At 50.8% G+C, this 288,358-nt stretch overlaps 2 protein-coding genes across 2 annotated transcripts in view; one reads left to right on the top strand and one right to left on the bottom strand.

Moving 5' to 3' along the window:
* cpap (centrosome assembly and centriole elongation protein) overlaps positions 1 to 69,202 on the top strand; it is a 77,367-nt gene extending 8,165 nt beyond the window's left edge. The window contains exons 5-15 of the mRNA XM_072444147.1: positions 562 to 1,006; positions 6,535 to 6,741; positions 7,025 to 7,157; positions 7,223 to 7,388; positions 20,326 to 20,457; positions 51,235 to 51,327; positions 54,244 to 54,334; positions 54,817 to 55,190; positions 67,065 to 67,149; positions 67,803 to 67,923; positions 68,993 to 69,202. Of these exons, the coding sequence (XP_072300248.1) occupies positions 562 to 1,006; positions 6,535 to 6,741; positions 7,025 to 7,157; positions 7,223 to 7,388; positions 20,326 to 20,457; positions 51,235 to 51,327; positions 54,244 to 54,334; positions 54,817 to 55,190; positions 67,065 to 67,149; positions 67,803 to 67,923; positions 68,993 to 69,182 (2,037 nt within the window). The 3' untranslated portion in view covers positions 69,183 to 69,202. The remainder of the gene's footprint in view (positions 1 to 561; positions 1,007 to 6,534; positions 6,742 to 7,024; positions 7,158 to 7,222; positions 7,389 to 20,325; positions 20,458 to 51,234; positions 51,328 to 54,243; positions 54,335 to 54,816; positions 55,191 to 67,064; positions 67,150 to 67,802; positions 67,924 to 68,992) is intronic.
* A 42,806-nt stretch (positions 69,203 to 112,008) lies between these two features.
* On the bottom strand, positions 112,009 to 240,933 carry rnf17 (ring finger protein 17). The gene is made up of 37 exons (XM_072444159.1): positions 240,870 to 240,933; positions 237,519 to 237,631; positions 232,650 to 232,741; positions 232,504 to 232,585; positions 231,342 to 231,431; positions 231,130 to 231,233; positions 226,809 to 226,977; positions 223,043 to 223,116; positions 222,622 to 222,684; positions 222,129 to 222,307; positions 215,737 to 215,826; positions 215,496 to 215,654; positions 209,060 to 209,231; positions 208,847 to 208,988; positions 206,592 to 206,779; positions 206,393 to 206,522; positions 202,544 to 202,706; positions 192,279 to 192,394; positions 190,012 to 190,129; positions 185,425 to 185,542; positions 184,878 to 185,096; positions 184,519 to 184,666; positions 181,601 to 181,713; positions 175,602 to 175,692; positions 170,976 to 171,103; positions 157,301 to 157,472; positions 150,225 to 150,336; positions 149,716 to 149,879; positions 149,461 to 149,580; positions 149,299 to 149,379; positions 149,111 to 149,233; positions 143,455 to 143,511; positions 138,682 to 138,789; positions 138,233 to 138,359; positions 116,352 to 116,487; positions 112,217 to 112,403; positions 112,009 to 112,152 (listed from the first exon to the last, which is right to left on the bottom strand). The coding sequence occupies exons 1-37, from the start codon at positions 240,931 to 240,933 to the stop codon at positions 112,057 to 112,059; spliced, it is 4,608 nt and encodes a 1,535-aa protein (XP_072300260.1). The 3' UTR covers positions 112,009 to 112,056.
* Positions 240,934 to 288,358: the final 47,425 nt, after the last annotated feature.

Genomic DNA, 288,358 nt, shown 5'->3' with positions numbered 1-288,358 from the left:
AAATATATAAATTAGATGCGTTGTATGGGCCGAAGGGCTCAAAGTGAGGTGGAAAATAGTGGCTTGAAATTAGAAAATGTACGGTAATTCAATTCACCTCATTCATCATTGTTCACGTCTCTTTTTCACGGATGCACAAACACATTTGTTGTACTTGAAGAATCACACAGTGCACCCTCTAGCATTCCAATGTTCACTTCTGTAAGTTCAGTTCTATAATGGGCTTATGTACAAAGCTTTTCTTCAGTCCAGACGGCGGCAGAGAGAAGAGGTGACAGGGATGGATCTCATCCTCTAGGAGGGTGTGGCTCTGCAGAGATGGCAGGCCCATGATCTTTAAGGTGTTGATGACTCTTTGGAGGGAGTTCCGCAGTTTGCCTACCATGCGGTTAAGCAGTACTCCAAAACTAAAATAACATTAAAGTAGACAAGTTCAACCAGCTTTGTGAAATGTGGCCAGCGTGTAGCTCTGTGTGCTGTGTAGCATAGATGCCTTTAGAGAAAAGTAAAGCTGTTGTTTTGAGTTCTGTATGAAATCTGTCCACGCTCTAATTTGTGCAGGTTCTTCAGATGGACCAGCAGAAGCAGCTGCAAGCTGAAGGGCCCCACCAGCGCCGCTTCTCCTCCACCCCTGTCAAGTCCCCCCCTGACCTCCCAGAACCGATCTCACTGAGGGGGCTCACTGACGTGGAGCCACAGCAGGGCCACAGGCAGGGCCACAGGCAGGGCCAAAGCCAGGGACTGCGTGAGAGCCAAGCAGACCCAGCAGAACAAGTGCCTCCAAGTCCCGGTGTCTACACTTTTCCCTGTCAGAGACAGTCTCCATACAACATGCACACGTACGAGGACCAATCCCTGACCCCCAGTGATGCAGCCGACAGTGACAGTGACCGCGAGGACGTCACTATCACAGAGCACCCGCCGGAGACGAGTAGGGTGCTGTTTGATGACCGTGACACCTGGAGCCAGCTCTCTCAAGAGCACAGCTTCACCACAGACAGCCCAGGTGAGAGTGGGGACAGGGCTCCAGGTCAGGGGACAGGGCTCCAGGTCAGGGGACAGGGCTCCAGGTCAGGGGACAGGGCTCCAGGTCAGGGGACAGGGCTCCAGGTCAGGGGACAGGGCTCCAGGTCAGGGGACAGGGCTCCAGGTCAGGGGACAGGGACAAAACCGGGAGCGGGGGCGCGAACGCTGCCGTCGCCGATTAGGGCAAACAAACTACGGTAGGGGCGCAAACACGCGGCCCTAAAACCCCAGAGAGAAAAGCAAAAGCTAAACGTTGTGTACCGCTGACAGCAACGCTTAAAGAGGCTTAAAACCCAACCAAAAAAACGATAACACCGTTGGCAATAGTACAGCCTGTCGAAGACGGCAAAACGTACCTGAACTGATGGGAGAGGGTGCGCGAATGCCGCCTTCTCCAACCAGGAAAAAGGCGAAAAACAAAATAACTAACACCGTTAGCAATAACACAGCTGTGATCAGATAACGTAACGTGACTGGGAGAGGTGCGTGTACGCCGCCTTCACCAACAATCCACAGCAAACGTCAACACAGCCGAGTCCTATCGGAAATACCTTGAAATCTCCCAGCGAAATGTAAACCGTCGAGTCCTCGGAGGGCGGAATCCGCAGCTCCAACCAACAAGGTAGTAGGACCTGAAGCGACTGAAAAGTCCAAGTCCTTTGCTATGCAATACGAACGAGAAGATAAATAGGAACGATGGATGATGGGGGAATATATTACTTCCGGGGCGCCATCACAGGTGTGACTCATTTGGTATTATTACTCAAATGACTATTGCGCATGTGCAAAGGGAACATTCAGTGCTTCAGCACCGCCCTCTGGCGGTCAATAGGGATGAAATGGAACCCATGTCTCAGCTTTCTCTTCCTGAAATCCTCACAGATGTGGACAAACTTTTTTCATCGTTGACAAATCTGGTATGAAATATCCGGGGCGAAGAACACTCGCTGCCTTTGTACTGGAGGTCTCATTTGACTTTTGCAGTCTTCATGTCGCGTTCCTTCACACGGGGGTATAGAAACCTCATGATCAGGCCTCTTGGTTTATCAGCTGCAGGTCTTTTCTGGCCCAGGTGATAAGCTCTTTTTATTGTGATGGAGGACCCCAACTCCTGAGCCTGAAATTAGCTCAGGAATGACCTTCAAGAATTTTTAACCACTTTAATAGTAGGGACGTCCTGATCAAATTCCGAGCCATCTGACTTTGAGTATCTGCCGATACTGAGTCCCGATCCGATACTTTCATAGCACATTTAAAGAAATGCACAAATGCAACATAAACAAGTTGTCCCCAGTTTTTATTTTAAACCGCACGTTGTCTCACCCATGTCTTTCTTCATATTAGCAGCGTTTGTCGCGCATCAACCCGTTGCTTGTCGATGCCACAGTTGTTGAGCATTTTTCCTTCATCTCTGCTGTGACATGCAGGTCACACGGTGCAAAACAAAACTAATGATCCATTCATGCGTCATACGGAGGTGAGAGACTAATAATAAGCTTGAAATGAAGAGCGCTGATCAAACTAATTGGAGTAAAATTTATATCCGATCAGTGATCGGGAGGCGACGTCCGATTTCGATCAAGTCTGAAACCACCTGATCGAAATCGGAACATCCCTATTTAATAGTATATTTGTTTGTTGAAGAGCATTTTTTGAATTATTTCTTGTGAAGTCAGGTCACCTTTTAATTTCCTGTAGTTTTTAAAGATCCTTGTTTTTGGCCTTTTTGCTTTCATCAGAGCTTTAGTTTGTTCTGTAAATCATTTAGTTTTTTCTGTTTTTGTTTCTATTTGGCAGAGGCGACAGCCATAACCCTGCCCCTCAAAACTGTCTTCGCTGCATCCCAAAGAATGAGTGGAGGAAATTGACCATTGTCATTTTTCTCTACAAACGTCTCAATGTCCTTTGTCATCATTTTTATAAATCAGTGGCATTGAATCTCCAAAGTGTGTTTCTGTTCCAGATCCACAGTGATGTAACAGGAGCATGATCACTTAGATCTATTGTATCTGTGTCTGCCTCCGTCACTTTGGATCTATCTGTTGAAAATAAAGAAAGTAGTCTATTCTAGTATAGATCTTATGTGGGTTGGAAACATTTGTAAATTGTGGACATTAGGATTAACCTCTCTCCAGATATCGATCAACTCTACATTATGTATTCATTTATTGTATTATTTATAGATTCACCAGTACTTTGTGAGCTTGAGACATGTGGGATGAACATGTAAGTTCCAGTCTCACCACAGACAAGGGTTCCCTCAGAGTGGTTTGTAATTGTTTTGCACATCTACCACTCTTCCAGAGTAGTCTTTGAAGAAAGCTCATTTGGTTTGATCCGGTCCACGGCGAGATGTGTAGCTGCAACCATAACACGCTGTTTATCACTGAAGTTAAGGAACATGTCTTCCCAGCTTTTGTTAGAAATGTGAGATATTCAGAGAAGTCTCCATAAACTTGACCACATCGTTCCCTTCAGTGTCCTTTGGAATACCAACAATCCGCAGGTCGCTTCTCCAGTTCGTCTAACTTCCTCTCTTAAAACACTTTTCTGTTCTGCCACTTTGATTTGCAAGACCATCCATCCATCCATCCATCTTCTGCTGCTTTATCCGGGGCCGGGTCGCGGGGGCAGCAGTCTGAGCAGGGACTCCCAGACTTCCTTCTCCCCAGACACTTCCTCTAACTCCTCCGGGGGGATCCCGAGGCGTTCCCAGGCCAGCCGAGAGACATAGTCTCTCCAGCGTGTCCTGGGTCTTCCCCGGGGCCTCTTCCCGGTGGGACATGCCTGAAACACCTCCCGAGGGAGGCGCCCAGGAGGCATCCGGAACAGATGCCCGAGCCACCTCAGCTGGAGGAGCAGCGGCTCTACTCCGAGCTCCCCCCGTGTGGCCGAGCTCCTCACCTTATCGCTAAGGGAGCGCCCAGCCACACGGCGGAGGAAACTCATTTCGACCGCTTGTATCCGCGATCTTGTTCTTTCGGTCATTACCCAAAGCTCATGACCATAGGTGAGGGTAGGAACGTAGACCGACCGGTAAAACCAGAGCTTTGCTGAGGCTCAGCTCCTTCTTCACCACAACAGTCCGATGCAGCGACTGCATCACTGCAGCCGCTGCACCCTACTGACAGAGGGCTCCACTAGACGTTCCCAACAGACCCTCACAATGCGCTTGGGTCTGCCAAGTCTGTCCGGCTTCCTCCTCCGCCAGCGGATCCAACTCACCACCAGGTGGTGATCGGTTGACAACTCTGCCCCTCTCTTCACCCGAGTGTCCAAGACACGCGGCCGGAGGTCTGATGACACGACAACAAAGTCGATCATTGACCTCCGGCCTAGGGTGTCCTGGTGCCATGTGCACTGATGGACACCCTTGTGCTTGAACATGGTGTTCGTTATGGACAATCCGTGGCTAGCACAGAAGTCCAATAACTGAACACCGCTCGGGTTCAGATCGGGGAAGCCGTTCTTCCCGATCACCCCTCTCCAGGTGTCACTGTCATTGCCCACGTGGGCGTTGAAGTCCCCCAGTAGAACAACGGAGTCCCCGGTCGGTGCACTGTCCAGTACCCCTCCCAAGGACTCCAAGAAGGCCGGGTACTCTGCACTGCTGTTCGGCCCGTAGGCCGCCACAACAGTGAGAGACCTGTCCCCCACCCGAAGGCGGAGGGACGCGACCCTCTCGTTCACCGGGGTAAACTCCAACACGTGGCGGCTGAGCTGAGGGGCTATAAGCAAGCCCACACCAGCCCGCCGCCTCTCCCCGCGGGCAACACCAGAGAAGTGGAGCGTTCAGCCCCTCTCGAGTAGATGGGTTCCAGAGCCCAAACTGTGCGTGGAGGTGAGGCCGACTATATCTAGTCGGTATCGCTCAACCTCCCGCACAAGCTCAGGCTCCTCCCCCCAGCGAGGTGACATTCCATGTCCCCAGAGTTAGTCTCTGTGTCCGGAAATCTGGTCGCCGAGGCCCCTGCCGTCGACTGCCGCCCAGATCTCTCTGCACCGGCCCCTTATGGATCCTCCTGCGGGTGGAGGGCCCACGGGAGGGCGGCCCCACGTCGCTCTTTCGGGCTGTGCCCGGCCGGGCCCCGTGGGGTAAGACCCTTCGTAGGATTCGTAAGACCCTCCACCACGTTAAGGTGTCGGTTCAAGGAGAGGATAATCTATATATATAATCTATATATATATATATATTATAAATAGATATTATATATTCTATATATATAGATATTATATATATGTATTTATATATATAATCTATATATATATATATATATATATATATATATATATATATATATATATAATATCTAAGTCTTATGTCCATCGCGCTCTTATTTCCTGGTTTTTCGATATCGGATAGAACTTCTCTCCGTTTATTTCCCCGGTTGCTGCATCAACTGCCACATAAACCTTCACCATTGTGATAATAGTAAAGAGAGCGATATCATTCATGAAGTTTTGAGCCTCTTTGAGCCGTGTTTCCTCGTAAATCGAAGCAGAAAAACTCTGGAATGGGCTTGTAGGGAGACAGCAGCGCGGAGCCGGGGGGAAGAGGGCGGGAGGCGGCAGGGTGAGGGGGGTGGAGAGGGGGGAGGGTGACGCGTGTCTGTGATTATGACGCGGTCTTGCCCCACCCCCCGTCAGTTTGTAGATTGGAGGAAAGGAGATAGTCTGTACTAAAGCTAAACACTGCAGGAATCAATCTAAAAACACTCAGGACATAAATGAAGCACAAATAGCAAAGTAAGAAGGTTAAAAGCTCTGAAAAGTCCATTGTGCATGTTATGGGACCTTTAACATTGCTGTCTTATCTTGGCAAGGTTTTAAACGGCATTTATCTTCTGCTCAAACTTGATTTAATGTCTAAAAAGATGAATCCGCTCTGACCATCTTTTACGGCAATGGGGTTATACTTTCATGGTAATCGATACAAAGAAGATCCATGCTTTATTCACATTGTATTCCATCACCGGTGCAGTCAGAGCTGGAGCAGGAGGAGGTACCTCCCCCTCTCGCTTAGTTGTTTCAATGCTAGCACAGTTCTCAGCTTTTGTTCTTCTATTTGTTTCTGAAAGTATCCAAGCTCATTATATGTCTGCTCCCACGTAGAAATATAGAATCTACCCAGGAGAACTCGTAATATAGATTGATAAATCAAACAGCCCGACAGAGCGAGGCAGCCATCATCCCGGAAGTCCTACTTGGCCGCAGGGAAGTAGTAGTACAACTAGGTAGTCCACATCATACCTGGACGTCCTCTCCATTTTCTTTTTGATTTTTCACACCCCTCCCTACTAATATGTTTCAAACGACAGAAAATTGTGAAGTTCTAGTGCAAGAAAGAATAAAGTTAAAATGGTACTTTTCCCCACCTCGCCAGGGCTGAGGTGGGGAAATGGACATCTATTTTCTTCCAGACAAATTGATAAACCTCAGATTCGATTCATCTTTTATCCGTTGTCCCTTTTCAACGCTTGCATGGCTTTCTCCCTTTGGCTTCCACAGGTGAACCTGGCTCTCCAGCAGAATGTGCCATCACCAGGAAAGTGTCTGTGTCCAGAGCAGTGGAGCAGGAGGCCCCGCCCGATGGCTCTCCACCCTCTCAGCTCATGAGCCAGCTCTTCCCTGCTCTCAACACACACTCCCACAATGCACCTGTTATCACTCCGCTCACAGCTGCTGAGTCCCAGAGCGCTCTGCCCCACACACTCTGTGAGTCACTATTCTGCATGGACTTTGTCTAAAACGACTATTCAGCGGAAATAACATATTGAAAATTGTGTTTTGGAGATCTGCATAATAAGTATTTAGTCTGTAAAAGGGTTCTAGAGCTGATTAAATATAAAAAGAACTGAAACTTTCAGTGTAATCTTACAAACAAACAAACAAACATCTTTGACTGTCCATTCACTTCATGCCTGAGACTTCAACCTCAACCAAGACTGGCTTATTTCTGTTCTTTCTTCTGCTCATACAGTCGAGTGTTTCTGTGCAGCTCAGCAAGCCCAGCCCCAGTTGCTCAGGGAGAGGCTGGCGGAGTTGGAAGTCCAGATAGAACTTTTTAAAAAGGAGAATGCAGCACTCGCCAAACTGCGGAAGGACAACCACAGAGTCCAGGAGGAACTGAGGTAGGAGCTGACGTCCAGTGTGTGTGGGATGTTCTTGTCCAACCCCTCTGTGATGTGGCCTACAGGAGGGAGCGCAGTGAGTTTGAGCAGATGAAGGCCCAAGAAAGGAGCAGCTTTGAGGAGTACAAACGTAAGGAGAGCCAAAAGCTGCAGAGGGAGCGCAAACTATTGGAGAAGCATATGTCCGCTGCAAGAGCTGTGCCCAACAAGAGTGAGCGGGAGGAGATCCAGGTCAGTCACACACATTTGACTTCAGTGTACAAGCTCAGTGGGGTGTTGTATCTTGAAATATATTATTTTAATGGTGTACATATTATGTTGATTTTTAAGAGCTTTTAACCCCACTTTAAAATATTCACATCTTTACTCTTTGTGTCCAAAAATGTACAATTGAAAAGAAAAACACATTATTTTTACGTCAACTTTTCTTGAAATGTTGTACACCAATGTCTCCATGGCAGGTGTTGTGAAAACTGCAGTGCACTATTAGCCTCAGACCATACATCTTCCACTTATCCGGGGCCGGGTGGAGGAGCAGCGGCTCTACTCAGAGCTCCCCCCGTGTGACTGAGCTCCTCACCTTATCTCTAAGGAAGCGCCCAGCCACACGGCGGAGGAAACTCATTTAGACCGCTTGTATCCGCGATCTTGTTCTTTCGGTCATTACCCAAAGCTCACGACTATAGGTGAGGTCAGAACGTAGACCGACCGGTAAATCGAGAGCTTTCGACTCGGCTCCTTCTTCACCACAACAGTCCAGTGCAGCGACTGCAGTGATGCGCCTGTCAATCTCACGCTCCATCCTTCCCTCACTCGAGAACAAGACCCCAAGATACTTGAACTCCTCCACTTGGGGCAAGGACACCCCACCCACCTGGAGAGGACAAGGACCCCCCACCCATCTGGAGAGGACAAGGACCCCCCACCCATCTGGAGAGGGCAAGGACCCCCCACCCACCTGGAGAGGACAAGGACCCCCCACCCATCTGGAGAGGACAAGGACCCCCCACCCACCTGGAGAGGACAAGGACCCCCCACCCACCTGGAGAGGACAAGGACCCCCCACCCATCTGGAGAGGACAAGGACCCCCCACCCACCTGGAGAGGACAAGGACCCCCCACCCATCTGGAGAGGACAAGGACCCCCCACCCATCTGGAGAGGACAAGGACCCCCCACCCACCTGGAGAGGACAAGGACCCCCCACCCACCTGGAGAGGACAAGGACCCCCCCACCCACCTGGAGAGGACAAGGACCCCCCCACCCACCTGGAGAGGACAAGGACCCCCCACCCACCTGGAGAGGACAAGGACCCCCCACCCACCTGGAGAGGACAAGGACCCCCCACCCATCTGGGGAGGACAAGGACCCCCGACCCACCTGGAGAGGACTGCACCTAGAAATTCTGTCCATTAAGACAATGAACAGAACCGGTGACAAAGTGTTTGGAGATCTGGTCGTCGAGGCCTCTGCCTTCGACTGCTGCCCAGATCTCTGCACCGGACACTTACGGATCCTCTCGCAGGTAATAGTCCGCAGGAGGAGGACTCCACGTTGCTCTTTCGAGCGCTCGCTTTAGAGTGCCCACCCAGGTCTGGCTCCAGGGTCGGGCCCCGGTAATGACAATCCAGACTATGTAACTGGCCTCGTCATAAAGGGCTTCCCGGTCCGAGATCAATATTTCTGAATAGGCGGACATTCCCGAAACCCATGGTAATGGTGGGGGCTAACACAGTCAGCATGTTAAGACTTTACGTACAGTGTAAATATGTCACCGGAGAAACCCACGAGTTTATAACATGTTTTGTCTCAATGCTAAGGGTTGACATACATTAACTTAAATATAAAACAGACAAATTTGATAAAAGTACATAAAATGCGAAGTGCAGTGCTTTTGCAAACATGTTAATAATAATAATACATATTTATTTGTATAGAGCTTTTCTGAACACGTTCCAAAGCAGTTCACACAGCTCAGGTTAGAAAGGATTAAAAAACAGATTTTTACACAATGTTAAATTCTTTTTTTAAATAGACATGTTTTCAAATGCTTCCTAAAAGTGAAAAGGCAATGAATCTGTCTAATGTCGGGGGGGGCATACATAACCAACAGGGCTCCTGAAGGGGACATAAGGGGTGAGGAGGTCAGATAAATGGCATGAGGCCAGCCCGTGAAGAGCTTTAAAAGCAAGTAACAAACATTTTAAAATCAATTTAAAATGTTAGAGGTAGCCAGTGCTGAGACTAAGAGTGGGGGTAATATGCTCAAATTTGTGAACACCAGTAAGAAGATGGGCAGCAGCATTCTGTACAATGTGGAATGATGATAGCTACATATAGTGCGTTACAATAATCGAGACGTGAATGAATAAAAGCACAAATACATTTTTGTAGGTCAAGAGAGGAATAAATTACTTGACTTAGTTCTACTTCCGGCGCTGGCGTGCGCGGGCTGCCTCTTGCATCGCTCCTCTCTTTTGAAAACACAGAGGAGCCGGCGAGCGCGACGCAAGCTCCGGGAAAAGCGGGGACGCTACAGACCGGTGCTCCCCGCCATCGGCATGGGAAACGTGAGGTCCCTTCAAAATAAGACGACGGAACTAGCGAGCCTCGTGCGGTCCCAGAGGGCTTATAGGGAAAGCAGCGTCATGCTCTTCACAGAGACGTGGTTAACCCAGCAAATGCCGGATTCTATCATTGTTTTGGACAATTTTCATCTGCTACTGGCGACAGAACGAGAGAGTGCTGTAAGAAGAGGGGCGGCCTGGCTGTGTTTGTAAATGAGAGCTACTGCAAATCTGACCATTGCACAGTGAGGGAGCAGCTGTGTAACAAGGACATTTAACTATTGGCATGAGGCCATGTTATCTGCCCCGGGAGTTCTCACATGTAATCGTGATCGCAGTCTATGTGGCCCCGTCTGCCAATGCCGATAATGCTTGTGAGCGCTGCTTTCCTGCATCAGTAGATTACAAACACAGCATCCACAGGCTCTCTTCCTCGTCTCTGGTGACTTTAACACGCTTCTCCCTCTTCTGTTCTACCAACATACACCCAGTATGTTACCTGCCCCACCAGAGACAATAGAACATTGGATTTATTCTTTGCCAACACCAAGGAGGCTCCTCCCCCCTCCCTCCCCTGGGCAGCTCGGGCCACACCCTTGTACATCTGAGGCCTGTGTATGAACCCATCGTGCGCAGGCAGCCTGTGGTGCCCCGTGTGGTGAGGATGTGGTCTGCTGAGAGCGAAGAGGCTCTGAGGGACTGTTTCAGCACCACTGTCTAGACTGAGCTTTATGACCCACATGGGTTGCCTGACCCGCCAGCCCCGCCCACAGTCTGTTCGAATGCGTAAGGGTCTGGATTCGGACCATTGGGGGGCGTCAAAAAACACTCCAGCATTAACCGGTCCAACCACCGCCACTAATTTGTGTCACGTGTCTCTCAAATATTTTCGGAACATTCAGAACAAAATATATACAGTGAACCCTCGTTTATCGCGGGGGTCACGTTCCAACAACCGCATGGGGAGGACATCAACACCATCACAGAGTGCATCACGGACTACATCAACTTCTGCTTTGAGAACATCGTTCCCTCCCGGACGGTGTTTTCCAAACAACAAGCCATGGATTAACCGTGAACTGAAGTGAGGAAGGAGCAGGACCTGACGGCATCAGCCCCAGGCTCCTTAAGTCCTGCAGATGAACTGTGTGGAGTTATGGAGCATGTCTTCAACATGAGCCTGAAGCTGAGGGTGGTACCACAGGTCTGAAGACCTCCTGTCTGGTGCCTGTGCCCAAGACACGGCGCGCCAAAGACCTCAACAGCTTCAGGCCAGTGGCTCTCACGTCCCACCTGATGAAGACACTGGTCCTGGACCACCTCCGCTCCACCGTGAGCTCAGCCATGGACCCGCTGCAGTTTGTATACGTCCTGACATCGGAGTGGAGGACGCCATAATCTCCTGCTGCACCGCTCTCTCTCTCACCTGGAGAAGCCTGGCAGCTCTGTGAGGATCCTGTTCTTTCATCTCTCCAGCGCCTTCAACACCATCAGCTCCTGAGGGACAAGCTGGAGACGGCTGGTGTGGAGTACGACCTGCAGAGTGGATCATGGACCACCTCACAGACCGACCCCAGTTTGTGAGAGCCAGGGGCTGTGTGTCTGACACTCGGACCTGCAGTGTGGGGACCTGCAGTGTGGGGACCCTGCAGTGTGGGGGCCCTGCAGTGTGGAGGACCTGCAGTGTGGGGGCCCTGCAGTGTGGGGGCCCTGCAGTGTGGAGGACCTGCAGTGTGAGGGACCTACAGTGTGGGGGACCTACGGTGTGGGGGACCTGCAGTGTGGGGGACCTGCAGTGTGGGGGACCTGCAGTGTGGGGGACCTGCAGTGTGGGGGACCTGCAGTGTGGGGGACCTGCAGTGCGGGGGACCTGCAGTGCGGGGGACCTGCAGTGAGGGGGACCTGCAGTGCGGGGGACCTGCAGTGCGGGGGATCATACAAGGACCTGGTGTTCATCTGAACCACAAACTGGACTCATAACACAGACTGAACAGGAAGAGCCAGAGTCTGCTCAACCTCCTGAGGAGACTCAGGTCTTAAGGAGTGACAGGGCCGCTCCTGACAGGGCCGCTCCCGACAGGGCCGCTCCCGACAGGGCCGCTCCCGACAGGGCCGCTCCCGACAGGGCCACTCCTGACAGGGCCACCCCTGACAGGGCTGCTACTGAAGACCTTCTCTGACTCTGTGGTGCATCAGCTCCTGTAGGTGTGGTCATCACAGAGGGAGAGGAAGAAGCTGGACAAAGCTGGACGGCGGAGGCGAGGCAGACGGGGTTTCATGTTTTTGTACTTGTACCTGTGTTTGTTGAGTTTGACCAGAGTTTGGAGCCGTCAAAAATGATTGATGGCAAAATCAACACAATTAAACCAATGGCAAAATAAAGAAATAAATGAGAAAGAGAAGAATGGGAGAAGTGAGAAGTGGAGGACCACAGGGTGAAGTGGAGAACCACAGGGTGAAGTGGAGAACCACAGGGTGAAGTGGAGAACCACAGGGTGAAGTGGAGGACCACAGGGTGAAGTGGAGGACCACAGGGTGAAGTGGAGAACCACAGGGTGAAGTGGAGAAGCACAGGGTGAAGTGGAGAACCACAGGGTGAAGTGGAGGACCACAGGGTGAAGTGGAGAACCACAGGGTGAAGTGGAGAACCACAGGGTGAAGTGGAGAACCACAGGGTGAAGTGGAGGACCACAGGGTGAAGTGGAGAACCACAGGGTGAAGTGGAGAACCACAGGGTGAAGTGGGTGAAGTGGAGAACCACAGGGTGAAGTGGAGAACCACAGGGTGAAGTGGAGGACCACAGGGTGAAGTGGAGAACCACAGGGTGAAGTGGAGAACCACAGGGTGAAGTGGGTGAAGTGGAGGACCACAGGGTGAAGTGGAGAACCACAGGGTGAAGTGGAGGACCACAGGGTGAAGTGGAGAACCACAGGGTGAAGTGGAGAACCACAGGGTGAAGTGGAGAACCACAGGGTGAAGTGGAGAACCACAGGGTGAAGTGGAGAACCACAGGGTGAAGTGGAGAACCACAGGGTGAAGTGGAGAACCACAGGGTGAAGTGGGTGAAGTGGAGAACCACAGGGTGAAGTGGAGAACCACAGGGTGAAGTGGAGAACCACAGGGTGAAGTGGAGAACCACAGGGTGAAGTGGAGAACCACAGGGTGAAGTGGAGAACCACAGGGTGAAGTGGAGAACCACAGGGTGAAGTGGAGAACCACAGGGTGAAGTGGAGAACCACAGGGTGAAGTGGAGAACCACAGGGTGAAGTGGAGAACCACAGGGTGAAGTGGGTGAAGTGGAGAACCACAGGGTGAAGTGGAGAACCACAGGGTGAAGTGGAGGACCACAGGGTGAAGTGGAGAACCACAGGGTGAAGTGGAGGACCACAGGGTGAAGTGGAGAACCACAGGGTGAAGTGGAGGACCACAGGGTGAAGTGGAGAACCACAGGGTGAAGTGGAGAACCACAGGGTGAAGTGGAGAACCACAGGGTGAAGTGGAGAACCACAGGGTGAAGTGGAGAACCACAGGGTGAAGTGGAGAACCACAGGGTGAAGTGGAGAACCACAGGGTGAAGTGGAGAACCACAGGGTGAAGTGGAGAACCACAGGGTGAAGTGGAGAACCACAGGGTGAAGTGGAGAACCACAGGGTGAAGTGGGTGAAGTGGAGAACCACAGGGTGAAGTGGGTGAAGTGGAGAACCACAGGGTGAAGTGGAGAACCACAGGGTGAAGTGGAGGACCACAGGGTGAAGTGGAGGACCACAGGGTGAAGTGGAGGACCACAGGGTGAAGTGGAGGACCACAGGGTGAAGTGGAGGACCACAGGGTGAAGTGGAGGACCACAGGGTGAAGTGGAGGACCACAGGGTGAAGTGGAGAACCACAGGGTGAAGTGGAGAACCACAGGGTGAAGTGGAGAACCACAGGGTGAAGTGGAGAACCACAGGGTGAAGTGGAGAACCACAGGGTGAAGTGGAGAACCACAGGGTGAAGTGGGTGAAGTGGAGAACCACAGGGTGAAGTGGGTGAAGTGGAGAACCACAGGGTGAAGTGGGTGAAGTGGAGAACCACAGGGTGAAGTGGAGGACCACAGGGTGAAGTGGAGGACCACAGGGTGAAGTGGAGGACCACAGGGTGAAGTGGAGAACCACAGGGTGAAGTGGAGAACCACAGGGTCACATGTTTGGAGAGAGTTCTGCTGGAAAGTGTGTTGAAGCTGTGGCACCAGGAGGCAGACCACTGCATGTGTCTGACCTGTGGTTCAGAATGACTGGACGGAGCTCAGTAAAGGGCTGCGCACAATATCTGACATCACCATTCTACTGGACTTCAGAACTATGTACTTCAGGACTCCTGCCATGGAAACAATAAGTGTCCATGGACACAATAAGTGTCCATGGAAAGTGTCCATGGACACAATAAGTGTCCATGGAAAGTGTCCATGGAAACAATAAGTGTCCATGGAAACAATAAGTGTCCATGGAAAGTGTCCATGGAAACAATAAGTGTCCATGGAAAGTGTCCATGGAAACAAATAAGTGTCCATGGAAAGTGTCCATGGAAACAAATAAGTGTCCATGGAAAGTGTCCATGGAAACAAATAAGTGTCCATGGAAAGTGTCCATGGAAACAAATAAGTGTCCTTGGAAAGTGTCCATGGAAACAATAAGTGTCCGTGGCATGAGTCCTGGAACATTCTTCTGGCAAGTGGATGATGAAACCCAACCAACGATCAAGGACTGACATAATGGAAATTCAAATCCTAACCTTAACCATTACGTTTTACCCTAAATTTTAAAAACAACACAATTGTAGGACTTTGGATAAAATGAGGCAAATATGCTTGACTGAAGGACTTTTATTTATTATTGTGCCAACTCTCTGCATCTAGTTAGGCCCAAGCGCCACAAGCTGGCGAGAGGCCTATTAATCTCGTAAGGCCGTGCGAAGCACGGCTGCGAAAGTGCGCACGTAGTGCGCACGAAATCGAGCGCGAAGCGCTCGCCCACTTCCAAACACTCACTAACGCACTCCTTCACTCATGCACGCCCCGTGCATACTAATTAGTAGTAGGAAAATGGAACATTACCGTTGTAAACGGGCGAAGCCCGTGCAAAAGTTCGCACTAAACGAGCATTTTACATTGAGATGACGACCGCGAAGCGGTCGTCATCTCAATGTTTCGCGGTCGTCATCTCAATGTAAAGTGCTCGTTTGCGCTAAGTAGCTCACGAATACGTTCCCCATCTCTTGCATGTTCCGTGCATATAAGCATGTAATGCAAAAATTGAACATTATTACTGTATAGAGGGCCAAAAACACAAAGTGGGCGGAGCCCACTCAAAATTAACGAAAGTACCCGTCAGTGACCAGGGACCCACACCATGAGGTAGGAAAGCGCGAGCGCTTTCCGAAAATGTATAGTTTATGATATTTGAAAAATGGGAAACATTGTTTTCGCATCGGAATATTATTCTTTCTTCTTTCTTCTTCTCGGGACCAACCCCCCTATTTTTCACCCAGTGAACATTGACGAAAAGTCACAAAAATGTTCACACCTCTAAAAATCGTGCTACAAACTGACGGGGGGTGGGGCAAGACCGTGTCATAATCGCAGACACGCGTCACCCTCCCCCCTCTCCACCCCCCTCACCCTGCCGCCTCCCGCCCTCTTCCCCCCGGCTCCGCGCTGCTGTCTCCCTACAAGCCCATTCCAGAGTTTTTCTGCTTCGATTTACGAGGAAACACGGCTCAAAGAGGCTCAAAACTTCATGAATGATATCGCTCTCTTTACTATTATCACAGATAAGAAGATAAGATAATCCTTTATTGTCCCACATGGGGAAATGTCATTGGTGCAACGCAGGTAGATACAGAGGAAAAGAACAGATCACTTATAGGAAGTCTGAAAAACACTTTCAGTAGAAGATCTCCTATAAACAAAAACTCCCATAGACAAATAAATAAATACATAAATACCATTGCATGTGATCACGACAGTAATTGCACATGAATATGTGTCACGACGGCACATAGATTGCACATGAATTTCACAGTAATTGCACATATGACGGAATTGCACATGGTTAGGTCAGTATTGCACATGTTCAGTACTAACAGTGTTTGTTATAAAGTCTGACAGCAGCAGGAAGGAAAGACCTACGAAACCTCTCCCTCCCACAGCGAGGGTGGATCAGTCTCTCACTGAAGCTGCTCTCCAGAGCGGACAGAGTGTCCTGCAGAGGGTGAGACTCATGGTCCAGCATAGATGTGAATCTAGCCAGGACCCTGTCCATCACCTCCTGCACCGAGTCCAGAGCACAGCCCAGGACAGAGCTGAACTTCTTGATGACTTTGTCCAGTCTCTTCCTCTCCCTCTCTGTGATGCTGCTGCTCCAGCAGGCCACACCTACAGGAGCTGATGCACCACAGAGTCATAGAAGGTCTTCAGGAGTGGCCCTGTCACTCCAAAAGACCTGAGTCTCACCCAGGTACTTGTATGAGTCCACTCTCTCAATGTCCCGTCCCTGGATGTTCACTGGTGAGGGGGCAGTGGGGTGGCGTCTGCAGAAATCCATCACCATCTCCTTGGTCTTACCCCACAGCGTCCTCCACTCCGATGCCAGGCCGATATGCAAACTGCAGCGGGTCCAGGGCTGAACTCACGGTGGAGCGGAGGTGGTCCAGGACTAGCCGCTCCAGTGTCTTCATCAGGTGGGATGTGAGAGCCACCAGCCTGAAGCTGTTGAGGTCTTTGGGGCGCGGTGTCTTAGGCACAGGTACCAGACAGGAGGTCTTCCAGACCTGTGGTACCACCCTCAGCTTCAGGCTCATGTTGAAGACATGCTCCATAACTCCACACAGTTCATCTGCAGGACTTAAGGAGCCTGGGGCTGATGCCATTAGGTCCTGCTGCCTTCCTCACTTTAATCCTCTTCAGCTCACTCCTCACCTGTGCTGCTGTGACAGTCAGTGGTAGGGGGACTGTGTGCTGGGGGGATGGGTGACTCCTGGCGAAGTGGGGAGCTGATGGTCCGGGGCAGAGAAGCGAAGAGGAACAGATGCAGGGCATTGTCCAGCTGTGGAAGAGGGAGCATGCAGCTGTGCAGGGGGAGGAGCGGGTGACCGATCAAATCTCAAGAAGTGAGCATTTAAATCAATCACCCACTGTAGATCCCCCTCTGTCTGGGCAGGGGGGATTTTGAAGCCTGAGATGGTTTTCAGGCTTCTCCACACTCCCTGAATGTTCTTCTGCTGCAGCTGCTCCTCCATATATATATATATAGATATACAGATATATATCTATATATCTATATATCTCTATATCTATATCTATATCTGTCTCTCTATGTCTCTCTATGTCTCTCTATGTCTCTCTATGTCTCTCTATGTCTCTCTATGTCTCTCTATGTCTCTCTATGTCTCTCTCTGTCTCTCTGTCTCTCTGTCTCTCTGTCTCTCTGTATCTCTGTATCTCTGGCTCTGCACACACGCTCTCTCTGAGACTACGTCACGGGTGGGCGGGGCACACACACGCTCTCTCTGAGACTACGTCACGGGTGGGCGGGGCACACACACGCTCTCTCTGAGACTACGTCACGGGTGGGCGGGGCACACACACGCTCTCTCTGAGACTACGTCACGGGTGGGCGGGGCACACACACGCTCTCTCTGAGACTACGTCACGGGTGGGCGGGGCACACACACGCTCTCTCTGAGACTACGTCACGGGTGGGCGGGGCACACACACGCTCTCTCTGAGACTACGTCACGGGTGGGCGGGGCACACACGCTCTGAGACTACGTCACGGGTGGGCGGGGCACACACACGCTCTCTCTGAGACTACGTCACGGGTGGGCGGGGCACACACGCTCTGAGACTACGTCACGGGTGGGCGGGGCACACACGCTCTCTCTGAGACTACGTCACGGGTGGGCGGGGCACACACGCTCTGAGACTATGTCACGGGTGGGCGGGGCACACACGCTCTCTCTGAGACTACGTCACGGGTTGGGCGGGGGAGCCAGATGGCTCTTCACAAGGGTGGGGGCGAATATCAAACCAAGCCGTCTGCATTTCCGGGTTGGTGAGCGGGTCCAAGGTCTGGGTGATATTTCTGAACTATTATGTTAAGGGTGTTGCACAACAATTATTATTATCAATTATACACTTAGGATAGACTACCAAACGTGAACAAAAGCATGTTATGGCTCCTTTAAGAAGATGAGTTATACAGTGAGGAAAACCTCCTTCACCCACTTAGACATGATGGAGGGTCTGACATCTTTGCCATTTCCACTGTGAGAGACACGATCTGTTTGTATGATTTTTAAATCATTTGTTTGTTATTGCTGCAAATAAGTATTTGAACCTCTGAGAAAATCACTGTTAGTATTTGATATAGAAGCCTTTGTTTCCAATTACAGAGGTCAAACATTTTCTGTAGTTCTTGATCAGGTTTGCACAGCAGGGATTTTGGCCCACTCCTCCGGCCCACTCCTCCGGCCCACTTGCAGCAGTAACAACTCCACGCCCAGAAGACGGTGGAGATGATCGTGGACTTAAGGAAAGTCACAGCCCCCCCTCACCATCTCAGACTCCCTCCGCTTCCTCTGCACCACCAGGACCTCAAGTGGGAGCCACCATCACCAGGACCTCAAGTGGGAGGAGCCACCATCACCAGGACCTCAAGTGGGAGCCACCATCACCAGGACCTCAAGTGGGAGGAGCCACCATCACCAGGACCTCAAGTGGGAGGAGCCACCATCACCAGGACCTCAAGTGGGAGGAGCCACCATCACCAGGACCTCAAGTGGGAGGAGCCACCATCACCAGGACCTCAAGTGGGAGGAGCCACCATCACCAGGACCTCAAGTGGGAGGAGCCACCATCACCAGGACCTCAAGTGGGAGGAGCCACCATCACCAGGACCTCAAGTGGGAGGAGCCACCATCACCAGGACCTCAAGTGGGAGGAGCCTCCATCACCAGGACCTCAAGTAGGAGGAGCCTCCATCACCAGGACCTCAAGTGGGAGGAGCCACCATCACCAGGACCTCAAGTGGGAGGAGCCACCATCACCAGGACCTCAAGTGGGAGGAGCCACCATCACCAGGACCTCAAGTGGGAGGAGCCACCATCACCAGGACCTCAAGTGGGAGGAGCCACCATCAGCTCCTCATCAAGAAGCTCCAGCAGAGGATGTACTTCCTGCAGCAGCTGAGGAAAGACAAACTGATGATGGAGCAGTTCTACACGACCATCATCGAGTCCTCCATCACCTCCTCCATCACCTCCTCCATCACCTCCTCCATCACCTCCACCATCACCTCCTCCATCACCTCCTCCATCACCTCCTCCATCACCTCCTCCATCACCTCCACCATCACCTCCACCATCACCTCCACCATCACCTCCTCCATCACCTCCTCCATCACCTCCTCCATCACCTCCTCCATCACCTCCTCCATCACCTCCACCATCACCTCTACCATCACCTCCACCATCACCTCCACCATCACCTCCTCCATCACCTCTACCATCACCTCCACCATCACCTCCTCCATCACCGTGTGGTACACTGGAGCCACAGCCAGGGACAAACAGAGACTACAGCGCCCTCTGCTGAGAAGGTGATCAGCTGCAGACTTCATCTCTGCAGGACCTGTACGTCTCAGGACTCTGGGACGTGAGGGTCCAATCACAGCCGACATGGACTATTTGAGCCACTCCCCCCAGGCAAGAGGCCACTCCCCTCAGGCAGGAGGCCACTCCCCTCAGGCAGAAGGCCACTCCCCTCAGGCAGAAGGCCACTCCCCTCAGGCAGGAGGCCACTCCCCTCAGGCAGAAGGCCACTCCCCTCAGGCAGGAGGCCACTCCCCTCAGGCAGGAGGCCACTCCCCTCAGGCAGGAGGCCACTCCCCTCAGGCAGGAGGCCACTCCCCTCAGGCAGGAGGCCACAGTTTCTCTCTCTCTGCTGTTGGATCATGAACACTTCTTAAACACTGTCTCTTTAACCATAATATAATAATATTTAATGTATGCACTACATCTGTAAATTCAACTGTAAATGTGTGTACATAGTAAGCCTGTTTTTATCCTTTAGCAGATTTGAATTGTTTTTTCTTTTTGACTTTGTTTTGTATTGCATGAATCACCAGGACAAGTTCTTTATGTTTGTGAATTCTGTTCATTGACAATGTTAATAAACCTTTTCTGATTCTGAACTTTCACAAATGAAGTGTGTTCAAACACTTCTTTTCCTCAGTGTCACATTCAAAAGGACGACTAGGCGAGTCTGCAGTCCGACTGAACCATCTCCAGGCTTCAAGTGACAGGGAATACAAAGTGCATTAGTCCTTTGTCAAACTAAAAGTATCAATTTGTATGTAAAGAAATAAGGAACTGTAAGCGGAGGCCAGTAAGCTGTAGAGCCTCTGATTGGTCCTCCCAATGTCACATGTTTTGATACTCGAGCTACACATCTGTGAAGGATTAATTCTGTGCTCCGCCACTGGGTTTGAAATAGAATGATTGAAATATGGTTGAAATGATAGACTTGAAGTTGATTGGTCTGCTTGGGTCATGTGACGTGCACAGGTGCTGAAGCAGCAGCTGAGCTCTGTCCAGGACGAGCTGAGGAACAAAGAGAGACGCTGGACCAACGCTCACAGCAGACTGGACCAGCAACTGCACACTCTGAGAGAGGACAACAGAGCCCTGCACAAGGAGGTGACACACACACACACACACACACACACACACACACACACACACACACTCACTCTGAGAGAGGACAACAGAGCCCTGCACAAGGAGGTGACACACACACACACACACACACACACACACACACTCACTCTGAGAGAGGACAACAGAGCCCTGCACAAGGAGGTGACACACACACACACACACACACACACACTCTGAGAGAGGACAACAGAGCCCTGCACAAGGAGGTGACACACACTGACTTTAATATGACTTTAGCATGAACACTGACTTCATCATGACTTTAGCATGAACACTGACTTTAATATGACTTTAGCATGAACACTGACTTCATCATGACTTTAGCATGAACACTGACTTTAATATGACTTTAGCATGAACACTGACTTCATCATGACTTTAGCATGAACACTGACTTCATCATGACTTTAGCATGAACACTGACTTCATCATGACTTTAGCTGAACACTGACTTCATCATGACTTTAGCATGAACACTGACTTCATCATGACTTTAGCATGAACACTGACTTCATCATGACTTTAGCATAAACACTGACTTCATCATGACTTTAGCATGAACACTGCCTTCATCATGACTTTAGCATGAACACTGACTTCATCATGACTTTAGCATGAACACTGACTTCATCATGACTTTAGCATGAACACTGACTTCATCATGACTTTAGCATGAACACTGACTTTAATATGACTTTAGCATGAACACTGACTTCATCATGACTTTAGCATGAACACTGACTTCATCATGACTTTAGCATGAACACTGACTTCATCATGACTTTAGCATGAACACTGACTTCATCATGACTAGCAGAAACACTGACTTCATCATGACTTTAGCATGAACACTGACTTCATCATGACTTTAGCATGAACACTGACTTCATCATGACTTTAGCTGAACACTGACTTCATCATGACTTTAGCATGAACACTGACTTCATCATGACTTTAGCATGAACACTGACTTCATCATGACTTTAGCATAAACACTGACTTCATCATGACTTTAGCATGAACACTGCCTTCATCATGACTTTAGCATGAACACTGACTTCATCATGACTTTAGCATGAACACTGACTTCATCATGACTTTAGCATGAACACTGACTTCATCATGACTTTAGCATGAACACTGACTTCATCATGACTTTAGCATGAACACTTACTTCATCATGACTTTAGCATGAACACTGCCTTCATCATGACTTTAGCATGAACACTGACTTCATCATGACTTTAGCATGAACACTGACTTCATCATGACTTTAGCATGAACACTGACTTCATCATGACTTTAGCATGAACACTGACTTCATCATGACTTTAGCATGAACACTGACTTCATCATGACTTTAGCATGAACACTGACTTCATCATGACTTTAGCATGAACACTGACTTCATCATGACTTTAGCACGAACACTGACTTCATCATGACTTTAGCATGAACACTGACTTCATCATGACTTTAGCATGAACACTGACTTCATCATGACTTTAGCATGAACACTGACTTCATCATGACTTTAGCATGAACACTGACTTCATCATGACTTTAGCATGAACACTGACTTCATCATGACTTTAGCATGTTTTGCATGTAGATAAACATGTGAATAATGATTGACATTTGGCAGATAAATAAATCATAATTTAATAAATTAATTGTAGATGAAACATTCCATGTTCTTAATAAGAATCAGAATTATTTCCATCGTCAGTGATAAAGTTACAAACTAGACTTTTTTTATGGTTTTATATTTTATTTGCCATAAACCACAAAACACTGAATAATAACTCTAAAATATTGAGCCATGACAATAAATAGATTTCTGTAAATACAGATACAAATGTACAGTTTAGCACGATGTCAATAATATAATTAAATTGACGTAATTAAACTACATGTCATTAATGATGAAATGTTCTGATGTAAAAGTGAAGAAGCTTCAGATCATGAGCTGCACTTTAAGGAGAAGCTCATGTTTTAATAGATCCAGGAGTGAAAAGGCCTTTTATGAGGACCAAGTCACAGCTGCTCTCTCCTCACCTCCTGCTCCTCGCTCTCTCCTCACCTCCTGCTCCTCGCTCTCTCCTCACCTCCTGCTCCTCGCTCTCTCCTCACCTCCTGCTCCTCGCTCTCTCCTCACCTCCTGCTCCTCGCTCTCTCCTCACCTCCTGCTCCTCGCTCTCTCCTCACCTCCTGCTCCTCGCTCTCTCCTCACCTCCTGCTCCTCGCTCTCTCCTCACCTCCTGCTCCTCGCTCTCTCCTCACCTCCTGCTCCTCGCTCTCTCCTCACCTCCTGCTCCTCACTCTCTCCTCACCTCCTGCTCCTCGCTCTCTCCTCACCTCCTGCTCCTCGCTCTCTCCTCACCTCCTGCTCCTCGCTCTCTCCTCACCTCCTGCTCCTCGCTCTCTCCTCACCTCCTGCTCCTCGCTCTCTCCTCACCTCCTGCTCCTCGCTCTCTCCTCACCTCCTGCTCCTCGCTCTCTCCTCACCTCCTGCTCCTCGCTCTCTCCTCACCTCCTGCTCCTCGCTCTCTCCTCACCTCCTGCTCCTCGCTCTCTCCTCACCTCCTGCTCCTCGCTCTCTCCTCTTGGTTAAAACCAGCGTCAGTCGTAATAATAATACTCTCATTTTTCATGATACTATTTTTAAAAACCCAGGGGTCACAGGGGCTCACACTGTCCCGTCACAGGGGCTCACACTGTCCTCAGTCCCGTCACAGGGGCTCACACTGTCCTCAGTCCCGTCACAGGGGCTCACACTGTCCCCTGTCCCGTCACAGGGGCTCACACTGTCCCGTCACAGGGGCTCACACTGTCCTCAGTCCCGTCACAGGGGCTCACACTGTCCCCTGTCCCGTCACAGGGGCTCACACTGTCCCCTGTCCCGTCACAGGGGCTCACACTGTCCCCTGTCCCGTCACAGGGGCTCACACTGTCCCCTGTCCCGTCGCAGGGGCTCATACTGTCCCCTGTCCCGTCACAGGGGCTCACACTGTCCCCTGTCCCGTCACAGGGGCTCACACTGTCCCGCCACAGGGGCTCACACTGTCCCCTGTCCCGTCACAGGGGCTCACACTGTCCCCTGTCCCGTCACAGGGGCTCACACTGTCCCCTGTCCCGCCACAGGGGCTCACACTGTCCTCTGTCCCGCCACAGGGGCTCACACCGTCCTCTGTCCCGCCACAGGGGCTCACACTGTCCCGCCACAGGGGCTCACACTGTCCCCTGTCCCGTCACAGGGGCTCACACTGTCCCCTGTCCCGCCACAGGGGCTCACACTGTCCCCTGTCCCGTCACAGGGGCTCACACTGTCCTCTGTCCCGCCACAGGGGCTCACACCGTCCTCTGTCCCGCCACAGGGGCTCACACTGTCCCGCCACAGGGGCTCACACTGTCCCCTGTCCCGTCACAGGGGCTCACACTGTCCCCTGTCCCGCCACAGGGGCTCACACTGTCCCCTGTCCCGTCACAGGGGCTCACACTGTCCCCTGTCCCGTCACAGGGGCTCACACTGTCCTCTGTCCCGCCACAGGGGCTCACACCGTCCTCTGTCCCGCCACAGGGGCTCACACTGTCCCGCCACAGGGGCTCACACTGTCCCCTGTCCCGTCACAGGGGCTCACACTGTCCCCTGTCCCGTCACAGGGGCTCACACTGTCCCCTGTCCCGTCACAGGGGCTCACACTGTCCCCTGTCCCGCCACAGGGGCTCACACTGTCCTCTGTCCCGCCACAGGGGCTCACACCGTCCTCTGTCCCGCCACAGGGGCTCACACTGTCCCGCCACAGGGGCTCACACTCTCCCCTGTCCCGTCACAGGGGCTCACACTCTCCCCTGTCCCGTCACAGGGGCTCACACTGTCCCCTGTCCCGTCACAGGGGCTCACACTGTCCCCTGTCCCGTCACAGGGGCTCACACTGTCCCCTGTCCCGTCACAGGGGCTCACACTGTCCTCGGTCCCGTCACAGGGGCTCAAGCTGTCCCCTGTCCCGTCACAGGGGCTCACACTGTCCTCGGTCCCGTCACAGGGGCTCACACTGTCCTCGGTCCCGTCACAGGGGCTCACACTGTCCTCTGTCCCGTCACAGGGGCTCACACTGTCCCCATTCCCGTCACAGGGGCTCACACTGTCCCCTGTCCCGTCACAGGGGCTCACACTGTCCCCTGTCCCGTCACAGGGGCTCATACTGTCCTCGGTCCCGTCACAGGGGCTCACACTGTCCTCTGTCCCGTCACAGGGGCTCACACTGTCCCCTGTCCCGTCACAGGGGCTCACACTGTCCCCTGTCCCGTCACAGGGGCTCACACTGTCCCGTCACAGGGGCTCACACTGTCCCGCCACAGGGGCTCACACTGTCCCCTGTCCCGTCACAGGGGCTCACACTGTCCCCTGTCCCGTCACAGGGGCTCACACTGTCCTCTGTCCCGCCACAGGGGCTCACACCGTCCTCTGTCCCGCCACAGGGGCTCACACTGTCCCGCCACAGGGGCTCACACTGTCCCCTGTCCCGTCACAGGGGCTCACACTGTCCCCTGTCCCGTCACAGGGGCTCACACTGTCCCCTGTCCCGTCACAGGGGCTCACACTATCCCCTGTCCCGTCGCAGGGGCTCACACTGTCCCCTGTCCCGTCGCAGGGGCTCACACTGTCCCCTGTCCCGTCGCAGGGGCTCACACTGTCCCCTGTCCCGTCGCAGGGGCTCACACTGTCCCCTGTCCCGTCACAGGGGCTCACACTGTCCCCTGTCCCGTCACAGGGGCTCACACTGTCCCGCCACAGGGGCTCACACTGTCCCCTGTCCCGTCACAGGGGCTCACACTGTCCCCTGTCCCGTCACAGGGGCTCACACTGTCCCCTGTCCCGCCACAGGGGCTCACACTGTCCTCTGTCCCGCCACAGGGGCTCACACCGTCCTCTGTCCCGCCACAGGGGCTCACACTGTCCCGCCACAGGGGCTCACACTGTCCCCTGTCCTGTCACAGGGGCTCACACTGTCCCCTGTCCCGCCACAGGGGCTCACACTGTCCCCTGTCCCGTCACAGGGGCTCACACTGTCCTCTGTCCCGCCACAGGGGCTCACACCGTCCTCTGTCCCGCCACAGGGGCTCACACTGTCCCGCCACAGGGGCTCACACTGTCCCCTGTCCCGTCACAGGGGCTCACACTGTCCCCTGTCCCGTCACAGGGGCTCACACTGTCCCCTGTCCCGTCACAGGGGCTCACACTGTCCCCTGTCCCGCCACAGGGGCTCACACTGTCCTCTGTCCCGCCACAGGGGCTCACACCGTCCACTGTCCCGCCACAGGGGCTCACACTGTCCCGCCACAGGGGCTCACACTGTCCCCTGTCCCGTCACAGGGGCTCACACTGTCCCCTGTCCCGTCACAGGGGCTCACACTGTCCCCTGTCCCGTCACAGGGGCTCACACTATCCCCTGTCCCGTCACAGGGGCTCACACTGTCCCCTGTCCCGTCGCAGGGGCTCACACTGTCCCCTGTCCCGTCGCAGGGGCTCACACTGTCCCCTGTCCCGTCGCAGGGGCTCACACTGTCCCCTGTCCCGTCACAGGGGCTCACACTGTCCCCTGTCCCGTCACAGGGGCTCACACTGTCCCGCCACAGGGGCTCACACTGTCCCCTGTCCCGTCACAGGGGCTCACACTGTCCCCTGTCCCGTCACAGGGGCTCACACTGTCCCCTGTCCCGCCACAGGGGCTCACACTGTCCTCTGTCCCGCCACAGGGGCTCACACCGTCCTCTGTCCCGCCACAGGGGCTCACACTGTCCCGCCACAGGGGCTCACACTGTCCCCTGTCCTGTCACAGGGGCTCACACTGTCCCCTGTCCCGCCACAGGGGCTCACACTGTCCCCTGTCCCGTCACAGGGGCTCACACTGTCCCCTGTCCCGCCACAGGGGCTCACACTGTCCTCTGTCCCGCCACAGGGGCTCACACCGTCCTCTGTCCCGCCACAGGGGCTCACACTGTCCCGCCACAGGGGCTCACACTCTCCCCTGTCCCGTCACAGGGGCTCACACTCTCCCCTGTCCCGTCACAGGGGCTCACACTGTCCCCTGTCCCGTCACAGGGGCTCACACTGTCCCCTGTCCCGTCACAGGGGCTCACACTGTCCCCTGTCCCGTCACAGGGGCTCACACTGTCCTCGGTCCCGTCACAGGGGCTCAAGCTGTCCCCTGTCCCGTCACAGGGGCTCACACTGTCCTCGGTCCCGTCACAGGGGCTCACACTGTCCTCGGTCCCGTCACAGGGGCTCACACTGTCCTCTGTCCCGTCACAGGGGCTCACACTGTCCCCATTCCCGTCACAGGGGCTCACACTGTCCCCTGTCCCGTCACAGGGGCTCACACTGTCCCCTGTCCCGTCACAGGGGCTCATACTGTCCTCGGTCCCGTCACAGGGGCTCACACTGTCCTCTGTCCCGTCACAGGGGCTCACACTGTCCCCTGTCCCGTCACAGGGGCTCACACTGTCCCCTGTCCCGTCACAGGGGCTCACACTGTCCCGTCACAGGGGCTCACACTGTCCCGCCACAGGGGCTCACACTGTCCCCTGTCCCGTCACAGGGGCTCACACTGTCCCCTGTCCCGTCACAGGGGCTCACACTGTCCTCTGTCCCGCCACAGGGGCTCACACCGTCCTCTGTCCCGCCACAGGGGCTCACACTGTCCCGCCACAGGGGCTCACACTGTCCCCTGTCCCGTCACAGGGGCTCACACTGTCCCCTGTCCCGTCACAGGGGCTCACACTGTCCCCTGTCCCGTCACAGGGGCTCACACTATCCCCTGTCCCGTCGCAGGGGCTCACACTGTCCCCTGTCCCGTCGCAGGGGCTCACACTGTCCCCTGTCCCGTCGCAGGGGCTCACACTGTCCCCTGTCCCGTCGCAGGGGCTCACACTGTCCCCTGTCCCGTCACAGGGGCTCACACTGTCCCCTGTCCCGTCACAGGGGCTCACACTGTCCCGCCACAGGGGCTCACACTGTCCCCTGTCCCGTCACAGGGGCTCACACTGTCCCCTGTCCCGTCACAGGGGCTCACACTGTCCCCTGTCCCGCCACAGGGGCTCACACTGTCCTCTGTCCCGCCACAGGGGCTCACACCGTCCTCTGTCCCGCCACAGGGGCTCACACTGTCCCGCCACAGGGGCTCACACTGTCCCCTGTCCTGTCACAGGGGCTCACACTGTCCCCTGTCCCGCCACAGGGGCTCACACTGTCCCCTGTCCCGTCACAGGGGCTCACACTGTCCTCTGTCCCGCCACAGGGGCTCACACCGTCCTCTGTCCCGCCACAGGGGCTCACACTGTCCCGCCACAGGGGCTCACACTGTCCCCTGTCCCGTCACAGGGGCTCACACTGTCCCCTGTCCCGTCACAGGGGCTCACACTGTCCCCTGTCCCGTCACAGGGGCTCACACTGTCCCCTGTCCCGCCACAGGGGCTCACACTGTCCTCTGTCCCGCCACAGGGGCTCACACCGTCCACTGTCCCGCCACAGGGGCTCACACTGTCCCGCCACAGGGGCTCACACTGTCCCCTGTCCCGTCACAGGGGCTCACACTGTCCCCTGTCCCGTCACAGGGGCTCACACTGTCCCCTGTCCCGTCACAGGGGCTCACACTATCCCCTGTCCCGTCACAGGGGCTCACACTGTCCCCTGTCCCGTCGCAGGGGCTCACACTGTCCCCTGTCCCGTCGCAGGGGCTCACACTGTCCCCTGTCCCGTCGCAGGGGCTCACACTGTCCCCTGTCCCGTCACAGGGGCTCACACTGTCCCCTGTCCCGTCACAGGGGCTCACACTGTCCCGCCACAGGGGCTCACACTGTCCCCTGTCCCGTCACAGGGGCTCACACTGTCCCCTGTCCCGTCACAGGGGCTCACACTGTCCCCTGTCCCGCCACAGGGGCTCACACTGTCCTCTGTCCCGCCACAGGGGCTCACACCGTCCTCTGTCCCGCCACAGGGGCTCACACTGTCCCGCCACAGGGGCTCACACTGTCCCCTGTCCTGTCACAGGGGCTCACACTGTCCCCTGTCCCGCCACAGGGGCTCACACTGTCCCCTGTCCCGTCACAGGGGCTCACACTGTCCTCTGTCCCGCCACAGGGGCTCACACCGTCCTCTGTCCCGCCACAGGGGCTCACACTGTCCTGCCACAGGGGCTCACACTGTCCCCTGTCCCGTCACAGGGGCTCACACTGTCCCCTGTCCCGTCACAGGGGCTCACACTGTCCCCTGTCCCGTCACAGGGGCTCACACTGTCCCCTGTCCCGCCACAGGGGCTCACACTGTCCTCTGTCCCGCCACAGGGGCTCACACCGTCCACTGTCCCGCCACAGGGGCTCACACTGTCCCGCCACAGGGGCTCACACTCTCCCCTGTCCCGTCACAGGGGCTCACACTGTCCCCTGTCCCGTCACAGGGGCTCACACTGTCCCCTGTCCCGTCACAGGGGCTCACACTGTCCCCTGTCCCGTCAAAGGGGCTCACACTGTCCCCTGTCCCGTCACAGGGGCTCACACTGTCCTCGGTCCCGTCACAGGGGCTCAAGCTGTCCCCTGTCCCGTCACAGGGGCTCACACTGTCCTCGGTCCCGTCACAGGGGCTCACACTGTCCTCTGTCCCGTCACAGGGGCTCACACTGTCCTCTGTCCCGTCACAGGGGCTCACACTGTCCCCTGTCCCGTCACAGGGGCTCACACTGTCCCCTGTCCCGTCACAGGGGCTCATACTGTCCTCGGTCCCGTCACAGGGGCTCACACTGTCCTCTGTCCCGTCACAGGGGCTCACACTGTCCCCTGTCCCGCCACAGGGGCTCACACTGTCCCGTCACAGGGGCTCACACTGTCCTCTGTCCCGTCACAGGGGCTCACACTGTCCCCTGTCCCGTCACAGGGGCTCACACTGTCCTCTGTCCCGTCACAAGGGCTCACACTGTCCTCTGTCCCGCCACAGGGGCTCACACTGTCCCCTGTCCCGCCACAGGGGCTCACACTGTCCTCTGTCCCGCCACAGGGGCTCACACTGTCCCCTGTCCCGCCACTGGGGCTCACACTGTCCTCTGTCCCGCCACAGGGGCTCACACTGTCCTCTGTCCCGTCACAGGGGCTCACACTGTCCTCTGTCCCGCCACAGGGGCTCACACTGTCCACTGTCCCGCCACAGGGGCTCACACTGTCCCGCCACAGGGGCTCACACTGTCCCGCCACAGGGGCTCACACTGTCCCGTCACAGGGGCTCACACTGTCCCCTGTCCCGTCACAGGGGCTCACACTGTCCCCTGTCCCGTCACAGGGGCTCACACTGTCCCCTGTCCCGTCACAGGGGCTCACACTGTCCCGCCACAGGGGCTCACACTGTCCCCTGTCCCGTCACAGGGGCTCACACTGTCCCCTGTCCCGTCACAGGGGCTCACACTGTCCCCTGTCCCGCCACAGGGGCTCACACTGTCCCCTGTCCCGTCACAGGGGCTCACACTGTCCCCTGTCCCGTCACAGGGGCTCACACTGTCCCGCCACAGGGGCTCACACTGTCCCGCCACAGGGGCTCACACTGTCCCCTGTCCCGTCACAGGGGCTCACACTGTCCCCTGTCCCGTCACAGGGGCTCACACTGTCCCCTGTCCCGTCACAGGGGCTCACACTGTCCCCTGTCCCGCCACAGGGGCTCACACTGTCCCCTGTCCCGTCGCAGGGGCTCACACTGTCCCGCCACAGGGGCTCACACTGTCCCCTGTCCCGTCACAGGGGCTCACACTGTCCCCTGTCCCGTCACAGGGGCTCACACTGTCCCCTGTCCCGCCACAGGGGCTCACACTGTCCTCTGTCCCGCCACAGGGGCTCACACCGTCCTCTGTCCCGCCACAGGGGCTCACACTGTCCCGCCACAGGGGCTCACACTGTCCCCTGTCCCGTCACAGGGGCTCACACTGTCCCCTGTCCCGCCACAGGGGCTCACACTGTCCCCTGTCCCGTCACAGGGGCTCACACTGTCCTCTGTCCCGCCACAGGGGCTCACACCGTCCTCTGTCCCGCCACAGGGGCTCACACTGTCCCCTGTCCCGCCACAGGGGCTCACACTGTCCCCTGTCCCGTCACAGGGGCTCACACTGTCCCCTGTCCCGTCGCAGGGGCTCACACTGTCCCCTGTCCCGTCGCAGGGGCTCACACTGTCCCCTGTCCCGTCGCAGGGGCTCACACTGTCCCCTGTCCCGTCGCAGGGGCTCACACTGTCCCCTGTCCCGTCGCAGGGGCTCACACTGTCCCCTGTCCCGTCACAGGGGCTCACACTGTCCCCTGTCCCGTCACAGGGGCTCACACTGTCCCGCCACAGGGGCTCACACTGTCCCCTGTCCCGTCACAGGGGCTCACACTGTCCCCTGTCCCGTCACAGGGGCTCACCCTGTCCCGTCACAGGGGCTCACACTGTCCCCTGTCCCGCCACAGGGGCTCACACTGTCCCCTGTCCCGTCACAGGGGCTCACACTGTCCCCTGTCCCGTCACAGGGGCTCACCCTGTCCCGTCACAGGGGCTCACACTGTCCTCTGTCCCGCCACAGGGGCTCACACTGTCCCGCCACAGGGGCTCACACTGTCCCCTGTCCCGTCACAGGGGCTCACACTGTCCCCTGTCCCGCCACAGGGGCTCACACTGTCCCCTGTCCCGTCACAGGGGCTCACACTGTCCTCTGTCCCGCCACAGGGGCTCACACTGTCCTCTGTCCCGTCACAGGGGCTCACACTGTCCTCTGTCCCGCCACAGGGGCTCACACTGTCCACTGTCCCGCCACAGGGGCTCACACTGTCCCCTGTCCCGCCACAGGGGCTCACACTGTCCCCTGTCCCGTCGCAGGGGCTCACACTGTCCCGCCACAGGGGCTCACACTGTCCCCTGTCCCGTCACAGGGGCTCACACTGTCCCCTGTCCCGTCACAGGGGCTCACACTGTCCCCTGTCCCGCCACAGGGGCTCACACTGTCCTCTGTCCCGCCACAGGGGCTCACACCGTCCTCTGTCCCGCCACAGGGGCTCACACTGTCCCGCCACAGGGGCTCACACTGTCCCCTGTCCCGTCACAGGGGCTCACACTGTCCCCTGTCCCGCCACAGGGGCTCACACTGTCCCCTGTCCCGTCACAGGGGCTCACACTGTCCTCTGTCCCGCCACAGGGGCTCACACCGTCCTCTGTCCCGCCACAGGGGCTCACACTGTCCCCTGTCCCGCCACAGGGGCTCACACTGTCCCCTGTCCCGTCACAGGGGCTCACACTGTCCCCTGTCCCGTCGCAGGGGCTCACACTGTCCCCTGTCCCGTCGCAGGGGCTCACACTGTCCCCTGTCCCGTCGCAGGGGCTCACACTGTCCCCTGTCCCGTCGCAGGGGCTCACACTGTCCCCTGTCCCGTCGCAGGGGCTCACACTGTCCCCTGTCCCTTCACAGGGGCTCACACTGTCCCCTGTCCCGTCACAGGGGCTCACACTGTCCCGCCACAGGGGCTCACACTGTCCCCTGTCCCGTCACAGGGGCTCACACTGTCCCCTGTCCCGTCACAGGGGCTCACCCTGTCCCGTCACAGGGGCTCACACTGTCCCCTGTCCCGCCACAGGGGCTCACACTGTCCCCTGTCCCGTCACAGGGGCTCACACTGTCCCCTGTCCCGTCACAGGGGCTCACCCTGTCCCGTCACAGGGGCTCACACTGTCCTCTGTCCCGCCACAGGGGCTCACACTGTCCCGCCACAGGGGCTCACACTGTCCCCTGTCCCGTCACAGGGGCTCACACTGTCCCCTGTCCCGCCACAGGGGCTCACACTGTCCCCTGTCCCGTCACAGGGGCTCACACTGTCCTCTGTCCCGCCACAGGGGCTCACACCGTCCTCTGTCCCGCCACAGGGGCTCACACTGTCCCGCCACAGGGGCTCACACTGTCCCCTGTCCCGTCACAGGGGCTCACACTGTCCCCTGTCCCGTCACAGGGGCTCACACTGTCCCCTGTCCCGTCACAGGGGCTCACACTGTCCCCTGTCCCGCCACAGGGGCTCACACTGTCCTCTGTCCCGCCACAGGGGCTCACACCGTCCTCTGTCCCGCCACAGGGGCTCACACTGTCCCGCCACAGGGGCTCACACTCTCCCCTGTCCCGTCACAGGGGCTCACACTGTCCCCTGTCCCGTCACAGGGAATCACACTGTCCCCTGTCCCGTCACAGGGGCTCACACTGTCCCCTGTCCCGTCACAGGGGCTCACACTGTCCTCGGTCCCGTCACAGGGGCTCAAGCTGTCCCCTGTCCCGTCACAGGGGCTCACACTGTCCTCGGTCCCGTCACAGGGGCTCACACTGTCCTCGGTCCCGTCACAGGGGCTCACACTGTCCTCTGTCCCGTCACAGGGGCTCACACTGTCCTCTGTCCCGTCACAGGGGCTCACACTGTCCCCTGTCCCGTCACAGGGGCTCACACTGTCCCCTGTCCCGTCACAGGGGCTCACACTGTCCCCTGTCCCGTCACAGGGGCTCATACTGTCCTCGGTCCCGTCACAGGGGCTCACACTGTCCTCTGTCCCGTCACAGGGGCTCACACTGTCCCCTGTCCCGTCACAGGGGCTCACACTGTCCCCTGTCCCGCCACAGGGGCTCACACTGTCCCGCCACAGGGGCTCACACTGTCCCCTGTCCCGTCACAGGGGCTCACACTGTCCCCTGTCCCGTCACAGGGGCTCACACTGTCCTCTGTCCCGCCACAGGGGCTCACACCGTTCTCTGTCCCGCCACAGGGGCTCACACTGTCCCGCCACAGGGGCTCACACTGTCCCCTGTCCCGTCACAGGGGCTCACACTGTCCCCTGTCCCGTCACAGGGGCTCACACTGTCCCCTGTCCCGTCACAGGGGCTCACACTGTCCCCTGTCCCGTCACAGGGGCTCACACTATCCCCTGTCCCGTCACAGGGGCTCACACTGTCCCCTGTCCCGTCGCAGGGGCTCACACTGTCCCCTGTCCCGTCGCAGTGGCTCACACTGTCCCCTGTCCCGTCGCAGGGGCTCACACTGTCCCCTGTCCCGTCACAGGGGCTCACACTGTCCCGCCACAGGGGCTCACACTGTCCCCTGTCCCGTCACAGGGGCTCACACTGTCCCCTGTCCCGCCACAGGGGCTCACACTGTCCTCTGTCCCGCCACAGGGGCTCACACCGTCCTCTGTCCCGCCACAGGGGCTCACACTGTCCCCTGTCCTGTCACAGGGGCTCACACTGTCCCCTGTCCCGCCACAGGGGCTCACACTGTCCCCTGTCCCGTCACAGGGGCTCACATTGTCCTCTGTCCCGCCACAGGGGCTCACACCGTCCTCTGTCCCGCCACAGGGGCTCACACTGTCCCGCCACAGGGGCTCACACTGTCCCCTGTCCCGTCACAGGGGCTCACACTGTCCCCTGTCCCGTCACAGGGGCTCACACTGTCCCCTGTCCCGTCACAGGGGCTCACACTGTCCCCTGTCCCGCCACAGGGGCTCACACTGTCCCCTGTCCCGCCACAGGGGCTCACACCGTCCACTGTCCCGCCACAGGGGCTCACACTGTCCCGCCACAGGGGCTCACACTCTCCCCTGTCCCGTCACAGGGGCTCACACTGTCCCCTGTCCCGTCACAGGGGCTCACACTGTCCCCTGTCCCGTCAAAGGGGCTCACACTGTCCCCTGTCCCGTCACAGGGGCTCCCACTGTCCTCGGTCCCGTCACAGGGGCTCAAGCTGTCCCCTGTCCCGTCACAGGGGCTCACACTGTCCTCGGTCCCGTCACAGGGGCTCACACTGTCCTCTGTCCCGTCACAGGGGCTCACACTGTCCTCTGTCCCGTCACAGGGGCTCACACTGTCCCCTGTCCCGTCACAGGGGCTCACACTGTCCCCTGTCCCGTCACAGGGGCTCATACTGTCCTCGGTCCCGTCACAGGGGCTCACACTGTCCTCTGTCCCGTCACAGGGGCTCACACTGTCCCCTGTCCCGCCACAGGGGCTCACACTGTCCCGTCACAGGGGCTCACACTGTCCTCTGTCCCGTCACAGGGGCTCACACTGTCCCCTGTCCCGTCACAGGGGCTCACACTGTCCTCTGTCCCGTCACAAGGGCTCACACTGTCCTCTGTCCCGCCACAGGGGCTCACACTGTCCCCTGTCCCGCCACAGGGGCTCACACTGTCCTCTGTCCCGCCACAGGGGCTCACACTGTCCCCTGTCCCGCCACTGGGGCTCACACTGTCCTCTGTCCCGCCACAGGGGCTCACACTGTCCTCTGTCCCGTCACAGGGGCTCACACTGTCCTCTGTCCCGCCACAGGGGCTCACACTGTCCCGCCACAGGGGCTCACACTGTCCCGCCACAGGGGCTCACACTGTCCCACCACAGGGGCTCACACTGTCCCGCCACAGGGGCTCACACTGTCCCCTGTCCCGTCACAGGGGCTCACACTGTCCCCTGTCCCGTCACAGGGGCTCACACTGTCCCCTGTCCCGTCACAGGGGCTCACACTGTCCCCTGTCCCGTCACAGGGGCTCACACTGTCCCCTGTCCCGTCACAGGGGCTCACACTGTCCCGTCACAGGGGCTCACACTGTCCCGCCACAGGGGCTCACACTGTCCCGCCACAGGGGCTCACACTGTCCCCTGTCCCGTCACAGGGGCTCACACTGTCCCCTGTCCCGTCACAGGGGCTCACACTGTCCCCTGTCCCGCCACAGGGGCTCACACTGTCCCGTCACAGGGGCTCACACTGTCCTCTGTCCCGTCACAGGGGCTCACACTGTCCTCTGTCCCGCCACAGGGGCTCACACTGTCCCCTGTCCCGCCACAGGGGCTCACACTGTCCCCTGTCCCGCCACAGGGGCTCACACTGTCCCCTGTCCCGCCACAGGGGCTCGCACTGTCCTCTGTCCCGCCACAGGGGCTCGCACTGTCCTCTGTCCCGCCACAGGGGCTCACACTGTCCCCTGTCCCGTCACAGGGGCTCACACCGTCCTCTGTCCCGCCATAGGGGCTCACACCGTCCTCTGTCCCGCCACAGGGGCTCACACTGTCCCGCCACAGGGGCTCACACTGTCCCCTGTCCCGTCACAGGGGCTCACACTGTCCCCTGTCCCGTCACAGGGGCTCACACTGTCCCCTGTCCCGTCACAGGGGCTCACACTGTCCTCGGTCCCGTCACAGGGGCTCACACTGTCCTCTGTCCCGTCACAGGGGCTCACACTGTCCCCTGTCCCGTCACAGGGGCTCACACTGTCCCCTGTCCCGTCACAGGGGCTCACACTGTCCCACCACAGGGGCTCACACTGTCCCCTGTCCCGTCACAGGGGCTCACACTGTCCTCTGTCCCGCCACAGGGGCTCACACCGTCCTCTGTCCCGCCACAGGGGCTCACACTGTCCCGCCACAGGGGCTCACACTGTCCCCTGTCCCGTCACAGGGGCTCACACTGTCCCCTGTCCCGTCACAGGGGCTCACACTGTCCCCTGTCCCGTCACAGGGGCTCACACTATCCCCTGTCCCGTCACAGGGGCTCACACTGTCCCCTGTCCCGTCGCAGGGGCTCACACTGTCCCCTGTCCCGTCGCAGGGGCTCACACTGTCCCCTGTCCCGTCGCAGGGGCTCACACTGTCCCCTGTCCCGTCGCAGGGGCTCACACTGTCCCCTGTCCCGTCACAGGGGCTCACACTGTCCCGCCACAGGGGCTCACACTGTCCCCTGTCCCGTCACAGGGGCTCACACTGTCCCCTGTCCCGCCACAGGGGCTCACACTGTCCTCTGTCCCGCCACAGGGGCTCACACTGTCCTCTGTCCCGCCACAGGGGCTCACACCGTCCTCTGTCCCGCCACAGGGGCTCACACTGTCCCGCCACAGGGGCTCACACTGTCCCGCCACAGGGGCTCACACTGTCCCCTGTCCTGTCACAGGGGCTCACACTGTCCCCTGTCCCGCCACAGGGGCTCACACTGTCCCCTGTCCCGTCACAGGGGCTCACATTGTCCTCTGTCCCGCCACAGGGGCTCACACCGTCCTCTGTCCCGCCACAGGGGCTCACACTGTCCCGCCACAGGGGCTCACACTGTCCCCTGTCCCGTCACAGGGGCTCACACTGTCCCCTGTCCCGTCACAGGGGCTCACACTGTCCCCTGTCCCGTCACAGGGGCTCACACTGTCCCCTGTCCCGCCACAGGGGCTCACACTGTCCTCTGTCCCGCCACAGGGGCTCACATCGTCCACTGTCCCGCCACAGGGGCTCACACTGTCCCGCCACAGGGGCTCACTCTCTCCCCTGTCCCGTCACAGGGGCTCACACTGTCCCCTGTCCCGTCACAGGGGCTCACACTGTCCCCTGTCCCGTCAAAGGGGCTCACACTGTCCCCTGTCCCGTCACAGGGGCTCACACTGTCCTCGGTCCCGTCACAGGGGCTCAAGCTGTCCCCTGTCCCGTCACAGGGGCTCACACTGTCCTCGGTCCCGTCACAGGGGCTCACACTGTCCTCTGTCCCGTCACAGGGGCTCACACTGTCCCCTGTCCCGTCACAGGGGCTCACACTGTCCCCTGTCCCGTCACAGGGGCTCATACTGTCCTCGGTCCCGTCACAGGGGCTCACACTGTCCTCTGTCCCGTCACAGGGGCTCACACTGTCCCCTGTCCCGCCACAGGGGCTCACACTGTCCCGTCACAGGGGCTCACACTGTCCTCTGTCCCGTCACAGGGGCTCACACTGTCCTCTGTCCCGTCACAGGGGCTCACACTGTCCCCTGTCCCGTCACAGGGGCTCACACTGTCCCCTGTCCCGTCGCAGGGGCTCACACTGTCCCCTGTCCCGCCACAGGGGCTCACACTGTCCTCTGTCCCGCCACAGGGGCTCACATCGTCCACTGTCCCGCCACAGGGGCTCACACTGTCCCGCCACAGGGGCTCACACTGTCCCCTGTCCCGTCACAGGGGCTCACACTGTCCCCTGTCCCGTCAAAGGGGCTCACACTGTCCCCTGTCCCGTCACAGGGGCTCACACTGTCCCCTGTCCCGTCACAGGGGCTCACACTGTCCCCTGTCCCGTCACAGGGGCTCACACTATCCCCTGTCCCGTCACAGGGGCTCACACTGTCCCCTGTCCCGTCGCAGGGGCTCACACTGTCCCCTGTCCCGTCGCAGGGGCTCACACTGTCCCCTGTCCCGTCGCAGGGGCTCACACTGTCCCCTGTCCCGTCACAGGGGCTCACACTGTCCCCTGTCCCGTCACAGGGGCTCACACTGTCCCGCCACAGGGGCTCACACTGTCCCCTGTCCCGTCACAGGGGCTCACACTGTCCCCTGTCCCGCCACAGGGGCTCACACTGTCCTCTGTCCCGCCACAGGGGCTCACACCGTCCTCTGTCCCGCCACAGGGGCTCACACTGTCCCGCCACAGGGGCTCACACTGTCCCCTGTCCTGTCACAGGGGCTCACACTGTCCCCTGTCCCGCCACAGGGGCTCACACTGTCCCCTGTCCCGTCACAGGGGCTCACATTGTCCTCTGTCCCGCCACAGGGGCTCACACCGTCCTCTGTCCCGCCACAGGGGCTCACACTGTCCCGCCACAGGGGCTCACACTGTCCCCTGTCCCGTCACAGGGGCTCACACTGTCCCCTGTCCCGTCACAGGGGCTCACACTGTCCCCTGTCCCGTCACAGGGGCTCACACTGTCCCCTGTCCCGCCACAGGGGCTCACACTGTCCTCTGTCCCGCCACAGGGGCTCACATCGTCCACTGTCCCGACACAGGGGCTCACACTGTCCCGCCACAGGGGCTCACTCTCTCCCCTGTCCCGTCACAGGGGCTCACACTGTCCCCTGTCCCGTCACAGGGGCTCACACTGTCCCCTGTCCCGTCAAAGGGGCTCACACTGTCCCCTGTCCCGTCACAGGGGCTCACACTGTCCTCGGTCCCGTCACAGGGGCTCAAGCTGTCCCCTGTCCCGTCACAGGGGCTCACACTGTCCTCGGTCCCGTCACAGGGGCTCACACTGTCCTCTGTCCCGTCACAGGGGCTCACACTGTCCCCTGTCCCGTCACAGGGGCTCACACTGTCCCCTGTCCCGTCACAGGGGCTCATACTGTCCTCGGTCCCGTCACAGGGGCTCACACTGTCCTCTGTCCCGTCACAGGGGCTCACACTGTCCCCTGTCCCGCCACAGGGGCTCACACTGTCCCGTCACAGGGGCTCACACTGTCCTCTGTCCCGTCACAGGGGCTCACACTGTCCCCTGTCCCGTCACAGGGGCTCACACTGTCCCCTGTCCCGTCACAGGGGCTCACACTGTCCTCTGTCCCGTCACAAGGGCTCACACTGTCCTCTGTCCCGCCACAGGGGCTCACACTGTCCCCTGTCCCGCCACAGGGGCTCACACTGTCCTCTGTCCCGCCACAGGGGCTCACACTGTCCCCTGTCCCGCCACTGGGGCTCACACTGTCCTCTGTCCCGCCACAGGGGCTCACACTGTCCTCTGTCCCGTCACAGGGGCTCACACTGTCCTCTGTCCCGCCACAGGGGCTCACACTGTCCACTGTCCCGCCACAGGGGCTCACACTGTCCCGCCACAGGGGCTCACACTGTCCCGCCACAGGGGCTCACACTGTCCCGTCACAGGGGCTCACACTGTCCCCTGTCCCGTCACAGGGGCTCACACTGTCCCCTGTCCCGTCACAGGGGCTCACACTGTCCCCTGTCCCGTCACAGGGGCTCACACTGTCCCCTGTCCCGTCACAGGGGCTCACACTGTCCCGCCACAGGGGCTCACACTGTCCCGCCACAGGGGCTCACACTGTCCCCTGTCCCGTCACAGGGGCTCACACTGTCCCCTGTCCCGTCACAGGGGCTCACACTGTCCCCTGTCCCGCCACAGGGGCTCACACTGTCCCGTCACAGGGGCTCACACTGTCCTCTGTCCCGTCACAGGGGCTCACACTGTCCTCTGTCCCGCCACAGGGGCTCACACTGTCCCCTGTCCCGCCACAGGGGCTCACACTGTCCCCTGTCCCGCCACAGGGGCTCGCACTGTCCCCTGTCCCGCCACAGGGGCTCGCACTGTCCTCTGTCCCGCCACAGGGGCTCGCACTGTCCTCTGTCCCGCCACAGGGGCTCACACTGTCCCCTGTCCCGTCACAGGGGCTCACACTGTCCTCTGTCCCGCCATAGGGGCTCACACCGTCCTCTGTCCCGCCACAGGGGCTCACACTGTCCCGCCACAGGGGCTCACACTGTCCCGCCACAGGGGCTCACACTGTCCCGTCACAGGGGCTCACACTGTCCCCTGTCCCGTCACAGGGGCTCAAGCTGTCCCCTGTCCCGTCACAGGGGCTCACACTGTCCTCGGGCCCGTCACAGGGGCTCACACTGTCCTCTGTCCCGTCACAGGGGCTCACACTGTCCTCTGTCCCGTCACAGGGGCTCACACTGTCCCCTGTCCCGTCACAGGGGCTCACACTGTCCCCTGTCCCGTCACAGGGGCTCACACTGTCCCCTGTCCCGTCACAGGGGCTCATACTGTCCTCGGTCCCGTCACAGGGGCTCACACTGTCCTCTGTCCTGTCACAGGGGCTCACACTGTCCCCTGTCCCGCCACAGGGGCTCACACTGTCCCGTCACAGGGGCTCACACTGTCCTCTGTCCCGTCACAGGGGCTCACACTGTCCCCTGTCCCGTCACAGGGGCTCACACTGTCCTCTGTCCCGTCACAAGGGCTCACACTGTCCTCTGTCCCGCCACAGGGGCTCACACTGTCCCCTGTCCCGCCACAGGGGCTCACACTGTCCTCTGTCCCGCCACAGGGGCTCACACTGTCCCCTGTCCCGCCACTGGGGCTCACGCTGTCCTCTGTCCCGCCACAGGGGCTCACGCTGTCCTCTGTCCCGTCACAGGGGCTCACACTGTCCTCTGTCCCGCCACAGGGGCTCACACTGTCCCGCCACAGGGGCTCACACTGTCCCGCCACAGGGGCTCACACTGTCCCGCCACAGGGGCTCACACTGTCCCGCCACAGGGGCTCACACTGTCCCCTGTCCCGTCACAGGGGCTCACACTGTCCCCTGTCCCGTCACAGGGGCTCACACTGTCCCCTGTCCCGTCACAGGGGCTCACACTGTCCCGCCACAGGGGCTCACACTGTCCCCTGTCCCGTCACAGGGGCTCACACTGTCCCCTGTCCCGTCACAGGGGCTCACACTGTCCCCTGTCCCGCCACAGGGGCTCACACTGTCCCGTCACAGGGGCTCACACTGTCCTCTGTCCCGTCACAGGGGCTCACACTGTCCTCTGTCCCGCCACAGGGGCTCACACTGTCCCCTGTCCCGCCACAGGGGCTCACACTGTCCCCTGTCACGCCACAGGGGCTCACACTGTCCTCTGTCCCGCCACAGGGGCTCACACTGTCCTTTGTCCCGCCACAGGGGCTCACACTGTCCCCTGTCCCGTCACAGGGGCTCACACTGTCCTCTGTCCCGCCACAGGGGCTCACACCGTCCTCTGTCCCGCCACAGGGGCTCACACTGTCCCGCCACAGGGGCTCACACTGTCCCCTGTCCCGTCACAGGGGCTCACACTGTCCCCTGTCCCGTCACAGGGGCTCAAGCTGTCCCCTGTCCCGTCACAGGGGCTCACACTGTCCTCGGTCCCGTCACAGGGGCTCACACTGTCCTCGGTCCCGTCACAGGGGCTCACACTGTCCTCTGTCCCGTCACAGGGGCTCACACTGTCCTCTGTCCCGTCACAGGGGCTCACACTGTCCCCTGTCCCGTCACAGGGGCTCACACTGTCCCCTGTCCCGTCACAGGGGCTCACACTGTCCCCTGTCCCGTCACAGGGGCTCATACTGTCCTCGGTCCCGTCACAGGGGCTCACACTGTCCTCTGTCCCGTCACAGGGGCTCACACTGTCCCCTGTCCCGCCACAGGGGCTCACACTGTCCCGTCACAGGGGCTCACACTGTCCTCTGTCCCGTCACAGGGGCTCACACTGTCCCCTGTCCCGTCACAGGGGCTCACACTGTCCTCTGTCCCGTCACAAGGGCTCACACTGTCCTCTGTCCCGCCACAGGGGCTCACACTGTCCCCTGTCCCGTCACAGGGGCTCACACTGTCCTCTGTCCCGCCACAGGGGCTCACACTGTCCACTGTCCCGCCACAGGGGCTCACACTGTCCCGCCACAGGGGCTCACACTGTCCCGTCACAGGGGCTCACACTGTCCCCTGTCCCGTCACAGGGGCTCACACTGTCCCCTGTCCCTTCACAGGGGCTCACACTGTCCCCTGTCCCGTCACAGGGGCTCACACTGTCCCGCCACAGGGGCTCACACTGTCCCCTGTCCCGTCACAGGGGCTCACACTGTCCCCTGTCCCGTCACAGGGGCTCACACTGTCCCCTGTCCCGTCACAGGGGCTCACACTGTCCCCTGTCCCGCCACAGGGGCTCACACTGTCCCGTCACAGGGGCTCACACTGTCCTCTGTCCCGTCACAGGGGCTCACACTGTCCTCTGTCCCGCCACAGGGGCTCACACTGTCCCCTGTCCCGCCACAGGGGCTCACACTGTCCCCTGTCCCGCCACAGGGGCTCACACTGTCCTCTGTCCCGCCACAGGGGCTCACACTGTCCTCTGTCCCGCCACAGGGGCTCACACCGTCCCCTGTCCCGTCACAGGGGCTCACACTGTCCTCTGTCCCGCCACAGGGGCTCACACCGTCCTCTGTCCCGCCACAGGGGCTCACACTGTCCCGCCACAGGGGCTCACACTGTCCCCTGTCCCGTCACAGGGGCTCACACTGTCCCCTGTCCCGTCACAGGGGCTCAAGCTGTCCCCTGTCCCGTCACAGGGGCTCACACTGTCCTCGGTCCCGTCACAGGGGCTCACACTGTCCTCTGTCCCGTCACAGGGGCTCACACTGTCCTCTGTCCCGTCACAGGGGCTCACACTGTCCCCTGTCCCGTCACAGGGGCTCACACTGTCCCCTGTCCCGTCACAGGGGCTCACACTGTCCCCTGTCCCGTCACAGGGGCTCATACTGTCCTCGGTCCCGTCACAGGGGCTCACACTGTCCTCTGTCCCGTCACAGGGGCTCACACTGTCCCCTGTCCCGCCACAGGGGCTCACACTGTCCCGTCACAGGGGCTCACACTGTCCTCTGTCCCGTCACAGGGGCTCACACTGTCCCCTGTCCCGTCACAGGGGCTCACACTGTCCTCTGTCCCGTCACAAGGGCTCACACTGTCCTCTGTCCCGCCACAGGGGCTCACACTGTCCCCTGTCCCGCCACAGGGGCTCACACTGTCCTCTGTCCCGCCACAGGGGCTCACACTGTCCCCTGTCCCGCCACTGGGGCTCACGCTGTCCTCTGTCCCGCCACAGGGGCTCACGCTGTCCTCTGTCCCGTCACAGGGGCTCACGCTGTCCTCTGTCCCGCCACAGGGGCTCACACTGTCCTCTGTCCCGCCACAGGGGCTCACACTGTCCCGCCACAGGGGCTCACACTGTCCCGCCACAGGGGCTCACACTGTCCCCTGTCCCGTCACAGGGGCTCACACTGTCCCCTGTCCCGTCACAGGGGCTCACACTGTCCCCTGTCCCGTCACAGGGGCTCACACTGTCCCCTGTCCCGTCACAGGGGCTCACACTGTCCCCTGTCCCGTCACAGGGGCTCACACTGTCCCGCCACAGGGGCTCACACTGTCCCCTGTCCCGTCACAGGGGCTCACACTGTCCCCTGTCCCGTCACAGGGGCTCACACTGTCCCCTGTCCCGCCACAGGGGCTCACACTGTCCTCTGTCCCGCCACAGGGGCTCACACTGTCCCCTGTCCCGCCACTGGGGCTCACACTGTCCTCTGTCCCGCCACAGGGGCTCACACTGTCCTCTGTCCCGTCACAGGGGCTCACACTGTCCTCTGTCCCGCCACAGGGGCTCACACTGTCCACTGTCCCGCCACAGGGGCTCACACTGTCCCGCCACAGGGGCTCACACTGTCCCGCCACAGGGGCTCACACTGTCCCGTCACAGGGGCTCACACTGTCCCCTGTCCCGTCACAGGGGCTCACACTGTCCCCTGTCCCGTCACAGGGGCTCACACTGTCCCCTGTCCCGTCACAGGGGCTCACACTGTCCCCTGTCCCGTCACAGGGGCTCACACTGTCCCGCCACAGGGGCTCACACTGTCCCGCCACAGGGGCTCACACTGTCCCCTGTCCCGTCACAGGGGCTCACACTGTCCCCTGTCCCGTCACAGGGGCTCACACTGTCCCCTGTCCCGCCACAGGGGCTCACACTGTCCCGTCACAGGGGCTCACACTGTCCTCTGTCCCGTCACAGGGGCTCACACTGTCCTCTGTCCCGCCACAGGGGCTCACACTGTCCCCTGTCCCGCCACAGGGGCTCACACTGTCCCCTGTCCCGCCACAGGGGCTCACACTGTCCCCTGTCCCGCCACAGGGGCTCGCACTGTCCTCTGTCCCGCCACAGGGGCTCGCACTGTCCTCTGTCCCGCCACAGGGGCTCACACTGTCCCCTGTCCCGTCACAGGGGCTCACACTGTCCTCTGTCCCGCCATAGGGGCTCACACCGTCCTCTGTCCCGCCACAGGGGCTCACACTGTCCCGCCACAGGGGCTCACACTGTCCCGCCACAGGGGCTCACACTGTCCCGTCACAGGGGCTCACACTGTCCCCTGTCCCGTCACAGGGGCTCAAGCTGTCCCCTGTCCCGTCACAGGGGCTCACACTGTCCTCGGGCCCGTCACAGGGGCTCACACTGTCCTCTGTCCCGTCACAGGGGCTCACACTGTCCTCTGTCCCGTCACAGGGGCTCACACTGTCCCCTGTCCCGTCACAGGGGCTCACACTGTCCCCTGTCCCGTCACAGGGGCTCACACTGTCCCCTGTCCCGTCACAGGGGCTCATACTGTCCTCGGTCCCGTCACAGGGGCTCACACTGTCCTCTGTCCTGTCACAGGGGCTCACACTGTCCCCTGTCCCGCCACAGGGGCTCACACTGTCCCGTCACAGGGGCTCACACTGTCCTCTGTCCCGTCACAGGGGCTCACACTGTCCCCTGTCCCGTCACAGGGGCTCACACTGTCCTCTGTCCCGTCACAAGGGCTCACACTGTCCTCTGTCCCGCCACAGGGGCTCACACTGTCCCCTGTCCCGCCACAGGGGCTCACACTGTCCTCTGTCCCGCCACAGGGGCTCACACTGTCCCCTGTCCCGCCACTGGGGCTCACGCTGTCCTCTGTCCCGCCACAGGGGCTCACGCTGTCCTCTGTCCCGTCACAGGGGCTCACACTGTCCTCTGTCCCGCCACAGGGGCTCACACTGTCCTCTGTCCCGCCACAGGGGCTCACACTGTCCCGCCACAGGGGCTCACACTGTCCCGCCACAGGGGCTCACACTGTCCCGCCACAGGGGCTCACACTGTCCCGCCACAGGGGCTCACACTGTCCCCTGTCCCGTCACAGGGGCTCACACTGTCCCCTGTCCCGTCACAGGGGCTCACACTGTCCCCTGTCCCGTCACAGGGGCTCACACTGTCCCGCCACAGGGGCTCACACTGTCCCCTGTCCCGTCACAGGGGCTCACACTGTCCCCTGTCCCGTCACAGGGGCTCACACTGTCCCCTGTCCCGCCACAGGGGCTCACACTGTCCCGTCACAGGGGCTCACACTGTCCTCTGTCCCGTCACAGGGGCTCACACTGTCCTCTGTCCCGCCACAGGGGCTCACACTGTCCCCTGTCCCGCCACAGGGGCTCACACTGTCCCCTGTCACGCCACAGGGGCTCACACTGTCCTCTGTCCCGCCACAGGGGCTCACACTGTCCTTTGTCCCGCCACAGGGGCTCACACTGTCCCCTGTCCCGTCACAGGGGCTCACACTGTCCTCTGTCCCGCCACAGGGGCTCACACCGTCCTCTGTCCCGCCACAGGGGCTCACACTGTCCCGCCACAGGGGCTCACACTGTCCCCTGTCCCGTCACAGGGGCTCACACTGTCCCCTGTCCCGTCACAGGGGCTCAAGCTGTCCCCTGTCCCGTCACAGGGGCTCACACTGTCCTCGGTCCCGTCACAGGGGCTCACACTGTCCTCGGTCCCGTCACAGGGGCTCACACTGTCCTCTGTCCCGTCACAGGGGCTCACACTGTCCTCTGTCCCGTCACAGGGGCTCACACTGTCCCCTGTCCCGTCACAGGGGCTCACACTGTCCCCTGTCCCGTCACAGGGGCTCACACTGTCCCCTGTCCCGTCACAGGGGCTCATACTGTCCTCGGTCCCGTCACAGGGGCTCACACTGTCCTCTGTCCCGTCACAGGGGCTCACACTGTCCCCTGTCCCGCCACAGGGGCTCACACTGTCCCGTCACAGGGGCTCACACTGTCCTCTGTCCCGTCACAGGGGCTCACACTGTCCCCTGTCCCGTCACAGGGGCTCACACTGTCCTCTGTCCCGTCACAAGGGCTCACACTGTCCTCTGTCCCGCCACAGGGGCTCACACTGTCCCCTGTCCCGTCACAGGGGCTCACACTGTCCTCTGTCCCGCCACAGGGGCTCACACTGTCCACTGTCCCGCCACAGGGGCTCACACTGTCCCGCCACAGGGGCTCACACTGTCCCGTCACAGGGGCTCACACTGTCCCCTGTCCCGTCACAGGGGCTCACACTGTCCCCTGTCCCTTCACAGGGGCTCACACTGTCCCCTGTCCCGTCACAGGGGCTCACACTGTCCCGCCACAGGGGCTCACACTGTCCCCTGTCCCGTCACAGGGGCTCACACTGTCCCCTGTCCCGTCACAGGGGCTCACACTGTCCCCTGTCCCGTCACAGGGGCTCACACTGTCCCCTGTCCCGCCACAGGGGCTCACACTGTCCCGTCACAGGGGCTCACACTGTCCTCTGTCCCGTCACAGGGGCTCACACTGTCCTCTGTCCCGCCACAGGGGCTCACACTGTCCCCTGTCCCGCCACAGGGGCTCACACTGTCCCCTGTCCCGCCACAGGGGCTCACACTGTCCTCTGTCCCGCCACAGGGGCTCACACTGTCCTCTGTCCCGCCACAGGGGCTCACACTGTCCCCTGTCCCGTCACAGGGGCTCACACTGTCCTCTGTCCCGCCACAGGGGCTCACACCGTCCTCTGTCCCGCCACAGGGGCTCACACTGTCCCGCCACAGGGGCTCACACTGTCCCCTGTCCCGTCACAGGGGCTCACACTGTCCCCTGTCCCGTCACAGGGGCTCAAGCTGTCCCCTGTCCCGTCACAGGGGCTCACACTGTCCTCGGTCCCGTCACAGGGGCTCACACTGTCCTCTGTCCCGTCACAGGGGCTCACACTGTCCTCTGTCCCGTCACAGGGGCTCACACTGTCCCCTGTCCCGTCACAGGGGCTCACACTGTCCCCTGTCCCGTCACAGGGGCTCACACTGTCCCCTGTCCCGTCACAGGGGCTCATACTGTCCTCGGTCCCGTCACAGGGGCTCACACTGTCCTCTGTCCCGTCACAGGGGCTCACACTGTCCCCTGTCCCGCCACAGGGGCTCACACTGTCCCGTCACAGGGGCTCACACTGTCCTCTGTCCCGTCACAGGGGCTCACACTGTCCCCTGTCCCGTCACAGGGGCTCACACTGTCCTCTGTCCCGTCACAAGGGCTCACACTGTCCTCTGTCCCGCCACAGGGGCTCACACTGTCCCCTGTCCCGCCACAGGGGCTCACACTGTCCTCTGTCCCGCCACAGGGGCTCACACTGTCCCCTGTCCCGCCACTGGGGCTCACGCTGTCCTCTGTCCCGCCACAGGGGCTCACGCTGTCCTCTGTCCCGTCACAGGGGCTCACGCTGTCCTCTGTCCCGCCACAGGGGCTCACACTGTCCTCTGTCCCGCCACAGGGGCTCACACTGTCCCGCCACAGGGGCTCACACTGTCCCGCCACAGGGGCTCACACTGTCCCCTGTCCCGTCACAGGGGCTCACACTGTCCCCTGTCCCGTCACAGGGGCTCACACTGTCCCCTGTCCCGTCACAGGGGCTCACACTGTCCCCTGTCCCGTCACAGGGGCTCACACTGTCCCCTGTCCCGTCACAGGGGCTCACACTGTCCCGCCACAGGGGCTCACACTGTCCCCTGTCCCGTCACAGGGGCTCACACTGTCCCCTGTCCCGTCACAGGGGCTCACACTGTCCCCTGTCCCGTCACAGGGGCTCACACTGTCCCCTGTCCCGTCACAGGGGCTCACACTGTCCCCTGTCCCGTCACAGGGGCTCACACTGTCCCCTGTCCCGCCACAGGGGCTCACACTGTCCCGTCACAGGGGCTCACACTGTCCTCTGTCCCGTCACAGGGGCTCACACTGTCCCCTGTCCCGCCACAGGGGCTCACACTGTCCCCTGTCCCGCCACAGGGGCTCACACTGTCCCCTGTCCCGCCACAGGGGCTCACACTGTCCTCTGTCCCGCCACAGGGGCTCACACTGTCCTCTGTCCCGCCACAGGGGCTCACACCGTCCCCTGTCCCGTCACAGGGGCTCACACCGTCCTCTGTCCCGCCACAGGGGCTCACACCGTCCTCTGTCCCGCCACAGGGGCTCACACTGTCCCGCCACAGGGGCTCACACTGTCCCCTGTCCCGTCACAGGGGCTCACACTGTCCCCTGTCCCGTCACAGGGGCTCAAGCTGTCCCCTGTCCCGTCACAGGGGCTCACACTGTCCTCGGTCCCGTCACAGGGGCTCACACTGTCCTCTGTCCCGTCACAGGGGCTCACACTGTCCCCTGTCCCGCCACAGGGGCTCACACTGTCCCGTCACAGGGGCTCACACTGTCCTCTGTCCCGTCACAGGGGCTCACACTGTCCCCTGTCCCGTCACAGGGGCTCACACTGTCCTCTGTCCCGTCACAAGGGCTCACACTGTCCTCTGTCCCGTCACAAGGGCTCACACTGTCCTCTGTCCCGCCACAGGGGCTCACACTGTCCCCTGTCCCGCCACAGGGGCTCACGCTGTCCTCTGTCCCGCCACAGGGGCTCACGCTGTCCCCTGTCCCGCCACTGGGGCTCACGCTGTCCTCTGTCCCGCCACAGGGGCTCACACTGTCCTCTGTCCCGTCACAGGGGCTCACACTGTCCTCTGTCCCGCCACAGGGGCTCACACTGTCCTCTGTCCCGCCACAGGGGCTCACACTGTCCCGCCACAGGGGCTCACACTGTCCCGCCACAGGGGCTCACACTGTCCCCTGTCCCGTCACAGGGGCTCACACTGTCCCCTGTCCCGTCACAGGGGCTCACACTGTCCCCTGTCCCGTCACAGGGGCTCACACTGTCCCCTGTCCCGTCACAGGGGCTCACACTGTCCCCTGTCCCGTCACAGGGGCTCACACTGTCCCCTGTCCCGTCACAGGGGCTCACACTGTCCCGCCACAGGGGCTCACACTGTCCCCTGTCCCGCCACAGGGGCTCACACTGTCCCCTGTCCCGTCACAGGGGCTCACACTGTCCCCTGTCCCGTCACAGGGGCTCACACTGTCCCCTGTCCCGTCACAGGGGCTCACACTGTCCCGCCACAGGGGCTCACACTGTCCTCTGTCCCGTCACAGGGGCTCACACTGTCCTCTGTCCCGCCACAGGGGCTCACACTGTCCCCTGTCCCGCCACAGGGGCTCACACTGTCCCCTGTCCCGCCACAGGGGCTCACACTGTCCTCTGTCCCGCCACAGGGGCTCACACTGTCCTCTGTCCCGCCACAGGGGCTCACACTGTCCCCTGTCCCATCACAGGGGCTCACACTGTCCTCTGTCCCGCCACAGGGGCTCACACCGTCCTCTGTCCCGCCACAGGGGCTCACACTGTCCCGCCACAGGGGCTCACACTGTCCCCTGTCCCGTCACAGGGGCTCACACTGTCCCCTGTCCCGTCACAGGGGCTCACACTGTCCCCTGTCCCGCCACAGGGGCTCACACTGTCCTCTGTCCCGCCACAGGGGCTCACACCGTCCTCTGTCCCGCCACAGGGGCTCACACTGTCCCGCCACAGGGGCTCACACTGTCCCCTGTCCCGTCACAGGGGCTCACACTGTCCCCTGTCCCGCCACAGGGGCTCACACTGTCCCCTGTCCCGTCACAGGGGCTCACACTGTCCTCTGTCCCGCCACAGGGGCTCACACCGTCCTCTGTCCCGCCACAGGGGCTCACACTGTCCCGCCACAGGGGCTCACACTGTCCCCTGTCCCGTCACAGGGGCTCACACTGTCCCCTGTCCCGTCACAGGGGCTCACACTGTCCCCTGTCCCGTCACAGGGGCTCACACTGTCCCCTGTCCCGCCACAGGGGCTCACACTGTCCTCTGTCCCGCCACAGGGGCTCACACCGTCCTCTGTCCCGCCACAGGGGCTCACACTGTCCCCTGTCCCGTCACAGGGGCTCACACTGTCCCCTGTCCCGCCACAGGGGCTCACACTGTCCTCTGTCCCGCCACAGGGGCTCACACCGTCCTCTGTCCCGCCACAGGGGCTCACACTGTCCCGCCACAGGGGCTCACACTGTCCCCTGTCCCCTGTCCCGCCACAGGGGCTCACACTGTCCCCTGTCCCGCCACAGGGGCTCACACTGTCCCCTGTCCCGTCACAGGGGCTCACACTGTCCTCTGTCCCGCCACAGGGGCTCACACCGTCCTCTGTCCCGCCACAGGGGCTCACACTGTCCCGCCACAGGGGCTCACACTGTCCCCTGTCCCGTCACAGGGGCTCACACTGTCCCCTGTCCCGTCACAGGGGCTCACACTGTCCCCTGTCCCGCCACAGGGGCTCACACTGTCCTCTGTCCCGCCACAGGGGCTCACACCGTCCTCTGTCCCGCCACAGGGGCTCACACTGTCCCGTCACAGGGGCTCACACTGTCCCCTGTCCCGTCACAGGGGCTCACACTGTCCCCTGTCCCGTCACAGGGGCTCACACTGTCCCCTGTCCCGTCACAGGGGCTCACACTGTCCTCTGTCCCGCCACAGGGGCTCACACTGTCCCGTCACAGGGGCTCACACTGTCCCCTGTCCCGTCACAGGGGCTCACACTGTCCCCTGTCCCGTCACAGGGGCTCACACTGTCCCCTGTCCCGTCACAGGGGCTCACACTGTCCCCTGTCCCGTCACAGGGGCTCACACTGTCCCCTGTCCCGTCACAGGGGCTCACACTGTCCTCTGTCCCGTCACAGGGGCTCACACTGTCCCCTGTCCCGTCACAGGGGCTCACACTGTCCCCTGTCCCGTCACAGGGGCTCACACTGTCCCCTGTCCCGTCACAGGGGCTCACACTGTCCCCTGTCCCGTCACAGGGGCTCACACTGTCCTCTGTCCCGTCACAGGGGCTCACACTGTCCTCTGTCCCGCCACAGGGGCTCACACTGTCCCGTCACAGGGGCTCACACTGTCCCCTGTCCCGTCACAGGGGCTCACACTGTCCCCTGTCCCGTCACAGGGGCTCACACTGTCCCCTGTCCCGTCACAGGGGCTCACACTGTCCTCTGTCCCGCCACAGGGGCTCACACTGTCCCGTCACAGGGGCTCACACTGTCCCCTGTCCCGTCACAGGGGCTCACACTGTCCCCTGTCCCGTCACAGGGGCTCACACTGTCCCCTGTCCCGTCACAGGGGCTCACACTGTCCTCTGTCCCGTCACAGGGGCTCACACTGTCCTCTGTCCCGCCACAGGTGAAGATGCTGGAGAAACTGCGCATCACGACCTGGAAGAGAAACTCCATAGACGAGGACAAGACTCCCGTTGCCAAAGGAGTCAAGTTTGCTGTGAGTTTACATTCAGCACTCTTTCATTCTTCTGCCTGTGACTTTGGGCTTTAGGCGGGGACACCCTGAACACACAGACAACCATTCTCTAGGGCAATTTAGAGTTGACAAATTGACCTGACACATGTATGTGTTTGGACGGTGGGAAGAAGCTGGAGAACCAAGAGAAAACCCAGAGAACACGGGGAGAACGTGCAGACTCCACCCACAGAGATCATGTGATTTGGAAACTCCTCATATGAAGGCTGGAGCACTAACTGCTCTGCCATCGTGCACATCCAACATGTGAGACTAAAGCTACATACAAGCTACATGTGGGTGTCATCCCTCATTCGTCCAGCAGGGCTCCACTGTACAGACCAGATGAAACTATACAAGCTTCATACATTTAGTCCAAAGTAACATTTTCAAATAAAGTCCAAAATGCTGTTTCTGCATCTTATAATGTGGGTCCAGTCCTTGATCGCCAGCGCAGTTTGTTTGTGTCATGCTTTTTCCCTGCTGCCAGAAGTATACTCTTCTATATATGTATATTTGTACATACCATACAAATACACTCACCGGCCACTTTATTAGGTACACCTGTCCAACTGCTTGTTAACGCAAAGTTCTAATCGGCCAATCACATGGCAGCAACTCAATGCATTTAGGCCAGGGGCGTCCAAACTTTTTTCACCGAGGGCCCCATTTTGAAACTTATACGCAGCAGAGGGCCACAAACAACCTGACAATGTCGAATTGTTACTTATTAAAGTTAAGTTTTGCATTTGATATTGTTTCGATGAGCCTCCACACCTTTAATAAGACTTGGAACATTAATATTAGGTTGTATAACATCACAATGCTTGAATGTTTCCAAATGTTAAAGTAAAAATTCTACTTTTTGTTGTTTGGACCAACAGCAGGAAGCCGGAGGGCCAACAGAAATGAGTCTGAGGGCCGCATTTGGCCCCCGGGCCGTAGTTTGGACATGCCTGATTTAGGCTGTAGACCTGGTCAAGAGGATCTGCTGCAGGTCAGAGGGTCAGAACGTTGGTTGTTGGTGCCAGACGAGGTCTGAGTATTTCAGAAACTGCTGATCATCTGGGATTTTCACGCACAACCATCTCTAGGGTTTACAGAGAATGGTCAGAAAAAGAGAAAATATCCAGTGAGTGGCAGTTCTGTGGGTGCAAATGCCTTGTTGATGTCAGAGGTCAGTGGAGAATGGCCAGACTGGTTTCAGCTGATAGAAAGGCAACAGTAACTCACATAACCACTCGTTACAACCGAGGTTTGCAGAGGAGCATCTCTGAACGCACAACACGTCCAACTTTGAGGCGGACGGGCTACAGCAGCAGAAGACCACACCGGGGGCCACACCGGGGGCCACTCTGGGGGCCACACCTGTCAGCTAAGAACAGGAAACTGAGGCTACAATTCCCACAGGATCACCAAAATTGAACAATAGAAGATTGGAAAAAGGAGCCTGGTCTGATGAGACTCGATTTCTGCGGCGACATTCGGATGGTCGGGTCAGAATTTGGCGTAAACAACATGAAAGCAGGATCCATCCTGCTTGTATCAGCGGTTCAGGCTGGTGCTGGTGGTTCAATGGTGTGGGGGATATTTTCTTGGCACACTTTGGGCCCCTTAGAACCAATTGAGCATCGTGTCAAAACTTGAGTATTGTTGCTGACCATGTCCATCCCTTTATGACCACAGTCTTCTGATGGTACTTCCAGCAGGATAACGCGCCATGTCATAAAGCACGAATCCTCTCAAACTGGTTTCTTGAACATGACAATGAGTTCACTCAAATGGCCTCCACAGTCTCCAGATCTCAGTCCAATAGAGGAGCACCTTTGGGATGTGGTGGAACGGGAGATTTGCATCATTAATGTGCAGCCAATAAATCTACTACCTGATGCTATGTCCATATGGACCAAACTCTGAGGAATGTTTCCAGTGCCTTGTTGAATCTATATCACGAAGGATACCTAATACCTAATAATGTACCTAATAAAGTGGCCGGTGAGTGTAGATCCATTTATTGTGTCCATGGCAGGAGTTTTTGTCCTCCACTGAGACGTGCACACACTTTCCCACTGAACAGAAATAACCAATGAGAGCCAGCATCCAATCAGACATGGAGAAGAGCATTTCAGACGAGCAGCCAATCAGTGCTCAGAGCAGCCAATCAGTGCTCAGAGCAGCCAATCAGTGCTCAGAGCAGCCAATCAGTGCTCAGAGCAGCCAATCAGTGCGTCCTCACTCTGACCCACACACACGGTCCAGAGCGTCCTCACTCTGACCCACACACACGGTCCAGAGCGTCCTCACTCTGACCCACACACACGGTCCAGAGCGTCCTCACTCTGACCCACACACACGGTCCAGAGCGTCCTCACTCTGACCCACACACACGGTCCAGAGCGTCCTCACTCTGACCCACACACACGGTCCAGAGCGTCCTCACTCTGACCCACACACACGGTCCAGAGCGTCCTCACTCTGACCCACACACGGTCCAGAGCGTCCTCACTCTGACCCACACACACGGTCCAGAGCGTCCTCACTCTGACCCACACACACGGTCCAGAGCGTCCTCACTCTGACCCACACACACGGTCCAGAGCGTCCTCACTCTGACCCACACACACGGTCCAGAGCGTCCTCACTCTGACCCACACACACGGTCCAGAGCGTCCTCACTCTGACCCACACACACGGTCCAGAGCGTCCTCACTCTGACCCACACACACGGTCCAGAGGGTAATACTGCTGTCTGAAGTGACATGTGACATGACTTTGTGGCACATCAGCTTCTACAGAGGAAACATAGAAACACTAGTTCATGGTCAATGAGAAAACACCTCCAGAGGTCCAAGTCCTCATCTCTGAGTGACACCAGAGGAGGTGTGACTTCTTCTTCTCTGTGCTCAGACTCCTCTGTACTGCCCTCCTGCATTGGCCACTAGAGGGAGCCGCAGGGCGTCTGCTCCAGGGGGAACCGTGGGGACAAAAGGTATGCCAAACGGAACTCTCATTTCTCTTTAAAAAAGTCCCACTCAGGACCCTAAGGACATGCTGTACTTCTTGTGCTGTAGAGCGCTGCGCCAACCACATGTACTGGACAGTGACTCAAGCCTCCATTCAAGTCAGAGGCAGCTATTGTCGCTATATCCTTCATTTCTTTCAGCTATAGGTCCCTGTCAGCTATAGGTCCCTGTCAGCTCTAGGTCCCTGTCAGCTCTAGGTCCCTGTCAGCTCTAGGCCCCTAGACATGCGCACTTCTGCTCGAGTTCTCAAATTAGCAAAAAATCGTCCATTACGACTTTAAATAAACAATACTATTTTTAATTAAGGCAAGTTTAGCTCTTTGGATAGAGTGAAACAAATATGAACTAATATAATGTGATGTTTTTCTGGAGGTTTTTGTTGTCCACATGCAGCAGTGACAGATGATGGAGCTGCTCACCTACTGTACATTGTGTCTGATTCTTTGAGGAATCAAGAGCAGTCTGAGGAGGACGTCTCTGACAGTGGGAACAGTCCAGGAGAATGAGCCTGAAGAGCAGAACCAGTCCAGCCTTAGCCCTAAAGAGGCCCCTGGGTGCTCCCTCGATGACACCCTGTCAGAGCCACACCCAGCACAAGACTGTGAGAGGAGGCTACACAAGGAGGTCCTGCTATGTGAGCTGGGTGTGCCTGCTCAGGCGGCACAGGCGGCACAGGTGGCACAGGTGGCACAGGCGTCCAGTGGAGGACGTCTCATAGTCTTCCCCAACGGCACCAAGAAGGAGGTTTCATGTGACGGGCAAACGCTCAAGATCACATTCTTCAATGGAGACACCAAAGAGATGACAGCCGACCAGAGAGTGGTGAGAACACACACACACACACACACACATACACACACACACACACACATATATATACACACACACACACACACACATATACAAACACACACATATACACACACACACACACACACATATATATACACACACACGCATACACACACACACACATATACACACACACACGCATATACACACACACACACACACACACATATATATATACACACACACACACACACACACACGCATATACACACACACACATATACACATATACACACTGTCAAGAAATCAGACAATGCTATTCCGTAACACATAGAGAACACAATTCAACTTAGAATATGAAACGACACAGAAATATCAGACATTTGTGTGGCAAGCTTGGGAGAAAACGCCGGGACTGATCACGCAGGCTGTTGTACGCAGCCTGCGTGATCCTCCTGCGTCTCACCCCGTTTTTTCTCATGCAGGTTGGTTTTATTAGATATTCTGGAATAGGCGGGTCACATTTCTCATTAGTCAGCTTCACATCAAGGCACTTGTCTTTTACACAGTTGGTATTTTCCGTAGAGATAAAGCCTGGGTAATGTTTACCCAAACCCCTCTGGGCTAACATTCTTTGGCCCATCTTTACAACCCCCCACAAACACAGTTTGTCACATGCCGTTTTTCTCTGACTAATGATGCAGATAATATACTATTATGCAGATAAAATACATCACAGAAATATAATCATATTCACATTTTATCACATTTGTCTCCTGTTTATCAAAGCATTAGTCACTGTCTCATATGCCAAACACATTACTCTTTTTAGTTTTCAACATGTCTTTCATATTGTTGTTAAAATGACACTTTTACACTCAAAAGGTTATTCACATTTCTCAACATTGAACAAACTCCTTTTCTCTCGGCCCACAACATTTCTACTGCATTACTGTCCTAAATTTTGAGTCAGATTGGTCAATCTCTGTAATTTGACAAACAGACAATTTATTCTGTCTATAATTTTGAGCGGTGTGATGGGAAATATAGAAGTACAAGCGGAAGGCCCTTAAACCTGCTGCTCTCTGGTCAGTTTGACTCGTCAGGGACCTCTGGACACCCCAATAGATAAGATAAGATAAGATATTCCTTTATTGTCCCACATGGGGAAATTTCATTGGTGCAACGCAGGTAGATCCAGAGGTAGATCCAGAAGAACAGATCACTTATAGGAAGTCTGAAAAACACTTTCAGTAGAAGATCTCCTATAAATAAATAAAAACTCCCATAGACAAATAAATACATAAATACATAAATACCATTGCATGTGATCCCGACAGTAATTGCACATGAATATGTGTCACGACAGCACATAGATTGCACATGAATTCCAACAGCAATTGCACATACGACAGAATTGCACATCAGTATTAGGTTAGGTCAGTATTGCGACGGGATAACGTGACGATCTCCGGGTAAGACGACAGTTCTCCGCAGTTTCATGAGTTTCTCCTTTGTGGAAACGCGGCCGGTGCCGGAGCCGGGGGGCGGAGCCAAGACACATCGCCACGACACGACGAAAACACTCAATCCAGCCGAATGAAGTCAAAACAAGTTAATTTAAAGCGATTCCAGTGCGTGTCCCGATCGTTCGTGAAGTTCCTCTTTCATATAAACGTGTATATAAACGTGTACCGACGACACGCCGTACTTTAGCGCGGCCGGAGGGCGCGGGGGGGGGACTGGTGGGCTCGCTCGGAGCTAGCTCACGTCACAACAACACAACGAACGCAACGAAAAACGCTCAAATCCAGCCGAAAAAAGTCAAAAACAGTTGAATTAAAAAACTATTCCAGCGCGTGTCCCTATCGTACAGTAAAATAGAAAAAATATACTAACTATATTTACAAAATATAGGAGATAAAGCACAATAAGTGTGAGAAAGACGAGAGAGCGTTTACACCGGGCTGCCAGCTGTACCAGCGCCTTATGACGTAAAGATAGAATCAAATACGTAGTATCAGGTGCTGCTGGGACCAGACCGTCCACTAACCTCTCGACCTTGACCCTGCGGTATGGTTCTGGGTGATGTTGGTCTTTGTTATGACCATGGCTGGCCACAAAAGGGATACATAGGCACAAGTGTCCCCACATCACCATACGTCCTCTCAGCACTGTGTCCCCACATCACCATACGTCCTCTCAGCACTGTGTCCCCACATCACCATACGTCCTCTCAGCACTGTGTCCCCACATCACCATACGTCCTCTCAGCACTGTGTCCCCACATCACCATACGTCCTCTCAGCACTGTGTCCCCACATCACCATACGTCCTCTCAGCACTGTGTCCCCACATCACCATACGTCCTCTCAGCACTGTGTCCCCACACCACCATACGTCCTCTCAGCACTGTGTCCCCACATCACCATACGTCCTCTCAGCACTGTGTCCCCACATCACCATACGTCCTCTCAGCACTGTGTCCCCACATCACCATACGTCCTCTCAGCACTGTGTCCCCACATCACCATACGTCCTCTCAGCACTGTGTCCCCACACCACCATACGTCCTCTCAGCACTGTGTCCCCACATCACCATACGTCCTCTCAGCACTGTGTCCCCACATCACCATACGTCCTCTCAGCACTGTGTCCCCACACCACCATACGTCCTCTCAGCACTGTGTCCCCACACCACCATACGTCCTCTCAGCACTGTGTCCCCACACCACCATACGTCCTCTCAGCACTGTGTCCCCGCACTGTGTCCCCACATCACCATACGTCCTCTCAGCACTGTGTCCCCACATCACCATACGTCCTCTCAGCACTGTGTCCCCACATCACCATACGTCCTCGTTTGGTTTCTTAAGAGACCTCCTCCCGCTGCTCGCTTCGGTCACACCTATGACACATATGAACTGGTACATTTCCCATCTCAATTCATAATCTCATGAACATTGCATGTAGTGATGTTGTAGCAGATAAAAAACTCTCTTAGTTAGTGTAAACAACGGTGGCTGTGGTGTAATATGCCATTGTGTTTCTTCAGCCTCTGTCATGTCAATTATACATTTCACATTACGCATTTCATAACCTTTCATCAAGTTGATCACTTATTTTCTTCCCTCTATTTCCCCTTTTACCGGTATACACAGTTGTGTATGTTGATCGATTGTCCCGATTGTCCGGTGCATAATACAGGTGTTCAGCACCCATATTAGTGATGACGATAACTCGTTGATTCTTTTCACAGAGTATGGTACTCTGCGCACCGTAGCCTCTGGCTCTCGTTCATCGTAGCAGAGTATTGTACTCTACCGTAGACTCTGGACAAAACTCATACAAACGAAGTCCTGCGTCTGCGATGTTATGGATCTGCCGCTGTGTTGTCTGCTGCACCCATGATCTCGTCCTCCCCTGGTCGGTGTGTGGCTCCGTCCACTTTGCTTGTCCACTTGGCTCGTCTCTGTAAACACCACATCTCCAACACGTTCTTGCTGCGGTGATAAACAAAGTCTTTTCGACAGTTCAGTGTATTTCAAACAGTTTTCTTGTTTACAATTTTGGCCTTGCCCATTTCTCAAACTTCTACATTTAAAGAAAATTCAATAATCCAGATAGTTTACAACGTTCACTAATCCAGGATGTAATCAAGGGAGAGATGGAATTGTGTCTGTCACTCCAACTCCGCAATATCACCTCAGTCCTTTCACAGTTCAGTGCTCACATCCCTGGCTGAGCCCCTCCCTCCAAGGCGCCGGGCCCCCACCCTGTGTGTCTGCCAAACCTATCTGTTTTACCACCATTTGTGTGTGTGTGTGTGTGTGTGTGTGTGTGTGTGTGTGTGTGTGTGTGTGTGTGTGTGTGTGTGTGTGTGTGTGTGTGTGTGTGTGTGTGTGTGTGTGTGTGTGTGTGTGTGTGTGTGTGTGTGTGTGTGTGTGTGTGTGTGTGTGTGTGTGTGTGTGTGTGTGTGTGTGTGTGTGTGTGTGTGTGTGTGTGTGTGTGTGTGTGTGTGTGTGTGTGTGTGTGTGTGTGTGTGTGTGTGTGTGTGTGTGTGTGTGTGTGTGTGTGTGTGTGTGTGTGTGTGTGTGTGTGTGTGTGTGATTCAAATACATAAAATAATAATTATCTCAATAATTCCCCCGTTGAGCTGGCCATAAGGGTCAGTTCACATCTCCTCTGTGGGCGTGGCCTGAATAAGGTCACACCTCTAATGTAATATGTGTTAATCTTCTATATGTGCTTCAGGTGAGTTTCAAACTCCATCTCTCACACCTGCTCATGTGGTGCTTTACAAACATTGTGTATTAGTTTGTTCTAGCAAGTCTACATGTGTATAAAAAAAATCTAAATGATTCTAAACCTTCCCCTTGTACATAAGGCACATCTCTTTTATCAACCTGGGGTCCCCCTTGTAATTGCCTACTTTCTTGTCTTTTCTTTGTATCGCATCATCTTCCTCTCTGTCTTCCCCTCTCTGTCTCTCTGTCTTCCTCTCTGTAACGGAGGAAACACCCATTTCCAAATTTCTAAACCTGCTTTTTCTTTCTCTCTTTTCACTTACTCTTACCCTCACTTGTAACCTGCTTTTCCTTTCTCTCTTTCTTGTAGTCTAACCATCTCTTGCCTCCGTCCTGAGTCCTATAATGTTTAAGTCCTGTTATCACTGGTTTTCATAACTCCTATAGCGTCTAATTTTAGATGATATTGTCTAATTTAAATCTATTCAATTCTTGATTGAATCTCAACAATCCTTCAGGTATTTACTTTAGAATGTCATTCTTTCCCTGTTAATGTTAACTTTTTCCTATTACTCATCAGTCAACCCCCCCTGAGGTGTTGCCGTTGGTGTCCCTGTGAACCGTAAAGATAACAACATCTGCTCCATCCTGAGTCCTCGCCCCAAATTATTTCCCAGTCAATAGCCCCTTATCTCTGACTATCTTTTATGACTTGGTGTCCTCCCATGTCCCCCCACTTCTGCGTCAATTGCCCTAGTTAATGACACACAGTCATGTCTTTCCAAGGAGGACATTGGATGTCACTATTTAACTTATTCCCTCACTTACGTCTACATCGCAATACGAGGTTTCCTCATGATAATACAAATAAATAAGTTACTGATATAACTTTTACTATCACTTTACTTACTGCCCGTTCTACTCCTATGTCCAAAAACATCAGTAGTCACTCATTTACCCATATTATCACTTCCAGGCCCATGCCTGGCATTTGATCCTAAATTTAAAAACACTTCTGTCTTTTCGTCCTGTACTTTCATCTAGTCATGCATTAAGTCCAAAAAGATAATTTTGTCAAGTCCAAAAATAAAGCAAAACAAAACATAGCTTTGTTCTGTGCACTCAAAAAACACGATACCGTAAAAACACAACTTTTGTTTTTCTATGTCTGGGACAGGAAGTGTCTTGTCTGTGATCATATTCCCCAAAATATTGGCCATCTATAAAAATCTGAATTCATCTTCATCTCTTATCAAATTTAATACAATCTTTATAATTGATTCTTGTCAATCAAAACAAAACCCTTAAATTTGTTCTAATACTAAAATTTAAACCAGCTGGGTTTAGTTCGCCTAATTCATTCACGTTCAGAGCGTCCTCTGAACTGCTTTCTCCCCATTCTCCTGTGTTCTTGACCCCCCTTATCTCCCCCTCTCTGCCACGTCATCTGAGCACACTGGAAGTCTCCCTCCAAAATCCTCTCATGACTTTTCTTTTTACAGTTTGGGGTGATAATTTTGGCATTATGTGGTCTCGGTCGTCTGAGAGAAATGCTACTTGCTTTACAGTCACGGTCAATGTCAAGCTTCTAGAGAAAATTCCTTATTAGATCCCTCCGGACATAAACGTGGTGTTTAATGATTCACCCGTGACTACAAATTTTAGATCTCTCAGAATAACGCCTTGTGACCCTTGTATGATTAATTGTGATTCACACTTGTTAGTGAATCACTTATTAATCCTCATTCACACATTCACACTTCTCTCTTACTTACTTCGCTCGTGCACAGCACTTACATTCACTCATCTTTATGTCAGTAACAACTCGGCGTAAGGCATCATAACTTCCTTTATGTGAGAAACTTATCTACATAAAGCCAACCAATATTTTTCCAGCAATATCAAACTCCCTGCTTATGTGAGAAACTTATCTCGTCCATAAGCCTACAATATCTCCTCAGTAATATCAAACTGGGCAAAAAAGCCTACATTATTTCACAGTAATACTAAACTGGGCATCCACCAACGATATTTTTCAGAACTATCAAACTAATGCATTAAACGTTTTATGGCTAACTCTTTCACACACAAAGTTTTGTCTGACCTTCTTTGTCGCCTGTGTTCTCCTGCTGCCTCGACACAACGCGCTCTCCTCGCGGAGAATGAGGTGCGATGGGCGGCCTCGAAACGACACAGAAATATCAGACATTTGTATGGCAAGCTTGGGAGAAAACGCCGGGACTGATCACGTAGGCTGTTGTACGCAGCCTGCGTGATCCTCCTGCGTCTCACCCCGTTTTTTCCCATGCAGGTTGGTTTTATTAGATATTCTGGAATAGGCGGGTCACATTTCTCATTGGTCAGCTTCACATCAAGTCACTTGTTTTACAGCTGGTATTTTTCCTAGAGATCAAGCCTTGGGTAAACATTACCCAAACTCCTCTGGGCTGTCACACCCCCTCCCTTGGAGAGTAAACATTCCTGCTCCATCTTTACGATACCTTCACAAACAAATGCTGTCACACACCCATTTTTTCTCTGAGACTAATGATGCAGATAATATACTATTATGCAGATAAAATACATCACAGAAATATAATCATATATTCAAATTTTATCACATACACACACACACACACACACATATATACACACACACATATATATTCACACACACACATACACACATATATACACACATATACACACACACATACACACATATATACACACACATACACACATATATACACACACACATATATATATATATACACACACACACACATATATATATATATACATACATACATACATACATACATACATACATACACACACACACACACACACACACACACACACACACACACACACACACACACACACACACACACACACACACACACACACACACACACACACACACACACACACACACACACACACACACACACATACACATACACATACACATACACATACACATACACACACACGCACGGAAACCTGTACTGGCATATGTGGTTTATAAGGTCTTCTGGACATGGTTTATGGGGTCCCACCTTTCCCAGCATCCAGTCAATATAAAAGTAATGTCAAACATCTCTTGATCCTGATGTCGTCTTACAGTCATATCATATATGACTGTAAGACATCAGTCATATATGACTGTCTGTATGTCTTACCGAATCAGATCTTTGTCTCACCACCACGTTCTTCTCTCACACAGAAGAAGACAGATGCGAGGCCTTCTCTTTTCTGCTTCCTCTTCACTTGTTCATTCACCTTTGTTTTGTGCTACAAAGTCCCTCTCTCTCTCTTCAACAAACATAGTAAAACTAAAATATATTTTCAGTACCATTTACTCATACTTAAAGTAATATACATACTTGAACGCAATAGTAAATTGCATTATATCCTTGCTTTGTTTGAATCTGTTGCATCTTTCGACCCTCTCTCCTGCAGAGAGGACGAAGAGGACGAAGATGCTCCAAATGGCAACTGTTTGTATCAGACCAAATTTGTCTGATACAAACAGGAGCTGCCACATTCACACTGGTCACACTGGTCACACTGGGTCACATGGTGTTCAGGTCACACTGGGTCACTGGTCACACTGGTCACACTGGGTCACATGGTGTTCAGGTCACACTGGGTCACATGGTGTTCAGGTCACACTGGGTCACATGGTGTTCAGGTCACATGGTGTTCTGGTCACACTGGGTCACATGGTGTTCAGGTCACTCTGGGTCACATGGTGTTCAGGTCACACTGGGTCACATGGTGTTCAGGTCACACTGGGTCACTGGTCACACTGGTCACACTGGGTCACATGGTGTTCAGGTCACACTGGGTCACATGGTGTTCAGGTCACACTGGGTCACATGGTGTTCAGGTCACTTCTGGTCACACTGGGTCACATGGTGTTCAGGTCACTCTGGGTCACATGGTGTTCAGGTCACACTGGTCACACTGGGTCACATGGTGTTCAGGTCACACTGGGTCACTGGTCACACTGGGTCACATGGTGTTCAGGTCACACTGGGTCACATGGTGTTCAGGTCACACTGGGTCACTGGTCACACTGGTCACACTGGGTCACATGGTGTTCAGGTCACACTGGGTCACATGGTGTTCAGGTCACACTGGGTCACATGGTGTTCAGGTCACACTGGGTCACTGGTCACACTGGTCACACTGGGTCACATGGTGTTCAGGTCACACTGGGTCACATGGTGTTCAGGTCACACTGGGTCACATGGTGTTCTGGTCACACTGGGTCACATGGTGTTCAGGTCACTCTGGGTCACATGGTGTTCAGGTCACACTGGTCACACTGGGTCACATGGTGTTCAGGTCACACTGGGTCACTGGTCACACTGGGTCACATGGTGTTCAGGTCACACTGGGTCACATGGTGTTCAGGTCACACTGGGTCACATGGTGTTCTGGTCACACTGGGTCACATGGTGTTCAGGTCACTCTGGGTCACATGGTGTTCAGGTCACACTGGGTCACATGGTGTTCAGGTCACACTGGGTCACATGGTGTTCAGGTCACACTGGGTCACATGGTGTTCAGGTCACATGGTGTTCAGGTCACTCTGGGTCACATGGTGTTCAGGTCACACTGGTCACACTGGGTCACATGGTGTTCAGGTCACACTGGGTCACTGGTCACACTGGTCACACTGGGTCACATGGTGTTCAGGTCACACTGGGTCACATGGTGTTCAGGTCACACTGGGTCACATGGTGTTCAGGTCACACTGGGTCACATGGTGTTCTGGTCACACTGGGTCACATGGTGTTCAGGTCACACTGGGTCACATGGTGTTCAGGTCACACTGGTCACTCTGGGTCACATGGTGTTCAGGTCACACTGGGTCACATGGTGTTCAGGTCACACTGGGTCACTGGTCACACTGGTCACACTGGGTCACATGGTGTTCAGGTCACACTGGGTCACATGGTGTTCAGGTCACACTGGGTCACATGGTGTTCTGGTCACACTGGGTCACATGGTGTTCAGGTCACACTGGTCACACTGGGTCACATGGTGTTCAGGTCACACTGGGTCACATGGTGTTCAGGTCACACTGGGTCACATGGTGTTCAGGTCACATGGTGTTCAGGTCACACTGGGTCACATGGTGTTCAGGTCACACTGGGTCACATGGTCACACTGGGTCACATGGTGTTCAGGTCACACTGGGTCACATGGTGTTCAGGTCACACTGGGTCACATGGTGTTCAGGTCACACTGGGTCACATGGTGTTCTGGTCACACTGGGTCACATGGTGTTCAGGTCACTCTGGGTCACATGGTGTTCAGGTCACACTGGTCACACTGGGTCACATGGTGTTCAGGTCACACTGGGTCACATGGTGTTCAGGTCACACTGGGTCACATGGTGTTCAGGTCACATGGTGTTCAGGTCACACTGGGTCACACTGGGTCACATGGTGTTCAGGTCACACTGGGTCACTGGTCACACTGGTCACACTGGGTCACATGGTGTTCAGGTCACACTGGGTCACATGGTGTTCAGGTCACACTGGGTCATATGGTGTTCAGGTCACACTGGGTCACACTGGGTCACATGGTGTTCAGGTCACTCTGGGTCACATGGTGTTCAGGTCACACTGGGTCACATGGTGTTCAGGTCACTCTGGGTCACATGGTGTTCAGGTCACACTGGGTCACATGGTGTTCAGGTCACACTGGGTCACATGGTGTTCAGGTCACTCTGGTCACACTGGGTCACATGGTGTTCAGGTCACACTGGGTCACATCGGGTCACATTGGGTCACACTGGTCACACCACTCTCAGAGTGAAAGGTCTTTTCCATCAACCTAGTGGTAGTGAGAGTAAACCTTAAAGGTGCCATAACGTGCTTTTGTTCACGTTTGGTAGTCTATCCTAAGTGTATAATTGATAATAATAATTGTTGTGCAACACCCTTAACATAATAGTTCAGAAATATCACCCAGACCTTGGACCCGCTCACCAACCCGGAAATGCAGACGGCTTGGTTTGATATTCGCCCCCACCCTTGTGAAGAGCCATCTGGCTCCCCCGCCCAACCCGTGACGTAGTCTCAGAGAGAGCGTGTGTGCCCCGCCCACCCGTGACATAGTCTCAGAGCGTGTGTGCCCCGCCCACCCGTGACGTAGTCTCAGAGAGAGCGTGTGTGCCCCGCCCACCCGTGACGTAGTCTCAGAGCGTGTGTGCCCCGCCCACCCGTGACGTAGTCTCAGAGAGAGCGTGTGTGTGCCCCGCCCACCCGTGACGTAGTCTCAGAGCGTGTGTGTGCCCCGCCCACCCGTGACGTAGTCTCAGAGCGTGTGTGTGCCCCGCCCACCCGTGACGTAGTCTCAGAGAGAGCGTGTGTGTGCCCCGCCCACCCGTGACGTAGTCTCAGAGAGAGCGTGTGTGTGCCCCGCCCACCCGTGACGTAGTCTCAGAGAGAGCGTGTGTGTGCCCCGCCCACCCGTGACGTAGTCTCAGAGCGTGTGTGCCCCGCCCACCCGTGACGTAGTCTCAGAGCGTGTGTGCCCCGCCCACCCGTGACGTAGTCTCAGAGAGAGCGTGTGTGCCCCGCCCACCCGTGACGTAGTCTCAGAGCGTGTGTGTGCCCCGCCCACCCGTGACGTAGTCTCAGAGCGTGTGTGTGCCCCGCCCACCCGTGACGTAGTCTCAGAGCTGTCTGCTGTAAGCTCCGCGGAGCAGCGCGGAGTGAGTAAGAAAGAGTCTACTTTGAGACTGAATAAAAACGTGTTGATTCTACAGCGTGCGCAGAACAGATATATCTATATCTATATATATATCTATATATAGATATATAGATATATATCTATATATAGATATATATAGATATATCTGTTCTGCTGCATCAACTGCCACATAAACCTTCACCATTGTGATAATAGTAAAGAGAGCGATATCATTCATGAAGTTTTGAGCCTCTTTGAGCCGTGTTTCCTCGTAAATCGAAGCAGAAAAACTCTGGAATGGGCTTGTAGGGAGACAGCAGCGCGGAGCCGGGGGGAAGAGGGCGGGAGGCGGCAGGGTGAGGGGGGTGGAGAGGGGGGAGGGTGACGCGTGTCTGTGATTATGACGCGGTCTTGCCCCACCCCCCGTCAGTTTGTAGATTGGAGGAAAGGAGATAGTCTGTACTAAAGCTAAACACTGCAGGAATCAATCTAAAAACACTCAGGACATAAATGAAGCACAAATAGCAAAGTAAGAAGGTTAAAAGCTCTGAAAAGTCCATTGTGCATGTTATGGGACCTTTAAAGAGAAGAGCTGTGGCTGGACCAATGAGAGTCAGAGTTGAGCTCAAAACATTCCAAAATCAAGAACAACACAGGAGGCGGTTATTTTACTCACGCGAGGAGAGAATGTTGGAGAGAGTGTTTGAGAGAATGTTGCAGAGGTCTTATTCAGCCTGTCGCAAAACATCTCTGAGCTCTCTCTGCATCGCTCCTGTTTTACTGGTGGAGAGTTTAGAGCCTTGTCCAGGGTCAAAAGTTCACAAGACGCTCCACATGTGATTAATGTCCCATAAACACTCAGTGTTAGTTATTAAGTCCTTGTCTAGACATTTTATTCCATCAGAGTCATGAATCGTGACTCTTGTATTTGTCTCAGATCTATTACTACGCTGAGGCCAAGACCACCCACATCACTTACCCAGATGGCATGGAGGTCCTGCACTTCCCCAACAACCAGACCGGTGAGGCTCGCTAATGCTAATGCTCCCCCGGGGCTAATGCTAACGCTGCCCCGGGGTCCCGGGGCCAATGCTAACGCTCCCCCGGGGTCCCGGGGCCAGTGCTAACACTCCCCCGGGGTCCCGGGGCCAGTGCTAACGCTCCCCCGGGGTCCCGGGGCCAGTGCTAACGCTTCCCCGGGGTCCCGGGGCCAGTGCTAACGCTCCCCCGGGGCCAGTGCTGACGCTCCCCCGGGGCCAATGCTGACGCTCCCCCGGGGCCAATGCTGACGCTCCCCCGGGGCCAATGCTGACGCTCCCCCGGGGCCAATGCTAACGCTTGCTAACGCTCCCCCGGGGCCAATGCTAACGCTCCCCCGGGGTCCCGGGGCCAATGCTAACGCTCCCCCGGGGTCCCGGGGCCAGTGCTAACGCTCCCCCGGGGCCTCACCAAAAATATAGACAAACGTGTAACTATCTGATCAGTCTTAGTCTCAAGTACATACTTGATCATAGTAATTCAATATTTTCTGTGAATATGTGGTTGTAAAGTGGAGTTATATTTATGTCCTGGACAAATACAAAAGTGAAGGATTAGATTCTTGGAGATGTTTGTCCAGTTGAGCTTTAATGTAACTGGAACAAACTGTCGCTTCAGAGAATCATGTTTTCAACAGAAAAACTTTTCCCCGACGGTCGAAAGGAAATTACATTTTCTGACCAGACGCTGAAGAACCTGTTTCCAGACGGACGAGAGGAAAGTGTTCTGACCGACGGCACCATCATCCAGCTCCACCCGTGAGTCTCCCTTTACTCTCCACAGCTCCACCCGTGAGTCTCCCTTTACTCTCCACAGCTCCACCCGTGAGTCTCCCTTTACTCTCCACAGCTCCACCCGTGAGTCTCCCTTTACTCTCCACAGCTCCACCCGTGAGTCTCCCTTTACTCCCCCACAGCTCCACCCGTGAGTCTCCCTTTACTCTCCACAGCTCCACCCGTGAGTCTCCCTTTACTCTCCACAGCTCCACCCGTGAGTCTCCCTTTACTCTCCACAGCTCCACCCGTGAGTCTCCCTTTACTCCCCCACAGCTCCACCCGTGAGTCTCCCTTTACTCTCCACAGCTCCACCCGTGAGTCTCCCTTTACTCTCCACAGCTCCACCCGTGAGTCTCCCTTTACTCCCCCACAGCTCCACCCGTGAGTCTCCCTTTACTCCCCCACAGCTCCACCCGTGAGTCTCCCTTTACTCCCCCACAGCTCCACCCGTGAGTCTCCCTTTACTCTCCACAGCTCCACCCGTGAGTCTCCCTTTACTCCCCCACAGCTCCACCCGTGAGTCTCCCTTTACTCTCCACAACTCCACCCGTGAGTCTCCCTTTACTCCCCCACCGCTCCACCCGTGAGTCTCCCTTTACTCCCCCACAGCTCCACCCGTGAGTCTCCCTTTACTCTCCACAGCTCCACCCGTGAGTCTCCCTTTACTCCCCCACAGCTCCACCCGTGAGTCTCCCTTTACTCTCCACAGCTCCACCCGTGAGTCTCCCTTTACTCCCCCACAGCTCCACCCGTGAGTCTCCCTTTACTCCCCCACAACTCCACCCGTGAGTCTCCCTTTACTCCCCCACCGCTCCACCCGTGAGTCTCCCTTTACTCCCCCACAGCTCCACCCGTGAGTCTCCCTTTACTCCCCCACAGCTCCACCCGTGAGTCTCCCTTTACTCTCCACAGCTCCACCCGTGAGTCTCCCTTTACTCCCCCACAGCTCCACCCGTGAGTCTCCCTTTACTCCCCCACAGCTCCACCCGTGAGTCTCCCTTTACTCTCCACAGCTCCACCCGTGAGTCATTCTTGGGTGGTGTGTTTTCAGCGATGGGAGGAAGGAGATCCTCTTCATCTCGGGGCAGAGGGAGGTGCACACGGCCCAGTACAAACGCAGAGAGTACCCGGACGGCACCGTCAAAACTCTCTTCAGCGACGGTCGCCAGGAGACGTGCTACGCCACAGGACGTGTCCGAATCAAGGACAAGGAGGGCAATGTCATACTGGACACGCCCTAGACACGCCCTAGACACGCCCTAGACACGCCCTAGACACGCCCTAGACACGCCCTAGACACGCCCTAGACACGCCCTAGAGTTCAGCAGTCCAGTTCAGCATCACTGACCAAAGACTCATAAAAGAGGAGGAGTGTGTTCGAGTGGAGGACTTCCTGTTAGTGTGAAGTACACAGTACACAGGATATGGACAGAAGTACACAGGATATGGACAGAAGTACACAGGATATGGACAGAAGTACACAGGATATGGACAGAAGTACACAGTACACAGGATATGGACAGAAGTACACAGTACACAGGATATGGACAGAAGTACACAGGATATGGACAGAAGTACACAGGATATGGACAGAAGTACACAGGATATGGACAGAAGTACACAGAGCTGGACAGAAGTACACAGGATATGGACAGAAGTACACAGGATATGGACAGAAGTACACAGGATATGGACAGAAGTACACAGAGCTGGACAGAAGTACACAGGATATGGACAGAAGTACACAGGATATGGACAGAAGTACACAGAGCTGGACAGAAGTACACAGGATATGGACAGAAGTACACAGGATATGGACAGAAGTACACAGGATATGGACAGAAGTACACAGGATATGGACAGAAGTACACAGGATATGGACAGAAGTACACAGAGCTGGACTCACCGTTATCTGAACAAATGTCAGTGGGAAAGTAAAAGTGGGTTCATCATAGAACAAAAACCTTTTGAGTTTACATTAACTGGAAAATGATTTCAGTTTTAATCTAACTTTATTTGCATTTTATTTTGTACAAATGTATTTGTTTGTATTTATAATCTCTAAGAATAAAGTTTTAACCTGTTACATCCGCCTCTTCCCCCTGTGCACACTGGTCACACCCAAATTACATCACTTCAAAAGAGGATCTTAAGATAAGATATTCCTTTATTGTCCACACATGGGGAAATTCCATCGTTGCAACGCAGTAGATCCAGAAGGACAGATAACTTGTAGGAAGTTTAAAAAACACTCTTAATAGAAGAACTCGTATAAACAAAACCTCTCATTTCTTAATAAGGAGGAGGGAAAAATAAAGATAAAATAAAAACAGCCAGTGGATAATACTAATAATAATGGTAAAATAAACACTATTTGCATCATCCATCCATCCATCCATTTTCTACCGCTTGTTCCCTTTCGGGGTCGCGGGTGACTGGAGCCTATCCCAGTGACTTCGGGCCTTAGGCGGGGTACACCCTGGACAGTGGCCAACTTGTCGCAGGGTCAACACAGAGACATGGACATTACAGACAGTTCACTCTCACATTCATTCACTAGGGCCAATTTAGAGTTACCAATTTTTACCTAACACATGTATGTGTTTGGACGGTAGGAGGAGCCGGAGAACTCGGAGAGAACCCACGGAGAACATGCAGACTCCATCCAGAGAGATCATGTGATGTTGGTCTGATCCGGGAATCGAACCCATGATCTCCTTCTTGGGAGGCAAGAGCGCTAACCGCCTTTGCCACCGTGCACCCTCTATTTGCATCAGTTAAATGTAATTGCAGATGAATATGACAGTATTGCACGTGTTCAGGGCAGTGTTTGTTGTAGAGTGTGACAGCAGCAGAAGGACAGAGTGTGAAACGTCTCCTTCACACAGCGAGGGTGGATCAGTCACTGAAGCTGCTCTCCAGAGTGGACAGAGTGTCCTGCAGGGGACAGAGTGTCCTGCAGGGGACAGAGTGTCCTGCAGGGGGCGACACTCATGGTCCATAGATGTGAGTTCAGCCAGGACCCTTCTGTCCCCCACCTCCTGCACCGAGTCCAGAGCACAGCCCAGGACGGACCTTTGTCCAGCTTCTTCCTCTCCCTCTGTGATGACCACACCTACAGGAGCTGATGCACCACAGAGTCAGAGAAGGTCGTCAGGAGTGGCCCTGTCAGGAGCGGCCCTGTCAGGAGCGGCCCTGTCAGGAGTGGCCCTGTCACTCCTCAGGAGGTTGAGCCGACTCTGGCTCTTCCTGTTCAGTCTGTGTTATGAGTCCAGTTTGTGGTTCAGATGAACACCAGGTCCTTGTATGAGTCACTCTCTCAATGTCCCGTCCCTGGTGAGGGGGGCGTGGCCTGTCCCGTCCCTGGATGTTCACTGGTGAGGGGGGCGTGGCCTGTCCCGTCCCTGGATGTTCACTGGTGAGGGGGGCGTGGCCTGTCCCGTCCCTGGATGTTCACTGGTGAGGGGGGCGTGGCCTGTCCCGTCCCTGGATGTTCACTGGTGAGGGGGGCGTGGCCTGTCCCGTCCCTGGATGTTCACTGGTGAGGGGGGCGTGGCCTGTCCCGTCCCTGGATGTTCACTGGTGAGGGGGGCGTGGCCTCTCCTTGGTCTTCTGCGTTGATGAGGAGGTGGTTCCACAAAGTCCTGCTCCAGTCCTCTGTCCTCCACATCATCGTCTGTGATGAGTCCCATGATGGCAGAGTGGTCAGAGAACTTCTGCAGGACACAGCTGTCCGTGTCGTGTTTGAAGTCTGCAGTGTAGAGGGTGAAGAGAAAGGGTGCGAGGACATTGCCCTGGGGCGCCCCCACACTGCAGGTCCCTCACACTGCAGGTCCCCCACACTGCAGGTCCCCACACTGCAGGTCCCCCACACTGCAGGTCCCCCACACTGCAGGTCCCCCACACTGCAGGTCCCCCACACTGCAGGTCCCTCACACTGCAGGTCCCCCACACTGCAGGTCCCCCACACTGCAGGTCCCCCACACTGCAGGTCCCCCACACTGCAGGTCCCTCACACTGCAGGTCCCTCACACTGCAGGTCCCCACACTGCAGGTCCCCACACTGCAGGTCCCCACACTGCAGGTCCCCCACACTGCAGGTCCCCCACACTGCAGGTCCCCCACACTGCAGGTCCCCCACACTGCAGGTCCCTCACACTGCAGGTCCCTCACACTGCAGGTCCCCCACACTGCAGGTCCCTCACACTGCAGGTCCCCCACACTGCAGGGCCCCCACACTGCAGGTCCCCACACTGCAGGTCCCCCAAACTGCAGGTCCGAGTGTCAGACACACAGTCCCTGGCTCTCACAAACTGGGGTCGGTCTGTGAGGTGGTCCATGATCCACTCTGCAGGTCGTACTCCACACCAGCCGTCTCCAGCTTGTCCCTCAGGAGCTGAAGGCGCTGGAGAGATGAAAGAACAGGATCCTCACAGAGCTGCCAGGCTTCTCCAGGTGAGAGAGAGAGCGGTGCAGCAGGAGATGACGGCGTCCTCCACTCCGATGCCAGGCCGATATGCAAACTGCAGCGGGTCCATGGCTGAGCTCACGGTGGAGCGGAGGTGGTCCAGGACCAGCTCCAGTGTCTTCATCAGGAGGGGGGAGGAGCCTCCTTGGTGTTGGCAAAGAATAAATCCAATGTTCTATTGTCTCTGGTGGGGCAGGTAACATACTGGGTGTATGTTGGTAGAACAGAAGAGGGAGAAGCGTGTTAAAGTCACCAGAGACGAGGAAGAGAGCCTGTGGATGCTGTGTTTGTAATCTACTGATGCAGGAAAGCAGCGCTCACAAGCATTATCGGCATTGGCAGACGGGGCCACATAGACTGCGATCACGATTACATGTGAGAACTCCCGGGGCAGATAATATGGCCTCATGCCAATAGAGGTCATTCACGTGAGGTCACACGGCCGCCCCCCACGCTCGCCCACGCTCGCCCACGCTCCCCCACGCTCGCCCACGCTCCCCCACGCTCCCCCACGCTCGCCCACGCTCGTCCACGCTCCCCCACGCTCGCCCACGCTCCCCCACGCTCGCCCACGCTCGCCCACGCTCCCCCACGCTCGCCCACGCTCTCCCACGCTCCCCCACGCTCGCCCACGCTCGCCCACGCTCGCCCACGCTCCCCCACGCTCGCCCACGCTCTCCCACGCTCCCCCACACTCGCCCAGGCTCTTTTGGCCATCTTGTCCGTCATCAGTGGGTGTCTCCCCCTACAAGCCCATTCTATACCGGAGTCTTTCTGCTTCGATTTACGACAAAACACTGCTCGAAGAGACTCAATATCAGACGCTTTACGATAATCACAATGGTGAAAGTATGTCTGGCAGTTGGATGCAGCAATCAGGAAGATAAACGGAGAGATCTGAAGTTTTATCGGATACCGAGAGACCCGGAAAGAAGAGCGCGATGGACAGCTGCGATTAAACGTTCAAACTGAGAACCAAACGATCACCACAGACTGTGTAGCATCTGGTAAGTTACCATTTGTATGATTTAGGTGTTTGGTGTTAACGGGTCGATCTTGATTGAAATATTTCAGTGTTTATTGCTGACTAATTGCTACGTTGCTAGGTTGCTACCACGTAGCTAGTTGCTATGACGCTACTACTTATTTATTTGCTATTGGGTCTATCTACAGTCACAACATTCAGGATTTAAGTTGACGTTAGTCATTGCACTAACCACGTCAACACTTCACATTCTCATGTTAGATTTCCTTATTTTTGTATTTTAGGAAAGAAAGACAACAACCCATTGAGTCCAGATGATGTGCCCTCGCTCTTCACATTCATCAAATCGCCAGTCAAACGAGCAAGGACACAAATGGCAAAGACATTTGTGAGACGCCAAGAACTGAAGAAGAAAAGAGAATAAACTTCCCACAAAAGAATCCAGTGCAAACAGATGGATTGGTGGATTCCAGGGACTGATGAGGATGTGGGCCCCAGTGTTGATGCTCCTGTTGAAATGGGCCCTCAAACCACGCTCACTATGGGACATTTCATCAAGCGAAAAGGAATGCCAGATGCTCAGGACCGAAAATCTTGAACTGTGAAGAAAGCTGAGTGAGTGTAGCTCGATGAGTCCGACATGGTGTCGTGGTGATATTTGAGCTTGTGGAACCACACGACAGAGAAAGGTCCAAGTTCCAGCAGTTTATATCGACTCTTTTGAAGATGAAGTTCTTTTTGAATAATGACTTTCTTGGTTACATTTTTGAACTGAGCAGTGCGACTGTTTCTCGGATATTTCAGGCAAATATTGAACTTCTGTATAAGTTTGCTGTACCTGCTCTTCTGTTTTGCCCTGATAAGTTTGTCATTTTGAGATGACCTGCTCGTTTTTATGAGAAATTTAAGAATTGTACATCCATTATTGTTTTGAATTGACCTGCGAGCTCGTGCTCACACCTGCTCAGTACAAGTCTCATAATACCGTCAAATACCTCATAAGTATCACGCCACAGGGGCAAATATCATTCATATCAAAGGGTTGGGGCAATAGGACCTCTCATACATTTGTCCCTGATCATTCAGGTCAAATGGATGTGCTTGTGGGTGACATTGTGCTTGTGGGTGACATTGTGCTTGTGGGTGACATTGTGCTTGTGGGTGACATTGTGCTTGTGGGTGACATTGTGCTTGTGGGTGACATTATGGGCGACATTGTGCTTGTGGGTGACATTGTGCTTGTGGGTGACATTGTGCTTGTGGGTGACATTGTGCTTGTGGGTGACATTGTGGGTGACATTGTGGGTGACATTGTGCTTGTGGGTGACATTGTGCTTGTGGGTGACATTGTGCTTGTGGGTGACATTGTGCTTGTGGGTGACATTGTGGGTGACATTGTGCTTGTGGGTGACATTGTGGGTGACATTGTGGGTGACATTGTGCTTGTGGGTGACATTGTGCTTGTGGGTGACATTGTGCTTGTGGGTGACATTGTGGGTGACATCGTGCTTGTGGGTGACATTGTGCTTGTGGGTGACATCGTGCTTGTGGGTGACATCGCGCTTGTGGGCGACATCGCGCTTGTGGGCGACATCGCGCTTGTGGGCGACATCGTGCTTGTGGGCGACATTGTGCTTGTGGGTGACATTGTGCTTGTGGGCGACATTGTGCTTGTGGGCGACATTGTGCTTGTGGGTGACATTGTGCTTGTGGGTGACATCGTGCTTGTGGGTGACATTGTGCTTGTGGGTGACATCGCGCATGTGGGTGACATTGTGCTTGTGGGTGACATCGCGCTTGTGGGCGACATCGCGCTTGTGGGCGACATCGCGCTTGTGGGCGACATCGCGCTTGTGGGCGACATCGTGCTTGTGGGCGACATCGTGCTTGTGGGCGACATCGTGCTTGTGGACGACATTGTGCTTGTGGGCGACATTGTGCTTGTGGGCGACATTGTGCTTGTGGGCGACATTGTGCTTGTGGGCGACATTGTGCTTGTGGGCGACATCGCGCTTGTGGGCGACATCGCGCTTGTGGGCGACATCGCGCTTGTGGGCGACATCGCGCTTGTGGGCGACATCGTGCTTGTGGGCGACATCGTGCTTGTGGTTGACATCGTGCTTGTGGGCGACATTGTGCTTGTGGGCGACATTGTGCTTGTGGGCGACATTGTGCTTGTGGGCGACATTGTGCTTGTGGGCGACATCGTGCTTGTGGGCGACATCGTGCTTGTGGGCGACATCGTGCTTGTGGGCGACATCGTGCTTGTGGGCGACATCGTGCTTGTGGGCGACATTGTGCTTGTGGGCGGCATTGTGCTTGTGGGCGACATTGTGCTTGTGGGCGACATTGTGCTTGTGGGCGACATTGTGCTTGTGGGCGACATTGTGCTTGTGGTCGACATTGTGCTTGTGGGTGACATTGTGCTTGTGGTTGACATTGTGCTTGTGGGTGACATTGTGTTTGTGGGTGACATTGTGCTTGTGGGTGACATTGTGCTTGTGGGCGACATCGTGCTTGTGGGCGACATTGTGCTTGTGGTTGACATTGTGCTTGTGGGTGACATCGTGCTTGTGGTTGACATCGTGCTTGTGGTTGACATTGTGCTTGTGGGTGACATTGTGCTTGTGGGTGACATTGTGCTTGTGGGCGACATCGCGCTTGTGGGCGACATTGTGCTTGTGGTTGACATTGTGCTTGTGGTTGACATTGTGCTTGTGGGTGACATTGTGCTTGACATTGTGCTTGTGGTTGACATTGTGCTTGTGGGTGACATTGTGCTTGTGGGTGACATTGTGCTTGTGGGTGACATTGTGCTTGTGGTTGACATTGTGCTTGTGGTTGACATTGTGTTTGTGGGTGACATTGTGCTTGTGGGTGACATTGTGCTTGTGGGTGACATTGTGCTTGTGGGTGACATTGTGCTTGTGGTTGACATTGTGCTTGTGGTTGACATTGTGCTTGTGGTTGACATTGTGCTTGTGGTTGACATTGTGCTTGTGGGTGACATTGTGCTTGTGGTTGACATTGTGCTTGTGGGTGACATTGTGCTTGTGGGCGACATCACGCTTGTGGACGACATCGTGCTTGTGGGCGACATCGTGCTTGTGGGCGACATCGTGCTTGTGGGCGACATCGTGCTTGTGGGCGACATTGTGCTTGTGGGCGGCATTGTGCTTGTGGGCGACATTGTGCTTGTGGGCGACATTGTGCTTGTGGGCGACATTGTGCTTGTGGGTGACATTGTGCTTGTGGGTGACATTGTGCTTGTGGGCGACATCACGCTTGTGGGCGACATCACGCTTGTGGGCGACATTGTGCTTGTGGGCGACATTGTGCTTGTGGGCGACATCGCGCTTGTGGGCGACATCGTGCTTGTGGTTGACATTGTGCTTGTGGGCGACATTGTGCTTGTGGTTGACATTGTGCTTGTGGGCGACATTGTGCTTGTGGGTGACATTGTGCTTGTGGTCGACATTGTGCTTGTGGTCGACATTGTGCTTGTGGGTGACATTGTGCTTGTGGGTGACATTGTGCTTGTGGTTGACATTGTGCTTGTGGGTGACATCGTGCTTGTGGTTGACATTGTGCTTGTGGTTGACATTGTGCTTGTGGGTGACATTGTGCTTGTGGGTGACATTGTGCTTGTGGGCGACATCGCGCTTGTGGGCGACATTGTGCTTGTGGTTGACATTGTGCTTGTGGTTGACATTGTGCTTGTGGGTGACATTGTGCTTGTGGGTGACATTGTGCTTGTGGGTGACATTGTGCTTGTGGTTGACATTGTGCTTGTGGTTGACATTGTGTTTGTGGGTGACATTGTGCTTGTGGGTGACATTGTGCTTGTGGGTGACATTGTGCTTGTGGGTGACATTGTGCTTGTGGTTGACATTGTGCTTGTGGTTGACATTGTGCTTGTGGTTGACATTGTGCTTGTGGTTGACATTGTGCTTGTGGGTGACATTGTGCTTGTGGTTGACATTGTGCTTGTGGGTGACATTGTGCTTGTGGGCGACATCGCGCTTGTGGACGACATTGTGCTTGTGGGCGACATTGTGCTTGTGGGCGACATTGTGCTTGTGGTTGACATTGTGCTTGTGGGTGACATCGTGCTTGTGGGCGACATTGTGCTTGTGGGTGACATTGTGCTTGTGGGCGACATTGTGCTTGTGGTTGACATTGTGCTTGTGGGTGACATTGTGCTTGTGGGTGACATTGTGCTTGTGGTTGACATTGTGCTTGTGGGTGACATTGTGCTTGTGGTTGACATTGTGCTTGTGGGTGACATTGTGCTTGTGGTTGACATTGTGCTTGTGGTTGACATTGTGCTTGTGGGTGACATTGTGCTTGTGGGTGACATTGTGCTTGTGGGTGACATTGTGCTTGTGGGCGACATTGTGCTTGTGGGTGACATTGTGCTTGTGGGCGACATTGTGCTTGTGGTTGACATTGTGCTTGTGGTTGACATTGTGCTTGTGGGTGACATTGTGCTTGTGGTTGACATTGTGCTTGTGGGTGACATTGTGCTTGTGGTTGACATTGTGCTTGTGGGTGACATTGTGCTTGTGGTTGACATTGTGCTTGTGGTTGACATTGTGCTTGTGGTTGACATTGTGCTTGTGGGTGACATTGTGCTTGTGGTTGACATTGTGCTTGTGGTTGACATTGTGCTTGTGGGTGACATTGTGCTTGTGGGCGACATTGTGCTTGTGGGCGACATTGTGCTTGTGGGCGACATTGTGCTTGTGGGCGACATTGTGCTTGTGGGCGACATTGTGCTTGTGGGCGACATTGTGCTTGTGGGCGACATCGCGCTTGTGGGCGACATCGCGCTTGTGGTTGACATCGTGCTTGTGGGCGACATTGTGCTTGTGGGCGACATTGTGCTTGTGGGCGACATTGTGCTTGTGGGCGACATTGTGCTTGTGGGCGACATTGTGCTTGTGGGCGACATTGTGCTTGTGGGCGACATTGTGCTTGTGGGCGACATTGTGCTTGTGGGCGACATTGTGCTTGTGGGCGACATCGTGCTTGTGGGCGACATTGTGCTTGTGGGCGACATTGTGCTTGTGGGTGACATTGTGCTTGTGGGTGACATTGTGCTTGTGGTTGACATTGTGCTTGTGGTTGACATTGTGTTTGTGGGTGACATTGTGCTTGTGGGTGACATTGTGCTTGTGGGTGACATTGTGCTTGTGGGTGACATTGTGCTTGTGGTTGACATTGTGCTTGTGGTTGACATTGTGCTTGTGGTTGACATTGTGTTTGTGGGTGACATTGTGCTTGTGGGTGACATTGTGCTTGTGGGTGACATTGTGCTTGTGGACGACATTGTGCTTGTGGGCGACATTGTGCTTGTGGGCGACATTGTGCTTGTGGGCGACATTGTGCTTGTGGTTGACATTGTGCTTGTGGGTGACATTGTGCTTGTGGGCGACATTGTGCTTGTGGGTGACATTGTGCTTGTGGGCGACATTGTGCTTGTGGTTGACATTGTGCTTGTGGGTGACATTGTGCTTGTGGGCGACATTGTGCTTGTGGGTGACATTGTGCTTGTGGTTGACATTGTGCTTGTGGGTGACATTGTGCTTGTGGGCGACATCGCGCTTGTGGACGACATTGTGCTTGTGGGCGACATTGTGCTTGTGGGCGACATTGTGCTTGTGGTTGACATTGTGCTTGTGGGTGACATCGTGCTTGTGGGCGACATTGTGCTTGTGGGTGACATTGTGCTTGTGGGCGACATTGTGCTTGTGGTTGACATTGTGCTTGTGGGTGACATTGTGCTTGTGGGTGACATTGTGCTTGTGGTTGACATTGTGCTTGTGGGTGACATTGTGCTTGTGGTTGACATTGTGCTTGTGGGTGACATTGTGCTTGTGGTTGACATTGTGCTTGTGGTTGACATTGTGCTTGTGGGTGACATTGTGCTTGTGGGTGACATTGTGCTTGTGGGTGACATTGTGCTTGTGGGCGACATTGTGCTTGTGGGTGACATTGTGCTTGTGGGCGACATTGTGCTTGTGGTTGACATTGTGCTTGTGGTTGACATTGTGCTTGTGGGTGACATTGTGCTTGTGGTTGACATTGTGCTTGTGGGTGACATTGTGCTTGTGGTTGACATTGTGCTTGTGGGTGACATTGTGCTTGTGGTTGACATTGTGCTTGTGGTTGACATTGTGCTTGTGGTTGACATTGTGCTTGTGGGTGACATTGTGCTTGTGGTTGACATTGTGCTTGTGGTTGACATTGTGCTTGTGGGTGACATTGTGCTTGTGGGCGACATTGTGCTTGTGGGCGACATTGTGCTTGTGGGCGACATTGTGCTTGTGGGCGACATTGTGCTTGTGGGCGACATTGTGCTTGTGGGCGACATTGTGCTTGTGGGCGACATCGCGCTTGTGGGCGACATCGCGCTTGTGGTTGACATCGTGCTTGTGGGCGACATTGTGCTTGTGGGCGACATTGTGCTTGTGGGCGACATTGTGCTTGTGGGCGACATTGTGCTTGTGGGCGACATTGTGCTTGTGGGCGACATTGTGCTTGTGGGCGACATTGTGCTTGTGGGCGACATTGTGCTTGTGGGCGACATTGTGCTTGTGGGCGACATCGTGCTTGTGGGCGACATTGTGCTTGTGGGCGACATTGTGCTTGTGGGTGACATTGTGCTTGTGGGTGACATTGTGCTTGTGGTTGACATTGTGCTTGTGGTTGACATTGTGTTTGTGGGTGACATTGTGCTTGTGGGTGACATTGTGCTTGTGGGTGACATTGTGCTTGTGGGTGACATTGTGCTTGTGGTTGACATTGTGCTTGTGGTTGACATTGTGCTTGTGGTTGACATTGTGTTTGTGGGTGACATTGTGCTTGTGGGTGACATTGTGCTTGTGGGTGACATTGTGCTTGTGGACGACATTGTGCTTGTGGGCGACATTGTGCTTGTGGGCGACATTGTGCTTGTGGGCGACATTGTGCTTGTGGTTGACATTGTGCTTGTGGGTGACATTGTGCTTGTGGGCGACATTGTGCTTGTGGGTGACATTGTGCTTGTGGGCGACATTGTGCTTGTGGTTGACATTGTGCTTGTGGGTGACATTGTGCTTGTGGGCGACATTGTGCTTGTGGGCGACATTGTGCTTGTGGGCGACATTGTGCTTGTGGGCGACATTGTGCTTGTGGGCGACATTGTGCTTGTGGGCGACATTGTGCTTGTGGGCGACATCGTGCTTGTGGGCGACATTGTGCTTGTGGGCGACATTGTGCTTGTGGGCGACATTGTGCTTGTGGGTGACATTGTGCTTGTGGGTGACATTGTGCTTGTGGGCGACATCACGCTTGTGGGCGACATCGCGCTTGTGGGCGACATCGCGCTTGTGGGCGACATTGTGCTTGTGGGCGACATCGTGCTTGTGGGCGACATCGTGCTTGTGGTTGACATTGTGCTTGTGGTTGACATTGTGCTTGTGGGTGACATTGTGCTTGTGGGTGACATTGTGCTTGTGGGTGACATTGTGCTTGTGGGTGACATTGTGCTTGTGGTCGACATTGTGCTTGTGGGTGACATTGAACTTGTGGTTGACATTGTGCTTGTGGGTGACATTGTGCTTGTGGTTGACATTGTGCTTGTGGGTGACATTGTGCTTGTGGTTGACATTGTGCTTGTGGGTGACATCGTGCTTGTGGTTGACATTGTGCTTGTGGTTGACATTGTGCTTGTGGGTGACATTGTGCTTGTGGGTGACATTGTGCTTGTGGGCGACATCGCGCTTGTGGGCGACATTGTGCTTGTGGTTGACATTGTGCTTGTGGTTGACATTGTGTTTGTGGGTGACATTGTGCTTGTGGGTGACATTGTGCTTGTGGGTGACATTGTGCTTGTGGTTGACATTGTGCTTGTGGTTGACATTGTGTTTGTGGGTGACATTGTGCTTGTGGGTGACATTGTGCTTGTGGGTGACATTGTGCTTGTGGGTGACATTGTGCTTGTGGTTGACATTGTGCTTGTGGTTGACATTGTGCTTGTGGTTGACATTGTGTTTGTGGGTGACATTGTGCTTGTGGGTGACATTGTGCTTGTGGGTGACATTGTGCTTGTGGACGACATTGTGCTTGTGGGCGACATTGTGCTTGTGGGCGACATTGTGCTTGTGGGCGACATTGTGCTTGTGGTTGACATTGTGCTTGTGGGTGACATTGTGCTTGTGGGCGACATTGTGCTTGTGGGTGACATTGTGCTTGTGGGCGACATTGTGCTTGTGGTTGACATTGTGCTTGTGGGTGACATTGTGCTTGTGGGTGACATTGTGCTTGTGGTTGACATTGTGCTTGTGGTTGACATTGTGCTTGTGGGTGACATTGTGCTTGTGGTTGACATTGTGCTTGTGGGTGACATTGTGCTTGTGGGTGACATTGTGCTTGTGGGTGACATTGTGCTTGTGGGCGACATCACGCTTGTGGGCGACATCGCGCTTGTGGGCGACATCGTGCTTGTGGGTGACATTGTGCTTGTGGGTGACATCGTGCTTGTGGTTGACATTGTGCTTGTGGTTGACATTGTGCTTGTGGGTGACATTGTGCTTGTGGGTGACATTGTGCTTGTGGGCGACATTGTGCTTGTGGTTGACATTGTGCTTGTGGTTGACATTGTGTTTGTGGGTGACATTGTGCTTGTGGGTGACATTGTGCTTGTGGGTGACATTGTGCTTGTGGTTGACATTGTGCTTGTGGTTGACATTGTGTTTGTGGGTGACATTGTGCTTGTGGGTGACATTGTGCTTGTGGGTGACATTGTGCTTGTGGGTGACATTGTGCTTGTGGTTGACATTGTGCTTGTGGTTGACATTGTGCTTGTGGGTGACATTGTGCTTGTGGTTGACATTGTGCTTGTGGGCGACATCACGCTTGTGGACGACATTGTGCTTGTGGGCGACATTGTGCTTGTGGGCGACATCGTGCTTGTGGGTGACATTGTGCTTGTGGGTGACATTGTGCTTGTGGGCGACATTGTGCTTGTGGGTGACATTGTGCTTGTGGGCGACATCACGCTTGTGGACGACATTGTGCTTGTGGGCGACATTGTGCTTGTGGGTGACAGCTGGATGCCGTGGAGAGGGTTATTACCATGATTCAGACGGATGAGAATGAACTACACGTCTAGATAAGATTGTTGCCATTTGTAATGCTTGTCCTTCCATCAAACCCTTTTTCACATTTATTTCTGCATTTTCATTCACAAATGATGAAAAAAAAACAATGTACTTGTACATATACTTTTCATTTAGTGCTACATTTGGACCTTTTTGAAATGAGCCTACAAAACGGGCACACTGGCTTCTTCCTGGTGTAGCATCTGCTCAGAAGCTCTGGCAGGAGACACATTTGATAAAAGCTGGTGACCTTCTCCAATGTGTCCACTGGCTCAGCCTTTACTTGTCCACACACAGGTCACAGTATGTCCTTCCAGTAACTGCTAACTGACACATGTATGTGTGGTATGTACTGTCCATCGGCTGCCTCCATGCAGAAACCTTTATCTTGCACTTCCAATGGTTGAGTCTGCACATTTCCTCTTTTTGGCAGATGGACTCGTGAAGTCTATGTCGACCTGGCATATTCAACATTTTGATTTTGGGAAGGTGCCAGCCACAAGCCACAGAGGTGCATGTTGCACAGGTGACATGTGAGCACGTCTCACCGAGCCCAGCCATGCAGGTGTACAGTCATGCAGGTGTACAGCCATGCAGGTGTACAGCCATGCAGGTGTGCAGCCATGTAGGTGTACAGCCATGCAGGTGTACAGCCATGCAGGTGTGCAGCCATGTAGGTGTACAGCCATGCAGGTGTGCAGCCATGCAGGTGTACAGCCATGCAGGTGTGCAGCCATGCAGGTGCAATGTCCACACAAGATGTTTCCATTGAGCTCTACAGCAAACCAGGTTGACAGTGATGTTTCGCTCAGACGTTGAGAATGGACCTGAAATGATAAAGATTTATAAACAATGTAAATACAGCTTCTCCTCGCCGCGATCGCCGCGACCGCTGCGCCTTTCACCGCCGCGCATTTCACCGCCGCTCACCTTTAGAATTTAGAATACACAGACACATTTAAAATGCACTTACACCGCGGCAGAGGCTTTACCTGGCCTCGCCTACACTGCCGCGGCGCATGTGTATTCTGAACTGGATGCACAGACTCTTTAGACTAGAGAATCCACATACGCACATTACGCACAAGCTGAATGGAAATTGTGACTCACCTTTCCAATCACAACAAAGATTCAAGCGTTGTTTTCGTGCACCAAGATTTGTTTCACCCATCCAGCAACAAAGTACTTGTACGCTTCCAAACTCTTGAAGTTTCTCAAGCTTTCATGAGAGTATGCCCACTTTGTGTTTACAAGGTAGTTGTAAATGTCTGGGTCGGTGATGACAACGGGTCAAAAAACATTGATTTGGGCATTAAATATGGGTCTGGCGAGCTGATTGACCGCGTTTCTAAATATCGGCGTTTGTGCAGGTCATCCAAGGAGTTTGCGTAATCCGAAAGCACTGGGGTCTCCATCATTTCTGTTTTTTATCACCGCACTCCACAGTCCACACTCTAAACAGCGCACAGGACAGCGACAAGTGACGGACAAGATGCTGGGACAGCTGGCACGCCCCGGCACAGCATGCGCTCACTGCACGACCACGTGGTTTTGTGACGTCGGTGAATGAGCTCTATAGCCAACAGTTCAATGTCTTTACACAGCTGCTCTCTCACCGTGCAATGTCCCGGCTTACACCATTTCATGTTTCCATACACAGCCAGCCCTCCACCTCTCTTCTTCAGACCTCCACCTCTCTTCTTCAGCCCTCCACCTCTCTTCTTCAGACCTCCACCTCTCTTCTTCAGACCTCCACCTCTCTTCTTCAGACCTCCACCTCTCTTCTTCAGACCTCCACCTCTCTTCTTCAGACCTCCACCTCTCTTCTTCAGACCTCCACCTCTCTTCTTCAGACCTCCACCTCTCTTCTTCAGACCTCCACCTCTCTTCTTTCCGCATTCTCTCGTTTTGTCGCCCGCAGCAGATGAAAATTGTCCAAACCTACAAGAGTCTCTGAAAATTAAGACGCTGCTGTCCCTATAAATCCTCTGGGACCACATGAGGCTCGCTAGTTCTGTCGTTTTATTTTGAAGGGACCTCACGTTACCCATGACGACGGCGGGAACTGGCGTCTTGTGGCGCCCTTGCTTTTCCCTGAGTTTGCTTTCCACTCGCCGGCTCCTCTTACCCTCCCCGGGTGGGCGGCTCACCGCAGCTTCATGAGTTCCTCTTTGTGTAAACACGTACCGGCCGGGGGGCTCGGGGGGGCTCCGGGGGTGTTCGGGACGGCTCCGGGGAGGTTCAGGGGGCTCGGGGGGGGGCTCCGGGGGGGCCCAGTGCACATCACGACGACACGGAGAAAACACGCAATAATGCAGCCAAACAAAGTCGAAACAAGTTGAATTAAAGCGGTTCCAGCGCTAAAGTCAAGTAGAACAAATATTTACAAAAATACAATAGATAAAGCACAATAAGTGTGAAAAAAGAGATGAGTGTTGCAGGCCAGCGCCTTTATGACCCTTATGTTCCACATGTGAGTGTGATGCATCATGGGAAAGCTTAGGCCTTCTAGTTTCTGCAGATGTGCACATGTCACACTGTCAGGGCTTCAGAACTTACACTACAGAAGCACAAACATAAACAAAACATCCTTTTTTAGTCTCGTCTGAACATTGTCCATGTGTAAAGGTCCTGAGCAGGACATACTTCATTGTGTTTATGCTGTTCACTGCACATGATGTTGTCATGACAACAACTGTGTAAAGTTTCACATCTCTAGAACAGAAGCATTTTGGTGCTTTGACCTTTTTGTATCAAAAAGTATATTCAAGTGATCCAAATATGTACCAACTGTGCCAAACTGTTTTATTACAATTTTAGCTCCTCTATGATCATAAAACATACATTTGATGTTTTGTACAACCACTAATACTATTATAACTGCTAAAAACAATGTATGTGAAAATGTAAAAATGAGTTAAACTGTAAATTCCCCAATTTTCCCGTGGGTCGTGTGAAGTGTGTTTTATGGTGGTTTAGTGTCACTTTTGCCTCTGGCTCGGCTGAGTTGGGGCCCCGGGGTCTGAGCTGTTGGCTCCAGGGGTTGAGCGCTGAATCAAAGTAAATTTAAAAGAAAAGGGGCAAATTAAAAAATAAAAGTGAATAAAAACAATTAAAAACAAAGAGTGTGTTGCTCCGTCTAATATGACCAGTTTTTGTTGAAATAAATGAAAAATGAAGAATTTATGAATTATTTCAGAACATTGTTTATAGTGATCAATGTCATCACTATAATGATGTGGATCATGTAGAGGTGGGAGCAGGGCCGTTATTCTAAGAATCCAAGAAAACATTTAGAATAAAATGTTATTTTTAAATTCAACTCCGACTTCTGGATGGTAGAAACCAGATTGGATAACGTGAAAATAACTTTTTATTTTTATTCCGTCCTTTTTTAAAAAATGCCACGGAAAGCCTGTGAAACAACAAATTAAAAAACCTAATACATATATTGCCTAATATATAGATCTAACGAAAGGCAAACAAGATCAGAAAATGTGATGCGTAAAATCTTGTCGCTTCACGCCAAAAAAACTGTCTCTTCACTGATTTACGCATGAGCCTTGTGAAGATTCTGTCTGGCTCTTTCCTAAAACCCGCCCACCGTTCAAAAGAATAATATGTTTATCAAAATGTTCTACGTCACCGTTTACACGTGATCTAAGGAAGCGCAAAACAACGACCGTGCGCAAAATCTCCCCAATGGCATCGCAAATCATGTTTCCTGAGGCTGTAGAAATCGTACTTGTGAAGTTACAACCTCGTGGTCTCATTCTGGAGCAAAAAGTCTGAAGAAAAGATCGATATCAAACACCATCTTATGTCAAACAGGTCATTTGTGATGGACGAGACATGCGCTCGACGAGCGTTAGTTCTGAATTATTCCACAGAAGAAAACACTGTTTACTGGACAATTTCTTCAAATGTAATTACGTTTCTTCAAATGTAATTACGTTTCTTCAAATGTAATTACGTTTCTTCAAATGTAATTACGTTTCTTCAAATGTAATTACGTTTCTTCACGTCAGGAAAAATACAAATAGATATTGTTTTTCTGTGGATTATTAGGGACAGAACGAGTCCATTTACTGAAGGATTAACAGCAAAACAGGTAAGAAACGCGTTATGAAAAGTTGAGACTTTTTCACAAACTATTGGCAATAGCGCTCCGCGGGCGAGCTAAAAATAGCCATGTGATGTCACCGCGGCAACAACGCGTACCCGGAAGTCACTCTATTCCCATTGAAAACACGTCATAAAGCGACAGTCAAAACTGATTATTACGACTCAGAATCGACTCATTTGTTCCACAAAGACGTTTAGCACAAACTGCTGCTGTGGAACGTGTCAAAGTGATTCTCGCTACGATGAACCTGAAATAACGGGCGTTTGGTTCATAACTTTCCTGAAGCCGACGCCCGCGGCTCCAGCGCAGGCAGCGATGAGCGACGACCTGCCCCGGAGAGCGCGGGGAAGGGGGCGTGTTCTGCCCGTGAGGGTAGGCGGGGCCTCGGGGACGCAGGTTGTCGCTCGCCGCTGCCTGCGCTGGAGCTCCGGGACATGACTTTACCGTGTTCCACAAACGCTGAAGAATTAACATCAGTTTTATTCAGTAAAACTCTCACAAATGCCATGTCGTAATCTTCAAAAATCGGACTTGTTGTGAAGCAAGGAGAGAGAAGAGTCTAGATGAAGATGTACTTTTTTACAAGTTCAGCTTCTTTCCGCTAAGACCACGTGCTCTGCACCGTAAACATCGCTCACACTAGTTCAGAATGTTCTACTTTGTGTTTCGGCTTCGCTCTTGGACGTCATCTTTCCTGAATGACATTATCTGTCGTAGTCGCTGTTGTTCTGCCATTTTCACATGTGATTTCCCCGACGGCCTGAGCGGCCTGAGCGAGCTTGAATGTTCATCCAGGACTTTTGTAGCTCATTAATATTCTGACGTCACGCCCACGTTATGTTTCACTTCTCATGCCTGACAGCCAGGGGGCGATACTGTTCTGTTTACCTGTGTCACGTGCCTGGAGGGACCGAGAGGTATTTGGACTGACATTGGAAGCAGATGATTGGTAACTAGAGTCCGCCATCGTTTGAAGAGGGAAAACCCTATGGAAGCTGGAAGAATGATGTGGATTAGAGTTTCCCATTTGGAGAAAAAAAAACAAGCGGTTGCCGTGGCGCTGGCGTTGGAAGAGCACGGGAGACGGCGCTGGAAATTCCGGTTGATGATTTAAACAAAGACACGGGAATTGCCGCTCTTTTTGGTAAACTTGATAGTTTGTTCCTCTGGAGGAAGCTGGTGACTTGTGCTCAGAAGTGAATAGAAATCGATGGAATAGACCGCGCGTTAGCGGCAGCTGTTTGTGTCACAACGATGACTTCGCCAAACAAAACTATCCTACGTCTTCTGTGGCTTCTTCGGACGGAAATCTTTCTCATTTCTGGAAAGTAACAAGCCAGGCTTTCACCCTACATGCTATAGACGTTTCACCCTACATGCTATAGACGTTTCACCCTACATGCTATAGACGTTTCACCCTACATGCTATAGACGTTTCACCCTACATGCTATAGACGTTTCACCCTACATGCTATAGACGTTTCACCCTACATGCTATAGACGTTTCACCCTACATGCTATAGACGTTTCACCCTACATGCTATAGACGTTTCACCCTACATGCTATAGACGTTTCACCCTACATGCTATAGACGTTTCACCCTACATGCTATAGACGTTTCACCCTACATGCTATAGACGTTTCACCCTACATGCTATAGACGTTTCACCCTACATGCTATAGACGTTTCACCCTACATGCTATAGACGTTTCACCCTACATGCTATAGACGTTTCACCCTACATGCTATAGACGTTTCACCCTACATGCTATAGACGTTTCACCCTACATGCTATAGACGTTTCACCCTACATGCTATAGACGTTTCACCCTACATGCTATAGACGTTTCACCCTACATGCTATAGACGTTTCACCCTACATGCTATAGACGTTTCACCCTACATGCTATAGACGTTTCACCCTACATGCTATAGACGTTTCACCCTACATGCTATAGACGTTTCATTGACAAGAAATGAGTTACTAGTGCTGAAAAGCAGAACAGTGGGTCTGTGGGCAGCATGGCGAGGGTGAGAAGGTGAATCTACCACATCAACTCTGCCACCTTCTCCCAAACGACTGAGCTCTACCACAGATGTAAAGACAAAATCATCTAAAAAGTCGATGTACTTCCTGCAGTTTGCATCATTTGCATCATTTGCATCATTTGCAGAAGGTTGATCGCTGGATCAAAGAGGCTCACAAGACAAAGATAAATTGGTCCAAGCTGAAACTTGAACTGCTGGTGAGTAGATTATATACTGATTCTTGCATGTGTGTTTTCTCTTGCTCGTGGTAAATAGGACTAATCACAGTGAAATAAGTTGGCCAAAATATACATAGAAAAGATAAGATAAGATATTCCTTTATTGTTCCACATGGGGACATTTCATTGATGCAACGCAGGAAGATCCAGAGGTAGATCCAGAAGAACAGATCACTTATAGGAATATGTGCCTAGTTTATGACATGTAGGTGTAGATGTAATGTACGTAAGACTGTATGATGATGAGAGTTGAATAATTGTTTACTGATTGTGCTCACCCTTGATTGAAATTCTTTTACTTCTCCTTTACTGGGAAGTTTGGTCAAAGCAGCTGAATCAAGAGCAGATGAATCCATCCTGATGTGTACCAGAGGCACCTCTATCACAAGAGGTGTTACAAAGAATACACAAGCTTTCTGACAAAGAAGACAAGTGATGATCAAATACAATATATACATTTCCATATATTTAGATAAATTCATAATTTAATTGTAATGACTACACGATAATTTTAAAAACGTTTGAATCAAAGCAAATTTCTGTTTGTAGTGAGCTAGTATATTTCAATCACTGACCAATCACTGCATTTCCTTGCTTTATACAGGTGACCTAAAGTCTGGGAGTACGGCAGACATACAGTATTCTGTGACACTGTCATCTGGACACGACTGATTGAAAATCAGGAAATCCTCAGAATGAAGAAGCTCTTGTCCCTGTTCCAGAAATTCATCAAAAAACACCCTGGTCATGGAAGTTACCGGTAATTAAATCCTTCTTATTGTTTATGAAAGAAAACAATAGAAGATCAGATAAACATCACAGCTATGTTTATTCATGAAATTTCATTCAAGATCAAACCAATCCTGTTAGCTACAGGAGTCTACATATTTTCATTAATTTTGTTTATTTATACAGGGAAAACCCAATGAGAAAAGTGGTTACCCTGTTAAAACACAACACAAAATAAACAGCAAACATAGGATACTAAAACACAAATAAAATAATAATTCTAAAACTAAAACACAAATAAAATAATCATTTCTATCCATCAATACTTTTTCTATTCCTTGTCTAATTTTTAAAGATTGGATCTTCTGAAGAAGAGATTACAGCGAGACTTCCCACAGCTGAATTTCCACAAACCACCAAGAAGAAACCTGAGTGAAATAGTGATGTGGTTTAAGTGACGTTCCCATGGGGTGGTGTGTGACAAGAAGAAGTCGCGGACACTGTTCTGTACTTTTCGAAGATGTTTAATACAGATAACAGCATCAGATAACAGGACAGCAGAAAACAGCGCCCTGGGTCCGCTGGTGATCAGGAAGACGAACCTCGTCTCTGGGCGTACCTCGCCTTTATATCCTGAAACTGCACAAAGACCGATAAACAATATCTGACAGGTATGATATCACACATGTAAAGGCCGGTTAGCCAATAAGAGATCAGATGTAAAGAATATCCATATTTGGGTAGGATGAGGACCGAAAAGCCCTCCTCTCTAAACTGGAGAACTTACAGACATGAGATCATGAGAAAACACAGCTGTACACAAGGCATCTCAAGGCCTCGCAGCCAATGGAGACATCTCCCATTCGGTAGTTAATCAGATGTGGGCCCCTTACATTCCGTGGAATAGACATTTTGGTAGAAACACACATATTCCTAAAAGCCAGTCTCAGAATGAGGCCTAACTTTGCATGGACCTAGTTTTAATACACTTCAATAGTTTCCACGGAGACGACAGGATCCTCCACCAGGTTCTTCCACTGAAACTGATATGTCAGTTTCTGAGATGTCATGTAGTGATGGAGAAATGGAGCCAGAAAGTGGTAAAGATGCTGCACTGCGAGAGCTCTCAAGGACAGTTTACAGTGCAGGTGTATTACTGAAACAAGCGGTCAAGAGTGCCCCTAGTATGGATGAAACAAGCGGTCAAGAGTGCCCCTAGTATGGATGAAACAAGCGGTCAAGAGTGCCCCTAGTATGGATGAAACAAGCGGTCAAGAGTGACCCTAGTATGGATGAAACAAGCGGTCAAGAGTGCCCCTAGTATGGATGAAACAAGCGGTCAAGAGTGCCCCTAGTATGGATGAAACAAGCGGTCAAGAGTGCCCCTAGTATGGATGAAACAAGCGGTCAAGAGTGCCCCTAGTATGGATGAAACAAGCGGTCAAGAGTGCCCCTAGTATGGATGAAACAAGCGGTCAAGAGTGCCCCTAGTATCACTGAAACAAGCGGTCAAGAGTGCCCCTAGTATGGATGAAACAAGCGGTCAAGAGTGCCCCTAGTATCACTGAAACAAGCGGTCAAGAGTGCCCCTAGTATGGATGAAACAAGCGGTCAAGAGTGCCCCTAGTATGGATGAAACAAGCGGTCAAGAGTGCCCCTAGTATGGATGAAACAAGCGGTCAAGAGTGCCCCTAGTATGGATGAAACAAGCGGTCAAGAGTGCCCCTAGTATGGATGAAACAAGCGGTCAAGAGTGCCCCTAGTATGGATGAAACAAGCGGTCAAGAGTGCCCCTAGTATCACTGAAACAAGCGGTCAAGAGTGCCCCTAGTATGGATGAAACAAGCGGTCAAGAGTGCCCCTAGTATGGATGAAACAAGCGGTCAAAAGTGCCCCTAGTATGGATGAAACAAGCGGTCAAGAGTGCCCCTAGTATGGATGAAACAAGCGGTCAAGAGTGCCCCTAGTATCACTGAAACAAGCGGTCAAGAGTGCCCCTAGTATGGATGAAACAAGCGGTCAAGAGTGCCCCTAGTATGGATGAAACAAGCGGTCAAGAGTGCCCCTAGTATCACTGAAACAAGCGGTCAAGAGTGCCCCTAGTATGGATGAAACAAGCGGTCAAGAGTGCCCCTAGTATGGATGAAACAAGCGGTCAAGAGTGCCCCTAGTATCACTGAAACAAGCGGTCAAGAGTGCCCCTAGTATGGATGAAACAAGCGGTCAAGAGTGCCCCTAGTATCACTGAAACAAGCGGTCAAGAGTGCCCCTAGTATGGATGAAACAAGCGGTCAAGAGTGCCCCTAGTATGGATGAAACAAGCGGTCAAGAGTGCCCCTAGTATGGATGAAACAAGCGGTCAAGAGTGCCCCTAGTATGGATGAAACAAGCGGTCAAGAGTGCCCCTAGTATCACTGAAACAAGCGGTCAAGAGTGCCCCTAGTATGGATGAAACAAGCGGTCAAGAGTGCCCCTAGTATCACTGAAACAAGCGGTCAAGAGTGCCCCTAGTATGGATGAAACAAGCGGTCAAAAGTGCCCCTAGTATGGATGAAACAAGCGGTCAAAAGTGCCCCTAGTATGGATGAAACAAGCGGTCAAGAGTGCCCCTAGTATGGATGAAACAAGCGGTCAAGAGTGCCCCTAGTATGGATGAAATAAGCGGTCAAGAGTGCCCCTAGTACCACTGAAACAAGCGGTCAAGAGTGCCCCTAGTATCGATGAAACAAGCGGTCAAAAGTGCCCCTAGTATGGATGAAACAAGCGGTCAAGAGTGCCCCTAGTATGGATGAAACAAGCGGTCAAGAGTGCCCCTAGTATGGATGAAATAAGCGGTCAAGAGTGCCCCTAGTATGGATGAAACAAGCGGTCAAAAGTGCCCCTAGTATGGATGAAACAAGCGGTCAAAAGTGCCCCTAGTATGGATGAAACAAGTGGTCAAGAGTGCCCCTAGTATGGATGAAACAAGCGGTCAAAAGTGCCCCTAGTATGGATGAAACAAGCGGTCAAGAGTGCCCCTAGTATGGATGAAACAAGCGGTCAAGAGTGCCCCTAGTATCACTGAAACAAGCGGTCAAGAGTGCCCCTAGTATGGATGAAACAAGCGGTCAAAAGTGCCCCTAGTATGGATGAAACAAGCGGTCAAGAGTGCCCCTAGTATGGATGAAACAAGCGGTCAAAAGTGCCCCTAGTATGGATGAAACAAGCGGTCAAGAGTGCCCCTAGTACCACTGAAACAAGCGGTCAAGAGTGCCCCTAGTATGGATGAAACAAGCGGTCAAAAGTGCCCCTAGTATGGATGAAACAAGCGGTCAAGAGTGCCCCTAGTATGGATGAAATAAGCGGTCAAAAGTGCCCCTAGTATGGATGAAACAAGCGGTCAAGAGTGCCCCTAGTATGGATGAAACAAGCGGTCAAAAGTGCCCCTAGTATGGATGAAATAAGCGGTCAAGAGTGCCCCTAGTATGGATGAAACAAGCGGTCAAGAGTGCCCCTAGTATGGATGAAATAAGCGGTCAAGAGTGCCCCTAGTACCACTGAAACAAGCGGTCAAGAGTGCCCCTAGTATGGATGAAACAAGCGGTCAAAAGTGCCCCTAGTATGGATGAAACAAGCGGTCAAGAGTGCCCCTAGTATGGATGAAATAAGCGGTCAAAAGTGCCCCTAGTATGGATGAAACAAGCGGTCAAGAGTGCCCCTAGTATGGATGAAACAAGCGGTCAAAAGTGCCCCTAGTATGGATGAAACAAGCGGTCAAGAGTGCCCCTAGTATGGATGAAACAAGCGGTCAAAAGTGCCCCTAGTATGGATGAAACAAGCGGTCAAAAGTGCCCCTAGTATGGATGAAACAAGCGGTCAAGAGTGCCCCTAGTATGGATGAAACAAGCGGTCAAGAGTGCCCCTAGTATCACTGAAACAAGCGGTCAAGAGTGCCCCTAGTATGGATGAAACAAGCGGTCAAGAGTGCCCCTAGTACCACTGAAACAAGCGGTCAAGAGTGCCCCTAGTATGGATGAAACAAGCGGTCAAAAGTGCCCCTAGTATGGATGAAACAAGCGGTCAAGAGTGCCCCTAGTATGGATGAAACAAGCGGTCAAAAGTGCCCCTAGTATGGATGAAACAAGCGGTCAAGAGTGCCCCTAGTATCACTGAAACAAGCGGTCAAGAGTGCCCCTAGTATGGATGAAACAAGCGGTCAAAAGTGCCCCTAGTATGGATGAAACAAGCGGTCAAGAGTGCCCCTAGTACCACTGAAACAAGCGGTCAAGAGTGCCCCTAGTATGGATGAAACAAGCGGTCAAAAGTGCCCCTAGTATGGATGAAACAAGCGGTCAAGAGTGCCCCTAGTATGGATGAAATAAGCGGTCAAAAGTGCCCCTAGTATGGATGAAACAAGCGGTCAAGAGTGCCCCTAGTATGGATGAAACAAGCGGTCAAAAGTGCCCCTAGTATGGATGAAATAAGCGGTCAAGAGTGCCCCTAGTATGGATGAAACAAGCGGTCAAGAGTGCCCCTAGTATGGATGAAACAAGCGGTCAAAAGTGCCCCTAGTATGGATGAAACAAGCGGTCAAAAGTGCCCCTAGTATGGATGAAATAAGCGGTCAAGAGTGCCCCTAGTACCACTGAAACAAGCGGTCAAGAGTGCCCCTAGTATGGATGAAACAAGCGGTCAAAAGTGCCCCTAGTATGGATGAAACAAGCGGTCAAGAGTGCCCCTAGTATGGATGAAATAAGCGGTCAAAAGTGCCCCTAGTATGGATGAAACAAGCGGTCAAGAGTGCCCCTAGTATGGATGAAACAAGCGGTCAAAAGTGCCCCTAGTATGGATGAAACAAGCGGTCAAGAGTGCCCCTAGTATGGATGAAACAAGCGGTCAAAAGTGCCCCTAGTATGGATGAAACAAGCGGTCAAGAGTGCCCCTAGTATGGATGAAATAAGCGGTCAAAAGTGCCCCTAGTATGGATGAAACAAGCGGTCAAGAGTGCCCCTAGTATCACTGAAACAAGCGGTCAAGAGTGCCCCTAGTATGGATGAAACAAGCGGTCAAGAGTGCCCCTAGTATGGATGAAACAAGCGGTCAAAAGTGCCCCTAGTATGGATGAAACAAGCGGTCAAGAGTGCCCCTAGTATGGATGAAATAAGCGGTCAAAAGTGCCCCTAGTATGGATGAAACAAGCGGTCAAGAGTGCCCCTAGTATGGATGAAACAAGCGGTCAAAAGTGCCCCTAGTATGGATGAAATAAGCGGTCAAGAGTGCCCCTAGTATGGATGAAACAAGCGGTCAAGAGTGCCCCTAGTATGGATGAAATAAGCGGTCAAGAGTGCCCCTAGTACCACTGAAACAAGCGGTCAAGAGTGCCCCTAGTATGGATGAAACAAGCGGTCAAAAGTGCCCCTAGTATGGATGAAACAAGCGGTCAAGAGTGCCCCTAGTATGGATGAAATAAGCGGTCAAAAGTGCCCCTAGTATGGATGAAACAAGCGGTCAAGAGTGCCCCTAGTATGGATGAAACAAGCGGTCAAAAGTGCCCCTAGTATGGATGAAACAAGCGGTCAAGAGTGCCCCTAGTATGGATGAAACAAGCGGTCAAAAGTGCCCCTAGTATGGATGAAACAAGCGGTCAAAAGTGCCCCTAGTATGGATGAAACAAGCGGTCAAGAGTGCCCCTAGTATGGATGAAACAAGCGGTCAAGAGTGCCCCTAGTATCACTGAAACAAGCGGTCAAGAGTGCCCCTAGTATGGATGAAACAAGCGGTCAAGAGTGCCCCTAGTACCACTGAAACAAGCGGTCAAGAGTGCCCCTAGTATGGATGAAACAAGCGGTCAAAAGTGCCCCTAGTATGGATGAAACAAGCGGTCAAGAGTGCCCCTAGTATGGATGAAACAAGCGGTCAAAAGTGCCCCTAGTATGGATGAAACAAGCGGTCAAGAGTGCCCCTAGTATCACTGAAACAAGCGGTCAAGAGTGCCCCTAGTATGGATGAAACAAGCGGTCAAAAGTGCCCCTAGTATGGATGAAACAAGCGGTCAAGAGTGCCCCTAGTACCACTGAAACAAGCGGTCAAGAGTGCCCCTTGTATGGATGAAACAAGCGGTCAAAAGTGCCCCTAGTATGGATGAAACAAGCGGTCAAGAGTGCCCCTAGTATGGATGAAATAAGCGGTCAAAAGTGCCCCTAGTATGGATGAAACAAGCGGTCAAGAGTGCCCCTAGTATGGATGAAACAAGCGGTCAAAAGTGCCCCTAGTATGGATGAAATAAGCGGTCAAGAGTGCCCCTAGTATGGATGAAACAAGCGGTCAAGAGTGCCCCTAGTATGGATGAAACAAGCGGTCAAAAGTGCCCCTAGTATGGATGAAACAAGCGGTCAAAAGTGCCCCTAGTATGGATGAAATAAGCGGTCAAGAGTGCCCCTAGTACCACTGAAACAAGCGGTCAAGAGTGCCCCTAGTATGGATGAAACAAGCGGTCAAAAGTGCCCCTAGTATGGATGAAACAAGCGGTCAAGAGTGCCCCTAGTATGGATGAAATAAGCGGTCAAAAGTGCCCCTAGTATGGATGAAACAAGCGGTCAAGAGTGCCCCTAGTATGGATGAAACAAGCGGTCAAAAGTGCCCCTAGTATGGATGAAACAAGCGGTCAAGAGTGCCCCTAGTATGGATGAAACAAGCGGTCAAAAGTGCCCCTAGTATGGATGAAACAAGCGGTCAAGAGTGCCCCTAGTATGGATGAAATAAGCGGTCAAAAGTGCCCCTAGTATGGATGAAACAAGCGGTCAAGAGTGCCCCTAGTATCACTGAAACAAGCGGTCAAGAGTGCCCCTAGTATGGATGAAACAAGCGGTCAAGAGTGCCCCTAGTATGGATGAAACAAGCGGTCAAAAGTGCCCCTAGTATGGATGAAACAAGCGGTCAAGAGTGCCCCTAGTATGGATGAAACAAGCGGTCAAGAGTGCCCCTAGTATCACTGAAACAAGCGGTCAAGAGTGCCCCTAGTATGGATGAAACAAGCGGTCAAAAGTGCCCCTAGTATGGATGAAACAAGCGGTCAAGAGTGCCCCTAGTACCACTGAAACAAGCGGTCAAGAGTGCCCCTAGTATGGATGAAACAAGCGGTCAAAAGTGCCCCTAGTATGGATGAAACAAGCGGTCAAGAGTGCCCCTAGTATGGATGAAACAAGCGGTCAAAAGTGCCCCTAGTATGGATGAAACAAGCGGTCAAGAGTGCCCCTAGTATGGATGAAACAAGCGGTCAAGAGTGCCCCTAGTATGGATGAAACAAGCGGTCAAGAGTGCCCCTAGTATGGATGAAACAAGCGGTCAAAAGTGCCCCTAGTATGGATGAAACAAGCGGTCAAGAGTGCCCCTAGTACCACTGAAACAAGCGGTCAAGAGTGCCCCTAGTATGGATGAAACAAGCGGTCAAAAGTGCCCCTAGTATGGATGAAACAAGCGGTCAAGAGTGCCCCTAGTATGGATGAAATAAGCGGTCAAAAGTGCCCCTAGTATGGATGAAACAAGCGGTCAAGAGTGCCCCTAGTATGGATGAAACAAGCGGTCAAAAGTGCCCCTAGTATGGATGAAATAAGCGGTCAAGAGTGCCCCTAGTATGGATGAAACAAGCGGTCAAGAGTGCCCCTAGTATGGATGAAACAAGCGGTCAAAAGTGCCCCTAGTATGGATGAAACAAGCGGTCAAAAGTGCCCCTAGTATGGATGAAATAAGCGGTCAAGAGTGCCCCTAGTACCACTGAAACAAGCGGTCAAGAGTGCCCCTAGTATGGATGAAACAAGCGGTCAAAAGTGCCCCTAGTATGGATGAAACAAGCGGTCAAGAGTGCCCCTAGTATCACTGAAACAAGCGGTCAAAAGTGCCCCTAGTATGGATGAAATAAGCGGTCAAAAGTGCCCCTAGTATGGATGAAACAAGCGGTCAAGAGTGCCCCTAGTATCACTGAAACAAGCGGTCAAAAGTGCCCCTAGTATGGATGAAACAAGCGGTCAAGAGTGCCCCTAGTATGGATGAAATAAGCGGTCAAAAGTGCCCCTAGTATGGATGAAACAAGCGGTCAAGAGTGCCCCTAGTATGGATGAAACAAGCGGTCAAAAGTGCCCCTAGTATGGATGAAACAAGCGGTCAAGAGTGCCCCTAGTATGGATGAAACAAGCGGTCAAAAGTGCCCCTAGTATGGATGAAACAAGCGGTCAAGAGTGCCCCTAGTATGGATGAAATAAGCGGTCAAAAGTGCCCCTAGTATGGATGAAACAAGCGGTCAAGAGTGCCCCTAGTATGGATGAAACAAGCGGTCAAAAGTGCCCCTAGTATGGATGAAACAAGCGGTCAAGAGTGCCCCTAGTATGGATGAAACAAGCGGTCAAAAGTGCCCCTAGTATGGATGAAACAAGCGGTCAAGAGTGCCCCTAGTATGGATGAAACAAGCGGTCAAGAGTGCCCCTAGTATGGATGAAACAAGCGGTCAAGAGTGCCCCTAGTATGGATGAAACAAGCGGTCAAGAGTGCCCCTAGTATGGATGAAATAAGCGGTCAAAAGTGCCCCTAGTATGGATGAAACAAGCGGTCAAAAGTGCCCCTAGTATGGATGAAACAAGCGGTCAAAAGTGCCCCTAGTATGGATGAAATAAGCGGTCAAGAGTGCCCCTAGTACCACTGAAACAAGCGGTCAAGAGTGCCCCTAGTATGGATGAAACAAGCGGTCAAAAGTGCCCCTAGTATGGATGAAACAAGCGGTCAAGAGTGCCCCTAGTATGGATGAAATAAGCGGTCAAAAGTGCCCCTAGTATGGATGAAACAAGCGGTCAAGAGTGCCCCTAGTATGGATGAAACAAGTGGTCAAAAGTGCCCCTAGTATGGATGAAACAAGCGGTCAAAAGTGCCCCTAGTATGGATGAAACAAGCGGTCAAAAGTGCCCCTAGTATGGATGAAACAAGCGGTCAAAAGTGCCCCTAGTATGGATGAAACAAGCGGTCAAAAGTGCCCCTAGTATGGATGAAACAAGCGGTCAAAAGTGCCCCTAGTTTGGATGAAACAAGCGGTCAAAAGTGCCCCTAGTATGGATGAAACAAGCGGTCAAAAGTGCCCCTAGTATGGATGAAACAAGCGGTCAAAAGTGCCCCTAGTATGGATGAAACAAGCGGTCAAAAGTGCCCCTAGTATGGATGAAACAAGCGGTCAAAAGTGCCCCTAGTATGGATGAAACAAGCGGTCAAAAGTGCCCCTAGTATGGATGAAATAAGCGGTCAAGAGTGCCCCTAGTACCACTGAAACAAGCGGTCAAGAGTGCCCCTAGTATGGATGAAACAAGCGGTCAAAAGTGCCCCTAGTATGGATGAAACAAGCGGTCAAGAGTGCCCCTAGTATGGATGAAACAAGCGGTCAAAAGTGCCCCTAGTATGGATGAAACAAGCGGTCAAGAGTGCCCCTAGTATGGATGAAACAAGCGGTCAAAAGTGCCCCTAGTATGGATGAAACAAGCGGTCAAGAGTGCCCCTAGTATGGATGAAACAAGCGGTCAAGAGTGCCCCTAGTATCACTGAAACAAGCGGTCAAAAGTGCCCCTAGTATCACTGAAACAAGCGGTCAAAAGTGCCCCTAGTATGGATGAAACAAGCGGTCAAAAGTGCCCCTAGTATGGATGAAATAAGCGGTCAAGAGTGCCCCTAGTACCACTGAAACAAGCGGTCAAGAGTGCCCCTAGTATGGATGAAACAAGCGGTCAAAAGTGCCCCTAGTATGGATGAAACAAGCGGTCAAGAGTGCCCCTAGTATGGATGACACAAGCGGTCAAGAGTGCCCCTAGTATGGATGAAACAAGCGGTCAAGAGTGCCCCTAGTATGGATGAAACAAGCGGTCAAGAGTGCCCCTAGTATGGATGACACAAGCGGTCAAGAGTGCCCCTAGTATGGATGACACAAGCGGTCAAAAGTGCCCCTAGTATGGATGAAATAAGCGGTCAAAAGTGCCCCTAGTATGGATGAAACAAGCGGTCAAAAGTGCCCCTAGTATGGATGAAACAAGCGGTCAAGAGTGCCCCTAGTATGGATGAAACAAGCGGTCAAGAGTGCCCCTAGTATCACTGAAACAAGCGGTCAAAAGTGCCCCTAGTATCACTGAAACAAGCGGTCAAAAGTGCCCCTAGTATCACTGAAACAAGCGGTCAAAAGTGCCCCTAGTATCACTGAAACAAGCGGTCAAAAGTGCCCCTAGTATGGATGTAAATCTGCCTCCTACATCAGAGGATCTAAATGTTTCCTCTGCCAGAAAGATTGTGCCAGTTGAACTTCATAACTTACTAGCTTGGTGTGTAGGTGCTAGTGATGAATTGACATTGTCTAACATGGTAATGTATCCGAGGAGGTTGATCTTTGTTTACTGTCAATTTGCCAAGATATATATTTGTCCTCAAAAGGTCAAAATCAAACCAGTCCAATGTCATGGCCTCATGTTAATGTTGTACTTACACATTTTGACAATCATACTTATATCATTCCTCTGTTTGTTTGTATATCCTATTCTGCAGAAAGTTTGCCTTATACTAGATCGAAAGATACACATGTTAATTAGCTTGTTTATCACGATGTAAATACTGCTTTTATGATTGTAATTATTCATATTGTTCATATTGTAAATACATCACATAAAATTATATCCGTTCTATAGAATAAAACTTTTACCAATAGCCTATGTTTTCTTTCTTCAAATGGGCAACTGGTGTTGAAAGGGTTAAAATACTACTTTTATATTATGTTTTTATAGTGTAGTATGAATCAAGACTAGAGCATGTGTCATTGTTGAAGCATCAGTTGAATACTAAATGTGGAGTAAGAGTTTTCAAGTGCGTAACGATAACATGCAAAATTGTTAAAACTGTTTTTTTAACTTACATTTGCACATAAACTAAAGCACCCAGAGTCTCACCACTTTACATCCTCCAAGAAAGTAGTTATGTCTCTGAGAATCTGAATTTCTGAAGTAATCAATCAAAGAATGAAAAAAATAAGAAGGTATGAAGATGGGTGTACAGCCCAATTTGTCACATATTTGGGTAAACTGGCAACTTCGACACCTATTTTCTCAAATACTGGACGGAATCATGCGGAGAACTTTTTCCCCAGCTCAAGTATCTTTGAGATTGTAAAACCACTTTTGAAAAGTAGTCCTGGTGTTGTGGAGCGAAATTCATTTTCTAGGAGTTTCTGAGACGACGGACAGACGGCTCTAACTGCACGGATTTGACGCCTCCATGAAGTCCACTTTGAAGAGAATATTTAGCGGGAAAACGATTGCAACTACAGAGGGAATTAGTCAAGAATCTGTTTTTACAACGGAGCAGCGACGTCAACAGGCCCTGGCAACAGGCCCTGGCAACAGGCCCTGGCAACAGGCCCTGGCAACAGGGTTACCCCCCACTAGTCCGAAGGTTCACTAGTCCGAAGGTTCCTCATAGGCTAAAGTGAAGGTGCATAGACGACATCGGGATATAGTCAGTCTGTAAAATGCGCACGAAGCACGAAGACACGCACTGGGGCTCGTCACGTTTAATGTACCAGCTGCTCACAGGAGGCTGTTGTACTGTGTATGTACAAATAACAAGGGAACATGAGAATCCTCCGTTCTATGCCCTCATTTGATCATAAGTATAGAAATACGCGTGATCCGATCACCGTAGAATTGGTAGTCAAAAAGGAAATTCAGATCGCCAAGACGGGAGTGTCTACAGAGCCGCGGCGCGCGGCCGAAACTGCTGGGCTATTTGAGTTAATTCATTCATTAATAATACGATAAGGAGCTCAGGCTATGCACAGAAACAAGTCGGTTATGGAAAATACGTGAGTTTAATCATAAAAAGTGCATCAACACTAGAAAAGTCTTAAAGGAGCCATAACGTGCTTTTGTTCACGTTTGGTAGTCTATCCTAAGTGTATAATTGATAATAATAATTGTTGTGCAACACCCTTAACATAATAGTTCAGAAATATCACCCAGACCTTGGACCCGCTCACCAACCCGGAAATGCAGACGGCTTGGTTTGATATTCGCCCCCACCCTTGTGAAGAGCCATCTGGCTCCCCCGCCCAACCCGTGACGTAGTCTCAGAGCGTGTGTGTGCCCCGCCCACCCGTGACGTAGTCTCAGAGCGTGTGTGCCCCGCCCACCCGTGACGTAGTCTCAGAGAGAGCGTGTGTGCCCCGCCCACCCGTGACGTAGTCTCAGAGCGTGTGTGCCCCGCCCACCCGTGACATAGTCTCAGAGTTTCCTCGTAAATCGAAGCAGAAAAACTCTGGAATGGGCTTGTAGGGAGACAGCAGCGCGGAGCCGGGGGGAAGAGGGCGGGAGGCGGCAGGGTGAGGGGGGTGGAGAGGGGGGAGGGTGACGCGTGTCTGTGATTATGACGCGGTCTTGCCCCACCCCCCGTCAGTTTGTAGATTGGAGGAAAGGAGATAGTCTGTACTAAAGCTAAACACTGCAGGAATCAATCTAAAAACACTCAGGACATAAATGAAGCACAAATAGCAAAGTAAGAAGGTTAAAAGCTCTGAAAAGTCCATTGTGCATGTTATGGGACCTTTAAAGTGGTGTGTGGGGCAAAGGGAGGCGAGGAGAGCCCGCTGCACGGAGACACACCTTCGGACCAGTGAACCTTTGGACTCGTGGGCAGCCACCGGCAACAGGCCCTGGCAACAGGGCGCCAGAGCGAAAACTCCACTGCCCGGTACAAACCCGCAGGACAAGTTTGGACGGCGGTCAAAGGACGTTTCGTTGGGCAACACAAAGGTGAGAGTTCAAATAATTGAAGAAAAGACAAACGTGGAAGAGTCTAACATTTCACTGTGTTTACAAAAGAATCACCAACAGATGCAGAAATATTCATGACTGAATGTTCTGGCTCCGCTCTAATACACTGCTCGCACTAGGACAGTGTGTGGACAACAGTGGACAGTGTGTGGACAACAGTGGACAGTGTGTGGACAACAGTGGACAGTGTGTGGACAACAGTGGACAGTGTGTGGACAACAGTGGACAGTGTGTGGACAACAGTGGACAGTGTGTGGACAGTGGACAGTGTGTGGACAACAGTGGACAGTGTGTGGACAACAGTGGACAGTGTGTGGACAACAGTGGACAGTGTGTGGACAGTGGACAGTGTGTGGACAACAGTGGACAGTGTGTGGACAACAGTGGACAGTGTGTAATGGACAATGTATGGACAGTGTGTGGAGAGTGTGTGGACAGTGGACAGTGGCTGGACAACTACATTAATGTGTCTATGATAAAAGCTGAAACACAGAGTCTGATGTAGAAACTGAAGTTGTCCCTGTTAACATCGCCCTGCTCTTGAGCAAGACATCTGACAAGGACAGGAACAGTTCTGGACATGGAAAATGACAGTTACAAGCTCGGGACATTACTGTGTGGACATGATGGACATTACTGTGTGGACATGATGGACATTACTGTGTGGACATGATGGACATTACTGTGTGGACATGATGGACATTACTGTGTGGACATGATGGACATTACTGTGTGGACATGATGGACATTACTGTGTGGACATGATGGACATTACTGTGTGGACATGATGGACATTACTGTGTGGACATGGACATTACTGTGTGGACATGATGGACATTACTGTGTGGACATGAAGAACGACTGAGGAAGAAGACAAAATGGACACAAGTGAGAAGACAAAAGTTTGAGAGACACTTCATCATTAGTTTGAGTTTCTGCTGATGAACTTGAGGCTTTAAGGAGGTTCTGGAGACAAAGTCCCACAATGCACTGGGTTCACTGCAAAAGGTCGTAGGTCAAACCAGATGTTCTTCCACCGGCTTCAACGTCTCATGAGCCAGTGGCACCTTCACAGCACTGAGCAGGTCAGGGCAGAGAGACGGGGCGCTGGGACAGAGAGACGGGGCGCTGGGGCAGGGCGCTGGGACAGAGAGACGGGGCGCTGGGGCAGGGCGCTGGGGCAGAGAGACGGGGCGCTGGGGCAGAGAGACGGGGCGCTGGGGCAGAGAGACGGGGCGCTGGGGCAGAGAGACGGGGCGCTGGGGCAGAGAGACGGGGCGCTGGGGCAGAGAGACGGGGCGCTGGGGCAGAGAGACGGGGCGCTGGGGCAGGGCACTGGGGCAGAGAGACGGGGCGCTGGGACAGAGAGACGGGGCGCTGGGGCAGGGCGCTGGGGCAGAGAGACGGGGCGCTGGGGCAGAGAGACGGGGCGCTGGGGCAGGGCGCTGGGGCAGAGAGACGGGGCGCTGGGGCAGAGAGACGGGGCGCTGGGGCAGAGAGACGGGGCGCTGGGGCAGGGCGCTGGGGCAGAGAGACGGGGCGCTGGGGCAGAGAGACGGGGCGCTGGGGCAGGGCGCTGGGGCAGAGAGACGGGGCGCTGGGGCAGGGCGCTGGGGCAGAGAGACGGGGCGCTGGGGCAGAGAGACGGGGCGCTGGGGCAGAGAGACGGGGCGCTGGGGCAGAGAGACGGGGCGCTGGGGCAGAGAGACGGGGCGCTGGGGCAGAGAGACGGGGCGCTGGGGCAGGGCACTGGGGCAGAGAGACGGGGCGCTGGGACAGAGAGACGGGGCGCTGGGGCAGGGCGCTGGGGCAGAGAGACGGGGCGCTGGGGCAGAGAGACGGGGCGCTGGGGCAGGGCGCTGGGGCAGAGAGACGGGGCGCTGGGGCAGAGAGACGGGGCGCTGGGGCAGAGAGACGGGGCGCTGGGGCAGGGCGCTGGGGCAGAGAGACGGGGCGCTGGGGCAGAGAGACGGGGCGCTGGGGCAGGGCGCTGGGGCAGAGAGACGGGGCGCTGGGGCAGAGAGACGGGGCGCTGGGGCAGAGAGACGGGGCGCTGGGGCAGGGCGCTGGGGCAGAGAGACGGGGCGCTGGGGCAGAGAGACGGGGCGCTGGGGCAGGGCGCTGGGGCAGAGAGACGGGGCGCTGGGGCAGAGAGACGGGGCGCTGGGGCAGGGCGCTGGGGCAGAGAGACGGGGCGCTGGGGCAGAGAGACGGGGCGTGCAGGACTGGTGTAAGTTTGAGCTGCTTGGTTCCGGTTCTGGTTCCGGTGGTGACTCCAGGATGTTTGTGTCATTAGGATTTGTCATTTGATGAAGCCAAGTCCAATGAAATAAAAAGTTGGACACAAGACGAGGTGTTTGAGGAAGTTGAGGACAAAGGACAAAAGTGCATGTCCACTGTGTGTGAACTCTAAAAGAGACTGAATGGATTAAATCAAATCAAATCAAATCAATTTATTTTTGTAAGGCCCAAAATCACAACAACAGTTGCCTCTGAGGGCCACAGGGAGAAATGAATCAACAATGTCTGTGGTGGCGATGGAGTCAGACAATGTCTGTGGTGGTGATGGAGTCAGACAATGTCTGTGGTGGCGAGGGACGATGTCCCAGGGTCCTCTGTCCTTAGACTCTCCTTCTCGGCCAGGAAAAACTACAAAAAATCCTCTTTGGGAAAAAAGCGTAGAAACCTGGAGGAGTTCCAGTGAAGGAGAGATCCGACTCTCACAGACGGACAGACGGACACGAGGGAGACTGGAGCTGGACCCACTCTTCAGGCAGAAGAGGGACCGTCTGAGTCGAGCTGGACCCACTCTTCAGATGAGGGACCGTCCACACAGGGCAGGGACCACTTCACCAGGGGAGGGGCATCTGGGTCCACAGGTCCTCAGGAGTGAGAGAAAGAAAAGAAGGCGGTGAACAGTTTGCAAGTGGAATCAAAAAATAAATATTGTTTGATAGCATAAGTAGTCAGAAGAAGAAGAGGATAGTGCTCAAGCTGTCATACTTTCCCCAGCATAGTTACTCCTAGGGCAGCGTAGCTAAAGCTGTGGGTTTATCTTTCTGTTCCTAACTACTCTGACCATAAGCGATTTCGAAGAGGAACGTTTTAAGCCTGGACTTAAATGAAGAGACTGTGTCAGCATATTTAACATGGGTCGGGAGCTGATTCCATAACACAGGAGCTTGGTAGCTAAACACTCTACCTCCTACAGTACTTTTAGAGACTCTTGGCACCACCAGAAGGCCGGCATTCTGAGAGCGAAGAGCTCTGTTTGGATGATATGGTTCTATAGCATCTTTGAGGTAGGATGGGGCCATGTCATTTATGGCTTTGTAGGTCAAGAGTAGAATTTTGAATTTGATTCTAGACTCAACGGGGAGCCAGTGAAGAGACTTCAGCACTGGCGTAATGTGCTCTCTTCTTTTTGTTCCTGTTAGTAATCTTGCTGCTGCATTTTGAACCAGTTAAAGCTTTTTATGGAGCTTTTAGGACACGCTGCAAGCAGGGAGTTACAGTAGTCTAATCTAGTCGTTACAAATGCATGGATAAGTTTTTCGGCATCACTTTTAGGCAGGATTCTTCTGATTTTGGCTCTTGTTGCGCAAATGGAAATAGGCTGTTTTACAAGCTTGATTTATATGAGCTTTAAATGAGAGCTCCTGGTCAAATAAGACTCCAAGGTTTCTTACAGTAGAACTGGAGGCTACACTGACATTGTCCAGTGTGACTATCTGCTCAGATAGAGCGTCTCGTAGATGCTTAGGGCCAAGCAAAATGACCTCGTTTTTTTCAGGGTTAAGAAGCAGGTAGTTTAGTGTCATCCAGGTTTTTATCTCCTTCACACAAGCACTAAGTCTGTCTACTTGATCGCTCTGATCAGGTTTCATTGATAAATACAGCTGAGTGTCGTCTGCATAGCAGTGGAAGTTAATGTCATGTGACCTGATCATGTGACCTAATGGCAGCATATAAAGAGTAAACAGAATTGGACCGAGTACCGAACCCTGTGGCACACCGTAAATTACTTTAGAGCAGGTGAGGAGCTCTGGTTTACATTAACAAATTGGTACCCATCAGATAAATAGGATTTAAACCAGCTGAGGGCGGGGCCTCTGAGGGCGGGGCCTCTGACACCTACATCACATTCTAACCTCTGCAGTAGAATGTTGTGGTCAATGGTGTCAAACGCTGCGTTGAGGTCCAACAGAACCAGGATTGAGACCAGTCCATCGTCAGCGGCTAATAACAAATCATTTGTGACTTTAACTAGTGCAGTTTCAGTGCTGTGGTGGGCTCTGAACCCTGACTGGAAAACTTCAAATAAGTTATTGTCCTGCAGGTGGCGACAAAGCTGTTTTACTACAACTTTTTCAAGGATTTTAGAGACGAAGGGAAGATTTGAAATAGGTCTGTAGTTTACCAATAGGTCGGGATCTAGATTAGGCTTTTTCAGAAGAGGTTTAATGACTGCATGTTTGAAGGACTGTGGAACATAGCCACTTTCGAGTGAAGTATTTATTATATTAAGAATAGGGTCTATAATTAGGGGGAGAATGTCTTTGAGGAGTCTGCTTGGAATGGGGTCTAGGACACAAGTTGAGCTTTTAGAGGACATAATGGCTGAAGTTATCTCTGCTTGATCAACAGCTGTGAACCTTTCTAGGTTTACAGGTGGATTTATATGGGACGTTAGATTTACAGCTTGGGCTAGTTCAGGGCTAATAGCGGGGGTAATTTCATCTAATTTATCTCTGATTGTTTTTATTTTATTATTAAAAAATAGGAGGAAATCATCAGAGCTAAGTGTAGCTGGGATTGAGGGCTCTACTGCACTGTGACAGTTTGTTAGCCTGGCTACAGCGCTGAAAAGGAATTTAGTGTTACTTTTGTTGACTTCTATTAGATTTGAATAATATCTGGTTTGGGCCTTACGCAGAGCCTGCTTATAGGACAGCAGGCAACTTTTCCTGCTTTTAGGGATTCTTCGGTGTGAGAGCGACGAAATTATCCCTCTAACTTTCTAACTCTTTGTTTATGTGAACGCAGTTCTTGGTTGTACCATGGGGAGGCGCACTTTGGCCTAATGACCTTCTGTTTTAACGACGCTACAACGTCAAGAGCAGACTTCAGAGAATTCATGGTCAAGTCGACACATTGATCACTTAAACTGGGACTAAAACTGTTCTCAGCAGGATCACGTGACGTGATCACATGACGTGATCACATGACGTGATCACATGACGTGATCACATGACGTGATCACATGACGTGATCACATGACTTGATCACATGACTTGATCACATGACGTGATCACATGACGTGATCACATGACTTGATCACATGACTTGATCACATGACATGATCATATGACATGTCACTGAATATTGGCTCTATTATTTCTTTGAATTATGAGATAGATTTTTCAGATATTGTCCTTTTCATTATAACTTTATTTTGTGGGACTGGATGATCTTTAAGAATAAACTGAAAGGTAATTATGAAATGATCTGACAATATAGAGTTTTGAGGGAGGACAATGAGGTCACTAATCTCTGTTCCATACGTTAGGACAAGATCCAGAGTGTTCTTGTGAGTGTGAGTCACTTTATTTACATTCTGAGTGAAACCAATGCTGTCTAACAAGGCGCTGAAGGCGTTACTGAGAGAGTCATCACTCATGTTCACGTGGATATTAAAGTCTCCAGCTATGACTATTTTAGATTAGAACCAAAAGCTTGTTGTGTGAGGACTTGAGGAACTACAAAAGAACTGTCCACCCTGAGCTCCAGAGGCTGTGAGGAGGACAGTGTCAGGACAATGGAGACTTCGTTCAATGGACATAACGTCTGCTTCTTACAAGGACAGAACCTTCTAGAGACGTTTCATCAGCTCTGGAGGTGGACCATGTGTGTGGTCCAGATCAGGGACAGATTGTCCTCCGAGGGACAGATTGTCCTCCAGGCCTGTAGCGGAGGACGTCCCGTGATCGTTGGTGTGGACAAAATCCCAAACATTAAATATCAAATAAAATATCACTTTTCTGCAAATATAGAATCTATCAATGAATTCATTTCACGTGATGTTTATTAAAGACACAAGTGCCTGAGGGGGACAGAGAGGACAGAGGGGGACACTCTGCTGGTCACTCTGATGGTCTAACCCAGTGAAAAGCAGAATGATTCTAAAGTTGACCCTGTGATGTAACTGGTACTAGCTCCTCATGTTGGGGACTGTCACGCCTCAGATCAAAGTTCAATGTTGCTCGTGAAGTTCAGGGTCACTTTATGTTACAAGTGCAGAAGAGACATTCAGCATTTACATCCCACACCTCTCACACCCTCACAGGGCAGCAGAGCCTCACAATCTGTACTGTACAGTACAGTAGACTGTACAGTACAGACTACAGTACAGACTACAGTACAGACTACAGTACAGACTGTACAGTACAGACTACAGTACAGACTGTACTGTAGTCTGTACAGTACAGACTACAGTACAGACTACAGTACAGACTGTACAGTACAGACTACAGTACAGACTACAGTACAGACTACAGTACAGACTGTACAGTACAGACTACAGTACAGACTGTACTGTAGTCTGTACAGTACAGACTACAGTACAGACTACAGTACAGACTGTACAGTACAGACTACAGTACAGACTGTACTGTAGTCTGTACAGTACAGACTACAGTACAGACTACAGTACAGACTGTACAGTACAGACTACAGTACAGACTACAGTACAGACTACAGTACAGACTGTACAGTACAGACTACAGTACAGACTGTACTGTAGTCTGTACAGTACAGACTACAGTACAGACTACAGTACAGACTGTACAGTACAGACTACAGTACAGACTGTACTGTAGTCTGTACAGTACAGACTACAGTACAGACTACAGTACAGACTGTACAGTACAGACTACAGTACAGACTACAGTACAGACTACAGTACAGACTGTACAGTACAGACTACAGTACAGACTGTACTGTAGTCTGTACAGTACAGACTACAGTACAGACTACAGTACAGACTACAGTACAGACTACAGTACAGTCTGTACAGTACAGACTACAGTACAGACTGTACAGTCTGTACTGTAGTCTGTACTGTACAGACTGATCATGAAGCACAGAGTTGTGTCAAACTGAAGTCTGTTGAGTTGAACTTCAGGATTTTGGTCAAGACAATGACTTCACATGTGAGACTTTCACTGATGCATCTCTGGTCAGATGGAGGAACTCCAGCAGGTTCTTTATGGTTCTGGGTGACACTGGATGTTTCCATCTCAGTCAAAGAGAATCAAGAGAATTGTTACAAGTGAAAGTCAATGTCAGAGGAATCGACTTTACAATCATCTCTGAACTTAACGAGGCAACACTGAACATCCTGTACCAAGAACCTGTGTCACTCATAATGTTTCTCTTCTTCATGCGCTGAAGTCCAAGTCTGTCACAGAAGAACCACTGCCTTTAGAAACAGTTCCATCAAAGAACTCAAACTGAAAAGGTCCTTCAAGTGTTGTGTTCTGGAACATAAGAGCCGCTCACACTCTTAAGGCTCTGCATGAAGGACTCCCCATGAAGGACTCACCATGAAGAACTCCCCATGAAGGACTCCCCATGAAGGACTCACCATGAAGGACTCCCCATGAAGGACTCCCCATGAAGGACTCACCATGAAGGACTCACCATGAAGGACTCCCCATGAAGGACTCACCATGAAGGACTCACCATGAAGGACTCACTATGAAGGACTCACTATGAAGAACTCCCCATGAAGGACTCACCATGAAGGACTCACTATGAAGGACTCACTATGAAGGACTCCCCATGAAGGACTCACCATGAAGGACTCACCATGAAGGACTCACCATGAAGGACTCACTATGAAGGACTCCCCATGAAGGACTCCCCATGAAGGACTCACCATGAAGGACTCACCATGAAGGACTCACCATGAAGGACTCACCATGAAGGACTCCCCATGAAGGACTCACCATGAAGGACTCCCCATGAAGGACTCACCATGAAGGACTCACTATGAAGAACTCCCCATGAAGGACTCACCATGAAGGACTCACTATGAAGGACTCACTATGAAGAACTCCCCATGAAGGACTCACTATGAAGGACTCACCATGAAGGACTCACTATGAAGGACTCACCATGAAGGACTCCCCATGAAGGACTCACCATGAAGAACTCACCATGAAGGACTCACTATGAAGGACTCACTATGAAGAACTCCCCATGAAGGACTCACCATGAAGGACTCACCATGAAGGACTCACCATGAAGGACTCACTATGAAGGACTCACCATGAAGGACTCACTATGAAGGACTCACCATGAAGGACTCCCCATGAAGGACTCACCATGAAGGACTCAACATGAAGGACTCAACATGAAGGACTCACCATGAAGGACTCACTATGAAGGACTCACTATGAAGGACTCCCCATGAAGGACTCACCATGAAGGACTCACCATGAAGGACTCACCATGAAGGACTCACCATGAAGGACTCACCATGAAGGACTCACCATGAAGGACTCAACATGAAGGACTCACCATGAAGGACTCACTATGAAGGACTCACTATGAAGGACTCCCCATGAAGGACTCACCATGAAGGACTCACCATGAAGGACTCACCATGAAGGACTCACCATGAAGGACTCACCATGAAGGACTCACTATGAAGGACTCACTATGAAGGACTCCCCATGAAGGACTCCCCATGAAGGACTCACTATGAAGGACTCACTATGAAGGACTCACCATGAAGGACTCACTATGAAGGACTCACTATGAAGGACTCACTATGAAGGACTCACTATGAAGGACTCACTATGAAGGACTCACACTCATGTGCTGTTGTTTCTTTATAAAAGAGTGAGTTATGTTTCACTTCTCATGCCTGACAGCCAGGGGGCGATACTGTGTCCTGAGGGACCGAGGGGGACGTGGTCTTGAGTTCTCATTAGGACGGACACTCGGGGCAGATGATTCATGTAAATCAATGACATATTGGTTTTAAATGATGTATAACTTGTGATTGATATTGAAAAATAAGAGTGATGTCATTATTGTGCTCAGTTTGAACACTAAATGTCTTGTATCAGATGTAGAATTAGTTTTGTTTTTATTAGGAACAAAATGTCATTAGAATAATTCAAACAGAACGTGAGGTTCAAACCTCTGAAGGTTCAAACCTCCTGAAGGTTCAAACCTCCTGAAGGTTCAAACCTCCTGAAGGTTCAAACCTCCTGAAGGTTCAAACCTCTGAAGGTACAAACCTCCTGAAGGTTCAAACCTCCTGAAGGTTCAAACCTCTGAAGGTTCAAACCTCTGAAGGTCATTTACAACAGAAACTTTTATAATCCAACATCAACAAAGTCGAGCCCCGGCTGCACCTGTCGAGCCCCGGGCTGCACCTGTCGAGCCCCGGCAGGACCCTGTCCCAGGAAACATCTCAAAAAGAACCTACAACACTCAAAGAAGTTCAGCAGGTGCATGAGCCAACAAAAAGAAAAGGCCCAAACTAGAACGGGTGAAGTGGTCAGTCCAGCTCTGCCAATCCACTGCTGACCAGAGGCGTGTGCACCGGCTGACCGTCCTCGTGGTACAAGCGAACTGTGAGCTCTGGTTCCCGCGCCTGCAACACAACAAAGGCCCTTTACTCACTGGTCACTGGTCAGAGGACGTGGAGCGTGTCGTACCACCACAGAGGCCGTGACGTGTCCGTGCAGCAGGTCGATCATGTCCAGAGCCGCCTGGACGCTCCACGCTGGACTGTACGGCAGCATGTGCTCCTGCCTGTTCTCCGACGGAGCCTTGAAGCCTGCCACCTTCACCTTGAGAGCGAGGGTGGGGAACAGGAGCAGCTCTCGGGGCATCTGACGCAGCCTGAGCGAGAAGGACACCATCTATACATTTATATTACTACAGCTCATTGTGTCCAGGATTCATCCTGGGAAACATCTGCTCCCGTGTTTGGAACAAAGACTTTATATTTTAAAAAGTCACATTCTGTCACCTTTGGGCCCCTCAAGGGCCCCTCAAGGGCCCCAGAGCCCTGTCCAGCCTTGTGGAGGTCACACTTCAGTCTCTGGGGTCTTTTGACAGCTCTTAGGTCTTGCCCATGGCAGTGGGAGGAGTCTGTCTGATTGTGGGCGGGGCTTTCTAAAGGCAGACTCACCTGTGATGCTGATTGGCTGCTGTTCAAATCCTTATCTGCAGCAATAACATGTGGGATCGAGCAGACTTATGTGGATGTGGGGCCCTTTAAACATGGGGCACTTCAAACATGGGCCCCTTTAAACATGGGGCCCTTTAAACATGGGGCACTTCAAACATGGGCCCCTTTAAACATGGGCCCCTTTAAACATGGGGCCCTTTAAACATGGGGCACTTCAAACATGGGCCCCTTTAAACATGGGCCCCTTTAAACATGGGGCACTTCAAACATGGGGCACTTCAAACATGGGCCCCTTTAAACATGGGCCCCTTTAAACATGGGGCCCTTTAAACATGGGGCCCTTTAAACATGGGGCCCTTTAAACATGGGCACTTCAAACACGGGGCCCTTTAAACATGGGGCCCTTTAAACATGGGGCCCTTTAAACATGGGACCCTTTAGACATGGGGCACTTCAAACATGGGGCACTTCAAACATGGGGCCCTTTAAACATGGGGCCCTTTAAACATGGGGCCCTTTAAACATGGGGCCCTTCAAACATGGGGCCCTTTAAACATGGGACCCTTTAAACATGGGGCCCTTTAGACATGGGGCCCTTTAAACATGGGGCCCTTTAAACATGGGTCCCTTTAAACATGGGGCCCTTTAAACATGGGGCCCTTTAAACATGGGTCCCTTTAAGCATGGGGCCCTTTAAACATGGGTCCCTTTAAACATGGGACCCTTTAAACATGGGGCCCTTTAAACATGGGGCCCTTTAAACATGGGGCCCTTTAAACATGGGACCCTTTAAACATGGGGCCCTTTAAACATGGGTCCCTTTAAACATGGGACCCTTTAAACATGGGTCCCTTTAAACATGGGACCCTTTAAACATGGGGCCCTTTAGACATGGGGCCCTTTAAACATGGGTCCCTTTAAACATGGGTCCCTTTAAGCATGGGGCCCTTTAAACATGGGGCCCTTTAAACATGGGGCCCTTTAAACATGGGCACTTCAAACATGGGGCCCTTTAAACATGGGGCCCTTTAAACATGGGACCCTTTAGACATGGGGCACTTCAAACATGGGGCCCTTTAAACATGGGACCCTTTAGACATGGGGCACTTCAAACATGGGGCCCTTCAAACATGGGGCCCTTTGAACATGGGGCCCTTTAAACATGGGGCCCTTTAAACATGGGCACTTCAAACATGGGGCCCTTTAAACATGGGGCCCTTTAAACATGGGGCCCTTTAAACATGGGCACTTCAAACACGGGGCCCTTTAAACATGGGGCCCTTTAAACATGGGGCCCTTTAAACATGGGGCCCTTCAAACATGGGACCCTTTAGACATGGGGCACTTCAAACATGGGGCCCTTCAAACATGGGGCCCTTTAAACATGGGGCCCTTTAAACATGGGGCCCTTTAAACATGGGGCCCTTTAAACATGGGGCCCTTCAAACATGGGGCCCTTTAAACATGGGACCCTTTAAACATGGGGCCCTTTAGACATGGGGCCCTTTAAACATGGGGCCCTTTAAACATGGGTCCCTTTAAACATGGGACCCTTTAAACATGGGGCCCTTTAAACATGGGTCCCTTTAAGCATGGGGCCCTTTAAACATGGGTCCCTTTAAACATGGGACCCTTTAAACATGGGGCCCTTTAAACATGGGGCCCTTTAAACATGGGGCCCTTTAAACATGGGACCCTTTAAACATGGGGCCCTTTAGACATGGGTCCCTTTAAACATGGGTCCCTTTAAACATGGGGCCCTTTAGACATGGGGCCCTTTAGACATGGGGCCCTTTAAACATGGGGCCCTTTAAACATGGGGCCCTTTAGACATGGGGCCCTTTAGACATGGGGCCCTTTAAACATGGGGCCCTTTAGACATGGGGCCCTCAGGACCCTCGTGATACCATAAGTATCCGGATATATTTTTGAAAAAAGGCTCTTAAAAATGTGGGTCATGTTTTTATTCTGGATCAGAAAATGTTTCTCCACAAAACATTTTATAAATCCTCCAATAACTTCACTGATCCAAGTGCAAGTACAAGTGCAAGTACAAGTGCAAGTACAAGTACAAGTACAAGTACAAGTGCAAGTACAAGTGCAAGTACAAGTACAAGTACAAGTACAAGTACAAGTACAAGTACAAGTACAAGTGCAAGTGCAAGTGCAAGTGCAAGTGCAAGTGCAAGTGCAAGTGCAAGTACAAGTACAAGTGCAAGTACTGTATGTTTCATGGTCTGATCCTGCAGCAGCATCTCACACCTCCTCACACCTCCTCACACCTCCTCCTCACACCTCCTCACAGCTCCTCCTCACAGCTCCTCCTCCTCCTCACACCTCCTCCTCACAGCTCCTCCTCCTCCTCACCTCCTCACACCAACTCCTCATCCCTCCTCACACCTCCTCTTCCTCCTCACCTCCTCCTACCTCCTCACCTCTTCCTCCTCACCTCCTCCTCCTCTCCTCCACACCTCCTCACAGCTCCTCCTCCTCACACCTCCTCTGCTCCTCCTCACAGCTCCTCCTCACACCTCCTCCTCCTCTCCTCACAGCTCCTCCTCCTCACACCTCCTCCTCCTCTCCTCAAACCTCCTCCTCACAGCTCCTCCTCCTCCTCACACCTCCTCCTCCTCTCCTCACACCTCCTCCTCCTCTCCTCACACCTCCTCCTCCTCTCCTCACAGCTCCTCCTCCTCACACCTCCTCCTCCTCTCCTCACACCTCCTCCTCACCTCCTCCTCACAGCTCCTCCTCCTCCTCACACCTCCTCACCTCCTCCTCCTCTCCTCACACCTCCTCACCTCCTCCTCCTCTCCTCACACCTCCTCCTCACCTCCTCACAGCTCCTCCTCACACCTCCTCCTCTCCTCCTCACAGCTCCTCCTCCTCTCCTCACACCTCCTCCTCACAGCTCCTCCTCACCTCCTCCTCCTCACCTCCTCCTCCTCCTCACAGCTCCTCACAGCTTCTCCTCACCTCCTCCTCCTCACCTCCTCCTCACAGCTCCTCCTCCTCACAGCTCCTCCTCCTCCTCCTCTCCTCCTCACAGCTCCCCCTCACCTCCTCCAGAGGAGCAGCACAAACACATGATCAGAAGTATTATTCCACCTCCTTTAAAGGCGACGCGCCAGAAAAAAACAAACTAAATTTGTTTTTAATTTTTTGTTTAATTAAAAAAAATATCGATACTGACGGAGTCCGTGACGATATATCGTATCGCCGTATCGATATTTTGAACACAGCCCGAACTCGAGGGTCCCGAAGGTGAAGAACACGCTTTTGTTCAAGCTCTTGAACTGAGCAAACATGTTTAAAATGTGACTTCATGAAGGGGTCCGGAGGCTCTATAGGACCCTCGAGGGTCCAGAGGCTCTAAAGGACCCTCGAGGGTCCAGAGGCTTCAAAGGACCCTGGAGGGTCCAGAGGCTCTAAAGGACCCTGGAGGGTCCGGAGGCTCTAAAGGACCCTGGAGGGTCCGGAGGCTCTAAAGGACCCTGGAGGGTCCGGAGGCTCTAAAGGACCCTGAAGGGTCCGGAGGCTTCAAAGGACCCTGGAGGGTCCGGAGGCTCTAAAGGACCCTGAAGGGTCCGGAGGCTTCAAAGGACCCTCGAGGGTCCAGAGGCGAGCAGTCCAGTGTCTATAAACAGTGTTGTTACTTGGCAGTGGTCAGTGTGTCGTCCGAGCCGTAGTCCACATGCTGCAGCAGGACCAGGACAGGGTCCAGACTGATGATGTCCATGATCATCGCTCTGTAGTATTTACCATCACTGTACTCTGCCAGGCAGGGGCCACCTGACAGGAGCAAACAAAGAGCCATACGGTCAGAGAGTCATGCTGTGGGTCAGAGAGCGATGCTGTGGGTCAGAGAGTGATGCTGTGGGTCAGAGAGCCATGCTGTGGGTCAGAGAGCCATGCTGTGGGTCAGAGAGTGATGCTGTGGGTCAGAGAGTGATGCTGTGGGTCAGAGAGCCATGCTGTGGGTCAGAGAGCCATGCTGTGGGTCAGAGAGCCATGCTGTGGGTCAGAGAGCCATGCTGTGGGTCAGAGAGCGATGCTGTGGGTCAGAGAGTGATGCTGTGGGTCAGAGAGCCATGCTGTGGGTCAGAGAGCCATGCTGTGGGTCAGAGAGTGATGCTGTGGGTCAGAGAGTGATGCTGTGGGTCAGAGAGCCATGCTGTGGGTCAGAGAGCCATGCTGTGGGTCAGAGAGTCATGCTGTGGGTCAGAGAGTGATGCTGTGGGTCAGAGAGCCATGCTGTGGGTCAGAGAGCCATGCTCTCTGAGTGATGCTGTGGGTCAGAGCCATGCTGTGGGTCAGAGAGCCATGCTGTGGGGCTGTGGGTCAGAGAGCCATGCTGTGGGTCAGAGAGCCATGCTGTGGGTCAGAGAGTGATGCTGTGGGTCAGAGAGTGATGCTGTGGGTCAGAGAGCCATGCTGTGGGTCAGAGAGCCATGCTGTGGGTCAGAGAGCCATGCTGTGGGTCAGAGAGTGATGCTGTGGGTCAGAGAGCCATGCTGTGGGTCAGAGAGCCATGCTGTGGGTCAGAGAGCCATGCTGTGGGTCAGAGAGCCATGCTCTCTGAGTGATGCTGTGGGTCAGAGCCATGCTGTGGGTCAGAGAGCCATGCTGTGGGTCAGAGAGCCATGCTGTGGGTCAGAGCCATGCTGTGGGTCAGAGCCATGCTGTGGGTCAGAGAGTGATGCTGTGGGTCAGAGAGCCATGCTGTGGGTCAGAGAGCCATGCTGTGGGTCAGAGAGTGATGCTGTGGGTCAGAGCCATGCTGTGGGTCAGAGAGCCATGCTGTGGGTCAGAGAGCCATGCTGTGGGTCAGAGAGCCATGCTGTGGGTCAGAGAGCCATGCTGTGGGTCAGAGAGCCATGCTGTGGGTCAGAGAGCCATGCTGTGGGTCAGAGAGCCATGCTGTGGGTCAGAGAGTGATGCTGTGGGTCAGAGAGCCATGCTGTGGGTCAGAGAGTGATGCTGTGGGTCAGAGAGCCATGCTGTGGGTCAGAGAGTCATGCTGTGGGTCAGAGAGTCATGCTGTGGGTCAGAGCCATGCTGTGGGTCAGAGCCATGCTGTGGGTCAGAGAGTGATGCTGTGGGTCAGAGAGTGATGCTGTGGGTCAGAGAGCCATGCTGTGGGTCAGAGAGCCATGCTGTGGGTCAGAGAGCCATGCTGTGGGTCAGAGAGCCATGCTGTGGGTCAGAGCCATGCTGTGGGTCAGAGCCATGCTGTGGGTCAGAGAGTGATGCTGTGGGTCAGAGAGCCATGCTGTGGGTCAGAGAGCCATGCTGTGGGTCAGAGAGTGATGCTGTGGGTCAGAGAGTGATGCTGTGGGTCAGAGCCATGCTGTGGGTCAGAGAGTGATGCTGTGGGTCAGAGCCATGCTGTGGGTCAGAGAGCCATGCTGTGGGTCAGAGAGCCATGCTGTGGGTCAGAGAGTGATGCTGTGGGTCAGAGAGCCATGCTGTGGGTCAGAGAGTGATGCTGTGGGTCAGAGAGTGATGCTGTGGGTCAGAGAGTGATGCTGTGGGTCAGAGCCATGCTGTGGGTCAGAGAGTGATGCTGTGGGTCAGAGCCATGCTGTGGGTCAGAGAGCCATGCTGTGGGTCAGAGAGCCATGCTGTGGGTCAGAGCCATGCTGTGGGTCAGAGATGGAGCCAATACTGTTCTGTCACAATTCAATTTTGTGTCAATCAGATTTTTTCCCCCAATCTAATGTCAATAACCTGTCTCTCCACAACATGGACGCTCCTGTCGGGCATAAGCTCCTGTCGGGCATAAGCTCCTGTCGGGCATAAGTGGACACGTGGATCAACACAGGAGCACTGCTCAGAAAGGCATCGGCAAAACATCAGCTCCTGGTGAAAGAGTTACAAAGGACTGAACCTGACACGCCCGACACGCCCGACACTGCCTGGATCCATTACAAGAAATCATCTGACTCAATGCCACTCACTTGGATCATTGAATGTTTGGAGTTGTACAACATCAATGGAGCTCTAAGAGCCTCAGAGGGAACTCCATGAAGCTGTGGAAAACCAGCCTTGAGGCCAATGGCACAAGTGACCATCAAATGTGGCATATACCAAGGTGACGTGCTGTCCCCACTGCTGTTCTGCAGAGGTCTGACCCCCCTCACTGCTGTTCTGCAGAGGTCTGAACCCCTCACTGCTGTTCTGCAGAGGTCTGAATCCCCTCACTGCTGTTCTGCAGAGGTCTGAACCCCCTCACTGCTGTTCTGCAGAGGTCTGAACCCCCTCACTGCTGTTCTGCAGAGGTCTGAACCCCCTCACTGCTGTTCTGCAGAGGTCTGAACCCCCTCACTGCTGTTCTGCAGAGGTCTGAACCCCCTCACTGCTGTTCTGCAGAGGTCTGAACCCCCTCACTGCTGTTCTGCAGAGGTCTGAACCCCCTCACTGCTGTTCTGCAGTCCACACAGAGGGAAGGTGGTCCTCACAGAGGGAAGGTGGTCCTCAGAGAGGGAAGGTGGTCCACACAGAGGGAAGGTGGTCCTCACAGAGGGAAGGTGGTCCTCAAAGAGGGAAGGTCGTCCTCACAGAGGGAAGGTGGTCCTCAGAGAGGGAAGGTGGTCCTCAAAGAGGGAAGGTCGTCCTCACAGAGGGAAGGTGGTCCTCACAGAGGGAAGGTGGTCCACACAGAGGGAAGGTGGTCCTCACAGAGGGAAGGTGGTCCTCAAAGAGGGAAGGTCGTCCTCACAGAGGGAAGGTGGTCCACACAGAGGGAAGGTGGTCCTCACAGAGGGAAGGTGGTCCTCAGAGAGGGAAGGTGGTCCTCAAAGAGGGAAGGTCGTCCTCACAGAGGGAAGGTGGTCCTCACAGAGGGAAGGTGGTCCTCACAGAGGGAAGGTGGTCCTCAAAGAGGGAAGGTGGTCCTCACAGAGGGAAGGTGGTCCTCACAGAGGGAAGGTGGTCCTCACAGAGGGAAGGTGGTCCTCAAAGAGGGAAGGTCGTCCTCACAGAGGGAAGGTGGTCCTCACAGAGGGAAGGTGGTCCTCACAGAGGGAAGGTGGTCCTCACAGAGGGAAGGTGGTCCTCACAGAGGGAAGGTCGTCCTCACAGAGGGAAGGTGGTCCTCACAGAGGGAAGGTGGTCCTCACAGAGGGAAGGTGGTCCTCAAAGAGGGAAGGTCGTCCTCACAGAGGGAAGGTGGTCCTCACAGAGGGAAGGTGGTCCTCACAGCGGGAAGGTGGTCCTCACAGAGGGAAGGTGGTCCTCACAGAGGGAAGGTCGTCCTCACAGAGGGGGTCAGAGGACATTGAGGACAGTTACAAGGACCTGAGAATCCCACAGACAAATGGCAACAAAGAGGAAACAAGGAGAGCAGCTACGGCCAAATATCTACAACAAGTGAGGCAAGTCCTGAAGCAGCTCAATGGTAAGAACAAATCCAGGGCATTAAACAGCCACGCCCTGCCAGTGATCAGACCCCTGAGCCACGCCCTGCCAGTGATCAGACCCCTGAGCCACGCCCTGCCAGTGATCAGACCCTGCAGGAATAACCAGTTGACCAAAGGAGGAGATACAGACCACAGATGTTAAGACACGAAAGCTCCTGATCATGGAGGGTTCCACCCCAAATCCAGCACCTGAGACTGTACACTAGCACCCTGAGACTGTACACTAGCACCCTGAGACTGTACACTAGCACCCTGAGACTGTACACTAGCACCCTGAGACTGTACACTAGCACCCTGAGACTGTACACTAGCACCCTGAGACTGTACACTAGCACCCTGAGACTGTACACTAGCCGTAAGAAAGGAGGCGGGACTAGTGAGCGTGAGAGCCACTGTCCAGGACGAAACATCTAAGATCCATAAGTACATCAAGGACAAGGCTCCTACAGAGGACGTGCTCAGAGAATGTCTCAGACAATGAGGGACAGAGGATGATGAGGTGCTGGAGGGACCATCATGAGAGGACACGCCCCTACATGGGAGGACACGCCCCTACATGGGAGGACACGCCTCTACATGGGAAGACACGCCTCTACATGGGAGGACACGCCTCTACATGGGAGGACACGCCCCTACATGGGAGGACACGCCTCTACATGGGAGGACACGCCCCTACATGGGAGGACACGCCTCTACATGGGAGGACACGCCCCTACATGGGAGGACACGCCCCTACATGGGAGGACACGCCCCTACATGGGAGGACACGCCCCTACATGGGAGGACACGCCCCTACATGGGATGTACCATCGGAACATAACTGAAGTGGCTGATATCACAAAATCCTACCAATGGTTAGAAAGAGCCGGTCTGAAGGACAGAGGCCCAGATCTACCACACCAGACAAGACCCAAGACCAAGACCCAAGGTGTAGCTGTGTAAAGGGGCCCCTGAGACCATCCCACACATAACTGCAGGTGCAGATGCTGCAGGGACAGCACACATGGAGCTCCATCATGTAACAATCCAAGTAATTAATGTAATAATCCCGTCTAAAATGATGTTTCCCCACAGAGACAATAATACAAAAGACGATCTGGACTGACCCGCACGTTACTCCCTCAAAGTCCACCACAACTAAACGATGGTCCATGAGAAGACTGTCTCAGGTACATGGCTTTCATGTAATGACTCACAACTGCCACTAGTCCCACGTGACATTTAAATCCCTCTCAGAGTTCTCAGTCAGGGTGCACAAACATACAATTGAAAACCAAGACCATGAAGCATTCTGGGATGCTTGTTTGTATTGTATTTTATACATATACATGTACAATAAACACATTCATAGGTGGAAATCTGGGGGGGGATTAAAAATAAACTATTCAAAAAGAATGTGGCGCTTCTGCGTGACTGCCGCGGTGCTCTCCTGAGGGCCCCGGTTCATCTGAAACACTGCTCTGTCACAGCAGGACCGTGTGATGCTGGAAAGAACAGCTTCATTGATGATGTGGTGTAAATGTAACATGAGTAAGGACCGTGTGCTCAGCGTGTTTGGACGTCCGCTCGACAACGAGGAACTTTACGCGCGTGATGTGTTGGGTTATTAAAGATGGACCAGGTCTCCTCCCGGGACATGTGCACTTTGTTTTAGGCGCGTCTAAATTAATAAGTTAAATTCTCCATGATATGTGTCTGCTTTAGACCCGCTTTATATATATATATATATAGTGAGAATTGTATGGATGCTGTAAGTAAAGTAATATATGATCCGCATGCTCCACCTTCAGCTCCACTAGGTCAGCTTACATTTGAGCGAGCCTCCGCTCTCAATGATGCTGCATTCCGCGCCGCACGTCGCGCCGCACGTCGCCCTGCATGCCACCCAGGGCCACCTGTTGTAAAGTTATGTCCTCTCCGTCTGATAGGGACGGCCTGGAGACTTGTAATGGCAGAAAATGGGTCATGTCATGTCATTCTAATGTTTTAGGCCATGACATGTCACGGAATTAATATCTGTGTTGTTCTCCTGTGTGCAGATGGGATAAGAATATGAGGTCCTGATTATACTGAATATCTACTGTCCGGCGCCTCTTAATCATCAATTAATGCGTCAGGACCGGATTCAGTGGAAATGGTCTTTGATTAAACCTCTGAAGAGATGGAACCGTCACAGACGTGATAGTCTGGTCTATCTCTTTTTGAGCTGATTTGGGTTGTGATTATGTTATGTTTGTTACCACCTATAAAAGGTGTACTTTGTAAATTGTAAAGTTAGGTAGGGACAGAACGAACTTGTCTTAGGGAGAGAGAGGGTGTTTATCCACTGTGCACGTGAATAAACTTCCACCTTTTGAGAGAGACCGAGAGACTCTGTTTCTGCTTCAAGTTATTGCCTGGTTACTCTTTACTTGATCATTGTTTACAGGAAACCGCCGTAACAATTTGGCGTCTTACGAACGACGGCTCCTTCGGCGGCGGTCCATCTTTTCAGGGTTCGTGTGAAGCAGGGCTGGCCACCTGGAACACCACATTCCAGCCTCCATTCTCCACGGTTTGAGACGGGAGGCCTGCGTCACCGGCCCGGAGGAGAGGAGCGCCGACGTTCGGATTCGAAAACAACCACCGCGGTGAGTCTTTTTTTGTCTCTCTCAACTAGGTCGAATCATAGGGTATTAATCTGTTTTTGTAAAAAAATTTTGTACTTTGTTTTACTCTCGGATCTGTTTTGAATATTTCTAGTGATATTTTGCTAAAGTTACATTTACTGGTGTCTGTAGGAGGACATTGTTTGTTTTTATAACACACTCGAGATAACCATAATCAGTCGGCAGAAGGCCACTGCAGAGAAGAGCCCACTTATTTCACTAGCTAAAGCAATTTAAAAATTGTCTTGTAGTCTAGTTTTGCCTGGGGTAAAAATAGTCTTAGCGAGTGGTGGACCCTAGACTAAAGAAGAGTGGAAGGTACGATTTAGCATAACACAGACGTGTGATTTTGACTTAACGTACGGTTACAAAATGGGGAAAAATCAATCGAAGTGTGTAAAAATTCCTGAGACACCAGTAATGTTGATAATGTCAAACAAGTATGGGGCGGAGTGTTTAGAATGCTTGCCGATTTGGACTGAAAAATATGGGTTCCCAGTAGGAGGGTCTTTAAGCATGAGTCAAATTGCAAAACTTAAAACAAACTTAGAGGAAGCACAAGAGAAGCTGTTAAAATCTAAAAAAGTATCAAGTGAGTCGGTTAAGTGGGTGCGGAAACACGAGAAGTGGGTAAAAGTGTGGGAGACGGAAGCGGAGTCACGTGAGCGAAAGAGACTATGTAAACAATTGACTGTGAAGGTTGAATGTGAGGAAGAAGGAGAGAGTCGAAAACCGCCGCAATATTCACATACTGCTGCCAACCCTTATCTCATAGCAGACACCAGCACACACACGGCTGGTGCGCGCCCACGCACACACGCACTCACACTCACACCGCCACAACTGGAAGAACGGATCACTTCGTCTATGCCTTCTCTTTATCCAGATTTGACCGGTCTTTCTGCGGCGCTGCTCGACACCGACCTGGACGCCTACCCCAGCGGTCGACCCCACCCAAACCCACCACCAGAACTCGAGGAGGACGGAGCCACAGGGGGCATCGAGCCAACGCAAGTAAAATACAAAAAACCCAAACCTGCTCAAGTAGAAAAGGACTGGACTAACCTTCTACGGACAGGACAAGATATTGGACCACACATGTCCTTGCCAATGGTGGAGGTGGCAGGCCCGGAGGGACAGATGTTTGTTTATAGACCCTGGAGCCCAGAAGAGGTCCTGGCCAACTCCAAAGCCCTGCCTGACCCAGTGCCCAATGGGACTACATTTGCTAGAGAATTCGAAGAATTTTGCCAAGAGCTAAGACCTTCCGGGTTAGAATGTAGAAACATTTTACTATCTGCTCTGAGGACTAGCGATTTTGCAAAAATTAAAGGAGCCATTCCACCTAATGACATGCGGGCCGACAAACCAGTCTATGAACACAATGTGGGATACATTGCGGCTATAAAGGGGCTGAATACGGCCATCACTGAGGCCTTTCCAATCAAATATGACCCTGAAGCCCTCCTGGGGTGTAAACAAAAGCCAGACGAGACCACAGATGACTATTTTCATAGATTCTCCGTTCTGTATAAAGAAAAGAGTGGCATGGTAGACACACCGGGCTCAGCATATGAAGAAAGCCTTTGTCGGGCCCTCTGCCCTGGCATCCTTCCAGACATTTTTGCTAAAGTGGAAAAGTTGTATATTGGTGGACTTGACCAGCCCAAGCTCGATGACCTGCGCAGATATGCACGTCATGCGCAAAAGCTTATCTCAAAGACACAAAAAAAAAAGGAAGAGAAACGGGCTACGGAACAACACGAGGCCACACTGACACTTTTTTCCGGTAGACCAGAGGGGCATCACCAACGCGGCCGTGGGCGTGGGAGACGAGAACAACGTAGGGGGGCGTGTTTCACATGTGGACAGTTCGAACACTTTGCCAGAGACTGCACAGCTGCACCACAGCAGCCCGGACCTTATGTTAACGATCAACTTCCCACAGCAAATCACGCACCGACCCCCCACGTACCCAGACCACAACATTTTCTCCCCACTATGCAGCCTGGACCTTACTATGCTAACGGACAACTGCCCATGGCCAATCACAGACTCAGATCACAACAAGCTCTGCCCACTCAACCATGTTAAGCTCTTCCAGCTCCTGGACATTATGGGGGGTCGGATTGACTGGCGGGGGCGGAAGGGGGCAGGTCCGAGCACGCAGCAGAGACGACTGGCTCAACGACACACGCACCGGAACAACACCCACAACAACGCCTGCAAGAGGGTAACATGCACCTGGCACAACTCACACACGCAATCACCTATCTTGAGGCATGTGCAGTGGTACCGGAGGGTACCTATTCTAAAATTAGTCAAGCTAAAGCTAAATTTCCAGAGTACCAATTGAACGTTAACGGGGAAAAAATTGATTTTTTGGTGGATTCAGGGGCTACAAATTCAGTGATTAAATGTTCTGCACTAACGAAAAAACCTCGGCTGGGGGGTCGTTACACATTTTCATTATCAGCTTCTGGGGAGACAACGAAGGAGCATTTCACATCTCCTTTAACATGTTTTGATGTCGGTGGTCACTCGTTCAAACATTCATTTCTCTATTCCCCTTTGTGTCCAGTGAACTTGATAGGACGGGATCTGATGTGTCGATTAGGAATTTGCCTTATCTCCACATCAGACGGCCTGCAGGTCACAAATAACAGAGAATTGGTACATGGTTTAAATTTTCTGGCAAAGCCTACAGAGGCTCCGGAATATGACTATTTTTGGAAATTGTCCCCAAATTCCTCAATTCAGTTAATTTCATTAGCCTATGAGAAAGTGACACACAATGAGAATGTTGATTTCAAAGATGTGAGAGAATTGCAGTGCTCGTTTTGTTTGCCCACAGATGCAACAGAAACAGAATGTGATTTTGATGCTTGTTGGAATGAATGCTGTGAGGACTTTTTAAAGACTGAACATTTATTCTGGGGTAGAGACTTTTCTGTTGTCTCCGTGTCACTCCCCGATTCACTTAAAAACTTTAGCCTGTCAAACTCGAATCTGTACGTAGCATTATCAAAACCAAAGAATGCTAATTGGGGGGAGGTACAAGATTTTTGTCCATCAATGTTGAGCTGGGGTTAACTTTATTAATATTTATTATTAATTATTTTATCAATTTTTTATAGCGGAGGACTGGGATAGTGTTCCAAACTCTAATGTGACATTTTCACGGTCTTCGGGCGCATGGCGGGGCAGAGGCGATACCGGAACTAAGAAAGGTGGGGGTTGACCTGTGGGCTAAGAGTCCAACCGATGTCGGCCTGATTCGAGGTTGTCAGCCCGTGGTGATCACCCCGAAATCTGACGCTCGCCCCTGTAGACCACAATATCCTCTGCGCCCAGAGGCGGTTGAAGGTATTACTCCGGTGTTTGAAGCCCTGAGGGAGGCGGGAGTAATAGTTCCTTGTAAATCGGGGGGGGGTTCCGGTTAAATAACAAAGCGAACCTGGGGTACCAGAGAAATGGAGGTTTACAAACGATTTGAAAACAGTGAACGAAGCTGTTCAACCTGTCGTTGCTGTGGTGCCAAACCCATACACTATCTTATCTCAGATTCCTCCAGAGGCAAAATATTTCACAGTTGTGGATCTAGCTAATGTTTTTTTCTCTGTCCCCGTTCACCAGGATTCGCAGTTTTGGTTTGCTTTCGAGTTTCAGAATCGACTCTGGACTCTGACAAGGCTGTGTCAGGGGTTCGTGCATTCTCCAACATGGTAAAATGCAGCGCTGCGAGATTCATTGGCTCCCTTGCGACTGGCACCAGGTAGCTGCCTGCTACAATATGTGGATGACATATTGTTGTGCTCGCAAACCGAGGACCAATGTAAACAAGATACGGTGACCTTACTCAAACATTTGCATGCAGAAGGCCACAAGGCCAGTCTCTCAAAATTGCAATATGTTAAAGAGGAAGTAATATTTCTGGGTCATGTGATATCTAAAAATGGCAAAAGCATTACGACGAAGCGCGTTTCAGCCATTCAGAATATTCCGAAACCAATAACTAAGAAACAATTGATGTCATTTCTAGGAATGTGTTCATATTGTCGACAGTTCATTCCAAATTATTCTGTAATGGAGTCTCCTTTAGGTGCACTAATCCATGGAAAAGGCCTTAGGACTAATGACAGACTGACATGGACAGAGGAAGCAGACAAAGCTTTCTGTGAGTTGAAAAATGGCTTTACAGAAGCCTCCAACTCTGGGGTTACCTGACCCAACAAGACCTTTCACACAGACTGTTGACGAACGCAACGGCTGCATGACTTCTGTCCTCTTACAGGCGCACGGGGGCTCCCTGCGACCTGTGGCTTTTTTCTCTGCTAAGCTGGACCCCGTTGCAGCCGGCATGCCACGATGTCTACGCGCGGTGGCGGCTGCTGAAAAAGCAGTCTTGGCCTCGCGTGATCTGGTGGGCTATGCTGAGCTAACACTGCTTGTGCCACATGCTGTCTCTCTGATCCTGCTGGAACAGCAAACTTTGCATCTTTCTGCTTCCCGATGGCTCAGGTACAACACAGTTTTGCTTGAATTACCTAACGTCACAGTAAAACGATGCACACAGCTTAACCCTGCCACCCTCTTGCCCACCTCTGAAGAGGGCGAAGCTCACTGTTGCATTTCTACAATCGAACAGGTGTGCACCCCGAGACCGGATCTGAAAGAGGAACCACTTGTTAACTCTGACTTGTTTTTTTATGTAGATGGATCAGCATCTCGAGACACCAACACGGGACAGAACCGTGTTGGCTTTGCAGTATGCTCTGAGTGGGATGTGGCGGCCTCAGGCCCACTGCCCTCTCATTTCTCTGCACAGACTGCAGAATTGGTGGCTCTGACAGTCGCATGCACATTGGCGAAGGGTCAGTCCGTAACAATTTTTACAGACTCTCGCTATGCGTTTGGTGTATGCCACGACTGGGCGGGGTTGTGGCGACACAGGAACTTTTTGAAATCGGATGGTAAGCCTATTCTGAACTGCACGCATGTTGGGGAACTCCTGACGGCGATCTTGCTCCCATCTGATATTGCTATATGCAAATGTCAAGCTCATACTAACAGAACTGACCCAATTTCACAGGGAAACAGCAGAGCGGACAAGGCAGCCAAGGCCGCATCTTATCTCTGCAGACAAGAGCAAAATTAATGTTTTGTGTCTAATAACACTTCTCTTCCAGAGTCCTTATCAGCCATGCAGGAATTCTCCACGTCAGAGGAAATCTCTGTGTGGAAGAAGGCGGGGGCTGAGAAGTGTGATGGCATTTGGGTTGGGCCTAACAAAAAAACCTGTTTACCTAAACATTTTTTCAGGCAGATGGCGCTGATCTCACATGGACGGGACCATGCGTCAAAAGGGGGGATGGTGACGGCTGTGGGACAGAATTGGTTCACGAAAGGTTTTACCTTTTATGCCCAAAAATGTTGTCAATCTTGTGCTATCTGTTTAAACAATAATCCAGGTAGAGCAAGACAAATTCCACAGGCGGCACACCCACCGCCAGAAAGACATTTTGGGCATATGCAAATGGATTTCATTGAGCTTAATCCATCAGAAGGCAAGAAATTCTGTTTAGTGTTTGTTGACATCTGGTCACGTTATGTCGAGGCGTTTCCTTGTAAACATGCCTCCAGCAACGCAGTGGTTAAAGCTCTGATTACAGAGATTGTGCCACGCTAGGGCGTTCCTGAAAAAAATTCAAGTGACAATGGCAGCCACTTTGTTGCAAAAGTGATAGAGGAGGTGGGTCAATTTCTGGGCATCGATCTCCGAAAACATACTTCTTATCACCCAGAATCTTGTGGTCTCGCGGAGAAATGTAACGGGACACTCAAAACAAAACTGACCAAAATATGTGAGCAAACTGGACTCTCCTGGGTTAAGGCACTGCCACTGGCGTTGATGTACATGAGAATGCGGGTACAGGCAAGATGTAAAATGAGTCCATTTGAAATCCTGTTTGCTCGCCCACCGAACATAGGCCTCGACCCACCTCCGCCACGAGATCTGCCCGATTCCTCCCTGTGCGACAACTCAATGCTAGCTTACTGTAAAGAATTGGATGACCTGTTGTCCTCAATTCCTGCACAGGTGAAAGCCGCTCTCCCAAAGGCAGCAGAAGCTGTCCTCCACAACTTCAAACCAGGTGACTGGATCTTGATCCGAGAGCCGAGGAGGAAAAGGTGGTGTTCCAAAAGGTAGATTGGCCCGGTCCAGGTCCTCCTCATCACTCACACCGCAGTGAAAGTCGCAGAACGGGGCACCTGGGTTCACGCTTCTCACTGCCGAGCCATCTTCAGCACACCTGCGGAGATCAACGACAACGCGGGTGTCGTCCACTCGTGGGTCGGACACAAGGGGCAACCACTGAGGACGTCGTGGGACCTTTTTGCAACGATCTCAAGTTCGAGAAAGTCGGGGTCCGAGCAGGTCGTAAACCTCGAAAGGCACCAGAGCCCACTGATCGAGTGCTCCGAGCACGGGGCAAGTTGCCAAAACCCGGCGCGGTTTAAAGCTCCACGATCTTCTGCATCGTCTGGTAATATCTACACAAATACTGTCTTCATCGTCTTCATGATTCCTGAGGCTCACCCGGCTCCTCCTGGGGGGAGGAGTCCCCCGGAGCGTCAGAGCTCTAAATGGTATCTGACCGACAGAAAGGTCGAGCTCAACATCAGGTTGCTGAACTATAGAATAATGATTTATGCACTGGGTCTGTCAATAGTTCTGGCGTTGGGAATAATATGGTTTATCACTCTGCCTAGCTGGATGTGGCCCCACAGAGAAAACAGAGTAGACCGTAACACTCGTACACTGCACTATGACGACACATCCAAGATCGAGTCTCTCACAGACACTTATAACCATTCCACCGTCTATACACTAAACTATTGGTATCGATATGCTAAATATGTAGCCGACAGTCACAAGCAGAGATTGTTATGTATGTACACACATGCCCATGGCAACCAACCCTCCACACGTGCTCCCTCTCCCTGTGCCTAATTTATCCAACATGTTACCTGGCACTCTAATTTCTAGAGATAATGTTAAACTTCTGAGTAGGATAGTTTGGTCTGCGTGGAGAGCGGTGATTCCTCTTCTCCCACGCAAGATTAAGTTCCGACCTCAGATTCACATCAGACCTCCTAAAAATGTAAAACTAGGGCCGCTTTTTGGACCAGTCCACATTCGACCTGGCTCTAAATTTACATGCTTTGCACAGACTATTGCATCCACCTTATCTATCGGTCCAGGATCTGAACTTAAACCACTCCATGTAGGGCAAATCCCTGATTTATATTGTTCCACAGTGTATGTCCCGTGCACTTATCTGGTGAACAACACCCACTTGAGCACCCACCTGAATAATTCTCAGGCGGGCCCCAAAACCACATGTGCACCTTACTACACTGTTCCAGACATTTTAGGGACCGTTCCAAAAGAGGGGTACATGTTTCTTTGTGGATATTACATGTATGAATGTCTTCCGGCGGGATGGGTTGGCCGATGCGCAGCTGTGATTCCTTCAGATCATTCATACATAATATCCAGCATACCACATCACACACCCAGGACACAAAGGGATCTGGCATCTCATGACGCTGTTTGGGGGTCTGACGTGCCAGATGAACATAAAATTTGGACAACGGGGGAAAAGGTCCTATTTGCATTGTTCCCAAGTGTGGGAGTGGGTAAATTGATGTTGCGTATGGAGACTCTTAGCTATAGATTTACTGCTTTTATCAACACAACATTAGCTACTTTCGAGGCAGAGAGAGAGGAGATGCATACACTTCGCGCAGTAGCACTTCAAAATCGTATTGTGCTGGATCAGATAACAGCCTCCAGTGGGGGGGTGTGCACAGATAACAGCCTCCAGTGGGGGGGTGTGCACTTTACTAAAAGGGAGCTGCTGTACCTACATTCCTGCTAATGATGAGGATGGGGGTGCGATCCAACAGGGACTCGAAAACTTGACCAAACTCCGTAATCTCATGGAATCTGAAACTGTCACTGCCACTCACCCTTTTTCTGTGTTAGGATGGGCTCTTACTTCCTGGCGTGACGTGCTCATAAATTTTGGCATTATTGTAGGGGTAATCTTGATTCTGTTTTCTTGTGTTCTCCCATGTTTGTTCAAAGCGATTGGTAAAATGGTTTCTGCTCAATATGTGTCTGTTCAGGTTCCAGGGCCAGATAGAGACGCGTCTAAGCAAGACACAGGCTACATTAGTGATTCAGATGATGATTCAATCATCAAGGGAATGAGACCTTAAGCCAGTAACGGCATAAACAAGAGCGGAGGCAAATAAAACTTTAACAGTTTTATTAATTTCTTTTAAACTGTTTTTAAAATCACTGATTCAAAGGGAAATTGTAATGACTTAAATTAAGACAAGAGATAGACTGAAATCTTTATTTTGATGAAATTAATCGAGCATTTTGTTTTTCCTTCCAGAAGTCAGCATCAGCCTGTCCGTCCTGAGCCCCATTCACAGGGGAATTCCTCCAGGTTTCTACTTTTATCCCAAAGTGGTTTTGTAGTTTTCTCCTACTCAGGTTTTCTACTTTTATCCCAAAGAGGTTTGGTAGTTTTTTCCTGGCCGGTGGAGGGGGTCTCGGGACGGGGGAGCTGGGGTTGACTTTATTAATATTTTTTATGAGTAATTTTATCTATTTTTTATTATTATTATTATTATTATTTTGGTTATTATTTTATTTCTAATTTCAAGGGTTCAATTTTATTAGTGTTTTTAATCATTAAATTGGTCATTTTTATTAATATTTTTTTTTTGATAATTTATCTAATTATTGTTATTATTCATTTTTTGTTGTGTTATTAATTATTAATTAATATTTTCTCTGATTGGTAATTGATTGATGATATGATATTAAACAGGGGTTTAAGATAATCAAAAGAGTGGTATTGTAATGGCAGAAAATGGGTCATGTCATGTCATTCTAATGTTGTTTTAGGCCATGACATGTCACGGAATTAATATCTTTGTTGTTCTCCTGTGTGCAGATGGGATAAGAATATGAGGTCCTGATTATACTGAATATCTACTGTCCGGCGCCTCTTAATCATCAATTAATGCGTCAGGACCGGATTCAGTGGAAATGGTCTTTGATTAAACCTCTGAAGAGATGGAACCGTCACAGACGTGATGCTCTGGTCTATCTCTTTTTGAGCTGATTTGGGTTGTGATTATGTCATGTTTGTTACCACCTATAAAAGGTGTACTTTGTAAATTGTAAAGTTAGGTAGGGACAGAACAACCTTGTCTTAGGGAGAGAGAGGGTGTTTATCCACTGTGCACGTGAATAAACTTCCACCTTTTGAGAGAGACCGAGAGACTCTGTTTCTGCTTCAAGTTATTGCCTGGTTACTCTTTACTTGATCATTGTTTACAGGAAACCGCCGTAACAGACTCCACACCGGGGATGGCGCTTGGCTTAGTGGTGGAGGCAGGGCTGTCGGGAGCGCTGGGCCTGTTAGCCATGTTAGCCATGTTAGCCATGTTAGCCTCGTTCGCTTGTGAGATGCTCTGTTTTACGCCGAGGCCATAGTCTGTCAGCTTTGGTCGGTTAGCTCCCATAACGTGTTTTCTGTGTTTACTCAGCTCTTAGTCCTCGTTTCGTGGGATTATGTGGGTGAAACAGATTTTTAAGACATTCCTGGGTGAAAGATAAAACCACAACAGACAAACTGAAGCTATTTCCTGACTGCAAAAGGACGACAGGCTCCAAACAAACCATAGAACCAAGTCCTATCCAATGACTACTATTTTGAGAATTGCCCCATTCCCTAGTATTGGGTGTTTGAGTGTGGTACTGTAGGGTAGTGGGTGGTGCTGTAGGGTAGTGGGTGAGTGAGGTACTGTAGGGTAGTGGGTGGTGCTGTAGGGTAGTGGGTGGTGCTGTAGGGTAGTGGGTGAATGTGGTACTGTAGGGTAGTGGGTGGTGCTGTAGGGTAGTGGGTGGTGCTGTAGGGTAGTGGGTGGTGCTGTAGGGTAGTGGGTGGTGCTGTAGGGTAGTGGGTGAATGTGGTACTGTAGGGTAGTGGGTGGTGCTGTAGGGAAGTGGGTGGTGCTGTAGGGTAGTGGGTGGTGCTGTAGGGTAGTGGGTGGTGCTGTAGGGTAGTGGGTGAGTGAGGTACTGTAGGGTAGTGAGTGGTGCTGTAGGGTAGTGGGTGAGTGAGGTACTGTAGGGTAGTGGGTGGTACTGTAGGGTAGTGGGTGGTGCTGTAGGGTAGTGGGTGAGTGAGGTACTGTAGGGTAGTGGGTGGTGCTGTAGGGTAGTGGGTGGTGCTGTAGGGTAGTGGGTGAGTGAGGTACTGTAGGGTAGTGAGTGGTGCTGTAGGGTAGTGGGTGAGTGAGGTACTGTAGGGTAGTGAGTGGTGCTGTAGGGTAGTGGGTGAGTGAGGTACTGTAGGGTAGTGGGTGAGTGTGGTACTGTAGGGTAGTGGGTGAGTGAGGTACTGTAGGGTAGTGGGTGAGTGTGGTACTGTAGGGTAGTGGGTGAGTGAGGTACTGTAGGGTAGTGGGTGAGTGAGGTACTGTAGGGTAGTGGGTGAGTGAGGTACTGTAGGGTAGTGGGTGAGTGAGGTACTGTAGGGTAGTGGGTGAGTGAGGTACTGTAGGGTAGTGGGTGAGTGAGGTACTGTAGGGTAGTGGGTGAGTGAGGTACTGTAGGGTAGTGGGTGAGTGAGGTACTGTAGGGTAGTGGGTGAGTGAGGTACTGTAGGGTAGTGGGTGGTGCTGTAGGGTAGTGGGTGGTGCTGTAGGGTAGTGGGTGAGTGAGGTACTGTAGGGTAGTGGGTGGTGCTGTAGGGTAGTGGGTGGTGCTGTAGGGTAGTGGGTGAATGTGGTACTGTAGGGTAGTGGGTGGTGCTGTAGGGTAGTGGGTGGTGCTGTAGGGTAGTGGGTGGTGCTGTAGGGTAGTGGGTGGTGCTGTAGGGTAGTGGGTGAATGTGGTACTGTAGGGTAGTGGGTGGTGCTGTAGGGAAGTGGGTGGTGCTGTAGGGTAGTGGGTGGTGCTGTAGGGTAGTGGGTGGTGCTGTAGGGTAGTGGGTGAGTGAGGTACTGTAGGGTAGTGAGTGGTGCTGTAGGGTAGTGGGTGAGTGAGGTACTGTAGGGTAGTGGGTGGTACTGTAGGGTAGTGGGTGGTGCTGTAGGGTAGTGGGTGAGTGAGGTACTGTAGGGTAGTGGGTGGTGCTGTAGGGTAGTGGGTGGTGCTGTAGGGTAGTGGGTGAGTGAGGTACTGTAGGGTAGTGAGTGGTGCTGTAGGGTAGTGGGTGAGTGAGGTACTGTAGGGTAGTGAGTGGTGCTGTAGGGTAGTGGGTGAGTGAGGTACTGTAGGGTAGTGGGTGAGTGTGGTACTGTAGGGTAGTGGGTGAGTGAGGTACTGTAGGGTAGTGGGTGAGTGTGGTACTGTAGGGTAGTGGGTGAGTGAGGTACTGTAGGGTAGTGGGTGAGTGAGGTACTGTAGGGTAGTGGGTGAGTGAGGTACTGTAGGGTAGTGGGTGAGTGAGGTACTGTAGGGTAGTGGGTGAGTGAGGTACTGTAGGGTAGTGGGTGAGTGAGGTACTGTAGGGTAGTGGGTGAGTGAGGTACTGTAGGGTAGTGGGTGAGTGAGGTACTGTAGGGTAGTGGGTGAGTGAGGTGCTGTAGGGTAGTGGGTGAGTGAGGTACTGTAGGGTAGTGGGTGGTGCTGTAGGGTAGTGGGTGAGTGAGGTACTGTAGGGTAGTGGGTGGTGCTGTAGGGTAGTGGGTGAGTGAGGTACTGTAGGGTAGTGGGTGGTGCTGTAGGGTAGTGGGTGAGTGAGGTACTGTAGGGTAGTGGGTGGTGCTGTAGGGTAGTGGGTGGTGCTGTAGGGTAGTGGGTGAATGTGGTACTGTAGGGTAGTGGGTGGTGCTGTAGGGTAGTGGGTGGTGCTGTAGGGTAGTGGGTGGTGCTGTAGGGTAGTGGGTGGTGCTGTAGGGTAGTGGGTGAATGTGGTACTGTAGGGTAGTGGGTGGTGCTGTAGGGAAGTGGGTGGTGCTGTAGGGTAGTGGGTGGTGCTGTAGGGTAGTGGGTGGTGCTGTAGGGTAGTGGGTGAGTGAGGTACTGTAGGGTAGTGAGTGGTGCTGTAGGGTAGTGGGTGAGTGAGGTACTGTAGGGTAGTGGGTGGTACTGTAGGGTAGTGGGTGGTGCTGTAGGGTAGTGGGTGAGTGAGGTACTGTAGGGTAGTGGGTGGTGCTGTAGGGTAGTGGGTGGTGCTGTAGGGTAGTGGGTGAGTGAGGTACTGTAGGGTAGTGAGTGGTGCTGTAGGGTAGTGGGTGAGTGAGGTACTGTAGGGTAGTGAGTGGTGCTGTAGGGTAGTGGGTGAGTGAGGTACTGTAGGGTAGTGGGTGAGTGTGGTACTGTAGGGTAGTGGGTGAGTGAGGTACTGTAGGGTAGTGGGTGAGTGTGGTACTGTAGGGTAGTGGGTGAGTGAGGTACTGTAGGGTAGTGGGTGAGTGAGGTACTGTAGGGTAGTGGGTGAGTGAGGTACTGTAGGGTAGTGGGTGAGTGAGGTACTGTAGGGTAGTGGGTGAGTGAGGTACTGTAGGGTAGTGGGTGAGTGAGGTACTGTAGGGTAGTGGGTGAGTGAGGTACTGTAGGGTAGTGGGTGAGTGAGGTACTGTAGGGTAGTGGGTGGTGCTGTAGGGTAGTGGGTGAGTGAGGTACTGTAGGGTAGTGGGTGGTGCTGTAGGGTAGTGGGTGAGTGAGGTACTGTAGGGTAGTGGGTGGTGCTGTAGGGTAGTGGGTGGTGCTGTAGGGTAGTGGGTGAATGTGGTACTGTAGGGTAGTGGGTGGTGCTGTAGGGTAGTGGGTGGTGCTGTAGGGTAGTGGGTGGTGCTGTAGGGTAGTGGGTGGTGCTGTAGGGTAGTGGGTGAATGTGGTACTGTAGGGTAGTGGGTGGTGCTGTAGGGAAGTGGGTGGTGCTGTAGGGTAGTGGGTGGTGCTGTAGGGTAGTGGGTGGTGCTGTAGGGTAGTGGGTGAGTGAGGTACTGTAGGGTAGTGAGTGGTGCTGTAGGGTAGTGGGTGAGTGAGGTACTGTAGGGTAGTGGGTGGTACTGTAGGGTAGTGGGTGGTGCTGTAGGGTAGTGGGTGAGTGAGGTACTGTAGGGTAGTGGGTGGTGCTGTAGGGTAGTGGGTGGTGCTGTAGGGTAGTGGGTGAGTGAGGTACTGTAGGGTAGTGAGTGGTGCTGTAGGGTAGTGGGTGAGTGAGGTACTGTAGGGTAGTGAGTGGTGCTGTAGGGTAGTGGGTGAGTGAGGTACTGTAGGGTAGTGGGTGAGTGTGGTACTGTAGGGTAGTGGGTGAGTGAGGTACTGTAGGGTAGTGGGTGAGTGTGGTACTGTAGGGTAGTGGGTGAGTGAGGTACTGTAGGGTAGTGGGTGAGTGAGGTACTGTAGGGTAGTGGGTGAGTGAGGTACTGTAGGGTAGTGGGTGAGTGAGGTACTGTAGGGTAGTGGGTGAGTGAGGTACTGTAGGGTAGTGGGTGAGTGAGGTACTGTAGGGTAGTGGGTGAGTGAGGTACTGTAGGGTAGTGGGTGAGTGAGGTACTGTAGGGTAGTGGGTGAGTGAGGTGCTGTAGGGTAGTGGGTGAGTGAGGTACTGTAGGGTAGTGGGTGGTGCTGTAGGGTAGTGGGTGAGTGAGGTACTGTAGGGTAGTGGGTGGTGCTGTAGGGTAGTGGGTGAGTGAGGTACTGTAGGGTAGTGGGTGGTGCTGTAGGGTAGTGGGTGAGTGAGGTACTGTAGGGTAGTGGGTGGTGCTGTAGGGTAGTGGGTGGTGCTGTAGGGTAGTGGGTGAGTGAGGTACTGTAGGGTAGTGGGTGGTGCTGTAGGGTAGTGGGTGGTGCTGTAGGGTAGTGGGTGGTGCTGTAGGGTAGTGGGTGAGTGAGGTACTGTAGGGTAGTGGGTGGTGCTGTAGGGTAGTGGGTGAGTGAGGTACTGTAGGGTAGTGGGTGGTGCTGTAGGGTAGTGGGTGGTGCTGTAGGGTAGTGGGTGGTGCTGTAGGGTAGTGGGTGGTGCTGTAGGGTAGTGGGTGAGTGAGGTACTGTAGGGTAGTGGGTGGTGCTGTAGGGTAGTGGGTGGTGCTGTAGGGTAGTGGGTGGTGCTGTAGGGTAGTGGGTGAGTGAGGTACTGTAGGGTAGTGGGTGGTGCTGTAGGGTAGTGGGTGAGTGAGGTACTGTAGGGTAGTGGGTGGTGCTGTAGGGTAGTGGGTGGTGCTGTAGGGTAGTGGGTGAGTGAGGTGCTGTAGGGTAGTGGGTGGTGCTGTAGGGTAGTGGGTGAGTGAGGTACTGTAGGGTAGTGAGTGGTGCTGTAGGGTAGTGGGTGAGTGAGGTACTGTAGGGTAGTGAGTGGTGCTGTAGGGTAGTGGGTGAGTGAGGTACTGTAGGGTAGTGGGTGAGTGAGGTACTGTAGGGTAGTGGGTGAGTGTGGTACTGTAGGGTAGTGGGTGAGTGAGGTACTGTAGGGTAGTGGGTGAGTGAGGTACTGTAGGGTAGTGGGTGAGTGAGGTGCTGTAGGGTAGTGGGTGAGTGAGGTACTGTAGGGTAGTGGGTGGTGCTGTAGGGTAGTGGGTGAGTGAGGTACTGTAGGGTAGTGGGTGGTGCTGTAGGGTAGTGGGTGAGTGAGGTACTGTAGGGTAGTGGGTGGTGCTGTAGGGTAGTGGGTGAGTGAGGTACTGTAGGGTAGTGGGTGGTGCTGTAGGGTAGTGGGTGGTGCTGTAGGGTAGTGGGTGAGTGAGGTACTGTAGGGTAGTGGGTGGTGCTGTAGGGTAGTGGGTGAGTGAGGTACTGTAGGGTAGTGGGTGGTGCTGTAGGGTAGTGGGTGAGTGAGGTACTGTAGGGTAGTGGGTGGTGCTGTAGGGTAGTGGGTGGTGCTGTAGGGTAGTGGGTGAGTGAGGTACTGTAGGGTAGTGGGTGGTGCTGTAGGGTAGTGGGTGAGTGAGGTACTGTAGGGTAGTGGGTGGTGCTGTAAGGTAGTGGGTGAGTGTGGTACTGTAGGGTAGTGGGTGAGTGTGGTACTGTAGGGTAGTGGGTGAGTGAGGTACTGTAGGGTAGTGGGTGAGTGAGGTACTGTAGGGTAGTGGGTGGTGCCGTAGGGTAGTGGGTGGTACTGTAGGGTAGTGGGTGAGTGTGGTACTGTAGGGTTGTGGGTGGTACTGTAGGGTAGTGGGTGGTACTGTAGGGTAGTGGGTGGTACTGTAGGGTAGTGGGTGAGTGTGGTACTGTAGGGTAGTGGGTGGTGCTGTAGGGTAGTGGGTGGTACTGTAGGGTAGTGGGTGGTACTGTAGGGTAGTGGGTGAGTGTGGTACTGTAGGGTAGTGGGTGGTGCTGTAGGGTAGTGGGTGAGTGTGGTACTGTAGGGTTGTGGGTGGTACTGTAGGGTAGTGGGTGGTGCTGTAGGGTAGTGGGTGTGGTACCGCGGGGGAAGCTGCTGAGTGGTGGGACTAGGTCGATGGCAGCGTTGATTCTGTTCAGAGCATCATCTAAACTCTCTCCGTTGATCTCGGGGCCGTTGCTCGCTCCTTCCAGGGGCCACAGAAACAGCTGCAGAGAGATTTACTTGAGTGTGACATTTCTTCAAACAACTTTGTCATCAAACAAACTAACAATAATGCAATTTATGAATCGCAAAGTCAAATGAGTTGTGTGGGTCGCCATACGACCCGTTGGGATGAAAGATGATGGTGGTGCAAGGCTGGTCCACCCCAATTGTGGTTTTAAAAAACTGAATACAATAAAGGGTTTGTGGGAGCCAGGAACTAACTGGACAGATATGAATACATACTTTTACTCAGTTTGAAAATCAGGTACTCCAGCTTTAATATTTGTAATGGTGAGTAGCCGTGGATCCCAGTGTATGTTGTACCTCGTTAGGTGTCCACAGATGCTTCACTCTGACAGGGAAGTCCTCTCCTTCAGGGGGCAACTCGGGGTAAATGAAGGAGCCCAGCAGCTGCTCCTCCTCCAGCAGACCCTTTAAGAGAACACCAGTCACATTCAGACTTTCCACTTTAGCTTTTCAATGTGACAAGCAATATAAACACTAAGACTACAGATTTTGGAAGGCGATGCATAAGATAAAAAACAAGCCAATGCATCAGTGTTATATAGAGGGGAAGCATTGACTTGACTGTGCCTCATAGAGACTATTTATATTCTGAATGTGGACTATTGTATAAACAACTCAATTATGTTCAAAAGAATTGATGAGACGGAACATTAAATTGCCTGCTACGTAGATGATCCAATCTCTGGATACAAATGAAATGAAATGCAGCCCCCTCTGACTTTCAAATAGACCCATTTAAATGGCAAGCGGAATCCCTTAGATATTTAGGTGTGGTACTTCATAGAGAACTATCAACAGTACTGGAGAAAATGTATACCCCTATTTTTACTATTATAAAAGAAGATCTTGAAAAATGTACTCTTATCCCCTACTTAAATCTAAGTGAAAGGACTGAAACTATTAAAATTAATGTTTTGCCCAGGTTTCTCTGTCTGTTCCTGACAAGTCATATTTCCATCCCCAGTCGGCTGTTTGATGAGTAGAATAAAACAATCTTGAGATTTATATGGCAAAACATTGCAATTAACAAAAGAAAAAGGAGGTGGGATTTACCTCTTCTGAAAAATGTATTTCTGCTCAAATCAGAGCGTTGCTGGTGTGATCAAGAATGTCACATTCAGTCAGACATCAATTGTCTTATGCTGAGAGTCATGTGGTGCCGGGGGTTCCTGTACAGGTCTTATACTGAGAGTCATGTGGTGCCTGAGGTTCCTGTACAGGTCTTATACTGAGAGTCATGTGGTGCCTGAGGTTCCTGTACAGGTCTTATACTGAGAGTCATGTGGTGCCGGGGGTTCCTGTACAGGTCTTATACTGAGAGTCATGTGGTGCCTGAGGTTCCTGTACAGGTCTTATACTGAGAGTCATGTGGTGCCGGGGGTTCCTGTACAGGCCTTATACTGAGAGTCATGTGGTGCCGGGGGTTCCTGTACAGGTCTTATACTGAGAGTCTTGTGGTGCCTGAGGTTCCTGTACAGGCCTTATACTGAGAGTCATGTGGTGCCGGAGGTTCCTGTACAGGTCTTATACTGAGAGTCATGTGGTGCCTGAGGTTCCTGTACAGTTCTTACTGCAGATGACAGACGCTTGAGTCATGAGGAGGAAGTGAAGAATCCCTGGGTCAAATCTGTTCTTACAACATGGAAGGAGCTGATCAGAACAAACTAAACAAACATGTTACAAACTTAAACTCGTAAAGTCTTATGACCAAGGATTTGTGTCAAATAGGACTGACCTTAGATTTAAAGTCTGGATTACATGAGGGTTTTTCACCAGATGTAAAAGAGAATCAACTGAAAAGCTTTGATAATTGAAAAAATCCTTTGACTTTGAGAAACAGGACTTTAATAGGTTTTGACAAATAAGGAGTTATAATAACTAAGATTAACAAAGTAATGACAATTATAACCTCTGATTAAGATGTTTATTAAAGGTTGAATAGACGATTTTTTTGACCAAAATCTGAGTCTTATTTCCTCGTGGCGTGGACAGTCGATTAGTCCTGCCACGTATCAATCATAAAACGCACCTACTGTTCACCTGCAGCCGCGTGCGGCTTGTCCCCACGAGCAGCACGGTTCCGCGTGTCTAAGCGCATTGATCTATCATAATATAGTTCCCTCAGTGACGGGACAAAATGAAGACGGAGAAAGACAGTTGGAGCTGACTGAGAAGAAGACGGAAATCTACAGGAAACGAAAGATGTGATGCGATCCGTCGCGCTAATAAACATACGCACGTGTGTGTTGTATCAGTCCACACGGGGGAGTGGCATGAGCACGGGGGAGTGGCATGAGCACGGGGGAGGGGCATGAACACGGGGGAGGGGCCTGCGTTCTCAAATCGCCAAAAAATCGTCCATTGCGCCTTTAAGGCTTATAAATCTGAACTTTCCAGGGGAATTATATCCAAATGATATCATTGCATTTCTAATCTGGACAAATACTCAATTAAATATATTGGGAAGATGTTTGTACTTCCCTGTGGAGGACAAAATCACATGTTTTCAGAGTTTTGTTGGAAGAATGTGTCACGTTTTTTCATAAGTCCATGTGAAAATGCCCATTATTCACAGGGAAATACAGACTGTTGGAGAAACTGTGGCAGTCAGGAAGCAAACCACTATCAGGTGTTCTGGGAATGTCCTGTGGTTCAGGAGTTTTGGACTGAAATTAAGGGTGCACTACAGACTGTTTTTGGAACTATGAACTTGGGCCTGAGGACTCCTGCCATGGACACAATAATTTCCTCTGGGACATAATCTGGCAGCAGCTAAAAAGGCCATCACAAAAAATTGGAAGACACAAATTACACCGACAATAAAGGACTGGACCTTTATTTTATGATCTGTTATTCACTGTCGTCCTCAGTAACTGTTGTTGTGATTTGGGGCGTTACAAAAATAAATTGAATTGAAAATACCTTGGACATTCGTGAAATGGAAAGGATCACTTTTGGACTTAATTTGAAAATAGACAAATTTGACAGACTGTGGATGTTACAGAAAACATATGCTGTGGCCCTCTACTTTGTGACATTATAGACTCCTCAGCTCCTGATCTTACCTGGTCCCTCCCGTCAGCCCATGATTGATAATCACACGTCTGCGCTGACATGCTCTTGAAGAGCTAGCTAGCTGTTCTGCTTGTGTGTGTGAATTTATCTCATGCAAATGTTATCAACTGTCTCCTTCCTTGGTCTTTGTGTCCTTTGTTTTCTTCTACCTGTGCCATTTGCCTTTCTCCTTTAAGAAATGTAAATGTTTCTATTGCAGTAGGTCATGTGACCACCTGTTTGACCTGTAGTCTATAAATGAAGGTGAATCCCTCGATGGGGACCAAATCAGTGAGGGCGAGACAGATCAGTGAGGGCGAGACGGATCAGTGAGGGCGAGACTGATCAGTGAGGGCGAGACGGATCAGTGAGGGCGAGACGGATCAGTGAGGGCGAGACGGATCAGTGAGGGCGAGACGGATCAGTGAGGGCGAGACTGATCAGTGAGGGCGAGACGGATCAGTGAGGACGAGACGGATCAGTGAGGGCGAGACGGATCAGTGAGGGCGAGACGGATCAGTGAGGGCGAGACGGATCAGTGAGGGCGAGACGGATCAGTGAGGGCGAGACGGATCAGTGAGGGCGAGACGGATCAGTGAGGGCGAGACGGATCAGTGAGGGCGAGACGGATCAGTGAGGGCGAGACTGATCAGTGAGGGCGAGACGGATCAGTGAGGGCGAGACGGATCAGTGAGGGCGAGACGGATCAGTGAGGGCGAGACGGATCAGTGAGGGCGAGACGGATCAGTGAGGGCGAGACGGATCAGTGAGGGCGAGACGGATCAGTGAGGGCGAGACGGATCAGTGAGGGCGAGACGGATCAGTGAGGGCGAGACGGATCAGTGAGGGCGAGACGGATCAGTGAGGGCGAGACGGATCAGTGAGGGCGAGACGGATCAGTGAGGGCGAGACGGATCAGTGAGGGCGAGACGGATCAGTGAGGGCGAGACTGATCAGTGAGGGCGAGACGGATCAGTGAGGGCGAGACGGATCAGTGAGGGCGAGACGGATCAGTGAGGGCGAGACGGATCAGTGAGGGCGAGACGGATCAGTGAGGGCGAGACGGATCAGTGAGGGCGAGACAGATCAGTGGACGAGTGAGTGACAAGTCCACAGGGAGCTTAATCCTCAAACAACAGGATTAAACATTCACTTTGGAGGAAATAATCCGTTCTATTGTTTGACTTTATTTCTTAATGATCGTTAGAAGAGAAACCCTCAACTTTAACTTCAACTTCAACCTCAACCTCAACCCTAGCCTTAACCCGTTATAGCCTCATGGCTAACCCTAACCTTAACCTCAACCCTAACCTCAACCTTAACCTTAACCCTAACCTCAACCCTAACCCTAGCCTTAACCCGTTATAGCCTCATGGCTAACCCTAACCTTAACCTCAACCCTAACCTTAACCTCAACCTTAACCTTAACCCTAGCCTTAACCCGTTATAGCCTCATGGCTAACCCTAACCTTAACCCTAACCCTAACCTTAACCTTAACCTTAACCTTAACCTCAACCTCAACCTTAACCCTAACCTTAACCCTAACCTCAACCCTAACCTCAACCCTAACCCTAGCCTTAACCCGTTATAGCCTCATGGCTAACCCTAACCTTAACCTCAACCCTAACCTCAACCTTAACCTCAACCTTAACCCTAACCTTAACCCTAACCTTAACCCGTTATAGCCTCATGGCTAACCCTAACCTCAACCTCAACCTTAACCCTAACCTCAACCTTAACCTTAACCCGGCGCGGTCTAAAACGGCGCTAAAACGTGGTCAAATAGCGGTGCAGTTTCAGGAGCCGCGGCGCGCAGCCGGCACAAAAATAACATGTCAGTTTGGGCCGCGGCTCTGCAGACACTCCCTAAAAACAGATGGCGGAACCTTCTTGAGGCCACTTCACCACAGTTTCTTCAGGCACCGTCTGAGCAGGGATTATACCACTACAGGATTGTCATGCTTTAATCCATGCACAGTTCTATGTTTATGCAGGCAAATAAACCCCAGCCTTACCTCAATGTCAATATCCCAGTCATCCAGAATGGCAGGGGTTGAAAGCTCAGAAGTTCTCTGTAGAACACACTTGTTAGTATTGACCTAGTAAACATCAGACTGACGCAGAGACACTTCTTTGTCATAGTGTTCACTTCAGCTTGTACCTGTAATATATATGTTGTACCTGCAATATATATGTTGTACCTGCAATATATATGTTGTACCTGCAATATATATGTTGTACCTGTAATATATATGTTGTACCTGCAATATATATGTTGTACCTGTAATATATATGTTGTACCTGCAATATATATGTTGTACCTGCAATATATATGTTGTACCTGCAATATATATGTTGTACCTGTAATATATGTTGTACCTGCAATATATATGTTGTACCTGTAATATATATGTTGTACCTGCAATATATATGTTGTACCTGCAATATATATGTTGTACCTGTAATATATATGTTGTACCTGTAATATATATGTTGTACCTGTAATATATATGTTGTACCTGTAATATATATGTTGTACCTGTAATATATATGTTGTACCTGCAATATATATGTTGTACCTGTAATATATATGTTGTACCTGTAATATATATGTTGTACCTGCAATATATATGTTGTACCTGCAATATATATGTTGTACCTGCAATATATATGTTGTACCTGCAATATATATGTTGTACCTGTAATATATATGTTGTACCTGCAATATATATGTTTTTCCGTGGCTCGTATTCAAACCACTGGAAATTTGCCACATTTTGTCACATCACAACTACACATTTAAATAAATTGTATCGCAACATTTTGTGAAAGAGCAACACAAAGTGGCACACAATTGTGAAGGGAAAGGAAAATTACACACAACTTCCAGATTTTTATTCAATAAAAAACTGAAACGAGCAGCGTGCTTAAAGACGCAATGGACGATTTTTCGGCAATTTGAGAACTCAGGCGGAAGTGCACATGCCACTCCCCCGTGATCATGCCACTCCCCCGTGATCATGCCACTCCCCCGTGCTCATGCCACTCCCCCGTGCACATGCCACTCCCCCGTGCTCATGCCACTCCCCCGTGCTCATGCCACTCCCCCGTGCTCATGCCACTCCCCCGTGCTCATGCCACTCCCCCGTGCACATGCCACTCCCCCGTGCACATGCCACTCCCCCGTGCTCATGCCACTCCCCCGTGCTCATGCCACTCCCCCGTGCTCATGCCACTCCCCCGTGCACATGCCACTCCCCCGTGATCATGCCACTCCCCCGTGATCATGCCACTCCCCCGTGATCATGCCACTCCCCCCCTGCTCATGCCACTCCCCCGTGCACATGCCACTCCCCCGTGTGGACTGATACAACACACACGTGTGTTTGTTTATTAGCACGATGGATCACATCACATCTCGTCTCCTGTAGATTTCCGTCCACTTCTGCGTCAGCTCCAACTGTCTTTCTCCGTCTTCATTTTGTCCCGTCACTGAGGGAACTATATTATGATAGATCAATGCGCTTAGACACAGAGAAACATGCTGCTCTGCAGGTGAACGAGGCTCTGCAGGTGAACGAGGCTCTGCAGGTGAACGAGGCTCTGCAGGTGAACGAGGCTCTGCAGGTGAACGAGGCTCTGCAGGTGAAACAGGCTCTGCAGGTGAACGAGGCTCTGCAGGTGAACCAGGCTCTGCAGGTGAGCAGCAGGTGTGTTTTATGATTGACACGTGGCAGGACTAATCGGCCGTCCACGCCACGAGGAAATAAGACTCAGATTTGGGACAAATTGAGGTTGAATCGTCCATTCAACCTTTAAGTATTCAGGCCCTGAGTCTATATTTGTGGAGCTGTCTTTCTCTTGGGGTTTGTCTCTACAGCTTTGCTCACCTGCAGATTTAAAGATTTAACCTTTTGCACTTTCTTCTTTACAAATCAGCTCCAGCTCAGTCAGATTTGATGGAGGGCGTTTGTGAACAGCAGTTTTACAATTGGCTCCAAGTCTGGGCCATTCCAACACATGAATATGTTTTGTTTGAAACATTCCATTGCAGCTCTGGCTTTATGTTTAGGATTGTTGTCCTGCTGAAGGTGAAGCTCCGCCCAGTCTCAAGTCTTTTATAGACGCAAACAGGTTTTCTTCTCAGATTGTCCTGTATTTAGCTCCATCCATCAGCTCTGAGCAGCCCCACAGCACCATGTGGGACAGTGGGACAGACTGTGTTCAGAGTCATGTGGGACAGACTGTGTTCAGAGTCATGTCCCTCCACAATAAGACTACTTAAGGCTGTTTTACTGTTAGCCACACAATAGTTGTCCTGTGGCAGATTCCCTGTTGGACAGCGTCCCTGTTGGACAGAGTCCCTGTTGGACAGAGTCACTGTTGGACAGCTCCCCTGTTGGACAGCTCCCCTGTTGGACAGAGTCCCTGTTGGACAGCTCCCCTGTTGGACCAAGTCCCTGCTGGACAGAGTCCCTGTTGGACAGAGTCCCTGTTGGACAGCTCCCCTGTTGGACAGCTCCCCTGTTGGACAGCGTCCCTGCTGGACAGCGTCCCTGTTGGACGGTCTTGGTAGGTTTGCATGTACTCCTTCCGTTTCAGGATGATGGATTGAACATTGCTCTGAGATGTTCACAGTTGGATAAATCTTTGTAGAACTTAACCCTGTTTAAACTTCTCTTCCTCCCGTTTCCGTGGTGTGCTCCTTGGGCTTCACGAGGCTGTTGGTGTGCTCCTTGGGCTTCATGAGGCTGTTGGTGTGCTCCTTGGGCTTCATGAGGCTGTTGGTGTGCTCCTTGGGCTTCACGAGGCTGTTGGTGTGCTCCTTGGGCTTCACGAGGCTGTTGGTGTGCTCCTTGGGCTTCACGAGGCTGTTGGTGTGCTCCTTGGGCTTCATGAGGCTGTTGGTGTGCTCCTTGGGCTTCACGAGGCTGTTGGTGTGCTCCTTGGGCTTCACGAGGCTGTTGGTGTGCTCCTTGGGCTTCACGAGGCTGTTGGTGTGCTCCTTGGGCTTCATGAGGCTGTTGGTGTGCTCCTTGGGCTTCACGAGGCTGTTGGTGTGCTCCTTGGGCTTCACGAGGCTGTTGGTGTGCTCCTTGGGCTTCACGAGGCTGTTGCTTCACAGAGCAGCTGCTTCTCAGTCCTTCAGCTTCAGGAAGCTTCTAGCTGCAGCTGTCCACTCGGGGAAAAAGGCTGAATACTTGTGCGCGCTGCACTTTTCTAATTCTTTTTGAATCTGTAAATCATGTATCATTTTGTGTCGCTTCATGTTGCTCTTTCACAGATAAATGCCAATATAATCTATTTAAGTTTGTGATCTTGACATGACTGAATAAGGAAAAGTTCCACAAGCCCCTGCATTATGTCCATGCAGCATTTATCATTCCTGTTTATTCAGTTGACCTCATTCATGCCGCACGGAGACGCCGCACAGACACGGAGACGCAGCACAGACACGGAGACGCCGCACAGACACGGAGACGCCGCACAGACACGGAGACGCCGCACAGACACGGAGACGCAGCACAGACACGGAGACGCAGCACAGACACGGAGACGCAGCACAGACACGGAGACGCCGCACAGACACGGAGACGCAGCACAGACACGGAGACGCCGCACAGACACAGAGACGCCGCACAGACACGGAGACGCAGCACAGACAGAGACGCAGCACAGACACAGAGACGCCGCACAGACACAGAGACGCCGCACAGACACAGAGACGCCGCACAGACACAGAGACGCCGCACAGACACGGAGACGCCGCACAGACACAGAGACGCCGCACAGACACAGAGACGCCGCACAGACACGGAGACGCCGCACAGACACAGAGACGCCGCACAGACACAGAGACGCCGCACAGACACAGAGACGCCGCACAGACACGGAGACGCCGCACAGACACAGAGACGCCGCACAGACACGGAGACGCCGCACAGACACAGAGACGCAGCACAGACACGGAGACGCCGCACAGACACAGAGACGCAGCACAGACACAGAGACGCCGCACAGACACAGAGACGCCGCACAGACACAGAGACGCCGCACAGACAGAGACGCAGCACAGACACGGAGACGCCGCACAGACACGGAGACGCAGCACAGACACGGAGACGCCGCACAGACACGGAGACGCCGCACAGACACAGAGACAGAGACGCCGCACAGACACAGAGACGCCGCACAGACACAGAGACGCCGCACAGACACAGAGACGCCGCACAGACACAGAGACGCCGCACAGACACAGAGACGCCGCACAGACACGGAGACGCAGCACAGACACGGAGACGCCGCACAGACACGGAGACGCAGCACAGACACAGAGACGCCGCACAGACACGGAGACGCAGCACAGACACGGAGACGCCGCACAGACACAGAGACGCCGCACAGACACGGAGACGCAGCACAGACAGAGACGCAGCACAGACACAGAGACGCCGCACAGACACAGAGACGCCGCACAGACACAGAGACGCCGCACAGACACAGAGACGCCGCACAGACACGGAGACGCCGCACAGACACAGAGACGCCGCACAGACACAGAGACGCCGCACAGACACGGAGACGCCGCACAGACACAGAGACGCCGCACAGACACAGAGACGCCGCACAGACACAGAGACGCCGCACAGACACGGAGACGCCGCACAGACACAGAGACGCCGCACAGACACGGAGACGCCGCACAGACACAGAGACGCAGCACAGACACGGAGACGCCGCACAGACACAGAGACGCAGCACAGACACAGAGACGCCGCACAGACACAGAGACGCCGCACAGACACAGAGACGCCGCACAGACAGAGACGCAGCACAGACACGGAGACGCCGCACAGACACGGAGACGCAGCACAGACACGGAGACGCCGCACAGACACGGAGACGCCGCACAGACACAGAGACAGAGACGCCGCACAGACACAGAGACGCCGCACAGACACAGAGACGCCGCACAGACACAGAGACGCCGCACAGACACAGAGACGCCGCACAGACACAGAGACGCCGCACAGACACGGAGACGCAGCACAGACACGGAGACGCCGCACAGACACGGAGACGCAGCACAGACACGGAGACGCCGCACAGACACGGAGACGCAGCACAGACACGGAGACGCCGCACAGACACGGAGACGCCGCACAGACACGGAGACGCTACACGGAGACGCCGCACAGACACGGAGACACCACACGGAGACGACCGTGCCGCTCAGACACGCTGCACGGAGACGCCGCACGGACACGGACGCGCCGCACGGACACGGACGTGCCGCACGGACGCGCCGCACGGAGACGCCGCACGGACACGGAGACGCCGCACAGAGACGTCGCACGGAGACGCCGCATGGAGACGCCGCACGGAGACGCCGCATGGAGACGCCGCACGGAGACGCCGCACGGACACGGACGCGCCGCACGGAGACGCCGCACGGAGACGCCGCACGGACACGGACGCGCCGCACGGAGACGCCGCATGGACACGGACGTGCCGCACAGAGACGCCGCACGGAGACGGACGTGCCGCACAGAGACGCCGCACGGAGACGCCGCACGGACACGGACGCGCCGCACGGACACGGACGCGCCGCACGGACACGGACGTGCCGCACGGAGGCGCCGCACCACACGTGACCCCATGCTGCCGTACCAGGGGGGACGGGAACATCTGCTCCAAGGTGCCATGCTTATTTTCACTCATGATGGTGCTGAGGCTTAGCCCGTTCACAAACACCTCCACAGTCAGAGGCTCCCGGGGGCCCACGGGCAGCTCCTACACCAGAAACAATACATTTTATGGTTAGCGTGGACTCAAACAAGTACACACTGCAGCATTACCATAATGTTCACATCCACACAGCGGTTCAGTAAGAGCTCTGTGAGAAGAGCGACAGCGTCCCTCTGCCAGCGTCCGCCCACCTGCACATGTGGACATGTCCAGAGGACGGCCAGTTAAACAGCTGCTATGCATCTATAGCTGCTGTTGCGTTGTGGTCTTACCGGAACTATGCCCTGGAGCTGACAGGGCACACACAGCTGAGGGACGTCCTCAGACAGGAGCCTGGGGTGAACGTGAACAACAGGGATGCTCTCCACATGCCCATAGTCAATGTACTGAACCTGCAAAACACCATCAGCACTGGAGCAGCTTGTGCAGCTTTATATTTCATGGAGTATAGGTTTGTGTGGTAATTCACTGCACATAAACATGCCCAACGACCAAACTAGAATGTGGATGTGATGTTGTGGTCAGACCTTGAGGTGGCCTCCCAGCACCTCCAGCCGCTGCCCTCTGTACCACAGCATGTCCGGGCCATAAATGACACAGCCCTGCACGCTCTTCCACGTGTACTTCTTCTGACACGGGTTACACTTCATGCTTTGCTGAATCGTTTTCTTCAGCTGCTCCAGCTGTCGTTCTACGCACACACAAGAGGCTTTCTATGTACCAGATTTTCCCCACTATAAGTCGCACCTTTTTTTCATCGTTTTGGCCGGGGTGTGACTTATACTTATATTTATACTTACATACTTATACAAGATATTGTTTGTTATTTTCACACTTTCACACATTTCATACTCCAGTGCAACTTACATATGTTTTTTTCTTCCCTATTATGCATTTTTTGTTTGGTGCGACTTATAGTCCGGAAAATATGGTAATTCTGTCCATCTATAAAAACTTCACATTGTTATTCTACAGTTGATATTTACAGTATTTGACCTCAGAAGGCCAGAAAAAGTTCCATGACTGATGGGCTCACCTGCGTTTGTGGTTCGGGCGTAGATGGTTCCATCTTCTCCGATGGCAGACACTGTCATGAGTAAGTGACCAGGGCAGGGCAGCTCAGGGGCGCGGTACAACGGGGTTTGAATCTACAACAAAAAATAATGATTCATGATCTTAATGATCTGCTTCTTAACCCTGAAAAACCCATCATTGTGGTGGAGGTCATTGTGCTGGAGGTCATTGTGCTGCAGGTCATTGTGCTGGTCCTAAACATGTACGAGACGCTTTATCTGAGCAGATAGTCACACTGAAGCCTCCAGTTCTACTGTAAGAAACCTCAGAGTCTGATTGGACCAGGAGCTCTCATTTAAAGCTCAGATAAATCAAGCTTGTAAAACAGACTCTTTCATTTGTGTAATAAAGATCAAATCAGAAAAAAAAGGGACTAAACATGGACCGGCCTCCTGCTGGTGCCAGAGTCAGGACTAAACATGGACCGGCCTCCTGCTGGTGCCAGAGTCAGGACTAAACATGGACCGGCCTCCTGCTGGTGCCAGAGTCAGGACTAAACATGGACCGGCCTCCTGCTGGTGCCAGAGTCAGGACTAAACATGGACCGGCCTCCTACTGGTGCCAGAGTCAGGACTAAACATGGACTTGCCTCCTGCTGGTGCCAGAGTCAGGACTAAACATGGACCGGCCTCCTGCTGGTGCCAGAGTCAGGACTAAACATGGAGCGGCCTCCTGCTGGTGCCAGAGTCAGGACTAAACATGGAGCGGCCTCCTGCTGGTGCCAGAGTCAGGACTAAACATGGACCGGCCTCCTGCTGGTGCCAGAGTCAGGACTAAACATGGACCAGCCTCCTGCTGGTGCCAGAGTCAGGACTAAACATGGACCGGCCTCCTGCTGGTGCCAGAGTCAGGACTAAACATGGAGCGGCCTCCTGCTGGTGCCAGAGTCAGGACTAAACATGGAGCGGCCTCCTGCTGGTGCCAGAGTCAGGACTAAACATGGACCGGCCTCCTGCTGGTGCCAGAGTCAGGACTAAGCATGGACCGGCCTCCTGCTGGTGCCAGAGTCAGGACTAAACATGGACCGGCCTCCTGCTGGTGCCAGAGTCAGGACTAAACATGGAGCGGCCTCCTGCTGGTGCCAGAGTCAGGACTAAAGATGGACTGGCCTCCTGCTGGTGCCAGAGTCAGGACTAAACATGTCAGCTGTGCATATGACTGAAATTATTTTCTTTGCACTCTTCTTTTTAGGTCTTAAAATGTTTTGTGATTTCAATGCATTTTTCCTGTTTAGTGAAGCACTTTGAATTGCCCACTCTTAAAAATGAAATGACCTCGCCTTGTCACTTGACTGACTGGACTAAATAAAGTATATTTATATTGGACTTGGTGCGCCTTAGTTTAAGTTCCATTTGGATGTATTTTTTGTATCTTTCTTTTATTTGCTATGGTCTCTGGTCTTGTTCTTTTTCATTTTTTTTTTTTTGGTTAACTGTTGAAATAATAATATATATATATATATATATATATATATATATATATATATATATATATATATATATATATATATATATATATATATATATATATATATATATATATATATATATATATATAAAACTTTCAACATATTCAGCCTAAAGATAATTGAACACATTCAGCCAAGAGAGTGGTCTAAACAAATTTTCCTCAAGTCAGCAAGTTCAGTCTTTATCAAGCAAACACTTTCACCTTTGGGACAATGACACTGCAAAGAAGATTCACACACACTGTTTCACCTTGTTCTTTTGGTTTGAACTGGGCATGTTGGAGTTTAGTCTATAACAGACTGTGAGAGGCGAAGATCGTTCTCAAGGTCTTTATTTGGTGCAAACAGGGAAAAGAGTAGGAACTCCGTTTAATGAAGTTTTATATAGATGTGTCTTGGGTCTGATGTAATGGCCTGACCTCAGCTTTAAGACTTTTTATACCAGTTCACAGATAATGAGAAAGTACACAGTAAAAATATCATGTCCCATATGATAAATATGACACAGAAATATAAGAAATGACAATAGCTTGGTCAATATTCACAATTCCCCCTTTTGATCACATCCACATGTGATCACACTAAAGAAGTGCCAGACACAACCTCACAAAATAGAATGTAAACCCCATCTCAAATAGTAGAAAAAGCTTCAGTTGTTTCATCTGGACTCAGAAAAAATAGACGTTTCGACTCTCATCCAAGAGTCATTGTCAATAACAGAATTTAGGTCGAGAACTCCGATATTAATACTGTTCTGTGGTAAGACCCGCCCATTGGGAGGAGCCTTCCTGAAGTAGAAAGAGTTGTTTGTTTCAACAGAAACTTCCCCCTTGTATCTACCGAGCCTATTCAGAATCTTAATGGGCTATTAGAATCCTCTTTGTCTTTGTGAGACCCTGGCTCAACCACCCTGAGGACCTGATTAGCATTTAAATATCCTGGTCCTGGTCCTCTACCTTTCCAGGGGTTCAGTAACCCATTATAGATACCAGGAAGATAGAATCTTAGCCCTCCATTTCTGTTTAAAGAAGGTCTTTCTTTTTTAACAAAAATAGCTTCCTTGACTCCTCTTTCAAACCATCTTTTCTCCTGCTTAAAACCTTCACCTCACCGTCTTCAAACGAGTGATTAGAGGCTTCAAGATGGAGATGCACGGCACTCTGAGGTCCTGAACTTGTATTTCTTCTGTGCTGATAAAGCCTCTTGTGTAGAGGCTGTTTTGTCTCACCTATGTAACGTTCTTTACAACTTTCTTCACTCCAATGCAATGGAGGGCTAAGATTCAATCTTCCTGGTATCTATAATGGTATACTGAACCCCTGGAAAGGTAGAGGACCAGGACCAGGACATTCAGATGCTAATCAGGTACTCAGGGTGGTTGAGCCAGGGTCTCACAAAGACAAAGAGGATTCTAATAGCCCATTAAGATTCTGAATAGGCTCGGTAGATACAAGGGGGGAGTTTCTGTTGAAACAAACAACTCTTTCTACTTCAGGAAGGCTCCGCCCAATGGGCGGGTCTTACCACAGAACAGTATTAATATCGGAGTTCTCGATCTAAATTCTTTTATTGACAATGACTCTTGGATGAGAGTCGAAACGTCTATTTTTTCAAACTGAGTCCAGATGAAACAACTGAAGCTTTTTCTACTATGGAACACACCTGGACGAATGAGGGATTACACCGACATATTTCCCATCTCAAATGTTAAAAATCTATTTATATCATTGTATACTTCAGCAAATCCATTAAAAAAAACATTTAATTAAAATAACCAATCATGGACATAAAACTGTGAGACAATCCCCAATTAAACACATGGTGGGATGTAGTAATCAGATTAGTCAGATTCAGGATAGAGTAGGAGTCTTGTTTGGCAGAGTAATAGTCAGCAAGTGTCATCAGGGTCAGAAGATGTGCAGGTTGTTTAGTAAGAGCAGATGCAACACAGATTCCAATCACAGTCAATGCACAGGCAATAATAATAATATTGGTGAAAAACAGAAACAGTGCCCGCCCAAGGCCCAAAGATGTGGTATAACCAGGCAGACCACGAGGGGCATGGGTGGTGGTAGATGATTCTGGCTTGACATGGGTTGACTCACATTTGTGTCCCCTCTGGGGACACTTTAGTGCCCAATGTCCAGTCCCAAAGCAGTTTAAGCACTGATTAGGAGCCATATTGAACCTGTTTTGTCCTCTTCCAGCTCCTGCCCCACCTCCTCTTCCCAGAGAGAATGTGTTATGTCCACGTCCTTGATGGTAGATGGCTGAAGCAGGTGTTTTGGCGTTTGCATTGTAGTATGTGGCCAGTGGTGCCACCCGTGGTTGTGCCATAGCGGGTTCTACGTGTGTCATGACCATTTTAATTGCCGTAGCCAGCTGTTGGTCACTGTCTGACACTGGATTCTCTTCTGTTGCCACAGTCATTATCTTGAACTAGACTTATTTTCCTTCTTTTTATCATTCACGTCTTCTTGGAGCTTTTTAAGTTGTAGTTTGAGCACTTCCACATCCATTTTTTCCATATCCTCACTCAGTCCTTTCTTTTCCTTCAGGTATTTGGCAACATGATGTTGGCAATGGGCATCAAACTCTTCTTGTTTTGGAGTAGAGGGCAACGACATCAGTCAAATGATCCTGGACAGAGTTGGGTTGTCCTTTGACCAGAGTCGTACAGAATATGCTGGTGTTGCTGGTTCCTGGTTGTGTGGACTCTCCTGTTGCACCATGGAACTGTGCTTTAGCTCTTTGCTTGTAGGTGAAATAGTCTTCATCACTTTTCATTTCCAGAGCCATCAGAGCCTTGGCGTCTTTGTGGACGGGGAGTGGTACAAGTTCTTGGCTCAGGAAAGTGTAGTTGTATCCATGCTCATCCACCACTGCTGTGAATGCTCCACCACATATTGATTAGGTTTGAGTTTCCCACAATTTTCTTCTGTTGTTCCTCTTTGCATGAGGAGTTTCTCCTGTGCTTTTGAGCTTCCATCAGCGCAGCTTCCATGAATCTGTCCCCCTTTTGTACATGTTTCTTTGCTTCTTGTTTTCGGTGTAGATTTGTTCTGCTCTCTTCATCTGTGTCTTTGTTATTCACTCCAAAAGGGATGTGTTTATCGGCTCTGTTTTTCTGTTTCATTGTGTTTCTTCTGATTGGAGAGACTTGTTTGATGCTCTTTTGGTTTCACCTGAATATTGTCCAGAAATCATCTCTTTTCTGATTAGAATGTCTTTTGCCATTTTATGTAGTTGTAGTTTATGTAGTTTCACTGAAAATAATAGTGTTTCTTCATGTTCTTTCACTGTCCAGATATGAAGTGTTTTGTAATGCAGGACCTTAGATTGATATTCATTAATACAATTCTATTCTTGTTCTGTGGGAGCCACTGCTTCGTTACCTTGAGAAATCAATCTTTTCTCTGCATATTTTTGCATCATTTGTGTAGTTTGCTTTTTGCTTCCTTTGGGTTTTCTTCATTTGCGCAGATTGTGTTTGAGATTTAAAAATGCATTCATTTACATTTTTATTTGAGTTATGATTCATGAGTGCCAAAAAGCAAACGCGCAGACTCAACAATGAGTTGTTTATTCATATTTCTTTAATGTGATATTTTCTTATTTTGCACGGGCTCTGTATTGAATCTTTTTTTTTATTTAAATAAAACAATTCACCTAACAGAGGTTAGTTAATCCTGTCAGTAGAGTGCAGGTAGCAGCTTTTTAAGTTACCTTTAGTTACCCACATGTCCAACCTTTTTAGAGTCCTGCTACCTTTTCAAATCAGTCCAACTGATTATACGTGTATCTACATGTCCAACGTGTTTTCTGAGTCCTCCTCCTCTTTAAGTCAGTCCCACGGTCTCGTCTCATGAGCTCACATTCACTCATTCAGACTTGTGCAATGTGGAAATTTCAGTTTAAGTTTAAAGTTTTGGCAAAACTCATCAATTTAGTATTATCAATGTGCAGATTTTGGTCATAAATACAAGAGGTTTCTGCCTTACTTTTACTTGTCCCGGTCACAAATGTAGGTGAAAACTGAACATGCTCACTGTCCTTGTTCTCTCATTCCCAGCTGAACGTTACTGGACGCTGTGGGTCAGCCGACATCCAGAAGGGAATCGTTTAGAGCACGATTCGACTGCTTCTTTTCCAAGCACGAGGAGAGACCTGCATCCTCCACCAATTCTACTGGAGTTTAGTCTCTAACAGACTGAGAGGTCTTAAGGTCTTAAGGTCTTTATTTGGTGCAAAAGGGAAAAGAGGCAGAACAGCAGCATGTTGTTGGTCTGCAGCTGAGCTCCTCCTCCCACACTTTCACTTCTTATATCCATGTGTCTTGGGTCTGATGTAATGGCCTGACCACAGCTTTAAGACTATTTGTACCAGTTCACAGAGAGTGAGAAAGTACACAGTACAAATATTGTGTCCCATATGATAAATATGACACAGAAATATAAAATAAATGCATGACAAAAGCTTCAACATTCACAGGTGAGGCATCTGCTCCAAGTCATGTTCCAATGTTCATGTCCTCCAGAGACATGTGTCCTGGTTAGCATGGAGACACTTTACCAAGGACACACAAGTGTGGCCTTCACTGCCTACAACTGGGGAATTTACCCACAATGCACCATGCTTTTGAATCAACTTAAGGTTAAAACATACAAACTATACTTTTATTTAAAAAGGATAATACATGAATATGGAATATTGCAGGAAAAATGCATTAGAATCACAACGACAAGACAGAAATCACTAAACAGTTGAAGTATATATATGTATGTATATATGTGACCCCCTGAATGTGCCCATTGCGCCCCCAGGTGTACATTTTGGGTTATTGGTGTGCCTGGGGCTGGCCTGTTCCATTAGCCGTGTTTGTGGCTGGAGCGAGACACTGGCCTTTAGAGCGGAGGCAGGTACACAGGCTTCTGAGAAACACTTTGACTACATGAAGAGCAGAGAGGAAAGGGGCGGGGCTATAGGTAGTTTTGTTCTGTTTGATTGGCTCTTGTGTGACACATCAAATCCATGGAGCAGAATGAAATCATCCTCTGATAGAGTAGAGTCACCACACGCACATCTGCATTAAACAACCATTAAATAAGTATAGAACTCCTATATCTGGTTCCCGGACCAGACCAACATCACATGATCTCTGTGGGTGGAGTCTGCATGTTCTCCCCGTGTTACCGAGGGTTCTCTGGCTCCTCCCACCGTCCAATCACAATCATGTGTGAGGAGAGAGGGGTGAGTCTAGTGAATGAATGTGAGAGTGAACTGGCTGTAATGTTCCTGTGTGTTCCTGCGACGAGTTGGCCACTGTCCAGGGTGCTCCCCGCCTAAGGCCCAAAGTCACTGGTCCTATATCTCAAATAAATATAATAATTTAATAAAACTGAGATCACATTAGATGAAATACAACAGAACGTTTGAGCCATCACACTGCTGATGTCAGCGATATCATCAAAAATAGCAACTATTTGGTATAAAAATAATGGTGCTATTCTTTACTGTAACAGATTTAAAAATGGTGTTTTGAGATGCCTGACTTTGTGGGTGCTCCTCACCATCTCTGTGGTCCCAAAGCAGCGTGGAGGCGGTTTGGGTCGTGGGGCAGAGTTGGTGGGATTGTTGAAGGTGGTGGAAGCAGAGCTCTGTTTCTCACAGTCTGGACCATCACGTGTCCTGCTCTCTGGGACATCAGCGTCCTCTGGGCTCTCTGTCTTAGGACCAGCAACACTGTCAAACAAGAGCACAAATGGATGCACCATGGCAGAGCAGTTAGCACTCCTCCCAATAAGGACATTGTGTGTTTGATTCCCGAGCCAGACCAACATCACATCTCTCTGGGTGGAGTCTGGGCGGAGTCTGGGTGTAAATGTGTTCTCTCCTGGCACACGTGCATGTAATATTGTACATGTCTGTCAGGACGAGCGCCCCCTGTCCAGGTGCACTAAGACTTCTAATGTAGGGATGCAGAGCTAAACCCAGGTTCAGGTTCAGGTCCAGATTCTAATCCAGAGGTTCAGGTTCAGACCTAATGAGTCCGGACCTGAACCAGGCCATATTTGCATCATGTTATAACAGCGTAACACAAGACACTTGGCTCAATTAAGTTAAGACACTTGAACAAGGACGACTATCAAACACAAGGCTTAACTGCAGTGAAATAAACTCAACTTGTCTGATTTATTCACTGTTTTTAACAGAAGTTACAACTTACACATCACAAGCTACGAGCTACGAGTTAGCAGCTAAACTATAGCGTAACAGTTGACACACATTCATGTGTTTCACTTGAGGAACAAGATCCTGTTGAGTGTTGTTGACAGGGTCAGTCTGGGTCAAAGGTCAAAGCAGCTGTTTCATCTGATACAATGTTTCGTCTTTAGACACATTTCACTCTTTAATAGTCGGATCAAACCTTCAAACACAAAACACCAGTGTCAATAATGAAGTCAGTGTAAAATAACAGAGTTACAAAAACTATCATAAAAGTCAACTAGAATCACTATAAAGCATCAACTTATAGAACTATAGCAGTATTAAAAGTAGAATATGAAAATATTTTACACAACACATCAAAATAATACATCATATTAGCAGCATTAAACACCAGACCATATTTAACAACTGTAGAATACAAATACTATTACAAAATATAAGCTCCAATCAATGAATGCAGCAATTAAACAATATTACTTTGACTTTACTTAATGCCAAATACATCACACCACAACAAGTCATTTCATTCATATTTACACCCAGACCACGCTGACCCCGCCCCTTTAACACGCGGCCACGCCCCTTTAACACGCGGCCACGCCCCTTTAACACACGGCCACGCCCCTTTAACATGCGGCCCCAGTTTAAAACAGTTTTAAAAAAGCCAGCGATCTTACCAGCGCTCCTCTCTCACACGTACGAGGCGCTCCTCTCACACGTACGAGGCGCTCCTCTCTCACACGTACGAGGCGCTCCTCTCACACGTACGAGGCGCTCCTCTCTCACACGTACGAGGCGCTCCTCTCTCACACGTACGAGGCGCTCCTGTCTCACACGTACGAGGCGCTCCTCTCTCACACGTACGAGGCGCTCCTCTCTCACACGTACGAGGCGCTCCTGTCTCACACGTACGAGGCGCTCCTCTCACACGTACGAGGCGCTCCTGTCTCACACGTACGAGGCGCTCCTGTCTCACACGTACGAGGCGCTCCTGTCTCACACGTACGAGGCGCTCCTCTCTCACACGTACGAGGCGCTCCTGTCTCACACGTACGAGGCGCTCCTCTCTCACACGTACGAGGCGCTCCTCTCTCACACGTACGAGGCGCTCCTGTCTCACACGTACGAGGCGCTCCTGTCTCACACGTACGAGGCGCTCCTGTCTCACACGTACGAGGCGCTCCTCTCTCACACGTACGAGGCGCTCCTCTCTCACACGTACGAGGCGCTCCTGTCTCTCACGTACGAGGCGCTCCTGTCTCTCACGTACGAGGCGCTCCTGTCTCACACGTACGAGGCGCTCCTGTCTCACACGTACGAGGCGCTCCTGTCTCTCACGTACGAGGCGCTCCTGTCTCTCACGTACGAGGCGCTCCTGTCTCACACGTACGAGGCGCTCCTCTCTCACACGTACGAGGCGCTCCTGTCTCACACGTACGAGGCGCTCCTGTCTCACACGTACGAGGCGCTCCTGTCTCACACGTACGAGGCGCTCCCGTCTCTCACACGTACGAGGCGCTCCCGTCTCTCACACGTACGAGGCGCTCCCGTCTCTCACACGTACGAGGCGCTCCTGTCTCACACGTACGAGGCGCTCCCGTCTCTCACACGTACGAGGCGCTCCCGTGTCTCTCACGTACGAGGCGCTCCCGTCTCTCACACGTACGAGGCGCTCCCGTGTCTCACACGTACGAGGCGCTCCCGTCTCTCACACGTACGAGGCGCTCCTGTCTCACACGTACGAGGCGCTCCTCTCTCACACGTACGAGGCGCTCCTCTCTCACACGTACGAGGCGCTCCTGTCTCACACGTACGAGGCGCTCCTGTCTCACACGTACGAGGCGCTCCTCTCTCACACGTACGAGGCGCTCCTCTCTCACACGTACGAGGCGCTCCTCTCTCACACGTACGAGGCGCTCCTGTCTTACACGTACGAGGCGCTCCTCTCTCACACGTACGAGGCGCTCCTGTCTCACACGTACGAGGCGCTCCTCTCTCACACGTACGAGGCGCTCCTGTCTCACACGTACGAGGCGCTCCTGTCTCACACGTACGAGGCGCTCCTGTCTCACACGTACGAGGCGCTCCTGTCTCACACGTACGAGGCGCTCCTGTCTCACACGTACGAGGCGCTCCTGTCTCACACGTACGAGGCGCTCCTGTCTCACACGTACGAGGCGCTCCTGTCTCACACGTACGAGGCGCTCCTGTCTCACACGTACGAGGCGCTCCTGTCTCACACGTACGAGGCGCTCCTGTCTCACACGTACGAGGCGCTCCTGTCTCACACGTACGAGGCGCTCCTGTCTCACACGTACGAGGCGCTCCTGTCTCACACGTACGAGGCGCTCCTGTCTCACACGTACGAGGCGCTCCCGTCTCTCACACGTACGAGGCGCTCCCGTCTCTCACGTACGAGGCGCTCCCGTCTCTCACACGTACGAGGCGCTCCTGTCTCACACGTACGAGGCGCTCCCGTCTCTCACACGTACGAGGCGCTCCTGTCTCACACGTACGAGGCGCTCCCGTCTCTCACACGTACGAGGGCTCCTGTCTCACACGTACGAGGCGCTCCCGTCTCTCACACGTACGAGGCGCTCCTCTCTCACACGTACGAGGCGCTCCCGTCTCTCACACGTACGAGGCGCTCCTGTCTCACACGTACGAGGCGCTCCCGTCTCTCACACGTACGAGGCGCTCCCGTCTCTCACACGTACGAGGCGCTCCCGTCTCTCACACGTACGAGGCGCTCCCGTCTCTCACACGTACGAGGCGCTCCCGTCTCACACGTACGAGGCGCTCCCGTCTCTCACACGTACGAGGCGCTCCCGTCTCTCACACGTACGAGGCGCTCCCGTCTCACACGTACGAGGCGCTCCCGTGTCTCACACGTACGAGGCGCTCCCGTCTCTCACACGTACGAGGCGCTCCCGTCTCTCACACGTACGAGGCGCTCCTGTCTCACACGTACGAGGCGCTCCCGTCTCACACGTACGAGGCGCTCCCGTCTCTCACACGTACGAGGCGCTCCCGTCTCACACGTACGAGGCGCTCCCGTCTCTCACACGTACGAGGCGCTCCCGTCTCTCACACGTACGAGGCGCTCCCACTCTCACACGTACGAGGCGCTCCTGTCTCTCACACGTACGAGGCGCTCCTGTCTCTCACACGTACGAGGCGCTCCCGTCTCTCACACGTACGAGGCGCTCCCGTCTCTCACACGTACGAGGCGCTCCCGTCTCTCACACGTACGAGGCGCTCCCGTCTCTCACACGTACGAGGCGCTCCTGTCTCACACGTACGAGGCGCTCCTGTCTCACACGTACGAGGCGCTCCCGTCTCTCACACATACGAGGCGCTCCTGTCTCTCACACGTACGAGGCGCTCCTGTCTCACACGTACGAGGCGCTCCTGTCTCACACGTACGAGGCGCTCCTGTCTCACACGTACGAGGCGCTCCCGTCTCTCACACGTACGAGGCGCTCCTGTCTCACACGTACGAGGCGCTCCCGTCTCTCACACGTACGAGGCGCTCCCGTCTCTCACACGTACGAGGCGCTCCTGTCTCACACGTACGAGGCGCTCCTGTCTCACACGTACGAGGCGCTCCTGTCTCACACGTACGAGGCGCTCCCGTCTCACACGTACGAGGCGCTCCTGTCTCACACGTACGAGGCGCTCCCGTCTCTCACACGTACGAGGCGCTCCTGTCTCACACGTACGAGGCGCTCCCGTCTCTCACACGTACGAGGCGCTCCCGTCTCTCACACGTACGAGGCGCTCCCGTCTCTCACACGTACGAGGCGCTTCGGGGCAGAGGCGTGCGTCTCTATATAGGGTCCGTGTGCTCTATTGACAGCGGCGCATGGCAGTGTTTACGTCTTTTCCAGCGTGAATTTCGCGATCTATGGAATGTTTACGATGGTCTAGTTTTTAGAACAGAAAGGATATAGTTTGTGAGTGCTAAATGTTGTACGAGTCCAGAACCGAATTACGAGGGTTTCGGGTTTTTTTGGACTTGGACCGAAATGATTTTACAAGTCTGGTCCGTGGTAGCGGTCCACATCCCTATAGACATGTAAGTATTTTTGACTTATTCTTACTGAGCAGGTGCAATGTATTGTTGTCACTTACCCGCACAAGCACTTTATTGGGGTGATGCATTAATGTTATGGCCATATGTTTCTGTGTTGAAATTGTGCAGAGCAGCTGTATGTTGTCAGGGACAACCTAACCCATCCATCCATCTTCTGCCGCTTTATCCGGGGCCAGGTCGCGGGGGCAGCAGTCTGAGCAGGGACTCCCAGACTTCCTCCTCCCCAGACACTTCCTCTAACTCCTCCGGGGGGATCCCGAGGCGTTCCCAGGCCAGCCGAGAGACAGTCTCTCCAGCGTGTCCTGGGTCTTCCCCGGGGCCTCTTCCCGGTGGGACATGCCTGAAACACCTCCCGAGGGAGGCGCCCAGGAGGCATCCGGAACAGATGCCCGAGCCACCTCAGCTGGAGGAGCAGCGGCTCTACTCCGAGCTCCCCCCGTGTGGCCGAGCTCCTCACCTTATCTCTAAGGGAGCGCCCAGCCACACGGCGGAGGAAACTCATTTAGACCGCTTGTATCCGCGATCTTGTTCTTTCGGTCACTACCCAAAGCTCATGACCATAGGTGAGGTCAGAACGTAGACCGACCGGTAAATCTAGAGCTTTGCCTTTCGGCTCAGCTCCCTCTTTACCACAACGGTCCGATGCAGCGACTGCATCACTGCAGCCGCTGCACCGATCCGCCTGTCGATCTCACGCTCCATCCTTCCCTCACTCGTGAACAAGACCCTGAGATACTTGAACTCCTCCACTTGGGGCAAGGACACCCCACCCACCTGGAGAGGGCAAGCCACCTTTTTCCGGTCGAGAACCATGGCCTCGGATTTGGAGGTGCTGATTCTCATCCCAGCCGCTGCACACTCGGCTGCAAACCGTCCCAGTGCATGTTGCAGGTCCGGGTTTGATGGAGCCATCAGGACAACATCGTCTGCAAACAGCAGAGATGAGATCCTGTGGTCCCCAAACCGGACACCCTCCGACCCCTGACTGCGCCTAGAAATTCTATCCATAAAAATTATGAACAGAACCGGTGACACAGGGCAGCCCTGGCGGAGTCCAACATGCACTGGGAACAGGTCTGACTTACTGCCGGCAATGAACACAGCTCCTGCTCCTGTCAGACAGGGACCGGACAGCCCTGACCAAAGGGCCCCGGACCCCGTACTCCCGGAGCACCCCCCCAAAGGACACCCCGAGGGACACGGTTGAAAGCCTTCTCCAGATCCACAAAGCACATGTGGACTGGTTGGGCAAACTCCCATGAGCCCTCGAGCACCCGATGGAGGGTATAGAGCTGGTCCAGTGTTCCACGACCGGGACCAAAACCACTCTGCTCCTCCTGAATCCGAGGTTTGACTATCGGTCGGATTCTCCTCTCCAGTACCTTGGAATAGACCTTATGGGAGGCTGTAGTTGGAACACACCCTCCGGCCCCCCTTCTTAAACAGAGGGACCACCACCCCGGTCTGCCAGTCCAGAGGCACGGTCCCCGAACGCCACGCGATGTTGCAGAGACCTGTCAACCAAGACAGTCCTACAACATCCAGATACTTTAGGTACTCAGGGCGGATCTCATCCACCCACAGAGCCCTGCCACCGAGGAGTTTGCGAACAACCTCAGTGACTTCAGCTTGGGTGATGGATGAGCCAGCCGCCGAGTCCCCGGTCTCTACTTCCTCTTCGGAAGACGTGACTGAGGGATTAAGGAGATCCTCAAAGTATTCCTTCCACCGTCCGACGACATCCCCAGTCGAGGTCAGCAGGCCTCCACCCGCACCGTAAACGGTGTTGGTGAGGCACTGCTTCCCCCTCCTGAGGCGCCGGACGGTTTGCCAGAATTTCTTTGGTGCCGACCGATAGTCCTCCTCCATGGCCTCCCCGAACTCCTCCCAGGCCCGGGTTTTTGCCTCTGCGACAGCACGAGCCGCGGCTCGCTTGGCCTGCCGATACCCGTCGATGACCTCCGGAGTCCTACAAGCCAGAGTGGCCTGATAGGCCTCCTTCTTACTTCCTTACTTCCGGTGTCCACCACCGGGTTCGGGTGTTGCCGCCACGACAGGCACCGGAGACCTTGCGACCACAACTCCGAGCAGCCGCATCAAAAATGGAGGCGGAGAACATGGTCCACTCGGACTCAATGAGCCCAGCCTCCCCCGGGACATGGGAGAAGCTCTCCCGGAGGTGCGAGTTGAAGACCCTCCTGACAGAGGGCTCCACTAGACGTTCCCAACAGACCCTCACAATGCGCTTGGGTCTGCCAAGTCTGTCCGGCTTCCTCCTCCGCCAGAGGATCCAACTCACCACCAGGTGGTGATCGGTTGACAACTCTGCCCCTCTCTTCACCCGAGTGTCCAAGACAATATAGGGTTAGGGCAACCTAACCCTATATTGTTTTAATTTTTACTGTCAAAAGCTAAAAGCTTTTTTTTGCAGTCATAGTTCAATAATGAGACCAGGGTCCAGCAACTATTGAAGGCACAATAATTCATGACCTTTATTTAACAAGGAAAGTTCCACTGAAATGTAGCAGCTCTTTATGAGGGGAGTCCAGGCCCCAGAGGGGAAGAGCCTATTGTGCATGTCCTACTGTGCATGTTCTATTGTGCATGTTCTATTGTGCATGTTCTATTGTGCGCATGTTCTATTGTGCGCATGTTTTATTGTGTGCATGTTTTATTGTGTGCATGTTTTATTGTGTGCATGTTTTATTTTGTGCATGTTTTATTTTGTGCATGTTTTATTGTGTGCATGTTCTATTGTGCATGTTCTATTGTGCATGTTCTATTGTGCATGTTCTATTGTGCATGTTCTATTGTGCATTTTCTATTGTGCATGTTCTATTGTGCATGTTCTATTGTGCATGTTCTATTGTACATGTTCTATTGTACATGTTCTATTGTACATGTTCTATTGTACATGTTCTATTGTGCATGTTCTATTGTACATGTTCTATTGTACATGTTCTATTGTGCATGTTCTATTGTACATGTTCTATTGTGCATGCGTTTAGTGGGAAACCAGAGCACCCAGGGAGAACTTCATGGGGGAAATCACAGGGAGAACATGCAAACCCCACGCCACCCGAGAATAGACCTCCTAGAATGGAGGTTTCGCTTTCATCTCCCACAAGGATCTAACTGTAACTCCCCTCCCACTACCAGAGCTGACATTTGAATGTCTTCATTTCAAATGTGAACTATATAAGAAACAATATCAATACTCCTCATTTATCGCCCTCCAAAACCACACCCTGGTTTTATTAATGAACTGCAGGATCTTCTTACATCACTCTGTGCCACAGCCCACAACACACTTATACTGGCAGACTTGAGTCTGCGTGTAGACTTGAGTCTGCGCGTAGACTTCAGTCTGCACGTAGACTTCAGTCTGCACGTAGACTTCAGTCTGCACGTAGACTTCAGTCTGCACGTAGACTTCAGTCTGCGTGTAGACTTCAGTCTGCACGTAGACTTCAGTCTGCACGTAGACTTCAGTCTGCACGTAGACTTCAGTCTGCACGTAGACTTCAGTCTGCACGTAGACTTCAGTCTGCACGTAGACTTCAGTCTGCACGTAGACTTCAGTCTGCACGTAGACTTCAGTCTGCACGTAGACTTCAGTCTGCGTGTAGACTTCATGAAGTCTGCGTGTAGACTTCATGAAGTCTGCATGTAGACTTCATGAAGTCTGCATGTGGACTTCAGTCTGCGTGTAGACTTCAGTCTGTGTGTAGACTTCATGAAGTCTGCATGTGGACTTCAGTCTGCGTGTAGACTTCAGTCTGTGTGTAGACTTCATGAAGTCTGCATGTGGACTTCATGAAGTCTGCATGTGGACTTCAGTCTGCGTGTAGACTTCAGTCTGTGTGTAGACTTCATGAAGTCTGCATGTGGACTTCATGAAGTCTGCATGTGGACTTCAGTCTGCATGTGGACTTCAGTCTGCATGTGGACTTCAGTCTGCATGTGGACTTCAGTCTGCGTGTAGACTTCAGTCTGCGTGTAGACTTCAGTCTGCGTGTAGACTTCAGTCTGCGTGTAGACTTCAGTCTGCGTGTAGACTTCAGTCTGCGTGTAGACTTCAGTCTGCGTGTAGACTTCAGTCTGCGTGTAGACTTCAGTCTGCGTGTAGACTTCAGTCTGCGTGTAGACTTCAGTCTGCGTGTAGACTTCAGTCTGCGTGTAGACTTCAGTCTGCGTGTAGACTTCAGTCTGCGTGTAGACTTCAGTCTGCGTGTAGACTTCAGTCTGCGTGTAGACTTCAGTCTGCGTGTAGACTTCAGTCTGCGTGTAGACTTCAGTCTGCGTGTAGACTTCAGTCTGCGTGTAGACTTCAGTCTGCGTGTAGACTTCAGTCTGCGTGTAGACTTCAGTCTGCGTGTAGACTTCAGTCTGCATGTGGACTTCAGTCTGCATGTAGACTTCAGTCTGCGTGTAGACTTCAGTCTGCATGTGGACTTCATGAAGTCTGCATGTGGACTTCAGTCTGCATGTAGACTTCAGTCTGCGTGTAGACTTCATGAAGTCTGCATGTGGACTTCAGTCTGCATGTGGACTTCAGTCTGCATGTGGACTTCATGAAGTCTGCATGTGGACTTCAGTCTGCATGTAGACTTCAGTCTGCATGTAGACTTCAGTCTGCGTGTAGACTTTAGTCTGCATGTGGACTTCATGAAGTCTGCATGTGGACTTCAGTCTGCATGTAGACTTCAGTCTGCGTGTAGACTTCATGAAGTCTGCATGTGGACTTCAGTCTGCATGTGGACTTCATGAAGTCTGCATGTGGACTTCAGTCTGCGTGTAGACTTCAGTCTGCGTGTAGACTTCAGTCTGCGTGTAGACTTCAGTCTGCGTGTAGACTTCAGTCTGCGTGTAGACTTCAGTCTGCGTGTAGACTTCAGTCTGCGTGTAGACTTCAGTCTGCGTGTAGACTTCAGTCTGCGTGTAGACTTCAGTCTGCGTGTAGACTTCAGTCTGCGTGTAGACTTCAGTCTGCGTGTAGACTTCAGTCTGCGTGTAGACTTCAGTCTGCGTGTAGACTTCAGTCTGCGTGTAGACTTCAGTCTGCGTGTAGACTTCAGTCTGCGTGTAGACTTCAGTCTGCGTGTAGACTTCAGTCTGCGTGTAGACTTCAGTCTGCGTGTAGACTTCAGTCTGCGTGTAGACTTCAGTCTGCGTGTAGACTTCAGTCTGCGTGTAGACTTCAGTCTGCGTGTAGACTTCAGTCTGCGTGTAGACTTCAGTCTGCGTGTGGACTTCAGTCTGCGTGTAGACTTCAGTCTGCGTGTAGACTTCAGTCTGCGTGTAGACTTCAGTCTGCGTGTAGACTTCAGTCTGCGTGTAGACTTCATGAAGTCTGCGTGTAGACTTCATGAAGTCTGCATGTGGACTTCAGTCTGCGTGTAGACTTCAGTCTGCGTGTAGACTTCAGTCTGCGTGTAGACTTCAGTCTGCGTGTAGACTTCAGTCTGCGTGTAGACTTCAGTCTGCGTGTAGACTTCATGAAGTCTGCATGTGGACTCCCCCACAAACCGCCATGCTGGAGCTCCTTGAACTCCTGGACTGTTTGCATCTCACACAACACGTCACAGTACCCACGCACACTAAAGGTCACACACTGGATCTGGTTATTACTGACAGTGCTTCCATCACCAACCTGCAAGTAAATGACTTAGGCATGTCAGACCATAAATACATCTTCATGGAGCTGCCTTTAGCAGCCCCATACAATAAAATAAAACGCCAAATCCATTGTAGAAACATAAAAGCAATGGACAGTGAACTTTTCAACCAGGATCTACAAGGCATCTCATTAGTCACACAGTTCACATCAGTTCATGCACCAATCAAAACAAGAACAGTTACATTTTCAAGTCAGCTCCCTGGTTCACCACAGAGCTCCGCAAGATGGAAACCGCTAGCCGTGCCCTGCAGCGGAAACACACCTCCAGTGGATTACAAGTATTCAAACAGGCCGTGATCATCAAAAATCATACACCAGAGCACGCGCCACAGCTTAGTCCCAATATCTTCACAACAAATCTCAAACAGTACTGGAACCTCTAAGCAGCTGTTCTCAACAATAAACTCTGTTAAAACCTCCCACACACGCACACGCCGACAGCAGTGCAGATCCATGCAATCGGTTTATGGACTTCTTCACAAATAAGGTGGCATCAAACCTTCAGCCCTTCTGCTCCAGCCCCATCTTCCTCTGACATCACTCAACTCCACTTAAGAGTTCTCTGTCTTCTCAGGCGTCACTCACAGAAGTGGATCCTCTCCCCACAGCACTGTTCAAATGTCACATCACACTGTGGTCAGGTTCCTCCAGTCCTCAGAACTGCAGTCATTACACTGTGGTCAGGTTCCTCCAGTCCTCAGAACTGCAGTCATTACACTGTGGTCAGGTTCCTCCAGCCCTCAGAACTGCAGTCATTACACTGTGGTCAGGTTCCTCCAGCCCTCAGAACTGCAGTCATTACACTGTGGTCAGGTTCCTCCAGCCCTCAGAACTGCAGTCATTACACTGTGGTCAGGTTCCTCCAGCCCTCAGAACTGCAGTCATTACACTGTGGTCAGGTTCCTCCAGTCCTCAGAACTGCAGTCATTACACTGTGGTCAGGTTCCTCCAGTCCTCAGAACTGCAGTCATTACACTGTGGTCAGGTTCCTCCAGTCCTCAGAACTGCAGTCATTACACTGTGGTCAGGTTCCTCCAGTCCTCAGAACTGCAGTCATTACACTGTGGTCAGGTTCCTCCAGCCCTCAGAACTGCAGTCATTACACTGTGGTCAGGTTCCTCCAGTCCTCAGAACTGCAGTCATTACACTGTGGTCAGGTTCCTCCAGTCCTCAGAACTGCAGTCATTACACTGTGGTCAGGTTCCTCCAGTCCTCAGAACTGCAGTCATTACACTGTGGTCAGGTTCCTCCAGCCCTCAGAACTGCAGTCATTACACTGTGGTCAGGTTCCTCCAGTCCTCAGAACTGCAGTCATTACACTGTGGTCAGGTTCCTCTACACTGTGGTCAGGTTCCTCCAGCCCTCAGAACTGCAGTCATTACACTGTGGTCAGGTTCCTCCAGCCCTCAGAACTGCAGTCATTACACTGTGGTCAGGTTCCTCCAGTCCTCAGAACTGCAGTCATTACACTGTGGTCAGGTTCCTCTACACTGTGGTCAGGTTCCTCCAGCCCTCAGAACTGCAGTCATTACACTGTGGTCAGGTTCCTCCAGCCCTCAGAACTGCAGTCATTACACTGTGGTCAGGTTCCTCCAGCCCTCAGAACTGCAGTCATTACACTGTGGTCAGGTTCCTCCAGCCCTCAGAACTGCAGTCATTACACTGTGGTCAGGTTCCTCCAGCCCTCAGAACTGCAGTCATTACACTGTGGTCAGGTTCCTCCAGCCCTCAGAACTGCAGTCATTACACTGTGGTCAGGTTCCTCCAGCCCTCAGAACTGCAGTCATTACACTGTGGTCAGGTTCCTCCAGCCCTCAGAACTGCAGTCATTACACTGTGGTCAGGTTCCGATCAGCTCACAGTCACAGCCCTGGCCCGCGTCATGAACGACCTGCTGATGACTGTGGACCAGGGCTCACATCACTCCTCATATTATTGGACTTATCTGCTCATTACTCTCAATATTTCCATTGAGCATCATATTCTGGCTCACACCAGCCACGCTCTGATTTGAGCTGAAACAAAGTCATTTTTTCAGACAACATTAATTTTCATGTTTTCAATCTTTAATTATGGGATAAGAGACCACTTAAGGTTCTTCTCTAGGATTGTTGCTAGGACCACACCTAAATATTTGAGGGATTCCGTTTGCCATTTATATGGGTAAGTCTTTGTAGAGGAGAGGGGGATGCATCGACATAAACTTTAAACAGAAGAAAGGATACATTGAAAAACAAAAAGGTTCATGACAAAAACATGCATTAAACCCAAAACCTACTTGTGTAGAAGAGTTTAAAAAGGGGAGGGAGGACATTCCTAATGAGGGGCCCAAATCCTGCCCCAGCCTGCTCCTTGTACCAATCCCCTCAAGAGAACTGGCTCCTCCCCAAACCGCGACGCTCCTCTGCCATCTTCAGTATTTATACAGTTTTCCACAGACCTTATCTCCCACATGCAAATAGACACTGGGTGTCTCAAAAGTATAAGGCACATGTGTATATAAATACCATCTTCAATCTGGTGACATGGCGTTACTGACAGCAGAAATGTGAGCATGGGGTGGGGCACCCCGATTCAACCAATTGTAATGCGACATAAGGGAGCTGAAAGCGGGGGGAAGAAACGGAGCTCACATCAATGAAGCTGAAAAGCGCATTAGACACAATATGGATGATCTGCAGCCACTGAGGGCCGAGATGGTGATGCTGCAGATATGAAAACATCCTGGATTTAGACTCCAGATCACTCGGAACAATCTCAGACTAGTGGGGGTTCGTGAGGTAGAGGAGGGAGTCACACTGAACGTTTCCTGGAGGTGGTGATCCCAGAGATCATTTGGGCTCGGGAGTTGTGGTCTTGGACGTGTCAAACTCAAGAAGCACTGGACGAATAAATATGTTTTGTAAATGAATGAAGAATATAGGACTGATTGACATCTGTACTCTCTATGCACCAGTATAGTCATTTTTCTATTCTACACAATCTATTCCAGAATAGAAGTCTAGAGAAGTCTGGTCCTTTTTTTTTCATTTAATCTTTATTTTTATTAGATTTTAAGGAAAAACAAGGCCCCAGAGTGGAGGAACCTATTATACACAATTTAGTGTTCGGGGAAACCGGAGTCCAAACCAGGACCTGCCGTTTGCCACTTTAAATTATTAACACTGTCCATTTGATTTCACTGCGGGTGCTGCGGGGTCCCGGGCCGTTTTACTGCACCTTTAACAGCTAAGCCACTCACTCAGACACAGGTCTTCTTTCTCGGAGCGCCAGGCCGTGGCTCACCAGAGAGTCTGCGATGCATACAAACTGGCCCATGGTGTTGGAGCAGGACAGAGTGACCGCCAGGGGGCGCTCCTCACTCACCTCCTGTAAAGACATTACAGATATACATAAGACATTGTCTGGACAACATACGTAACATTTTGGAGGAATTTTGGTCTGTTTTACTACGCTGTGCTGTCTATTCACTAGCAAGAACCACGCCACAAAAATGGAATATGAAAGAATATGAAAGAAGAGCGACGATGGATCGACGATGGATCGACGATGGAGCGACGATGGAGCGACGATGGAGCGACGATGGATCGACGATGGAGCGACGATGGAGCGACGATGGAGCGACGATGGAGCGACGATGGATCGACGATGGAGCGACGATGGAGCGACGATGGATCGACGATGGATCGACGATGGAGCGACGATGGAGCGACGATGGAGCGACGATGGAGAGACGATGGCGCGACGATGGAGCGACGATGGAGCGACGATGGATCGACGATGGAGCGACGATGGAGCGACGGATCGACGATGGAGCGACGATGGAGCGACGATGGAGCGACGATGGAGCGACGATGGAGCGACGATGGAGCGACGATGGAGCGACGATGGATCGACGATGGAGCGACGATGGAGCGACGATGGATCGACGATGGAGCGACGATGGAGCGACGATGGATCGACGATGGAGCGACGATGGAGCGACGATGGATCGACGATGGAGCGACGACGGATCGACGATGGAGCGACGACGGATCGACGATGGAACGACGATGGAGCGACGATGGAGCGACGATGGAGCGACGATGGAGCGACGATGGAGCGACGATGGAGCGACGATGGATCGAAGATGGAGCGACGGTGGAGCGATGGTGGAGCGATGGTGGAGCGACGATGGATTGATGACAGTTGGCTGGGTAGAGACTCAGGATGGGGGCTCTGTCTCGAGTAATTGAAACAGCAGATTCAGAACCCCTAAAGAGGATTAAAAATGAGCAAAGATGATCTGGATCTCAATATAAAGCCTGGCTGAAAATGATGTGAACTGAGTGGCACAAGAGAAGAGGAGCTGGATAGTCAAGGACTCTCTGAAGAGAAGCTGGATGGAATCTAAAAGCAGTCTGTCCATTACTGGAGACGAGGATTAATACTGGTGGATTGAAGAAGAGTTTTGAAAGAGTTTTAGGCAATGAATTTGGAAGATACGGAGAGCAGGCGAGTGCAAAAGACTTGGCGGTGCCGTAATACGGTCACAAGTCGACCGGTTGGTGTTAAAGACGATGCTTTTGTGGGTCGTCGATGGAAGTACATGGGTATGAATAAGAGTGAGAGTGAGTGACGGGGTTGAGCTTTGGACGAGCAATTGTTAGAACTGGATCATGTGGTGGAGTGGAGAGAAAGGTTGAGGAGAGCGGAATACTTGCATGGATGTAGGAGCTGACGAACTGCAGATAGTGATGAAGTCACTATGAGCGATGGAAGAGGGAAATTTATTGAGCCGAATGAGATTGAGAATGAGTGGAATGAAAGATAGATGAGAGGGTCGTCTGGTTTAAGATGGCTCCTGAAAGAAAGAAGAGGAATTGAGGCGATCGTCGAAGTTCAGATTTTGGGACAGTGAATCGTGAGTAGGATTTGGTGGATTATGGTGACTTGAGTATAAGCGATGCAGGTGACGGATTGATAGAGGGGAGTAGACCAGACTCTAGAGTATTATGAGGTGCGGCATAATAGAACATCTCTTACTGATCTTCTAAAGAGAAGCTGTCGAATGAGTGCCTTCTGACTGATCGAACCCCCAAAGAATGTCTGGAACGATAGTGGGGTATAATTCGAACAGACGTGGAGGACCCGTTAGAGGTGTGGATCGGAGCGAGCGTGGTTGCCGCGGTGGATCGGCGTAAGCCTGGCCGTGACGACTGAAGACACTTAAAGTTCAGACTGGGAACAGGTCAGAATCTGAAAGAAAACAGCTCATGATTCTTGTTCAAGTGAACGCTCTGGCTGACTGTCTCTCTGTCGAGAGCAGAGACAAAAAGAGATGCTGGGATTGGCCTGTATAAACAGGGCTGCTGGGTAATTAGAGGTGTGGTTAAAGAGTGGAGGCGTGGTTACTGGAGGAGTAGCAGGTTGAGGCGTGGTCCAGCTCCTGAACCTCAGTTAACAATTAACATCTCCTACTATCTGCCTTTCAACAAATTCGTCTTGTTTTTAGTTTTTTTTTCATAAAATGTGAGAACACTAAACAAAAACAAAAAGGGAGAACATGGTGAAGGTGAAAATGTCTATTAAGTCCAAATGTGATTTTTTTCATTTCCCGTATGTCAATTATAATATCAGTCCAGTCCTTGATCGTCAGTTCACTTTGACGATCTCTGAACACAATGAATCATATATAAAATGAACCGAACAAAGTTGTAATAATTTTGTAATCAATAGTTTGGACACTGAGAAGGCTTTTGATTGTTAGACTGCCTTATTCATTTAAAGCGCTAAACCAATTTTAAATAGACGACTTCATTATAAAATGTATTGGGGCTCTTTACAATGGTCCAGCATCAAGAATTAAAATCAATGGTCATCTGACAGATCCACTGATTCTGGAAAGAGGGATGAGACAGGGCTGTGCCTGGTCTCCCCCTATATCACTCCCTGGTGGCGCAAACGCAAACCATTCCTTTAAATTGATCCCTTAACTAGTACATATTAACCCCAACACGTTTTTATATTGCTTGAATGTGTGTACTATCAGTAAATAATGTCTATTTTCAATATGCCGTTAATGTTAAAGGAAGCTACTTGCAACTCTTCCAATGCCATTGGGTTGATCGTTTTGATTTTACTCTGATCAATTTACCAATTCTACAACTATCGAACACAACACACAAATTATAGGAACATGAAAAAAAATGATAAAATCAAACACAAAAAGGTTAGTGCAGGGACTCCCACAAGTCTTAGATCGTTTCTGCAGGACCTGGACTCATTCTTCATAGTCTTGTTCTCCCTCAGTTCCATTGTATCGGCTTCTACTCTGTCCAGCTGGGTACAGTTCTGACCTCGACTTCTCAACTCTCGATTACGCATGTCCCACTGCATGTGACGCAACATAATGGCCATCTCTTGTGAAGTCATGTCCACTGACCCTTCACTGGGGATGGGGTTTCGGCTGTGAGCCGGGGGCCGGTCTCTCTGGAGCCATGATGTTCATGTTAGCAATGTTAGCCTTGTTAGCTTGTGAGACTGTTTTCCACCGAAGCTGTGGTCCATTAGCTTTTGACCTTCCCTGTTTTTTCTGTGTTTACTCATTATGTGGGTGATAGAGAGGCTGACTGTTGGAGAAACTGTGGCACCAGGAGGAAAACCACTATCCCGTGTTCTTGGAGTGTCCTGCTGCTCACAAATATTGGACTGAGATCAATAAAATGTTAGGACTGTTTTTGAAATCATCATCTCATTCAATTTCAGAACTATGTATTTAGGCCTCAAAACTCAAGCCATGGACACAAATGGGTATCATGGGAGAATACTCCTGGTGGCAAGAAAAAAGGCCTTTAAGAAAATGGATGACAGGATCCACACCCACACACAAGGACTGCACTGACATTGTAACAAAAAATAATATTCAGACTTAATTTGGGAAGTCATATTCAGACTAAATTTACCGCACTGGATTATAAATCCAGCAATGGTCTATTTTGGATCATTTTTCATATATAAGACGCACAGGATTACAAGGCACATTAAGTGAAACAAAACAGACGGATAAGTCAGTCGTTCAACTCATTCAGCTCAACATTGTTCACACGTTAATGAGTATTCACAATAACTCCCAGCCCAGTTATGACACGTACAATACAACACAATACACTCACTTTTTCAGATCATTTCTCGTCCACAAATCTCTCAAATTCTCGGCGACGTCTCCCAGTCTTTGTGAATGTGTGTTCTTCTGTCATCCACTGCTCCCACGCAGCTCGCAGTTTCACTTTGAACGCCCTGTTGATGCCAATATCTTGCGGCTGGAGTTCATTAGTTAATCCACCGAGAATGATGGCAAGCATCAAATTAGTTTGCTTCACTTGGTATTTGACAGCATCGGGGAGATGGGCGTGCATAGTGTCTCTTGATAGGAGCCATTTGGGGTACTCATTTTGGGGTCCTTATCACTCCATGATGCTGCTGACTATGGCAGCCGTAATGTTGTAGTTTACATTTTGACCACACAAAACCACTTCGAGGTCAGTAAGCACAACCAGAATGAATCCATAAATATGACTCACTGGATTATAAGGCGCCCTGTCGTTTTTGGAGTAAATTAAAGCCTTTTAAGTGCGGAAAAAATGGTACTAGACTTGGGACAAGGTGGGACCTTTTTTGTTAAAGTTTGGTTCGTCATGCTTTTTTTCTTGGTTGATGATTGTTCTGTGCTGCTCGTGTTCTTATGTGTGTTATTTGCTCTCTGGTTGTTTTCTGTGTTCTTTATATTCTCAAATCAAAATAAATATATTTTTTTAAAAGCGCTTTATAAAGTGTGCATGTTTGATTGTATGTGTGCTCAGTATGTGGGATGTTGAGTAGAACACACCTTTGCAGCGAGTATGGCAGAAGCTCCGCTCAGGTGGAGTGAGATGAAGTCACAGGCAGTAGCGGTCCATGTGGAGCGGCCTCCAGCCGGTCTGACCAACACATTTGGAGTGAAGACACATTAGTTTCACATTGGATTACAATATTAAGTATCATATTAGTGTGTCACAAGTAAAATCATTTGGATTAGGGCTAACTAACGATTGTTTTAATAGTTCACCAGTCAGCAAATATTTTTTATATTGACTAGTGATTCCTCTTCATCGTCAGCACCACCAACTCCTCCAAAAATAAATTGCTGTTCCGACATATTGGTAGAACTAAACGAGCGCTTATCCAACGTAGATGCCAGACTTTCCGTAAAGAACTCTAAAACCTGAAACCATTCTGAAATACAGTCAACAAGTCGATTCACTCACAAAAGAACAAATCATTATAAAGCTCCATGGACAACATCGTTTAAGACAGAAACTTTCCAACTCCACCCGACCCAGACACATCATCGTCAAATTTGAACATTTCAAACTAAAAGAACGGGTTCAGGGACAAGGCAGGCAGCTCAAAGGGACTCATTAAGGACTCAACGAGCAATTTCTATTAGAGATCATCCACATACGGAAGATGCTCTTTTCCATCTGCAAAACAATGATTAATCAAGGTAAAAAAGCAGTAATTACAGTAGATAAACTATATATTCTATATATACTACATGTCCCGGGGGAGGTTGGGGACATTGAGTCCGAGTGGACCATGTTCTCCGCCTCCATTGTTGATGCGGCTGCTCGGAGCTGTGGTCGCAAGGTCTCCGGTGCCTGTCGTGGCGGCAACACCCGAACCCGGTGGTGGACACCGGAAGTAAGGGATGTCGTCAGGCTGAAGAAGGAGGCCTATCAGGCCACTCTGGCTTGTAGGTCTCCGGAGGTCATCGACAGGTATCGGCAGGCCAAGCGGGCGCAGCTCGTGCTGTCGCAGAGGCAAAAACCCGGGCCTGGGAGGAGTTCGGGGAGGCCATGGAGGACTATCGGTCGGCCCCAAAGAAATTCTGGCAAACCGTCCGGCGCCTCAGGAGGGGGAAGCAGTGTCTCACCAACACCGTTTATTGTGCAGGTGGAGACCTGCTGACCTCAGCTGGGGATGTCGTCGGACGGTGGAAGAAATACTTTGAGGACCTCCTTGATCCCACGTCTTCCGAAGAGGAAGTAGAGATCGGGGACTCAGAGGCTGACTCGTCCATCACCCAAGCTGAAGTCACTGAGGTTGTTAAACTCTTCAGTGGCTCCAGGGGTGGATGAGATCCTGAGGACCTAAAGTCTCTGGATGTTGTAGGACTGTCTTAGCTGACACGTCTCTGCAACAGGGCGTGGCGGTCGGGGACAGTGTCTCTGGGCTGGCAGACCGGGGTGGTGGTCCCTCTGTTCAAGAAGGGGGACCAGAGGGTGTGTTCCAACTACAGAGGGATCACACTCCTCAGCCTCCCATAAGGTCTATTCCAGGTCCTGGAGGAGAATCTGACCAATAGTGGAACCTGGGATTCAGGAGGAGCAGGTTTAGGTCCTGGTGGTGCAACACATGTACACCCGCGCGCACATATACACCCGAGGAAAACCAAATTAAGTTTTCCACTCATTCTCTGGGATGCAGCAGAGGCACTTTTGAGGGGCAGGGTTATTGCCGTCGCCTCGGCCCAAAAAAAACAATTTACAGAACATATTAAAGCGGTTGGAAGCTAAACTTTTTAATCCTTCTACAAAAAACTTTTCACCAAAATATCAGCACACAAGGAGAAAACAATCTTTTTTGGAGACTCTTGTATCTGGTCCAAAAGGAGGATATCTGTGTTTTCTGTTCTGTAGTATTCTGACATTGGGGACTCTTGATTTACACCAGGACATGCTATAGAGATCTTCCAACTTCTGGAAGAGAGGGCCTCACATGGCGTCACCATGGATACCATCTGGGTGAGGGCATGGAGGTCAAAGGGCAGTCTAAGGGCTGTTTGTTTGTGTGGGATGACTATAAGATCTGCTGTTAAGCTTTGTTCACGGTTCTTCGATTCGACCGAGCTGAAGTTCCCAGGCAATGACGATTGTCTGTTTGTATTGATGCTGCCTCCTGTGAATAAATATCCTTAGAAAACACAGAGCAAGTGTCAGCGAGTCTTCTTCCTCTTCTACTGAACCACCTCGGTGAAACCTTTGGACACTACACTCTCAATTTACCAGCACCCAAAAATGAGATGCTGAAATAACTACTGAAATTCAAAGTGCAATCAAAAGATTAAAGAACAATAAATCTCCGGGGAGTGGCGGGTTCACCTCAGAGTGTTATAAAGCTCTAGAGACACACCTCAGAGTGTATAAAGCTCTAAAGACACACCTCAGAGTGTTATAAAGCTCTAGAGACACACCTCAGAGTGTATAAAGCTCTAAAGACACACCTCAGAGTGTTATAAAGCTCTAGAGACACACCTCAGAGTGTATAAAGCTCTAAAGACACACCTCAGAGTGTTATAAAGCTCTAGAGACACACCTCAGAGTGTATAAAGCTCTAAAGACACACCTCAGAGTGTATAAAGCTCTAAAGACACACCTCAGAGTGTTATAAAGCTCTAGAGACACACCTCAGAGTGTATAAAGCTCTAAAGACACACCTCAGAGTGTATAAAGCTCTAAAGACACACCTCAGAGTGTATAAAGCTCTAAAGACACACCTCAGAGCGTATAAAGCTCTAAAGACACACCTCAGAGCGGTATAAAGCTCTAGAGACACACCTCAGAGTGTATAAAGCTCTAAAGACACACCTCAGAGCGGTATAAAGCTCTAAAGACACACCTCAGAGTGTTATAAAGCTCTAAAGACACACCTCAGAGTGTATAAAGCTCTAAAGACACACCTCAGAGTGTATAAAGCTCTAAAGACACACCTCAGAGCGGTATAAAGCTCTAGAGACACACCTCAGAGCGTATAAAGCTCTAAAGACACACCTCAGAGCGTATAAAGCTCTAAAGACACACCTCAGAGCGGTATAAAGCTCTAGAGACACACCTCAGAGTGTATAAAGCTCTAGAGACACACCTCCGAGTGTATAAAGCTCTAAAGACACACCTCAGAGTGTATAAAGCTCTAAAGACACACCTCCGAGTGTATAAAGCTCTAAAGACACACCTCAGAGTGTTATAAAGCTCTAAAGACACACCTCAGAGTGTATAAAGCTCTAAAGACACACCTCAGAGTGTTATAAAGCTCTAAAGACACACCTCAGAGTGGTATAAAGCTCTAAAGACACACCTCAGAGTGTATAAAGCTCTAAAGACATACCTCAGAGTTTATGAAGCTCTAAAGACACACCTCAGAGTTTATGAAGCTCTAAAGACACACCTCAGAGTTTATGAAGCTCTAAAGACACACCTCAGAGTGTATAAAGCTCTAAAGACACACCTCAGAGTGTATAAAGCTCTAAAGACACACCTCAGAGTGGTATAAAGCTCTAAAGACACACCTCAGAGTGTTATAAAGCTCTAAAGACACACCTCAGAGTGTGTAAAGCTCTAAAGACACACCTCAGAGTGTATAAAGCTCTAAAGACACACCTCAGAGTGGTATAAAGCTCTAAAGACACACCTCAGAGTGTATAAAGCTCTAAAGACACACCTCAGAGTGTTATAAAGCTCTAAAGACACACCTCAGAGTGTATAAAGCTCTAAAGACACACCCCAGAGTGTATAAAGCTCTAAAGACACACCTCAGAGTTTATGAAGCTCTAAAGACACACCTCAGAGTGTATAAAGCTCTAAAGACACACCCCAGAGTGTATAAAGCTCTAAAGACACACCTCAGAGTTTATGAAGCTCTAAAGACACACCTCAGAGTGTGTAAAGCTCTAAAGACACACCTCAGAGTGTATAAAGCTCTAAAGACACACCTCAGTGTATAAAGCTCTAAAGACACACCTCAGAGTGTATAAAGCTCTAAAGACACACCTCAGAGTGTGTAAAGCTCTAAAGACACACCTCAGAGTGTATAAAGCTCTAAAGACACACCTCAGAGTGTATAAAGCTCTAAAGACACACCTCAGAGTGTATAAAGCTCTAAAGACACACCTCAGAGTTTATGAAGCTCTAAAGACACACTTCCTTTCCTTTTGGACACTTTTAGCTGGTCACTTAATAAAACTCCTCCCCTCCTAGTGTGAAAGAGGACATCATGTCCCTGAGACCAAAAGAAGGGAAGGAGCGACTGGACTGTGCCTCATAGAGACTATTTCTATTCTGAATGTGACTATCGTTTATTCCAAAATAATGGAACAAATCCTCCCAAACTGAATCCACAAAGATCAGACAGGATTCATGACAAACGACAAACACAAGACGACATAAGACCATCTTTACACACAATGAGACACACACAAACACACAACTAAACAAAGATGTAATAATGAGTTTGGACGCTGAGAAGACTTGATTCTGTAGCTGGACTAACAAGTGCTAACCAAATATAAAATGGATGATTTGAAAAAATTGGGGCTCTTTACGATGGCCCAACATCAAGAATTAAAGTTAATGGTCATGTGACCGATCCACTGACTCTGGAAGGAGGGGTGCGTCAGGGCTGTGCCTGGTCTCTCCTCCTGTTTGCTTTGTATTTAGAACCATTGGCCCAATTTATTAGACAATTAAAAACAATTCACAGTGTTACAATTAATGAGACGGAACATTAAACTGCCTGATGCAGATGATGTTATTGTATTTGACCAAACCAGACATTTCCATCCTCTATGTGATGAATTTTGAAGTTTTTTCTCTTACTGGCGCCCCCCTAAAAAGACCTCCCCATTTAAATGGCAAGTGGAATCTCTAAGATATTTAGGTGAAGTACTCCAGAACTATCAACTATTCTGGAGACAAATTATACCCCTCATTTTATTACTATAAAAAAGATCTTGAAAAATGGAACCATATCCCATACAGAGGGTTGAAAAGATAAAAATGAATCAGTCTGAGAAATAGATTTTCAAAGTTAGGGGCCCCCCAGCAATTTCAGGGGCCCACAAGCGCGCAGCATCGCGGCGTCATAAGAACAAGATAAATGTGTTTTAAACCTGGGTATTATCATGTAAAACAATTGAAAGTACTTTAATCTTGTATTTGATATGAAGAGCACAAATACTGCATCATATAAACCAGAGATCATGATCTTTAAAACTGTTTAATTTAATATAATCATGTTTCTTATAAAATAAATACTGTTTACAGCATTTGACACAAGGAGATCTTGTGGAATATATAAAATCACAGCCTGACACATGAACGCAACACGAACGCAGCGCGCAGCTCGCACCGTTCGGCCAATGAGAAGCGAGAAGACGTGCGAAGTGGGCATGTCTGTCAACACGAAACTTAAGCGATGAAAATGCCCCGAATATGGCCAAATTACTAGTTAAATCTCATTTTTTTTCGAGGAGGGGCACGGCGGGCCCCCTCCTATTTCAAACCACAGGCCCGCCGGAGATTCAACTGCTTGCGGGCCCCGGGCCCCTGTCTATTTCGCAGCCTGTGAATGTTTTGCCCAAACTGCAGCAAACTGTCAAGTCCCGGATCTGAACCCACAACGCCGCCGCCCGCTCCACATGGCAATGCCATCCACTCGACCACGAGTGACACACGGGTACTATTTTCAAAATGTGATTATTTTATTGCTCAACCAGTCCGGTTATTTGTAACAGCTCTAATTGTCACTGTAGTTAAGAATGGTGAGTAAAGAGTTAACTTTATAGTAATGGATCCTGGAAGACATGTATACGATTGTGTTTACATTTATGTGGGTTGTTTTTCACAAAGATATTTAATTAATCTAATCATTTAATCTTGATCATCAAAATGCATTCTAGGTGCTCAGACTCCTAGGTTGTTTTTTTTTATATACTTGGCATGTTTGGCGGGCCAGATTATAAAGACAAGCGGGCCGTATGTGGGCCGCGGGCCGTAGTTTGCCATGGTTCACCTGATGTTGCAGAGAGTACACTCCAGGGCCAGAGATCCAACCAGTTCAGGCGGCAGGGGCAGGAGGCCGCTCATGTGCAGCTTTACTTTGTTGCCATGGTCACAGCGGATGACCTATTGGTGGAGAAAAAGGCAAAAGTAAGGCCCTCGAAAACACTGTTCAAAGCTGCTCCACAACAAATGCCTAAATCATGTGCAACTGGATCCAGACAGAGCTTTAAGAGCCTATACATTACCAGCTCATCTGCCATTGTGTTCACGTCATGAACCATAAGAAACAACTACACAAAGCTGTAATAATGAGTTTGGACGCTGAGAAAGCTTTTGATTCTGTAGCTGGACTTACTTATTTAAAGTGCTGAACAAATTTCAAATAGACAATTTAATTATAACAAAATATTGACCCTCTTCACGATGGTCTAACATCAAGAATTAAAATCATTGGTCATCTCATCTTTTCATGAGTTTTGGAGGGATGTCCAGTTCTTGGTAATGTCACTGAGCCATATTTCCTCCACTTGATGACCGTCTTCACTGTGTTCCATGGTTTATCTAAAGCCTTGGACATTCTTTTGAAGCGGTTTCCTGACTGAAACCTTTCAACAATGAGCTCCCTCTGATGCTTTGGGCCGTGGCTTTGGCCGTAAGATGCGACAGAGAAAATGTCAGGAAAAGCCTACTAGAACAGCTGAACTTTGTGAGGTTAATCAGAGACAGTTTAAATGATGCTGATGTGTATTGACTCTTCTTTAACGAGTTTGAATGTGATTGGTTGATTCTGAACACAACCACATCTCCAGTTATAAGAGAAGTAGCGGCTTGAAGTCTGAAAGTACAGCAGTTTAAGGGTGTGCACACTTAAGCAACTTCATTACAGTATTTGAGTTTTTTATTTTTACTCCCCCCTCAAAGGATTACTTCTTTTTACCAACTGAATCATACAGGTTATAGGTCACATTAAAGGTGGAAAAGGTTCTGAAATATTTGTTTTTACTTATGTTATTTTAACAGATGTGTAGACGTTTTATACCCGCTGTGTAATTGGCCCTCAAAACGCCTGCCATAGACAAAATAAACAGTATATAATAGACAAAATAAACAGTATACTCTTGAGTATACTCTTGAGTATACTCTTGAGTATACTCAAGAGTATACTCTTGGCAGTGGTGAAAAAGGCACAAATTGCACTGACAATCATGGACTGGACCGACATATTGGAAATTTGCTAAAAGGAAAAAATGAGTTCGGACTTGATATGAAAAGGGTCAAATTTGAAAATCTTGGGACTAAATGGAAAGTTTGGATTGGTTTGTGCCTTGATTTTCTTTTTCAGTGGATGTCAGCTGGTTTTGATTTTTGCTTACTGTTCTTTATTTTTTCTCTTTATTCATCATATATATTTTTTTTTTTGGTGACTTGAAAAAATAAAAAACACTAGTTGGACTGGATCGAGGCCGGTTCGCGTTCACACCACAAGCAAACCCCTGCACTGGAGTTCACTTGGACCCGTACCAAGACCCACGTTTGGGGGAGGTCTTGGTAAAGTGAACTCCAGTGCGGTTCTCTAGTCCGGACCAAATCAACTGATCTGCTTTCATACCAGCCCAAACAAACCCTACTTGCTGATAGAGGTGTAGCGAATCCTTAAATGCCACGATACACATGGTCCTCCTGTCTCCATGTGAAACACATGTGAACAGCACCGCAGCCATGTCCCGATGGCCTGCTGAGCGTGAAGTATCTCTGCAGCATCTCCTTGCAGCGTCTCCGCACACACATGCCAGCATTATCATCACTCAAACATGCTCGACACCGTTTTGATGTTGCGTTGAGTCAGAAACAGTTCTGTGCATCAAACTTGGTCTGTGTTTGTGAGAGCAGCACTGAGCAGGAAAGGAGGCAGAGACACAGACGTGTGCACAGAGGGAGAACTGCACTGAGCGCGTGCACGGACAAAGCAGCTGGTCAACAGCGTTTTCAACCAGTAAATCTGGCCAAACATTTCACCAAACTGCAGTAAAGATGCAGAAAGACAGCTCACATGTGCAGCACAGGCTACAAATGGTCTGTGCCGTGGGCCGCACGGTTATCTTGATACCTGGCAGTATCTTTTGGACATGGCGGTGACCAGCCGGAGCGTGGCGGGCCGCCATGCCAAAACCCCTCAGCGAGAACACTGAACAGTTACTCTGTTCTGTTAAAAGAGGGGGGCAGCATGTCGGATTGAAGACAAACTTTCGGGAAATCAAACATTATAAAATCAAATAACGCAGAGTCAGTAAGTACGACTTTAGCGCTTGCACACAGCACCACAACTTCTAGCTCAGATCCAGCACCATGTGGATTACAGTTAAAATTGGGCCATTTAATCCAGGCTGAACCAGCCTAAACTTGCACACAACCTGCACAGCCGCACATTCAAAGAACACGTTACCTTAAAGTGACGTTTATGTTTGGTGTAGAGTTTTAATGGCAGCACCCCTGGCAATCCTTCTCTCTCCCCTTTACACTCCTGTTTCAGACCATTTGTATCTTCTTCTGGGTCAAAGCTCCTGCAGGCGCCATGCCAGGCACTTTTATTTACATGTCTTTGGTGCTAAATGCTTTGTCAGGATAACATTGTGGTGTTGACTGAGCAGAGTGCGCGCACCTGTAGCAGTGGGGGGACCATAGGGGAGGGGACAATGTGCAGACAGAGTGGCCCTGGACCCTGGACATGTAAGATCCATTGTGGATATAATGACCAGCCAGACCAGAACTAGTGTAGTCTTTAAACAACACAAAATGGACTAATGGAAAATTTCCCCAATTTCTTGTAACAGCAGAAATCCATTGTAGCAACGGAGAACTTGAAGCAGTGTACTACACACATGAGCACAGCCCCCATGGTGCAGTGTGTGGAGTGTAGCTGGTGTTTACCTCTGCAATGTCATCGGACAAGACATCAGCACAGAGTTGAGCCCTTTCCCAAACCCCGTTTATGTGAGCGGCACAGTACATGTCCTCCTGCCACAGCACCAGCTCAGGCTCTCTGTGGGCACACGCCTGCTTCAGCAGCTCATACACCCTGAAAGCACAGAGCACCTCATACACAAGCTCACAGTAGTGGAGCTACTGTGAGCTCACAGTAGTGGAGCTCACAGTAGCGGAGCTCACAGTAGCGGAGCTCACAGTAGCGAAGCTCACAGTAGCTCCACTACTGTGAGCTTACAGTAGCTCCACTACTGTGAGCTCACAGTAGCGGAGCTCACAGTAGTGGCGTTGCCAGGCAGACTGACCGTTGAAGCCAGGGGTCGTACTTGATGAGCTGCACGTAGAAGCTGCTGGGGGAGTTGACGTGGCTGACCCGCACTTTGACCTCTTTGAGCAGAGCGGGCAGTTGGAGTTTAGGTTGAAACTCGGAGGGGCCGTCATTGTTGTCACCTGCTGCATTGGCCTCGTCTGACTCCAGAGGGGGGTCCCACATGGTACAGTCCTCACAGTCTAACAAGGATGACCTGGTAGGGCAACAGTGCAGATGCTAAGCACACATTGGGGTGACGGAGGTCATTGCCAATATGCTGAAAGAGGTGCTGGGTCATGGCAAGTGCCTAGAGAATCTCTTTGTTCTCCAGACGTAAAGCCAAGTGTGTGCGGTTAGTTTACCCCAAAACAGAGGGTTAGGGTTAGCAGTGAGAGGGTGAAAGTGTGAATACTGCCCAAGGCCGTGAAAAGCAGAGCTTCATTCTCATCTTGGACTGAACTGGCTGGTGGCTGTCAGGCTTCACTTCAATAAATGAACAGAAACTTCCAAACTGCATTTGCAGGTAAAGGAAACGCCCTCACCCGTCTCGTGAACAGGCAAGCTCCTCCTCCACCAGCTTCTGCCCAATATTGTCCAGAGGTCCATTCAGGCTACTCTCAAACAGCTTCACAGGGACAGGTCCATGTCGAGGTCCTTTGGCTGCAGGGACAGAGAAGATCGAGGACTGAGAAGTGGACAACATGATTACTACAGTGCATTTGGAAGTATTCACAGCGCTTCACTTTGTCCATATTATGTTATATTACAGCCTTATTCCAAAATGGATTAAATTCAGGATTTGCCTAAAAATCCTGAGAAAAACACAAACAAGAAGGTAGTTTGAATTGTCTGCAAATGAACAAATATATATATTAGGCTGAGCAAAATAATATGTCTGTTTGCGGTAACCCGCCCGACCCGGTATAAACTAGCCGACTGAATTTTTATCAGCATTTTGTCAAAATGACGGCAATTTTTTTTCTTCTAATTTTTTGCCGTCTCACCGCCGTGTAGAATAATTTTATCGCACTTGTTTACATCTCAAGGACAAATAACACATTGCACGACACATTTACGTAAACATTTTGGTCCTCCACATGTTTCTGTATTGAACAGACCAGGCAGGAATGAACCTGTATTTTCCTTTTACTTTGTTGATTTGCCTCCGTCTGTCCACTGTTCTCACCGCCCACGTCGTTCTGCATCATGGTGTGGATTTCATATTGAATTTGACATGCGCACTTTCACGCTTTGCATTCTGGGACAGAAACACGCCCAGCAGCGTAATCACAACAAACATGGCGGCGCCCGTGTCCCCCACATGTCCCCCCCACTCGCCTTCACTACCAAAATAAAGGATAACGGCTACAAAAGGTCCATTGAAATATCTTAAAATCAGGAGATTTAGTCTCTTGATCGGGTTGAAGCCTCTGACCCCTGGACTGTTGAAGCCTCTGACCCCTGGACTGTTGAAGCCTGACCCCTGGACTGTTGAAGCCTCTGACCCCTGGACTGTTGAAGCCTGACCCCTGGACTGTTGAAGCCTCTGACCCCTGGACTGTTGAAGCCTGACCCCTGGACTGTTGAAGCCTGACCCCTGGACTGTTGAAGCCTGACCCCTGGACTGTTGAAGCCTCTGACCCCTGGACTGTTGAAGCCTCTGACCCCTGGACTGTTGAAGCCCGACCCCTGGACTGTTGAAGCCTCTGACCCCTGGACTGTTGAAGCCTGACCCCTGGACTGTTGAAGCCTGACCCCTGGACTGTTGAAGCCTGACCCCTGGACTGTTGAAGCCTGACCCCTGGACTGTTGAAGCCTCTGACCCCTGGACTGTTGAAGCCTCTGACCCCTGGACTGTTGAAGCCTCTGACCCCTGGACTGTTGAAGCCTGACCCCTGGACTGTTGAAGCCTCTGACCCCTGGACTGTTGAAGCCTCTGACCCCTGGACTGTTGAAGCCTCTGACCCCTGGACTGTTGAAGCCTCTGACCCCTGGACTGTTGAAGCCTCTGACCCCTGGACTGTTGAAGCCTCTGACCCCTGGACTGTTGAAGCCTCTGACCCCTGGACTGTTGAAGCCTCTGACCCCTGGACTGTTGAAGCCTCTGACCCCTGGACTGTTGAAGCCTCTGACCCCTGGACTGTTGAAGCCTGACCCCTGGACTGTTGAAGCCTGACCCCTGGACTGTTGAAGCCTCTGACCCCTGGACTGTTGAAGCCTGACCCCTGGACTGTTGAAGCCTGACCCCTGGACTGTTGAAGCCTGACCCCTGGACTGTTGAAGCCTCTGACCCCTGGACTGTTGAAGCCTCTGACCCCTGGACTGTTGAAGCCTGACCCTTGGCAGTCACTCAAAAAAATCAAAATTATTTTGATCTTTTTTTACCTTCAATGTAAAAAAAAATAAGAATTTACCGACCGACCCACTTGAAAAATGTTGGGTTGAAATGTTGAACCACAGGATCACATGTTTGAACCACAGGATCACATGTTTGAACCACAGGATCACATGTTTGAACCACAGGATCACATGTTTGAACCACAGGATCACATGTTTGGACCACAGGATCACATGTTTGAACCACAGGATCACATGTTTGAACCACAGGATCACATGTTTGAACCACAGGATCACATGTTTGAACCACAGGATCACATGTTTGAACCACAGGATCACATGTTTGAACCACAGGATCACATGTTTGGACCACAGGATCACATGTTTGAATCACAGGATCACATGTTTGAACCACAGGATCACATGTTTGGACCACAGGATCACACGTTTGGACCACAGGATCACATGTTTGAATCACATGTTTGAATCACAGGATCACACGTTTGAACCACAGGATCACACGTTTGGACCACAGGATCACATGTTTGGACCACAGGATCACATGTTTGGACCACAGGATCACATGTTTGAATCACAGGATCACATGTTTGAATCACAGGATCACATGTTTGAACCACAGGATCACATGTTTGAACCACATGATCACATGTTTGGACCACAGGATCACATGTTTGAATCACAGGATCACATGTTTGAACCACAGGATCACATGTTTGAATCACAGGATCACATGTTTGAACCACAGGATCACATGTTTGGACCACAGGATCACATGTTTGAATCACAGGATCACATGTTTGGACCACAGGATCACATGTTTGAATCACAGGATCACATGTTTGAACCACAGGATCACATGTTTGAACCACAGGATCACATGTTTGAACCACAGGATCACATGTTTGAACCACAGGATCACATGTTTGAACCACAGGATCACATGTTTGAACCACAGGATCACATGTTTGAACCACAGGATCACATGTTTGAACCACAGGATCACATGTTTGAACCACAGGATCACATGTTTGGAGGGAATTCTGTTGGAAAAGTGTGTCTGGTTTCTTTCTAAGCCTATGTCAAAGTGCCCATTAGTCACAGGGAAATTCCAATTGCTGGAGAAAGTGTGGCAGCAGGAGGCAGACCATTGTCATGTGTTTTGGGACTGTCCAGTTTTAGATTTACTGGAATAAGACCAGTAACGCTCTGCAGGTCATATTTGACACATCCCACTGGATTTCAGAACTCTGTATTTGGGCCTAAAAAAAAAAAAAATGACAAATTGCACCGACACTCAGGGACTGGACAGACATCACATTGGACATTCGCAAAATGGGAAAAAATTACATTCGGGCTCGATTTGAAAGGGGACAAATTTGAAGGACTGTAGATTGAATTGAGCGTTTGGTTTGATTTGTTTATGCCCCAATTTTCCTGTATTTATTCAGTTGGATGTCTAAGGATTTAGATTTGTGTCTCTTTGGACTGGTTCTGTTTTGTTGTGTTTCAAAAAGAAAGTATAAAAAAGAAAATGTGATTTTAAGGGCAAATGCCAGCACCAGGGCGTGGCAGTACAACACGACAGTCCACACCAGAGCTGGAAAACTGCTTCTATAAGAGGCTTTACATTTCTATCATATTAAACGGTACGTCTAAAAAAGGCGGTCATAATTCACACAGGTCCAAATGATAAATGCCAGGTTTTCTCAACAAGACGTTTTTACTTGTTTTAACATGTTTGTTTAACAAGTGGCAGGAAAGAGGAGAGCGTTCTGTGTCTGTCTTCATCAGGGGACAGAGGGACAAGGCAGAGCGGATACAGAGTAACATATTTATAGTCTCATAAATGATGGAACAAATTAGAACTTCTTTACGGACATCCAGACCGCGCGGGGTGAAAACCTGATGTAATCCCATTTCAAGAAATAGTAACAGTGTTTTCTTCTGTGGAAAAAATCACAACTAAAGCTCGTCCGGCGCATTTCTCTGTCCATAACAAAACACTGGTTTGATTTCCAAGATAGTGTTTGTACTTTCCACAGTTGTCATGACAACAGCATGTGCAGTGAACAGCATAAGCACACAATGAAGTATGTCATGCTCAGGACCATTACAAATGGACAATATTCAGGCGAGAGATGTATTTTGTATGTTTGGGCTTCTAATCTAATGATGCATCACACTCGCATGTGGAACATCCTCTTTTAAGAAGCAATGACATTTGGGTCCAGGGGCACACGCCCTCATTTACTTTCAAGCGCTTTACAAGACAGACAGACAGACAGACACACACCAGGGGCGAGTCAGGTTAAGTGCCTTGCAATTGCACCGGCAACCTGCGGGCCAGTGGATCTGACCACTCTACCTGAGCGGGCGTCGAACCGACCGACCGATCACAAGACGAGCACTCTACCACTGAGCTAACACTGAGCTACTGCCGTCCAAGTAAAATGGACATAATCATAATAATGTTTTTTTTAATGAAACATTCTGAGCTGTCGCCTAAATCATTCAAACAAACAAACAAACTCCTGACTTCACATGACTACATTAAAGCAGTAATATTGTAATGTATTGAAAAGCTGGGTTTTATTCACACAAAGCCCTGGTGAAGTGCACATCAAAACATGAAAAGAATTGAGAGCCCTGCACTTTATAGCGGCTCGTCGTGAACGTGGATTTGAGTGTTGGGACAGGGCATTAGACGTGTAGCGTGAGTCATCTGTATTTGTGAAACACACACAATATATATATATAAAAATATAAAATACCTGTAGCCAATATTGTCACCAGTTTCTGGTTGGCCAGGCTGATAAAGCGCGAAGAGCACGCTTCACTCCAGTTCTTTCCATCCAGAGGAACAACGTCAGACAGACAGCAGTGGAGCGCCTAGAGAACCAGAAAGCTCCATTAACAATGTAAATGATGAAGTGTGTTCACATTTTGCTTTAAAAAGGTCCATATCATGCAAAATGGACTGTTCAGAGCGTCTAAGCTTCTTACAGAGCTATAGGTGCCTCATATATGAGCCCAAAGTTGTTTTTGATTGATTCCTGCAGTTTTTAGCGAGAGAACAGTCTCTCCTCCTCGGATGAGCAGACAAACGGGGCCTACCTACGGGGACATGTCACACCTACGGGGGCGCGTCACACCTACGGGGACATGTCACACCTACGGGGGCGCGTCACACCTACGGGGACATGTCACACCTACGGGGGCGCGTCACACCTACGGGGACATGTCACACCTACGGGGGCGCGTCACACCTACGGGGACATGTCACACCTACGGGGGCGCGTCACACCTACGGGGACATGTCACACCTACGGGGGCGCGTCACACCTACGGGGACATGTCACACCTACGGGGGCGCGTCACACCTACGGGGACATGTCACACCTACGGGGGCGCGTCACACCTACGGGGACATGTCACACCTACGGGGGCGCGTCACACCTACGGGGACATGTCACACCTACGGGGACGAGTCACACCTACGGGGGCGCGTCACACCTACGGGGGCGCGTCACACGTACAGGGACAAGTCACACGTACAGGGACAAGTCACACGTACAGGGACGAGTCACACGTACAGGGACGCGTCACACGTACAGGGACGCGTCACACGTACAGGGACGAGTCACACGTACAGGGACGCGTCACACGTACAGGGACGAGTCACACGTACAGGGACAAGTCACACGTACAGGGACGAGTCACACGTACAGGGACGAGTCACACGTACAGGGACGAGTCACACGTACAGGGACGCGTCACACGTACAGGGACGAGTCACACGTACAGGGACGAGTCACACGTACAGGGACAAGTCACACGTACAGGGACAAGTCACACGTACAGGGACGAGTCACACGTACAGGGACGCGTCACACGTACAGGGACGAGTCACACGTACAGGGACGCGTCACACGTACAGGGACAAGTCACACGTACAGGGACAAGTCACACGTACAGGGACAAGTCACACGTACAGGGACAAGTCACACGTACAGGGACAAGTCACACGTACAGGGACAAGTCACACGTACAGGGACAAGTCACACGTACAGGGACGCGTCACACGTACAGGGACGAGTCACACGTACAGGGACGAGTCACACGTACAGGGACGAGTCACACGTACAGGGACGAGTCACACGTACAGGGACAAGTCACACGTACAGGGACGAGTCACACGTACAGGAACGCGTCACACGTACAGGGACGAGTCACACGTACAGGGACGAGTCACACGTACAGGGACGAGTCACACGTACAGGGACGAGTCACACGTACAGGTTTTGTTTGCCCATGAAACTTCACTAAAGGGCGCAGACAAAAAACTAAGTATTCCAGGGGTCAGCGGAGGCAGGTGGGGAGAGGACGTGGGGAGAGCCACCGCGGTGAGAGGACGCGAGGAGAGGACACGAGGAGAGGACGCGAGGAGAGGACGCGAGGAGAGGACGCGAGGAGAGGACGCGAGGAGAGGACGCGAGACTATGTCACAGGCTGTGCGGGGCACACACGCTCTCACTGAGACTACGTCACAGGGTGGGCGGGGCACACACGCTCTCACTGAGACTACGTCACAAGGTGGGCGGGGCACACACGCTCTCACTGAGACTACATCACGGGGTGGGCGGGGCACACACGCTCTCACTGAGACTACATCACGGGGTGGGCGGGGCATACACGCTCTCACTGAGACTACATCACGGGGTGGGCGGGGCACACACGCTCTGAGACTACGTCACGGGTGGGCGAGGGTGGGGGTGAATCTCTAACTAAGCTGTCTGCATTTCCGGGTTTGTGGGCGGGTCCAAGATATGGGTGATATTTCATAACTATTATGTTCTGGGTGTTGTACTTATGTTAGTTACGCAACACTTATGATCAAATAAACCCTTAGACTACGGAATGGGAAAAATAGCATAATATGGGATCTTTAACCATAAGGTGGAGTCCTACATTTGAAGGCAGCAGATGACAAAGGTACAGTAGTCTCTCTCAACATAAGGAGATTTGGTGGTGTATTTACCATGGCCGGGAGGGTGAAAAACTCATCCTTGATCTTCCTCAGGTCGGTCACTGGCAGGATCTTCTTCCTACCAAGGTCCACATACACCACCTCTACTCTTCTGCCTCCTGGTTGACCTGGACACAGAAACAAGTAGTGCTGGAATCACTGTATCTCACATACAATACGACACGCGATAAGATATCGCGATACTGCGATTATCGATATATCGTCTATAACTCGCGACATACATGTTTAAAAGAAATACTTATTTTTGTAAATTTATCTCAATTTATTTTTTGTTTAAACACAATGACAAACAACTTGTATCCTATTTCTTACAAAGGCTCCATGAGAGACTGTCATGCTGGCCCTTTAAGGGGCGGAGCCTAGATCACTGGTGAGCAGAGCAGTGTGCGAGGGAGAGGAGAGTTTGGTGCGTTGGAGTTTGCCATTTAAGTTTACAGTTTAAATGAGCAGTTGGTTTGCCTCCCCAGCAGTGTGTGTGTGACAGAAGAGGCACGTTTATTTGTAGAGCACATTTCATACACAAGGAAAAGAGGAAAAATGCATTCAAAACACAAAGAAATGACACATAGCATTCCAGACACTCTTTCCCATGTTTATTTGACGTGTCCATCCTGGAGACACCTGTCACCATGGCAATATCATTTTTAAAAACGATGATTTCAGTCTTGTTTGAGTTCAGCTGGAGAAAGTCGTTTTGCCTCCACACACTGACTCTGGCACCAGCGGGAGGCTGCCCTCTGGCACCAGCAGGAGGCTGCCCTCTGGCACCAGCAGGAGGCTGCCCTCTGGCACCAGCAGGAGGCTGCCCTCTGGCACCAGCGGGAGGCTGCCCTCTGGCACCAGCGGGAGGCTGCCCTCTGGCACCAGCGGGAGGCTGCCCTCTGGCACCAGCGGGAGGCTGCCCTCTGGCACCAGCGGGAGGCTGCCCTCTGGCACCAGCAGGAGGCTGCCCTCTGGCACCAGCAGGAGGCTGCCCTCTGGCACCAGCAGGAGGCTGCCCTCTGGCACCAGCGGGAGGCCCTCTGGCACCAGCAGGAGGCCCTCTGGAACCAGCAGGAGGCCCTCTGGAACCAGCAGGAGGCCCTCTGGCACCAGCAGGTGGCTGCCCTCTGGCACCAGCAGGAGGCCCTCTGGCACCAGCAGGAGGCCCTCTGGCACCAGCAGGAGGCCCTCTGGCACCAGCAGCTGGCTGCCCTCTGGCACCAGCGGGAGGCCCTCCGGTCTATGGGAGATACCAGGTGAAAGGCGAGGGGGGATGGGTGGTGGGGCTTTTGTTGGTGTAGTCGGCTTGTGCGGGGAAGAGATAAGTAATGACATAACCCTTGATCTTGCTATATTGGGCTTGAGTGGAGCCATCTTAAGTCCTGATTTGATCAGACTTTCAAGATGGCTGTGAAGGCCCCTGGGTGAAGGTGGAGATGAGAAGGAGAGTGAGGAATTTGTAGTGGGAGTAGATGTTGTAGGGGAATCCAGGGCTTGTCTGAAGGCAGGGGCGATGACAGGGGCGATGACAGGGATGTTGTTGGGCCTGTCACGGATGGGTCCGAGGCCTTTGAAGATTGTTGTGGTGCTGTTGCTGATGAGTCCTTTGGTGGAGGCTGAGGTTGTGGTGCTGTTGATGTTGAAACATTGGCTCTGGCTGATGGAGCAGGAATTCTTCTCTCATTCCTCTCTTCTCTAACTCTCTGCTCAGGACCCTGTCCAGGCCCAGTCCAATGCCTCAGAGCGTGGAGCAGGTTCTGTGTCAGCACCCTCACTCCTCCTCTGCACCCTCACCCCTCCTCTGCACCCTCACTCCACCTCTGCACCCTCACTCCACCTCTGCACCCTCACTCCACCTCTGCACCCTCACTCCACCTCTGCACCCTCACTCCACCTCTGCACCCTCACTCCACCTCTGCACCCTCACTCCTCCTCTGCACCCTCACTCCACCTCTGCACCCTCACTCCTCCTCTGCACCCTCACTCCTCCTCTGCACCCCCACTCCTCCTCTGCACCCTCCCTCCACATCTGCACCCTCACTCCACATCTGCACCCTCCCTCCACATCTGCACCCTCCCTACACCTCTACACCCTCACTCCTCCTCTGCACCCTCACTCCTCCTCTGCACCCTCACTCCTCCTCTGCACCCTCCCTCCACATCTGCACCCTCACTCCATATCTGCACCCTCCCTCCATATCTGCACCCTCCCTCCATATCTGCACCCTCCCTCCATATCTGCACCCTCACTCCATATCTGCACCCTCCCTCCATATCTGCACCCTCACTCCTCCTCTGCACCCTCACTCCTCCTCTGCACCCCCACTCCTCCTCTGCACCCCCACTCCACCTCTGCACCCTCCCTCCACATCTGCACCCTCACTCCATATCTGCACCCTCCCTCCATATCTGCACCCTCACTCCATATCTGCACCCTCCCTCCATATCTGCACCCTCACTCCACATCTGCACCCTCCCTACACCTCTACACCCTCACTCCTCCTCTGCACCCTCACTCCTCCTCTGCACCCCCACTCCTCCTCTGCACCCCCACTCCACCTCTGCACCCTCCCTCCACATCTGCACCCTCACTCCATATCTGCACCCTCCCTCCATATCTGCACCCTCACTCCACATCTGCACCCTCACTCCATATCTGCACCCTCCCTCCATATCTGCACCCTCACTCCACATCTGCACCCTCACTCCATATCTGCACCCTCCCTCCATATCTGCACCCTCACTCCATATCTGCACCCTCCCTCCACCTCTACACCCTCACTCCTCCTCTAGGTGCACACTCTTTGGACAGCCATGTGTTCAGCTGAAGCAGCCGAATAAACTGTCGATGATTAGAACAGGTCGATTTATGAATGTTTTGATTTCCATTTCATCAGCACAAAACATTAGGAATGACTGACGTGATCTCACTCACTGTGGCACTTGGAAAACTGTGTGTTAACAAGGGTCTAGTGTTTGTTGTAAATATAATGTTTGATTTTTTCATAATTTAGTTAATCACTCCGGTTTAGTTATTAGTTTATTCTTAGTGCTAGTCTTTATATTTCTATTTACTATTTAGTAACCTGATCTCCAGCGATAGTTCAGCCAATCACATCGTCTCACTTTCAACCAATCACAGTTTAGCACCTGACGGGACTTCTGCGTGTTTTAGCAAAGTCAGTGTTGTTTTCCCCTCGTCTGGCACCGTCGCCTCCATCTGCCCCTCGCTCCTCGTGTGCTCTTCTTGTGGCTCCCCGCTCCTCGTGTGCTCTTCTTGTGGCTCCCCGCTCCTCGTGTGCTCTTCTTGTGGCCCCTCGCTCCTCGTGAGCTCTTCTTGTGGCTCCTCGTGTGCTCTTCTTGTGGCCCCTCGCTCCTCGTGTGCTCTTCTTGTGGCCCCTTGTGTGCTCTTCTTGTGGCTCCCCGCTCCTCGTGTGCTCTTCTTGTGGCCCCTCGCTCCTCGTGTGCTCTTCTTGTGGCTCCTCGTGTGCTCTTCTTGTGGCCCCTCGCTCCTCATGTGCTCTTCTTGTGGCTCTCCGCTCCTCGTGTGCTCTTCTTGTGGCTCCCCGCTCCTCGTGTGCTCTTCTTGTGGCTCCCCGCTCCTCGTGTGCTCTTCTTGTGGCCCCTCGCTCCTCGTGTGCTCTTCTTGTGGCTCCCCGCTCCTCGTGTGCTCTTCTTGTGGCCCCTCGCTCCTCGTGTGCTCTTCTTGTGGCTCCCCGCTCCTCGTGTGCTCTTCTTGTGGCTCCCCGCTCCTCGTGTGCTCTTCTTGTGGCTCCCCGCTCCTCGTGTGCTCTTCTTGTGGCTCCCCGCTCCTCGTGTGCTCTTCTTGTGGCCCCTCGCTCCTCGTATGCTCTTCTTGTGGCTCCCCGCTCCTCGTGTGCTCTTCTTGTGGCTCCCCGCTCCTCGTGTGCTCTTCTTGTGGCCCCTCGCTCCTCGTGAGCTCTTCTTGTGGCTCCTCGTGTGCTCTTCTTGTGGCCCCTCGCTCCTCGTGTGCTCTTCTTGTGGCTCTCTGCTCCTCGTGTGCTCTTCTTGTGGCCCCTCGCTCCTCGTGTGCTCTTCTTGTGGCTCCTCGTGTGCTCTTCTTGTGGCCCCTCGCTCCTCGTGTGCTCTTCTTGTGGCCCCTCGCTCCTCGTGTGCTCTTCTTGTGGCTCCTCGTGTGCTCTTCTTGTGGCCCCTCGCTCCTCGTGTGCTCTTCTTGTGGCTCCTCGTGTGCTCTTCTTGTGGCCCCTCGCTCCTCGTGTGCTCTTCTTGTGGCTCCCCGCTCCTCGTGTGCTCTTCTTGTGGCCCCTCGCTCCTCGTGAGCTCTTCTTGTGGCTCCTCGTGTGCTCTTCTTGTGGCTCCCCGCTCCTCGTGTGCTCTTCTTGTGGCTCCCCGCTCCTCGTGTGCTCTTCTTGTGGCTCTCTGCTCTCCTCGTGTGCTCTTCTTGTGGCCCCTCGCTCCTCGTGTGCTCTTCTTGTGGCCCCTCGTGTGCTCTTCTTGTGGCTCCCCGCTCCTCGTGTGCTCTTCTTGTGGCCCCTCGCTCCTCGTGTGCTCTTCTTGTGGCTCCTCGTGTGCTCTTCTTGTGGCCCCTCGTGTGCTCTTCTTGTGGCCCCTCGTGTGCTCTTTTTGTGGCTCCTCGTGTGCTCTTCTTGTGGCTCCTCGTGTGCTCTTCTTGTGGCCCCTCGCTCCTCGTGTGCTCTTCTTGTGGCTCCTCGTGTGCTCTTCTTGTGGCCCCTCGTGTGCTCTTCTTGTGGCTCCCCGCTCCTCGTGTGCTCTTCTTGTGGCCCCTCGCTCCTCGTGTGCTCTTCTTGTGGCTCCTCGTGTGCTCTTCTTGTGGCCCCTCGTGTGCTCTTCTTGTGGCTCCCCGCTCCTCGTGTGCTCTTCTTGTGGCCCCTCGTGTGCTCTTCTTGTGGCTCTCCGCTCCTCGTGTGCTCTTCTTGTGGCTCCCCGCTCCTCGTGTGCTCTTCTTGTGGCCCCTCGCTCCTCGTGTGCTCTTCTTGTGGCCCCTCGCTCCTCGTGTGCTCTTCTTGTGGCTCCTCGTGTGCTCTTCTTGTGGCCCCTCGCTCCTCGTGTGCTCTTCTTGTGGCTCTCCACTCCTCGTGTGCTCTTCTTGTGGCTCCCCGCTCCTCGTGTGCTCTTCTTGTGGCTCCCCGCTCCTCGTGTGCTCTTCTTGTGGCTCCCCGCTCCTTGTGTGCTCTTCTTGTGGCTCTCTGCTCCTCGTGTGCTCTTCTTGTGGCCCCTCGCTCCTCGTGTGCTCTTCTTGTGGCTCCTCGTGTGCTCTTCTTGTGGCTCCTCGTGTGCTCTTCTTGTGGCCCCTCGCTCCTCGTGTGCTCTTCTTGTGGCTCCTCGTGTGCTCTTCTTGTGGCCCCTCGTGTGCTCTTCTTGTGGCCCCTCGTGTGCTCTTCTTGTGGCTCCTCGTGTGCTCTTCTTGTGGCTCCTCGTGTGCTCTTCTTGTGGCCCCTCGCTCCTCGTGTGCTCTTCTTGTGGCTCCTCGTGTGCTCTTCTTGTGGCCCCTTGTGTGCTCTTCTTGTGGCTCCCCGCTCCTCGTGTGCTCTTCTTGTGGCCCCTCGCTCCTCGTGTGCTCTTCTTGTGGCTCCCCGCTCCTCGTGTGCTCTTCTTGTGGCCCCTCGTGTGCTCTTCTTGTGGCTCTCCGCTCCTCGTGTGCTCTTCTTGTGGCTCCCCGCTCCTCGTGTGCTCTTCTTGTGGCCCCTCGCTCCTCGTATGCTCTTCTTGTGGCTCCCCGCTCCTCGTGTGCTCTTCTTGTGGCTCCCCGCTCCTCGTGTGCTCTTCTTGTGGCCCCTCGCTCCTCGTGAGCTCTTCTTGTGGCTCCTCGTGTGCTCTTCTTGTGGCCCCTCGCTCCTCGTGTGCTCTTCTTGTGGCTCTCTGCTCCTCGTGTGCTCTTCTTGTGGCCCCTCGCTCCTCGTGTGCTCTTCTTGTGGCTCCTCGTGTGCTCTTCTTGTGGCCCCTCGCTCCTCGTGTGCTCTTCTTGTGGCCCCTCGCTCCTCGTGAGCTCTTCTTGTGGCTCCTCGTGTGCTCTTCTTGTGGCTCCCCACTCCTCGTGTGCTCTTCTTGTGGCTCCCCGCTCCTCGTGTGCTCTTCTTGTGGCTCTCTGCTCTCCTCGTGTGCTCTTCTTGTGGCCCCTCGCTCCTCGTGTGCTCTTCTTGTGGCCCCTCGTGTGCTCTTCTTGTGGCTCCCCGCTCCTCGTGTGCTCTTCTTGTGGCCCCTCGCTCCTCGTGTGCTCTTCTTGTGGCTCCTCGTGTGCTCTTCTTGTGGCCCCTCGTGTGCTCTTCTTGTGGCCCCTCGTGTGCTCTTTTTGTGGCTCCTCGTGTGCTCTTCTTGTGGCTCCTCGTGTGCTCTTCTTGTGGCTCCTCGTGTGCTCTTCTTGTGGCCCCTCGCTCCTCGTGTGCTCTTCTTGTGGCTCCTCGTGTGCTCTTCTTGTGGCCCCTCGTGTGCTCTTCTTGTGGCTCCCCGCTCCTCGTGTGCTCTTCTTGTGGCCCCTCGCTCCTCGTGTGCTCTTCTTGTGGCTCCTCGTGTGCTCTTCTTGTGGCCCCTCGTGTGCTCTTCTTGTGGCTCCCCGCTCCTCGTGTGCTCTTCTTGTGGCCCCTCGTGTGCTCTTCTTGTGGCTCTCCGCTCCTCGTGTGCTCTTCTTGTGGCTCCCCGCTCCTCGTGTGCTCTTCTTGTGGCCCCTCGCTCCTCGTGTGCTCTTCTTGTGGCCCCTCGCTCCTCGTGTGCTCTTCTTGTGGCTCCTCGTGTGCTCTTCTTGTGGCCCCTCGCTCCTCGTGTGCTCTTCTTGTGGCTCTCCGCTCCTCGTGTGCTCTTCTTGTGGCTCCCCGCTCCTCGTGTGCTCTTCTTGTGGCTCCCCGCTCCTCGTGTGCTCTTCTTGTGGCTCCCCGCTCCTTGTGTGCTCTTCTTGTGGCTCTCTGCTCCTCGTGTGCTCTTCTTGTGGCTCTCTGCTCCTCGTGTGCTCTTCTTGTGGCCCCTCGCTCCTCGTGTGCTCTTCTTGTGGCTCCTCGTGTGCTCTTCTTGTGGCTCCTCGTGTGCTCTTCTTGTGGCCCCTCGCTCCTCGTGTGCTCTTCTTGTGGCTCCTCGTGTGCTCTTCTTGTGGCCCCTCGTGTGCTCTTCTTGTGGCCCCTCGTGTGCTCTTCTTGTGGCTCCTCGTGTGCTCTTCTTGTGGCTCCTCGTGTGCTCTTCTTGTGGCCCCTCGCTCCTCGTGTGCTCTTCTTGTGGCTCCTCGTGTGCTCTTCTTGTGGCCCCTTGTGTGCTCTTCTTGTGGCTCCCCGCTCCTCGTGTGCTCTTCTTGTGGCCCCTCGCTCCTCGTGTGCTCTTCTTGTGGCTCTCTGCTCCTCGTGTGCTCTTCTTCGATCCCATTAGTGATTGATTTTGCTCTTGCAGAAGGTGGCAGCTTTGCCTGGAAAAGGGAGTTTATGCCGGGCTGTGTCGGCTTTGAGGCAGCAACAACCACAGCTTTCTCACACAGCTGCAGGTGATGAGGTGGCTGAGCATGTCGTGTTTCCCGTGCACCGAACTTTTGAAAAGCAGCTCTTGCATATTGCATAGTCCTTTGAGCTTTGTCCCATTTGTGCTGAAATAGAAGCCAAAGTGAGTCCATACTTTGGACTTAAATGTTGCTGGTGCGTCTCGCGTCTCACTTTTGTTTTCCTCATCTAAGGCCGTCATTTCCGTGTCCATGTACCACTTCTTCTTCCGCCCACAGCCAATTTGGCCCTGTGCTAACGCCAAAGTAGTGTCTCAACAAAGGAATGGTGAATAGAGCAATTTATAGCGGCTTTTTAAAACGTTAAAGGATCGATACTTGACAAGAACGCATCGAGAATCGATCGCGGGAGTAAACATTACGATATATCGCCATAATCGATATTTTGGCGCGCCCATAAACACAAGCCTCATTATTGTTATCCCGCACGCACTGTGCGTGTGCATATATGAACTAGAGCTCATAACCTCATCACGTTGTTGCCTGTGCGTGTGCATATATGAACTAGAGCTCATAACCTCATCACGTTGTTGCCTGTGCATATATGAACTAGAGCTCATAACCTCATCACGTTGTTGCCTGTGCGTGTGCATATATGAACTAGAGCTCGTAACCTCATCACGTTGTTGCCTGTGCGTGTGCATATATGAACTAGAGCTCATAACCTCATCACGTTGTTGCCTGTGCGTGTGCATATATGAACTAGAGCTCGTAACCTCATCACGTTGTTGCGTGTGCGTGTGCATATATGAACTAGAGCTCGTAACCTCATCACGTTGTTGCCTGTGCGTGTGCATATATGAACTAGAGCTCGTAACCTCATCACGTTGTTGCCTGTGCATATATGAACTAGAGCTCATAACCTCATCACGTTGTTGCCTGTGCGTGTGCATATATGAACTAGAGCTCATAACCTCATCACGTTGTTGCCTGTGCGTGTGCATATATGAACTAGAGCTCGTAACCTCATCACGTTGTTGCCTGTGCGTGTGCATATATGAACTAGAGCTCGTAACCTCATCACGTTGTTGCCTGTGCATATATGAACTAGAGCTCGTAACCTCATCACGTTGTTGCCTGTGCGTGTGCATATATGAACTAGAGCTCGTAACCTCATCACGTTGTTGCCTGTGCGTGTGCATATATGAACTAGAGCTCGTAACCTCATCACGTTGTTGCCTGTGCATATATGAACTAGAGCTCGTAACCTCATCACGTTGTTGCCTGTGCGTGTGCATATATGAACTAGAGCTCGTAACCTCATCACGTTGTTGCCTGTGCATATATGAACTAGAGCTCGTAACCTCATCACGTTGTTGCCTGTGCGTGTGCATATATGAACTAGAGCTCGTAACCTCATCACGTTGTTGCCTGTGCGTGTGCATATATGAACTAGAGCTCGTAACCTCATCACGTTGTTGCCTGTGCGTGTGCATATATGAACTAGAGCTCGTAACCTCATCACGTTGTTGCCTGTGCGTGTGCATATATGAACTAGAGCTCGTAACCTCATCACGTTGTTGCCTGTGCGTGTGCATATATGAACTAGAGCTCATAACCTCATCACGTTGTTGCCTGTGCGTGTGCATATATGAACTAGAGCTCATAACCTCATCACGTTGTTGCCTGTGCCTGTGCATATATGAACTAGAGCTCATAACCTCATCACGTTGTTGCCTGTGCGTGTGCATATATGAACTAGAGCTCATAACCTCATCACGTTGTTGCCTGTGCGTGTGCATATATGAACTAGAGCTCGTAACCTCATCACGTTGTTGCCTGTGCGTGTGCATATATGAACTAGAGCTCATAACCTCATCACGTTGTTGCCTGTGCGTGTGCATATATGAACTAGAGCTCATAACCTCATCACGTTGTTGCCTGTGCGTGTGCATATATGAACTAGAGCTCATAACCTCATCACGTTGTTGCCTGTGCGTGTGCATATATGAACTAGAGCTCATAACCTCATCACGTTGTTGCCTTTGCGTGTGCATATATGAACTAGAGCTCATAACCTCATCACGTTGTTGCCTGTGCGTGTGCATATATGAACTAGAGCTCATAACCTCATCACGTTGTTGCCTGTGCGTGTGCATATATGAACTAGAGCTCATAACCTCATCACGTTGTTGCCTGTGCATATATGAACTAGAGCTCATAACCTCATCACGTTGTTGCCTGTGCGTGTGCATATATGAACTAGAGCTCATAACCTCATCACGTTGTTGCCTGTGCGTGTGCATATATGAACTAGAGCTCATAACCTCATCACGTTGTTGCCTGTGCGTGTGCATATATGAACTAGAGCTCATAACCTCATCACGTTGTTGCCTGTGCGTGTGCATATATGAACTAGAGCTCGTAACCTCATCACGTTGTTGCCTGTGCGTGTGCATATATGAACTAGAGCTCGTAACGCCGGGCCCAGATCATCTTAATTAGAGTGCATTTTGTTAACGTGGAAGCCGTCCAGGTTGGATGGCGAGCTAGGAACTGAGCCGAACTGAACTTTAGGCAGCGAGCCTGAAGCCACACCCACTAGTGTCTTTTTACTAACTCTGTTATAATTGTTGTTGTTGAGCTGGTTCAGAAACATTCTAGATGCAGCTCTCAGAACAATCATTATTAAGAAATTGTTACCAGTGTTTATTCACTTTAAATGCCACACATGCTACACTAAGGTGCGTCTGGGCTTCATTGAACCAACTCAAGGTTTTGTAACTCTAAACTTGTTTTCTGAAATAAAAGCTCTGAGTGCATCTGGAGGTTTGTTAAAGCTCTGTGTGAGGAGCAGTACCTGTGATCTGAGCTCTGTACCACATCTGGTCTTCAAACAGAGCCACGCAGGCGTCTCCCATCACAGGGCAGTAGATGAACAGGTTCTCCTCTTCACACTCTGGGGGAGCGTTGTAGAACTTCTGGAGCTTGTCAGACAGAAGCAGGGACTCCATGTTATCCACCTGTCAGCCAGGGCAGAGGCGGCAACAGTCAGTCTCTTCTGAAGAATGAGCAAATGTCTTTCAACGAATGCTCTAATCATGGAAGAAGGCACTATTCTTATACTTTGCCTCATGCAACAAGGAAATGCTGCAGCTTTTTCCATGGTATTGTACACATTTTAAAACCAGCCCAAGAAAACTTGGCCCCTGGACGAAGAAACTATGCTTAAATACTGTAATAAGACTGTTGAGGATCTGCAGGCCCCAACTACTGTAAATAAGTATTTTAAAACCCTGCGGTTTGGCAAGTTCTCATTTATAAAACATGGAGTCTGAACTTTTCATCACAGGTGCATTTCCACTGAGAGAGAGAGACTTTTAACAAATCCAGAAATTACACTGTAGGTGATTTTAAAATTATTTATTAGTATGTTATCGCACAGAAGGTTCTCCTGCTTAAGTCAGCACATGTCCAGACCCGTCTGAAGTTTACCAATGACCATCAGGATGATCCAGAGGAAAGTCATGTGGTCAGAGGAGACCAAAAGACAACTTTTTGTACAAAAGCCACTCACGTTTGTCATCACGCTTTGGGGGAGGAAGTTCACGCTTTGTGGGAGGAAACATCACGCTTTGGGGGAGGAAACATCACGCTTTGGGGGAGGAAACATCACGCTTTGGGGGAGGAAACATCACGCTTTGGGGGAGGAAACATCACGCTTTGGGGGAGGAAACATCACGCTTTGGGGGAGGAAACATCAGGCTTTGGGGGAGGAAACATCAGGCTTTGGGGGAGGAAACATCACGCTTTGGGGGAGGAAACATCACGCTTTGGGGGAGGAAACATCACGCTTTGGGGGAGGAAACATCACGCTTTGGGGGAGGAACCATCACGCTTTGGGGGAGGAAACATCACGCTTTGGGGGAGGAAACATCACGCTTTGGGGGAGGAAACATCACGCTTTGGGGGAGGAAACATCACGCTTTGGGGGAGGAAACATCACGCTTTGGGGGAGGAAACATCCCGCTTTGGGGGAGGAAACATCCCGCTTTGGGGGAGGAAACATCACGCTTTGGGGGAGGAAACATCACGCTTTGGGGGAGGAAACATCCCGCTTTGGGGGAGGAAACATCACGCTTTGGGGGAGGAAACATCACGCTTTGGGGGAGGAAACATCACGCTTTGGGGGAGGAAACATCACGCTTTGGGGGAGGAAACATCACGCTTTGGGGGAGGAAACATCACGCTTTGGGGGAGGAACCATCCCGCTTTGGGGGAGGAAACATCCCGCTTTGGGGGAGGAAACATCACGCTTTGGGGGAGGAAACATCACGCTTTGGGGGAGGAACCATCCCGCTTTGGGGGAGGAAACATCCCGCTTTGGGGGAGGAAACATCACGCTTTGGGGGAGGAAACATCACGCTTTGGGGGAGGAAACATCACGCTTTGGGGGAGGAACCATCACGCTTTGGGGGAGGAAACATCACGCTTTGGGGGAGGAAACATCACGCTTTGGGGGAGGAAACATCACGCTTTGGGGGAGGAAACATCACGCTTTGGGGGAGGAAACATCACGCTTTGGGGGAGGAAACATCACGCTTTGGGGGAGGAAACATCACGCTTTGGGGGAGGAAAAATCACGCTTTGGGGGAGGAAACATCCCGCTTTGGGGGAGGAAACATCACGCTTTGGGGGAGGAAACATCACGCTTTGGGGGAGGAAACATCACGCTTTGGGGGAGGAAACATCACGCTTTGGGGGAGGAAACATCACGCTTTGGGGGAGGAAACATCACGCTTTGGGGGAGGAAACATCACGCTTTGGGGGAGGAAACATCACGCTTTGGGGGAGGAAACATCACGCTTTGGGGGAGGAACCATCCCGCTTTGGGGGAGGAAACATCCCGCTTTGGGGGAGGAAACATCACGCTTTGGGGGAGGAAACATCACGCTTTGGGGGAGGAAACATCACGCTTTGGGGGAGGAAACATCACGCTTTGGGGGAGGAAACATCACGCTTTGGGGGAGGAAACATCACGCTTTGGGGGAGGAAACATCAGGCTTTGGGGGAGGAAACATCACGCTTTGGGGGAGGAAACATCACGCTTTGGGGGAGGAAACATCACGCTTTGGGGGAGGAAACATCACGCTTTGGGGGAGGAAACATCACGCTTTGGGGGAGGAAACATCACGCTTTGGGGGAGGAAACATCACGCTTTGGGGAGGGAAACATCACGCTTTGGGGGAGGAAACATCACGCTTTGGGGGAGGAAACATCCCGCTTTGGGGGAGGAAACATCAGGCTTTGGGGGTCTTTTCTGCACAGGGGACAGGGCGACTGCACTACATTAAAGGCGGTATGGACGATTTTTCGGCGATTTGAGAACGCAGGCGGAAGTGCACATGCCACTCCCCCGTGTGGACTGATACAACACACACGTGCGTTTGTTTATTAGCGCGACGGAGCGCATCGCATCGCTCGTCTCCCGTAGATTTCTGTCCACTTCTGCGTCAGCTCGAACTGTCTTTCTCCGTCTTCATTTTGCCCCGTACACTGAGGGAACTATATTATGATAGATCCATGCGCTTAGGCACGCGGAAACGTGGGGACGAACCTGACGCGGCTGCAGGTGAGCGATAGGTGCGTTTTATGATTGATACGTGGCAGGACAAATGATTTATTCACGCCACGAGGAAATATGATAAAAAATTTGCTGAAAAAAATCGTCCATACCACCTTTAAGGAGATGACTGGGGCCATGGATTGTGAGATTTTGGGCAACAACCTCCTTCCCAGAGGATTGAAAATGGGGCGTGGCTGAGGCTTCCAACATAATGACCTGAAGCAAACAGCCAGGAGAACCAAGGAGTGGCTCTGTAAGAAGCATCTCAAGGTTCTGGAGGGGCCAGTCTCAGAACTAATGTCTGGAGGGAGATGAAACTCTGTGTTGCTTAGCGACAGCCCTGAAACCTGACAGATCTAGAGAAGATCTGTGTGGAGGCGTGGCCAGAATCCCTGCTGTGCAAACCTGGTCCAGAACTACAGGAAACATCTGACCTCTGGAACTGTAACAAAGGCTTCTGTACCAAATATTAACAATGATTTTCTCAGAAAAATAAATACTTATTTGAAGCAACAACATGCAAATACAATATTTAAATATCATACATAGTGATTTCTGGATTTTTTCACAGTGGAAATGCACCAGACTCTTTTTAAGTGGGAGAACTTTGCACGGTGTTCCAATACTTATTTTCCTCACTGAACAATGAGTGTTTTACCCGCTGTCGAGAGAAGCACTTGTGTATTCTCCTCGCTCCTCTAACTTCCCATGCAGGCGCCACATTTAAGTCATGCAGTTTAACCTCTTTATTAACTTGGGCGTTCAATGTTTGGTCTTGAGAGAAATGTGGTGGAGGCAGTGACTGAGATCAGGATGCTCGGGCAGTTCTACCTGCAGAGTGTGTAGTGTGGCAGCGGAGGAACACTGAACACAACTGTACGGGTTTTAATGGGCTTGGGCTAAGACCCAACCAATTTCTGCTTGAAAATTGATTAAATCAAATCAAATCAATAATAAATAGAAAATCTGTAAGGCTGGGGCATTAATAGGTTAGTCTTTAAATTACAGATGGACAGAAATGTGTGACAGTGACAAAAGCCCTGGACTAGGGTAGTGTAGTCCTGATGTAGTGCTGTGTGGTACCAGCTGAATGTAGAAGTCTCCCGGGGTGTGGATGTAGGAGACCACAGCGTTGAGCTCAGCGTGGGTCCTGGGGCTGACCGGAGGGTAATACAGCAGGGGTTTCTTACTCACAATCATAGGAGCGTAGAACCTACACAAGACACTCATAAATGGATGACTGAGGCATACACTTCATAAAAACACCTCTGTGCATATTTACCTGGCCACCTCAATGAAAACCAAGTGTTCTCGGACTGATATGTGGGGGCCACTGGCCCTGTTTGCAGGGACTTTCTTCAGGTCCACCAGCAGAGAGTCTTTATCTTGTCCCAGCGTCTGCATCTTCACAGTTGTGGCGTTGACAATACTGCGGAATTCAACCTGCGCCTCTTTAGTCCAGCCTTTTGTCTGCACACAAGTTATTGTGGCATTTGTTTGAGCAGATCTAATATTCTGGCTTTGATGACATGCGTTGATATTCATATTTCCATTTCAATTCCATAGCCAGGGAAAATATGATGCATTATTTGAACTGTCATGTTGCCATGTGAGATTATATTTTGTGGGCGGGTGAGATTTGATGAGGTTCAGTGGGATGCTGTGGCTTTAAAAGCTTGTGCATGTGAAATGTACTTGCCTTTGGCGTTGTGTGTTCACCTGTCGCACCCTGCGCTCCTTTACCCACTTTCCCTTATTTCTTTTCTACAATACATCATGCAACAATGTTCATACATCTTCTGGTCACAAACAACTTCTGCAAACGTTTCCTTCACCGAGTCGGAACCAGTTCATTTGTTTCTATTACTTTGAGCGTGTTTGTCAGTTCACTATCGTAGCCATGACCATTTAGGCCACACAAGTATGGGCACCAAAGTTTGTCGCATTCTTTGGGTTTGCGTTCTTTGAGTTTTGGCGATATCGTTTTGGAAGCCTAGTTTCTTGGCATTTGGCATTCTGTTTGGTGCTGGCATGTGTAGTGGACAGTTTTTGAGGCATTTGGTGGGTTCTCCGAGTCTTCGTTGAGGTAAGTAATGTCACTGACTTTGGAGCACTTAGTGGGTCTAATCCCTCATTTGTCCAGGAGTGTTCCATTGTGGAAAACATTCAGTTGTATGGTCTGGATTCTGGACAAACAAAACTTAAGCCTTTTTTTCAGACGATACACCTGAATTTGATCTATCTTGGAGCACTTAGTTCCACACAGTTTGTCACCTCCTGTATTGGTTTAAGTCGCGGTGAAGTGGTTAGTGTTCAAAATGGAAAGAATGTCTTTGCCAATTTTTTGTCTACATTTTTATTTTTTTCTAAATCCTCATTCAAAAGTTAGCAAATTTGGTAATAGTATTTTTTCACAAAATTTTAACTTCATAAAAGTATCAAGTGTTGACAACTTGTAAATGTTCCAGCTAATGCGCTGAATTCCTTTATTTCACCTCATATAGGTTTAGGGAGGGCCCTTAATTAGCAATGCTTTTCCCTCAAATTTGTATCAGTTATTTAATAAAGTTTTGGGCTCAATGTTTTTGGCTTTTTTTGTATTTCAGTTACTTTTTTATGCGTTGTTCTTGAGGTTCTTGGTTTCACTAGCAAGGACCTCAACCCCAGCGAAGATGCAAAGTGTTTGACATACGAGACAGTTTTGGGGCTTCAGGCGATTAGGGCTGTAGGTTCCCAGGCCTCGAGACCCCCATCGAGGACATACATTCCAATAATAAATAGAAGAGGGTGGGACGGAGGGCAAGTACAGCATAAGAGGCGTTGGCATTTGCCAATTCAATACATGATCTGGTCTGACATTCTCTCCCTTCACTTCTTTATTTCAGTGAAAAGGACCTGGACCTGGACTTTACTGAGTATTTGCCCCATGTGTAAATATCCAGATGAAAAAGTTATATTTAACGTACCAGACCGAAGGGCCTTTTCTATTTTCCCTCTCTTTTTGGATCGGTCTGTGGGCGCTTTGCATGTTTAGGCAGGAGCATTTTGCCTGTTCTAGTATGTAGTAGTGACCATATTTGGACAATATTTCTGTGTAAATATCTCATGTTACAACGTAACACCTGCCGTTTATTGTCAGGTGCTTGTTTATGGACACGTTCTATTTTCTTTGTAAATTTCGTGTGCAAGGTTTTTATTCAGGAGCTGTATCGCCCGAAAAGTACGGTACAGATTATAGATTCAAGTGATCATGCTCCGATTTAAATCACTGTAGATCTGGAACAGAAGCAACAATTATGTTTGGAACGTTTGATTTGCTCCTTGAATTAATTTTTGTTTGCTGGTTTTGATTTGTGTCTGCTTTACTCCCTCTGGCCTTGTTCTGTTTTATTGTGCTCTTTTTTCCTATGTATATACTTTAGTTAAATGAAAAGTCTGTTTTTTTTAAATGGTATCGTGACAGAACCAATAGAGACTGCTGCTCTCAGAGTAAAGAAGAGTAGAAGGTTAGAGCCAGTGAGGTGGTCATGGTGTTACCAGGTCATAGGGGATCAGGTCCTTCAGGCCACAGCGGATGGCCTGTGGTGCAAACGAGTCCAGCTCAGCCTTGGCCAGGTCCACCACTCTGCGCAGGTAGTTGTTGACTGCCGTCAGTAATGTCTCAGAATCTCTGTCCTCACTGTGCGAACAAACCAAATATAAACACCAGTCTTAGGAAAAAACAGAGGAAGATCATCTCAGAAAGAGGACCTTTTAATGGTGATGGCTGTGGTCAAACCAGTGTCAATGAAGAAGACTTGCACACTGGCGATCTGTGGGACTGGACAACACTTGACTGTCCCAGTACAACCAGCCTGAGACACCGCCACCACTCTGGCCCTGTGCCACAGACCGTCTTCATATTTAACAAAGATCAGAGAGCCTGGGAGACACACAAACATGGCTGCTTCAGTCTTTACACTCAGTGATCACACAGGGCTCCTGCACAACTTTTTAAGACCTTGGCCCAAGAAATTTCTTATAAGCCTCTATTTACAGTATTTTTTTGAAATATGCATCCTAATTTATTGGCTCTCACGTGTATTTAAATATCGGTATTTAGTTTATAAAAAATAACATCTAATATACAGGTCTATTTCATGTTGTTCCTTCGCACAGTTCCCTGTCCAGATTTGAGTGAGTGGCATGCCACAATGTCAAACGCTTTGTATGGGACAGGCCTAACAACGAGTTCCAAATGATTATGCAGATTGCGTATAAGTGTCATAAATGTATTTTTTGTTCGTTTTCCAGTGAAACCCATGGATGGTATTGTGTCTCTTTGGATCAGTGAAAACCTCAGATATTTCATGATAACTGAAGTGTGACCATCGTACTATTAATAGATTTGTAGCTGATTCAAAGTGCACATGGATTTGTGCAGATAAAAGCACAATGAGGAAGGTTTCTGCCAGACGAATACATGGGATAAGAGAGCAGCTGCTAAAATGCCATTACAAAGCAGCAAACCAGTATTTGAAGCTGCTGGTGCTCGGATCCTCCCTCCAGCACGGATCGGATCCTCCGGAGGCTCAGATCAGATCCTCCGGAGGCTCGGATAATCCTTGGAGTTCTGCATTAACCTTTTACTGGGACTTTAACTAACGCTCACGAGCAGAAACAGCTCCAGTGGCTCAGAAACACATGAAGACTCATTTTCAAACAGTCTTGTTCACTGATGAGTGCTGTGCAACCCTGGATGGTCCTGGTGGAGGATGGTTGGTGGACGGCCACCATGTTCCAACAAGGCTGCGACGTTAGCAAGGAGAGGGCGGAGTGAGGTTTTGGGCCGGAATCATGGGAAGAGCGCTGGACAGCCCCTTCCGGGTCCCTGATGGTGTGAAAACGACCTCTGAAGTATGTGGAGTTTCTGACTGACCACTTTCTTCCATGGTAGAAAAAGGAGAACCGTGCTCTCCGTAACAAAATCATCTTCATGACAATGAACCATCTCGTGCTGCAAAGAACACCTCTGCATCATTGGCTGCTCTGGTCATAAAAGAAGAGAAACTGGTGGTGTGGCCCCTATCCTCCCCTGACCTCAACCCTATTGAAAACCTTTGGAGCCTCCCCAAAGATCTATGAGGGCAGGAGGCAGTTCACATCCGAACAGCTCTGGAAGGAGATTCTGACATCCTGCAGAGACATTCAAGCAGAAACGCTCCACAAACTCACAAGTTCAATGGATGTAAGAAGTGTGAAGCTGAAGAAAGGCTCCCATGTCCTAACTTGACTTGTTCAGATGTTTGGATTGAAATAGCTTTTGATTTCAGTAAATATGACCTGCTAATGCTTCTAATAAATGACCATTTTCAGTTCTTTACAACAATAACATCATTTGGAACAGAGCAGTTTAAGCTTGTATTATCGGAAAACATACTTTTATAATAGGAAGGTTTGTTCAATAACATTCAAATTGTACTCTAAAACGTTGATGACTAGAAAATTATAAATATAAATTAGTAATTTATATTGACTTTTTAGCAAAATTAGACAAAAATATCATTTGCATAAGCATTTGTAATGCAATGTAGTGCACAGACACAACTTCTGCAACAAAGGCTAAAGTCTGTTGTAGATTCAAGTAACATTTGACCTTTTTCACATCTTTGTAAGTCCCTGTGATGAGTAAATATATATTTTTGGGGCGTGGTTCATCCCTTGTCGTCTTTGGGCGGAAAACCAGCCTTGCAACAATAGCTGATATTGACCTGAAGACTTCTCGGCTGAGAAACACTGGCTTTATTTTTTTAATAATAATAATAATAATAATAATAAGTTTGTATAATATGAGTAATTCAAAGTAAAATTTGAATTTGTATAATATGAGTAATTAAAAGTAAAATTTGTATAATAATGAGTTTTGCTCCTCCTTGAACCGACACCTTAACGTGGTGGAGGGGTTTGAGTGCCCGAATGATCCCGGGAGCGGTGTTGTCGGGGGCTTCAAGCCCCTGGTCGGGTCTCCCAAGGCAAACAGGTCCTAGGCGACGGGTCAGACAAAGATCGGTTCAGAAGCCCCCTATGATGAGTAAAAGAACAAGGCCGTTTACGTCGCCTGGATCGGCGTCACCGGGGCCCCATCCTGGAGCCAGGCCTGGGATCGGTGCTCGATGGCGAGCGCCTGGTGGCCGGGTCTTAGCCCACGGGGCCCGGCCGGGCCTTAGCCCACGGGGCCCGGCCGGGCACAGCCCGAAAGAGCGACGTGGGGCCGCCCTCCCGTGGGCCCACCACCCGCAGGAGGATCCATAAGGGGCCGGTGCAGAGAGATCTGGGCGGCAGTCGACGGCAGGGGCCTCGGCGACCAGATTTCCGGACACAGAGACTAACTCTGGGGACATGGAATGTCACCTCGCTGGGGGGAGGAGCCTGAGCTTGTGCGGGAGGTTGAGCGATACCGACTAGATATAGTCGGCCTCACCTCCACGCACAGTTTGGGCTCTGGAACCCATCTCCTCCAGAGGGGCTGGACGCTCCACTTCTCTGGTGTTGCCCGCAGGGAGAGGCGGGGCTGGTGTGGGCTTATAGCCCCTCAGCTCAGCCGCCATGTGTTGGAGTTCACCCCAGTGAACGAGAGGTTCGCGTCCCTCCGCCTTCGGGTGGGGGACAGGTCTCTCACTGTTGTGGCGGCCTACGGGCCGAACAGCAGTGCAGAGTACCCGGCCTTCTTGGAGTCCTTGGGAGGGGTACTGGACAGTGCACCGACCGGGGACTCCGTTGTTCTACTGGGGGACTTCAACGCCCACGTGGGCAATGACAGTGACAACTGAGGAGGGGTGATTGGGAAGAACGGCTTCCCCGATCTGAACCCGAGCGGTGTTCAGTTATTGGACTTCTGTGCCACGGATTGTCCATAACAAACATCATGTTCAAGCACAAGGTCCATCAGTGCACCAGGACACCCTAGGCCGGAGGTCAATGATCGACTTTGTTGTCGTGTCATCAGACCTCCGGCCACGTGTCTTGGACACTCGGGTGAAGAGAGGGGCAGAGTTGTCAACCGATCACCACCTGGTGGTGAGTTGGATCCGCTGGCGGAGGAGGAAGCCGGACAGACTTGGCAGACCCAAGCGCATTGTGAGGGTCTGTTGGGAACGTCTAGTGGAGCCCTCTGTCAGGAGGGTCTTCAACTCGCACCTCCGGGAGAGCTTCTCCCATGTCCCGGGGGAGGCTGGGCTCATTGAGTCCGAGTGGACCATGTTCTCCGCCTCAATTGTTGATGCGGCTGCTCGGAGCTGTGGTCGCAAGGTCTCCGGTGCCTGTCGTGGCGGCAACACCCGAACCCGGTGGTGGACACCGGAAGTAAGGGATGTCGTCAGGCTGAAGAAGGAGGCCTATCAGGCCACTCTGGCTTGTGGGTCTCCGGAGGTCATCGACAGGTATCGGCAGGTCAAGCGAGCCGCGGCTCGTGCTGTCGCAGAGGCAAAAACCCGGGCCTGGGAGGAGTTCGGGGAGGCCATGGAGGAGGACTATCGGTCGGCACCAAAGAAATTCTGGCAAACCGTCCTGCGCCTCAGGAGGGGGAAGCAGTGCCTCACCAACACCGTTTACGGTGCGGGTGGAGGCCTGCTGACCTCGACTGGGGATGTCGTCGGACGGTGGAAGGAATACTTTGAGGATCTCCTTAATCCCTCAGTCATGTCTTCCGAAGAGGAAGTAGAGACCGGGGACTCGGAAGCTGGCTCATCCATCACCCAAGCTGAAGTCGTTCGCAAACTCCTCGGTGGCAGGGCTCCGGGGGTGGATGAGATCCACCCTGAGTACCTAAAGTATCTGGATGTTGTAGGACTGTCTTGGCTGACACGTCTCTGCAACATTGCGTGGCGGTCGGGGACCGTGCCTCTGGACTGGCAGACCGGGGTGGTGGTCCCTCTGTTTAAGAAGGGGGACCGGAGGGTGTGTTCCAACTACAGAGGGATCACACTCCTCAGCTTCCCGGGTAAGGTCTATTCCAAGGTTCTGGAGAGGAGAATCCGACCGATAGTTGAACCTCGGATTCAGGAGGAGCAGAGTGGTTTTCGTCCCGGTCGTGGAACACTGGACCAGCTCTATACCCTCCATCGGGTGCTCGAGGGCTCATGGGAGTTTGCCCAACCAGTCCACATGTGCTTTGTGGATCTGGAGAAGGCTTTCGACCGTGTCCCTCGGGGTGTCCTTTGGGGGGTGCTCCGGGAGTACGGGGTCCGGGGCCCTTCGCTCAGGGCTGTCCGGTCCCTGTATGACCGGAGCAGGAGCTGTGTTCACATTGCCGGCAGTAAGTCAGACCTGTTCCCAGTGCATGTTGGACTCCGCCAGGGCTGCCCTTTGTCACCGGTTCTGTTCATAATTTTTTTATGGATAGAATTTCTAGGCGCAGTCAGGGGTCGGAGGGTGTCCGGTTTGGGGACCAGAGGATTCCATCTCTGCTGTTTGCAGACGATGTTGTCCTGATGGCTCCATCAAACCCGGACCTGCAACATGCACTGGGACGGTTTGCAGCCGAGTGTGAAGCGGCTGGGATGAGAATCAGCACCTCCAAATCCGAGGCCATGGTTCTCGACCGGAAAAAGGTGGCTTGCCCTCTCCAGGTGGGTGGGGTGTCCTTGCCCCAAGTGGAGGAGTTCAAGTATCTCAGGGTCTTGTTCACGAGTGAGGGAAGGATGGAGCGTGAGATCGACAGGCGGATCGGTGCAGCGGCTGCAGTGATGCAGTCGCTGCATCGGACCGTTGTGGTAAAGAGGGAGCTGAGCCGAAAGGCAAAGCTCTCTGTTTACTGGTCGGTCTACGTTCTGACCTCACCTATGGTCATGAGCTTTGGGTAGTGACCGAAAGAACAAGATCGCGGATACAAGCGGTCGAAATGAGTTTCCTCCGCCGTGTGGCTGGGCGCTTCCTTAGAGATAAGGTGAGGAGCTCGGCCACATGGGGGGGAGCTCGGAGTAGAGCCGCTGCTCCTCCACGTCGAGAGGAGCCAGCTGAGGTGGCTCGGGCATCTGTTCCGGATGCCTCCTGGGCGCCTCCCTCGGGAGGTGTTTCAGGCATGTCCCACCGGGAAGAGGCCCCGGGGAAGACCCAGGACACGCTAGAGAGACTATGTCTCTCGGTTGGCCTGGGAACGCCTCGGGATCCCCCCGGAGGAGTTAAGAGGAAGTGTCTGGGGAGAAGGATGTCTGGGAGTCCCTGCTCAGACTGCTGCCCCCGCGACCCGGCCCCGGATAAGCGGCAGAAAATGGATGGATGGAATAATAAGTTTGGCGATGTGAAATATGTCTATTTTCAGACAATATATTTTCAAAAGGGACCTGTAGGGGGAGCTCTTTGGACAGTTACTCATCTCTGCTTTAAAACCTATTAATTCATAAGTGACAGCTTCCTCCACTTCTGTAGAAAAAGATTCAGTTGTTTCATCTGTTTTTAGAAAAACAAAATGTTTCGACTCTCATCCAAGAGTCATGCTCAAGGGTTCTAACCCCAAGTCAAAAGAAGGCAGATTGAAAATGACTCTTGGATGTGTGTCATAACATTGTTTTCTACACAGTTAACTTCACATTTTATTTAAGTGTGTGTAAGTATTAATGCAATTGTGTTTCAAGAATAATATGAATATGATAAAATATTAAATTAAGGACATTTTGTACATTTTAGGTTTAATTTGAAAAATTGGCCTCATGTTGCTTCTGTGCAGTTTATTTTATTTATTTGTACTTTTATTATCCTTTTGAAAAGCAACAAAATTACAGATGCACAAGGGATTATGAACACATTATCAAAACCGGTCTGGAATCTCCCTTCAGTGTGACCCCACACTCACACTGTAACAGATGTACAGTGCGAGTGTGGGGTCTCAATCCTGAGGATGAGGATCAACATGGGGCCCACGTGCTTACACCTTTTCAAACTTTGAGACTTCATAGTCATGGGTTTGAGAAGGACTTTGAAAGCCCCTCGTGAAACACCTGCAACTACGATTCATGAACCATCAATTGTGTCACGTGGCAAACGTTAGAACCATCTAGGTCTCGTGACTTTGAATCATGTTTAGGAGCGTGCCCTTCGGAGCCTCGAAACTGTGCAGAAACACCTTTTTCAACATGTCCATCAGCACTTGTACCAGTAACCATGCATCCCTATTTACAGAATGAATGTGAAACATGGACAAAGCACTCACCAGTGTCGAGCGTGTGGCGGGCACACAGGAGGCTGATGGGCTTGGAGCAGAACATGGTGATCTTCTTAGATAAGAGCTCGCCCTCTTTTTTTTCAGCCACATACTGCACGTAGAAGTGGTTGGGGTTCACCACATGGGTCACCACCACCCACGGAGTCACTGAAATGTACAGTCACATATTCATTCACATTCTGAGATAGAAACATTTTGATCCTTGCCAGATTAATCTGCCTAATTTTACCTGTTCGAGTGTAGCGGGTAGTCAACGTTTTCCTCCTCCTGCTCCTGGTCTTCTCATTGGCTAATTGGGGGCCAGTGGGAGGAAGGGACACTGGTAGAAAATAAAGATCTATTTGCAAATACGTTGTCTCATGAAGAGAGCAGAGGATATCAAGGAGTAAACAAAAATAACTTTAATCAAGACCTGAAATACAGTGGGTACGAAGAGTATTCAGACTTTCAGCCCTTTAAATGCTACACGTTGTTTCATTGCAGCCATTTGCAAATTTAATTTCTCTTTGATTTACACTCAGCACCCCATCTTAACAGAAAAAAAACTTAAAGATAAGATATTCTTTTATTGTCCACACATGGGGACATTTCGTTGTTGCAACGCAGCAAATGTTGACATTTTTGTTAATGTATTAAAAAAGAAAAACTGAAATATAACATGGTCATAAGTATTCAGCGCCTTTGCTGTGACACTCATTTTTAACTCATATGCTGTCCATTACTTCAGATCCTCCTTGAGATGCTCATATTGGCCTCCATGATCCTTAAGTGGAAGAAGTTTGGGATGACCAGAACTCTTTCTAGACCTGGCTGACCAGCCAAACGGACCATTCGTGGGAGAAGAGCCTTTGTGAGAGAGGTAAAGAAGAACCCAAAGATCTCTGTGTCTGAGCTCCAGAGATGCAGCAGGGAGATGGGAGACAGTACCACAAAGTCACTGCAGCCGCCCACCAGTCGGGGCTTTATGGCAGAGTGGCCTGACTGAAGCCTCTGCTCAATGCAAGACATATGAAAGCCTGAAGCATGAAGGACTCGCAGACTATGAGAAAGAAGGTTCTCTGGTCTGATGAGACCAAAATTTTACTTTTTGGCAAACTTAAAATCCATGAGTGATACACATCCTTCCCAATAAGACTCATGGCTGTACTGCCTCAAAAGGTGCTTCTACTCAATACTGAGAAAAGGGTCTGAATACTCATGTCAAGATGGGGTGCTGAGTGTACATTAGTTATGTTTTTATTTTACAAAGTGGCTACCATGAAACAGTGAAAAATGGGGAGTGAAAAAGTGGGAGCCACCATCAGCTCCTCATCAAGAAGAACCAGCAGAGACCGAGCCAATGTTTCAACATCAAAAGCACCACAACCTCAGCCTCCACCAAAGGATTCATCAGCAGCTGCTCCACCACCACCAGCAAAGGTGGTCGGATCATTGTAGGGACGGGAAACACCGTGACAAGACGCACTTTTCGTGGAGGAAAAACAGGAGTCTTCGCTTAATGTCTCTGACTGAATCAGAACTCACTTTAATAAACGGAACTTCCGGTGCAAGACAGTTTCAGTGTAAGAGCACACATTTATATACACTGCGGATATCATACATTCAGGGCAACAGGATTCAACTCCAGCTTCTCCACATTCACCTCCACCGCCTCCAGCAAAGGAACAATCTTCAAAGGCCTTGGACCCATCTGTGACAAGCCCAACAACATCCCTGTCATCGCCCCTGCCTTCACACCAGCCCTGGGTTCCCCCTGCAACATCTACTCCCACTAAAGATTCATCATTCTCCTTCTCATCTCCACTCTCACCCATGGCCCTTCCCAGCCATTTTGAAAGTCTGATCAAATCAGGCATTAAGATGGCTCCACTCACGCCCAATATAGCAAGGGCTATGTCAATACTTATCAACTCTTCCCTGCACAAGCCGACTACACCAACAAAAGCCCCAACACCCACCCCCCCCTCGCCTCTCACCTGGTCCCAAACTCTCCTTGGCTACAAAAGCCCCACCACCCATCCAACCTCGCCTTTCACCTGGTATCTCCCATAGCTAGGATGCACTGGGTCTCAGCGTTGCCGGGACTTATTGTCACATTCAAAATCAAACCAACCCGGGGCCCTATGTAAAAAGAGCCCCCCCTAGTGCTATTTCTGTAGTCACATCATCACACAGATGGAAAAACAAAATGCGAGTCAGGCCCAATCTGAGAAATGTGATTCATATTCCCTGTGAAAAGATAAAGCCCAGTCTCACTGAAACTAGTCTGAAACTTGCTGTGCTAAATGTCAGATCCTTATGTAACAAATCTCTTAATGAATAATTTTATTTCTTCTTATAATCTTGATTTTATGTTTTTAACTGAAACATGGCTTGACAAAAACACAGGAAATGTAGTTCTGATAGAATCTGCTCCACCCAACTTTAAGTTTGAATCTGAAACACGAGAAAACAAAAAAGGGGGTGGAGTCTGTGCTGTCTTTAGAGATGAAATAATTACCCGCAGGTTGTCTTTTGGGGTGTTTTCATCATTTGAGTATGTATCCTTTAAAATGGAGCTAAAACGGTCTCCATCCATTCTCTTCATTGTTTTATACAAGCCTCTCCAGCACTGCCAAAGTTTTATTGAGGATTTTACTGAAATGTTTCCGTCGTATGCACAGACTTTGATGGTTTGGTCATTACAGGTGATTTCAATGTGCATGTTGATAATATTTGTGACAGAAACGCTAAAGAGCTTGATGCTGTCCTTGAAACCTTCAGTCTTACTCAGCATGTGAGAGGCCCCACCCACAGCAAAGGACACACTCTAGGTCTCATAATTACAAAGGGGGTAAATATTTCAAATGTTAATGTGATCGATGTTGCTCTGTCTGATCATTTCTGTGTCTTCTTTGACCTGTCTGTTTCTCCCAAACCACCGGTTGGTCCTGCAGTTGTTCAGAGGAGACACATAAGTGATGGCACAGGTGCACTGTTTATGGAAATGATAAACTTTGAAAATGTCTCATGTTCTAATGTAAATGATTTGTTGAACTCTGTTACATCTAGTGTTTTGAATGTTCTGGACACCATCGCCCCTATGAAGGCTAAAATGGTTAAAAATAAGCAGAAGTTGCCATGGAGACATGATGATTGGGTCAGGGCACAGAAAAGGGAGTGTCACAGGGCCCAACGGAAATGGCGCAAGTCAAAGCTCCAGGTTCAAAAAGAGATTTACAAAAAGAAGCTGAACATGTACAACCTCATTTTATGTAGAACTAGGGAAAGATATTTCTCTGAAATAATTAGAAGCTGCAGTAACAACTGGCGTGTCCTGTTGCCACAGTAACAGATGAACAAACCCTCCAGCTCAGCTGCCGTTAGAACTCATTTCCACATCAAGTGTAATGAGTTTGCATTATTCTTTAATGACAAAGTTCAGGGCAAAATGCTATAAATCCCACAATGCAAAAAATTACCCTTAAACCACCCAGACACTTAGAGCTGACTCACTTTGCACCAGTAACTGACAAAACTGTCCATGAGATCATCACCAGTCTGAGTTCATCTACATGCTGCCTCGATGTGTTACCCACCAGATTTCTAAAGTCTGTGCTGAACAGTTTGTTAGCACCATTCACTCACATAGTTAACATGTCGCTTCAATCTGGAACATTCCCAATGTCTTTGAAAACTGCGGTCATAAAGCCTCTCCTAAAGAAGAGCAGTCTTGATGCCGCAGTACTGAGTCATTACCGGTCCATCTCTAATCTGACATTTTGGGGCAAAGTCCTTGAAAAGGTCGTTTACAACAGCTCACAGATTTCCTCTTAATAAACGACTCATTTGATGTTTTTCAGTCAGGTTTTAGACCTCATCACAGCACTGAGACTGCTCTTGTCAAGGTGACGAATGACATCCGCCTGAACACTGACACGGGCAAAGTCTCAGTCTTAATTCTGTTGGATCTGATGCTGCTTTTGACACTGTCCATCATGGGATCCTCTTACAGAGACTAGAGGACTGGGTGGGCGTCACTGGCACTGCCCTAAACTGGTTAAGGTCCTATCTGGAAGCCAGGAAGTACTTTGTTGAAATTGGTAGCTGTGTCTCAGACCACATGACCCTGACCTGTGGAGTGCCCCAAGGGTCAGTCCTGGGTCCCCTTCTGTTCAACCTCTACATGCTGCCGTTAGGTCAGTTGATACGCAGTGAAAATGTGTCCTATCACAATTATGCAGACGACACTCAGATCTATGTTTCACTGTCGGCAGGTGACTATGGACCAGTAGATTCACTCTGTCACTGCATCCAACAGATCAGTGTGTGGATGCAAAACAACTTTCTCCAGCTGAACTCAGACAAGACTGAAATAATCGTTTTTGGCCCACAGAAACAAAGAGAAAGTGTTAGCGGTCACCTCCAGAGTCTCGCTCTGAAACCTACAAACCAAGTTAGAAATCTGGGGGTAATAATGGACTCAGACTTGAACTTTAATAGCCACGTCAAATCATATAGTGTTAAAACCAGATTTAGAGAGACTTATCCATGCATTTGTCTCCAGTAGATTAGACTGTAACGGCCGCTCACTGGTCTCTCCAAACGAGCTGTAAAACAGCTGCAGTACATCCAGAACGCTGCTGCTCGGGTCCTGACCAGAACCAGGAAGTATGATCACATTAGTCCTGTTCTCAGGTCTCTTTACTGCCCCCTGTGGCTCAGAGAATAGACTTTAAAGCAGCTCTGCTTGTGTACAAGTCTCTCCATGGCCTAGCACCAAAGTACATCTTGGATATGTTAGTGCCATATGAACCATCTCGGACTCTGAGGACCTCAGGGACCGGCCTCCTGCTGGTGCCCAGAGTCAGGACAAAACATGGAGCGGCCTCCTGCTGGTGCCAGAGTCAGGACTAAACATGGACCGGCCTCCTGCTGGTGCCAGAGTCAGGACTAAACATGGACCGGCCTCCTGCTGGTGCCAGAGTCAGGACTAAACATGGACCGGCCTCCTGCTGGTGCCAGAGTCAGGACTAAACATGGACCGGCCTCCTGCTGGTGCCAGAGTCAGGACTAAACATGGACCGGCCTCCTGCTGGTGCCAGAGTCAGGACTAAACATGGACCGGCCTCCTGCTGGTGCCAGAGTCAGGACTAAACATGGACCGGCCTCCTGCTGGTGCCAGAGTCAGGACTAAACATGGACCGGCCTCCTGCTGGTGCCAGAGTCAGGACTAAACATGGACCGGCCTCCTGCTGGTGCCAGAGTCAGGACTAAACATGGACCGGCCTCCTGCTGGTGCCAGAGTCAGGACTAAACATGGACCGGCCTCCTGCTGGTGCCCAGAGTCAGGACAAAACATGGACCGGCCTCCTGCTGGTGCCCAGAGTCAGGACAAAACATGGACCGGCCTCCTGCTGGTGCCCAGAGTCAGGACAAAACATGGGGAATCTGCGTTTCAGTTTTATGCAGCTAAAATCTGGAACATTCTTCCTGAAGATGTGAGACAGGCTTCAACTCTGACAATGTTCAAATCTAAGCTAAAAACAGTTTTGTTTAGCTGCGCATATGACTGAAAGGATTTTTTCTTTGCACTCTTCTCTTTTGTTTGTGATTTTATTAGTTTAGACAATTAGTTGGATTGATCATTTTTAATTTGGTTAATTTTATTGTATTTCTTTTTCTGTAATTTCTTTGTGATTTTAATGCATTTTTCCTGCTGTGAAGCTTTGAATTGCCTTGTGTATGAAATGTGCTCTACAAATAAACTTGCCTTGCCTTACTTCCTGCAGCAGCTGAGGAAAGACAATCTGATGATGGTGCAGTTCTACACGGCCATCATCAAGTCCATCCTCACTTCCTCCATCACCGTGTGGTACGCTGGAGCCACAGCCAGGGACAAACAGAGACTACAGCGCCCTCTGATGAGAAGGTGATCAGCTGCAGACTTCCATATCTGCAGGACCTGTACGTCTCAGGACTCTGGGACGAGCAGGTCCAATCACAGCCGACATGGACTATTTGAGCCACTCCCCTCAGGCAGGAGGCCACTCCCCTCAGGCAGGAGGCCACTCCCCTCAGGCAGGAGGCCACTCCCCTCAGGCAGGAGACCACTCCCCTCAGGCAGGAGGCCACTCCCCTCAGGCAGGAGACCACTCCCCTCAGGCAGGAGACCACTCCCCTCAGGCAGGAGACCACGGTCCATCAGGACCAGAACCTCCCGTCACAAGAACAGTTTCTTTCCCTCTACAGTTGGACTCATGAACACTGCCTAAGCACCTGTCACTCACTGCACTGTTCACTTCTTATTGCACGACATATTTTATTTATGTACATATTATGTCTATGTTTAACTTTATTTTAACTTGACTTACCCATTTTTATATATCTGGTACCTATTCACTGTTCATTGTTTTGTTGTTTATGTTGCATGAATCACCAGGACAAGTTCCTATATTTGTGAATCTTGTTCATTGACAATGGCATTAAACCGTATTCTGATTCTGATCAACCTTTCTTTTTTTTTCATCCTGAAGCCCAGGGCTTAGTCTCTCTCTTCACCAGTATCCAACAAAGTCAAAAGGTACATTTAATTGTTTGTTTATGAACATATCCATCTGCATGAAGGTGCCTCATACTGACCCTGCTGGTCCTCCACCACCTCCTCAATGATGATGTCTGGGGCGAGGTCTGAGGTAGAGCCACGGCAGGACAGATTGGGGCTGGAGGAGCCTGGCGGGGAGGGGCTCCTGCTGCTGCACAGGGCTTTGGGCTGGGACGTGCCGCTACACTGAGCACTCTCACTTTGCTTAATGTCGTTTCTAAAACACACAAATATAATATATATTTTTTGGCCCAAAACCACTAAATCCATTTCTGGGACCAAATTCTGGTGTCGGTGCAAACCAAACTAACTGAGTCTAACTGAGCTTCTCAAACTTACTGGCGCGCCCCCCGGAGATGGAAAATCTATCCATTTTGTTGTTATGCATTTGTCGTGCATAATCACAGATTTCCCCAAACGTCTCACCCCCCCCCCCCAAACAGGCGTGCCCCACACTTTGAGAAGCTCCAGACTTCCTAATTTGCCATAAAATATTCAAACCACAAAGATTTTGTTTCTGCACATACTCACTTGTTTGAGAAGTCCAGGACGATAGTCAAAGACTCATCCACAGTGTGTGAGTTTAAGGCACACCTACAACAAAAGGTTTGGTCAGGGTCATTTAAACATTCTTCACAGAAGACCGCCACAGACCAGTGGTCGAAGCTTTAATAGAGCCACTGTAACTTAAAGGTGTAATGGACGATTTTTTGGCCCAAATCTGAGTGCACATGTGTCGGCGATCGTCCATTACGCCTTTAATAAAGCTTGGAATATCATTACAATGGATTGTTTGTTAAAAATTACTGCTTATGATCATGATCATCATATCTGAAGCAAAAATTGGTCTGAGGGCCACGTTTGGCCCTTGGGCCATAGTTTAGACACCCCTGGTTTAGATTGTGGTTTTCTGGGTTGTCTGTCTTTACAACATGTTTAAGATTGGACCAACCTTAGCTCTGTAACCTCCGAGATACAGATTAGATCAAACTGGTTCTCCACTGGAGCCTGCAACGTCTCCAGAACCTGCCAAACATGGACACACCGGTCAGGAGGGGACCGAGACCACAGAACATGGACACTAGAAGACACCCATGAGCAGCCAGAGAAGGTACAAACAATTCATTCATAACGAGTTGTGTTAGCGTAAAATTTTTTCATGTATTGAGTTTTTCTTGCTGGACAAAAACTGTTTAAGGACAATATAAATGAAAAAAAAAGCTCTGCCGCAGTATCTCCCAGCGTGACCCCTGAGCGACCCCAGCGTGACCCCTGAGTGACCCCTGGAGGCGACAGACACACAGGCCCATCTCCTCAGGATCACAGCTTCTGGTCAGATGAAAAACACAATCTGGCTGATGAGATCACCTTAGATTAATAACACACTTTTGGGCCACATATGTTTCAGTTTGGCCAGGGTGAGACTTAAACTCCAGAGCGACTTCTATGTGATATTAACACATTATTATATCATTTTGTTTGTTATTTTCACACTGGCAATCGCATTTCACATGTTGATGATTTGGGGTACTACTGATGCTTTGGGAAACTTGTTAGCATGTTCTTTATGCTATAGTTATCTGAATAACTTAATATGTTACGTCAATATACCAGACACCACAGTTCTGTCTGTGCCTCATGTAGCTGAAGGTGTTAGCGTTAGCATACGTCACGTAGCTGAAGGTGTTAGCGTTAGCATACGTCACATAGCTGAAGGTGTTAGCGTTAGCATACGTCACATAGCTGAAGGTGTTAGCGTTAGCATACATCACGTAGCTGAAGGTGTTAGCGTTAGCATACGTCACGTAGCTGAAGGTGTTAGCGTTAGCATACGTTACATATGTCACGTAGCTGAAGGTGTTAGCGTTAGCATACGTCACGTAGCTGAAGGTGTTAGCATACGTACGCCGATTCACCATGTTCTCATCTGTTATTATTTGAAATTGCATTTCAAGATGTTCTTGGATTTTATCAAATACATTTCCAACAAAAAAGCGACTTATATTTTTTTGGCTGGTTACTCCGGAGCGACTTATAGTCTGGAAAATATGGTAGATAGATCTAGACTAATCATATCTGGCGTCTCCCTCTGTTATCAACTCATTTGCATATTCCAAATTCATATTTATCAGTTTAATTATTTGGTCAATAAATCTTCATAAGCCACATTTGATGAAGAGTTCATTAATTTCCAGAAAAGGGATCAATGCCATGGTTACGTCATTACAAACCTTAAGATTAACAAGCAAATTTAAAAAAATGTTTTTTTTTTTATCTTTGATGATGAAATGTTAAAGGCCTAATACAGGACATAACACATACCACACTTATGCAGTGGGTCATGACAATTCTTTAAATGGATATAAAGGTTGAATGTGGCCCTCGTTCATGAGAGAAGGACATGAAGAACACGCCTACAGCGCACAGCCTGCTGTAAACCAGAGTGTGAGTGTCTTCTGTGTGGATAGTCTGTAGGCCGCTTTATTTAAATAGGAACGTGTCTGAGATTCAAGGTCCCCTTAAGCGGTCTTCAGACCGGGGCGTCCAAAGCGTCCAGTTTACATTCAAAGTCTGTACAAACGTGCGTCGAACGCGTCTTGCACGGCGCAATTCCTGCGTTTTCAGCGTCAAACGCTCTGGACGCGCGTCCAAGGCGTACAGAGCGTTCGACGCAGGAAAGTTGAGCATTGTCCAACTTTTCTGCGTTGGGACGCTGCGCAGCAGCCAATCAAGGATGAGGCTCCAGTGACGTGCACGACCCGGAAGAAGACCCAAAACAAACCCGGCAACGATTTAAAAAAATCCTTAAGACGCAGCTCTTGGACCAAATATTGACTAAACTCTGCTCAGCTCGGAAGTATCTGCGGGTCCCAGACGGGCCCCGGGGCCCATCACCTGTTGGGACTTTGTAGAGTTAATAAACCAAAGCCATGGTCCAACATTAAACTCCATTTACACCACGAGAAAACACACAGCACAACTCCTCCACTGAGCGCGTGCAGACGCCTCGACTCCACTGAGCGCGTGCAGACGCTTCGACTCCACTGAGCACGTGCAGACGCCTCGACTCCACTGAGCGCGTGCGTGCAGACGCCTCGACTCCACTGAGCGCGTGCGTGCAGACGCCTCGACTCCACTGAGCGCGTGCGTGCAGACGCCTCGACTGCACTGAGCGCGTGCGTGCAGACGCCTCGACTGCACTGAGCGCGTGCAGACGCCTCGACTCCACTGAGCGCGTGCGTGCAGACGCCTCGACTCCACTGAGCGCGTGCGTGCAGACGCCTCGACTCCACTGAGCGCGTGCGTGCAGACGCCTCGACTCCACTGAGCGCGTACGTGCAGACGCCTCGACTCCACTGAGCGCGTGCAGACGCCTCGACTCCACTGAGCGCGTGCAGACGCCTCGACTCCACTGAGCGCGTGCAGACGCCTCGACTCCACTGAGCGCGTGCAGACGCCTCGACTCCACTGAGCGCGTGCAGACGCCTCGACTCCACTGAGCGCGTGCAGACGCCTCGACTCCACTGAGCGCGTGCAGACGCCTCGACTCCACTGAGCGCGTGCAGACGCCTCGACTCCACTGAGCGCGTGCAGACGCCTCGACTCCACTGAGCGCGTGCAGACGCCTCGACTCCACTGAGCGCGTGCAGACGCCTCGACTCCACTGAGCGCGTGCAGACGCCTCGACTCCACTGAGCGCGTGCAGACGCCTCGACTCCACTGAGCGCGTGCAGACGCCTCGACTCCACTGAGCGCGTGCAGACGCCTCGACTCCACTGAGCGCGTGCAGACGCCTCGACTCCACTGAGCGCGTGCAGACGCCTCGACTCCACTGAGCGCGTGCAGACGCCTCGACTCCACTGAGCGCGTGCAGACGCCTCGACTCCACTGAGCGCGTGCAGACGCCTCGACTCCACTGAGCGCGTGCAGACGCCTCGACTCCACTGAGCGCGTGCAGACGCCTCGACTCCACTGAGCGCGTGCAGACGCCTCGACTCCACTGAGCGCGTGCAGACGCCTCGACTCCACTGAGCGCGTGCAGACGCCTCGACTCCACTGAGCGCGTGCAGACGCCTCGACTCCACTGAGCGCGTGCAGACGCCTCGACTCCACTGAGCGCGTGCAGACGCCTCGACTCCACTGAGCGCGTGCAGACGCCTCGACTCCACTGAGCGCGTGCAGACGCCTCGACTCCACTGAGCGCGTGCAGACGCCTCGACTCCACTGAGCGCGTGCAGACGCCTCGACTCCACTGAGCGCGTGCAGACGCCTCGACTCCACTGAGCGCGTGCAGACGCCTCGACTCCACTGAGCATGTGCAGACGCCTCGGGCGTGCGTCTGCTGCCGAGTGTATTTTACAGACGTGAGTCCGAGGCGTCTGTCTTCAAATGTACAGGCGTCAAACTTCTGCGTCAGGCGTGAATTTGAGGCGGCGGTGTGAAGAGGCTTTAGTGTGCAGAAGCCTCTTCACCTTGTCAGAAATAAAAGCAGACATGCTAAGGACATGCTAAGGACATGCTCAGGAGGCACATGACAGCTCTGAGGATCTCAAGGCTTTAATAACTCAAGCTGTAAGAGAATTATCAAACTTGTAAACAAGGACAGGGCGTGTTTCAGTTGTAACTCCTCCCTTTGGGCAGGACCAATCGTAGTTCAAGGGGGATTACTACAAATGGCCCCTTTAAAAGACTTAATTTTACCGGTTAGTAAAAAGTACCTTTTCGAGCGGGCAGTACTTCTCCAGGAACTTCACCCGTCGCACTTCTTTGGCCTTCTGCATGGCGAGCTGGAGGCTGCTCACTCGCTCCTCCACCTGCTCCATGAGGCTCTTAGTCTGGATGAAATAGGACTCTAGTGTGGACAGCTCCTCCAGACGAGAGTCCTTCCTGAAGAGGCAACATTGACTTTACAAAAGGTTTAAGGATGGAGTAACCCACAATCATGAGTTTTTTTACTTTTCTTTTTCAAAACTTTTTTAAATGATTTATAAAAGACACAAACACATAAAACACAACCAGAGACAAATATAGAAAAGAAAGAACACAAGTAGCACAGGACAGAACAGACCCAACGGCCGTCCCATTTGGTCAAAAGTCTGGTTAATTTGTCGATTTCCAAATTGAGTCTGAATATGATTTTTCTGCCTTTTTCCAAATGTCCAATACAAAGTCAGTCCAGTCCAGCAGTGCTACAGCTACAGATACAGATACTGTGTCCATGGCAGGAATTATAAGGCCCAAATACATAGTTCTGAAATCACATGGAATGGCAATGTCAAAAACTGAAGCTCTTTGTTTAATTTTTTCAGTATTTGACTGAAATCGACAGAGTAATGACGATCAAAGCACTTTGACTGAAATGTCTATTATATATTATATTATTATATCTATTATGTTCTTTAAACTTTTTGAAGAAAAAAAGAAAAAAGAAAAAGTGACATGATTCATAACACCATGTCAAAGAGCTCATTGTTCACAGGGAAATGCTGATTTTTGGAGAAACTGTGGCAGCCAGGAGTTTTGGGACAGTCCTGTTGCTCAGAAATATTGGGCTGAAATCCACAAAGAGCTACAGGCAATTTTTGGCATTGCCATTCCATTAGATTTCATAACTATGTGCAACGATGTGTGGACACAATTAATGGATATCTTTGGAGCATACTCCTTCCTGGCTGCAGGAAGCAAGGCAATTACAAAGAATGGATGACTCAATGTCAAGAAATTAGACATAAACCAATGCTATTCCTTAACACACAGAGAACACAATTCAACTTAGAACATGAAACGACACAGAAACGTCAGACTTTTGTGTAGCATGCATGGGAGAAACCGCCGGGCCGGGTCACCAGGCTGTTATAAGTAGCCTGGCTACTCACGATGTTTTTTCTCTTGCAGGTTGGTTTTATTTCACATTATGGATTTAGGCATAATGGGGTCACATTCTCATTAGTCAGCTTCACATCAAGGCACTTGTCTTTTACAACAGTTGGTATTTTCCTTAGAGATAAAGCATGGGTAATGTTTACCTAACTCCCCTGGGGTGTTACACCCCTCCCTGGAGTAAACATTCCTTTGCACCATCTTTACGACACTTTCACAAATGCAGTTTTTCACATGCCATTTTTGTCTTAGACTAATGATGCAGATAATATACAAAAATTGTCATATCACTATTATGCAGATAATATACATCACAGAAATATAAGCATATATTTACATTTTATCACACTCAAACTGCACTGACAGTCAAGGACTGACATTATAACTGACATACAGAACATGGAGATTACATTTGGACTTAAAAGAATAGTGGGGGATTTTTCGCCGAGTTGAGAACTCAGGCAGTAGTGCACATGCACACTCCCCACTGTTTATATATTTGTTCAGTGTATCTTAATTTAGTGGTCAAAAATAGGAGTAAGGTGTGTTTCTTAGAGCACTGATCCAAGGAGCTACCGTCTGTGGCTGGGGAAGAGTCAGGGGAAGACATTTTAGTCAAATCTAAAAATGCACAAAATGGAAATTGTAGAAAAAGATTCAGTTGTAGTCATCTGGACTCCTGTTTTTTTTTTTTTAGGAGAAAAAAAAGTTTTTAGACTTATCCGAGGGTCATTCTCAATCTGCGAAATAAGATTGGGAACTCATATTTCTCCTACTCTGAGTAGGCCCTGCCCACCGGGACCTCCTGATAACGGATGATTTTGGTTTCACTAGAAACTAACCTTTTTGTTTACCATCAGCCGTTAAATGGGCTATCAGCCTCCTATTGTCCCTGACTCAAACTCTCTCTTCTCCCTGAGTAACTGATTAGCATCTGAATGCTCTGAGCGTCGACCTCTCCAGGGATTCAAGATTCCATTATAAACGTCCGGAAGGTTGAATCTTAAACCCCGGTTTCTGTTTAAGAATGGATTTTCTTTTTGAACAAAGTTTGCCTCTTTAACTCCTTTTTCAAACCATCTTTTCTCCTGCTCAGAATCTTCTCCTCACTGTCTTCGATTGAGTGATTAGTGGCTAGCACGGCCACAGCCTGTGGACACCCCGCTTGGGCTCTCAGAGTGAAGAGAACCAAAACGCAGGACAAAAAGGACAAAAGGGAAACAACCTAGAAGGAAGGGTGTTTCTATCCCTTATGTCTCGGGACTGTCAGGAAAAACTGCAAAGAATTTTTAGACAACATGAAGTTACCCGTTTATTTTAAACCAGGAAACACTTTAAGACAAAACCTGGTTCATCCTAAGGACAAGATGCAACACAAAAACAGAGCAATGTAGTTTATTCTGTCCAATGCAGTGAAGAAAAGTGTGAAGAGCGTCACATAGTGAGACTAAACAGCCTCTGCACAAGAGACTATCAGCACAGAAGACACTGGAGTTCAGGACCACAGAGCGCCGTGCATCTTCATCTTAAATAATGCAGTATTGAATCCCTGGAGGTCGACGCTCAGGGCATTATTATGCTAATCAGGTCCTCAGGGAAGAGGGAGAGTGAGCCAGGTACAATAGGAGGCTGGTAGCCCATTAAAAGGCTGATAGTAAACAGTTTCTGGTGAAACCAAAAACACCCTCTTCCAGGAAGTCCCCGCCAGGTGGGCGGGGCCTACTCAGAGTAGGATAAATATACGAGTTCCCGGTCTTGATTCACGGATCGAGAATGACTCTGGGATGAGTAGAACCGTTTTCTATAATGGAACGCTCCTGGAAATGAGGGATTACACCGACAAAATGGAAATGCATAATAGTATAGCAATCCTCGAAATAACGGGCCGGACACGGTCAATGACCGGCGCAAAAATCAGTCTTGACCGACTCCAAAATCAACGCTCCGGACACAATGACCGACGCAAATTTTTCGCCGTCATATATATTTTTAATAGGCAAAAACAGCGCGGTGAACACGCCCAAAGCGATTCCTCTGCACAAACTCGGGCGCGCTGTACTACAGACCAGGATTATTGCTGTAGTTGTACAGCGGAGGAAGCAGCGGAGCATGTGCGAGCGCATTTCCATCGCTTAAGTTTCGTTTTGACAGACATGCCACTCATTGGCCGAGCGGTGTCCGTGATCTTATGTCGATGAAAGCGGGCATCTGATTGGCCGCTGCGTTCGGTTGCGTTCGGTTGTACTCGGAAATGCTCCGTCTAATTTTGCGCCACAAGTGATATCGAGGTTGGCGGGCGTCAATCTCCTCAGTTCACAATTCAATCTTTTTAAAGTTGTTTGCAACAAAAGCTGTAATTTTGCACATTAGGGACAATGTCAATGTGGAAGTATCCAAGGGCCCCAAGGGCCCCGCCCCCTTTGGAGCTGTTAGCATCGGGGCAATGTTTATATGTTAGTAGTTTATTTTGTAGGCTGTGATTTTATATATTCCACAAGATCTCCTTGTGTCAAATGCTGTAAACAGTATTTATTTTGTATCTAATAAACATGATTATATTAAATTAAACAGTTTTAAAGATCATGATCTCTGGTTTATATGATGCAGTATTTGTGCTCTTCATATCAAATAACAGATAAAAGTACTTATAATACCCAGGTTTAAAACAACACATTTATCTTGTTCTTATGACGCCGCGATGCCGCGCGATTGTGGGCCCCTGAAATTGCTGGGGGGCCCCTAACTTTTTTAGGTAGGGGCCCCCCTGGCCCCTAACTTTGAAAATCTATTTCTCAGCCTGTAAATGATAACGAGACATGTTAATAAAAGTTCATTTTTCATGAATGTTATTCTGTTTTCCTTTCCTTGTGACCGATTCAGAATTAGCCATGACAGGTACCAAATGATCTGTACCTGTCATGTTGACAGGGACGTAAAAATAATTATTTCAAGGCCTGGTATAAGTATTATAAGTATATCATCAGCAATGCTCTTTTTCTGAGGAAAACTACAGCACCTAACATATACAAGCTTTTCATTTGACCAAAAAGAGGTTTTGTGAGGTTACTGGATTTAGACACCAGTGCATTGTAACTGATACTGATAGAATCCAGATGTTAGTAGTCTTTGAGTCTTTAGGCTAATTGACACATTTCATACCACTTTTGAATGCAGTGGATGGCTTTGGAGGTGGCCTGGATAATCTCTGATTGCAGCCGAGACTTTTCTTTCTCAACTTGTGTAGACATGCCGGTCTTGAGAGTCTGGGCACAAAAAACAATGTAGTTATTATGAACAATAAAAGTGACCGCAGCAGCTGACAACCTGTAAGTGTCCACTGAAAAGAGCTGAGCCCGGACATGTGGTCTCACCTCTTGGATGTTTTCCAGCTGGACCAGGTTTTCAGCAGCTCGCATCAAAGCTTCATCCACCTTCTGCTCAAACTTCTGCAGATCTGCACACTGAAATGTCACAGTACAATGCACAGGATTCACATATGAAATATTAACAACTCAAGCAAAGACCTGAGGAGAAACTTCAGCCTCCTTCAGAGAGAACAGTGCTCCTACAAGAACAGCATTGCTCCTTCAGAGAGAACAGTGCTCCTACAATAACAGCATTGCTCCTTCAGAGAACAGTGCTCCTACAATAACAGCATTGCTCCTTCAGAGAACAGTGCTCCTACAATAACAGCATTGCTCCTTCAGAGAACAGTGCTCCTACAATAACAGCATTGCTCCTTCAGAGAGAACAGTGCTCCTACAATAACAGCATTGCCATACAAGGGTTAAAGATAAAAACTGAACCTTTTCCCTGGTCAAAATCAGTCCAGCTTGATAAACAGAATATTGCTGCCACATGCTCATTTGAGTTGTTCTACCAATACAAGTCGATTCAGAAGTCTGTTTTATTAGGAAAAAGGCCCGCGCACGCACACACACACACACACACGTAAAGTACCAGCACAGGAGCTAAAACAAAAAGAAAAGGTCCCCAAAGTGTGGCCCAGTCCCTGCTCTATGCAAATGAGTTTGATATGGAGACCGGAACTAAAAAAGTACCAGGAAATGAAGCAGTCCTTACAGTGCAGAACCTGTATGTCGGATCCAGAGTTCTAAAAAGCAAATTTATGACATGTCTATTTTTAAGGTGTAATTTTTTTAACATACTTTTCTTTCTTTTAGATGGATGTGTTTGTCTAAGTAAAGACTGGTGACACAAGTACTTGAACACGCCTCATGTCCCGCCCTGCATGGGGCCTACACTCTTGGATCATTTAATTGATCGTAAATATTGAATGAATAATGTTCAGTTTTTTTTTTAGGTGATGAAACTCCGTCACACAGATGGAAAATCAAAGATTAGGTTGGTGTGATGAAGATGAGGACATGTGCTGGTTAAGGTGAGTTTGAATCCCGACTCAGACAGTTTACTGCATGTCCTCCCTTCTCTCATCCCCATTTCACACACCACTGCCCCGCCTCAAACTAAGGGCCAAAAAATCCTTTTAAAAAGCAGGAGATGAGGACATACGTGATTTGAGGCTTCCTTCCTGAACCGGGGGCCGATCTGGGGCAGAGGTTCCCTGATCCTGGGCCGACTGGATCTGTGGGGCCTGACACACAGACACATCACTGTTAGGAGCAGTTGTCATGGAGACTAGAGAAATGATGCTTTACCTCTTATTCATCTTGGCTGTGTAAAGCAGGCCGATAATCCTGCAGTCTTCACTCAGTCCATCCACCCCCGCCTCAGGCAGCTGTGACTCCACCTGAGGGTGAGGGACACAAATGAAGATTTGGATCATCATCTTTTCTTTGATCCTTGATTTTCTCCAGGGCCCTTAAAGCAGCTCTCATTTACAAGAACACATCTACACAACAGATGAGCAGATACAATAAAACATTGAATAAAAGAATTACATTAATACATACAAATGCACTTACACAGCACTGGCATTGTGGGTCATTTTTACCAGTGCTTTGAATTCATTAAAAAGGCATAAATCAGTTACTCCCAGACAGAGCAAAATTGCTGAATGCCTTTTCTTTTTTACTCTGCTGACTGGGACAAATATCATTTAAATATGTCGTGAGATCTCAATTGATGAATATTTGATGAATATATTTCACATTAAACCGACTTAACGTTTACTGTGTGATCTTAACTTGTAACTAAATCATGTTTTACTTTAGTTTGCCTTAAGAACTGTGTCATACTTAATGTACTTCATGACCTGCTAATGATGTTAATGATGTGTGCATTAATCATGTTGCAGTATTTAGTTGTGGTCACATGTCGTTTTTGCTGGTTTAAGTTAAATTTGTCAAAATTAGGAATAAGTTCGACTAAAACCGTGTTCACACCACAGCGTCCAAATGGCGCCCGACACAGGAGTTGGACGCCTCAGACATGCATCCATAAATAAACTCACTAGCTGGACGCACTGGACACGCGTACCGACCGACTGACCGACCGACCGACACTCAAACGCCCCCGACGCACCGCGTCCAACGCTCAAAACACAGGATTTGGGCCGCAAAAATGTAGGACGCCAAAGGCACACGTCCACATAGACTTTTAATGTAAACTGGACGCTTTGGACGCCACGGCCGAGGACCCAAGAGCTCCAAGGACCCGAAGAGCTCCAAGGACCCGAAGAGCTCCAAGGACCCGAAGAGCTCCAAGGACCAGAAGAGCTCCAAGGACCCGAAGAGCTCCAAGGACCAGAAGAGCTCCGAGCTCGCTCCGAGGACCCAAACGAGCTCGCTCCGAGGACCCAAACGAGCTCGCTCCGAGGACCCAAACGAGCTCGCTCCGAGGACCCAAACGAGCTCGCTCCGAGGACCCAAACGAGCTCGCTCCGAGGACCCAAACGAGCTCGCTCCGAGGACCCAAACGAGCTCGCTCCGAGGACCCAAACGAGCTCGCTCCGAGGACCCAAACGAGCTCGCTCCGAGGACCCAAACGAGCTCGCTCCGAGGACCCAAACGAGCTCGCTCCGAGGACCCAAACGAGCTCGCTCCGAGGACCCAAACGAGCTCGCTCCGAGGACCCAAAGAGCTCGCTCCGAGGACCCAAACGAGCTCGCTCCGAGGACCCAAACGAGCTCGCTCCGAGGACCCAAAGAGCTCGCTCCGAGGACCCAAAGAGCTCGCTCCGAGGACCCAAACGAGCTCGCTCCGAGGACCCAAAGAGCTCGCTCCGAGGACCCAAACGAGCTCGCTCCGAGGACCCAAACGAGCTCGCTCCGAGGACCCAAACGAGCTCGCTCCGAGGACCCAAACGAGCTCGCTCCGAGGACCCAAAGAGCTCGCTCCGAGGACCCAGAGCTCGCTCCGAGGACCCAAACGAGCTCGCTCCGAGGACCCAAACGAGCTCGCTCCGAGGACCCAAACGAGCTCGCTCCGAGGACCCAAACGAGCTCGCTCCGAGGACCCAAACGAGCTCGCTCCGAGGACCCAAACGAGCTCGCTCCGAGGACCCAAAGAGCTCGCTCCGAGGACCCAGAGCTCGCTCCGAGGACCCAAACGAGCTCGCTCCGAGGACCCAAACGAGCTCGCTCCGAGGACCCAAACGAGCTCGCTCCGAGGACCCAAACGAGCTCGCTCCGAGGACCCAAACGAGCTCGCTCCGAGGACCCAAACGAGCTCGCTCCGAGGACCCAAACGAGCTCGCTCCGAGGACCCAAACGAGCTCGCTCCGAGGACCCAAAGAGCTCGCTCCGAGGACCCAAAGAGCTCGCTCCGAGGACCCAAACGAGCTCGCTCCGAGGACCCAAACGAGCTCGCTCCGAGGACCCAAACGAGCTCGCTCCGAGGACCCAAAGAGCTCGCTCCGAGGACCCAAACGAGCTCGCTCCGAGGACCCAAACGAGCTCGCTCCGAGGACCCAAACGAGCTCGCTCCGAGGACCCAAACGAGCTCGCTCCGAGGACCCAAAGAGCTCGCTCCGAGGACCCAAAGAGCTCGCTCCGAGGACCCAAACGAGCTCGCTCCGAGGACCCAAACGAGCTCGCTCCGAGGACCCAAACGAGCTCGCTCCGAGGACCCAAACGAGCTCGCTCCGAGGACCCAAACGAGCTCGCTCCGAGGACCCAAACGAGCTCGCTCCGAGGACCCAAACGAGCTCGCTCCGAGGACCCAAACGAGCTCGCTCCGAGGACCCAAACGAGCTCGCTCCGAGGACCCAAACGAGCTCGCTCCGAGGACCCAAAGAGCTCGCTCCGAGGACCCAAAGAGCTCGCTCCGAGGACCCAAACGAGCTCGCTCCGAGGACCCAAACGAGCTCGCTCCGAGGACCCAAACGAGCTCGCTCCGAGGACCCAAAGAGCTCGCTCCGAGGACCCAAACGAGCTCGCTCCGAGGACCCAAACGAGCTCGCTCCGAGGACCCAAACGAGCTCGCTCCGAGGACCCAAAGAGTCCCATTTTGTCCATTGTTTGTTGAATGTGTCCATTTTCAGGTTGAGTCCGGCGGTGCTTTATCCCGTGGTGCTGTGGTGGCATGTCCGTCATGTCCGTCCAGAGCAGTGTGTGTCACACGTCAATGCTCATGTTAGATTCAGTCACAGGGATAGAATTGTTGTTGCCTTGTTTGGTTTCTTGATTATAATAACTCCTTATTTGTAAGTACCTATAAAAGTCCTATTTCTCCAAGCCAGACCATTCTTTCTACATAAAGTTTATTTGATTTTCTTTTCAAAACTGGTATAAAAAAAACGTTTGTAATTCAAATCTTAAATCTAAGGTTGGCGTGTTTTTGGCTTAAAACTTTGGTCATAAACCAACCAGCATAAGATTTTAATATTTGTTCAGTTTAGATGCTTTGATTAGCGTCTTCCAGGTCATAAGTGCAGATTCTTGTGGAGAACCACACGTAGCTACTTGAGGGATTCGGTTTGTCATTTAAATGGATAGTTCTTTCTGAAAGTCAGAGCGGGGCCCCACTATAAGATTTTTTTTTAAATGTACGTTCAATATCCAGACATTGGGCCTATTATCAAGGAAATGCATCACATTAGGCTGCCCCAAATAAATGGTCTTTTTGCTGTAACCCGCCCCACCATTTTTCAAATGGGTAGGTAGGTAAATTCTTTTTTTTTTAAACTTTGAAAGCAAACAAAAAGATCCAAAATGAATTGTATGTTTGGTGTAACCCTACCCAAATTTTTCAAGTGGGTAGGTAGAAAGGTAAATTCTTTTTTTTTTTTTTTACTTTAAAGCATAAAAAATTCCAAATTTGTATATAGAATTGAATTAAGAATTAAGTGAAAACTATGAAATTAAGTTATTATAATTTATCAAAAGAGATGCTACAGTAAATGTACAAAACAAAAAAATGAATAAGTCCAGCCAATAAATTATTCTTATTTTTGTACAGGACAAATGATTTTATTTTTTGGCCATTTTCATGTCGTAAAATCGTCGACGTCCTCTTTTCGCTCGCTTCGTCCGGTCTGGTCGACACAATGAACACACATGTTGCCGTCGCCATTTTTTTTTATCTGCCAGTGACACGCAGTGACCGCCAGGGGTCAGGCTTCAACAGACAATGACTTGAACGTTCTCCGCTCGTGTTAAGTTTCATTTTCATTTCGGCTTCGTAATATTTTTAGTGAGTTCCAGTGATACAAAATTATTCAACACTGCGCTTTTTTGAAGAAAAAAAACGGTCGGTGAGTTGGCGAAATATAAGAAAAATAAAAGAATTTGGCATAATTTTGACAAAATGCTGATATTTTTTTTTCAGTCGGCTATAATTGATGACTCGGTCGGGTTACGGCAAACAGACATATTATCTTGCTCTGCCTTAGTTTAAAACAATAAGACATCATCTGCAAAGCAGGTAATATTATGTACCATCCCATAAATTTGAAATATTGGCTCAAAATATTAGACAATCAGAAAAAATCCATAGAGTTAGATACAGCGCAAACAGAAGGGGCCAAGAACAACCCCGGCTTTCCAGAGTCAGTGGATCGGTCACATGACCATTAACTTTAATTCTTGATGTTGGGCCATCGTAAAGAGCCCCAATTTTTTCAAATCATCCATTTTATATTTGGTTAGCACTTGTTAGTCCAGCTACAGAATCAAGTCTTCTCAGCGTCCAAACTCATTATTACATCTTTGTTTAGTTGTGTGTTTGTGTGTGTCTCATTGTGTGTAAAGATGGTCTTATGTCGTCTTGTGTTTGTCGTTTGTCATGAATCCTGTCTGATCTTTGTGGATTCAGTTTGGGAGGATTTGTTCCATTCTTTTGGAATAAACGATAGTCACATTCAGAATAGAAATAGTCTCTATGAGGCACAGTCCAGTCGCTCCTTCCCTTCTTTTGGTCTCAGGGACATGATGTCTTTAGAGCTTTATACACTGAGGTGTGTCTTTAGAGCTTTATACACTCTGAGGTGTGTCTTTAGAGCTTTATACACTGAGGTGTGTCTTTAGAGCTTTATACACTGAGGTGAACCCATCGCTCCTGACCGCTCGAGTGGGCCAGTGCTCTGGGGAGTGGGCCAGTGCTCTGGGGAGTGGGCCAGTGGAGTACCTGACACTCTGGACATGTGATGACATTGTCCTGCTCCAGGGGCCTGAGGCAGGGGCAGCAGTAGATGTGTCCACACAGCAGCATCCGCGGCAGATTCCCGTCCACATCGTCTTCTAGAGGAACAAACGTGCTCACAATTATTTACACTTCATTTATAATCCAAGGAAACAACTAGAGACAACAAGAGACAACAGAGGAGACAGGAGGAGACGGGAGGAGACAAGAGCAGACAGGAGGAAACAAGAGCAGACGGGAGGAGACAGGAGGAGACGGGAGGAGATGGGAGGAGACGGGAGGAGACGGGAGGAGACAAGAGCAGACAGGAGGAGACAAGAGCAGACGGGAGGAGACGGGAGGAAACGGGAGGAGACGGGAGGAGACGGGAGGAGACGGGAGGAGACGGGAGGAGACAAGAGCAGACGGGAGGAGACGGGAGGAGACAAGAGCAGACAGGAGGAGACGGGAGGAGACAAGAGCAGACAGGAGGAGACAAGAGCAGACAGGAGGAGACGGGAGGAGACGGGAGGAGACGGGAGGAGACAAGAGCAGCCGGGAGGAGACGGGAGGAGACGGGAGGAGACAAGAGCAGACGGGAGGAGACGGGAGGAGACGGGAGGAGACAAGAGCAGACAGGAGGAGACGGGAGGAGACAAGAGCAGACAGGAGGAGACAAGAGCAGACGGGAGGAGACGGGAGGAAACGGGAGGAGACGGGAGGAGACGGGAGGAGACGGGAGGAGACAAGAGCAGACAGGAGGAGACGGGAGGAGACAAGAGCAGACAGGAGGAGACAAGAGCAGACAGGAGGAGACGGGAGGAGACGGGAGGAGACGGGAGGAGACAAGAGCAGCCGGGAGGAGACGGGAGGAGACGGGAGGAGACAAGAGCAGACAGGAGGAGACGGGAGGAGACGGGAGGAGACAAGAGCAGACAGGAGGAGACGGGAGGAGACAAGAGCAGACAGGAGGAGACAAGAGCAGACGGGAGGAGACGGGAGGAGACAAGAGCAGACAGGAGGAGACGGGAGGAGACAAGAGCAGACAGGAGGAGACAGGAGGAGACAGGAGGAGACGGGAGGAGACGGGAGGAAACGGGAGGAGACGGGAGGAGACGGGAGGAGACAAGAGCAGACAGGAGGAGACAAGAGCAGACGGGAGGAGACGGGAGGAAACGGGAGGAGACGGGAGGAGACGGGAGGAGACAAGAGCAGACAGGAGGAGACGGGAGGAGACAAGAGCAGACAGGAGGAGACGGGAGGAGACAAGAGCAGACGGGAGGAGACAGGAGCAGACGGGAGGAGACGGGAGGAGACAAGAGCAGACGGGAGGAGACGGGAGGAGACGGGAGGAGACGGGAGGAGACAAGAGCAGCCGGGAGGAGACGGGAGGAGACAAGAGCAGACAGGAGGAGACGGGAGGAGACGGGAGGAGACAAGAGCAGCCGGGAAGAGACGGGAGGAGACAAGAGCAGACGGGAGGAGACAAGAGCAGACGGGAGGAGACCAGAGCAGACGGGAGGAGACAAGAGCAGACGGGAGGAGACAGAGCAGACGGGAGGAGACAGAGCAGACGGGAGGAGACAGGAGGAGACGTGCTGTTGACAGTGTTCCCATAGACGTCTTCAGCAAATGTTTCACTTCCTGTGCCACCAGAACGGCCCCGCCCCTTTGTGTGAAAACAAAAGCCGCATCCATTGAAATGTACGGGATGCGATCGGTGGTGAAATTCAAATAAAGGTCTAAATACTGATCAAAATCCCCACAATGCACCTTGTAAAGTAGTGTGCAGCTAGAACAGAACAACAGCGACAGGTCTTTAACTGGACACACCAGAGCGAATGAGGCAGAAGAGCGGTTTAAAGGCACTGTTGACTCAGAATATGAACAAACCACTCTGAAATAAACCATTAAGCCGCAACGTTGCTAGTGTTAGCCGTTTCATTTAGGGATCATCTCAAAATGGATTGAAGCTGAAAATATGTAATATTTTTCGTCGTCGGGGGGTTGAACCTACATTTCGTCTTTTTGTTGCTTTGAAGCTTCAATACATCGTTGTGCCAGTCATTGTTTTGAAACTCTCTCAGCAGCGAGCATTAGGCCAACAGTAGGCGGCGGGTGCGTGCGCGTGCGGGGCAGCACGGCACGCCGTGGCCCGTCCGGGGAGCGGGGCGGGCGTCGCCGTTGCCAACGCGGCTGTTGCAGAAAAGTTGGAAAAGCTTTTTTGCAGCAAGACGCGGCGCAGAAAAAGATCAAGATTCGCACTGGCCGGAAGAAGGACCAACACAGACCCGCATGAGGTTTCGGCCAATCACGTGAGATTCTCACTGAGACAAAAGGGCGTGTCCTGCTTCTGTCACTCTGACATGTCTTAAAGGGTCTAAACACAGACAATTGACAATTACAGGTTTTGACAAGAAACATTAGTTTCTCACTCTCTCATCCTCTTGAGACTGTCTCAATGTGGTCATCTCACAGTTTGGGTTGAATGGGATGTGCCGTAGGGCCCCTCGGGCCCCTGGACCATGTGGATTGAGTAAACAAACATGTGCGACAGGTGACATTATTTGGAGAGTTCATAACTTCTACTGATAAACTTACCAAAGGATGTTCAGGGACCAGAGGTGAGCAGGTCTAACAAGCTACTATCGTTTTATCAACGTGGAAGACGTGACGTGACGTCTTTGAGTCACCGTCATAGGCAAAAGTTGAACAATCCAGTCCGTTTGTTGTTGGATGCCAGATCCATGCCGGGGATCATCAGTCCATAACTGTGTGCGCGTCATACAGATTTAACCAATATTTATTTTCTGCTCAGTTTTGCTGACTTTTTTCACTCTGACCCAGAGTCAGGTGATGGCGTGAGGAGACAGTAGTGACGAGGGCACTATAAAGTCTGTATATGTATGCATGTATGTATGTATGTATCCATACATTAATTGAATAAACCAATGGTAGTGGACTATTCATTTTTTTAAAGATAACTTAGGTTGACTTGTGGAAATAAAAACACTGTTAAAGTGCATTTACAGGAAGGTTCAAAGCATAACCTACATTTCATCACATTTACTGACACCAAAGGCAGATTTAAGATGAAATATTACACATTTCTTTGTTAGTATCGATTCATTCATTATTCCTAACCAGGCCATGGAGCCATGGATGTCTCTGTAACACTTGTAATGAATAAAGGGGTTGGTTCAAGTTCAAATTAGCACTGGTTAGCTGGTTAGTTAGCAGGTTAGTTAGCAGGTTAGCAGGGACAACTGACAGTTTAAACCATTAGTCGGTTTTAATTCAAATCCTTCTATGTTCGAAGCCCGTGAGTGTCAGAGAGTGTGTTGAAGGTGTGAGTACCGGGCAGAGTGTAGGGCTCTCCGCACAGAGAACACGCCGTGGCTCGGGGCAGCTCTGACTCCATCGCTCCTCTGCACGATACGCGCGCACAATCTGCGCTACCGCCACGAGGCGGCGCGCTTCCTGTCACGTGACTCTTCTGTTCTTCCTCAAATAACAAAATAAAACAACGGGCCAAATACATAATAACAAAACAAAGCCATAATAATGAGTTTGGTTTGATTCTGTAGCTGGACTTATTTATTTAAAGTGCTAAACAAATTTCAAATCGACAATTTAATTATAGAAAATATTGGGGCTCTTTACGATGGTCCAACATCAAGAATTAAAATCAATGGTCATGTGACCGATCCACTGACTCTGGAAGGAGGGGTGGGTCAGGGCTGTGCCTGGTGTCTCCTCCTGTTTGCTTTGTATTTAGAACCATTGGCCCAATTTATTAGACAATTAAAAACAATTCACAGTGTTACAATTGATTGGACGGAACATTAAACTGCCTGATGCAGATGATGTTATTGTATTTGACCAAACCAGACATTTCCATACCCAATGTGATGCTTTTTCTTCAAGAAATTAGTCCAATGTCCAAATACAAATTAATTGTACAAAAAACGAAATTCTTTCTTACTGGCGCCCCCTTCTGACCTTTAAAAAGACTAACTCATTCAAATGGCAAACAGAATCACTTAGAGCAGGGGTGTCAAACTCATTTGGGTCGCGGGCCGAACTATTAAAAATATAAGAAATAAATAACTTTATATAGCCTAGGCTGTTTTGAAGCAATTAGTGGATCGATAAAAAAAATACTAAACGTTTGTTCTCATAAACTGAAATGTATTTAGAAAAACAAGTGTAATTTCACCAACATGAGCTTCAGTTTATCAGAGATGATCTACAGTTCTACAGAGATAAACATTTGACTTTATAACAAAATAAACTTCCCAAGATCTAAAAAAAACGTTTAAATGTACTAACTAACATTTCCACGTCTGTAGTTCTCTGTTCACCTGAACTGACACCACTAAACTTCTGCTCAAAAGTGCTTCAAGTGCACTTCTCCCTCACAGCAGTGCAGCAGAGCCCCGTGGGGGAGGGGCATCTCACCCAGCAGTGCAGCAGAGCCCCGTGGGGGAGGGGCAGCTCACACAGCAGTGCAGCAGAGCCCCGTGGGGGAGTGGCAGCTCACACAGCAGTGCAGCAGAGCCCCGTGGGGGAGGGGAAACTAACAAAGCAGTGCAGCAGAGCCCCGTGGGGGAGGGGCAGCTCACACAGCAGTGCAGCAGAGCCCCGTGGGGGAGGGGCAGCTCACACAGCAGTGCAGCAGAGCCCCGTGGGGGAGGGGAAGCTCACACAGCAGTGCAGCAGAGCCACGTGGGGGAGGGGCAGCTCACACAGCAGTGCAGCAGAGCCGCGTGGGGGAGGGGCAGCTCACACAGCAGTGCAGCAGAGCCCCGTGGGGGAGGGGAAGCTCACACAGCAGTGCAGCAGAGCCACGTGGGGGAGGGGCAGCTCACACAGCAGTGCAGCAGAGCCCCGTGGGGGAGGGGCGGCCATAGGCGGCATTGTGGGACGCGTAGTTTTAGCGATAAAAACGGTTACGGATGTAATTACGGTTCTATAAATCGATCTAAAAAAATATATATGTATACCTTTTTTTTTAAATATAAATTTGAAATGTTCCTCGGGCCGGATTAAAACGTCTGGCGGGCCGGATTTGGCACGCAGGCCAGAGTTTGACACCTATAACTTAGATATTTAAGTGTGGTACTTCATAGAGAACTATCAGCAATTATGGACAAAAATTATACTCCTCTTATGACCATAAAAAATGGAAATTGAAAAGTGGAACCTTATCCCACACTTAAAGGCGCAATGGACGATTTTTTGGCGATTTGAGAACTCAGGTGGAAGCGCTCATGCCACTCCCCCGTGCACATGCCACTCCCCCGTGCACATGCCACTCCCCCGGGCTCATGCCACTCCCCCGTGCACATGCCACTCCCCCGTGCTCATGCCACTCCCCCGTGCTCATGCCACTCCCCCGTGCACATGCCACTCCCCCGTGCTCATGCCACTCCCCCGTGCTCATGCCACTCCCCCGTGCACATGCCACTCCCCCGTGCACATGCCACTCCCCCGTGCTCATGCCACTCCCCCGTGCACATGCCACTCCCCCGTGCTCATGCCACTCCCCCGTGCACATGCCACTCCCCCGTGCACATGCCACTCCCCCGTGTACATGCCACTCCCCCGTGCTCATGCCACTCCCCCGTGCACATGCCACTCCCCCGTGCTCATGCCACTCCCCCGTGCACATGACACTCCCCCGTGCTCATGCCACTCCCCCGTGCACATGCCACTCCCCCGTGCACATGCCACTCCCCCGGGCTCATGCCACTCCCCCGTGCACATGCCACTCCCCCGTGCTCATGCCACTCCCCCGTGCTCATGCCACTCCCCCGTGCACATGCCACTCCCCCGTGCTCATGCCACTCCCCCGTGCTCATGCCACTCCCCCGTGCACATGCCACTCCCCCGTGCTCATGCCACTCCCCCGTGCTCATGCCACTCCCCCGTGCACATGCCACTCCCCCGTGCTCATGCCACTCCCCCGTGCACATGCCACTCCCCCGTGCACATGCCACTCCCCCGTGTACATGCCACTCCCCCGTGCTCATGCCACTCCCCCGTGCACATGCCACTCCCCCGTGCTCATGCCACTCCCCCGTGCACATGCCACTCCCCCGTGCTCATGCCACTCCCCCGTGCACATGACACTCCCCCGTGCTCATGCCACTCCCCCGTGCACATGCCACTCCCCCGTGCTCATGCCACTCCCCCGTGCACATGACACTCCCCCGTGCTCATGCCACTCCCCCGTGCACATGCCACTCCCCCGTGCACATGCCACTCCCCCGTGCTCATGCCACTCCCCCGTGCTCATGCCACTCCCCCGTGCACATGACACTCCCCCGTGCTCATGCCACTCCCCCGTGCACATGCCACTCCCCCGTGCTCATGCCACTCCCCCGTGCACATGACACTCCCCCGTGCTCATGCCACTCCCCCGTGCTCATGCCACTCCCCCGTGCACATGACACTCCCCCGTGCTCATGCCACTCCCCCGTGCTCATGCCACTCCCCCGTGCACATGCCACTCCCCCGTGCTCATGCCACTCCCCCGTGCACATGACACTCCCCCGTGCTCATGCCACTCCCCCGTGCACATGCCACTCCCCCGTGCTCATGCCACTCCCCCGTGCACATGACACTCCCCCGTGCTCATGCCACTCCCCCGTGCTCATGCCACTCCCCCGTGCACATGCCACTCCCCCGTGCTCATGCCACTCCCCCGTGCTCATGCCACTCCCCCGTGCACATGCCACTCCCCCGTGCTCATGCCACTCCCCCGTGCTCATGCCACTCCCCCGTGCACATGCCACTCCCCCGTGCTCATGCCACTCCCCCGTGCACATGCCACTCCCCCGTGCACATGCCACTCCCCCGTGTACATGCCACTCCCCCGTGCTCATGCCACTCCCCCGTGCACATGCCACTCCCCCGTGCTCATGCCACTCCCCCGTGCACATGCCACTCCCCCGTGCTCATGCCACTCCCCCGTGCACATGACACTCCCCCGTGCTCATGCCACTCCCCCGTGCACATGCCACTCCCCCGTGCTCATGCCACTCCCCCGTGCACATGACACTCCCCCGTGCTCATGCCACTCCCCCGTGCACATGCCACTCCCCCGTGCACATGCCACTCCCCCGTGCTCATGCCACTCCCCCGTGCTCATGCCACTCCCCCGTGCACATGACACTCCCCCGTGCTCATGCCACTCCCCCGTGCACATGCCACTCCCCCGTGCTCATGCCACTCCCCCGTGCACATGACACTCCCCCGTGCTCATGCCACTCCCCCGTGCTCATGCCACTCCCCCGTGCACATGACACTCCCCCGTGCTCATGCCACTCCCCCGTGCTCATGCCACTCCCCCGTGCACATGCCACTCCCCCGTGCTCATGCCACTCCCCCGTGCACATGACACTCCCCCGTGCTCATGCCACTCCCCCGTGCACATGCCACTCCCCCGTGCTCATGCCACTCCCCCGTGCACATGACACTCCCCCGTGCTCATGCCACTCCCCCGTGCTCATGCCACTCCCCCGTGCACATGACACTCCCCCGTGCTCATGCCACTCCCCCGTGCTCATGCCACTCCCCCCCTGCACATGCCACTCCCCCCGTGCACATGCCACTCCCCCGTGTGGACTGATACAACACACACGTGCGTTTGTTTATTAGCACGATGGATCGCATCATCTCTCGTCTCCCGTAGATTTCCGTCTTCTTCTGAGTCAGCTCCAACTGTCTTTCTCCGTCTGAGGCCCTCGTGTTGTTTTCCGGTGAGAGCTCTCAGATGGTCAGCTCGGAGCAGCTGGAAGCCCTCCAGCTCCACGGCGCAGTCCGGGACGGATTCGCTGAGCCACGTCTCTGTAAAACACAACACAGGGGAAGAAGAAAAGTCTCGGTTTTGTCTCATCAGCAGCACCAGTTCATTCAGTTTGTTGGTAGTGAGTTGACGTTGGAGAGGAAGATCCCAGGTAAGGGCGTTCGTGTGCCTCGTTTCTTCAGCCACACTAGCGCTTTCCTCTTCTGCAACGTCTCACGATTTTAGCCAAAGTAATAATTATTTCTGCAGCTGATGCTAAAATAATTGGAACTAGGTCTGTAGGAGTTGTGGTTCTGATGGATAAGAGCTCTTCATGGGTGTAAGAGCAGACACATACTATAACTATGTAGCACGTGTACTCTCCTGCCTTGCCTGATAGAACAGATCATTACTCTCCTCCTCCCATGTCAGATCCCTCAGTCCCAGACTACATTCTGCTGCCTTAACTATGAGTTGTGTTCTCTCCGATTTTGATTTCACCTCCATTGTTGAATTAATTACTGCAGTTATGAAAGTGACTAACCTTTTCAAGTTAATTGTAAACTCTTGATTTGGAACATCAGGCTCCAGTCCAGCCTCTTGTCTTTCTTGATTTACCTGTTTTGTTTCCTCACCTCCTTTTGAATGACTGACCATTTTAGCAGCTTCTGCGTATGTGACTTTCTGCTGACCTCTGACCAGCTGGATCTCCTTTTGCCTTTTTAGCTCCTCAGAACCTCTAAAGTTGCACTGTGATCCTCTCCACAGTTACAACAATGAGGCTTCCCTCGCCCACATTCAGAATAATCATGATCCCACATCTGGCACATCTACGTTTTCCTTTACACACCTTTGCTGTGCGCCCCAACCTCTGCCATTTGTAGCACCGAACTGGACCGAAGACATACTCTCCAACATTATAGCTCGTCAAAATAAGATAAGATAAGAAAGCCTTTATTTGTCCAAACAATGGGGACATTTCGGTGTTGCAACGCAAGTGGGTACGGAAGTAAAAGAACAGATAACTTATAGAAAGCTTTAAAAAAAAAAACACTCTTAATAGAAAAACTCTATTAAGAGTGACAAAACCTCTTATATTCTTAATAAGGAATAGAGAGAAAAAATTAAAATTTAAATAAAATAAGATAAAAATAATAACAATAGTAACAAAAGTATCAAAAGTAACCCTCTTATTTACAGCAGTTATATGGACGGAGAATATTATTGCACATGGGTATGACAGTATTGCACATGGGTATGACAGGGGTATGTCAGTGTTGCACATGGGTATGACAGTATTGCACATGGGTATGTCAGTATTGCACATGGGTATGTCAGTGTTGCACATGGGTATGACAGTATTGCACATGGGTATGTCAGTGTTGCACATGGGTATGACAGTATTGCACATGGGTATGTCAGTATTGCACATGATTATGACAGTATTGCACATGATTATGACAGTATTGCACATGGGTATGACAGTATTGCACATGGGTATGTCAGTGTTGCACATGGGTATGACAGTATTGCACATGGGTATGACAGTATTGCACATGGGTATGTCAGTATTGCACATGATTATGACAGTATTGCACATGGGTATGACAGTATTGCACATGGGTATGACAGGGGTATGTCAGTGTTGCACATGGGTATGACAGTATTGCACATGGGTATGACAGTATTGCACATGGGTATGTCAGTGTTGCACATGGGTATGACAGTATTGCACATGGGTATGACAGTATTGCACATGGGTATGTCAGTGTTGCACATGGGTATGTCAGTATTGCACATGGGTATGACAGTATTGCACATGGGTATGACAGTATTGCACATGGGTATGACAGTATTGCACATGGGTATGACAGTATTGCACATGGGTATGTCAGTATTGCACATGATTATGACAGTATTGCACATGGGTATGACAGTATTGCACATGGGTATGTCAGTATTGCACATGGGTATGACAGTATTGCACATGGGTATGACAGTATTGCACATGGGTATGACAGTATTGCACATGGGTATGACAGTATTGCACATGGGTATGACAGTATTGCACATCGGTATGTCAGTATTGCACATGGGTATGACAGTATTGCACATGGGTATGACAGTATTGCACATGGGTATGACAGGGGTATGTCAGTGTTGCACATGGGTATGACAGTATTGCACATGGGTATGACAGTATTGCACATGGGTATGTCAGTATTGCACATGATTATGACAGTATTGCACATGGGTATGACAGTATTGCACATGGGTATGACAGTATTGCACATCGGTATGTCAGTATTGCACATGGGTATGACAGTATTGCACATGGGTATGACAGTATTGCACATGGGTATGACAGGGGTATGTCAGTGTTGCACATGGGTATGACAGTATTGCACATGGGTATGACAGTATTGCACATGGGTATGTCAGTATTGCACATGATTATGACAGTAGTGCACATGGGTATGACAGTATTGCACATGGGTATGACAGGGGTATGTCAGTGTTGCACATGGGTATGACAGTATTGCACATGGGTATGTCAGTATTGCACATGGGTATGTCAGTATTGCACATGGGTATGACAGTATTGCACATGGGTATGACAGTATTGCACATGGGTATGACAGTATTGCACATGGGTATGACAGTATTGCACATGGGTATGACAGTATTGCACATCGGTATGTCAGTATTGCACATGGGTATGACAGTATTGCACATGGGTATGACAGTATTGCACATGGGTATGACAGGGGTATGTCAGTGTTGCACATGGGTATGACAGTATTGCACATGGGTATGACAGTATTGCACATGGGTATGTCAGTATTGCACATGATTATGACAGTATTGCACATGGGTATGACAGTATTGCACATGGGTATGACAGTATTGCACATCGGTATGTCAGTATTGCACATGGGTATGACAGTATTGCACATGGGTATGACAGTATTGCACATGGGTATGACAGGGGTATGTCAGTGTTGCACATGGGTATGACAGTATTGCACATGGGTATGACAGTATTGCACATGGGTATGTCAGTATTGCACATGATTATGACAGTAGTGCACATGGGTATGACAGTATTGCACATGGGTATGACAGGGGTATGTCAGTGTTGCACATGGGTATGACAGTATTGCACATGGGTATGACAGTATTGCACATGGGTATGTCAGTGTTGCACATGGGTATGTCAGTATTGCACATGGGTATGACAGTATTGCACATGGGTATGACAGTATTGCACATGGGTATGACAGTATTGCACATGGGTATGACAGTATTGCACATCGGTATGACAGTATTGCACATGGGTATGTCAGTATTGCACATGATTATGACAGTATTGCACATGGGTATGACAGTATTGCACATGGGTATGTCAGTATTGCACATGGGTATGACAGTATTGCGCATGGGTATGACAGTATTGCACATGGGTATGACAGTATTGCACATGGGTATGACAGTATTGCACATGGGTATGACAGTATTGCACATGGGTATGTCAGTATTGCACATGGGTATGACAGTATTGCGCATGGGTATGACAGTATTGCACATGGGTATGACAGTATTGCACATGGGTATGACAGTATTGCACATGGGTAAGACAGTATACACGTGTTCAGGGCTAACAGCATCAGGAAGGAAGGAAGGAAAATCCACCACCCTCCACACCACACCCTCACTCCCTCTCCTTACTCCATCCCAGGTTGTCTGTAGACGTTTAGCCTCTCTCACCTTTCCCCCTCGTAGGTTTGTCTTAACTTTCTCCATTGTCATTTCAAAAGGAACTCCCCATATGACACCTTTAATCCACCGACTGCCCACCTCTCCTACATAACTTGCACTCACCACCTTGCGTTGCTCTATCGTCTTCAGCCCATATGCACGCTCCCGCTGCTCTGTCTTTACACACAATTAACAAGTTTCCATCCCTAAAAACCTTTGCCAATAAGATATCTCCTACATCACTTCTTAGCACTTTTGTCAGCCTGACCGGGTTCATAGTCGCCATCCCTCCCTGCTCTGCAAATCTCAGGATAACCTCATATTCAGGTGTCCCAGAGTGGACGTCCTCCTCCCCACTTTCTCCCTCACGTATGTTAGCTCTAACCTTCTTTGCACTGGTCCCTACTTCTATATCTCCTCTCCTTTCCCTGACTGCTTCCCTGACTTATCTCCATGATTCCTCCACTATCACTTGAATCCCCCTCTCCCGCCTCTGGTTCATTCACATCACAGTCGCGCCTACTCGCCACAGCTGCCGCAACAGAAGTCATGATGTTCTTCTTTCCTTTCCTTTCAGAAATTTCCCCATGTGTGGACAATAAAGGATTATCTTATCTTCTCTTCATCCTTTCAGATCCTTGATTTGTACCTCCAGCAACATTCAGAAGTTTATCGTTAGGATCATACGCAGAGCTTCGAGGCTCGTCCACCGATCTAACCATATAACCAAATAATTAAGCTCTTTTTAAATTCTGCTCCGTAATCCTAAAAACCACCACTCCGGAAACGTGTCCACACAACGTCCGCTCCCCAAAGGGTTCCCTCCAGAAACGAGCTCCCTTATAAAGGTTCCCTCCAGAAACGAGCTCCTTATAAGGGTTCCCTCCAGAGACGAGCTCCCTTATAAGGGTTCCCTCCAGAAACGAGCTCCCTTATAAAGGTTCCCTCCAGAGACGAGCTCCCTTACAAGGGTTCCCTCCAGAAACGAGCTCCCTTATAAGGGTTCCCTCCAGAAACGAGCTCCCTTATAAAGGTTCCCTCCAGAGACGAGCTCCCTTATAAGGGTTCCCTCCAGAAACGAGCTCCCTTATAAGGGTTCCCTCCAGAGACGAGCTCCCTTATAAGGGTTCCCTCCAGAAACGAGCTCCCTTATAAAGGTTCCCTCTAGAAACGAGCTACCTCATATGGGTTTCGGGCTGGACCAAAGCAGAGGAGGTGTAGGGGAGCACGATGGGGTTGGCCTGTGCAGTCATGATGAGTCTGTGCTGCCTGGCCTGCTCCAGCCATTGGTAGGATTTTGTGATATCAGCCACTTCAGTTATGTTCCGGTGGTACATCCCATGTAGGGGCGTGTCCTCCCATGTAGGGGCGTGTCCTCCCATGTAGGGGCGTGTCCTCCCATGATGGTCCCTCCAGCACCTCATCATCCTCTGTTCCCCAGTGTCTGACAACTGATTATTCCTGCAGGGTCTGATCACTGGCAGGGCGTGGCTCAGGGGTCTGATCACTGGCAGGGCGTGGCTCAGGGGTCTGATCACTGGCAGGGCGTGGCTGTTTAATGCCCTGGATTTGTTCTTACCATTGAGCTGCTTCAGGACTTGCCTCACTTGTTGTAGATATTTGGCCGTAGCTGCTCTCCTTGTTTCCTCTTCATTGCCATTTGTCTGTGGGATTCTCAGGTCCTTGTAACTGTCCTCAATGTCCTCTGACCCCCTCTGTGAGGACGACCTTCCCTCTGTGAGGACCACCTTCCCTCTGTGAGGACCACCTTCCCTCTGTGAGGACCACCTTCCCTCTGTGAGGACGACCTTCCCTCTGTGAGGACCACCTTCCCTCTGTGAGGACCACCTTCCCTCTGTGAGGACCACCTTCCCTCTGTGAGGACCACCTTCCCTCTGTGAGGACCACCTTCCCTCTGTGAGGACCACCTTCCCTCTCTGAGGACCACCTTCCCTCTGTGAGGACCACCTTCCCTCTCTGAGGACCACCTTCCCTCTGTGAGGACCACCTTCCCTCTGTGAGGACCACCTTCCCTCTGTGTGGACCACCTTCCCTCTGTGTGGACCACCTTCCCTCTGTGAGGACCACCTTCCCTCTGTGTGGACCACCTTCCCTCTGTGAGGACCACCTTCCCTCTGTGAGGACCACCTTCCCTCTGTGTGGACCACCTTCCCTCTGTGTGGACCACCTTCCCTCTGTGAGGACCACCTTCCCTCTGTGAGGACCACCTTCCCTCTGTGTGGACCACCTTCTCTCTGTGTGGACCACCTTCCCTCTGTGAGGACCACCTTCCCTCTGTGTGGACCACCTTCCCTCTGTGAGGACCACCTTCCCTCTGTGTGGACCACCTTCCCTCTGTGAGGACCACCTTCCCTCTGTGAGGACCACCTTCCCACACTTCTCTTGTCCCAATGACATTCCGATATCTGAGCTGTAGATCCTGGTGGTGTGGATCAAGGAGTGAATGTCCCGCTCGCTCTTAGCATTCTTTTCATGTAGCCCCTCTGACTAATGTTACTAGTGTTTAAGTTTATGTTCATAGAGAACAAGACAAATCAATCACAGAGAAGACAATATTTTATTTTTTTAATTAAATCATCAAATCAGACAAATGTTTGATAATGGAATAATTAAATAGTTTATGAATGAGAGGGACGGTGAGGAAAGACAGAACAGTGAAGCTAGGACAGACGGAGGAAAGAAAGACAGAGGAGAGGAAAGACAGAGGAGAGAGAAGAAGAAAGACAGAGGAGAGAGAAGAGGACATGTTATGTTATATATACTTAAATACATATGGTAAGGTAGTAACATTGACCGTACATTGGATGTCGTTCTCTTCCCTTGCCTCCTCCGTCCTCAGAGAAGAAGCTCCAGGTGCAGAAGAGAAAGAATACAGTTCTTTGTCTCTGGCCCTATGTCTGCCTCCCACACTCCCTCCAGGATGCTCCACCCTGACTTCTCCCAGGTGCTTTGGGACACCTTTGAGATGTGATTGACAGCTGAGGCAAGGAAATAGAAGAGAGTTGTTTCCATTGTGTCACCTTTACTGTTTCAGTGTGCTGAGCACAGATATTACAAGGTGTAAATGACAGTTCTAGTGTCTGTAAGTGCATATCAAAAGCAGTACAAACAGTAGAAAATGCACAGTAAAAGTGAAGCACAACATGGAAAATGACACATACAAAGTGTCCTGAAATAATCTCACACACATTTCAAGACCTAAGACACTAAACGGTCTCCATCAGAGCCTATCGAAGAGGCCTGTACATCTGACACACACTGCATTACATATGAAGAGGAAACATGTTACTAGAGCTACAGTTGTACTAAGACAGTACCACACCTTAAAAGTAGTGACCAGAATAATTACTCCAGCAAGATACTACTTCAGTGAGTATTTATGTAATCTGAACTGACAGACAAACAATACTTAAAGGTTGAATGGACTTATTTCCTCGTGGCGTGGACTGTCCATTAGTCCTGCCACGTATCAATCATAAAACGCACCTACCGCTCACCTGCAGAGCCTTGTTCACCTGCAGAGCCTCGTTCACCTGCAGAGCCTCGTTCACCTGCAGAGCCTTGTTCACCTGCAGAGCCTGGTTCACCTGCAGAGCCTCGTTCACCTGCAGAGCCTCGTTCACCTGCAGAGCCTTGTTCACCTGCAGAGCCTGGTTCACCTGCAGAGCCTCGTTCACCTGCAGAGCCTTGTTCACCTGCAGAGCCTCGTTCACCTGCAGAGCCTCGTTCACCTGCAGAGCCTCGTTCACCTGCAGAGCCTCGTTCACCTGCAGAGCCTTGTTCACCTGTAGAGCCTCGTTCACCTGCAGAGCCTCGTTCACCTGCAGAGCCTCGTTCACCTGCAGAGCCTCGTTCACCTGCAGAGCCTTGTTCACCTGCAGAGCCTCGTTCACCTGCAGAGCCTCGTTCACCTGCAGAGCCTCGTTCACCTGCAGCCGCGTGCAGCTCGTCCCCCGAGAGCAGCACGTTTCCACGTGTCTAAGTGCATTGATCTATCATAATATAGTTCCCTCAGTGACGGGACAAAATGAAGACAGAGAAAGACAGTTGGAGCTGACGCAGAAGTGGACGGAAATCTACAGGAGACGAGATGTGATGTGATCCATCGCGCTAATAAACAAACAAACGAATCATGTGGTGCCGGGGGTTCCTGTACAGGTCTTATACTGAGAGTCATGAGGTGCCTGAGGTTCCTGTACAGGTCTTATACTGAGAGTCATGTGGTGCCGGGGGTTCCTGTACAGGTCTTATACTGAGAGTCATGTGGTGCCGGGGGTTCCTGTACAGGTCTCATACTGAGAGTCATGTGGTGACGGGGGTTCCTGTACAGGTCTTATACTGAGAGTCATGTGGTGCCTGAGGTTCCTGTACAGGTCTTATACTGAGAGTAATGTGGTGCCGGGGGTTCCTGTACAGGTCTTATACTGAGAGTCATGTGGTGCCGGGGGTTCCTGTACAGGTCTTATACTGAGAGTCATGTGGTGCCTGAGGTTCCTGTACAGGTCTTATACTGAGAGTCATGTGGTGCCGGAGGTTCCTGTACAGGTCTTATACTGAGAGTCATGTGGTGCCTGAGGTTCCTGTACAGGTCTTATACTGAGAGTCATGTGGTGCCGGAGGTTCCTGTACAGGTCTTATACTGAGAGTCATGTGGTGCCTGAGGTTCCTGTACAGGTCTTATACTGAGAGTCATGTGGTGCCTGAGGTTCCTGTACAGGTCTTATACTGAGAGTCATGTGGTGCCGAGGGTTCCTGTACAGGTCTTACTGCAGATGACAGACGCTTGAGTTATTGCTTTTTTCACTGGAAAAATGTATCACGCTTTTTCATAACTCCAGGTCAAAGTGCCCATTTTTCACAAGGAAATGCAACTGTTTGAGAAACAGCGCCACCAGGAGGCAAACCACTGTCACGTGTTCTGGGACAGTCCTGTTGCTCACAAATATGTGACTGAAGTTCACAAAGCTCTGCAGTTTTTGACATTTCCGTCTGAACTTTAGAACTATGATCTTGATACCTCGAGAACTTACTTCTGACCGCAGCAAGAAAATCCATGACAAAAAAAAATGCCACAAACTGAACCGACAATTTAAGACTGGACTGACATAAAAATGGACATTAGAAAATGGAAAAATGTAACAAACTATGGGACATTTACCTGTGCTGTGATTTATTTTCTTTTAATATATTTCAATCCTATTGTCAAGAGATGCTATTTTACTTTATTTTAGTCTTGCGCTCTGCATCATGTTTTGTTCTCTTATATTATTTTAAAAAACGATGAAAATAAAATAAAATATAGCCGCAAGCGGCAATGATCGGCCCTCGCCACGCCGCCGCCACACCGCAAGAGGAGGGGGCGCTAACGCGCCCCAATTGTCCTTTTATTACATCTACTGCTGAATCTGTGACGCTGTCACATCTTCTCCCCTTTGTTTTACCATCAATTTTTTTTATTATTTTGAATTCTTGGCAAAATGTGCTTTGCCGCACAGACACCGTGACTCTTTGAATAAAAATGTGGATAACTTTTGATGGTCCTGAAGATGAGTCTCACCAAATTTCAGGTTAATAGGGCTTATGCCCTGAGGGGGAGGAGTTTGTGAAAGTATAAAGTGTAAACATGTTCTGGTGATTTCCCTATTGGAATAACATGGGACGTTTTGGTCATTGCTACGGCAACGCCATAACAATTATGACATGAGTCTGATGGACTTTTTTGATGGGGCCAAAATTGAGTTTTGTGTCAAATTTCAGATAATTTCGCAAAACTAAACATTTAACCTCCATATAAAACCTGTAGGGGGCGCTGTGGCGCCAAATTAATTAATTTCACTTCAAGTAGGTTTAGGGCAAAGAGTTTAACAACTGATTCTAATTTGACGCAATTCGGACTTTATCTGCGCAAACGGCAGAAATGTTAAATTTGGGAGATTTCTGAAATTCTTGCTACAGTTTGTGGCTTTGCCCAAACCCACAGAAACTGTGACAGGGTCAAAGTCATTTGAATAACTTTTGATGTCCCACTCCTCAGTAGCATTTTCACCAAATGTCAGCTTTTTAGAGCCAACGCCCTGAGGGGGAGGAGTTCGTAAAAGTACGACGTTTGGAAAAACTCCCGAGTCATGCTTAGCCATTTTTGAACCAATATGGCCGACATTTGGTTGGGTGGACGGCGTTGCCGTAGTAATATTTTTTACTTCTCTTGTCACCATCTACCTCTGCGCCAAATTTCATGATTCTAGGATCAGATTTTTTTGGGGTCATTTCCTATCTCTCAATGCATTTTTGGTACATTTGGGGGCGCTGACGCGCCAATTTTTTTTATTTTAGAAAAGGGAAATAGCCAGAATGTGGAGAGGCACGATTTTTAGAGGTGTGCAAATTTTTGTGACTTTTCGTCAATGTTCACTGGGTGAAAAATAGGGGGGTTGGTCCCGAGAAGAAGAAAGAAGAAAGAATAATATTCCGATGCGAAAACAATGTTTCCCATTTTTCAAATATCATAAACTATACATTTTCGGAAAGCGCTCGCGCTTTCCTCCCTCATGGTGTGGGTCCCTGGTCACTGACGGGTACTTTCGTTAATTTTGAGTGGGCTCCGCCCACTTTGTGTTTTTGGCCCTCTAAACAGTAATAATGTTACATTTTTGCATCACATGTTTATATGAACGGAACATGCAAGAGATGGGGAACGTATTCGTGAGCTACTTAGAGCAAATGAGTGCTTTATATGGGGATGACGACCGCGAAGCCTTCATCACCCCCCCTACATCACCGCCCCGCATACATCACCCCCCGCCTACATCACCCCCCATACATCACCCCCCGCCTACATCACCCCCCGCCTACATCACCCCCCCGCCTTCATCAGCCCCCCGCCTTCATCACCCCCCGCCTATATCACCCCCCGCCTACATCACCCCCCCGCCTTCATCACCCCCCGCCTACATCACCCCCCGCCTACATCACCCCCCCGCCTTCATCAGCCCCCCGCCTTCATCACCCCCCGCCTACATCACCCCCCGCCTACATCACCCCCACACCTTCATCACCCCCCGCCTACATCACCCCCCCGCCTACATCGCCCCCCGCCTACATCGCCCCCCGCCAACATCGCCCCCCGCCTACATCACCCCCCGCCTACATCGCCCCCCGCCAACATCGCCCCCCGCCTACATCACCCCCCGCCTTCATCACCCCCCGCCTACATCACCCCCCGCCTACATCACCCCCGCCTACATCACCCCCCGCCTACATCACCCCCCGCCTACATCACCCCCCCGCCTTCATCCCCCGCCTACATCACCCCCCCCGCCTACATCACCCCCCGCCGACATCACCCCCCGCCTACATCACCCCCCCGCCTACATCACCCCCCCGCCTACATCACCCCCCGCCTACATCACCCCCCCGCCTTCATCCCCCGCCTACATCACCCCTCCAACACGAACTGTACCAACTTTATACTACTTCATTCAACATTTTCACGACTGCATGAGTTATGTATATGTGTATATGTATATGTGTATTATGTATATGTGTATATGTATATGTGTATTATGTATATGTGTATATGTATATATGTATATGTGTATATGTATATGTGTATTATGTATATGTGTATTATGTATATGTGTATATGTATATGTGTATATGTATATGTGTATATGTATATGTGTATTATGTATATGTGTATTATGTATATGTGTATATGTATATGTGTATTATGTATATGTGTATATGTGTATTATGTATATGTGTATTATGTATATGTGTATTATGTATATGTGTATTATGTATATGTGTATTATGTATATGTGTATTATGTATATGTGTATTATGTATATGTGTATTATGTATATGTGTATTATGTATATGTGTATATGTCAGTGTGATGTGGAGAGTAAGTGCCACATTTGAACTGTTGATGACGATTCAAAATGTCTGTAAAACCAAAACGCATGTAAGTCTAAACCTGGAGAGTCTGGTGACTGTCGCTCTGGGCCCGGTCACTAATGAACCCGTTATACTTTTTTTCAGTTGTCTACGACAAATAAATGGCCTTTTATGAATTTTTAAAACTCTAATTTGGAGAGGGCGCTAGAGAGCCATTTTATTAGCGAGCCACTACATTTGCATATCATTGCATTCAGCTTTTAAATATCCTCAAACGCTACATCAAAATTTACCCCCAATTTTTTTTAAGGAACATAAACATTTTTTAAATTTTCCTAAAATTGCGATTTTGTTTAAAATTCACGATGACCACACCCGAGAGCGTATCAGCTTCACATTTCAACACTACGTTGCTCATAAGTTCAGAAAACTGTAGAAGAAAAGGCCAAAAGTACAAAAGATGCACTTTTGTCAGCGCCGTGTTTGATCCAATATGGCCGACTTCCTGTTTGACTTAGGGCGGGGCCATAACATTTTTTTTTACATGTCCTCACATGAACTATTTTTTGGAGTGAATGTCATACTTTTACCTCGATTTTTTTGGCCCCGGGCTCCCATTGGCCCCATGTTATTTGATTTTTGAGGTGGAGCTACTGAGCCGTCTTTCACGAAACCTTCACTCCAAATTAGAACTCCCAGAGTTCTAATTATCGATATCACTCACGAGCAGATCCGTCTTTGTTTAGAACTCGGTTTAGCGTTTTTCCAGCCCCCGGATACAATATTAATAAGTCCATCGCCGCGACGATACTCGGGCCCAATGAAAACTCACACTTTTGTCATGAGCATCAGAGACGTCTGACTCCAGCAAATTCATTTCAATGATCACACACTTTCCCTTTATATATAATGTATATATATAATTGTACATGTATATAATTGTATATATATAATTGTATATATATATAATTGTATATATAATGTATATATATATATATAATTGTATATGTATATAATTGTATATATATATATAATGTATGATCATTCTGAAGTGGATATATTCATATTGTGGAAGATCATTTGGTTTTATGCACCATCGTATTAAACTGGTCAAAAGTCAAAACATACATTTCATACAATCATGCATAACATACTGACCAGTGGAACACGGAGCACCACAGTGACCGCAGTGACCGCAGTGACCGCAGTGACCGCAGTGACCGCAGCGACCGCAGCGACCGCAGTGACCACAGTGACCACGGTAACCGCAGTGACAGCAGTGACCACAGTGACCGCAGCGACCACAGCGACCGCAGCGACCGCAGCGACCGCAGCGACCACAGTGACCGCAGTGACCGCAGCGACCACAGCGACCACAGCGACCGCAGCGACCACAGTGACCGCAGCGACCGCAGTGACCACAGTGACCACAGCGACCACAGTGACCACAGCGACCGCAGTGACCACAGCGACCGCAGTGACCGCAGTGACCACTCCGGAAATGCATGTTCCATTTGAATCATCTCTATGGCTAAAATGAGATGATGAAATATGAGCTCCACAGGCTCTGCCCAGTATGGACTGTTCCTGTGATGATCAGGATCAACCAGACCTGGTCCAGACCTGGTTTAGACCTGGTTCAGACCTGGTTCTCCGGCACAGTGGACTACAGTTATGTCCACAGCTGAAACCAGCAGTGTGACCTCATGGTGAGAGGTAGAACTTCAGGAAGCGTGTGGATAAATTAGAAACTGGTGAGTCCATCTGGCTCCTGCAGAAACATGGCCATGCTGGATTTGGATTGGATGACTCTGGAGCAGTTGGGCGTGGCCTGGAGGAGGAGCTCTGGGTGCTGGTCAGCAGGAGGTGCCCATGAGGCCGGCCGCCACTTCTTCACTGTGTGCGGCGTCTTCACCCTACGGCGGATCTTCTCCCCTGAAACACTGAGGCCGGATTCACCCTGAGGAGCGCCACCTGCAGGACACACAAGGAACAGTGTTTACACCCTGAGACACAAGTCATGAAATCATGAAGTCAGAATAATCATCCTGACTTAAATATCACATGTCATATCATCCTGACTTAAATATCACATATGTCATGTCATCCTGACTTAAATATCACATATGTCATGTCATCCTGACTTAAATATCACATGTCATATCATCCTGACTTAAATATCACATACGTCATGTCATCCTGACTTAAATATCACATATGTCATATAATCCTGACTTAAATATCACATATGTCATATCATCCTGACTTAAATATCACATATGTCATATCATCCTGACTTAAATATCACATACGTCATGTCATCCTGACTTAAATATCACATACGTCATGTCATCCTGACTTAAATATCACATATGTCATATAATCCTGACTTAAATATCACATATGTCATGTCATCCTGACTTAAATATCACATATGTCATATAATCCTGACTTAAATATCACATATGTCATGCCATCCTGACTTAAATATCACATATGTCATGTCATCCTGACTTAAATATGTGGTGCATTGTTCGGTGGTGCAGTGTTAGGTGGTGCAGTGTTAGGTGGTGCATTGTTCGGTGGTGCAGTGTTCGGTGGTGCAGTGTTAGGTGGTGCAGTGTTAGGTGGTGCAGTGTTCGGTGGTGCAGTGTTAGGTGGTGCAGTGTTCGGTGGTGCAGTGTTCGGTGGTGATTGACGTCTCTTCTTCATTATGAAGTTTCAGCACCAGAAAACACCTCTCCTCCAGAAGAAGCCTCCTCCACTGCCTCTCCACTGCTTCATCTCCACTGCATCATCACCACTGCATCATCTCCACTGCATCATCTCCACTGCATCATCTCCACTGCATCATCTCCACTGCATCATCACCACTGCATCATCACCACTGCATCATCTCCACTGCATCATCACCACTGCATCATCACCACTGCATCATCTCCACTGCATCATCTCCACTGCATCATCTCCACTGCTTCATCTCCACTGCATCATCTCCACTGCATCATCTCCACTGCATCATCTCCACTGCATCATCTCCACTGCATCATCTCCACTGCATCATCTCCACTGCATCATCACCACTGCATCATCTCCACTGCATCATCACCACTGCATCATCACCACTGCATCATCTCCACTGCATCATCTCCACTGCATCATCTCCACTGCTTCATCTCCACTGCATCATCTCCACTGCATCATCTCCACTGCATCATCTCCACTGCATCATCTCCACTGCATCATCTCCACTGCATCATCTCCACTGCATCATCACCACTGCATCATCACCACTGCATCATCTCCACTGCATCATCACCACTGCATCATCACCACTGCATCATCTCCACTGCATCATCTCCACTGCATCATCTCCACTGCTTCATCTCCACTGCATCATCTCCACTGCATCATCTCCACTGCATCATCTCCACTGCATCATCTCCACTGCTTCATCTCCACTGCATCATCTCCACTGCATCATCTCCACTGCATCATCTCCACTGCTTCATCTCCACTGCATCATCTCCACTGCATCATCTCCACTGCATCATCTCCACTGCATCATCTCCACTGCATCATCTCCACTGCATCATCTCCACTGCATCATCACCACTGCATCATCACCACTGCATCATCTCCACTGCATCATCTCCACTGCATCATCTCCACTGCATCATCTCCACTGCATCATCACCACTGCATCATCACCACTGCATCATCTCCACTGCATCATCACCACTGCATCATCTCCACTGCTTCATCTCCACTGCATCATCTCCACTGCATCATCTCCACTGCATCATCTCCACTGCATCATCTCCACTGCATCATCTCCACTGCATCATCTCCACTGCTTCATCTCCACTGCATCATCTCCACTGCTTCATCTCCACTGCATCATCTCCACTGCATCATCTCCACTGCATCATCTCCACTGCTTCATCTCCACTGCATCATCTCCACTGCATCATCTCCACTGCATCATCTCCACTGCATCATCTCCACTGCATCATCTCCACTGCATCATCTCCACTGCATCATCTCCACTGCATCATCTCCACTGCATCATCTCCACTGCATCTCTAACTGTCGACTTGATGAACTAACTGAATATGTCCTCCCTCATTGTTTCTCTTGTTTGTGGTGCAAACTCACCTGTTGGAGACGAGGACAGGTCCAGAGAGCAGGGGCGAGGAGGACATCTGTCTCTGTCTGTGTCGACTGTGCTTTGAGTTGAAGCTGAAGACATGTCCCAGCTTGTGAACAACCCTCCCGGAGCTAAACAGGGAGTGTGTGCAGGGGACACAGGAGAAAGGTGGGAGGACATCTGGGACAGTGGAGCTGGGGACAAGGAGCAGGATAGAGCAGGAGGAGGACAATGAAACACAACTGGGCTGTCTTTGCTTTCTTGAGGACAGATAATGTCCCTATTCCAGCATCTTTCAGCAGGGTTTACAGGACTGTGCTCTAAAGTCCCAGCTGACTCTGGACTCTTGCACATGGACATCTGCACGTTGTCTCCATCGCTCACTTTGAGTTCTTTCGAGTCGCATTGTGCACGTTCACCACCAGAAGCAGCAAAGCTCAAGAATTCAGGCCTGTCTGGCTTTGAGATGGACATGTCTTCTGAGATGGACATGTCTTCTGATAGGTGCGCTGAGTGACTGGATGACTTCTCCACAGGCGCTGGGCTTGAGGAGAGACTGCTATGTCCTCGATGCATCCCGTCAGAGGCGCCCGTCTTCTGGTCCCTCCGGCTGTGGACATTGCTGTTGTTGTTGTTAGTGTTGGACAGGAGCGCTCCGGCAGGGGGCACCTGGCTCTGCAGTAATGGCTGCTGGTCGTCAGGGCTCCACAGGAAGTTCAGTCCTGGCTCTTGATCTGTGGAGCTCCTGCTGAACAATGAGAAGTCATCATTTACAGAGGATGTTGTTTCCTCATCATTAGTTTACTTAAAGTTATATTTTGATTGATTCCTGCATGTTTGAGTCATCAAGAGCCCTGTTTTCACCTACCGCCTATCCCCGCCCACATCCCGTACTCGTGTGACGATGTACAAAATGAGTGACACATGAATGTTGGAGCCACAGATGATCTGCTGCAGGGGGCAATGGACTTTATTTCAATTCAAGTTTATTTGTCATGTGCATAAATGTCATGTTCACTTTCTGCACTACATCTGTGAATTTAACTGTATATTTTGAGCACATGTCTATTTTTATTGTATTAGTACATTTAAATAGTTTCTTTAATGCATGTCTTATTTGACTTGATATATCTTGTTTTTATTATTGTTCATTGTAAAAGGTTTTGTAGTTTTTCCTGGCTGAGAAGGAGGAGCTAAGGACAGGAGGAGAGTCTAAGGACAGGAGGAGGGTCTAAGGACAGGAGGAGAGTCTAAGGACAGGAGGAGGGTCTAAGGACAGGAGGAGGAGCTAAGGACAGGAGGAGGGTCTAAGGACAGGAGGAGGAGCTAAGGACAGGAGGAGGGTCTAAGGACAGAAGGAGGAGCTAAGGACAGAGGAGGGTCTAAGGACAGGAGGAGGGTCTAAGGACAGGAGGAGGAGCTAAGGACAGAAGGAGGAGCTAAGATCAGGAGGAGGAGCTAAGGACAGAAGGAGGAGCTAAGGACAGAAGGAGGAGCTAAGGACAGGAGGAGGGTCTAAGGACAGGAGGAGGGTCTAAGGACAGGAGGAGGAGCTAAGGACAGAAGGAGGAGCTAAGGACAGGAGGAGGAGCTAAGGACAGAAGGAGGAGCTAAGGACAGGAGGAAGGTCTAAGGACAGGAGGAGGGTCTAAGGACAGAAGGAGGAGCTAAGGACAGGAGGAGGGTCTAAGGACAGAAGGAGGAGCTAAGGACAGGAGGAGGGTCTAAGGACAGAAGGAGGAGCTAAGGACAGGAGGAGGGTCTAAGGACAGGAGGAGGGTCTAAGGACAGGAGGAGGAGCTAAGGACAGAAGGAGGAGCTAAGATCAGGAGGAGGAGCTAAGGACAGAAGGAGGAGCTAAGGACAGAAGGAGGAGCTAAGGACAGGAGGAAGGTCTAAGGACAGGAGGAGGGTCTAAGGACAGGAGGAGGGTCTAAGGACAGAAGGAGGAGCTAAGGACAGGAGGAGGAGCTAAGGACAGAAGGAGGAGCTAAGGACAGAAGGAGGAGCTAAGGACAGGAGGAAGGTCTAAGGACAGGAGGAGGGTCTAAGGACAGGAGGAGGGTCTAAGGACAGAAGGAGGAGCTAAGGACAGGAGGAGGAGCTAAGGACAGAAGGAGGAGCTAAGGACAGAAGGAGGAGCTAAGGACAGGAGGAAGGTCTAAGGACAGGAGGAGGGTCTAAGGACAGGAGGAGGGTCTAAGGACAGAAGGAGGAGCTAAGGACAGGGGGAGGGTCTAAGGACAGAAGGAGGAGCTAAGGACAGAAGGAGGAGCTAAGGACAGGGGATGGAGCTAAGGACAGGAGGAGGATCTAAGGACAGAAGGAGGAGCTAAGGACAGAAGGAGGAGCTAAGGACAGGGGGAGGAGCTAAGGACAGGAGGAGGGTCTAAGGACAGGAGGAGGGTCTAAGGACAGAAGGAGGAGCTAAGGACAGAAGGAGGAGCTAAGGACAGGAGGAGGGTCTAAGGACAGGAGGAGGGTCTAAGGACAGGAGGAGGAGCTAAGGACAGAAGGAGGAGCTAAGGACAGGAGGAGGAGCTAAGGACAGAAGGAGGAGCTAAGGACAGAAGGAGGAGCTAAGGACAGGAGGAGGGTCTAAGGACAGGAGGAGGGTCTAAGGACAGGAGGAGGGTCTAAGGACAGAAGGAGGAGCTAAGGACAGAAGGAGGAGCTAAGGACAGGGGGAGGGTCTAAGGACAGAAGGAGGAGCTAAGGACAGAAGGAGGAGCTAAGGACAGGGGGAGGAGCTAAGGACAGGGGGAGGAGCTAAGGACAGGAGGAGGGTCTAAGGACAGGAGGAGGGTCTAAGGACAGAAGGAGGAGCTAAGGACAGAAGGAGGAGCTAAGGACAGGGGGAGGAGCTAAGGACAGGAGGAGGGTCTAAGGACAGGAGGAGGGTCTAAGGACAGAAGGAGGAGCTAAGGACAGGGGGAGGAGCTAAGGACAGGAGGAGGGTCTAAGGACAGAAGGAGGAGCTAAGGACAGGGGGAGGAGCTAAGGACAGGAGGAGGAGCTAAGGACAGGGGGAGGGTCTAAGGACAGAAGGAGGAGCTAAGGACAGGGGGAGGGTCTAAGGACAGAAGGAGGAGCTAAGGACAGAAGGAGGAGCTAAGGACAGGGGGAGGAGCTAAGGACAGGAGGAGGGTCTAAGGACAGAAGGAGGAGCTAAGGACAGAAGGAGGGTCTAAGGACAGGAGGAGGGTCTAAGGACAGAAGGAGGAGCAAAGGACAGGGGGAGGAGCTAAGGACAGGAGGAGGGTCTAAGGACAGAAGGAGGAGCTAAGGACAGAAGGAGGGTCTAAGGACAGGGGGAGGAGCTAAGGACAGGAGGAGGGTCTAAGGACAGGAGGAGGAGCTAAGGACAGGGGGAGGAGCTAAGGACAGGAGGAGGAGCTAAGGACAGGAGGAGGGTCTAAGGACAGAAGGAGGAGCTAAGGACAGGGGGAGGAGCTAAGGACAGGAGGAGGAGCTAAGGACAGGAGGAGGAGCTAAGGACAGGAGGAGGGTCTAAGGACAGAAGGAGGAGCTAAGGACAGAAGGAGGAGCTAAGGACAAGGGGGGGAGCTAAGGACAGGAGGAGGGTCTAAGGACAGAAGGAGGAGCTAAGGACAGGGGGAGGAGCTAAGGACAGGAGGAGGGTCTAAGGACAGAAGGAGGAGCTAAGGACAGGGGGAGGAGCTAAGGACAGGAGGAGGAGCTAAGGACAGGGGGAGGAGCTAAGGACAGGAGGAGGAGCTAAGGACAGGAGGAGGGTCTAAGGACAGAAGGAGGAGCTAAGGACAGAAGGAGGAGCTAAGAACAGGGGGAGGAGCTAAGGACAGGAGGAGGAGCTAAGGACAGGAGGAGGGTCTAAGGACAGAAGGAGGAGCTAAGGACAGAAGGAGGAGCTAAGGACAGGGGGAGGAGCTAAGGACAGGAGGAGGAGCTAAGGACAGGAGGAGGAGCTAAGGACAGAAGGAGGACCTAAGGACAGAAGGAGGAGCTAAGGACAGGAGGAGGGTCTAAGGACAGGAGGAGGGTCTAAGGACAGAAGGAGGAGCTAAGGACAGGGGGAGGGTCTAAGGACAGAAGGAGGAGCTAAGGACAGAAGGAGGAGCTAAGGACAGGGGGAGGAGCTAAGGACAGGAGGAGGGTCTAAGGACAGAAGGAGGAGCTAAGGACAGAAGGAGGAGCTAAGGACAGGGGGAGGAGCTAAGGACAGGAGGAGGGTCTAAGGACAGGAGGAGGGTCTAAGGACAGAAGGAGGAGCTAAGGAAAGAAGGAGGAGCTAAGGACAGGGGGAGGAGCTAAGGACAGGAGGAGGGTCTAAGGACAGGAGGAGGAGCTAAGGACAGGAGGAGGGTCTAAGGACAGGAGGAGGGTCTAAGGACAGAAGGAGGAGCTAAGGACAGAAGGAGGAGCTAAGGACAGGAGGAGGGTCTAAGGACAGGAGGAGGAGCTAAGGACAGAAGGAGGAGCTAAGGACAGGGGGAGGGTCTAAGGACAGGAGGAGGGTCTAAGGACAGGAGGAGGAGCTAAGGACAGGGGGAGGAGCTAAGGACAGGAGGAGGGTCTGAGGACAGGAGGAGGGTCTAAGGACAGGGGGAGGGTCTAAGGACAGAAGGAGGAGCTAAGGACAGGGGGAGGGTCTAAGGACAGAAGGAGGAGCTAAGGACAGGGGGAGGGTCTAAGGACAGAAGGAGGAGCTAAGGACAGAAGGAGGAGCTAAGGACAGGGGGAGGAGCTAAGGACAGGAGGAGGGTCTAAGGACAGGGGGAGGAGCTAAGGACAGGAGGAGGGTCTAAGGACAGGAGGAGGGTCTAAGGACAGAAGGAGGAGCTAAGGACAGGGGGAGGAGCTAAGGACAGGAGGAGGGTCTAAGGACAGAAGGAGGAGCTAAGGACAGGAGGAGGGTCTAAGGACAGGAGGAGGGTCTAAGGACAGAAGGAGGAGCTAAGGACAGGGGGAGGAGCTAAGGACAGGAGGAGGGTCTAAGGACAGAAGGAGGAGCTAAGGACAGGGGGAGGAGCTAAGGACAAGAGGAGGAGCTAAGGACAGGAGGAGGGTCTAAGGACAGAAGGAGGAGCTAAGGACAGAAGGAGGAGCTAAGGACAGGGGGAGGAGCTAAGGACAGGAGGAGGAGCTAAGGACAGGAGGAGGGTCTAAGGACAGAAGGAGGAGCTAAGGACAGAAGGAGGAGCTAAGGACAGGGGGAGGAGCTAAGGACAGGAGGAGGGTCTAAGGACAGAAGGAGGAGCTAACGACAGGGGGAGGAGCTAAGGACAGGAGGAGGGTCTAAGGACAGAAGGAGGAGCTAAGGACAGAAGGAGGAGCTAAGGACAGGGGGAGGAGCTAAGGACAGGAGGAGGAGCTAAGGACAGGAGGAGGGTCTAAGGACAGAAGGAGGAGCTAAGGACAGAAGGAGGAGCTAAGGACAGGGGGAGGAGCTAAGGACAGGAGGAGGGTCTAAGGACAGAAGGAGGAGCATAATAGTTATGAAATATCACCCATATCTTGGACCCGCCCACAAACCCGGAAATGCAGACAGCTTAGTTAGAGATTCACCCCCACCCTCGCCCACCCGTGACGTAGTCTCAGAGCGTGTGTGCCCCGCCCACCCCGTGATGTAGTCTCAGTGAGAGCGTGTGTGCCCCGCCCACCCCGTGATGTAGTCTCAGTGAGAGCGTGTGTGCCCCGCCCACCTTGTGACGTAGTCTCAGTGAGAGCGTGTGTGCCCCGCCCACCCCGTGATGTAGTCTCAGTGAGAGCGTGTGTGCCCCGCCCACCCCGTGATGTAGTCTCAGTGAGAGCATGTGTGCCCCGCCCACCCCGTGATGTAGTCTCAGTGAGAGCGTGTGTGCCCCGCCCACCCCGTGATGTAGTCTCAGTGAGAGCGTGTGTGCCCCGCCCACCCCGTGATGTAGTCTCAGTGAGAGCATGTGTGCCCCGCCCACCCCGTGATGTAGTCTCAGTGAGAGCGTGTGTGCCCCGCCCACCCGTGACGTAGTCTCTACTGGAGACAAACGCATGGATAAGTCTCTCCAAATCTGGTTTAGACACTATATTTTTGATTTTGGCAATGTTTTTTAGATGGTAAAAAGCTGCTGAGGCCCTCTGGCACCAGCAGGAGGCCCTCTGGCACCAGCAGGAGGCCGGTCCACACACTGATCTGTTGGATGCAGTGACAGAGTGAATCTACTGGTCCATAGTCACCTGCCGACAGTGAAACATAGATCTGAGTGTCGTCTGCATCATTGTGATAGGACACATTTTCACTGCGTATCAACTGACCTAACGGCAGCATGTAGAGGTTGAACAGAAGGGGACCCAGGACTGACCCTTGGGGCACTCCACAGGTCAGGGTCATGTGGTCTGAGACACAGCTACCAATTTCAACAAAGTACTTCCTGGCTTCCAGATAGGACCTTAACCAGTTTAGGGCAGTGCCAGTGACGCCCACCCAGTCCTCTAGTCTCTGTAAGAGGATCCCATGATCGACAGTGTCAAAAGCAGCATCAGATCCAACAGAATTAAGACTGAGGCTTTGCCTGTGTCAGTGTTCAGGCGGATGTCATTTGTCACCTTGACAACAGCAGTCTCAGTGCTGTGATGAGGTCTAAAACCTGACTGAAAAACATCAAATGAGTCGTTTATTAAAGGCGGTATGGACGATTTTTCGGCGATTTGAGAACTCAGGCGGAAGTGCACATGCCACTCCCCCGTGCTCATGCCACTCCCCCGTGCTCATGCCACTCCCCCGTGCTCATGCCACTCCCCCCTGCTCATGCCACTCCCCCGTGCTCATGCCACTCCCCCGTGCACATGCCACTCCCCCCTGCTCATGCCACTCCCCCGTGCACATGCCACTCCCCCGTGCTCATGCCACTCCCCCCTGCTCATGCCACTCCCCCCTGCTCATGCCACTCCCCCCTGCTCATGCCACTCCCCCGTGCACATGCCACTCCCCCCTGCTCATGCCACTCCCCCTGCTCATGCCACTCCCCCCTGCACATGCCACTCCCCCCTGCTCATGCCACTCCCCCCTGCTCATGCCACTCCCCCGTGCTCATGCAACTCCCCCCTGCTCATGCCACTCCCCCGTGCACATGCCACTCCCCCGTGCACATGCCACTCCCCCGTGCACATGCCACTCCCCCCTGCTCATGCCACTCCCCCCTGCTCATGCCACTCCCCCCTGCACATGCCACTCCCCCCTGCACATGCCACTCCCCCGTGCTCATGCCACTCCCCCCTGCTCATGCCACTCCCCCGTGCTCATGCAACTCCCCCTGCTCATGCCACTCCCCCGTGCACATGCCACTCCCCCGTGCACATGCCACTCCCCCGTGCACATGCCACTCCCCCGTGCACATGCCACTCCCCCGTGCGCATGCCACTCCCCCGTGCACATGCCACTCCCCCGTGCAGACTGATACAACACACACGTGCGTTTGTTTATTAGCGCAACAGATCGCATCACATCTTTCGTCTCCCGTAGATTTCCGTCCACTTCTGCGTCAGCTCGAACTGTCTTTCTCCGTCTTCATTTTGTCCCGTCACTGAGGGAACTATATTATGATAGATCCATGCGCTTAGGCACGCGGAAACGTGGGACGAGCCGCACGCGGCTGCAGGTGAGCGGTAGGTGCGTTTTATGATTGACACGTGGCAGGACAAATGATTTATCCACGCCACGAGGAAATATGATTAAAAAAATTGCTGAAAAAAATCGTCCATACCACCTTTAAGAGGAAATCTGTGACTGTTGTAAACGACCTTATCAAGGACTTTGTCCCAAAATGTCAGATTAGAGATGGACCGGTCATGACTCAGTACTGCAGCATCAAGACTGCTCTTCTTTAGGAGAGGCTTTATGACCACTCCCCCTGACCCCTCCCCCTGACCCCTCCTCTTCTTTAGGAGAGGCTTTATGACCCCTCCCCCTGACCCCTCCCCCTGCTCTTCTTTAGGAGAGGCTTTATGACCACTCCCCCTGACCCCTGCTCTTCTTTAGGAGAGGCTTTATGACCACTCCCCCTGACCCCTGCTCTTCTTTAGGAGAGGCTTTATGACCCCTCCCCCTGACCCCTCCCCCTGACCCCTGCTCTTCTTTAGGAGAGGCTTTATGACCACTCCCCCTGACCCCTGCTCTTCTTTAGGAGAGGCTTTATGACCGCAGTTTTCAAAGACATTGGGAATGTTCCAGATTGAAGCGACATGTTAACTATGTGAGTGATGCTAACAAACTGTTCAGCACAGACTTTAAAAATCTGGAGGCTCACACATGGAGGCAGCTGTAGATGAACTGGTGATGATCTCCTAAATAACTAAGTGGTCCCTCCTTTTTAAAACCTTAGATTTCTTATTTTTTTATTTGCTATTATTATTATGTAGGATGCTATTGCTACTGGATAGAAAATGTGAAAATAATACAATGGCTCACACTGAGATGCTGTTTGGCTCCTCCTCTTGTGGCCCCACCCGGTTAGTCACTCCTCGAACCATCAAGTGGTTGGTCACCAGAGTGGGCACGCCGGCGCTGGAGCCATCCGCCATCCACACAACTCTTCTGTTGGTCAACATATTAACACTCACTGGGACTTGAGCCAGAACTGCCACTCCGGTCTCCACCTGCCTCTCTTTGGGTGGGGCAGTGCGTTGTGGGCCTGGTCTATCTCGTGATGAAGCTGTGGATAGAAGCGGCAAACTGGACGGCCTCTGGGGCAGCACCTGGAAAGGAAATGGAAGCTATTGTTTCTGAGGATAGGCCCAGATAATAATCACAAATAATACATTATTATCATTTGTACAATAGTGTATTGTTATTGGCCTTTAAACAATCTCTTAGACCTGAACTTTGGCATCTCACATTTTACAACTGTGGCGTTCCCTCGTCAGGATTGATGTTAGCTCACCAGCTATTTGCAGCAGAGGGAATTACCATGGGGTTAGGGTTACCCATTGTCTGTAAAACTTTATTGATCTCAGTCCAATATTTTGAAGCAACAGGACAGTCCCAAAACAAGTGGTTTGCCCTTAGATCATAAGATAACCAATTTAAGATTTTTACATATGTTTTAGATTATATGTTTAGATCAGTTCTTTCCATGTTGTAAACACAGATTTTACGCTCTAATTTGAGATTAAATAAAGTATAATTTCAGAAATGGCAATCCCCGACCTCCTTTTTCCTTTGATCATTGAGTTAAAAGTTTTTAACAGACTACAAGTTTTCTGTTTTTTTTAACTTGCCACACAAACCGCCGGATGGGGATGGAAATTGGGAGAGTCTGGGTTCAGACATAGTTTCAACCCTTTGAATTAGACTTAAGTCTGGGGTAAGAGTAAATTTTTCAAGATCTTTATTATAGTAGTAAAAATAGGGAAATATTTTTTCTCCATAATTGTTCGAAGTTCTTCCTAAAGGTCGAAGGAGGTCGCCACAATGAGAGAATATAAGTCTTTTATACATTTAATTTGTATCCAGACATTAGGTGGAAAAGGTGGCTTGTCCTTGTCCTCTCCAGGTGGGTGGGGGTCCTTGTCCTCTCCAGGTGGGTGGGGGGTCCTTGTCCTCTCCAGGTGGGTGGGGGGTCCTTGCCCTCTCCAGGTGGGTGGGGGGTCCTTGCCCTCTCCAGGTGGGTGGGGGGTCCTTGTCCTCTCCAGGTGGGTGGGGGGTCCTTGCCCTCTCCAGGTGGGTGGGGAGTCCTTGCCCTCTCCAGGTGGGTGGGGGGTCCTTGCCCCAAGTGGAGGAGTTCAAGTATCTCTGGGTCTTGTTCACGAGTGAGGGAAGGATGGAGCGTGAGATCGACAGTTGGATCGGTGCAGCGGCTGCAGTGATGCAGTCGCCAGCGGATCCAACTCACCACCAGGTGGTGCTCTACAGCTCCGCCCCTCTCTTCACCCAAGTGTCCAAGACACGCGGCCGGAGGTCAGATGACACGACAACAAAGTCAATTATTGACCTCCTGTGTCCTGGTGCCATGTGCACTGATGGACCTTGTGCTTGAACATGGTGTTAGTTCTGGACAATCCGTGGCACAGAAGTCCAATAACTGACCGCTCGGGTTCAGATCGGGGCTCCTCCCCTCTCCAGGTGTCACTGTCATTGTCCACGTGGGCGTTGAAGTCCCCCTGTAGAGGAACCTCTCGTCCACCGGGGTGAACTCCAACACGAGGGGCTATAAGCCCACACCAGCCCAGCCCACACCAGCCCAGCCTCTCCCCGCGGGCGACACCAGAGAAGTGGAGTGTCCAGCCCCTCTGGAGGAGATGGGTTCCAGAGCCCAAACTGTGCTGGAGGTGAGGCCGACTATATCTAGTCGGTATCGCTCAACCTCCCGCACAAGCTCAGGCTCCTCCCCCCAGCGAGGTGACATTCCATGTCCCCAGAGTTAGTCTCTGTGTCTGGAGGTCTGGTCGCCGAGGCCCCTGCCGTCAACTGCCGCCCAGATCTCTCTGCACCGGCCCCTTATGGATCCTCCTGCGGGTGGTGGGCCCACGGGAGGAAAGAGGGAAGAGCGACATGGGTACGTCGCTCTTTTGGGCTGTGCCCGGCCGGGCCCAGTGGGGAGAGACCCGGCCACCAGGTGCTCGCCGTCGAGCACCCACCCCAGGCCTGGCTCCAGGATGGGGCCCCGGTGACGCCGATCCGGGCAACATAACTGGCCTTGCTGTTGTATGCATCATAATAGGCTTTTGAACCGTTCTTTGTCTGGGAAGAAGCTGGAAGAATCTTTATATGGGCCGGTAGGACCCCGCCCGTCCAAGGGGGAAGAACTGCGTTCCACTGAGTCGGGTCGCCCGCTAGCAGTGTTAGCCTTGTTAGCTTGTGAGAAGAGCTGTTTTTCAATGGAGCCGTGGCTCGGCAGCTTTGATTGTCTTGATCCCGTAGCATTACCAGACTTGTGTCTTCCTTGTTTCCTCTTGTTCTTCTTTCCTTGGGATTATGTGGGTCAAATGTTGATTTTAAAGCTAGATTCTGCAGCAGCGAAGCGAGTGCGTCAGTTTAACACGCCACCATACCAGACGTCAGAAAGAACTATTTTTAAAATACGAGGCAGAATAATGTAATTTTAACCCAACAAGACGAAATACAATAATCGTTTGAATAGTTCTACAAAAAAACGTTTCGCTAAAATATCAGGAAACAATCTTTTTAGGACTGTAATGGCAGAAAATGGGTCATGTCATGTCATTCTAATGTTTTAGGCTATGACATGTCACGGAATTAATATCTGTGTTGTTCTCCTGTGTGCAGATGGGATAAGAATATGAGGTCCTGATTATACTGAATATCTACTGTCCGGCGCCTCTTAATCATCAATTAATGCGTCAGGACCGGATTCAGTGTGGAAATGGTCTTTGATTAAACCTCTGAAGAGATGGAACCGTCACAGACATGATAGTCTGGTCTATCTCTTTTTGAGCTGATTTGGGTTGTGATTATGTCATGTTTGTTACCACCTATAAAAGGTGTACTTTGTAAATTGTAAAGTTAGGTAGGGACAGAACGACCTTGTCTTAGGGAGAGAGAGGGTGTTTATCCACTGTGCACGTGAATAAACTTCCACCTTTTGAGAGAGACCGAGAGACTCTGTTTCTGCTTCAAGTTATTGCCTGGTTACTCTTTACTTGATCATTGTTTACAGGAAACCGCCGTAACAATTTGGCGTCTTACGAACGACGGCTCCTTCGGCGGCGGTCCATCTTTTCGGGGTTCGTGTGAAGCAGGGCTGGCCACCTGGAACACCACATTCCAGCCTCCATTCTCCACGGTTTGAGACGGGAGGCCTGCGTCACCGGCCCGGAGGAGAGGAGCGCCGACGTTCGGATTCGAAAACAACCACCGCGGTGAGTCTTTTTTTGTCTCTCTCAACTAGGTCGAATCATAGGGTATTAATCTGTTTTTGTAAAAAAAAATTTGTACTTTGTTTTACTCTCGGATCTGTTTTGAATATTTCTAGTGATATTTTGCTAAAGTTACATTTACTGGTGTCTGTAGGAGGACATTGTTTGTTTTTATAACACACTCGAGATAACCATAATCAGTCGGCAGAAGGCCACTGCAGAGAAGAGCCCACTTATTTCACTAGCTAAAGCAATTTAAAAATTGTCTTGTAGTCTAGTTTTGCCTGGGGTAAAAATAGTCTTAGCGAGTGGTGGACCCTAGACTAAAGAAGAGTGGAAGGTACGATTTAGCATAACACAGACGTGTGATTTTGACTTAACGTACGGTTACAAAATGGGGAAAAATCAATCGAAGTGTGTAAAAATTCCTGAGACACCAGTAATGTTGATAATGTCAAACAAGTATGGGGCGGAGTGTTTAGAATGCTTGACGATTTGGACTGAAAAATATGGGTTCCCAGTAGGAGGGTCTTTAAGCATGAGTCAAATTGCAAAACTTAAAACAAACTTAGAGGAAGCACAAGAGAAGCTGTTAAAATCTAAAAAAGTATCAAGTGAATCGGTTAAGTGGGTGCGGAAACATGAGAAGTGGGTAAAAGTGTGGGAGACGGAAGCTGAGTCACGTGAGCGAAAGAGACTATGTAAACAATTGACTGTGAAGGTTGAATGTGAGGAAGAAGGAGAGAGTCGAAAACCGCCGCAATATTCACATACTGCTGCCAACCCTTATCGCATAGCAGACACCAGCACACACACGGCTGGTGCGCGCTCACGCACACACGCACTCACACTCACACCGCCACAACTGGGAGAACGGATCACTTCGTCTATGCCTTCTCTTTATCCAGATTTGACCGGTCTTTCTGCGGCGCTGCTCGACACCGACCTGGACGCCTACCCCAGCGGTCGACCCCACCCAAACCCACCACCAGAACTCGAGGAGGACGGAGCCACAGGGGGCATCGAGCCAACGCAAGTAAAATACAAAAAACCCAAACCTGCTCAAGTAGAAAAGGACTGGACTAACCTTCTACGGACAGGACAAGATATTGGACCACACATGTCCTTGCCAATGGTGGAGGTGGCAGGCCCGGAGGGACAGATGTTTGTTTATAGACCCTGGAGCCCAGAAGAGGTCCTGGCCAACTCCAAAGCCCTGCCTGACCCAGTGCCCAATGGGACTACATTTGCTAGAGAATTCGAAGAATTTTGCCAAGAGCTAAGACCTTCCGGGTTAGAATGTAGAAAAATTGTACTATCTGCTCTGAAGACTAGCGATTTTGCAAAAATTAAAGGAGCCATTCCACCTAATGACATGCGGGCCGACAAACCAGTCTATGAACACAATGTGGGATACATTGCGGCTATAAAGGGGCTGAATAAGATAAGATAAGATAAGATAAGATATTCCTTTATTGTCCCACATGGGGAAATTTCATTGGTGCAACGCAGGTAGATACAGAGGTAGATCCAGAAGAACAGATCACTTATAGGAAGTATGAAAAACACTTTCAGTAGAAGATCTCCTATAAATAAATAAAAACTCCCATAGACAAATAAATAAATAAATACCATTGCATGTGATCCCGACAGTAATTGCACATGAATATGTGTCACGACAGCACATAGATTGCACATGAATTCCAACAGCAATTGCACATACGACAGAATTGCACATCAGTATTAGGTTAGGTCAGTATTGCGACGGGATGACGTGACGATCTCCGGGTAAGACGACTGTTCTCCTCAGTTTCATGAGTTCCTCTTTTGTGGAAACGCGGTACGGCGCCGGCCGGGGGGCGGGGCCGGAGCCGGGGGGCGGGGCCGGAGCCGGGGGACTCAGAGCCAAGACACATCGCCACGACACGACGAAAACACTCAATCCAGCCGAATAAAGTCAAAACAAGTTAATTTAAAGCGATAAAAGAAGAACTGACCCAATTTCACAGGGAAACAGCAGAGCGGACAAGGCAGCCAAGGCCGCATCTTATCTCTGCAGACAAGAGCAAAATGAATGTTTTGTGTCTAATAACACTTCTCTTCCAGAGTCCTTATCAGCCATGCAGGAATTCTCCACGTCAGAGGAAATCTCTGTGTGGAAGAAGGCGGGGGCTGAGAAGTGTGATGGCATTTGGGTTGGGCCTAACAAAAAAACCTGTTTACCTAAACATTTTTTTCAGGCAGATGGCGCTGATCTCACATGGACGGGACCATGCGTCAAAAGGGGGGATGGTGACGGCTGTGGGACAGAATTGGTTCACGAAAGGTTTTACCTTTTATGCCCAAAAATTTTGTCAATCTTGTGCTATCTGTTTAAACAATAATCCAGGTAGAGCAAGACAAATTCCACAGGCGGCACACCCACCGCCAGAAAGACCTTTTGGGCATATGCAAATGGATTTCATTGAGCTTAATCCATCAGAAGGCAAGAAATTCTGTTTAGTGTTTGTTGACATCTGGTCACGTTATGTCGAGGCGTTTCCTTGTAAATATGCCTCCAGCAACGCAGTGGTTAAAGCTCTGATTACAGAGATTGTGCCACGCTGGGGCATTCCTGAAAAAATTTCAAGTGACAATGGCAGCCACTTTGTTGCAAAAGTGATAGAGGAGGTGGGTCAATTTCTGGGCATCGATCTCCGGAAACATACTTCTTATCACCCAGAATCTTGTGGTCTCGCGGAGAAATGTAACGGGACACTCAAAACAAAACTGACCAAAATATGTGAGCAAACTGGACTCTCCTGGGTTAAGGCACTGCCACTGGCGTTGATGTACATGAGAATGCGGGTACAGGCAAGATGTAACATGAGTCCATTTGAAATCCTGTTTGCTCGCCCACCGAACATAGGCCTCGACCCACCTCCGCCACGAGATCTGCCCGATTCCTCCCTGTGCGACAACTCAATGCTAGCTTACTGTAAAGAATTGGATGACCTGTTGTCCTCAATTTCTGCACAGGTGAAAGCCGCTCTCCCAAAGGCAGCAGAAGCTGTCCTCCACAACTTCAAACCAGGTGACTGGATCTTGATCCGAGAGCCGAGGAGGAAAAGGTGGTGTTCCAAAAGGTAGATTGGCCCGGTCCAGGTCCTCCTCATCACTCACACCGCAGTGAAAGTCGCAGAACGGGGCACCTGGGTTCACGCATCTCACTGCCGAGCCATCTTCAGCACACCTGCGGAGATCAACGACAACGCGGGTGTCGTCCACTCGTGGGTCGGACACAAGGGGCAACCACTGAGGACGTCGTGGGACCTTTTTGCAACGATCTCAAGTTCGAGAAAGTCGGGGTCCGAGCAGGTCGTAAACCTCGAAAGGCACCAGAGCCCACTGATCGAGTGCTCCGAGCACGGGGCACGTTGCCAAAACCCGGCGCGGTTTAAAGCTCCACGATCTTCTGCATCGTCTGGTAATATCTACACAAATACTGTCTTCATCGTCTTCATGATTCCTGAGGCTCACCCGGCTCCTCCTGGGGGGAGGAGTCCCCCGGAGCGTCAGAGCTCTAAATGGTATCTGACCGACAGAAAGGTCGAGCTCAACATCAGGTTGCTGAACTATAGAATAATGATTTATGCACTGGGTCTGTCAATAGTTCTGGCGTTGGGAATAATATGGTTTATCACTCTGCCTAGCTGGATGTGGCCCCACAGAGAAAACAGAGTAGACCGTAACACTCGTACACTGCACTATGACGACACATCCAAGATCGAGTCTCTCACAGACACTTATAACCATTCCACCGTCTATACACTAAACTATTGGTATCGATATGCTAAATATGTAGCCGACAGTCACAAGCAGAGATTGTTATGTATGTACACACATGCCCATGGCAACCAACCCTCCACACGTGCTCCCTCTCCCTGTGCCTAATTTATCCAACATGTTACCTGGCACTCTAATTTCTAGAGATAATGTTAAACTTCTGAGTAGGATAGTTTGGTCTGCGTGGAGAGCGGTGATTCCTCTTCTCCCACGCAAGATTAAGTTCCGATCTCAGATTCACATCAGACCTCCTAAAAATGTAAAACTAGGGCCGCTTTTTGGACCAGTCCACATTCGACCTGGCTCTAAATTTACATGCTTTGCACAGACTATTGCATCCACCTTATCTATCGGTCCAGGATCTGAACTTAAACCACTCCATGTAGGGCAAATCCCTGATTTATATTGTTCCACAGTGTATGTCCCGTGCACTTATCTGGTGAACAACACCCACTTGAGCACCCACCTGAATAATTCTCAGGCGGGCCCCAAAACCACATGTGCACCTTACTTCACTGTTCCGGACATTTTAGGGACCGTTCCAAAAGAGGGGTACATGTTTCTTTGTGGATATTACATGTATGAATGTCTTCCGGCGGGATGGGTTGGCCGATGCGCAGCTGTGATTCCTTCAGATCATTCATACATAATATCCAGCATACCACATCACACACCCAGGACACAAAGGGATCTGGCATCTCATGACGCTGTTTGGGGGTCTGACGTGCCAGATGAACATAAAATTTGGACAACGGGGGAAAAGGTCCTATTTGCATTGTTCCCAAGTGTGGGAGTGGGTAAATTGATGTTGCGTATGGAGACTCTTAGCTATAGATTTACTGCTTTTATAAACACAACATTAGCTACTTTCGAGGCAGAGAGAGAGGAGATGCATACACTTCGCGCAGTAGCACTTCAAAATCGTATTGTGCTGGATCAGATAACAGCCTCCAGTGGGGGGGTGTGCACAGATAACAGCCTCCAGTGGGGGGGTGTGCACTTTACTAAAAGGGAGCTGCTGTACCTACATTCCTGCTAATGATGAGGATGGGGGTGCGATCCAACAGGGACTCGAAAACTTGACCAAACTCCGTAATCTCATGGAATCTGAAACTGTCACTGCCACTCACCCTTTTTCTGTGTTAGGATGGGCTCTTACTTCCTGGCGTGACGTGCTCATAAATTTTGGCATTATTGTAGGGGTAATCTTGATTCTGTTTTCTTGTGTTCTCCCATGTTTGTTCAAAGCGATTGGTAAAATGGTTTCTGCTCAATATGTGTCTGTTCAGGTTCCAGGGCCAGATAGAGACGCGTCTAAGCAAGACACAGGCGACATTAGTGATTCAGATGATGATTCAATCATCAAGGGAATGAGACCTTAAGCCAGTAACGGCATAAACAAGAGCGGAGGCAAATAAAACTTTAACAGTTTTATTAATTTCTTTTAAACTGTTTTTAAAATCACTGATTCAAAGGGAAATTGTAATGACTTAAATTAAGACAAGAGATAGACTGAAATCTTTATTTTGATGAAATTAATCGAGCATTTTGTTTTTCCTTCCAGAAGTCAGCATCAGCCTGTCCGTCCTGAGCCCCATTCACAGGGGAATTCCTCCAGGTTTCTACTTTTATCCCAAAGTGGTTTTGTAGTTTTCTCCTACTCAGGTTTTCTACTTTTATCCCAAAGAGGTTTGGTAGTTTTTTCCTGGCCGGTGGAGGGGGTCTCGGGACGGGGGAGCTGGGGTTGACTTTATTAATATTTTTTATGAGTAATTTTATCTATTTTTTATTATTATTATTATTATTATTTTGGTTATTATTTTATTTCTAATTTCAAGGGTTCAATTTTATTAGTGTTTTTAATCATTAAATTGGTCATTTTTATTAATATTTTTTTTTTGATAATTTATCTAATTATTGTTATTATTCATTTTTTGTTGTGTTATTAATTATTAATTAATATTTTCTCTGATTGGTAATTGATTGATGATATGATATTAAACAGGGGTTTAAGATAATCAAAAGAGTGGTATTGTAATGGCAGAAAATGGGTCATGTCATGTCATTCTAATGTTGTTTTAGGCCATGACATGTCACGGAATTAATATCTTTGTTGTTCTCCTGTGCAGATGGGATAAGAATATGAGGTCCTGATTATACTGAATATCTACTGTCCGGCGCCTCTTAATCATCAATTAATGCGTCAGGACCGGATTCAGTGGAAATGGTCTTTGATTAAACCTCTGAAGAGATGGAACCGTCACAGACGTGATGCTCTGGTCTATCTCTTTTTGAGCTGATTTGGGTTGTGATTATGTTATGTTTGTTACCACCTATAAAAGGTGTACTTTGTAAATTGTAAAGTTAGGTAGGGACAGAACAACCTTGTCTTAGGGAGAGAGAGGGTGTTTATCCACTGTGCACGTGAATAAACTTCCACCTTTTGAGAGAGACCGAGAGACTCTGTTTCTGCTTCAAGTTATTGCCTGGTTACTCTTTACTTGATCATTGTTTACAGGAAACCGCCGTAACAGGACACTCTCAATTTACCCGCCGTGACCGAAGAGCAAAACTAGATATTAGGTGCTGATATTCTACTACTGAAATTCATAGTGCAATCACAAGACTAAAAAACAATAAATCTCCAACGAGTTGTATAAAGCTCTAAAAGACGCACTTACTTCTTTGCTTTTATCAACGTTTAGCTGGTCCCTAAAAACATTCAAATCCCTCCGTGTTGGAACGAAGCCATTGTTTAGGCTGGGGTTTAACTTGTCTGAAAAATCACTTCATTTCAGGTGAAATCAGAGCGTTGCTGGTGTGATCCAGAATATGAAGCTCAATGGTCTTATACTGAGAGTCATGTGGTGCCGGGGTTCCTGTACAGGTCTTATACTGAGAGTCATGTGGTGCCTGAGGTTCCTGTACAGGTCTAATACTGAGAGTCATGTGGTGCCTGAGGTTCCTGTACAGGTCTAATACTGAGAGTCATGTGGTGCCTGAGGTTCCTGTACAGGTCTTATACTGAGAGTCATGTGGTGCCGGGGGTTCCTGTACAGGTCTTATACTGAGAGTCATGTGGTGCCGGGGGTTCCTGTACAGGTCTTATACTGAGAGTCATGTGGTGCCGGGGGTTCCTGTACAGGCCTTATACTGAGAGTCATGTGGTGCCGGGGGTTCCTGTACAGGTCCTATACTGAGAGTCATGTGGTGCCGGGGGTTCCTGTACAGGCCTTATACTGAGAGTCATGTGGTGCCGGGGGTTCCTGTACAGGTCTTATACTGAGAGTCATGTGGTGCCGGGGGTTCCTGTACAGTTCTTATACTGAGAGTCATGTGGTGCCGGGGGTTCCTGTACAGGTCTTATACTGAGAGTCATGTGGTGCCGGGGGTTCCTGTACAGGTCTTATACTGAGAGTCATGTGGTGCCGGGGGTTCCTGTACAGGTCTTATACTGAGAGTCATGTGGTGCCGGGGGTTCCTGTACAGGTCTTATACTGAGAGTCATGTGGTGCCTGAGGTTCCTGTACAGAGTCTGACGGAGGAAGTGAAGAATCCCTGGGTCAAATCTGTTCTTACAACATGGAAGGAGCTGATCAGAACAAACAAACTAAACACAGATGTTACAATCTTAAACTGATTGGTTTATGATCAAGTTTTTTCACCAGATGTAAAAGAGAATCACATGAAAAGCTTTGATGTGTTGAAAGAATCATTTGACTTGGAGGAACAGGACTTATATAGGTTTTTACAAATAAGGAGTTATTATAACCAAAGTCATGACCATTATAACCCTCTGATTAAGATGTTTATCAAGGCTTATAAATCAGAACTTTCAAGGGGAATAATATCTAAATTATATCAATGCATTTCTAATCTGGACAAATACTCGACTAAATATATTACAAACAAATGGGAAAGAGAAGGTAAACTTGTTTTGACAGATGAAGAGTGGGAAAGAGTGTGTCCATCTCAGAGGAGGAGCTCAAGTCTCAAGTCTGGATGGAATACTGTTGGAAAAATGTGTCATGTTTCTTCATAACTCCAGGTCATAGTGCTCATCACTCACAGGGAAATATAGACTGTTGGAGAAACTGTGGCACCGGGAGACAAACCACTGTCACGTGTTCTGTCCTGTTATATTGGACTGAAATGATGAATGCACTGGACACTGACATTGGCTCCTGATTTTAGATCGATGTATTTTGGCCTCAAAACTCCTGCCATGAACACAATAAATGAATATCTTTTGAATCTTGGCGGCGGATGAGACAGACATCGTCAACGATCAAGGACAGACTGTGTTCTTTCCCTTTCTTATGCCGCTTTTCTCTGGTCTTGTTCTTTGTTTTGTTTTGTATCTGTTTATTTCAAGAGAAAAACCCTCCAGATCTCAACCTTTGATGCTCAGAGAAGTTAAGGTGTTAAACAGGACGAACCAGTACGAGAATGAAACTAAATACTAAAATATATATATATATATATATATATATATATATATATATATATATATATATATATATATATATATATATATATATATATATATATATATATATATATATATATATATATATATACTATTTTAAACTATAAATACTGCTAACACTGACCTGTGTTTGATCCAGAGAAAGGCCCACAGAGACTGCATCACCTGCAGGACACACACACAGACACACACAGACACACACAGACACACACAGACACACACAGACACACACAGACACACACAGACACACACAGACACACACAGACACACACACACACACACACACACACAGACACACACACACACACAGACACACACACAGACACACACATTTAATAGCGTGCGGTCAGGGCAATAAAGGAAAGCAGTGATTGACCAATAAAACCTAAAATGACTGTGTCACAACAATAATATAATATATCCATGTGAAGTGGAGCAACAGACTTGTCTCTAAAACGATCTTTTAGAGACAAGTCTGTGTTTGTAACTAAGGCTCTGTTCATGTTTGTAGTGATTATAGGTTAGTTAGAAACACAGGCCGTATTTTAAGAACAAAGAGCGCCAGTCTGAATAATAACTGCTGAAGTGAGACTAGTCCAAACCTCCAGCACTTTAAACATGAGGTAGTTTAGCTCAGTAGGACAGGCGGTCCTCCTCGCGCAGGAGGCCGGAGTGGGAGACCAGCTTTTCACTTTGGCGTGCAAATGTTATCCACAAATACTGATGAACACCCGACATCAGCTGCCCATCCATAAAAGTCACAGCACGCTTCTGCATTTAATCCTCCTGATAAATATATTCCTCTGGGTGCATATGCATCAGACAAACACATCCGGTACAAACACCCACAGTAACATGAGGATTAACCATGTCAAACACAGGAATAATGCTGACCTGGGAGGTGGGGCAGGACGCAGGAGGGACGTCCTGCAGCGATTTGGCTGAAGTCCTCTGCAAAGCACCTCTGGGACACAGAGACAGGAGTCAGGGCAGACATGAGGACACAGGAAACACAGAGAGGACATGTAAGGCTGGATCTACCTCCCCTCTGCAGCTTGAGCCTGTCAGATCCACAGCCACAACGTCAGTGCTGGAGGAGGACGGCTCTGAAGGCCAGCACCCACCGGACGGCTCCCTGCACCCACCGGACGGCTCCCTGCACCCACCGGACGGCTCCCTGGAAAATAAGTGTTTTCATTTGATGGTTCGTCATCATAACTTTGTCATTGGGGAATAGAGGCAGATGAAACTCTGGGAGAAATGTGATTTCATTGGTCGCTGGAGACCACATGGCATGGATCTTGTTATTGGAGCGTTTGTGAAGATTTTCAAGCTGAACACAATGATATGCAAATTTAGCAGCTAGCTAATAAAATGGCTCTCTAGCGCCATCTCCGAATTTGATTTAAAACAATTCATAAAAGACTTTATTCGTCATAGACAACTGAAAAAAGGTTCATTTGTGACTGGGCACAGTGCCACAGAGTCACGAGACTCCAGTTCCTCTCCAGGTCTTACCTCGAGTTTTTATAGTGGAAAAAACTTTCAAAAAAAGAGTTTCTATTCAGGCTGCCTCAAATAAAGTCTGTTTGCTGCAACCCGAGCCAACATTTTTCAAGGGGGTCGGTCGGTAGGAAAATTCTTATTTTTTTTACTTCGAAGAGAAAAAAAAGATCCAGGGGTCAGAGGCTTCAACAGTCCAGGGGTCAGAGGCTTCAACAGTCCAGGGGCCAGGCTTCAACAGTCCAGAGGTCAGGCTTCAACAGTCCAGGGGTCGGGCTTCAACAGTCCAGGGGTCAGAGGCTTCAACAGTCCAGGGGTCAGAGGCCAGGGGTCAGAGGCTTCAACAGTCCAGGGGTCAGAGGCTTCAACAGTCCAGGGGTCGGGCTTCAACAGTCCAGGGGTCAGGCTTCAACAGTCCAGGGGTCAGGCTTCAACAGTCCAGGGGTCAGGCTTCAACAGTCCAGGGGTCAGAGGCTTCAACAGTCCAGGGGTCAGGCTTCAACAGTCCAGGGGTCAGGCTTCAACAGTCCAGGGGTCAGAGGCTTCAACAGTCCAGGGGTCAGAGGCTTCAACAGTCCAGGGGTCAGGCTTCAACAGTCCAGGGGTCAGAGGCTTCAACAGTCCAGGGGTCAGGCTTCAACAGTCCAGGGGTCAGGCTTCAACAGTCCAGGGGTCAGGCTTCAACAGTCCAGGGGTCAGAGGCTTCAACAGTCCAGGGGTCAGGCTTCAACAGTCCAGGGGTCAGAGGCTTCAACAGTCCAGGGGTCGGGCTTCAACAGTCCAGGGGTCAGGCTTCAACAGTCCAGGGGTCAGGCTTCAACAGTCCAGGGGTCAGGCTTCAACAGTCCAGGGGTCAGAGGTTTCAACAGTCCAGGGGTCGGGCTTCAACAGTCCAGGGGTCAGGCTTCAACAGTCCAGGGGTCAGAGGCTTCAACAGTCCAGGGGTCAACAGTCAACAGTATGTGTTCTCTCCTGCCTGGTCTGTTTCATACAGAATCATATAGGACGCATATGTGTTGGACAATGCTGTATTTGTCCCTTGGGATTAAAGATAGATTTACCAGCGCTATAAAATTATTCTACACAAGATAAAAACAAGATATATCAAATCAAATAAGGCACGCATTACATTTTTTTTTCTTTTTTTTTCTTCTATGAGATGATAAAAGACTTAGTATGAACAGAAATTGTACAGTTAAATTTACAGAAAGTGCAGTGAGTAAATGATAGTTAAAGTGGGACTTCGGGGTTGGCAGCGCTTTAAGCCCCTCCCACCGCCGCTGCCAAACTCAACTTTAAATTCATAGTTTGAGCGTCCTAATCCCAAAGAAGAAGAACAGACGATGAGTAAACAAGGACGGCACAAGTCTAGAAACACTACTGGACCAAAGCAAACAAAGGCCCGCAGCACAAGCTAACGAAGCTAATGAGGTTAACATGGCTAACATGGTTAGCAAGCCTGATGCGGAGAGATGCGGTTCTTCCCCTCCGGAGGCAGGCTCCCAAGGACCCAAATGGAGATTCTTGCGACTTCCTTGCATTGGAAGGATGAGAGAATGAGACAAGTCATCAGTTGCTGCTCATGATGTCTGAAATAAGACGTGAAATGCAGCGTGATATGGAGTTTTAGAGCGTTAATGATCGCAACAGTTTCTGCTGCAGTAGCCGCTGAGCTGAAAGCAGCTGGAGTAACCGGAGTACGCATGGATGAAGTCGAGCAGCATGTTTCAGATAGAGGCGCTGTGGGCCAGAGGGAGGCGCTGTGGGCCAGCCAGAGGGAGGCGCTGTGGGCCAGAGGGAGGCGCTGTGGGCCAGAGGGAGGCGCTGTGAGCCAGAGGGAGGCGCTGTGGGCCAGAGGGAGGCGCTGGAGTCTGATAACAATAGGAAAAATAAGATCCTGGATTTGGAGTCCAGGTCACGTCGTTCTAACCTGAGGCTTGTGGGCGTAGAAGAAGGAGAAGAAACAGAAACAAAAAGCTTTTTGGAGAAGATTATTCCTGAGCTCTTTGTTAAATCTGGAGTTGAAGTCCCTCCCATCACAATAGAAAGAGCACATCACCATGGCAACCAAGACCAGCAGCTGATAAACCACGAGGTCTGATAATGATGTTTCTTAACGATCGTGTGAAGGAACGTGTCCTGAAGGCTGCAAGGATTGAAGGAGACCTCCAGGGTTAAAGGAGACCTCAAAGATTAAAGGAGACCTCAAAGATTAAAGGAGACCTCCGGGGTTAAAGGAGACCTCCAGGGTTAAAGGAGACCTCAAAGATTAAAGGAGACCTCCGGGGTTAAAGGAGACCTCCAGGGTTAAAGGAGACCTCCGGGGTTAAATGAGACCTAAAGGAGACCTCCAGGGTTAAAGGAGACCTCCAGGGTTAAAGGAGACCTCCAGGGTTAAAGGAGACCTCCAGGGTTAAAGGAGACCTCCAGTACAAAGGTAAGAGCGTCTTCTTTGCTCCAGATATTCCATACGAGGTTCATCAACAACGGCAAAGGTTCCTCCACATCTGTGAAGAGCTCAGGAGGAGAAAACTGAGACATGAGTTCTCTTTCCCTGCGATTCTTCAGGTGACTTTTTAAGGTAAAAAACACATGCTCAGAACACCAGGAGGAGCAGAGGTGCTCCTCAGAACACCAGGAGAAGCAGAGGTGCTCCTCAGAACACCAGGAGAAGCAGAGGTGCTCCTCAGAACACCAGGAGGAGCAGAGGTGCTCCTCAGAACACCAGGAGAAGCAGAGGTGCTCCTCAGAACACCAGGAGGAGCAGAGGTGCTCCTCAGAACACCAGGAGAAGCAGAGGTGCTCCTCAGAACACCAGGAGAAGCAGGTGCTCCTCAGAACACCAGGAGGAGCAGAGGTGCTCCTCAGAACACCAGGAGGAGCAGAGGTGCTCCTCAGAACACCAGGAGGAGCAGAGGTGCTCCTCAGAACACCGGGAGAAGCAGAGGTGCTCCTCAGAACACCGGGAGAAGCAGAGGAGAAGCAGAGGTGCTCCTCAGAACACCGGGAGAAGCAGAGGTGCTCCTCAGAACACCAGGAGGAGCAGAGGTGCTCCTCAGAACACCAGGAGAAGCAGAGGTGCTCCTCAGAACACCAGGAAAAGCAGAGGTGTTCCTCAGAACACCAGGAGAAGCAGAGGTGCTCCTCAGAACACCGGGAGAAGCAGAGGTGCTCCTCAGAACACCAGGAGAAGCAGAGGTGCTCTTCAGAACACCAGGAGAAGCAGAGGTGCTACTCAGAACACCGGGAGAAGCAGAGGTGCTCCTCAGAACACCAGGAGAAGCAGAGGTGCTCCTCAGAACACCAGGAGAAGCAGAGGTGCTACTCAGAACACCGGGAGAAGCAGAGGTGCTCCTCAGAACACCAGGAGAAGCAGAGGTGCTCCTCAGAACACCAGGAGAAGCAGAGGTGCTCTTCAGGAAGATGCAAAACACAGAGAACTGAAGAGAACAAGAGATGGAGCCACCAGCGTGGGGCATGTGAGTTCAGCTTGTGGTCACCATGGTGATACATTTGTGTTGATTTGAAGAGACTGATGACAATGTTTATTTGTGTTTAACATCAGACTTTATTTTGTGCCAAATGTGGGGGATTGGATCTGTGGGAGAGCAGAGGTGAGAGCAGAGGTGAGAGCAGAGGTGAGAGCAGAGGTGAGAGCAGAGGTGAGAGCAGAGGTGAGAGCAGAGGTGAGAGCAGAGGTGAGCCAGGGAGGTTATACAGTATATCCAGTTCTTTCCGAAAACAAAAATGTTAACAAAAATGAAAAAATAAATAATAGACATGGTGTAATTACAAGTATCATCCTTCAATGTGAATGGCACTGAACCCAATCAAACCAAAAAAATAATTTGCTAAATTGAGAGACACATTTGAAAAATACTGAACATCAAAATCTAATGAAATTATTATTTGTCATACAGAGGAAAACAGGGAATTTTGATTTCAAACCGAGTTTTAAATGCGTCTGCTCCACCAGGGGGCGATATCACGTTCTATGCTGATGTCATGGAGCTGATTTTGAACCACTCTGAGGGAACCCTGACCCCTGACCCTGACCTGTGGAGGAGAGTGGAACCTTCATATTGAGCTACATTAGACATGTGGAGCTCAAGAGGCTCTGGAGGAACAAGAAAGATGAAGTCTCTTGTTGCAGAAAATAGGATTGATTGACATTTGGAAATGAACCCTACAGCACAAGGATTAAATCTGTCTTTTTTGTTCTCATTAAAGACAGATCTAAAATCACTGGAGCAGATATCGGCACAATAGAGGAATTACAAAAAACACATTGTGGAGGTTCAATTCCAGCTGTTTAATGACCCTTTGTTTAAGGACAAAATGTCAAACAACATTAAGACTTATCTGGAGGAAAATGAGACTGGGGAAACTGCCCCGCCCATCCTTTGGACAAAGCAGTCTCGAGAGGACAAATTATAGCCATAGCCTCGGAAAAAGAAACAAAGGAAGAAAAAGCTAAAGGATCTGCAAGAAAAACTAAAATTGTTGGAGGAAAATCATGCCAAAAAGGGATGTCCTAAAATGCTACAAGAAATGAAAATGATAAGAGGAGAAATGAATGATTTGACTTCACAGGAAATGGTTCAGAAGCCCCCTATGACGACGACACAAACAAGGCAGTTTACGTCGCCCGGATCGGCGTCACCGGGGCCCCATCCTGGAGCCAGGCCTGGGATGGGTGCTCCATGGCGAGCGCCTGGTGGCCGGGTCTTATCCCACGGCCCGAAAGAGCGACGTGGGGCCGCCCTCCCGTGGGCCCACCACCCGCAGGAAGATCCATAAGGGGCCGGTGCAAAGAGATCTGGGCGGCAGTCGACGGCAGGGGCCTCGGCGACCAGATTTCCGGACACAGAGACTAACTCTGGGGACATGGAATGTCACCTCGCTGGGGGGGAAAGAGCCTGAGCTTGTGCGGTAGGTTGAGTGATACCGACTAGATCTAGTCGGCCTCACCTCCACGCACAGTTTGGGCTCTGGAACCCATCTCCTCCAGAGGGGCTGGACGCTCCACTTCTCTGGTGTTGCCCGCGGGGAGAGGCGGGGCTGGTGTGGGCTTGCTGATAGCCCCTCAGCTCAGCTGCCACGTGTTGGAGTTCACCCCAGTGAACGAGAGGGTCGCGTCCCTCCGCCTTTGGGTGGGGGACAGGTCTCTCACTGTTGTGGCGGCCTACGGGCCGAACAGCAGTGCAGAGTACCCGGCCTTCTTGGAGTCCTTGGGAGGGGTACTGGACAGTGCACCGACCGGGGACTCCGTTGTTCTACTGGGGGACTTCAACGCCCACGTGGGCAATGACAGTGACAACTGGGGAGGGGTGATCGGGAAGAACGGCTTCCCCGATCTGAACCCGAGCGGTGTTCAGTTATTGGACTTCTGTGCTAGCCACGGATTGTCCATAACAAACACCGTGTTCAAGCACAAGGGTGTCCATCAGTGCACATGGCACCAGGACACCCTAGGCCGGAGGTCAATGATCGACTTTGTTGTCATGTCATCTGACCTCCGGCCGCGTGTCTTGGACACTCGGGTGAAGAGAGGGGCAGAGTTGTCAACCGATCAC

The sequence above is a fragment of the Eucyclogobius newberryi genome, unplaced genomic scaffold, assembly GCF_026437365.1.
Source record: "Eucyclogobius newberryi isolate DKJ021-1_F unplaced genomic scaffold, fEucNew1.0.hap1 SCAF_14, whole genome shotgun sequence".
Taxonomy (NCBI): domain Eukaryota; kingdom Metazoa; phylum Chordata; class Actinopteri; order Gobiiformes; family Gobiidae; genus Eucyclogobius; species Eucyclogobius newberryi.
Note: the sequence above shows the minus strand (reverse complement) of the source record. Positions and strands in the feature narration are given on the sequence as shown.

Coding starts and splice junctions, on each gene's coding strand:
- rnf17 (XM_072444159.1), bottom strand. CDS start 240,933: ATGGAGTCAGAGCTGCCCCGAGCCACGGCGTGTTCTCTGTGCGGAGAG. Junction 215,655..215,736: donor TACCCGCTACACTCGAACAG/GTAAAATTAGGC, acceptor TGTACATTTCAG/TGACTCCGTGGGTGGTGGTG. Junction 192,395..202,543: donor GTACAGAGCTCAGATCACAG/GTACTGCTCCTC, acceptor TTCTGTGTCCAG/GTCAACCAGGAGGCAGAAGA.